General features: G+C 38.1%; 7 protein-coding genes and 1 long non-coding RNA gene across 13 annotated transcripts; 4 read left to right on the top strand and 4 right to left on the bottom strand.

Annotated features, from left to right (window-relative positions):
• The first annotated feature begins 3750 nt into the window (after positions 1-3750).
• On the top strand, positions 3751-35947 carry LOC133531734 (ionotropic receptor 25a). Its single transcript, XM_061870113.1, has 19 exons — positions 3751-4108; positions 4488-4634; positions 6559-6762; positions 7518-7684; positions 9385-9558; positions 10891-11087; positions 12137-12296; positions 13571-13687; positions 17386-17490; positions 18120-18219; positions 18813-18990; positions 19302-19485; positions 20680-20801; positions 26937-27049; positions 28684-28774; positions 29265-29426; positions 29777-29850; positions 30892-31069; positions 32010-35947. Exons 1-19 carry the CDS (start codon positions 4030-4032, stop codon positions 32134-32136), a joined length of 2679 nt encoding a protein of 892 aa, XP_061726097.1. The 5' UTR covers positions 3751-4029; the 3' UTR covers positions 32137-35947.
• Positions 35948-37968: 2021 nt separating this feature from the next.
• On the bottom strand, positions 37969-54268 carry LOC133531735 (complex I assembly factor ACAD9, mitochondrial). Its single transcript, XM_061870114.1, has 10 exons — positions 53044-54268; positions 49715-49938; positions 48539-48700; positions 45592-45735; positions 44521-44671; positions 42387-42538; positions 41471-41586; positions 40352-40509; positions 39509-39580; positions 37969-38213 (listed from the first exon to the last, which is right to left on the bottom strand). The coding sequence occupies exons 1-10, from the start codon at positions 53475-53477 to the stop codon at positions 38000-38002; spliced, it is 1827 nt and encodes a 608-aa protein (XP_061726098.1). The 5' UTR covers positions 53478-54268; the 3' UTR covers positions 37969-37999.
• Positions 54269-58876: 4608 nt separating this feature from the next.
• Positions 58877-151001, top strand: LOC133531362 (glutamate receptor ionotropic, kainate 2). Of its 4 annotated transcripts, XR_009801518.1 has the most exons (21): positions 58877-59546; positions 119851-119955; positions 122221-122382; positions 126595-126729; positions 128684-128815; positions 129444-129604; positions 129759-129812; positions 130856-131017; positions 131723-131866; positions 132090-132302; positions 133031-133234; positions 133671-133775; positions 135422-135558; positions 136932-137055; positions 137884-138081; positions 139239-139439; positions 140609-140792; positions 142368-142495; positions 148831-148941; positions 149727-149841; positions 150362-151001. XR_009801518.1 is itself a non-coding variant. In XM_061869522.1 (20 exons), the coding sequence occupies exons 2-20, from the start codon at positions 119886-119888 to the stop codon at positions 149778-149780; spliced, it is 2679 nt and encodes an 892-aa protein (XP_061725506.1). In that variant the 5' UTR covers positions 58877-59546; positions 119851-119885; the 3' UTR covers positions 149781-149849. The 4 variants fall into 4 exon arrangements, 3 of the variants coding, with proteins under 3 accessions (XP_061725506.1, XP_061725505.1, XP_061725507.1); XM_061869522.1 differs by lacking the exon at positions 150362-151001 and having other exon boundaries at positions 149727-149849; XM_061869521.1 differs by lacking the exons at positions 149727-149841; positions 150362-151001 and having other exon boundaries at positions 148831-149667.
• A 6579-nt stretch (positions 151002-157580) lies between these two features.
• On the bottom strand, positions 157581-184614 carry LOC133531368 (uncharacterized). 3 transcript variants are annotated; one of them, XR_009801519.1, is made up of 4 exons: positions 184560-184614; positions 165517-165550; positions 165086-165224; positions 157581-158351 (listed from the first exon to the last, which is right to left on the bottom strand). XR_009801519.1 is itself a non-coding variant. In XM_061869531.1 (4 exons), the coding sequence occupies exons 1-4, from the start codon at positions 182099-182101 to the stop codon at positions 158274-158276; spliced, it is 324 nt and encodes a 107-aa protein (XP_061725515.1). In that variant the 5' UTR covers positions 182102-182327; the 3' UTR covers positions 157581-158273. The 3 variants fall into 3 exon arrangements, 2 of the variants coding, with proteins under 2 accessions (XP_061725515.1, XP_061725516.1); XM_061869531.1 differs by lacking the exon at positions 184560-184614 and adding an exon at positions 182029-182327; XM_061869532.1 differs by lacking the exon at positions 184560-184614 and adding an exon at positions 181391-181464.
• Positions 172870-175495, bottom strand: LOC133531636 (uncharacterized). The gene is made up of 2 exons (XR_009801569.1): positions 173442-175495; positions 172870-173029 (listed from the first exon to the last, which is right to left on the bottom strand). It is a non-coding gene; the product is annotated as an uncharacterized LOC133531636 (long non-coding RNA).
• LOC133531361 (uncharacterized) lies at positions 184582-258250 on the top strand. Its single transcript, XM_061869519.1, has 30 exons — positions 184582-184675; positions 186606-186655; positions 191607-191803; positions 193113-193205; positions 193892-194002; positions 203442-203597; positions 204592-204713; positions 207568-207724; positions 208339-208433; positions 212843-213011; positions 220762-221011; positions 222541-222737; positions 226331-226551; positions 228475-228589; positions 229636-229725; positions 230471-230605; positions 232353-232446; positions 233261-233362; positions 239548-239656; positions 240243-240386; positions 241938-242064; positions 243869-243963; positions 247526-247735; positions 248001-248139; positions 248658-248882; positions 250018-250113; positions 250757-250883; positions 253609-253723; positions 254615-254788; positions 255700-258250. The coding sequence occupies exons 2-30, from the start codon at positions 186610-186612 to the stop codon at positions 255854-255856; spliced, it is 4068 nt and encodes a 1355-aa protein (XP_061725503.1). The 5' UTR covers positions 184582-184675; positions 186606-186609; the 3' UTR covers positions 255857-258250.
• Positions 194612-199000, top strand: LOC133531363 (uncharacterized). The gene is made up of 2 exons (XM_061869524.1): positions 194612-196243; positions 196486-199000. Exons 1-2 carry the CDS (start codon positions 194756-194758, stop codon positions 196522-196524), a joined length of 1527 nt encoding a protein of 508 aa, XP_061725508.1. The 5' UTR covers positions 194612-194755; the 3' UTR covers positions 196525-199000.
• Positions 214344-216244, bottom strand: LOC133531619 (uncharacterized). Its single transcript, XM_061869931.1, has 2 exons — positions 215958-216244; positions 214344-215326 (listed from the first exon to the last, which is right to left on the bottom strand). The coding sequence occupies exons 1-2, from the start codon at positions 216202-216204 to the stop codon at positions 214626-214628; spliced, it is 948 nt and encodes a 315-aa protein (XP_061725915.1). The 5' UTR covers positions 216205-216244; the 3' UTR covers positions 214344-214625.
• Positions 258251-284351: the final 26101 nt, after the last annotated feature.

The following is a 284351-nucleotide window of genomic DNA, read 5'->3' as shown; positions in this document are numbered from 1 at the left end:
TAATATCATTTTTTTCTAAACTGAATAGTTTGCGCGAGAGACACTTCCAAAGTGAAAAAATGTGTGTCCCCCCCCCTGTAACTTCTAAAATAACAGAATGAAAAATCTAAAAAAAATATATGATCTACATTACCATGCAAACTTCCACCGAAAATTGGTTTGAACGAGATCTAGTAAGTAGTTTTTTTTAATACGTCATAAATGGTACGGAACCCTTCATGGGCGAGTCCGACTCGCACTTGGCCGCTTTTTTAATTTTAAATATGTGGTGTGGGACGTAGTCAGCCAATGAACCAGGGGGCGGGGGCAATTTGATATCTCCGGTAGGCCGGGTGGGGGGGGGGGGGGGGTGCAGGTGCCGCAGACGGGCATACATTGTATGTAAAATTTGAGCAACTGTTTAAAGTAGACCATCAGTACCTATAATGGTTGTAACACTGGAACGAGGTGGTGATACAATTTTTTCATATTAAAAACTTTTGGAGCACAATAGGGTTGTTTCCATCTACAAATCTTAGAGCAGAATTGTATCCCAATAAATTCTAATGGATTATAAGAACATGTTAAACTACATTTAGTGGACCTCTAATGACCATGTTTTTATAAATATTTAATTTAATATAACTTTTCCCACACGTCACGTGACCCAAGTCGAAACGCCATTGAAGATTCTGATGGCGTCACAACTCTAGGATTGACACTGTCAAAACGAAACTAATTTTAAATACTCATATTGTTTTGATATATAACGTAGCTCAACGAGGGGGGTGGGGTTAGGGTCGGCAACGCGCATGTAACTCCTCTGGAGTTGCAGGTGTATATAGGCTACGGAGACTGCTTACCATCAGGCAGGCCGTATGCTTGTTTGCCACCGACGTAGTATAAAAAAAGTATAAAAGATATTAGGCACGTTGTACGGTAGCAATGTAACCCAGTTGGTATGAGTAATAAATAAATGTGTAAATATTTCTCCTAGTTTTAATTTGATCCCAAAATGGTTTGCGAATAAATACAATTTTTCGAAAGATATCGTATTTTAATTGTTGAACAGTAGATCGTTTTCTAAACTCATGAACCCTAATGGTCCTATAATAACAATTGCTCAATATGACCTACTGTAAATAAGATAACAATAAATAAATTGATTTTATTTCAGGCAAGCACCCATATAAAATAAAGTGATACACAGAGAATTTACAATGTACGAGTAAAATGACACAGAAGTGTATAAAGTTTGCCTTATAAATTACAGTAAACGTTAAAAAAACCTGTACCCCTAGTGTAAATTTGATCGACATCATAACGTGACGAACGCGTTTGCGTTAAGTCTCATTTTGTATAGGATTTTGAGTTTCCAAAACGTCCCGCTTGGCGCGCTCTTTCTAAATCACATACAAAATAAGACTAAACGCAAACGCGTACGTCACGTTTCGAAATCGAATTTATTTACACTAGGGGTACTGTATTATACTGTAAATTACAGCTAAACGTTTGAAATAAATCTGTATATGTAAATTATAGCTAAACGTTGAAAAATCATCCTGTACAAAAAAATGTCTGTTTCATACATTTTGGCTGTCTGACGACATTTTCAATGGGAGAGTAATTTTTATTAGCGATTTCGGGGTTGATTCCATAGTACACGTTGCTCAGTATGACCTAAATATTCACCCTGTAAATTATTGCAGGCGACTTAATAATCATTCTGTATATACTCTGAGTTATCCGTCGCGTGCAGCGGTCGGCTGCCCGTTCCCACACTCATGGTTACTTCAACCCTTCGACTGCTTACGGTAAGCTCGTCGGTTAAATATTAAATGAATACAGTCGAGTAAAAAAGTGTTTTGCGAATCCGAAAGGTCGGAGTACGTTGTCGGCCCGTCAGTGTACAACAGAATACCGGATGAAATAAAAAAGGATGCAGCTTCTGCGGTGGCCTTTAAGTTGAAATTGCGCAAGTGGCTTCTTAGCAATACATTCTATTCCATAGACGAGTTCTTCGATATCCCTAACATATAAATATTATTTATTTACTATAATCTAGTCACTTTTATAAAGCATAGAATACTTAAATATGTACCTAATGATATGAAAACCATCATGCATATGGCATGTAACTTGGCGTTATAAATAAATAATTTGTAATTGGTATTTGGGTCAAACATATTTTAGAAAAAAGGTCACATAGTTGGAAAATACAAACAAAGTTAAAGACTGGTAAAGCGATTATGTCAAAAAAACTTACAATTAGCGCGGAAATCAAGCCCAGAGTGCGTAGACAAGATGTCAATCGATAACGCTTCGTAACGTAGCGTAGTTACTCGTATCTCTATCACTCTTTCATATTAGTGCGACAATGACAGTTGCGTTTCGTTCACTACGGAGCGTTAAGAGCCACCCTACGCTAGCGTTTTTTCAGCGTCGGGTTCTAGTCAGCGCTATGGAAAATGGCGTCGCTGCGCAGTTGCACCAACGTTGCGTCGAGCAGCCATAGAGTTGACTAGACGCCGACGCTCGGGAGACGCTAGTGTGGCTGTGGGGTGGCCCTAACGATTGGCATCTTGATTACGCACCCAGAGGTATCTTATCTATAGGTAGATAAAATAAAAGTCACTTATCAAATACATAGTACATTATGCAATGAGGGGGGTAAGTGTTATATTGGAAACCAGTGTGTTAATTCCCTAAGGCCGCATTTCCCACATTTTTCATTGGTAAAAGTGTCGTTATGCTTGCAGATAGAAATAGGTAATAATATTTGTTTGAAATAAAAAAACGGGGTAATATTTTTCCCATATTACCCCGTAGAATGTTTGTAGAATTCCTGCATGTTATTATCTGTAAATATCTTATTAGAATGATCTATTTAAGGGTTCCCAGCAAGCTCGGTTCTCCATACAAACGTAGTTACGCTCTCATTTCAAAACGACTAGTTAGATTGCTCTGAAACTTTGTACTTACAATAGGGTGAGGTATATCTAGGACTGTAATCAGTTTATGTAGCCTCAGATATCATAGTTAAAAAAATACATCGAATTGAAAAATTTAATACAAAGCTTGCTTTTGCTCTATTTGGTTTTTTTTATAAGGTAGAGCAATATAAACTGATTCCAGCCCTAGATATACCTCATATCATTGTATGTGCAAAGTTTCATTACAATCCAACTCGTAGTTTTAAAATGAGAACGAAACTCCATTTGTATGGGGGGGGGGGGGGGGGAGGGGGTTAAATTCGGCCGAGCTTGCCGGGGTCTCTTAAAACTGACTTATAATTTAATTTAATTGTTTTAAGTATAATCGATTGGACGCCGTCCTGTAGATCATCGTAAGTGTCGGTGGGCAGATAGAGTGGACGAGGTAGATCTCCATGAGCTCGGCGTCAGTGGAAACTGGCGTGAATCAGCGCAGGACCGGTTAAAATGGCGTGTTTTTGTGTTGGAGGCCAACACTCATTTTCGGTCATTGCGCCAAATAAGTAAGTAAATAAGTATAATCGATTGTTTACATTTTTTATTAAATATATTTATTAATAAAATATGAATATTAATAAAGTTTTGGGCTATAAGACTTATGAACGCAACTGTACTAAAGTAAACAATAAATCACTACCAATAATAAACGTGACAAGACGTTGTCTAAGCATTATTTCGTCTTCAAACTACTAAAACATTCAATACACGGTAACCGATTATTCCACTTAAATTATACCGCCATTTTATCATTTTACTACAAGAATTCAAGTTCAACTAACATTTCAGATTTTGTTCTTAAATTATTTTCGGCCAGTGTTAAAAAAATATGTAGATAAGTTTTGGATGCGTTCATAAATAAACGTTTCTTTTTTAATTCTATTCAGTCAGGCCAGATACAATCATGGCGTGTTAAACATTATAATGTTTGAAAAACTACGCATAATATTTTATATTTTCTTGACTTTATTCATACCTTACTTATTACAGGAATATATTTCGGTAATATTATTAAATAAAGTAAAAAGCTGCGGCTCTTGCGGTTCTTGTCGATATTAAAATGGATTTCTGCTGTTTGTTTTTGGCTATTTTTATTTTTAATTTGGGATGTGTGGCTTCGGAGTTGAGTTTACGATTCGGTAAGTGGGTAAATTCCAAAACTTGTAGGTACATAGTTAAGGACCTGCAAATAGTTAAAAGTTAATTGATTCCATTGTGTTACGACAAGTATGCCGTTTATATTGTTTTTATTGGTGTTAATCGAAAATAACTTCATGGAAATGTTCTCGTGAAAACCGTTTTATTAACGAAACCGAAATTAAAAGGTTTTGCGCTAACTACATGATAACGGTTGGGAAAAACCGGTTTCTCAGCCTTGGGCGCGCGTTTATATCTATACATATACAATGCTAATGCGCCGTAAGAGTTACGACTTTAAACAATTTCGGCTTTAATTTGAAAAAGATCGTAGGTAACACGAAAGTACAGACTACAACTTTCACCCAAACGTTCTTCCAGTTTTCATAATAGAATCGCATGAACAAGACCTGCCGCAGCTCATCGGCAGAGCCCTTAAGTTTGCTGAGGAGGCCCAACCAGACCTGAGAGTGAGCGAGGCCATCGTCTCGCTAGACAGAGAAAACGAAGATGAAAGCTACAGACAATGTAAGTTAAGGTGTTTCTGTTTCGTTTGCACCTATGATAGGCGTCCCGTTTGCACTTAAACAGAACAAACTTGACGTGCTTGACGTATAACCTATTGATTTTCATAGAGAAAATAAGTTTACTTTTTAGGGTTCTGGGCGGCTACCGGGAAAATCTAAATTCGTCAATTGCGGGCATTTTTCTCTGTCACTCTAATTACGTCTTAGTGAGAGTAAAAGAGAAAGATCTCCGCAATTTGCGAATTCCGGTTTTCGCGGTAGGCCCCCTGTACCTCAACCATCCCCATGTGAACTATTCCCATCAGTGACCGGCGGGTACTGATGGGAATTCATCATTCCATTAGACTTCTAAGTTAAAGTAACAAAAGATACAGCCGTTGATGCCGCAAAAACGTATATTTCTAAAACAAAGTCAAGGTCAAATCTTTATTGCGTATCGCAAATCATATTAGATGGAAACGAAGGTGAAGAAATATATGTGACGCCCTGCAAGGGCACAGCAATGTACGAGTAAGAGGACTAAATCTAATTGAAACAATGAAAATAACTTTAACATTGCAATTAAATACATGAGTTCTAGCATAAGCCATTAGTATTATCAATCATTAGTATTATCTTCAAAATATTCACTTAGGGAATAATAGCATTTATTTATTAGAAATATTTGGATTTCGATACTCTTAAGGGAATAATAATTTATAGGGTACTTTCCGTTGACCTAGAACTATGACATTTGGCAAATAATATCGTCTTACACTACAAGTACAGGGAAAAATCTGAAATCCATAAATTTGTGAAAAGAGAAACAAGTTAGATTTGCACGGAACCCTCGGTGGGCGACTCCGACTCGCACTTGTCCCGTTTTTATAGTATTAGACTAGTCTCGAAACCCACCGGCCAAAATCTTTCACACCCACAAACCATCACATCAGGACAACCAAGCGTGGATGAGAGAATGGGAAGCTCAGCACAGTGTAGACAACACCATTTTTGAGTTGAACCCAGGGAAACGGCCTCAAGCATTCACGGAAAGCCGAGAAATATGGTGCAGACTTAACCGCCTCAGAACTGGCTTCGGTAACTGTGCGTACCTCTGGCACAAGTGGGGGTGGAGCGAGTCTGCGGCGTGCGAATGCGGACACCCAGAGCAGACGGTGCAGCACATGGTATTCGAGTGCCCCGTCACGAAATACAACGGACCAGCTGAGGATTTTAAACACCTGACAAAAGATGATATTATTTATCTGCAGAAATGTAAATTTTGAATTAAGTTTTTTATATGTATGTAACCAGTGTGTAAACGCCATAATAATAATAAAGCCATTTATTCCCACAAAAACATAAAATTCAAGCATACAATTACAATATATAGAATCGATTATCATTTATCATCAAATACCTACTTAACTAATCATATCTTACTCATATCATGCAAGTGATTAAAATATTATTGATTCCTTTTTTTTCTGTTTCGTAATCTAAGTAAAAATTAATAATTATTCAAAATTAATTTAATGGTTAAACATTTTATATTGGTACTTGTGCATAGTTATAGTATTATCAATTAATTCAGCTTTTAATTTATTTACATAGTATCTTCTTTATTTACTTTAATTTATTTGTGTAAATAAACATAGATATGGATTTAATTACAATTTAATCATATTGATATTTAATTTAAATTATCTGCTTATTAGCTAAAATTAATATACCTAAGTGAGTATTATTATATAATTAAAAATGCCAATTATATGTCACCAAATACATTAAAATTACGAATTTCCCGTATAGATACAGGGTGACTGGTAACCCGTCGCACTCCCTCAAGGGGGCCATTCCACAGCTTATTTGGAGTGCCTTAAGTCCAGTAAACGCCATACGACAAATAAATAAAGTATTAGACTACAAAAGGGTACTTTTTCCAGTGTGCTCCGCACTATCAAACAGCGTGTCAATCATAGTTGACCTGTCCTGGTCGCCATGGGACTCGCTAGAGGAGCTGTCCAGCGCCGCAGGCGTGCCCCTGGTGCGAGCGCGACTCGGATCGCAGCACCTGGTCAGGGCTGTGGACGAGTATCTGGAGTCGAGGAACGCTACGGACGCCGCGCTGCTCATGGAGAGCGAGGCTGGTTAGTATACAAAGACCACACACTATTACTGGACGTGGCGAATGATGATCCATATCATTATCAGGGCCGTAGCTAGGGGGGCGGGGGGACGAATTATGGGGCAATGCCCTGCCTTTAAATTTTATTTCCAATTGCCCTACCGTAAGAAATACCATCGACATGACAGTTCTTCAAAGTCGCTTTTGGATAGACTTATAAAATAAAATGATGAAACAGGTTTTTCCGTATTTTTATTATTTAATTTATAAATGAAAAAATGTGTTAAGGTCCAAAAGCGATATAGCGATGTCAGGCACGAACGCCGCATCTAATGTTTTTATACCAAGTCGGTGGCAAACAAGCACATGGCCCGCCTAATGGTACAATGACCTACCTTCTTTCCTATTCTTTACTTTTCTTTCTCTTTCTTTCTTTCTTATTCTCTACAATGACAGTGCGTAAATGTCTAAAAAAACATGACGTATAGCTATTATGACACTTTCACACATTGTCAAGTCAAAGTGTGTCAAAGTTAGCTTGATTCTATAACACAATAGGGACCGTGCGCGTTGGAGGGTCTGCCATCTTGTGGTCTGAATCGGAACCATAAACAGACACATTTACACGTCAAGTGTTTTCTTGTGCATAGTAGGTTCTGCCATCTTGTGGGCTACATCGGAACAAAAAACATCACATTTACGCCTCGCGCCAAAAATCTGACGGCTCCTGTGCTGCCTCCTACAGTTCATGCACGCTCCCTATACAATATTTCCCAGACGTGGATCGGACCCTCTACGAGCTTCTCGGCGAGTCCAACATCCGCGTGTGGGTGCATGCTGGCCTCACCCGGGATTCTGCACGTGCATTGAAAACGATGCGGCCTGAGCCGAGCTTCTTCGTCGTTGTCGGCAGCGGGGCGTTCGTCACCGATACTTATAAAAGGGTATTTAATTATAATAAAACATCGGGAACTACGTGGTAAAAAAATGTCGCAATTTGCAAGATAATACCTACAGAGTCAGATAAAGATAAGTTGGCAGCGATTTTGGCAGCCCAGACAGTGCAAGTCTTCTATGAAAACTTCTATGAAATTATGAGTTTTACTTAACACTTGCACAGACTGGGCTATCAAAATAGCTAATTTGCATAAAACATTTCGCTTATCACAAATCATGCTCATTACATACAAGGTGCCCGTGAGCATTGCGAGAGATTTTAACGGTGCATTCCTGGTAATATTTAGAAACTAAAATGCCATATAAAATTTTCTAGATTAGGCCTAGTTTCAGAGATAATTAAATGTTTTTCGAAATCATTCTTTCGCCATAAGTCGGTACAAAAGTTACAAAACACATTTTTGACTGCGGTATTGCCACTTTGAGGTCTAGTATGGACATACCTATTGATTGACATCGAAAAATTAAAAAAAAAATGTACCTATTGGAGAGGCTACCCCCAAATAAAATAAAAAACGTTTTAGTTAATTTTATGTATTTATCAATAAAAATTACGTTTTATGTACAGGAGTGTTCAAAAAAAAGAAAAAAAAAAACAAAACATTTTTTTTTTGGCGATATTCACAAAAAGTCATATAACATTTTTTTCTTCTGTTGCCATCAGGAATGCACCGTTAAAATCTCTCGCAATGCTTACGGGCACCTTGTATATATATATATATGCTCGGTACATGCCAGCCTCACCCGGGATTCCGAACACCGTGCATTAAAAACGATGCGACTTCAACCAAGCTTTTTATCGTGGTGGGCAGCGGGGCGTTTGCCACTGATACTTATTAAAAGAGTAAAGGATGACTCACGCTAGACCGAGCCGAGGCCGGGCCGGAGCTTCCGGCGCTTCGTTTTCTATGGAAAGCACCTCGTGATCACCGATCATAGAAAATGACGCGTCGGACGCCTCGGCCCGGGCATGAGCCGAGGGCCTACCACGAACCACGTTCGACGTGTTGCCTCCCTGTGACACTTACGTACGAATTCACAAGTGCGACAGAGAGGCAACACCTCGAACGTGCTTCGCGGTAGGCCCTCTGGTCTAGGGTTAGTCATCCTTAACAGTGACATCGCCCGCGTTAACCTTTTGCACCAGTAACTCTGCAGCAGTGACGCTGGCTGCAGTCGTATCGTATCCAAATTTAGGAACGCAATCTCCATAGGCAGAACTTATGCAAAAGTGTCCAGTGGTCAGCTATAAATAATAGTTCCAAATTTCTCCAGAGTAGCGCTAGAGTAGGTAACTAAGAACAGAATCAGAATCAGAATGCTTTATTTGTAAAACATAGGTATAAATAGGTCTTAGGTATATTACATTTGAACATTATGTTTCGCCGGTCGGCATACAAATGTCAGAAGTAACGAAAATCTAATTAAAAATTGGACAATGTTGTAACTTATAAAATAAAACAATTGAAATGAGTATTACATTACAATTAAATTAACCTAGGTGTTATTGACGGAGTGAAGTGCGCTGTCTATGATTTGTTTTTTTTTTCAAGTATTCTAGGTATTGTAGCGCCACCTATTTAAGGTTTTTTGATGACACTTTTTGGTATATGGAGATTCCATTCCTTACCACCTTCCGTAGTATCCAAATGTTACCTTTACGATTTTAAAACTGGTCTGTCACCAGGCTGTCAAAGAGAAGTTAGTCCGCCGCGACTACCGCTGGAACCTGGTGCTGACGGATTACTCGAACCTGGAGCTGCAGCCCGTTAAGCCAGCTATGGTGCTGCAGGTGGATGCTGCGGAGTGCTGCAAGGTCATGGGGCAGAAGGATGGGTGCAGCTGTTCACAGGATTTTGAGGTACCGAATTGTTGTCTGTAGTTTATCTTTACCGAACGAGCGTGCGAAGCGAAATGAACATTCACCTTGGAACACACGGCTGGCTAATAGGGGCACGTCCCAGCATTTAGATGTTTTTAAGATGAACTATTAGATTAGAGGATAGTTTGATGGACAATAACTGAAGATGAACTGAAGTAAGTTTATCCTAACTTGAAGCTATTTGTCTTGTCTTGCTATTCTGGGCATGTTATTTGTACAAAAGTATGGTCGAGTTTGGTATCAAACGAAAGTGCTCGATTTACAAACTTATAATAAACTTTTTTAATTTCAGATTTTAAAATATTTAGCAAGATAAAATCGAAATAAAATAAACATAATGTAGGTATTTGACATTTGACAAGAAAGAATATGGATTACCATCGATACAGTTTTTTTTTGTGGTGACTTGACTTAAATCTATCAGTTAAGGGCTCCACAGACCTTGCAATTAAATCGCACGCGGTTTTCGATCCTTTGTCGACTAGGTACATTTAATTGATCTATATTTTTGGCGAACCGCGATTTCTCAGTGCGGGGCGCACTACTAGTTATATCATTATCACCTTGGTGCTATCCAATTGCACCCCTAAAGGAGCCCGAGATCTGTTGTGAAATTGCAAGTCTTTATTCTTCAATTTAGGGTATCACAATGCACTTATGAACGTCAAATTCTACCACCAGTTATAACCCTACACAACAGCCCCGAGAAGATATCGGTGCAAGAAGTTTGGCGGGACGATAGATTTTGGTAAAGTATGAGTTGATGCAGTGCAGGCACTAGAGTAGTTAGCGGTGAGGCATGAGACTTTTAAAACCGAAGTCGGTTTTCGTCTAGATTGCCGGCTGTCCAATCTGAAGCAATTGAAATAAGAAAACACAGAAATTTCAATCAAAATGAGGGACACGGAATTTCGTCTTCGTAGAATCCAGTGATTAGCAAATGTAAGGGTGACAAAACTTTCCAACACATACCATCGGATGTCGTGAGTGTTGTGTGTAGGCAAAGTGACAACCCTAGCGTAAAAGTGAATAATCAAGATCAAGTGCGGGTAGTTCGCTAAACCCGCGCAGCAAGATGTTGATACAATTCCTCGTCAGTCTGCCTGTGACCACGAGCGTAACGTCACGTTCGAAACGTCAGGCTATATAATAAACGTAAGTTTACGGGATTAAGTCCCGTATTCGTTTTAAAATTATGAACGAAAATCGTGTTGGTTTAAATCAATATAGTGATGATGATGTACAACTTAAATAAAATGACCCACGTATGTATGGAGAAACGGTCTTCCACTTTCCTCTTTCCTTTTACAGCGAAAGCAGCCAATCCTCTCCGCCCTACTCCAACTCCTGGCGGAAACATACTCCAAGCTGGACGACGATGACTTCACAACCAGGGTAGACTGCGACAACCTGGTGCCGGAGAACGGCACCAGGTCGAAGGTCTATCGGCAGCTGGCTGAGGAGTTGGGAGCTTCGAATGAGAGCCTGTTTTATTGGGATGGTGAAAGGTACTGTCACAATCACATATACTCTGGCATGCCAGGTTAGTCAGTAGAAAAAGCCAGTAAATTTAAAAAATGTAGGCGCGAAGGATCTCCCATAAATTTAGAATTTTGCTCTTTTTTCTACTGAAAAAGATGGCTTGCCAGAGTATAGGTATATGCGGTTATGACACTGATGCTGGTGTGTGAACAAGATGTGCATAACGATGTCTTGCTTGCAAACCGGAGGGGCGTGCGGATCTGTGTCCGAAGCGAAGACCGCCATAGTTAAAGATGGACAGGGATATTAAGATCATCGGGCATATACCTAATAGTTGACAGTGTCGGACATAGGTAACACAACTCCTGGTTTCCACTCCTGGATGATAATTACAACTAGGGAGTACTGTAACAACCTGGTGGTAGAGAACGGCACTAGGTTTATGGTCTACCGGCAGCTGCCTGAGGAGTTGAGAGCTTCGAATGGAAGCATGTTCTATTGCGATGCTGATAGATAATAACCCTTAAAATGCTGATCATAAGAATGAAAGAATCATAGAGGAGAGCCTGGTGGAATAGGTAAACCACTTGTTAACCCGGCTTGAAATTACACCGAGCTAAAATTGCCTGTTCCCAACACACAACACATGGCATAATTTCGGGATCCTTTATTGAAGGAATGAAAATTGTACATTTCTAGAAAATGTACAATTTCCTTGATTTTCTGTGAATTTGTCCAGAATCCTCCTAATTTTTGGAAATTTTCCCTAACTTGCTGACAGGCTTACTATCATATTATTAGGGCTTAGTCATAGTCACAACGCTTCACGCCAGCTCAGTTGCTTAAGGACTTAAACTCCCCATTTAGGAACTCAATGAGATGGTAGTAGCAAAGCATGACAGCTTTTAGCATTTATTCACTGACGAAAAATACAAAAATATACGGTCGAGGTCGTTCCTTACCCATAAAATATGTAAAGCATAAAGTCAGACACAAAGTGAAGGCCTGACTTGTCAACTTCAAAAATATGGACAGTTTACTGTCCATATGATATTTTTATATCTGCCCATTTTAGGTCCGGGATCTTCCTCCGCTCCCGTTTCATTCTATCAACACTGAAGCCAGACATAGGTCCGCAGCATGCAGCCATCTGGTCCGCTGATGACGAGTACAAGCTGCTCCCGGGAGTAACCTTGGAACCACTAAGACAGTTCTTCAGGATTGGTACTGCTCCTGTAAGTCCCTCCTGTCCCTGATGCTAGAAAGAGCTGGTCAGCGGATTAAGATTAGGTATAAGCTGCTTCTAGATGTGACCTTGGAACCACTAAGACAATTCTTCAGGATTGGTTTGGCTCCTGTATGTTAACCCTGTCCCTGAAGCTAGAGACTGGTCCGCAGCATACAGACATCTGGTCAGCTGATGTGGAGTATAAGCTGCTCCCAGAAGTGACCTTGGAACCAATAAGACAATTCTTCGGGATTGGTTCTGCTCCTGTAAGTTCATCCTATCCCTGAAGGTGGAGACAGCTCAGCATGCAGCCATCTGGTCCGCTACTGAGGAGTACAAGCTCCTTCCAGGAGTGACCTTGGAAGGACTGAGACAATTCTTCAGGATTGGTACTGCTTCTGTAAGTTCCTCCTATCCTTGATGCTAGAAACAGGTCTACAGCATGCAGACATCTGGTCAGCTGATGAGGAGTATAAGCTGCTCCCAGGAGTGACCTTGGAACCAATAAGACAATTCTTCGGGATTGGTTCTGCTCCTGTAAGTTCATCCTATCCCTGAAGGTGAAGACAGTTCAGCATGCAGCCATCTGGTCCGCTAATGAGGAGTACAAGCTCCTCTCAAGCTGGTTGGCATTAAGATGTTCTTTAGGATTGGTACTATTCCTGTATGTTCATCCATGATCATTATACACGGTGTTTTTTTTTAAAGTCCGTTATTTCAAAGACACCGCAAGGCCCCTACAAACATGTACACTTGCCTTAGGGCCTGTTTTGATTAGTATTTAGTATGAGTTTATACATTTGATACTAAACGTACTACTATCTTGGACGATCGATATTCGAAATGTCATATTTTTCAATTCTTGGTGGATTTAAATATAATGTCTGTGTTACAACAACGTTATTAGAGTCAGCACCATACAAAACTGCAACGATTTTGATAGCACAAGCAGTCTAACTGTAACTAAGTGTTTTATTCGTAAATACATTTTAAGAGGCCTTACTCCTACAGACGAGGGTATTTTGCAAAATACTTCGTTTTTCGTTCAAAATAAAGACGTAACTATTAATTCAAAAACTGATAATGTAATTAAAAATACATGTCTTAAACTGGAAGCTGACATGGTTAAACTTTTCATTATCTCTTTTTAAACATACAATAATTGTTTTTTCTTGAGAGTCTTTTTCAAATTTGGCAGTGACGCATGTCGTTTCGGTTTACAAAAAACTAAATTGTTATAGTGATCCCTTATTCTTCCGTTATCCTGCATTCAATTTTCAGGCCGTACCCTGGACGATGCCAAAGCTAGATTCGAACACTGGAGAGCCCATGTTCAACGAAGATGGAGAACCAATGTATGAGGGCTACTGTATCGACCTCATACAGAAGCTGTCTGAGGTGAGAGTAACTTTTTTTAAATACTACGTCGGTGGCAAACAAGCATACGGCCTGCCTGATGCTAAGCGGTCACCGTAGTGTATGAACGCCTGCAACTCCAGAGGAGTTCCGTGCGCGTTGCCGACCCTAACACCCCGCACCATCGTTGAACTCGTGCAACCTAACTCACCGGCATGAACACAACACTATGAGTAGGGTCTAGTGTTAATTGGCTGCGGTGTTCTGTAAGGTGGAGGTACTTTCCCAGTTGGGTTCTGGAATGAGATCCGCTGTGGGTATAATAAATGGGTAGGTAACTTACTCACAAGTATTGTACATTGTGTCTTGAGTAAATAATTACCGACTTCACGAAAGGAAAGTAAATACAAGCTGACAGGGTTCCATAGATTTCATCAGGGTTCAACAGTAGTCTTTCAAACAAAAAACTATTGGCATAACTACCGAAGAATACACCCTTTTAGCATTAACTCCAACTATGCACAAAATTATATAATATTGTCGTTTACCTACATATAATTATTTTACCACAATATTAGATATCATAGGAACCCTAGCATTTCAGAAGAAAAAGCCACCACTACTCTTGAGGTTAGAACAGTTCAAAAAACGGGGTAGTACTTATTGTGTTTCAAAAGGTTGTGATTTCTAATATCACCTTTTAACCTTTTACCATTACCTTTCTTTATAGGTTAAGTATAATAGTAATTGTCCAGGCGGGCAATATGAACTCCAGCAATACTTTGACAAATTTATTACGAAGTTCACAATTTTAAATTAAATATACGCGCTCCAGAGATGACTCGCCGACTGGTTGGCCGTGGCGTGGCCAGGCCGTGGCCGATCGCCGCGCTCTTGTCGCTGCGTCCCGCACTCCGTTTCCCCCGCGGGGCCCTCGGCGCTTGTACATCCTCCCGGCGTTGACAGCTTTCCCGGCTTTCCCGGGTCTAGAATGGCGATCTAGTCGACCCTTTTTTTTTTTTTTTTTTTTTTTTTTTTTTCTAGGGGGGAAAATGCATTCCGCATACCACCCGGGTGCGGGGGGTGACCCGAGTGGTTATGTGGGACTCCCGTCTAGGCTAATGAGGCCCACGGTATACCCACTAAAAACCCCCCATATGCCACCTCGCCGCCTTATTGGTGGGATTACGGGAACACTTGCGTACTCATCCGCGACCCCACCGGCTGCAGCCGCCCGCGAGCGGCTCCTTCGCGGATGCCCGAAGGCCCTTCACGCGAGGCGCGCCAGATGGTTCGACGCGCCTTCCTCCTCGGCCTCCGTCCTGCAGTGTAGCGGACCCCCCCGAGCCCGCCACAAGGAGGCCACGGGCGCCAGAAAACTCCCCAGCGCCCGGCGGCAGATGAGGTCCATGGTTCTGCCGCAAACCACAACTCGGCTGCAGAGGACAGGGAGAACGGCACACCGTAACACCGACACTCCTCTTCCTCTGCAGCCCCACCAACGCCGCTACAGCGGAACGGCCCCGCCAAGGTCGCAGGGGATAGGGAGAGTGGCGCATCGTGATACCATCACGCCTCTTCCCCTGCGATCCCACCTCGGCCGTCGAGGATAGGGAGAACGGCTAACCGCAATACCGACACTCCTCTTCCTCGACGGTCCACCTCCAACGCGTCACAAGCGGGCTTATCAAGCCCACTTGGAGCGTCCTCCTCGGGCCAGCCAGCACCTCAAACAGGCCGGCCCTGGTTGCCTCTTCGCTTCACCGTGGGAGACCAAGCCACGGCTACTAAGCCCCTCCACCACGACAAGGTGGGCAACCCTCGGGGGGATCTAGTCGACCCTTCGACAACCTGCAACAAGTGTAGCTTGGTCCAAGAAGTTGCAGAAATTCTTTATATTGCCTTTCGCAGCTCTTAGAATGGAGGTCTAGTCAGCCCTTCGACAACCTGCAAGACAATCATCGAAACGCGTGGGCTGGGTTATCTGTCTAGTCCTGGTGGTTCCTCGACCTGCTGCATTATTTTCATGCCCTGTATCATGTGCAATTTCTGTATTTTCATCTTTCGAGATTTGGTTTTCATCTTCCACAATCTTGGGTTTCATATCCAGTATTATCATATAACTCCATTATATTATAAGATGATGGCTCGTTTTCTTCTTCCTCACTCATGCACGCCTGGAAAATACCATCAAGCTTTGTTCCTTCTTCTATTTTCTTGCTGTTTTTCTTTCCTTCAGACTCCTCTGTAACATATTTTATAAATGTAACATCTCTGTATGTATCAACTATAGTTGTATTAGGTTCCCAGCAGTGGCGTAGCGAGCCTTGGCGGGGCCCCGTATAAAATTTTGTTAGGGGGCCCTTAGGAAGGGTAACGATTTATCATAAAAACGCACGTTGGGGGCCCCCGTACCCCGGGGGCCCCGTATAATTGATACGGCAGATACGGCGGAAGCTACGCCCCTGGTTCCCAGATTGTTCCCAGATATACCCTATACTATACTCTCCATATCCCACAAAACTACCACGCTTACTTTTTGCATCCCATTTAAGACGTTTTTGTTTTGGTATATGGATGAGCCAAATTTTTGCGACGTGTTTATATCAAATTGTTTGTTATACATCAGCTCGTATGGTGTCTTATTAGGTACCTTATTTGGTCCGGTCCGGTTGATCACATATGCAGCTGTACTCACTGTCTCCGCCCAAAGTTTTTTTCCTAGCACAGCTTCCTATAACATTGTTTCGGGTAGTGACCCTGCCTACGAAGCTAATGGTGTCGGGTTCAAATCCTGGTAAGGGCATTTATTTGTGTGATGAGCATGGATATTGTTCCTGAGTCATGGGTGTTTTCTATGTATTTAAGTATTTATAAATATTTATATATTATATATATCGTTGCCTAAGTACCCTCAACACAAAAAAATCAAAAAAAATCATTTGTAGTTTTACACTTATGTAAAATGTATAATTGTTGGTGCAATAAAGAATATTTACTTACTTACTTACTTACTTACAAGCCTTACTGAGGGACTTAGTCAATTTGTGTAATAATTTAATGTCCTATAATATTTTACACAGCAAGCCATGCTTATGATGTAACATGAAAGTTTATCTTCGCTTGAAGATGAAAGGTAAAAACAGTAGTTTTTCCGAAGATTGCGATTCCCCCGCGGGCCCTCGGCGCTTGTACAGTAATAAGCTACTAGTACAATATGGAAAGAAATCCGAAATAAATGATTATTTTATTTAATTTTTCCTTTTATTTTTTTATATAGATTATGTATAGGCAGTTAGTAAAAAGTCCAAAATGAGTGGAAATCCAACCTGCCAAATCCCAGCCTAAATACCTACGACCCTACCAAAAAGCCGTATGGCTTTTCAGCATCTAGGAAGGAATGGTGCCAATTAAACAGACTCCGCACCGAACATGGACGCTGTGCGGACTACTTGTTTAAGTGTGGTTGGCGAGACTCACCAGCGTGCGACTGCGGGGCCTCAGTGCAGACTATACACCACATTACACATAATTGCCCGATACGGAAATTTGTTGGAGAGGCCCTAGATCTTCACTCACCTAATGCAAACGCTGCCCAATGGGTGAAGAACTTAGATATTTTATTATAATTTATAATTAAGCGACTCTGTAAATGCCATACGAATAAATAAATAAATAAGTCCAATAAAATACATATTTAGATATTAGGTATTTACAAAGGTTTTTTTTTGTTTTTCCAGTCAATGGATTTCGACTACGAGATAATTACCCCTAAAACGGGCACGTTTGGTCGAAGACTGGCCAATGGGACGTGGGATGGTGTTGTCGGAGATCTCATGAGGGCTGTAAGAAACATTTTTTTTAAATAGCCTACATTCTGTCCCACTGCTGGGCAAAAAGCTCCCCTGTCTTCCGCCGCTCGTCACGGCTTTGTGCATGCTCCCGCCAGTCGCCACAAAAATCTCAAAATGAGTCAATGTCGTCTCGCCATCTCGTTATTCGCCTGTCTCTGTATCGCCCGATCCCACTAGCAATATTATTGACTAATTTTACAATCTTTTATTTAACTTGCAAAGTTTGTATGTATGTTCAAATCATATCTTGCAAGCTTTTAACCCACTTCCTATTATTCGATTGAGCTGAAACTTCACAGACGTATGTAAGTTGGGTGACAATGCAATACGAGTATTATCTTGCAGGATTTAACTCGCCTTTTTATCGCCTGTCACTTTCTAACAAGTATGTATGTGCGAAAGTGACAGGCATAGTGACAATCGATAATGCAACCATGCTGCCACCGCAGTTGTTAAATCCTCCAAGCCTCCCTTACCTTTGGTCCGTTTTCATAACTATGGTTTTCGTAACTGGCTGCCAAAGAAGATTTATTTTTCCTGTTTCATAATTAATTATCAAACAAGAATTCACTTTTTTTACTTTTTAACCAAGATTTAGAATGAGGTTTATGAAATTCTAGGAGACTGACATAGCGGTGTCAGCATTGACCATGACGGCTGAAAGAGAGGAAGTGATCGATTTCGTGGCACCGTATTTTGAGCAGAGCGGCATACTAATTGGTAAGACAAAACTACAAATAAGCAAGGCTCGGAACCGGTTTTTCCTTCATACTAAATATACCGGTATTATTACGTTCATTTTCGTTCTTTGGTTTATTATTTCATTTTTAATAGGACTATTTAATAATGCGAAGTTGTTACCTAAATACATGATCCAGTCCTACGTAAAGAGTATAAAATAATTAAAAATATTGGTCTATTTCGGGATTTAAAAATAAACCGGTTCCAAGCCCTGCAAATAAGTAGATAGGTATCCTTGAGGTAAGAACGGTAAAAATAAAAGTAGAAAAAAAATTTGGGTTACCTCCCATACAATATGTTTTTATTTTATTTCGCTTTAACCGAATGGCGTGGGATATCATGGGATAGATATATCAAAACGAATAATAAGTAATAATAAGTAGAATAGTAAGTAATTCTTATAATGGGTATGATAACAGCCCCGCCCCGGTTTGGTCTGTTCCGACAGAATGGTAACTATAACTACACTGAGCATTGCTCAACGTGCTCTTGGACGAGTTTATATTTATCAGTATTTTTATTTACCAGTAACATTAATTAGGAATGTTTAAATTAACCAAGCTTTCTCCTAGTGATACGAAAGCCTACTCGGAAGACGTCCCTCTTCAAATTCATGACCGTACTTCGAACTGAAGTGTGGCTGAGCATCGTGGCTGCACTAGTTTTGACCGGCTTCATGATCTGGCTGTTGGATAAATACTCACCTTATTCAGCGAGGAATAATCCTGATGCTTATCCTTACCCTTGCCGGTTAGTAAGCCAATTTCATTATCGCATCTCTTTTAGTCCCATTTCGTAACTAATTTTGGTAAATTTGGTAACCAGTTGCGAAATAGGAAATAATATCTCAATTCGTAACTGTTACAAATAGGAATACTCTAACCATTTTGGGCACTAATTATCGTCAGGTGACAACCAAACCACACTAATTACAAAAAAGCGGGCAAGATTCTAACTTAGAATCTTTCGCTTACTCGGGACTCGAAATCAACACTCGCAAGACAAACCAACTTTCCTCTCTTGTTGCACAAATAACTATTACCTGCTGTATTTTTTTACAGAGAATTCACTCTTAAAGAGAGCTTCTGGTTCGCGCTGACCTCCTTCACCCCCCAAGGTGGAGGGGAGGCTCCGAAAGCGCTGTCGGGACGCACATTGGTGGCTGCTTATTGGTTGTTTGTGGTGCTTATGTTGGCTACGTTCACGGCAAATTTGGCGGCTTTTCTGACGGTTGAGAGGATGCAGGTATAGTAGATTATTAATCAAGGGATGAAAGGCACTAATTTCTGCCGAGGTAAGTAAGTAAGTAAATGTTCTTTATTGTGCACCATACATTTAAAAATAGACAGGAAATGAAAAAACGCGTAAAAGTTAGGTAACAACAGGCGGTCTTATCGCTAAGAAGCGATCTCTTCCAGACAACCTAATTTAATAGTTCGAGACTGAAATGGTGCCTTTCACCCGATTTAAACACTCTATTTTTACTTTTTATTTTGAATACGAGGAAAGTAAAATACATGTTTTTTTTAAATATGACGAAGTATAATTTTTTATAGCATTTCTTGAGGGTAATTTCAATAGCAATTTAGGTAAGATATCGTTATTTATTATGGAATGGGGAGTTAATTACATATAAGAATGGAAAATGTAAAGCAAATCCATTTAAAACCAACATTTTAATAATTAAAGTTTTAGCAATTATTGCTTATCGCATTTCTCATGCTTTGAAAGTGGGTCTTTGTTGCAGGGATCGGAACCGGTTTTTTGCAAAAACATCGAAATAACCATATATTTCGGTTTATTTTATACTCTAAATGTAGGACTCAGTTGTGTTTTCAGATAACGACTTCGTATTATTAGATTGCCTAATTAGAAAAGAAGTAATTAACAAAGAACGAAAAAATACCGTTTTCGTTCCCATACAAAAATACCGGTTTCCGATCCCTGCTTTGTTGTTCTATAAAGTGTGCGGAATGTGATATGTTTCTGCTCTAAAGCATATTACTTTCCAAATACGTTTTTTAATTTATTTTACGATAAGCAATGAAATTTAGGTTTTAAATGGATTTGTTTTTGATAATTCCCCATTCCATAAATAACAATACTTTTACCTAAATTGTTATTTGAAAGTACCCTCAAGAAATACTATAAAAGTGTTTACTTCGTCATATTTTTTTTAACACGTGTATTTTACCTCCCCCTTATTCAAAATGAAAAGTAGAGTGTTTAACTCGAGTGAAAGGCATCATTTCTTTCCAAGCTGCCTCGGCTGAAATGAGTGATTTTCACCCCTTGGTTAACAATCTACTATTTGATTTTATTCATAATCGTAAGCATCCCTGAAACAAAAATAAAATATAAATAATATAAAATATAAAAAAATAAAAAGATAAAATATTTGCATGACGTAATTTACTAATATTTCTTTGTTTATTATAGACACCTGTATCTTCTTTGGAACAGTTGGCACGCCAATCTAGGATTAACTACACCGTCGTAGAAGGCTCCACCATACACCAGTACTTCATCAATATGAAGTTTGCTGAAGACACACTGTACAGGTATGAACCCTGAAGAAGGGGGAGGAATGCATCCTTACGCTCCTGACGACCTCTCTGGCCTAGAGGGTTGTGACCCTGCCTATGAAGCCGATAGTCCCGCGTTCAAATCCAAGTAAGGGCAGTTATTCATCTGATGAGCATGGATATTTGTTTCTGAGGCATTGGTGTTTTCTATGTATTTAAGTATTGTAACCGGGACTCGGGAGCGATGGGGCGAGATGTAAAACCACAATGTGCACGGATATCTTTTATTGATACCAACCACGGTCAGAGTAAGGTACACTTATAATTTATGCGCCGAGTACTAAAGTAACGATACGGGAGCCGTTATGCGTCACCTAGTAGTCGGTAGATCGTAACTAGTGAGCCGGGAATCCGTCAACACCAGTAACTAATCTGCTGAAGAAAGATAACATACAAAATCAGCAAGCCTACTTATGAAATCTGAGTCGAACAGTTAGCGTGTTCTAACTCGACGCCTGCGCCATCTATTGGTGGTGGATGAAAGTTTCCGTAAGGTGTAGTTGCGCTACTCCGTGCAGGATGGTGTTACTGGTACGTCGTTCTAGGTGATTGGTGTCACATATTCTCCCCCTCTATCCACGATGACGTCTCGGCGAGTAGGATAGGATGTTGGTTTTATTTGCGTTTGTTGGTAGCCTTGGTAGTTGCCTTCCTTGGCCTTCCTCTCTTCCGTATAGGCTGTAGGGGTTCCGGTAAGACTGGGTCATTCCCTTTGAATGGAGTGAGTGCTGAAGTATGGTAGGTTCCCACTTGCTTATCGGGTTCACTAGGATTAGCCAATTTGTACGATGTCGCGCCTTGCTTAGAATGCACAAGGTAAGGTCCATCTCGGCGTGGCATCAACTTGTTACTCACTCCTTGGGCGGAACGGCTAGCCATGTGGGTGTCGGCAAGCACTAAGTCACCAGCTTTATATCCTGGATCAGGTCGTCTTGCCTTATCAGCTTGTTCCTTACGAGTTTCTTCTTTGTCCTGGCGAATTTGTTTGGCTCGCTTTAGCGTTTCAGCCAGTAATAAAAGTTTCGGTGTAATATCCGGCACGAAACTTTCAGACAGCAAAATTTGCTTCAGATCGTGTTTGACATCGTCGGGTGATCGGAGTTCGCGGCCAAAAGTGAGGTAGGCTGGTGTATAGCTTGTCGCTAGACTTGTTGCAGTATTCATAGCAAATCGTATACAAGCAAGCTTTTCAGACCACTCCCTGTGATTGTCCTGCACTAAGATGCCAAGTTGAGTCTTTATGTCTCTATTTTTCCTCTCTACGGGATTCGCAGCTGGGTGGTATACAGGGGTGAATGTATGGTGAATACCAAGACAAAAGGTGACCTTCTGCATGACAGCACTAACAAATTGCGATCCGTTGTCGCTATGAATCCGCCTAGGGACACCATATCGAAGGAAAACTTCATTTATCATGGTCATAGCGCATGTTGCAGCGTCGGCCGTTTCTAACGCGAACAGTTCTACCCATCCTGTTGCTATATCCTCCACGACTAGGATCCAGTTTTTATTAGTCACCGACGTTGGCAGAGGTCCAAATAAGTCAAATGCTAGACTTTCAAATCTTTGATTTATTGCGGTGGTTTGTAAGAGTCCAGCAGGTTTTAGGTTGGACGGCTTATAGCGTTGGCACATTAGGCAAGTTTTCACATATGACTCTATGAATCGTCTCATACCTTTCCAGTAATATCGACTCGATATCCTTTGGTAAGTTTTATCGGCACCGTAATGTCCTGCTAATGGATCATCGTGATAGACCGCTAAAACGTTCTTCCATTCATGCTCAGGAACTAACAGTTGCGCATCATCGCCATTTCCATCTGGACTGTATTTGTAGAGCACACCACTATTCAATACATATCCTTTGCTGCCCCAATAGATAGCATCTTCGCCTTCCGTCTCTAACGCCTTTATGACTCTTGCTATATGTTTGTCTTTTAACTGTTCGTTGCGTATTTCAGAGGGTTTGCGTGTAGGCATATCTATAACTACGGTGCATAATTCGCAATTGCTGGAGTTATCGGCGTCGCATTGTGGTCGGGATAGAGTATCAGCAACCACATTCGTTTTTCCTGGTACGTACTTAATCGTGACGTTGTATGCTTGTATGATTAAAGCCCAGCGTGCCAATCTCCCTGTGGGCGTTTTGATCGTTAGTAGCCATTTAAGTGCTTGATGGTCCGTGACTAACGTAACCTGTCCGCCTTCAATATATCCGCGGAATTTGTTGAGTGACCAAACTAGGGCGAGCGCTTCTCGCTCTGTGGTGCTGTAGTTCCTTTCTGCCGAATTTAACAGTCTGCTAGCATACTCAATCGGGTGCTCGTCTTCTCCCTCCCCCTGGACTATGACGGCTCCGATTGCGTAGTTGCTCGAGTCAGCCTTAATGATATAGGGCTTAGTTTCATCCGCTGGCCTCAGAACTGGCGCGGAGGTAAGGTGACACTTTAAATCATTGAAAGCCTTCTTCTGAGCTTCTTCCCATACCCATTGAGCATTCTTTTTAGTTAACCTCGTCAATGGTTCGCTGACTTTGGCGAAGTTTGGAATGAAGCGCCTGTACCAGGAGCAGGTTTGTATGAAGGATAGCAAATGCTTGAGGTTCCTAGGCTGCGGTAGATTAGTAATCGCTTCCACCTTGGAGGGATCCACTTGTAAGCCGCTTGAGGTGATCAAGTGCCCTAAATACTTGACAGAATCGCAACAGAAGTGACATTTAGCGAGGTTAATAGTCAGGTTATTCTCTTTCAGAACCTTTAGCACTTTATCCAAATCCTCAAGATGCTGCTCGAATGATTCAGACAGTATGATTAGGTCATCTAGGTAAGCCAGCATTCTCACATCTCCTACCAATACCTTGACTCGGTCGATAAGTCGCTGGAATGTAGCAGGAGCATTCCGTAAGCCGAACGGCATCCGGTTAAATTTAAAGATCCCGAATGGCGTTATGAAGCTAGTTTTGTTTTGGTCTTCTTCACGCACCTTTACTTGCCAATAGCCAGAGCGCAAGTCAAGGGTGGACATAAATAGAGTCGGCTTGGCGTCACGCAGAAGATCATCAATTCGTGGCATCGGGTAAAGGTCCGGTACGGTGATGGCGTTCAACCTTCTGTAATCGACGCAAGGGCGTAGACTTCCGTCCTTCTTGGGTACTAATATAGCAGGAGCGGACCACGGAGACGATGAGGGTTCGATAATACCCTCGTTGAGCATCTTGTCGATCTCGCTTTTCAACTGTTCCCTTCGTACTGGAGATAGCCGGTAGGGTGGTACAGCTATTGGAGCATGGTCACCTGTGTCGATTGCGTGTTCAATCAACGTCGTTGGTTGTTTGCTAGGCAGGCAAACCTCCTTACTCTTCGTTATAACCTCTTCAATACGGCTTTTCTGTTCGTCGGTCACAGTTCCCATCTTAACCATTCCGATCTCTAAGGCGCACAGGTCGATATCGTCAGCAGTGTAGCCCGTAAATAACGCTTCAGAGTTCGGTGACAGGGTAACGGCAGCTTCTTCGATCGACTGTACCGCATCAGAGAACATATAGTCCAAATGGTGTGGTTCCGGGGCGTACCCATCAAATAACTGGCGAGGCCGCTTGACTGGAATAGGGTTGTACGGAGGAGCATCGGTTACAACCTTGGGTTCATATCCGTATGTTGGCTTGGTATACTTGGACTCCACGCCTGGGTATAAGTCTGGCTCGAACTGGGCCATAGATACATTATCCGGTTCTTCCCTGATAAAATCATAATTAGTATCCGGACGATCCACAAAATTCCAAGAACGTTGAGGTATATTGATGACCATGCCTGAATCTTCTATGAAACCCATACCGAGCAATGTTTTATTTTCTTTAGCGTGCGGAAGTACTACAAATGTTGTGAGTACCGTCCGATCACAAATTTTGACTGGAACTGTAATAGACATAACTTCTTCTCGACGTTTCAAACCGTCTGCCATAGATATATTAGCAGTTTGCGTAGCAAAACTACATTGTCTTTGCTTTAAACATTTGTACAGTTGGTAGGAAGCCACACTAGATTTAGCGCCGGGGTCGACGAATGCAGTGCCAATAACATCAAAGATGGCAATTCCAACCTGCATTCTCGGGCGGGCGTCTAAGTTAATGTCTAGCGCGCAAAAGCCAGTTTTCTCCAACTTGACTGGTTGAGCTTCTTTACACTTAGGGCATTTGCTTCTTGTGTAACCAGGCATTCCGCACCCATAGCAGTAGAGAGTCGACATACTTGGTGAAGGCGCTTGGGTAGACTCGGTTTTAAGTTCTTTAGGAGGGTGGTGACCCTGTCCAGTCTGTCCACTCATTTGCTTCAGTCTTTTTCGACATTCCTCGACGGTATGGCCTGTGGCACGACAGTAGTCGCAGCGCTGTTTCTTTTTGCTCAGCCCAGTTTGGTTTTCGCTTTGGCCAGTAGACGACACCGATGAAGACTTCTCACGTAGCACCTGTTCAACATTTCTAGCAGCAGTTAGCAGCTGGTCGAATGTCGTCACTGAGTCACGTGGTATCCTCTCGCGTATATTAATATGCAACTGGCCATGAATAGCATCTATTTGTAGTTCCTCTGTCAAACCCGGTGAACGTAGCTGAGTCAACAGGGCTCTGTTCTTTGCAATAAATGTCTCTGTCAGCATGTCTGCCGGTTGCTTGCGTGAAAACACTTCCTGGAATATTTGGACGCCAGATATTTTTGGTGCAAACGCGTGACGCAGTCTTGCCTCAAAGTCGGTCCAACAGGTAATACTATCTTTAACTCCTTGCCACCATGTCGAAGCTTCACCTTTCAACACCAAAGGAAGACTCATAATAGCAGCTTCGTCCGACATGTCATTAACTTTTTTATAGACTGATGCGGCTGATAAGAACTCTTCCAGGCGAATGGATTCTCTAGTGCCGTCGTAGGAAAATGACACGTTAGCAAATGATGCCGTTGTAGTCTTGACACCACCAGTTGCAGCTTGCAGGGCAGCAGCTGTAAGTGACGTCACCAATTGCTGTAGCTGCTCCGTAGACATGGATATGTGAGCCATCTTCTTTTTACTCGAAGGTACGTGAAGTTTACGTGGTCTCAACCCCACTCTCAGCGTAGGTCTCGATTTGGGTGTGTTCGAGGGTTCGTTTTCAGAATCCGCCAGCTTGGTTGACTTCGGCCGAACGTTGATGCGCCAGATGTAACCGGGACTCGGGAGCGATGGGGCGAGATGTAAAACCACAATGTGCACGGATATCTTTTATTGATACCAACCACGGTCAGAGTAAGGTACACTTATAATTTATGCGCCGAGTACTAAAGTAACGATACGGGAGCCGTTATGCGTCACCTAGTAGTCGGTAGATCGTAACTAGTGAGCCGGGAATCCGTCAACACCAGTAACTAATCTGCTGAAGAAAGATAACATACAAAATCAGCAAGCCTACTTATGAAATCTGAGTCGAACAGTTAGCGTGTTCTAACTCGACGCCTGCGCCATCTATTGGTGGTGGATGAAAGTTTCCGTAAGGTGTAGTTGCGCTACTCCGTGCAGGATGGTGTTACTGGTACGTCGTTCTAGGTGATTGGTGTCACAGTATATATTATATACATCGTCTAACTACCCACATTATAAGTCTTATTGAGCTTACTGTAGGACTTAGTCAAAATAATTATTTCAGAGCGATTATTTCCGAAAAAAATACATTTATAAAAAATGGTTCCTGAAGACCCATATCCAACGACTCCCCACCACACTATAGGGTTGAAGTGAAAAATAATCATTCCCGCTTTTCGTGTAGAAGAAAAAATCCACCCTAAAAATCATTTTACTAGTTTTTATTTTTTTCGACTTGGTCGGCGTAACTGATTTATATATTCGTGCCAAATTTCAGCTTTCTAGCACTAACAACCACGGGGACAAGCCGCGGACGGACAGACAGACGGACATGGCGAAACTATAAGGGTTCTTAATTGACTACGGAACCCTAATAAGAAGAGTCGTTGAATAAGCTAAGATTGTTGCTTAGCAATTCTTACTATTCGCTCTCGTCTATAAACCCGTTCCTTTTGAAAACGATTCCGTTGATTTCATTTGACTTTTCTGCGTTCTTATTCCCAGAGTGTGGAAGGAAATAACACTGAACGCGACATCAGACCAGTCTCAGTATCGGGTCTGGGATTATCCAATCAGGGAGCAGTACGGACACATATTGTTGGCCATCAATGCTTCTAGTAAGTAGACATTAGTCTTAAGAACTGTGTTTTCAAGGATAATTAGGGGATATAGGTAATGCTCTTTAGCGTGTCCATACAAAAACAGAAAACGTTTTTCCACTTCTAAATATTTTCCATTCCTCATTATTTTTTAGTATGTTATTGACACAATGAAAAACTAGGTTTATAGGTTTCATTTTTTTTTAAATTTGCAATTAAAAAAAGCGAATACCTAGAATATATTTATGATGAAGTATTTAAGATGATCTGTACTTAAATATATAAAATTTTGTACTTTAGAGTGTAGCTGCGCTCTCTCGGAAAGGTTTCCACGAAACGTTTAACGTTTAACGTTTCACGAAAGCCACGGAAGACCAGCGTCGAGACCCTTAGGTGGTATCTTGACATTAAGCTGAGTGGAGACCTTTTCAGTGACGCTTAATAATAAATTGATTCTGTCGTCTCATGTATTAGGTACCTAAACTTAGGCGTTTTCTGAATAAATTTCTTCTATTCTATTCTTCTATTCTATTCTATTCTATTCTATTCTATTCTATTCTATTCTATTTTATTCTATTCTATGAAGCGATCAACATCAAAATCAAAGTGACTTGGTAAAATTTAGTTGGAAAACGTTTTCTCTCGAAATGGAATTTCATAGAAAAAGTACCGTTATTTCACTAGGATCGCAAATCTATTCTTCCCTCTTAAATTCCTTTCACATTCCGTTCACTTCACAAAATATCCCTTTTTCTGCAAGTTAATTCAAACGGCCCGATTCCAAGAATGATTAAGACACGTTTAAGATCTTGGAAAGATCTTTAAAAGATCGATAACTAAACGACATGTCAAAATTGACGTTCATTTCGATTCCGCTGTGATCCCAATAAGATCTATCTACGATATTTCTAACATCAAAGTGACATTGGTAGCCCGAATCGAGCTGCTTCTGTCAATTATACCACATACAAACGTATCTAAATGAGAACTTATCTAAACTAGAACTTATCGTTATCGTATTGCATTCTTCGAATCGGGCCGAAAGGGTCAAATGTCATCAAAGAGACGTTTTGCGAGTCAGTCAACATTTCACAGCATTTACAGCTACAAAAAACGTACAAAAAAATATATTATAGATTTTTAACGTTTTTGGCAAAAAAAAAAAAAATTGGGAAGGTACAAGTTTTTATCGCTGACTGTACTTTTCTTTCCACAGGCAACTGATACTCATCGAGACAATTCTAAAAACCCCGAACACAATTAGATTTCGTTGTTTCATCATAGAGTTCCTATGGCCACCTCCTGTCTCCATCATCAGATCAGCTCGATAGTACTATATTAGCATTGCATTGTCACCCGACTTACATAAGTGTGCAAATATTCAGCTCAATTGGAGATAGGGAAGTGGGTCAAATTTAGCTTCCAATATTTGACCCACACATACATACATACTAAAAGGGCAAGTTAAATAAAAGCTAAAAATAAAAAGGCTTGATGCCATCGAGCACACTTTATAAACTGTCTTCTAACCCCATGAATCTCTGCAATGACTGGTCGTTCTCCGTTCTCATCCAACGATTCTTGCTGTAATCCTTAAATCGCTATGAATTAACATTACTTGTTACGTTACAAGACTTATTGATTTCTTTCAGTGCCTGTTCCAGACGCTAAGACCGGGTTCCGACAGGTAGACGAGCATACGGATGCCGATTTTGCTTTCATACACGACTCCGCCGAAATCAAGTAAGAATCAAATCCTGTATCTTTTAAAGCCGATGAACTGGTTTGTCATAAATGTTATAGAAAGGAACCGCATTTTTATACCCTCAGGTACACTACTGGTCAAAAGTTTCCTTCAATCTGTCTGTGCTGATGTCGAATTTTGTTTCCAACTGGTCTGTTACTGTTTCCAGCGGTGTATTTCATTAGTCGGTCGCAATTTCCGAATATTTCAATTCCGAAGAGCTCATTCCGTAATATCTTATAGACATGACGGGTCGGAATCCCATGAAGGTCCGGTGAGGGCACCCTCATGAGCTGGGCAACCCCATACAAACAGCAACACACTTAACTGTTCATCGGTGGACCTTATGCCTTTTGTAATAAAGTCCATGGTGGATGGACAGTTAACAGTATGAGCGATGGTACTTTGCATCTGACGACCGACGCAGAGAGATTGTGTTATTAGACGACTTTGACGTCCAAAGAATTAAAGCGATTGGGCTGTTTTTAGATACGAGGTGACCCTGAACTGCAACCTAACTGAGGTTGGCGAGGTATTTGCAGAGCAGCCTTATGCCATCGCCGTGCAGCAGGGCTCCAGGCTTCAAGAGGAACTGTCCAGGGCTCTGCTGGACCTTCAGAAGGAGCGACTATTGGAACAGCTGGCTGCTAAGTGAGTTTTAACTGTAAGCTAACTGAGGCGAGGTATTTGCGGAGCAGCCTTACGTCTAGCATGCAGGCTTTAAGAGGAGCTGTCCAGACCTTTACTGAATCTGCAGAAGGAGCATTTATAGCAACAGCTGGCTGCTGAGTTCACTGCGAATATTGAAGTGTCTGATCGCCAGCAGGGTTCCAGGCTGCAGCAGGCGCAGAGCATTGCTGGAGTTGTAGAAGGAACGATTTTAAGAGCATTTAGCTGCTAAGTAAGCCAGCATAATTAGGAAACGATTGCATTGTAATATTGTAAACAAAAAAAAAACATGGTACTTTGAAAACAGATTTAATGGTTAAACATTTTTTTAGGTACTGGAATGAAACAGCACGACAACAATGCCCTGATGCTGACGAGTCTGAGGGTATCACTTTGGAAAGTTTAGGTACGTGAGAAATCTGAACTTGTAAATCGAGTTGACAATGTACGTATAAATTGCTTTTGAAATATAAAGTCAAGATCGGGTTCTACGTGGCAAAAATAGGAATTACCGAGGGCTAACATCTACAGTAAGACTAATAGCGAGCTATGGAGTCGACATTAGCTATAAAATTCAACTCATATTCATACTCATACTCATTCACTTATGTAAGTAGTAATTTTAATTTTACAGGAAAAATAATGTTTGTAAACAATCCTTTAATTTTGTCTTTCAGGACATAAATATTACGAATAAAAAATAATGACCATTCTTAATATACTTACATATTATTATTATTTTTTAAATTCTCTTTTAATATCCATATTGTTCTTTTTTAATGAAATTTCGTACTATAATCAATACAAAAAGTAGTAATTATTCTTATTTTTAATATTTATATATTCAAAGACGTTACGAAATTAAAGTATAGTATATAACTCGTCAAAGTTCTAGTTCTTAGTTATAAAATTAAAATCACTTATTAAATAGATGAATGAGTATTAATATTAATTGAATTTTATTGCTAATGTCGACTCCATAGCACGCTATTAGTCTTACCAGGCGATAAAAACTCCGATGCCTAGTAATAAATGATTACGCGCCATATTGCTTAATTTTTATTGGTACTAAATAATTTTTCATACTATATTGAAACTGTCACATAAGAATAACAGCGCCCTCTTGACAATGATCATCATATTCTGGTCGGGCTTTACATTGTACAGACCTAAATGGTAAAACGGTTACATGTTTCACCAATACCGAGCAGAATTTCAATCATTTTGCCAATCATAAATTTGGGCCTATTCGGGTATTTACCGCTGACATACGCGCTTTTTTTTTTAAATATACTAGGTCGGTGGGAAACAAGCATACAGCATACCTGATGGTGAGCAGTCTCCGTAGCCAATGTACGCCTGCAACTCCAGAGGAGGTCGCATATTTAATACTTACTTGTTTTTTTTTGGACTGTTGTATTAAATAAAAACTTTTTCTGTGCTTCAGGCGGCGTGTTCATAGCGACTCTTTTCGGCCTCGGTCTCGCCATGATAACCCTGGCCTGGGAAGTTTTCTACTACAAACGAAAAGAGAAGAACAAAGTACGGCAGGAGGATGAGGAAACTAAGCCCAAGAAGGCCTTCGAGAAGGATCTAGAGAAGAAGATTGCTGGTGGTGTAGCCAGGTATTTTAAGAGTCCACAGCAACTTTTAGTAGTTCGTACATAACCAAGTTTAGTAGGTAACTGGTTACGAACAAGGAAGTTAAGCGTATAAAAGAGTTGCGACTGTTAACTTAATTGAGGTTACGAACTGTGAAATTTATTTGTTGTTACGTAACTGTGTTGCGAACAACATTCATTAGATGATTTTCTTTGAAACCATGGAAGAGTTTCCAAAACAATATGAGTTTTTGACCATTTTATAATCATTAGTTTCGTTTAATAATTATACACCGTGGGAACGAGTAACCCGACAGATTATAAAGGTGTATTCTTGACTGCATTTAGAAAAAAATTTAATACAAAGTTTTCTGAAAACGGTCTTGCTTTAGAGATAATGACAAATCGTGTGAAAATTTGTTTGTGTAAACTGCCACTATGTGACTTGGTTTAGACATAGTTACTAAAAGACATTACAGAAAGGAAACTCGCATAATTTATCTGTAAAGAAAAAAAACTTCTTTTTCGTTGTAAATTTTACTGAAGCCGATGGTCCGGGGTTCGGATCCCGGTAAGGGCATTATTTGTGTGATAAATACAGATATTTGTTCCTGAGTCATGGGTGTTTCCTATGTATAAAAGTAAAAGTATATATTTATCTATACATATACGTATGTAAATCATCGCCTAGTACCCATAGTACAAGCTTTGCTTAGTTTGTGGCTAGTAGGTCGATCTGTACCAAAAGATTTATTTATTTATTTATTTTCACCAAGATGTAAAAATAAATAACGTTTCGTGTGTAGATAATACACACACACGCACACACACACATATACACACATACACACACACACTTGCTCCATATGACCTCAGGAATGCGTGGTTAAAATCTGTCGGGTTTTCTAGTTTCCAAGGTCAGTTGTATAACCTTAAATACTTTAGGTATTTATATTGTTCGCAGGCTGAGGAAGCGAGACAAAAAAGAGAAGAAAGGGCAAGTGACTATCGGCGACACGTTCAAACCGGTGTCAGAAAAGGATGGCGTTTCTTACATTAGTGTTTATCCCAAGACCGAGTACAAACCGTAGATATAGGGAGCGTGCATGAACTATAGGAGGCAGCACAGGAGCCGTCAAATTTTTGGCGCGAGGCGTAAATGTGATGTTTATTGTTCCGATGTAGCCCACAAGATGGCAGAACCTACTATGCACAAGAAAACACGTGACGTGTACATGTGCATGTTTATGGTTCCGATTCAGGCCACAAGATGGCAGACCCTCCAACGCGCACGGTCTCTATAGTCAATATAATTTTAACCATGATATAATTTATTATTTATTTTATTATTATTATTAATTTAGTAGCGGATATAGGTAAAATCGAAGTGAGCTAATTCTTAGGATCTAAATAATTATTACAAAACAATAATATTTTTTTGAATAAATGAAGGAGTAATCTGTTTCTATTTAATAACACTTGACCAAAAGAATTTGAAATAGAGGTGTATTGTCAAAGAAAACTTTGTGGTGACGTAAATTTACTGCCATCTTTCGGCACATAATTAAAACTTTTAGAACGCCATTTGACTTTGATCCTTATTTTTTCACTGATATGTGTTCAATTTGCTAAATATCAAAAAGTGGCGCCATCTAATAGATCAAAGGCCAAAGGTATAGCACATCGTTTCGAGCGATGACGCCATAACCTTAAGGTAGTGTCCGGTAAGATGGCGCCACTTTTTGATATTTAACAAATTGAACACATATCAGTGAAAAAATAAGGATCAAAGTCAAATTGCTGTCTAAAAGATTTAATTATGTGTCGAAAGATGGCAGTAAATTTACGTCACTAGTTTTCTTTAACAATACACCTCTATTTCAAATTCTCTTTGCACTTGCATATGTCGGCGGCCGATTGTGATATCACGCAGATCGTAATGTTTTGACGACAGTCACATTAAACCAACAAATAGGTAGAATAGGTTCGTTAGGTTGCTTCCGATGCCCGAGGGGCAAACTGTCCAGAAATAGGAGCCCCGAGCAGGGCTCCGTCGACTCAGGGAACGAGACAAAGATTTTCACGTTTTACGATATGCCTAGGAATCTCACAATCTGCCTGATCTTACGATCGAACGCAGACAATAAGATAAAAACTGTACACCAAAGCACTTAGCATCATACAGAGTGTCCGACCGAAACATTATTTTTGTCGAAACCAAAGGCTCGGTTTTGGCTCTAGTTTCGGCCGAAACCGAAACTTTTGTAGACATGTTAAAAACGTTATAAAAAATCATAAAACCGCTTTTATACACATATTAAGACTGTCGACCGTCTAGTGGCACCCTCATTAGGGGATTTATGTTTTCCAATAAATCAATTAATTTCAGTTTATTAATATTGTTGTCCTATTTGTTTCCCAACGTTTGGTGTTGGCTAGGGAATGCAATAACCGGGCGTTTTTCATTACCGGTAATTTACCGACGCGAGGTCCCACTAACCGGTTAACCGGTAAATTACCGGTTATACGTTTATGAAATAAAAAACATTGATTTTGCATTATTATTGATTGTGTCCATTTTCGTCAGTAACCTTTAAAAATAATCAACAGCACGTTATAGAAACATCGACAAAACAAAATAATGAAAATAAACTATAAACATTAAACAAGATATATTTACTAATCATATTAAATAAAAAATCAAACATGTATCATTTCAAAGCGAAATGAACTTGTACATTAAATAAGTAACATCAAACTTTTTTAATTCTTTAAAAATCGCAGTAATCAAAGGGTAACAAAAATTATAAATAAAGAGGGACAGTCGTCATTTAAATGTCATACAAGTTTGCATTTACACATCTATCAATATAATATTGTTATTAAAGTAACTAAAACCGTAATCAACATTCATTAAAATCTAGTAAATATAAGAAATAAAAAATTAACAGCAAGATTAGTTTCATATCATTTTAACACTAGTTACTTTAAAATTGCACTTTAAGAGGCCGTTATCGATTTTAGTCGCAAAAATGTCAAATTGATAGATTAAGCGCATGAAATTGTACACCTTTTGTTAACTATTAAAAATAACAAGTACTGGTTTCTTTTAGCACGTCTTGTTATCTTTGATTATATTTTTTTTTTTTTTAAACAGACTCAATTAGTAATGAATTTTTTTTCTGATCGACGTTTAGGTAAACGCGCGAAAAGCAGTGATTTTGTCAATCTTATTTGTAAATTTCGTTAAGTTTGGACTGCTAAAAATGGTAATTTTGTATTACACATATCCTGTACTTCAACTTTAATAAACTACATTTTTGTTACTATAAATTTGAAGTAGTGTAAATGAAAGTTAGACGAAATAAATTTTCTCCAGAAATTACTTCAAAATAAGTGACAATTTCTCTGAAAATTGACTTAATTTCAACGTAATTTTGATACTTAAACAATCTACAACATTTGCTGAAACTGTTCTTATACATCATTTTGTATAATTTACTACCATAATTTATATGAATTTTTAAAAACTATCCCTTCTCGTCACCTATTACCGGGGATGCACGCTTGCGACCTCATTATTAAAAGGCAAGATGAAAAAACGTGCTAATAGAAACCAATACTTGTTATTTAGATATTACGTAACAAAAGGTGTACAATTCCAAGGACTAAATCTATCAATTTAAAATTTTTGCTCTAAAATCGTTACCGGGCTCTTAAGATAGGAGTTGGAATCAGGAACATGTCATCATCAGATCATTCTGTTAATTAGAACCAGCGGTAGAAAATGTTCTTTCGCATTCCACACTTGTCGGACACTACAGACTAAAACAAAGGACACTGAACATAGTAAGGCGGGTCGGGTAGGGGTGGCGAGAAGGGAAAGGGCGAGGGATTAGCGACCACTCATTTGTCACAAAACATTGCTTCCTAGTTTCACTCCGACGAGATCATAAGATGCAGAAAAGTAAGTATTTTAAGTGTCTCTTCGTAATCGTAAACCGTAGTAATTGTTTTTTTTTGTAAGTACGAAGACATAGATGGGCTAATTCAACAGGTTGTTACATTTTTATTTGCCTATACAACGTTCGGTAAATTCCCGGTTACGGCTGGAAATTACCGGTATTTTACCGACTGTAATATTGGTCAAATTACCGGGTAACCGGTTAACCGGTTAACCGGTTAGCATTCCCTAGTGTTGGCACAGTTTAGTTTCAAAGTTTTTTTTTTTTTTTTTTAATTTATTTGAATCAAAAGAAGATTACAAAAAGCCTTAAACTACTAATCTGCCAAACTGCAGTACAGTTTGTTGGCAGAAAAAAAAAACTAAATCTACCCTCCATCAACTAGTATTGTAAATATTAATAACTATAGCCGTTTTTGCATACGTATGTATATTGTAAGAGGTACAGTCAAGGTATTAAATATCGATACGGACATAGTGCCATAAATATGTATACACGACCTTATTGCCTATATATTAAGGTAGTGTGTACATATTTTTGTCACTTTGTCCGTATCGTACCATTTCATGGCCGAAAGGTACGGCCGTTGTTCGGCCGAAATCGGAACTACGGCCGAAACTGGCCGAAACTGAATCTTCGGTCGGATACTAAATAGTCCACAACTGCAAAATATTGCTATCAGAGACAAATACAACGAAATAATGAAGCTGCTACCATAATTTTAACCTTTTGACCGCCAAAGACATCATATGATGCGCGTGGCTACAGCCCAATATCAACCTTCATGCGTACCGACAAGGTTCACGATTACGCGCCGCGTACGATAGGTGAGGCGTTCAAAAGGTTAAAATGCATTTGCCGTAGGACTTAGCTCATCTTACATAATACAGTAAAAATTATATTTGCATAATAACAAGAAATATAAAAAAAAAATTAACCTGTTTTTTTACTTACCTAACTACCTAAGGATCCGGGTACGTCCTTAAACTACGTCCAAAAGAGAGGTATGGGCATCGTGAATGTAATCTCGTTTTGTGTGGTAGGGCACAGCACAACGGATGTCATTCCAGATCTAGAGCAGAGCCCAACTGGGGAAGTACCTCCACCTTACAGAAAATCGCAGCCAAATAACACTAGACCCTACTCATAGTGTTGTGTTCCTGCCGGTGAGTAAGCGCGCATGTAACTCCTCTGGGGTTGCAGGCATACATAGGCTACGGAAACTGCTTACCATCAGACGGGCGGTATGCTTGTTTGCCACCGACGTAGTATAAAAAAAAATACCTTCCAATTTTATTTATCAATTTTAAAACACCGAAAAAAGTGCCATCAGTTCCCGAGAATTACTTTTGACACATTGGGTACCTTTTTAGCATATAACCATTATCAAAGAAAATATGAAATAGAGCTGGATTGTTAAAGTAAACTTTGTAGCCACAGTAAATTTACTGCCATCTTTCGACACATGATTAAAACTTTTAGAACGCCATTTGACTTTGATCCTTATTCTATCACTGATTTGTTTTAAATTTGTTTAATATCAAAAGGTGGCGACATCTATTAGATCAAAGGTCAAAGGTGGGTATCGAAGCGTTGCCGCCATATCTTTGGCCTATGTTATAATCATGTGTCGAAAGATGGCAGTAAATTTACTGTCTGCAAAGTTTTCTTTGACAATCCACCTCTATTTCAAATTATCTTTGCCATCTACTCCGGTCCACTGGCTGCCAGTACTAAGCCAATACTAACCCCGCCTCATCTCCGACGAGCTCAGGCTTTGAAGAGAGAAGTGGAGAAGATTCTGAAAAATCCAACGTTACCAGCCCATAAAGAGTTCTGCTACCCTCCCCCACAACGTTTGGTCTCTCGAAACCCACCCTGTGCTATAGCGCCAAGCCTAAGCGATTTTAACATCTTGGACCGGTGGAAAGATGAATGGTCTACTGCTACGGTCGGAAAAGATGACCTCTATCTCCCAGATCCGCCGAGAAAACCAAAAGGGTTCCATCTACCTCGAAAGATCTGGTGTCGTCTGAACAGGTCATGGCCGCTGTAATTATTTCCAACATAAGTGGGGTTGGAAGGAGTCTCCCCTCTGCGAGTGCGGCGAAGAACAAACCATTGAGCACATATTTCTGCGCTGCCCACTTCACTTCTATATCCTCTTAAGGCCCAGCCATAGAAATGAAAAATCCAAAATTTGCCACTGGAATTTGAACCTATAGTGCACGGAATACAGTAGATTTTATTTTGTTTGAAAATTGCACGAAACAAAACAAATGCAACTCTGTCCTAATTGAATATGATTTAAATTTCATCAAACTGAATAAGTCCTATAGGTAGGACCTTGGGCCTTACGAGGATAATATATTATTATATAATTATTTAATTCGATTAGATAAATTAAAAGTTGATCGTCATCTCATCAATAATCTAAGGCACTTCCTAAAGCAAAGAGAATAAAGAAGACCTCTTCTTCTTAATTACCTTTGTCCTAAAGGCTGATTTTCAGAATACTTACGAACCATGCTACACCCGCAGCAACTAAAACCAAAAAGAATTAAGAAGACCAAGAGTGCTCACTCCATACAACGGTTTTATTACCAAAAATACTATTATTTTCGTAGTCTACATCTAGCGTCAAGTAGCGGAACTCTCAGTACTGCTACTCGACAATAGATGTCGTGGCAAACAAAAAGTTTAATGCTCAACGATTTTCCGCTAATATTGTAAATTTAACTAGATTTACTGGAACTCAATTTTCAACTCCTACGCGACATCTTTTGTCCAGTAGCAGTACTGAGAGTTCCGCTACTTGACGCTAGATGTAGACTACGAAAATAATAGTATTTTTGGTAATAAAACCGTCGTATGGAGTGAGCACTCTTGATCTTCTTCATTCTCTTTGCTAAAATCTAAAAATTGGAACTTTTCAAAGTTTAATAAAAAAACGTTAAATAATAATTAACAACATTTATTCTACTACATTCTACCAAAACACTCTAGTAGTTGCCTTTTCAACCACAACGGATTTAGTATCAAGTACCCTCTTCCCAAACTGGAGCTTGAAATGATCTAAATTGATGAATTCCCCGTCATCCAGTTCTTTGATGAGTTTTCTCACTCGATCTCTGGATTGTTCGACGAAGCATGCGGCTAGCTTCATCTCTAGTTCGGCGTTGCGGACTCCAATACAGTACGATCTGACAAGGCAAAGATATACAACGAATAAATTGCATATACAGATTTATTTATTTATATTTGGATTTGACGACCGGTTTGGCCTAGTGGGTAGTGACCCTGCCTACGAAACTGATGGTCCCGGATTCAAATCCTGGTAAGGGCATTTATTCGTGTGATGAGCATGGATATTTGTTCCTGAGTCATGGGTGTTTTCTATGTATTTAAGTATTTATAAATATTAATATATTATATATATCGTTTTCTAGGTACCCTCAACACAAGCCTTATTGAGCTTACTGTGGGACTTAGTCAATTTGTGTAATAATGTCCCATAATATTTATTTATTTATTATTTATTATTATTTATATATTTAAACCTTTGGGAAACAAACAGGCAAAAACAACACACATAGTTAATCAGATTACACATTTACAAGTCAAACAGTTTCCACTAATGAGTAATAACAATTATGTTGCTCGGAGATTAACATTAATATTAAAACATGCAAAACTCAAATAACTCTAACTGTTGAAAACAATATTAAAAATTCAAAATTCAAAAATTCAAAAAATTCAAATTCAAAATTCAAAAATTTATTCTGCAAGTAGGCCTCAAGGGCTCTTTTACAAGTCAATACAACATTTATACTAACATCATATAGTGACATGAAAAATACATAACAACATTTATAAATACAACAGCCAATACCTGGGTAAACATTACATTATAATAATCTTAAAATAAATAATTACTACAATACAATAGAGATGTATTAGTCTCTATGGTTAAAAAATTGGCAAGTATGCTGAAATATACTAACTAATCAATATTATTATTAGCTGTACTTTTTATTGGAGTACTAGTACGACAAAGTTAATTGTAAATAGGTTTGAGGAGCGCAGACGCCTTGCATACAAAATCGGCAACAATAAACGCAAAAATCATAGGTTTATATCTAAAAATATTACATATGATTAATTTAATTTAATTTTTTATCGTGGCTTAATGCCGGATAGGTCTGTGCCTTCGATGCCTAACCTGTCAAAGAATGACAAAATGGCGGACGAATGTTTAAAATGACACCGTATTTAAGAACTATTTAAAAACATTGTGTGGAGTAAGAATCCTCCAAAACTCCAGGAGTAAGAATATTGCAAACTCGGGTCTTTAATTCACACCAGCCTGCGGCTGTCGTGAATTAACACCCTCGTTTCTAATATTTCACTCACCCTCTAGTTGTACAGTGTACTAAAAGAGGTGAGCCCAGAGGCTAAAATCACGAAAATATACAGATGTTTATAATATTGACAATACCTTGAAGCTCTAGCGAGGACGGCCGTCATAACTAGAATCTCGGTCGCAGCCTCTGCCAATCTGTTCAGTTCACTGCAACAAAAATTTAATCTTGTTCAATTCCATATAAAATTCATCATCAACATCATTATATCAGACTTTTATTGCTCACTGCAGAGCATAGGCCTCTTCTAGGCGAATGGATAAATGAATGAATTAAGAATCAATTAATTAATTAGAATTTTCGGTGAATGAAAACATCGTGAGGAAACCTGCACACACCTGCGAAGAAATTCGACAAAGGTGTATGTGAAGTCCCCAATCCGCATTGGGCTAGCGTGGGGACTATAGCCCGAGCCCTCTCGCACATGAGAGGAGGCCTGTGCCCAGCAGTGGGACGTATATAAGCTGAATTATTATTATTATTATTTAAGAATCAATGGATAATAAATGGAGGAATGATTGAATGATGAATAAACGAATGAGTGTATGAGGAATGAAAATGAGTGAATGAGGAATGAACGGATGAGTGAATGATTGAGAGTTAATGAATGAATGAACTCACGTGAACGCCTCCCCCACTTTGTTTCCATGCCGCCCCATGATAGTTTCGCACGCAAATCTTTTTCTCAGTAGACTGTATTTTAGCTGCTCGGCGGCCGGTCGAAGCGACGAATGAATGAGTGATGGGATATAAACAAATGAATGAGAGTGCTTGGATGATGAACGAATAAATAACGGATGAATGAATGAATGATGAAAAGACGAATGATTGAAATAATGGTGAATGGATAAATGGATGATTTAAGAATCAATGGATGAATGGATGGATTAGAGGAATGAGTGAATGAGGAATGAACTCACGTGAACGCCTCCCCCACTTTGTTTCCATGGCGTCCCATGATAGTTTCGCACGCGAATCTCATTCTGAGCACGCTGTACTCCAGCTGCTCGGCGGCCGGCCGGAGCGACGGGTGCAGGTGCTCCGCCAAGTACAGGTTCAACTTGGGGTCGTCTTTCTCCTGATAAAAATATCATGGCATCTGTCCATTGTCCACAGTAAATTCGATTCAGGTTCGTTATAGTTGAAATTTAAATTTGCAAAAAGGTAAATTAAGCAATCGTATTTTTTTTAACCTTTTGAACGCTTTTCCACACGTGTCAAGAAATGCCATGGACGCCAAAAAGTGTGGTGAAGAGCGAATATGAAGCTTAACTGACAGTAGGAAAGTCGCTTTGACAACGTCCGCCATAGCCTTTCTAATGGTCATTGGCGTCGCGGGCACGACAGACGATGACCGTTTTAGTGGTCTTTGGCGTTGAAAAGGTTAAATAATAATAACTTTATACAAAAAAGAGCACGTAAGTTAATGAACACAGTACACATTAGTTCGTACAAACAGGACAGTATGGATTTTAAATCCGCAGCGTAATCGGCTCTGCATACAAACGTAGTTACGTTCTCATTTCACAACGACTAGCTAGATTGCCCTGAAACTTTGTACTTACAATAGGATAAGGTATATCTATGTCTGTAATTAGTTTATGTAGCTTATATAATACAGCAAATTTAAGTTTTTCATACAAAACTTGTTTTTGCTGTATGGGAAGGTGAAATTCGGACCAGCTTGCTGTGGACTCTTAAATGGTAAGTTTCTATTACAGTTAAAACTGCATTTTTTATCATTTATATGTGGGTGGACATGTAGTAAAATTAAAAGTTTTTTTTGACACAAATTGACCAAGCCCCACAGTAAGCTCTAGAAGGCTTGTGTTGAGGGTACTTAGACAACGATATATATAATATATAAATACTTAAATACATAGAAAACACCTATGAGTCAGGAAAAAATACCCGTGCTCATCACTCGAATAAATGGCCTTACCGGGATTCGAACCCAGGACCATCGGCTTCATAGGCAGGGCCACTACCCACTAGGCCAGGCCGGGCATCTATTATCCTAAGTTTAACGCAAATGCTACCTGATGCCTGTTGGCGAACACCTTCTTGACGATGAAGCTGGGGTGGAACAGAGGGTTCCTAATCTGCTTTATTTCTTCTGCCATCACTTTACCGGCATGGTGGATACCGTTCAGTGCTAAAACGTACATAATTTATGATTTTAATACATTTGATACATACATTGAATAGGATCAACATATTTTCATTATTATCTAAGATATGAAATAAAATAAATATATAATAATGGAATGTATAAGCATCTTTGGACACAATCCCCCCCCCCCCCCCCGCGCGGACACATTAAAAAAACAAAAGTAGTATTTTTTTATTAAATATGGGTCGGAAAGGTGTTTAAATCTAGAAGAAATAGTGAACATTAAAATTCTTTGCGAAGAGGCCTTCCAATACAGACTTACCAATGAATATATTGACGCCATCTCTGTTCTGTACCCTGAACGTAAGCAGCCACATATCTTCGAGTTACCGACTGAACTCTGTTTGGTTCTCCAATGGAGAAATAGACAGCAGCAAAGAGAATTTGAAATAGCGGTGGATAATCAAAAAAACTTTGTAGTAGCAGTAAATGTACTGCCATCTCTCGGCACATGATAAAACTTTTAGAGCGCCATTTGAATTTGATCCTTATTCTTTCACTGACATGTGTTAAATTTGTTTAATATCTAAAAAGTCAAATGGCGTTCTAAAAGTTTTAATCATGTGTCGAGAGATGGCAGTCTATTTACTGTGGCTAACAAATTTTCTTAGACAACCCGCCGCTTTTTTTTTTTTTTTTTTTTTTTTTTTTTTTTTTTTAATATAAAATAAAATAATACATATATTTAAACAAATATAGAATACACACAAGCCATAACAGTTTCCACTTATAGAATAATAACATTCATTTTAAATTTTCTTTAACAGCAGGTACAGACTTACCAATGAATATATTGACGCCATCTCTGTTCTCTCCCCGGAACGTAAGCAGCCGCATATCTTCAAGGTACCGACTGAATTCCTTTTGGTTCTCCAGTGGAGGAATAGACAGGAGGTCCAGACTTCTGGCAAGCCCGGTGGACGCTATGAAGTTTCTGAAAATAACAAGCATAACATATATTAACGGTTTTTAGGGTTCCGTAGCCAAATGGCAAAAAACGGAACCCTTATGGATTTGTCACGTCTGTCTGTCTGTTCGTCCGTATGTCACAGCCACTTTTTTCCGATACTATAAGAACTATACTGTTGAAACTTGGTAAATAGATGTATTCTGTGAACCGCATTAAGATTTTCACACAAAAATAGAAAAAAATAAACAATTTTTTTGAGGGTTCCCCATACTTAAAAATGAAACCCAAAAATTTTTTTTCGTCAAACCCATACGTGTGGGGTATCTATTATATTGAGGTTTCTAATATCATTTTTTTTATAAACTGAATAGTTTGCGCGAGAGACACTTCCAAAGTGGTAAAATGTGTCCCCCCCCCCTGTAACTTCTAAAATAAGAGAATGATAAAAATAAAAAAATATATATGATGTACATTACCATGCAAACTTCCACCGAAAATTGGTTTGAACGAGAACTAGTAGTTTTTTTTAATAAGTCATAAATGGTACGGAACCCTTCTTGAGAGAGTTCGACTCGCACTTGGCCGCTTTTTTCGATCCACCATATTTTTGGAGTCGGTTAAAATTGTACCTGCGCTTTGTCAGCCGGGCCATAGAGAAATAAGGAAGCTTAGACAAAGATAATTAAGAAGACCAAGAATGCTCATTCCATACAACGGTTTTGTTACCAAAAATACTATTATTTTCGTAGTCTACATCTAGCGTCGAGTAGCGGAACGCTCAGTCCTGCTACTCGACAATAGATGTCGCGGCAAACAAAAAGTCTAATGCTCAACGATTTTCCGCTAATATTGTAATTAGAGTAACCGGAACTCAATTTTTAACCCACGCTTACTTTTTGTCTTATTATTTTTGGTAACAAAACCGTTGTATGGAATGAGCATTCTTGGTCTTTTTAATTTTATTTGGCTTAGAGTAGGTTCTCACTCAATACATAGCTTTCCTTACTTAATAAATAATACGCTGTGTGGAAAAACTTATTGACCGAGCGAAAGCGAAGGTCTCCCGTTCAGCTTAGGCAATAATACCTTCGTATGTCGGCTACGACTCATATAAAACATCTCGGGACTCGTAAATAACGTGTTATAATTTTATACGTATCTATATTCAGTTGTCAGTATTTTACTCAAAACATTAGTAAAGAGTCGTTGTATTGACTATCCGTGATTGGCCGGTATTGACAGTTTGTCGACACGGCCAATCACAGACAAGTAAGACTATGACGTTTTTTACGTTGAAAGTTTGAACCCGGCATTCGTTTCTCGACAGTCGCAAGTGACGGTTGTACAATAGGGTTGTTTCCATCTACAAATCTCAGGGCAGAATTGTATCCCAATAAATTCTTTTGGATTATAAGAACATGTTAAACTACTTTTAGGGGACCTGTAATGACCATATTTTTGTAAATATTGATTTTAAAATATCTTTTGGCACACGTCACGTGACCAATCTAGAAACGTCTTTGAAGATTCTGATGACGTCACAACTCTCGGATTGACACTGTTGACAGTTAGGCGATAAACAACAAATGACAAATGTCAGTTGACAGTTCGTATCTTCTACGTGTGTATGTAGTTATGTGTCAAACCGTAAACTGTGACGTCACACAATTTTCAAAGAGCGTTTTGGTCGCGAAAGCATCTGTCAAAATATATTTTGTTAATTTAACATATTTAAAGCCGTATTTAGTATAAAAGTTGAATTTTAGGACAACTTTTAGTTAATATAGAACGTAATACAAGCATTACGAAAAATTGGAAACAACCCTATTGTTTAAGTGAGGTGTCATATTAAATAAATCGTTTTTGCCAAGTCTGTTGTGTGATTTCACGTCCAAAAATCATATACTGATTGTTAAACCAATCCATTTGTTTACAAACGACACATTTTGCACACTTGCATTGAAATGTACTATTTTAGAATGATAACAAAGAAAAAGAAAATATACCTGCACATAGCCATCTCCATCTCGGCGTCAGGATTAAGATATCCGTCTAGCAAGCCTGCTGTAAAGTATTCTGCACTTTCTGAGGCATATATATCAAGTAGCGTGGATCCTATGGTGGAGCGGAGAGTTGGCATCTCGGACAATGGTTTGCCTGTAATAAATAAATAAATAATAATATGATAATAATATGATAATGATATGATGATGGCCTAGCGGTAAGAGCGTGGGACTTGCAATCCGGAGGTCGCGGGTTCAAACCCCGGCTCGTACCAATGAGTTTTTCGGAACTTAAGTACGAAATATCATTTGATATTTACCAGTCGCTTTTCGGTGAAGGAAAAACATCGTGAGGAAACCGGACTAATCCTAACAAGGCCTAGTTTACCTTCTGGGTTGGAAGGTCAGATGGCAGTCGCTTTCGTAAAAATTAGTGCCTAAGCCAAATCTTGGGATTAGTTGTCAAGCGGACCCCAGGCTCCCATGAGCCGTGGCAAAATGCCGGGACAACGCGAGGAAGAAGAGAAGAGAAATAAATAAATAATAATACAATACCAATACTCTTTTCATCAGACTTGCTCGAAAAAGATCTTATTTCATGCAGGACAAAGGGCTATTATGTTCCCGCGGGAGTTATGGATTATGAAAAAAAAGCTATACTTAACTCCCTAGGGAGTTATAGCTTTTAATGATTTTTTTACAAAAATAATACTTTGCAGTAGATACTTACAATCTGGAAAATAAAGTGTTAAACAATTTATTAATCAGAATTTATTAAAAAAAAGTCATGTATATAATAATAAAAAGCTTTTTTGAAAGAAAGAAAGAAAGAAAGAAAATACATTTATTTATGACAAAAACATGTTGACTAACTCCCACAGTAAGCTCAACAAGGCTTGTGTTGAGGGTACTTAGACAACGATATATATAATATATAAATGTTTATAAATACTTAAATACATAGAAAACACCCATGACTCAGGAACAAATAACACTCAGGAACAGGAACAGGAGCATGCCGAAAAACCGATGTATGCTCGCTCTGTGTGGATGTGAACCCGCCTAATAACGTACCGTTAAAAACCCGGTCTCTGATGTAGTCGATCGCCGCCAGCATGGCGCGCTGGAGGCTGCAGCGACACAAGGTCGCGGTGTGCAGCCGCGACGCACCCAGGATTTGTGCTAGAGCCACTTCTGTTACTTCATCGAGCGGCGTAGCTGGAAGAAAATATAAATAGATATAAATAAATAAATATTATAGGACATTATTACACAAATTGACTAAGTCCCACAGTAAGCTCAATAAGGCTTGTGTTGAGGGTACTGAGACAACGATATATATAATATATCAATATTTATAAATACTTAAATACATAGAAAACACCCATGACTCAGGAACAAATATCCATGCTCATCACACGAATAAATGCCCTTACCAGGATTTGAACCCGGGACCATCAGCTTCGTAGGCAGGGTCACTATCCACTTGGCAGGTTAACAGGGTTTTTAGAGAGGAACAATTTGCTGCAACCGGAGCAGTACGGATTCAGAAAAGGTCATTCTACAGAAATGGCATGTTTCGAGTTTGTGAAGCATGTGTCAGAGTGTTTGAATAGTAAATCACCTATAGTCTCCTTATTTTTAGACCTAAGCAAAGCTTTTGATTTTGTTGATCATGGTAAACTTCTCGCGAAACTTGAATGTTATGGGATTAGAGGAGTAGCACTTCAATGGGTAAAAAGTTATTTGTCTAATAGGAAACAGTGTACTGAAATGGTAAAGATTGAAAAAATCAAGAATACTTTTGTGAAGGTTAAATATAGATCAGATTTTCGAGAAATTAAGACTGGAGTACCTCAAGGGAGCAATTTGGGTCCCCTTTTATTCTTGGTATATATAAACGACCTTCCCTATGCTATTCCCCATAAGTGCATATTATTCGCGGATGACACTACAATACTAGTAAAGGGAGAAAATATTCTATCATATGAAAATAATATTAATGATGCCTTGGCTTGCATAAATAAGTGGACATTGCATAATAATTTAAATATAAATAAGGCAAAGACATTTTTTATTCAATTTCATTCATATAATAGTAAGCCATTGCAATTAAATGTTAATTATAATAATTTTTCTATATCAAGTTGTGAAAGTATCAAGTTTTTGGGATTATATATTGACCAGCATCTTAATTGGAAGGAGCATGTTGATTATGTCTGCAGCAGATTAGATCGATTCGTATTTGCGTTGAGGAATCTGAGTGAGACGCACAATTAATGCTGCGGCGTCGATGACAGCCTATTATGGTTATGTGTCCTCGGTGCTTAATTATGGATTGCTACTTTGGGGTAACTCTGTAGATGCCGAAAGAGCCCTCCTGTTACAAAAGAAGTGCATCCGTGCAATAATGGGAGCATGGGTGACAGATAGCTGCCGGCCACTTTTTAAAACATTAAAGATACTGCCATTACCATGCATGTATATTTTAAAAGCGTGTCTATTTGTAAAGGATCGCCCAGATATATTTAAAATGAGATCCGAGTTCTTCTCAGGAACTCAGAGATCTCAATATCAAATTCTAATATATCAGCCAAGATGCTACAAGGCTATATACAAAAATAACGCCTATAATATGTGTATCCTACTATACAACAGTGTGCCTGTTAATTTAAGATGTCTAAAAAAAACTCAATTTAGGAAGAAAATTACAAGCTTTCTATTAGAGCACTGCTTCTATAGTGTCAAGGAGTTTATTGAGCACAATCATGCAAATAATTAACATTATTATTAATAATCCAATATAAATCTTATGTAATGTAATGATAATGAACCAGTGTTATAGAATGATAATCAACTAATGTAATGTTATGTTTTGTATTGATATTAGTCCAATTGATGTAATGATATGTGCTATGCAATTTTTATAGTCTAATCTATTTATTGTAATTGTTATTGCATGCAATTTAATTAAATTTAATAGTATAGTTACATTGTGTTGGACTAAAAATTATTGTACAATAAAATTTGCGCATCGTTTAATTACGATAGAATACTGTACAATATTCTACAAGAACATCCTGTAACTATAATTAAGTATTCTTGCAAATAAATGATATTGATTGATTGATAGGCCAAACCGGTCGTCAAAAGTAATTTTTAATACAAGCTTTTATCGTTGACTGTACTTTTCCTTCAATTGAGACAATCCTGACAAAAACAGAATAATTAGTAATTAGATTCATGCATAATTTTTTTTGAAAGATGTCAATCGAATCTACTTCCCGTGAGATTTAAATGTTTCTAATTAACCTGATATCTATTGTACCCCAGAAACTTACAAATGAAATGAAAAAAGTAAACGTGGCGCGCGCAGCGCAAGTGTAAACGCTCCATACAAAAAGCGAGCGTCATCTCGCCCACGGCTGCGCCAAAATGTGTGCATAAGAATAATGAAGAATAAATATTTCGCTATTTACGCCGTAAAAATGCTTTAATTATATAGATGTCATACATTTGTTTTGTCCTTATAACACAAGGAATCTGTTGGAGGTGTTTTTAAAATACATGTTTTTATAGAAATCCGTTAACTCAGGGATATGGGTAAGTACGTTTAAAGAAACTAGGTGGGATAGTTAATTTGCAAAAAAATATTTATTTTTAACTCCATTTCGGAGATAATCAATAATTTATTTTTATCTTATAAGGCCCCTACGAGCGTGTACCTTAGGTTCTGTTTACATATTGATTAGTGTTTAGTACGAGTGTGTACATTTGCTACTAAACGTAAGTACTATCTCGGACGATCGATGTTCGAAATGACATTGATATGTCACAGTTTTCAATTGTTTGGTTGAATTAAATGTACTGCCCGTGTTACAACAATGCTATATGCAACATTCAATTACTTTTTATAAAAATAAAAAATATATAAAACATTTTTGTTTGAAAATTAACTATGTTGTTTAGTTTCCTTAAACATACTAAATAAAACACGGTGTAGAATGTGATCTTCAGTTACCTGGTGTCTTCTGGAAGGTGACGAAGTCCCCAGTAGCCGTCACGCCCGCGGCGCCAGGATGCACCAGGAACGCCCTGATCCTGCCCGCTTCAGAGCTTCCCAGGACTAAGAAGTAGCCGGTCGTGGCACTGCAGACTTTTTCACCAGAGATCCTCCATATCTCTAAAATGGTTTAATGGTGCCTTAGAAAATTAATTACTACATTATTAAAATTAGTTTTGTGGACTAATGTTTAAGGCAAATCGTGTGGATGTTTTGGATCACAAATGCTCACTTATGAAGAATAACCGGGCAAGCACCTGTTTATTGGGCATATCCTCAGCAAACCTGACACATATCCCCAAAGTGGCCCTGGCCTTGAAGATGTCTGGCATATGGAAACATACTTATAGGTAAAAAACTTAAGTAAGTCACCTGTTGTATCTAGTTGTGACGTGTTCGAATAGACATTTGTTTTGTTTGTGTGTGTCTTAAAACATGTATTGTCTATTCGAACACGTCACAACTACATAGAACAGGTGACTTACTTAAGTTTTTTACCTATACTTACTTACTTCGCTGGCGCGATGACCCAAAATGAGTCTTGGCCTCCAACACAAGAGCACGCTACTTTTCTCGGTCCAATCTGCCTCCACTCTATCCGCCCACCGATATTTAGGATGACCAATAGGACGGCGTCAAGTTGGTCGACCTAAGTAAGCCCTCTTGACTGCCCGATCGTCACCCAACCTTTCGAGATGGCCAAGCCAACGGAGACGATGTGCTTTGGTTTCACCTATTATATTCGGCTCGGCTATTAGTTCTTCTATTTCGGCATTCTTTCGAATCCTCCAACTGCCATCGTCTCTTTTGACAGTTCGCAGAATTTTCCTTAACACCTTACGTTCTGTGACAAGAAGGCTGGTCTCCTCCTTGAGTGTTAGTGTCTAAGCCTCCCACATCAGGATGGGGCGGATCACGGTCTTATAGATCCGTAGTTTAGTGCATCTACTATGTACTATGTAGGTATGGAAACATGGTCGCCCTAAATTCACTTGGTGCCATTCCGTAGTGCAAAAGTTGGGTGTACCTACTAAGGATGGGGTGGGGGGTGGTAAGAGGTTACCCATACTGTCCAGGACCGAAGAGCCTTACACGCCAACATAGGGAAATAGGATGAAAAGAAGCTGGTTCTACCTTGCCCATCCATCTCCGCGATGGTCCTAAAATCAGCCTGCGATATCCTCTCAGCTAGCTTCTCCTTCACACAAAGAGAAACTGTATTCTCTCCGGCGACCAGGTCGTCCAGGATCTGCCGGAACTGCTCAGATCGGAGACCGGCCTTTAAAGCCTCCAGGGCTACCCAGTGGTCGCTCAGCTGCTGGGCCAGTTGAAGGTCTGATGATATTGTTTCTAGGTACCTGAAGATAGCAAAATATCAATTATTTAAATATGGATTGGGTAAATCCACGGTGACTCACGTTACTTTGTAGTCACTATTCCTAACAATCTTGTCGTATATTTGAGATCAAGAGCTTTCTACCTCGAAAACTTGATAATAATATCACAGAGTACATTACTGCGAACGAATTATCGAAGTACTTTTTCTCCAACAAATTATGGAAATTGGAGAAAAGTAGAAAATAACTCTGTGACTCACGTTACAAGAAATGGACACGGAGTTTTTCGCCTTTTGTGTTTATTGATTTCCCTTTGATTATTGAATGAATTTGTTTTAACAAAATAACAACACAATGACATAAATAATCAAGCTTCTTTAATAGTTAACCAAATGAAATCAAAGATACACACTTATTAAAATAAACTATAAAACCTCACGAACTCACGTTACAGCGATTTCGTGAATCACGTTACTTGCGACTACCTAGAATATTTTGATATTTTTTTATCATTTCTAGCAAACAAATAGCATATTTTTTACTTATTATTATTAGAATTAGATAAAATAAATTGTATAAAGGCTATAAATTATATTTTTTTATTCAGCTAGTGGGTTTATGTCATCTTATTTTTCCATTTCGGTATAAATAAATAAATAAATAAATAATGTATAATTTGGGGTTAATAACCTGGTTTTTCTTTTACACCTTTGTCGAATGCTTGAGATATTTGTGCTTTTTCCAACTTACCACACTGCCAATACATTATATGACACTTTGATATGCCAGTGACGGCAAGCCTATGTTTTTTCTTATACTCTTCATACGTTCCTTCGTCTTTCAGCTTCTGTCTTCTTCTTTTTGCCCTTTCTGCCGCTGATAGAGGCATTGTAGCTCCAAAATACATTAAAATATTTAGTTACTCTCTTTACAGTAGCAATAACGCGATTCACTGTGACTCACGTTACAAGTATCTCAAGTCAAGTATTTCTTTAAAATAACACTTTTGCGGAGAAATAAACCGCGAGAATGACATCATCTAAGCCAAATCATATACACATAGTTCAATATAAGTTCATTTGTCCAAAGCTTCAGTACAGTAAATGAAAAATATTGTTTTTTGCGTTACTCACGTTACTCAACGACATGCAATTTTCATTCTCCTCTTACATAATTTTCTTTCAACTTATGATAATTGTAATCAAAGTACCGCGTGAATAATTTAATAGACAACAGATAAATAAAGGTTACTTACCTCTTCTTTGCGTAAAAATCAATTAAAGTCGTAATATTTATAATCACTTATTTTACGTTCGTAGTTGATTCCGCAAGCAGCACTTACAATGTCGGAAATTATGACAACCGTTGACTTATTATTGACTTAAGGTTATAAAATTTGTTCTGCTACCCTCATTTCTTTATTCTACATTCAGACACATTCTAAATTCAATAGTTTATTTTTTCGTTGTCATGTCCGAGTTACGCGGAAAGACCCATTATCCAATAATTTTAAGGAACAATTTATATTAATTGTACTTTACACAAATGCTCATTTAAAGTATACTATTGGACATAGTATAGTACTTGGAGGATTTAACAACTGGAGACACCTTCTCTGTAATTTTCTGTACAAAACAGTCTGCCAATTTTTGCAGGGGAGGGGCACATCAAATGTATGGCTATTTGTATGTAACATAGAAATAGCCAGGTTAGATAAACGTCAGTCCATACAATACAGATGACCATTGGCCAAGGTTTTCGACAGAGGGCTTAAGAGCTCTTAAAGGCGACTCCGGTTGTTAAATCTTCCAATGTTTAGTAAGTTTAGAAAATAACATGAACAGAAAAAAGTAATGTCATTGAAACTATTTACTTTTTTTATACCACAGCGGTGGTAGTGGGTAGCAGTCACATAGCCTATGGACGCCTGCAACTCGTGAGATGTTGAAAACCTGTACACTCCTTTTTTGAAGAACCCCTCGGGAAAAACTTGATACCTCGATTTTAAAATGCAATGTTTCTACATCTAAATAAATAACATTTACAGTTTATTGACCAGACCAGCTTTTCAGCTTGGGTAAAAAAGCTTTTGCTAGCTCCTCTACAGGTCGCGATTCTTAACCGATTCTCGATTTTTTAATCAATAGTTTTTGAAATGGCACAGTCATATATTTATTCAGTTTAGGTTCTGCTCAAGTGGTCTAATGTATGTTACAAATATTTGCATTCATATATACGAATATTCACATCATTTTAAGCATTTGCATCCATATTCACAATCGCATCAAGTGAAGCGAATGTTTTGCGATTGCACATAGGTTGTGTTACACATTGACTCATGTATGGGCAGTGCACACAAACTGTTATCAATTAAATTAAATGCATTTTTTTTTGTTTTTGCGTTATGACAGCATTTTTCAACACTTTATAACATCCCGTTCTAAGGTATAACAACTACATATTCTTTAACATTTGTATTCGCATTCATACATTAGCATCCTGGACATTCGGATGCACATTCGTGAATGTGAAGAATACATTCATGAAATCCCTAGTCTACGACTCACAGAGCCTAGTTTTATTTAGAACAACTAACTAATATTAGTTTCTTTTTTAAATATTAATATTAGTAATTTAAACTACTATTACTCCTGTTGCCACTGATTCTACTTATAATTGACTTACCATCCTCATCATATCACCCAATATGAGCCTCATAAGTTCCAAAAGCTGACATAGGATTGAAAATTAGACAGAATGGCCCACAGACCATATAAATAATAATATTTAATAGAGGTATGGGCATTGTGAATGTCATCTCGCTCTGTGTGGTTGGGCACAGCAGATATCATTCCAGATCTAGAGCTGAGCCCAACTGGGGAAGTACCTCCACCATACAGAAAACCCCAGCCAAATAACACTAGATCCTACTCATAGTGTTGTGTTCCTGCCAGTGAGTAAGGCTGCCAGAGCTCAACAAGGGTGCGCAGTGTTAGGGTCGGCAACGCACATGTAACTCCTCAGGAGTTGCAGGCGTACATAGGCTACAGAGACTGCTTACCATCAGGTGGACCGTATGCTTGTTTGCCAACGACGTAGTATAAATAAAGGTAAACTAAAACGTACCTTATACTCTCTGTAACATTCATAGCCAACCCACCGAGAGTCAAAGCTACAGGCGCCGCGTACATTTGATTCTGTTTCAACACTTCTTTACGCTCTTCTTTTGTTTTCTCCGGGTTCCCAAACACCGCCTGCAATCTAGACACTCTCTTGTCCAAGTCTGCACTGTCATCTTTGTTTAATATTTCAGGATAAGCGAGTAACTCCCGGTCGAATATAGATACGAATACATTCTTCATAAAAGGCGGAATGGCGGCTTTTCTGTTCTCCACGCGCTCTATAACCTTCAAATCCTCGAAGTCGTACTTCTCTTCTTGCACTTTAGGCTGCGATGCGTGCGTTGAATCGTAGTTTGAGGAAGATATGCGAAAATTTCTGAACACTTTTTTGCTGACATTTTTGTTGCGAATTGTGCAAATTGTACGAGCTATATTCATTGTCTCGTGATAAAAGGCACTTTTAAATGATATTTTTGGTTTGTTTTATGGATTTTACTTTACAATTACAAAATAACTCTTTCTATATAAGAGAAAATATTGTTCTTATTCGTGATTCCTCGGTTTTGGGTTTTATAATATTTGGAGGTTATAATGTCAATGTTGACAGTACTGGCATTTGACATATAATGTTATGATGCGTTCAGTATTAAGTAAATTTCGAGTAAAACTTTTCAGAAACCGTTAAATATAGCTATAACAGATGAGCCCGAATATTGTGTAATGTGCCGCAATGCTGTAATGCGCCTCCTTTGACGTGGCCAAAAAACCGTCAAAAAACGGGGGAACAGAGCGCGAAGATTTAAGCTGCGAAATCGACGCCACACGTTGGCGGATTCGCGCCGTGATTCACGGATGAGTGTGGAGGGCCCTTCATGGCAGTTATCGCTAAACACGTAGAGTCTGTTTGGAAAGAGAAGAGTCGTGGAATGTATTGGGCCCCATATGAATTAGGCTCTAGTGTGCATGGTGGAACAGAATAAATAATAGTAGTTACTACCGTACAGAAATGACACTTCCTACAAAACCGAAGTTTGACAGCGATCTTGCTTTTCTAAGTTGTAAGGCAATATCCCTTTCGACTATTTAGGTTTGTCAAAATTCAAGTCATTATCTTATCTGTGGTCGTGTACGCAAAGGGACGTCAAGTTGTGCCAACCCTAATTGCTCGGAACAATGCTGAGCCGAACGGAGCTGAGAATGACCGAGTGTTGGACCTGGGACGTCCTTAAACTACGTCTACAAGAGATGTATGGGCATTGTGAATGTCATCTCGCTTTGTGTGGTAGGGCACAGCACAGCACAGCGGATGTCATTCCAGATCTAGAGCCAGTGCCGGATTAACCATTAAGCAAAATAAGCACTTGCTTAGGGCACCACGTCTAGGGGGGCACCAAAATCGTTGGCAAAAAAAACGGGTAGTTTATACATGAACCTTTGTGCGTCGTGTATAGGGCACCTAAACGCAGGCCTTTGCCCCTACGAGGGGGCCCATTCCATCAGGCTTGCAATATGCTGATTTTTTCCTCATACTTTACCCATTGGTTCGTGGTTGATTTTTGATTTCCAGCATTCTGCAAATCTGGCAGCCTTTAGGCCAAAGGGCCTTACATAGAGCTCAGTTTTAGAAAGCTACTTGTCTTCAACCCTACGTGGAGCTTGTTCTTCAGCCTTCTCGGAGTGTCGAATTTAATAGTAGATCTACTTTTGTCTTCAGTCTCTTGCAACTCGGCCTTCGGCTTCGCACCGAAGTCTTAACAGATTTTCGAGGATCGGAATTCGTCACTCATGCTGTCCGAGCTCTTGCACACCAGATTGGTTTGCGACGTATTGCACATGGCCAAGCCGCAGATCCGCGATCGTGCGAACTAATTGTCAAAGTTTTATTATTAAAAAACTGATGACGGAATCAAAGGCTAATAAAGTCCAGGTTCGGGGCCCCACGAAGGTCGAAAACCAAAAGCATACGGTTTTATTTGAACCAAAGGTTTCCTTTAGCAGAATTAATCTTTGTTTTCCTAAGATGTAATTAAAAAGTGATGCCACCCAGATTTTAGATTCAGGTTTATTTCAGCTTCGGCAAAGTCGGTCAGTCGGAGGTCAATAACTGTTTAAGTTTAGGTTCTAAGTTACGTTTGGTATCATTTTCGACATAATCTAAATGTAGATCATACCAAATTTCATTCAAATAGGTGCAGCGGTTATTAATTCCACCCTCCTTTACACATCCTTAGCGATGATTTTTTAGATGAAAACTATCCTGTCCTTTCTTGGGACTAAACTAATTATCTCTATACCGAATTTCAACTAAATTGGTTCAGCGGTTGAAGCGTGAAGAGGAATATTTAAAAAAATGAAAATTTTACATGTTTCCACTTCGGAATGGTGTCAATGTGATACCATACTCGTAAATGAGTTTGGCATTCCCGATTTATACGAAAACGATACCAAACATAGCCTACTAGCTTAACTGATGTAGATATCAAGATTCAAGATAAAGTTGAGAGCCCACCCCCTCCTCTAAAAATGTACACTACAAAACTTGGTGGCTCCACTTCTTAACTAAATCAACCCTTGGGTCCTAACTCCTAGGTGCCAATCCTGCCAAAGGAAATCTTCGGTTCGAAACGCCTATTTCATCGGCTGCAACTAACTCTAATCAAGTGCCCTTTTGAGCGAGGCCAAATGCCGAGCAGCAGGAGAGCCATGATCACATTGGTTCGATTTCGTTAGGTCTTATTCATACTCGGCTTTTTACTTTATGCAAAAGTTAGCCTTAAGCCTCACATTTTGGCTATGTGTCCAAATCCAGGCTTTCGTCTCTCGCGGCTGGGCATTATGCCTTGTTTACAATTCGCCATTGGTTTTTTTCTAGCGCGCCGCCATCAGACTCTCCGGGCGTCTAACCTTATGAGGACCTCAGCATTCGGCCTCATTCACACAATTTGTCAATTCGAAGTTCTGCTTTCTTGAAGCGCGGCCTTTAGCCTCATACGTAAAAGCGCCGATCGAACCGCGCTTTCAGCCTTATGAAGAGCTCATCTTTCGACTTAGTTTTGTAAGACACTTTGCCATAGATTCTTGCCAGAGCTCGGCCCTGCTGAAGCTCGACCTTTGGCCTCACATGAATGCGCTTCTCAGAAAAGCTCTCTTTTCAACCCTGTGTGAAGCTCGACCTTAGTCCTCGCTTACACTGGGTATTTTTTCAGTCACAAAACCCAGCTCTCTCGCAACTCCGCCTTTAGGTCTTGCTCGGAAGCGCCAAGGGGGCATTCCGGATCTTCAACCTTATGAGCATGGCCGTTGGATTCGTTTTTTGACTATTGCCAGCATTGGTTCAATTCTAAGCACTGTTATCCTGCAGTTCGGCCTTCGCCCTCGCACGATTGCCCGCCACGGTAGAAACAACTGAGGGTTAACCGCGAACCACGTGTTGTCTCCCCGTCGCACATACGAATTTACAATTGCCTCTGGGCCTCAGTCCTTATGTAACTTTCGGGTTACTTTTGGTCATGTTACTTCTAGGGTTTATTTCTGAAGTGATTAAAGCAGGTTTTAATCACATAGTTAGCCGGAAAGGCAAGTACACAATCATAGATATAGGTAATTTCAATCATTTAGTTCACGCATGTTTTGATTAAAGTGACATTAGGATGGCGACTGCACCAGCATTACTGTTGCAACGTTACTGCTGCAGCACTGTCAATTTCCTTGATAAAATAAGTAATGGATTGAAAATACAAATTGCAGCAGTAATGCGACCATGAACGTCACTTAGTTTACCAAAAAAGATCAATGTTGTCAATGTAATCTGGATGAGCCTAGGCAGAGGGGGCACCAAGATCTAGAAATGCTTAGGGCATCAAAATTTCTTAATCCGGCACTGTCTAGAGCAGAGCCCAACTGGGGAAGTACCTCCACCTTACCATAGAGAAATAAGAACTAATAGAGTGCTCACTCCATACATCAGTTTTGGTACCAAAATGGTTATTAAGTTATTATTTTGGCAGTCGACATCTATCTAGTACTGCTACACGACCAGACCAGAGTAACCGGAACTCTATTTTCAAATCCTACGTACTTACGAAAATAATAAGCATTTTGGTACCAAAACTGATGTATGGAGTGAGCACTCTATTACTTCTTATTTCTCTATGGATTTGGAGAAGTAAACAGTCGAGAACGAAACCGTAGTGATTATATGCTCTTTGAACGAAACCTCGATTTTTGAGTTTTTTGCGTGGGAATTTTAGTCCGAGCTGCAGTTGTCCTTATCGCACGCACGCACTACCGCTCACCGCAGCGCGACAGAAACATAGCTTCAAAAACTCTAAGTAAAGTTTGAAAAGCAACTCAGCTAGGAATTGCTCTTAAAACGGTGACCCAAACAAATATCTAGAAAAAGTGGGTTAGAACTACGACCCCGTATAAAAAAATAATGTTTTTGATTTTATAAAGTATTAACATTATATTAAACTACAATATACCTTACAAAAGTGTCAAAAGTCATTATACACAATTTGTATTTATACCAGTTAAAAATGTATACAAAAAAAGGCATTATATATATTACAGTTTGGATTTAATCATAATATAACAATACGTCAATAAACGTACTTATAATAATTACACTAGTCTGATAGGTTTTTTATAATTATAATTAACATTACACACACTTATTCTATATATAGAGACGGATCACTTCTTTTTAAATTATGAGCTGATACTTTTGACAGTTTTGACACGTAGGTAGTCAAATGAAAAGATCATATTAAACCATGACTTTCCGAAGTTAGTTCTGAAAGAAAAATATTACATATTGCAAAAATATATGATGTAAATTAGTTATCATGGAGTCTATTTAGGTTATGCCTCTTTCATTTCGTCAAAAGAAGGATGATTAACTTCATAAGGCCGCCCTTAGAACCTTATAAAGCCTTCAAATTATAGCTAAATCACGATCCTCACTTAAAGTAATGTTTTCTTTGCTTCAGAAACATCGACCCTCGTCAAATTACTATGAATTGTATCTCAACCCTTAAGTATTGGCCCTAATTAGTAAAAAACAGATGTATACATAAACGTGATATTGCAGTTTTTAATTTTTGCCCTGGCAACATTGTGTAGGGACGAGCTTAGATAACTGTTTCGTTAATAACGGTTTAAAATAACGTGTTTTTCTGGCTGATGAAAAAACGGATGATTTAAAGTATAAGTATAATCGTATAATATAATATTGTTAATGTTTTGATGTTCATTTTGACGACCAGTTTGGCCTAGTGGGTAGTGACCCTGCCTACGAAGCCGATGGCCCCGGGTTCAAATCCTGGTAAGAGCATTTATTCGTGTGATGAGCATGGATATTTGTTCCTGAGTCATGGGTGTTTTCTATGTATTTAAGTATTTATATATTATATGTATCGTTGTCTAAGTACCCTCAACACAAGCCTTATTGAGCTTACTGTGGGACTTAGTCAATTTGTGTAATAATGTCCTATAATATTTATTTATTATTTAATATTTATGTTTATTTATTTATTATCATTGCTTCAAAATAATTACGACGCCTAGAAAAGTTGATGCAATATGAATATTCGGGTAAATTTCCTTTATTGCAGACGATTTATGTGTACTCAGAAACTTTGTACTTACGATAGCATAAGTTATATTTATGCCTGTAATTAGTCTATGTAGCTTAGGAAAAACCATAGTAAAAAAATACAGCAAAATTAAGTGTTTCATTCGAAACTTGTTTTTGCTATATATCGATTGTTTTGAAAGCTCGAGCTACCTATATAAATTAATTCCAGGCATAGTCATGAAACTCTGCACATATAACGGCATGAGATAAATCAATGTGCTATTATATGTGCAAAGTTTCATAACAATCCAACACGTAGTTTTAAAATGAGAACGAACCTCCGTTTGTATGGGAAGATGAAATACGGCCAAGTTTGCTGCGTACTTTTAAATATTAAATTTAGTTGCAAAATTCTTATTTATTCGCAAATGGTAGAGATGTTAATAAGTAGCGTTAAAAAATAACGCAACGTTAACAAAACGGTGCGTCTTTCCCAACACTAACAAAGCAATAGGGGATGGGGTGAATAAAAGCAACCCTGAAACACATACAAGCGAATTCCAACTCAATCATCAAGATATAAGATTCAGATTTGTATAGCAAAGTAGCTTTGGAATCCTAGAGCGGAACGATAAAAAAATTCAAATAATATTGTACTTTGTGGTTAGTAAGGTAAGGTTGAGAATGGAACCTATCAGATCTCCCAGTATTATTTTGTATAACTATATATACATAGAATCGCATGAAATAATCAGTAGCAATCCTTCGTCGAAGCCGCATGTGAAAGAACCTAGATTTTGACCTAAAATCGTTTAATTTCTAACTAGAAACTGTTGAAATGTGTTGTGCAATGCACTAGTGGTGTGTTTTATCGATATTTAGTGCGTTTGAGTGAAGTGCTGTGATTTTACCACGATGAGGTTTTGATGGTAAGTACTTGTCAATGTTTAGGTGGCTTAGTGTGGGGAAATCGGATATATTTATATTACCTGTTAATTGGTGACAGAATAACATATTTATTTAACTAGAAAACGTTTAATAAAAACGGCCAGATGGAATTAAGTTCGTGTAGGCTTCAATTGTTATTTATTTCTTATATAAAAATATTATTTGATTGTATATTATATTTATTTACAGATACATACAGAGCCATTACAGTAACTATATATACTAAACTAAATTAATAACTAGATTAAATCTAAAATTGAGGCATTGTACCAAGGATGCTGGTGACATTTCCTCGTTGTATCGCAATGATGATACGTTGTGCGAGGAAGCTGCCAGCATTCGAGCACCAGTTACGTTTCACGATTTCTGCAAAAAAATCTTGATTGTATTAATAAACAAGATACTACAGGGTCGGCAACGCGCATGTAACACCTCTGGAGTTGCAGGCGTCCATAGGCTACGGTGACTGCTTACCATCAGGCGGGCTGTATGCTTGCTTGCCACCGTCGTGGTATAAAAAAAAGTTAGGTCAAACACAATAGAGGGTTCCGTGTTTCTATCATTGAGAAAAAGAAACACAGGAGTATAATATCATAAATCATAAATTTAATGTATTTTTAAGGCACATACGTCCTTCTATTAAGGGCAGTATTTGAAACACAAACTCGATACAAATAAATAATTTACGTCGGAATAATTCATCAAGCTTCATTTTTTTTTTTTTTTTTTTAACTATTTTTGACAGGTTTGAGCTTGGCCAAAAATGTTTTCGTATTGTCCGGATGTTCTCCTCTACAGGTAGAAATTCTCAACCGATTCTCGTGAAATTATGTGAGATTGATATGTTATTTATATTATCATCGAGCACGTTGTCAATAATATCATCTAAGCTTGGGCGAATGTAGGACGCAGTCCCTAGAGTACCATCACGGAGCAAAGCCGCGGACGGAAATGGCGAAACTATAAGGATTCTCTGGACTACAGAACCCTAAAAATGTAAATAAGTAAGTAAGCACCCGTGTATAAATGTCATGTAGAGCATTAATCATTCAATTTGACAGGCGGGTGCTTATGCAGACACGAGAACGTGATATGGTTTAAGGATAGATTTATCATAAATATGCGTTCGTTTTGTACGAGAAAACGTTAGTAGTCATAAGTAGTTTGGTAGTAGGACTAAAGAAACAAATAAGTTTTTTGGCAATAAAATCATTTTTGGTACAAGCTTTTATCGCTGACTGTACTTTTCTTCCCAAAGGTAACTAATGTCCATCGAGAAACTTCTAAAAACCCCAAACACAATTAGGTTACGTTGTTTTATCACAGAGTTCCTATGGCTACCTCCTATCTCCATCATCAGGTCAGCTCCATGGTACCGTATATTTCATTGTCACGCGACTTAATGAATTTTCCAGCTTCATCGGAAATCGGGAAGTAGGTCAAATTTATCTTGAAAGATTTGACCCGTGCATACACACATAGTTCTATAGGTACATAAATAGTTACATAAAATAAAATAAATAAATATTATAGGACATTATTACACAAATTGACTAAGTCCCACAGTAAGCTCAATAAGGCTTGTGTTGAGGGTACTTAGACAACGATATATATTAATATATATAGATAAAAGACGATACAAATATATATAGATAAAAGCTTGTAAAATATATCGACGGCGAAGTTACTCCATTTCAATAATTACATTAGCGATTTGCTTCTTGTCAATACTCGTGGCCTTGTGAGCTGTAGACCTCGCGAATGCTGCCATGCGCTGCGCCATTAAAAAAAACGAACACTTAAAAAAAACTGCGCCATTAAAAAAACGAACACTAAAACGACAAAAAAAAATTTCTTTCTTGAACCTGCTAACAAAATATCACGGGCAGGGATCGGAACCGGTTTTTTGGAAAAACTTTGAAATAAACATATATTTCGGTTTTTTTTTTTTTTTTTTTTTAATATTATAGGATATTATTACACAAATTGACTAAGTCCCACAGTAAGCTCAATAAGGCTTGTGTTGAGGGTACTTAGACAACGATATATATAATATATAAATAATTATAAATACTTAAATACATAGAAAACACCCATGACTCAGGAACAAATATCCATGCTCATCACACGAATAAATGCCCTTACCAGGATTTGAACCCGGGACCATCAGCTTCATAGGCAGGGTCACTACCCACTAGGCCAGACCGGTCGTCGAATTTTATAGTCTAAATATAGGACTCGGTTGTGTTTTTAGATAACGACTTCGTATTATTAGATTGCCCAATTAGTAAGGGAATAATTAACAAAGAACGAAAAAATACCGTTTTCGTTCCCATACAAAAAATACCGGTTTCCGATTCCTGATCACGGGAATCGATTGAGAAATGCGACCTGTATAGGAGAACTGCATACATACGAAAGCATTTCTGTCCAAGCTGAAAGGGAGATGGTAAAGTTGCAAACCTCATGAGAATGGGAGACGGGTCCATATTGGGTTGCATACAAGTTACGTTTAAGTTTAATTTGATAGTACGGTCGCCAAGCCGCTCCGAGGCCAGATTTAATTGACTCAGCTCGGCCTTACCCACAACCGGTATCAATGTGTTCGGACAGTTCTCCTGATCACCGTACATGCGGTAGTAAAGCGGAAAAATGGTGGAGGGGATAGTAATGACGTCACAAAGATGGCGGCCGGACCTATTCTTTTTGGCGGTGTATCTCGAAAACCACTTAACCGATTTTAATCATCGAGGTGTCAAATAATAGCTTATATTATGGAGATTATTTCCTATTCTACAAACATTTACGTGAAACCTATAGGAAAAAAAATAATCACAAAAAACAGTTTTTTTATAAAATATTTTTTTTTTATTTTGTAAAAATCTCCGTAAATATTAGCATTTCGCAAATTTTGTTTAATATAAAACATATTGCTTTATTATCAAGGAATATAATGAGCCTTAAAACATACAGATCGAGTAATAAACAATGAAGCTACACTCATTTATTTGCGCATGGGTAACGATAACTGGCTTTTACCGGTCGAAACTGTGGTGACTGTTACGATACGTATTGAATGGAATTTATAGAGTATCGGTTTTAATTACTGAAATTATAATTAAAATTATAAAAACCAGACACAATAATGTTACCTTACTTCGACGTTTAGTCTCTTTTTTCGTCTTAATCATAGGTAGGTACATATTTCTTTTTACTTAAAAATTTTATACAGGGTGAACTTTTAACCACCAGTCATACTCTGCGCAGCGACTTTATAGGTCATACTTAACAACTTTTACTATGGGACCAATTCCGAAATCGCGAAAAAAAATTTGACTGTCCCATATAAAGGTGCGACCAACTTTACCAGACCAACACTTTTCCAAACTGAGCTACAGCTGTCCGATGAAGTTAAGTACTTAGGACTAACTCTCGACAATAAACTCAATTGGAACAACCACATCAATAAACGGATAGACAAGGCGGGAGTTGTCTTCTGGCAGTGCAGAAGGATGATTGGTAAGAGGTGGGGACTCAACCCGAAAATTACCCTCTGGCTCTATAAGACGATAATCCGCCCCTTACTCTGTTACGGTGCTCTGGTTTGGTGGCCAAGAACAAACCTAGGCAACGTACGAGACAAACTACAAAGACTTCAAAGGCTCGCATGCGCGGCCACCACTGGCTGCACGAGGTCTACCCCAACTGCAGCCATGGAGGTCATGCTAAACCTTCCACCGCTGCACCTACACATACAGCAAGAGGCCAGTCTCTCAGCGGTAAGGTTGCGAACCCTCAAGATATGGTCTAACATCACAGGAGCTCTTCACACAAAATGCCTGGAAAAGGTGTATGACGAATTTCCAGTGCTTAGGTCAGGCACGGACCGGATTCACAAACAAGCTATCTTCGATAAAAGGTACAAAATACAGTTATATGAGGACGACAATCATGAAGGACTCAATCCCCGGGAGCTGAGAATCTTCACTGATGGGTCCAAAACAGACAGCGGATCGGGCTCTGGAACCTTCTCAGAAGACCTGAACATGTCGATCACCACTCCGCTAGGAGCCCATAACTCGGTATTCCAAGCTGAGTGCATGGGCATCATAAACGCGGCGGCTGCCATCACTGCAAGGAAGGTAGTAGGATCCTCCATCCGCATACTCTCCGACAGTAGAGCAGTCTTAATGGCTCTAAATAGCCATATAGTTACATCCAAACTTATACACGAATGCCACGAACGACTAATGGAGGCATGTCATAATAACAAGATCACCCTACAATGGATCAAGGGACACAGTGGATCCCGAGGTAACGATGCTGCGGACGAGCTTGCTAGGCAAGGATCGAATGCGGGGGCGATTGGTCCGGAACCGATTCTTCCGATACCATTTAGCAAGGTACGCTCAATGCTGCTAGCACGTACAGGGAAACTACACACAGAACACTGGCTGAACCAGACTGGATGCAGACAGGCAAAAGAAGCCATGCCTGGCATCAACGGAAAACTCACAAGGGCGCTCCTGCAACTAGGGAAGGTCCGACTGAGTATGGTAACCAGTGTCATAACAGGTCATGGACTATTTAACAAACATCTTTTCACAACAGGTGTCACAGACAGTCCCCTGTGCCGAGGTTGCATGGAGACAGAAGAAACAGCCTCTCACGTGGTGCTGGAATGCAGCGGAGTGACTCCATACAGGGCTAAACATCTCGGGTCTCCGAGAGACCTCCCCGAGGTCCTACTCAACATCAAAGGTTTGATAGGATTCCTCGAGGAGCTGGGCTGGCAGGACTAGCCCACCCCCAACATATCACGCAAAATAGGCGCAAGTCGTCGAGTTGCGGAAAAATCGCCCGAATACAATACAATACAAGGTGCGACCAGACCGCAGCTTAAAAAACGGTCACGATACGGAATCGCAGTGACGCGTCGTATGCGTACCGTTTTTGACGCATGCTCCCCACACCGCTGTTTAAAAAACGGTGACGGTACGGAATCGCAGTGACGTGCTTCACGCGAATCTTTTTTGTTCGCAAAACAGTTGCATCTTTTACGTCACCGGTACGGTGTCTGCCATAAGATCTCCGTGTAATATTTTTTGCGATTTTTACGCAGTTCAATTTACGGTGCGTCAGCTTATTTTAAGCAGCGGTGTGGCGAGCATGCGTCATGGACCCGGGTAGGTCCTTAAACTACGTCCAAAAGAGAGGTATGGGCATTGTGAATGTCATCTCGCTTTGTGTGGTAGGGCACAGCCAGTGGGTGTCATTCCAGATCCAAATTTTCTTGCGTGATTCGGCATTGGTCCCCATAATAAAAGTTGTTCAGTATGACCTGTAAAGTCACTGCGCAGAGTATGGATGGTGGTTAAAATTTCATCTTATACCTATATTCGACACAAGTAGTAAGTACTTACAGACCAACTATGATACACATTTTGCCTGTATAGTGATACATAGTGAATAAATTAATACCTGATTTAAAAAATAAAACAAAAATAACAAATAGCATGTTATTTAATTCAGTAATCACTAATCAGTCTTAAACAATGAACATCATACTTTAGATTAGACAACAAAATGTATATTTATACTGTGTTTCGACTTGAAAACATCATAACAGTCATAAGAATAAAAATTACAAATCGCTCAAATAAAATAAAATGGCTCACGAAAGGCTTAAGAAAATCTAGCAGAACTAAACGTGAGTTATATCTTAAATATAGAGCAAGTACTTTGAACAGACAGTGTAAAAAACTTAAATTTAAAAAATATAACACTTTATTCAAGTCTTGTATGTTTAAGGCTCAAAGAATTAATAATGACAAATATATTAAATGTAGTAAAAATAAATGTAGAGCAACTTGGAATACTATCGCAACGACATTGTACAAGAATTATAGCAAAAATGAAATTGACATTTTGAATTTTAATAATAACCAAATTTCTGACCCGAACGACATTTGTAACTGTTTAAATAAATATTTGATAGCATTGACAAACAACAAACAATATAATTCACCTGATATGACACGAAATAAATATTTATATGAAAAAACTTTATACAATACACATACAATATTCTTGAGACCGACAGACGAGAGTGAAGTATACAAAATTATTATGTCACTGAATAATAGTAAAGCTTACGGACACGATGAAATTATAACGATGGTTTTGAAGTCATGTGCTTCTTATATATGCCGCCCTCTCTGTCACATCATAAACCTATCTTTTACTGAAGGGATCTTTCCTGAGGAGTTAAAACTGTCAATTGTTAAACCTCTATTTAAAAAGGGCGACAAATCAGACCCGAATAATTACAGACCGATAACTTTAATACCGGTATTGTCCAAAGTATTAGAAAAAGCTCTTCTTGTGAGACTTAATGAATTCCTAAATAAGTACGATATTTTAACACACAAACAATTTGGATTCCGCAAGGGAAAATCCACCACATTGGCCTGCTTCAATCTAGTAAAAAGTGTTTCAGAGAGCTTAAACCAGAAGCTTCCTATAATGGCTATTTTTATTGACTTAAGCAAAGCTTTCGATTTCATCGACCATTCAATTCTCTTGAAAAAACTAGAGTTGAACGGCATAAGAGGGAATGCAAACAAATGGATCAAAAGCTATCTAGAAAATAGAATACAATGTACAGAAATTGATAAGAAAATTTCTAGAAATAATAAAAGTCTACAGAAGGAAACATTTAGGTCTGCATTTTTAGTCAAGGATACTGGAGTCCCTCAAGGTAGTATCCTGCCCATTACTGTTTTTGATTGCAATTAACGATTTCCCCAATTACATTAGTCAAGACTGTATTATATTTGCTGATGACACTACGCTAGTAATAAAAGGAGACAATATAAATACGTTTGAGACCATTGTTAATAAAACCTTAGCAGATGCTATTACTTGGTTTAAAAGAAACAAGTTGCAAATTAATATACACAAGACGAAAGCGATGAAATTTTGTAATTATACTGAAAACGCCCTACCTTTAAACATAAATTATGATAACGCCAAAGTAGAATTAGTTGACATGTGCACATTTTTAGGATTTTATATTGATAAAAATTTAAATTGGAAACTCCACATAGATCATATTTGTAAAAAGTTAAATCAATTCGTTTTTGCTCTTAAGCGTCTGAGACAAACGGTCTCAATAGAAGCCGCGCTTATGGCGTACCATGGATACGTATCTTCAGTGTTAAGTTATGGACTAGTGTTATGGGCAAACTCTGTAGACGTAGAGCGAGTTTTTATAGTTCAAAAGAAATGTATCCGTGCTCTTGATAACACGTGGTGTTTCGAAAGTTGCAAACCGTTGTTTAAAAAACTTAGCATATTACCGCTCCCATGCCAATATATAAAAGATGCGTGCCTACTTGTCAAACATAACCCAAACTTATTCACATCTCGTAGTGCGACAAGTACAAGACACACAAGGGCGCAATATAAGAATTTGCTGCACCAGCCTCCTTGCCGCTCTTATATTTATAAAAAGAACTGTTTTAATATGTGTATAACCATTTATAATAAATTACCTGACGAAATTAAATTGGAAGCTAACAATTCATTTAAGATTAAGTTGACAAAATGGCTTCAAGAAAAATGTTTTTACAGCATTAAGGAATATTTAGCATAATGTAATTAGGTATAATAATATGATTGTAAATATATAATACTAGCTTTTAAGTAACGAAGTGATGCTCTTAGCAGCACGTTGCATGTACCTAAAACTTGCACACCTGCATGCAGGTTGAGCACGTGAAACTTTTGTTTATTTTTAAGCCCTTTAAACCGTGTTCTTGCAAATAAAGATTTTTATGATTTATGATTTATGAAGATTTTACTGCTTTAAAACGTAAGACAAACCTACCAACCAAATGTATAAAAAAAAATGTTTTTTGTGATTATTATTTTCCTATAGGTTTCACGTAAATGTTTGTAAAAAGGAAATAATCTCCATAATATAAGCTATTAGTTGACACCTCGATGAATACAATCGGTTAAGTGGTTTTCGAGATACACCGCCAAAAAGAATAGGTCCGGACGCCATCTTTGTGACGTCATTACTAGCCCCTCCCACCATTTTTCCGCTTTACTACCGCATGTACGGTGATCAGGAGAAACGCCCGAACACATTGATACCGGTTGTGGGTAAGGCACAGCCAGTGGGTGTCATTCCAGATCCAAATTTTCTTGCGTGATTCGGCATTGGTCCCATAATAAAAGTTGTTCAGTATGACCTGGAAAGTCGCTGCGCAGAGTATGACTGGTGGTTAAAAGTTGACCCTGTATAAAATTTTTAAGTAAAAAGAAATATGTACCTACCTATGATTAAGACGAAAAAAGAGACTAAACGTCGAAGTAAGGTAACATTATTGTGTCTGGTTTTTATAATTGTCATTATAATTTCAGTAATTAAAACCGATACTCTATAAATTCCATTCAATACGTATCGTAACAGTCACCACAGTTTCGACCGGTAAAAGCCAGTTATCGTTACCCATGCGCAAATAAATGAGTGTAGCTTCATTGTTTATTACTCGATCTGTATGTTTTAAGGCTCATTATATTCCTTGATAATGAAGCAATATGTTTTATATAAAACAAAATTTGCGAAATGCTAATATTTACGGAGATTTTTACAAAATAAAAAAAATTAATTTTATAAAAAAAACTGTTTTATGTGATTATTTTTTTTCCTTTAGGTTTCACGTAAATGTTTGTAGAAAAGGAAATAATCTCCAGAATATAAGCTATTATTTGACACCTCGATGATTAAAATCGGTTAAGTGGTTTTCGAGATACACCGCCAAAAAGAATAGGTCCGGCCGCCATCTTTGTGACGTCATTACTATCCCCTCCACCATTTTTCCGCTTTACTACCGCATGTACGGTGATCAGGAGAACTGTCCGAACACATTGATACCGGTTGTGGGTAAGGCCGAGCCGAGTCAATTAAATCGTGTTTCTAGAGGGCTTTTGCGATTTGGCGACCGTACTATGATACGCATAACAACTTGTGTCATAACAATCATTGCGTATAAAAATGAAAAGTCATAATTTATTGTGTCATACATTTTTAGCCATAATATTTGATGACATACATAGCAGTTATCAAACCTAACCAAAAATTTTATACGAATTAAATTAATGACTATAAAAATTATGACATTAACTCCTTTATGACAAAAACCCGGTTATGCTCAGGAATAATTCTGACTAAAGATTTTTATTAATTAAAATTTTATGCTTTGCATTAAGTGTTACTTATGACAAAAGTTCTTATGCGACCAGAGGGAGTCCCATGGGAGGCGATGTTTGCGACTTTAGCCGACGATATTGAAAGTGAAAGTCTTTATTCTTCAATTTAGGCGTATTCAGTGCCGGATTAACCATTAAGCAAAATAAGCACTTGCTTAGGGCACCACGTCTAGGGGGGCACCAAAATCGTTGGCAAAAAAAACGGGTAGTTTATACATGAACCTTTGTGCGTCGTGTATAGGGCACCTAAACGCAGGCCTTTGCCCCTACGAGGGGGCCCATTCCATCAGGCTTGCAATATGCTGATTTTTTCCTCATACTTTACCCATTGGTTCGTGGTTGATTTTTGATTTCCAGCATTCTGCAAATCTGGCAGCCTTTAGGCCAAAGGGCCTTACATAGAGCTCAGTTTTAGAAAGCTACTTGTCTTCAACCCTACGTGGAGCTTGTTCTTCAGCCTTCTCGGAGTGTCGAATTTAATAGTAGATCTACTTTTGTCTTCAGTCTCTTGCAACTCGGCCTTCGGCTTCGCACCGAAGTCTTAACAGATTTTCGAGGATCGGAATTCGTCACTCATGCTGTCCGAGCTCTTGCACACCAGATTGGTTTGCGACGTATTGCACATGGCCAAGCCGCAGATCCGCGATCGTGCGAACTAATTGTCAAAGTTTTATTATTAAAAAACTGATGACGGAATCAAAGGCTAATAAAGTCCAGGTTCGGGGCCCCACGAAGGTCGAAAACCAAAAGCATACGGTTTTATTTGAACCAAAGGTTTCCTTTAGCAGAATTAATCTTTGTTTTCCTAAGATGTAATTAAAAAGTGATGCCACCCAGATTTTAGATTCAGGTTTATTTCAGCTTCGGCAAAGTCGGTCAGTCGGAGGTCAATAACTGTTTAAGTTTAGGTTCTAAGTTACGTTTGGTATCATTTTCGACATAATCTAAATGTAGATCATACCAAATTTCATTCAAATAGGTGCAGCGGTTATTAATTCCACCCTCCTTTACACATCCTTAGCGATGATTTTTTAGATGAAAACTATCCTGTCCTTTCTTGGGACTAAACTAATTATCTCTATACCGAATTTCAACTAAATTGGTTCAGCGGTTGAAGCGTGAAGAGGAATATTTAAAAAAATGAAAATTTTACATGTTTCCACTTCGGAATGGTGTCAATGTGATACCATACTCGTAAATGAGTTTGGCATTCCCGATTTATACGAAAACGATACCAAACATAGCCTACTAGCTTAACTGATGTAGATATCAAGATTCAAGATAAAGTTGAGAGCCCACCCCCTCCTCTAAAAATGTACACTACAAAACTTGGTGGCTCCACTTCTTAACTAAATCAACCCTTGGGTCCTAACTCCTAGGTGCCAATCCTGCCAAAGGAAATCTTCGGTTCGAAACGCCTATTTCATCGGCTGCAACTAACTCTAATCAAGTGCCCTTTTGAGCGAGGCCAAATGCCGAGCAGCAGGAGAGCCATGATCACATTGGTTCGATTTCGTTAGGTCTTATTCATACTCGGCTTTTTACTTTATGCAAAAGTTAGCCTTAAGCCTCACATTTTGGCTATGTGTCCAAATCCAGGCTTTCGTCTCTCGCGGCTGGGCATTATGCCTTGTTTACAATTCGCCATTGGTTTTTTTCTAGCGCGCCGCCATCAGACTCTCCGGGCGTCTAACCTTATGAGGACCTCAGCATTCGGCCTCATTCACACAATTTGTCAATTCGAAGTTCTGCTTTCTTGAAGCGCGGCCTTTAGCCTCATACGTAAAAGCGCCGATCGAACCGCGCTTTCAGCCTTATGAAGAGCTCATCTTTCGACTTAGTTTTGTAAGACACTTTGCCATAGATTCTTGCCAGAGCTCGGCCCTGCTGAAGCTCGACCTTTGGCCTCACATGAATGCGCTTCTCAGAAAAGCTCTCTTTTCAACCCTGTGTGAAGCTCGACCTTAGTCCTCGCTTACACTGGGTATTTTTTCAGTCACAAAACCCAGCTCTCTCGCAACTCCGCCTTTAGGTCTTGCTCGGAAGCGCCAAGGGGGCATTCCGGATCTTCAACCTTATGAGCATGGCCGTTGGATTCGTTTTTTGACTATTGCCAGCATTGGTTCAATTCTAAGCACTGTTATCCTGCAGTTCGGCCTTCGCCCTCGCACGATTGCCCGCCACGGTAGAAACAACTGAGGGTTAACCGCGAACCACGTGTTGTCTCCCCGTCGCACATACGAATTTACAATTGCCTCTGGGCCTCAGTCCTTATGTAACTTTCGGGTTACTTTTGGTCATGTTACTTCTAGGGTTTATTTCTGAAGTGATTAAAGCAGGTTTTAATCACATAGTTAGCCGGAAAGGCAAGTACACAATCATAGATATAGGTAATTTCAATCATTTAGTTCACGCATGTTTTGATTAAAGTGACATTAGGATGGCGACTGCACCAGCATTACTGTTGCAACGTTACTGCTGCAGCACTGTCAATTTCCTTGATAAAATAAGTAATGGATTGAAAATACAAATTGCAGCAGTAATGCGACCATGAACGTCACTTAGTTTACCAAAAAAGATCAATGTTGTCAATGTAATCTGGATGAGCCTAGGCAGAGGGGGCACCAAGATCTAGAAATGCTTAGGGCATCAAAATTTCTTAATCCGGCACTGGGCGTATTATAATGCACTTCTTCTTCTTAGTCCTTTTCAATCTTAGAGATGTAGGCCTCGTAAAATGTATGCCATTCCGGTCTATTTTGCGGTCTATGTACCTATTTATATTCAGTTGTTCTTTTGATATCATCTTATCAACGCATTTTGGCTTCCCTGCAACACCCAAAACACAATACAATGTAATAATATACAATGCACTTATGAATGTCATAAACTACCACCCGGTTCTAACCCTACACCACAGCCCCGAGAAGATGCCGGTGCAGTAAACTCGGCGGGACGCATTTTCAAATGAATATGCATATACATATTATACATAATATTACTCTAATACATGTACCATAACTTCACATCTGTATTTTGTCACATCACACTCGAGTATTTTGAGTCTAAATTTAAAAATAACTCGGCTTGTTTTAACGAGAATATGCGCTAAGGAAAATTTCGAGTCTAAGTCCCGAGTCGAGGCCTTTAGAGTGTTTAAAGTGCAACTTAAAAGGCGGGTCCTCGGAATAAATACTCCGTCAACATTTTTGTACTTAAAGGTTTTATATAAGTCCTAATAGCAGTAATGAAAGTAAGTTTATTGTATGGTGTACCCAACCTATGAATTATACATCAATTTTGATTTTTTTTCTCCCAAAAGAATTCAAGTCTCTACAAAAGACTCGTGTTTCTAACTACTTGAAAATAACTTGAGTTTCGACTTGATTACATGAGTTTGAAAAACACAGTCGAGTCTTAAAGCCTTATTCAACACTACTGTAGTACAGACAATATTCCATACACTTTGGTACGATGATAAGAAGGTAGTTTCCAGAAGTGAAACATAAAGGGGTTGGTTATGATGATGGAACAGAAAAATTAGTTTTGCTAGGTTTTTTTTTTTTTTTTTTTTTTTTTTTTATTAAAAACTGAGACACAAAACACACAGGGCCTAAGATGGAGCTCACCGATTCAGTAGTAGCCTATTCACTTTTGCTTTTAAGAGTTGGGTAACTAAATCAAATAAATGTGAGCGTGCCATGTCAGTAGTAGTTACAGCTATTACCGTTCTGCCCTACCACTTACGTGTATAATATAAATCAATATTATAGGACAATCTTACACAAATCTACCTAGTCCCACAGCTCAATAATGTTTGTACTAGACGACGATATAATATAATAGATGTATAGAAAACACCCAACTCTGAAACAAATATTCGTGCCCTAACCCATCTCCAACTTCGTAGGCAGGGTCACTAGAGTTAGACCAAGCTAATTGCGCAGCATGTTTCTTAGCTGTTACAAAGGCATGTTATGAGACATCTTAATACTTGCACCATATTTAGAAAATATAATATTAGTATAGACTAAGGTTCTAATTTTACAAAACATGTACTACAGCTAATAGGTATAAATAAGCATACTAATATTAGGTATGAACTTTATCTGTATGTCCCGCATTTTCATGATTTATATGTATATGCCTGATTCAATGTCCTTGCCTGTACTTCAAACTATCTCCATAAGTTCCATACCAAATTGAATTTAAATCGATTCAGCGGTTTAAGCGTGAAGAAGTAACAGATAGACAGAGTTCCTTTTGCATTTATAATAAATAAAACTATAGGGATTAGCTAACTCTCTGAGCATCATCGTAGATGGATATAACTTAAATATTTGGAGAAGCCAAATATTAATTAATGCCTATGCACTTCTTCACTTATTAATTAACCCAAGTTACTTAGGCAAAACTACATTATTTAATAAAACATGGCGCATCGTGCCTTGTAATTTAATACAGAAAGATAATTTACTACATATTTCTCCACAGAATCTATAACTAGACCTCAAGACTCCTAAAAACCATTCGTATTTGAAGTTCCAACTTACGTTGGTTAGTTAAGCTGATGCGTGAGCTGTCTTGTAATTCTAGACATCGTGTTATTCGAAAAACATTTCCCTATTGCATTTAGTGCCTTTAACAACCTGATCCCTAGATGCGTCGAAAACCACTCGTACATGTAGCTCAGTGTTTTCTGGTCCGCTTTGGCCGTGATGCGTGAAGAACTAGAAAAGCACTAGTGAGGCTTCTAAATGTTAGTGGCGGCCAAAATGTTGGAGATTAACTTAAATTGAGGGCAGACTTCTTAACTTTTAGTAGAAATGTTTATGAGAAATGTGTGACTTAGACGAAGCCACCTGTCCGCTTCTCCATACAAAAGTGATGGGGACACTTTCTTGTCTGAAAGTATTTTTAAGCAACTTGATGTATATTGATTTAAAATATCACGATTTTTACACATTATTAACTCATAAAAACGATGATTGATGTATATTAACCACAGCTAATCTGGTCACAAATTTTCACGAGAATCTGTTAAGAATTGTGACTTGTACCTAGAGGAGAACAACCGGACATACGAAAGCAAAAAGCCCAAAGTTCAAACGGAAACCTTCGTTAACGCTTCGGTCAATAAATCGGAATTAACGGGATAAACGATACATGACACCGAACACCAAATGTACATAACAATGTTAATTTTGTACACCATATCTTGTATAAATATGTCTCTACCTTCTCACGTGTAAAATAATATTCCTTTTACCAATAAACGTTCTGATTCCTTATGTAATGAAATAACACTGTAAGGCAATCCATTATATTAATTAAGTTTGAGGAGTTAGAGGAATCATTAACGACATTATGTTGGATAATGTTTACGGAAGCTTAAGACGTTTAACTAATTAGGGTTTTAATTTGTTTAGGAGGATGTTTTTCAGGTGAAGTCCATGACAGTTTGTAGGGAGTTATAGTCAGACCAAGCTAAGTTGGCAGCGATTTTGATAACTCAGACAGTGCAAGTGTTAAGTAAACATAATAATCCTCAACCTTGAAAAGTATTTACTCGTAACCCAACAAGTTTTATAACTAAGCAGACATAGTTAAAAATAAGTATATGTGAACTCTCTCTCTCTCTTTTTCTTACACATGTTCTGTATTGTTCTGTTACTATTCTGTTCTGTTCCTGTTTTAATTTTACTTTTTAAATTTTTGGTGCTCCGAAAACCAGTGTCGCGTCAGCGCCATCTAGTATTATATAATTGTGATAAACACACAAATAAACCCCCTGACCAGGATTGGATCCCCGGCTCCAGACCTCCTATTTTGTGGGGTCACTACCAACTAGGCTAGGATACCGACAATTTGTCAATTGTTTAATTGTTTGTAGATTCACGATTTAATATTGTTTTTTTGTTTGTAAGAATGGTGTATAAGTAATTTCGTTGTCGGAGGAAAAGTTACAAAGCGTTACTATAAATACATTGCGTAACACGAGGAACCCGAAAATAACCACGCATTTTCGAGGCCTAAAGAAGGAAAAAAATTATATACATGTAAATTTCGCCAAACAAATTCAGGTAATTTAAATATTTTTATTTAAATTACTTGAATGTATTTGTATATAAAAAGTAAATGTTATTGGTAAAACTGGCACTAAACGTATTTTTACTTGTTTTTGCAAAGTGTTGCTTGTCACTTTTTGACATCTATCAATAAGGTTATTATTTAAGTATACGCCCCATAATGTCACCATCGCTCTCAAAGAGGTGTTTTGTACGAAGTAACAATACGAAGATGTTTTTAGGGTTCCGTAGCCAAATGGCAAAAAACGGAACCCTTATAGATTCGTCATGTCCGTCTGTCTGACCGATTATGTCACAGCCACTTTTTTCCGAAACTATAAGAGCTATACTGTTCAAACTTAGTAAGTGGATGTATTCTATGAACAGCATTAAGATGTTCACACAAAAATAGAAAAAAAAAACAATAAATTTTGGGGGTTCCCCATACTTAGAACTGAAACTCAAAAAATCTTTTTTCATCAAACCCATACGTGTGGGGTATCTATGGATAGGTCTTCAAAAATGATATTGAGGTTTCTAATATCATTTTTTTCTAAAATGAATAGTTTGCGCGAGAGACACTTCCAAAGTAGTAAAATGTGTGTCCCCCCCCCCCCGTAACTTCTAAAATAACAGAATGAAAAAACTAAAAAAAATATATGATATACATTGTCATGCAAACTTCCACCGAAAATTGGTTTGAACGAGATCTAGTAAGTAGTTTTTTTTAATACGTCATAAAATTAAAAAAAAATTATTCATCAAACCCATACGTGTGGGATATCTATGGATAGGTCTTCAAAAATGATATTTAGGTTCCTAGTATTATTTTTTTCTAAACTGAATAGTTTGCGCGAGAGACACTTCTAAAGTGAAAAAATGTGTGTGTCCCCCCCCCCCCCCCTGTAACTTCTAAAATAACAGAATGAAAAATCTAAAAAAAATATATGATATACATTACCATGCAAACTTCCACCGAAAATTGGTTTGATCGAGATCTAGTGAGTAGTTTTTTTTTAATATGTCATAAAAAATTTTCATCAAACCCATACGTGTGGGGTATCTACGGATAGGTCTTCAAAAATGATATTGAGGTTTCTAATATCATTTTTTTCTAAAATGAATAGTTTGCGCGAGAGACACTTTCAAAGTGGTAAAATGTGTGTCCAAAGTGGTAAAATGTTGAACAAGATCTAGTAAGTAGTTTTTTTTTAATACGTCATAAATGGTACGAAACCCTTCATGCGCGAGTCCGACTCGCACTTGGCCGCTTTTTTTTTAAATTGGTATTAACTCTGAAACTGGGCGAATGCCAGAAAAAATATACCAGAAATCAGAAATCATCACATTTATTCATGAAAAACTATAATATACAAAAGAATAACATAATAAAGAAATTTTAATATAAAATTAATAAATAGTTTACCTCGAAATATATATATATATATATATATATATATATATATATATATAATGGTTTATATGACATTTTAGTCTTTAAATATGATACACTGTTAAAATCTTCCGGGTTCGTCGTAAGTATCGGGTGTAACACGTTACACCGAACATAATAATTAGTTCTCAAAATAAAACCTTATTACCTATATAACTGTTGCATACAAAAAACATTATTCAAAAACGAATACTTGCCTACATAAATTACGTATATAATGTATAAAAACTGTTTCTACCAAATCGTGCGTTTCAAAACTCATAAAAAGTGCAAAAAACATCCAGAGAAGTTGTTCTGGATATATATCTTGCGAATTTTTACACGTTTCGACAAAACCTGTGCATACAAAAAGACTCAACTCACGCGATTTCCCTATTTCAATAAGCATTTTGTTCTAGGTTGGAAAAATGTTGTTTTCCTTCTTGTAACATTTTCTTGTTTACAAGTAATCAGCAGTAACGATGTTTTCGCGCACACCAAATTTTCGCCAGTTTTGCGTTTGGCTGCGTTCAGAAGCGTTTGCTTATTTCATGATTATAAATATTATTGGAAACGGGGTATTTACTAGGACATTTAATATCGGTTCTCGGATATTGGCCAGAGATGGGACGGATAGTGGTTTGGCCGGATACCGGATATCCGTCCGTTGGGTCCGGATACGCGGTATTATAAATTAAATTAGATCTCGCGATTGCTCAAAGTGCGATGCAGGTTGCAACTTGTTTCTAGGGGGGCACTACATTTTTTATAATTACTTTTCATATATTATAGTTTGTTATAACGTCATTCTCAATAACGTAATAAATTCAATTCAATTCTTTATTTCATTAACAATACAGTATTGTGTTTGAATATTTTTACATGCTAACTTATTAATTAGGTAGTCATACAGTACAGTACAATATATTAGGAACATACACAAAAATAAAAATAAACAATACAAACATCACTAAAATGTCAAAAGGCTAGATTATAATTCAGGATCAGGATATTCAAAAATATATATAAATTAGGAAAACAAATCAACAAATCATGGCATGTACGATGTCAGCTACCTACAATCCAAAAATAATCGCAAAATAAATAGATACTAATATTATTATTATTATAAATTTATGAACTATGTCCTTGAAATATTTCATTAATACTATAAAAACAGCCTTCTAACAGCAAAGTCCTTAACTTAATTTTAAATTCCGCGTGTGATGTGATCATTTTAAGTGAACTGGAAGTTGGTTATATGCCTTAATAGCCTGATATTTCGTAGAGTGCTGGACTACTTTAAGATTAGGGCTAATTGTTGTTTTGAGGTTTTTTTTCCTTGAACACAAACGAATTTCCCTTTCTTCCTTAGTTTCATACTTTGACAGATTTTTTACAAGATCCGAAAGCAAAACCAAACGGCATATTACTGAATTAAATAATCAACGACATCCATAATAAACTGAACTAAATGTCATATACTAAGAAAAAGTGATCAAGGCCTCCAGTGCCCCAGGCTGGAATCGAACCAGCGTCCTCTGCTATCGCGGCAGGTGCCTGAGCCACTCGGCCACCGGGGTCACGGCAGCATTGGTCGAATATTTCCAAGTATATGCATTTCTTACTGAAGGCTTACAGCGCCCCCTAGCCATCTCTAAGGTAGAACAGTATGGTTCATACCGTCTAACTGGATCAACTCAGGTGATACCGAGCTAGCGAGAGAGATGGCGCTGCCAATCAATACTATTAGAAGTATTAGAATAAATTAAATATATTTTAGAAAACATTTTAATTTGTTTTTATTTCAAGTACAAACATTATTATATAAATTATAAACTAAAATAAATGTCATATACCATCCATCCATAATCCTGTCTCTCTACCATCAGTTTTAAATTGCTGGCAACATTTTACCATAAACAAGAGCCATAGAGCTGCTTAATTATAATTTTTCATTGATATTTGTTAGTTTGAAAATTAATGGCGCCTTACATCCCATGTCCCATGACTGGAGCAAAAAAACATAGTTTTAATTGGTTAATAATATTCAAACCAATTTCAGTAGCTTTCACTAAATACATAGAAAACATAAAGGATGAATTGGACATTCAACTTTTAAAGCATAAAGCGGTAGAAATTTTACAGATGTCGGTGAAATATACTCATATCAATACTCCAAATTTTATCTTAAATGTCCCATGATTGGTGGCGTTAACATATATTAATATCACAATTTTTCACAGATTTTATTTCTGGCTACACCTTAAAGATTTTTATTGAACATAGAAAGATACATCTTATAACTCTTTGTTCGTAAGCAGCGTGTTTATTATACTATAATACATTGCCATTTCACATTAGCAGCTCGAACAAGCCTACTTTCGTCACTCCGCGGAGTGACCAAAGTGCGACTTTCCTCACTTCAGGGAGTGAGGCAAGATTTCGTTATGCTTTCGCAAAGTAAATAAATGTGGTTAACTTTACTTGATGTTGAATTTTTTTAACCTTTAATATGTTCTCACTACTGAGGTGAAAAGTTGTATGTGTCACACGAGAGCAAAGTTATTTTACATCTCGTGTTTTTGAGTCCCTCGCTACGCTCAAGATTCTAATTTAGAACAACACTCGCAAGAAAAACCAACTTTCCTCTCTTGTTGCACAAATAATTATTTCATTTATCTATTCGGAAAAGGGTTTTTTCTTCTCTGCTAAGAGGGATCAAAGTAGCAATATTCTGACCCAGGTTCCAGGCCCGTACTTTTTTATATTTTTGCAAACTATTTTTTGATCTTAAATAATATTTTGAAATTTGAAACAATAAAATCCTCATATGTGTATCAGTATGTGTCACTTGGTAGCAAAGTTATTTCCAACTTGGGCGTTAACACTTGATACCCTCACTACATTTTAATATAGAATCCTTCGCTTCATTCAGGATTCTTACGCCCACGCCGTAAATATGCCATTTTGCTTCCCTGTGTCACAATCTACTATTGTAAAGATATAGCCCTAGAGGCGAAAAGGCCTACTTTTCCCTCTGAAAAGCGTCGCGGGAGACAAAAACTGGCTACACAAAGCTTTACTATTGTTATTTTCCTGCCTCAGTCTGAAAGGATAATAGGTAAAGAACCCAGGGATGACACGAATTTCGCATTCTTCACATTCGCGAACGTGAATGCGAATCCGAATGTGCAGGATGCGAATGTCCGAATGCGAATACAAATGTTAAGGAAAGATCTGTAAAAGATCGATAACTAAACGATATGTCAAAATTGACGTTTATTTCGATTCCGCTGTGATCCCAGTAAGATCTATCTACGATATTTGTAACGTCAAAGTAACAATGGTTGCCCGAATCGAGCTGCTTCTGTCAATTATACGACATACAAACGATATCTAAATGAGAACTTATCTAAACCAGAACTTATCGTTATCCTATCTCATTTTTCAAATCGAGCCGGTAATTAGAAAAACTCTGTTAGTCCATAACAGTTACCTTAGAACGGGATGTTAAAAAGTGTTGAAAAATGCTGTCTACTGGACAAAATGCGTTACTCGAAAACAGTTTACGCGCACTGCCCACACGCGAGTCGACTAGACAGGACACGACCTGCGCACATTCGTATTCGCTAAAAATCCGTGTCATTTGATGCGAATGTCGATGCGAATGTTTAAAATGATGCGAATATTCATGACATCCATAAAAGAACCTGCAAAAAAAACAGAGAGGGATGTATGAAACTAAATATTTTCTTTGTCCGTTTTGGTGTAGAGCCCTCATCATCTTCCTCGCGTTGTCCCTGCATTTTTGTGATTTTTGCCACGGCTCATGGGAGCTTGGGGTCCGCTTGATAACTAATCCCAATAATTGCCGTAGGCACTTGTTTTTACGAAAGCGACTGCTGTCTGAGCTTCCAACTCAGAGGGTAAACTAGGCTTTATTGGGATTAGTCCGGTTTCTCAGTCTTTTCCTTCAACTAAAAGCGATTGGTAAATATCAAATGATATTTCGTACATAAGTTCAGAAAAACTCATTGGTACGAGCCGGGGTTTGAATAACCTAATTAGCAATTTGTATGACATTTTAATCTTATGCGGTATGCATGCGGTCAAGATGTGGGTTTAATTCGGCCCACGGTGTATATGAACTTTTATGATTTTATTGAACACTGCTTTATCAGTTTTCTGTGCATAGCCAAAGAGAATTAGAAATAGAGATGTATTGTCAAAAAAAACTTTGTAGCCACATAAATTTACTGCCATTTTCGACACACGATTAATACTTTTAGAATGCCATTTGACTTTGATCCTTATTCTTTCGCTGATATGTGTTTAATTTGTTAAATATCTAAAAGTGGCGCCATCTTACCGGGCATAACCTAAAGGTTATGGCGCCATCGCTCGAAACGATATCGCCATATCTTTGACTTTTGATCTATTAGATGGCGCCACTTTTTGATATTTAACAAATTAAACACATATCAGTGAAATAATAAGGATCAAAGTCAAATGGCGTTCTAACAGATTTAATCATGTCTCAAAAGATGGCAGTAAATTTACTGTGGCTACAAAGCTTTCTTTGACAATCTACCTCTATTTCAATTCTTTAGCATAGCTTACGGTACAAGTTATATTGAAGCTTGTGGCCGAGGAAGAATATTACACGATATATCGTTGAATTTTTCTATTATTGCGTCTGTAATGCTCTATTCGTCACATGTGGTGTAGGGTTTTAGTAAACGTAAATAGTAATGCGTTTTTCACCGACTTCAAAAAAAAGAGCAGGTTTTAAATTCAACCGGACCCGGGGTTGTCTGGAAGAGATCGCTTTTTAGCGATAAGACCGCCTGTTGTTTACCTCTTCTTTATGTGTTGTATTATTTGTACTGTTTCTGTATTGAGGTGTGCAATAAAGAGTATTTGTATTGTATTGTATTGTATTGTATTGTATTGTATATCCTTAAACTGCGTCCAAAAGAGAGGCATGGGCACTGTGAATGTCATCTCGCTTTGTGTGGTAGGGAACAGCACAGCGGATGTCATTCCAGATCTAGAACAGAGCCCAACTGGGGAAGTACCTCCACCTTACAGAAAACCGCAGCCAAATAACACTAGACCCTACTCATAGTGTTGTGTTCCTGCCGGTGAGTAAGGTTGCCAGAGCTCGAAGAGGGTGCGGAGTGTTAGTGTCGGTGACGCGCATGTTTCCTGTGGAGTTGCAGGCGTACATAGGCTACGGAGACTGCTTACCATCAGGCGATTCGTTTGCCTGTTCGCCTCCGGCAAAAAAAACGGACAGTAATAAGGGTTCCGTTTTTTACAAGCTTTTATTTATCTTGCAATGTACCTATGTATGTACGAGTCAAATCTTGCAAGACAAATTTGACCCACTTTCCGGTTTCTGATGAAGCTGAAAATTTGCATGTGTGGGTACCGTAACGTACGGTCACTACACGTAGCTTTCGTATGCGAAGCAAGGCGATAGCAGAGAAGCGAAGAAATGAGAAAAGCAACTTCAACTTGAAATTATAATGAACGAAATAGCAAATTAAAAACGTTACAATTTGAATTTACGTAAGCGGCAGTTATACAAGACAAGTGCGCGGGCGCATATGAACGCGGTCAGAGAGCGAGTGTCGGGTGCCGAATTGCCGATGCAGTGAGGGAACCGGCCCTCGAGGCGACGGCGGGTATTGCGCGCGGCGTGCGGGACGTGTGACGTATGCGCTGCCCCTTTGTGTCCGCGCGTCTGGCCGATGGTTCAAGCGCCATAAGCGGAGCGGGTCGGGTAGCGAGTTACCGCTACAAGTACTCCCCCGCTGAGACCGTGACTACGGGCGATAGTAATCTGGGAATCTGACTGTCCGCCCACTCTTTGTTCTTCTCTCGGTCTCTTGCTCGATCGTTCTGCTGATATCAGGAGTACCAGTACGTGCCAGTTGCTCGTCCTTTGCCATATAAGCCGGTTTGAGGCGATCTATGGTGACGGTAACTTCTTTACCCTGCACGAGTATGTCGTATGTTTTCGATCCCCTTCTAACGACCTTGTACGGCCCAAGATATGCTGCCTGAAGAGGTCTTCGTGCTGGACCCTGCCGTAGTGGTGAGTAAAGTTATGGCGTCGATCAGGCGTTGGTTTCGGACATCGACGAGAAGGTTGTAGAATCCTAAAAAGTCGACGCCGATGATGGGTTTAGAGACGTCAGCAACTGTGAAGCGCCACTCGAATGCTCGCCGGAGACCTAGATCAATATGGAGGTTCAGGAGTCCATAAGTGGAGCGGGTCGGGTAGCGAGTTACCGCTACACATGCATATGTAAGTCGGGTGACAATGAAATATTATGGTACCATCGAGCTGACCTGATGATGGAGACAGGAGGTGGCCATAGGAACTCTGTGATGAAACAACGTAACTTAATAGTTTTTGGGGTTTTTATAATAGGCTCGACGAGTATTAGATGCCTGTGGAAAGAAAAGTACAGTCAGCGATAAATGCTTGTAACAAAAATGAAATTTTTGCCAAAAACTTTTCCTTTTGAGATACGGAGCCCTAAAACGACATGGATCCTAATTCCTTGAGATACGTCCCGCGCAATATATTAAAAATTCAAAGGAAACTAATCTTATTCGGGATTCAGACCGAACTCCGGGACTAATTCAATAAAGAAGTTGATAACCATAGACAACCACCAATAAACTCGGCTTTTATGCTCGCCAGTTCAGTTTAGTTAAAAAAATGGCTTCAATTTTCTTTTTTTACTTATTGTACAAAATATATATACAATTCAATACAAATACTCTTTATTGCACATATCAATAATGAGGTAAACAACAGGCGGTCTTATCGCTAAAAGTGATCTCTTCCAGACAACCTTTAGGTATTAGAATGAAATAAAAGAAGTTTAGCACAGTATAATCACAAATTAAAACAATATATCATACAAAAAAAAACATAAATAAATATATATATATATATATATATATATATATATATATATATATATATATATATACCAGTCAATACTCTGAAATGTCATTCTCTACCTAATTGACTGGTACAGTCAACCATAGGGACAAACAGAGACCCTTACAACTTTTACTTGCCCGGTTTTTTTGAATTACCTACACCACTACGGCTTTACGTCAAATGTCTACATTTCTAATATTTCAATTCAATTCAATTCAAAATGTTTTATTTGCAAATATAGGTAGTACATACAGTGATGGTTATCTTACAATGAATAGTTTCGCTATATTTGACCAACAGGCATGCAAAAAACATATGTACATATGTAGGAACGATTTTAATTTTAAACCTATTATATGTTTAAGATTAAAATCATTCCAAGATATAGGTGGGTTTCTGCGCCACTGTCGCGCACAAAGCCGATATGCGCCATCTACTAGGTAAGTAATCTGTGTTGCTAGCTTATGCGGACTGTAGGCTTTTTCCAATGCCTTCAATTTGGAATTTGGAATTACATTGTTTTGAGGTCTACGACTTTTGGACCTTTATGAGAGTTTTCGGACAGCTAATAGTTATTTATTTTACGAGGTGGTAAAGTTGTTGTTTAACCGCTCGTGCTAATATTGAAGAATAAGAATTCGAGAATGGAATCTTGAGCGTTGCTAGGGTTTCAAGGCATATTATTTATGTTATGTGTGTATGTATGTTTATTATTTGTTCTATATTTAATTATATTATTTATTGATATATTGTATTATATGCTTTCGTATTAAATTTATTGTTGTCTGTGTGTATAGGCCGCCTTTAAGTAATTTTGAAATATTTGAAAGCATAATGGAATCCGTCCTACTTAAAATATCACCTTCTAGTAAGAAATTACTTATATGTGGCGACTATAATGTAAATGTTTTGGAAAATTAAACAGTCAGTTGTAGATTGTTGAATCTTTTCAAATCATGTAATCTCAACCACATGTTTATGGAGCCTACTAGAGTGACTGCCACTAGTGCCACCTGTATAGATAATATTTTCACTGATATTTTTCCTACCGCTAAAAATGTAATCAGCAAGTTAGAATCAGACCACTTAGGCCAATTAATGGTTTTTGAGGCTGTAAGGAAAAATACCTTGCGAAAACAAATAACTTTTGTACCAGTAACCTCTGACCGCGTGGAACGAATGAAACAAAGTTTAATTCAGGCGCTACCCTTTCTGTCTTCCAACATGAGTCCTAATGATATGTATAATTCATTCTTTCACACTTTTATGGAAAATTATAATGCGATATTTACTACAAAATCGGTCATGGTTAGTGATGCATCAGTTTTTAGTGAGTGGGCTACTGCAGAGTTACATCAACGAAGACGTGCACTGTATGCCTTGTATGAGGAACGGCGGTTCAATACGAGTGATGAATTTAAGGAATATGTTAAACAATATTCGAAGAAGTTTAAAATAGATTGCCATATCGCTAAGCGTAATTATTTAAGTCAAACAATAAAAACTAGCTCTGATATAATTAAAACAACGTGGAAAGTAATTAATGTGGAGACTGGTAGATCAAAGCAGAGGATGAAAGATCTTAAACTAAATATTGATGACAAAATCGTAGATTCCAGTTTAGATGTAGCAACAGAATTTGAAAAATTCTTCACCGAGGTACCAGCTTCCACAACTAAGAACTTAAATTCATCACCCTCGTCTGCCGTTACACTGTTAGAAGAGAATGTCCCAGAATGTAATAGAAACCTTAATTTTGAACATGTGAGTGCCTCAGATATATTAAAGGCGTTTAAATCAATTAGGGTAAAGGCACCTATTACCGTGGTAGTTAAGGAACTTTTCAAAAGAGATCCAAAAATTAAGGGTATCAATGCTGTCTAACAGCCAGGAATTTTTTTTTTTCATCAGAGCATTTAATGAACTTTCCGTTTCACACGTTTTTGGATTCATTTTGGGTTATTATATGTATTAAAATATTTTTTTAAGCCAAAATGACCAAATCTTCTATTACCGTGGCAAGGGACAGGCTGTGATTCTATTATCGCGAATTGAGCTTTCATTACCGAGGGTACAATTGGCATGATTTTTCTGCACTCGTTAACAGAAACCAAACTCAAAATTCGAAACCTAATACCGAGGGTTAAAACAATAATAACGACGTGGGTTCTGTATATTATTTTTGTGTCATTAAGTTTAATAATGACACAAAAATAAAAAATAAAACTATAGGAGTATGTTTAAAAATAAGAGATATATTCGAAGAGATTATAATTACACTTTGGCACAATCAAATACTATTAAATAGTTAACTTACCAAGTACCCACGAGTACCTGTATAACAAGTTATAAGTTGAATGTTTTACATGTAAAACAACAAAAATTATTGTTAGTAAAGTTTTACTAAGGACGTATATCCTCCTAAGGCCCAGCCATAGAAATGAAAAATCCTAAATTTGCCACTAGAATTTGAACCTATAGTGCAGGGAATACAGTTGAATTTATTTTGTTTGAAAATTGAATGAAACTAACCAAATGCAACTCTGTTCCAATTGAATATGATTTAAATTTCATCGAACTGAATAAGTCCTATAGGTAGGACCTTGGGCCTTACGATAGGCCTGCCTGTTATTAAATAAAATAATTTTTAAATGCTATAAAGATTGATAAGAGTTTGTCTTACTGACATAATTAGCTGCACAAAAAAAACAAGTAAGTAACATTTTCTCATAAGGCACAGCGTAAATTTTAGTCGAAATTTTATAAGCTGGACGTTTACCATGTGCATGTGTATAGCAAGGCACAAATTAATGTTTCGTTGCATAAATTGAATTTAAAAGTTGACAAAGGCTACAATGCCTACAAAGTGCTGGTTCCTAAAAGCCAGCTGAACACTTTTCTTAGTGAAGATTTTTGGCCAGAAGGAATATTGTTTAGACGTTTTGTTAATTTTTCAAAAATGCCTAAGCATAGTGAAAGCGGGCTAGATGACCAACACATTGAACAAAATGGATAGTGCTCGGCTAAATAATAATAATAACTGCACATTTGTATCATTTAACTGTAAAGGTATATCTCGATCAGTGGACTGTGTTCGGGCACTCTGTGAATCAGCGGACGTCATTGCACTTCAAGAAACGTGGCTCTTGCAGCACGACATACCCATGCTCGGCACAATTAATCACAATTTTGCGTACTACGGAAACACAGCGGTGGATTTATCAGCGGGAGTGCTGCGCGGTCGTCCGCATGGAGGTGTGGCGCTTCTTTGGCGTAAGAACCGGTTTCCGTGCGTTTCAATTATACAGTGCAAGAGTGTTAGACTCGTGGCGATAAAAATAGTTATGGGTAATAGATCCATTATAGTGTTTTCGGTATACATGCCTAATGACGAGAATGACAACTTAATTGAATTCACGGATTGCTTGAGTGAAATGTATGCAATCATAGATAACGAACAAGTGAACTTGATTTATTTGTTAGGCGATTTTAACGCTCATCCGAATACGACTTTCTATAACGAATTATATAGTTTTTGTTTAGAGCAACAAATGTGTATAATAGACTCAGTGCTCTTGCCTTCGGACTCGTACACATATGTGAGCGATAGTCACGGGTGTACACGGTGGCTTGACCACTGCGTGGTATCAGCAGCTGCTAGACAAACAGTTATGTCAGCTAAAATACACTATGATGTGTACTGGTCCGATCACTTTCCCCTAGAGATTGTATGTAATTTAAATAAAAGTGTGCCAAAAATGAGTGAAAGGCAGGTTAGTGAGGCCAGCCAAGTAAATAATTTATTAAAGGGGGTAATTTGGGGGGACAGGGAAATATCACAAATAAAGGAATATGTAAACATATGTAATAACAAGTTGAAACACATTGATTTTCCTAGAGAATTGGAGGCATGCTGTGATAAATTATGTAATAACAATTGTCATAGGAAAATCATTGATAAGCTGTATAATTCTATTACGGGGGCACTTGTTGAGGCGTCTATTGGTAGCTGTGGCAGAGAGCGGCCTAGGGGACGAGGTTATGTGACCGGCTGGAACAAACATGTCCGGGGGGCTCACTTGAAGGCGAGGCTTTGTTTTCAGGAATGGTGTACACATGGGAAGCCTAAGTCAGGTAGTTTATATGAGAAAATGTGCAGTACCAGGAAAGAATTTAAAGCCAAACTGAAGTTTTGTCAAAACAACAAAGACCAAATTAGAATGGATATAATTGCATCACACCACAAGTCAAAAAACTTCGTACAGTTCTGGAAATCCACTAATAAGGTAACTCCTCGAGTGAGTCCGCCAGCCAGTGTTGAGGGTATTAGTGAGCCTAGGGATGTAGCCAACCTTTTCATGAATCACTTCAAAGTACAACCGCTGCCAGTTGCCGGGAGTGGGCAGATGCTTGATGATGGGAGTCGCGCGCCTGGTGACACCCCGATCAGAATTACGCCAGCAGAAGTGTCTAAGGTGATCCGACAGATGACGAGAGGTAAGTCGCCAGGGCACGACGGCCTCAGCATTGAGCATCTGCAATATGCAGGCGTACATCTGCCGAGAGTCCTTGCCATGTTTTATACATTTTGCTTACGCCACAACTACTTACCGAATGACCTCATGAAGACGATAGTCGTGCCCATCATAAAAAATAAGACAGGTGATGCCTCCGACAGGTCCAATTACCGGCCAATCTCGCTGGCTACTATCTTGGCTAAGGTACTGGACAGTGTGCTTAACATGTATATGAACAAACATATTAACCTGCATGACGCCCAGTTTGGCTTCCGACCGGGACTATCCACGGAGTCAGCGGTTCTATGTCTTAAGCACACTGTTCGGTATTATACTGAGAGGAACACGCCAGTCTACGCATGCTTTTTGGACTTGTCGAAGGCATTTGATCGGGTATCATACCAAGTGTTGTGGAATAAGTTATGCGTGAGCTCAAGTTTACCAGATGAAGTCATAAATATTCTAAGATACTGGTATGACAGCCAATCAAACGTAGTTCGATGGACGGGGGCATATTCTGATGTCTATAAAATGGAGTGTGGGGTTAGACAGGGGGGGTTAACTTCGCCCACTTTGTTCAACATGTATATTAACGGCTTGATTGAGGAGCTCAGCAGTGCGGGTGTCGGATGTTCGGTTGATGGTTGTTTCGTCAACAACATAAGCTACGCAGACGACATGGTACTGCTGAGCCCCTCAATCAGTGGACTTAGGATTCTGCTTGATATATGTGACAGATATGCGGTGGCCCATGGACTAAAATATAATGTGCAAAAGAGTGAGGTATTACTGTTCAAGTCTGGCGCTAAAACATATCCCATTCCGCCAATAATGCTCAGTGGTTCTCCTCTTCAAACAGTAACTAGATTTAAATACTTGGGTCACTGGGTTACTGACACTCTTAAAGATGATGCTGACATAGAAAGGGAGCGCAGAGCACTGTCGGTAAGGTGTAACATGCTCTCTCGCAGGTTTGCACGCTGTTCTAAGGAGGTGAAAATTACCTTGTTTAAAACGTATTGTCAAACCCTATACACGTGCAACCTGTGGAGTGACTACACTAAAAAAGCCTACAGTGCTCTGCGCGTCCAGTACAATAACGCCTTCAGGGGGTTGTTGGGGCTGCCCTGGCGCTGCAGCGCGTCAGGGATGTTCGCCGCATGGAGAACCGACGGTTTCCAAGCCGTGATGCGGAAGCGGACAGCGTCCCTGGGCGAACGTGTTCGGGGCAGTACCAACACTCTCCTGAAAGTGATTGCTGAGAGGATGGACAGCCCTATCCTTATTCACTGGATGTCGCTGCATGCCATTCCAAACTGTAATTATACTTTTTACTAACACACTTAGCCGTAAGTCATTACTAACATAATATGGATGTTTTTGTCCGAAATAAATGTTTTCATTTCATTTCATTTCATTTCATTACCACCTGAGTGAAAGTTTACCACAGTGAAATGGTAAACGTCCACATTATAAAATTTCGACTATATATAAAAACATGAAAATTTTTAATTCTAATATTTTTGATAAGGTAATTAAGTTAAATAAAGTCTCTCACATATGATGTGTTATAATTTACCCGTTTATAACTAACAAATCACAGTACTTTCACATAAGGAATGAGCAAACAAGTGTCATTGTCAAGGATGAGGAATTGGAACTAGTAGATAGCACAGTTTTTCTTGGTATAACTTTAGATTCTAAACTACAATGGGGTCCCCATATTGCTAATCTCTCGAATAGACTGAGTTCTGCAGCTTTTGCAGTGAGCAAGATCCGTCAGTTAACAGACGTGAAAACAGCTCGATTAGTTTACTTTAGTTACTTTCATAGCATTATGTCATATGGTATTTTACTATGGGGCAGTGCTTCAGAGATAAATACCATTTTTGTTCTGCAGAAGAGGGCTATTCGTGCAATATATAAAATGTACCATAGAGACACACTTAGAGATAAGTTTAAGGACATTAACATAATGACAGTGCACTGTCAATATATTTATGAGAATATTCTGTATGTACATAAAAACATTGACATTTTTAAGAAAAACTGTGAAATACATAATATTAATACTAGAAATAAGCATAACCTCGCAGTGCCCTTCACTAGGCTCCATAAAATTAAGAAATCATTCATGGGTAATTGTGTAAGATTTTACAATAAACTTCCTAATATTATAACTGAATTGTCTGTTAGTAAATTTAAAAATTATGTAAAACGTAAGCTTATCTCTAAAGCCTATTATAGCACACAAGACTACATGAATGATGAAACACCGTGGGATTAAGTGTGATTGTAAAGAATGAATTATTTGTTGTTATGTTATTAATGATGAAATTGATAATTCAATGTATATATATACCGTATTATTTGACATTTAGATTTTATTCTAGAAAGGTTCTAGACTAGTATTTTTATAAAATTTTGATGTTTGACGATCCTTTTGTGAAATTCTTATTATTAAGTTTACCATATCTATAATAGTACAATGTTTTTTTTAGAACAATAATAACTGCAACAATAAATTGCTCTGATATTTAGATTAAGATGATATTTGTAAAATTTGACGATTTAAAAGTGCTTGTTGTTAGGCCTATTTGAATAAAGAATATTTTGACTTTGACTTTGACTTTGAATTCTATTTATTTTTATTCTGTTTGACCCTGCATCAACTCTTTCGGTTTAGCCCATATTGTAGAGAACGCCAGTTGATTGGTAGAGAACGCCTTCTGGCGTTAAGTCCGACATTTGTACTTTAATTGCATTGCGCAATAATGTTCAAATAAATAAATAATTTCGTTTCGTATTTTTTTAATACTATGTCGGTGGCAAACAAGCGTACGGTCCGCCTGATGGTAAGCAGTCTCCGTAGCCTATGGACGCTTGCAACTCTAGAGATGTTACATGAGCGTTGCCGACCCTACGACTCCGGCAGGAACACAATTATTATAACTAATATAACCTTCTGAGGTGTTTCCCTTGCGCTATGACATTCTTTCTTCTTCTTCAAGAAGCAGGTTTTTAGGGTTCTCAAAGGTTGGCAACGCATAAGTGGCTCCTCCGATGTTGCTTATGTCCATGGGCGGCGATAACTGCTTCCCATCAGGCGGCTCGTCTGCTCGTTTGCAGCCTATTACATAAAAAAAAAAATATGTAGGTATATAAAGAATTTTTATTTTACATTTAGAAATAAAGTATTATTGATATAAAGTATAAACATGTCAACTGTTCCATCATGTACGGGCAACCAATTTGATTCCTAGGCCACTATAGAACCATGTCATAATGACTTCTACGACAGTGCTTATTGAGTGATGCGTGTCATGTATAGAGTAGTTAAAGCGACAAGGTTCTATAGTGGCCTAGGATTCAAATTGGTTGACTGTAAAGTGATTTCAGTAAAACGTATAAAGGCACGTTTACACTAATCCTTCCAGTCCATGCGATCAGGCAAACACAGCTCTGACAACGTTTGCCGAGATCCATTCGGATTTTAAATAGCTGATTCAGATTTGATATTAATTAGACATCCATTACAGTGAATCTCGTGCGCACCAATTCTACAACATACATTAAACGGGTCTCTATTGTTTTCCATAAAGTTTTAAGTGATAATGTATTGTTTGTCCGCATATTGTTTTTCTCAGAAACGCTTAACTTTTAAGGTTTTTTTTTAATTTATTGTTTGTATAAATGGACATGTAAAAGTGCCCCTGTGGCCTATTTGCTGAATAAATGTTTGATATTTGATATTTGATTGCCATAAAACAAACCTAACCTAACCTATCTATAGGATAACCTAAGGAAATTCCTGAAAAGTTAACGGTTTCAGAGTTATCAATCAATTTTAATCAATTTATTTATTTATAGACAACAATGGTCCACACAATACAAATTATATTAACATAGGATTAAAATAGACATTACAATAAATTATGACTGATGATAATGACTATCATTACATTATGACTTTCAATAATAGGGTTGTTTCCAATTTTTTTGAAACGCTTGTATTACGTTCTATATTAACTAAAAGTTGCCCTAAAATTCAACTTTTATACTAAAAACTGCTTTAAATATGTTAAATTAACAAAATATATTTTGACAGATGCTTTCGCGCCCAAAACGCTCTTGAAAATTGTGTGACGTCACAGTTTACGGTTTGACACATAACTACATACACACGTAGAAGGTACGAACTGTCAACTGACATTTGTCATTTGCTGTTTATCGCCTAACTGTCAACAGTGTCAATCCGAGAGTTGTGACGTCATCAGAATCTTCAAAGACGTTTCGAGTTTGGGCACGTGAGGTGTGCCAAAAGATATTTTAAATTCAATATTTACAAAAATATGATCATTACAGGTCCCCTAAAAGTAATTAAACATGTTCTTATAATCCAAAAGAATTTATTGGGATACAATTCTGCCCTAAGATTTGTAGATGGAAACAACCCTATTATGCCAAACAAAGGGATCCTGCATTAAATAATTACATACTACATTTTGCCTGTGGATTCGGTGATAAAAACTGACTGTATTTAAAATAAATTATTTCTGTATTTCATCATTATTGCTCGCTTTGTCCCGGCATATTGCCAGAGCTCGTAGGAGCCTGCGTCTACACGACCCGGTCAGCATCATTTCAAGCTATATGACAGAGTGAGATAGTAAGATAAACGACCTTACATGTCTCGTTCATACCGTCGTGTATGATGGTGCGAATACTGCTTAAAAGGTATTCCTAGTTGCGATTTTTCCATACAAACGACTGTTTCCTCCTGGATTTTTAACCTAGAGCAATGATTTTTTCAAAAAAGATCAATATCATCAATATCTGTGCCGCTATGTTTTGATTTTTCGGATTATTTTATTTTGAAGAAACTTACAACGCCTCGAAAATCGCATAAATGGCTCAATTGAATTGGCTGCAAAAAAGGCGCAGTATACAAATATGACAACAAATATCCAAAAAAATCATAACATAGCGGCATAGATTATTTCTTTCTCTTATAGTTTCCAAAATTTCATAATGATTGGTTGCGTTTTGGAGGAGGAAACAGTCGAGAGTGAAACCTCGATTTTTGAGTTTTTTGCGTGGGAATTTTAGTCCGAGCAGCAGTTGATCTTTCGTGATTTTTCTCACTTGATGGTCTCATCGGACGATCAGCGTTGGAAGCCACCAGCAACATGATGAGATGAGGCCATTTCGTGGCACTTTATACTTCTTTTGTTTTTGTTATATCATGTAATTTAATGTGTCTTGTTTGTGTCTACGAATAAAAATTATTCTATTCTATTATTCTATAGTTGTCCTTATCACATGCACGCACTCCCACCCACCGCAGCGCGACAGAAACATAAAAAGTAGCTCAGCTAGGATTTGCTCTTAATAAAATCAAAGACTAGGTATATAACTTTTATATTTATTTAAGGATCGCTTGCGTGCACATACAGCTTATATTGCACAATTATATTGAATGACGAATATTTAATGGTACGGAATGGCAGAATAACTTTTTTTAATAATTAAAGAGGGAAATAGTTTTTGACGTTTTTGATGTGAAGGTTCGATTTGAGTGCTGCAATGACAAAACCATCATAGCCCTGCAGCGTAGATGTTTGGAGAAAAGCACTATATATGCCTCGGTAGGAACAGCAATTCATGGATTCGTCTTCTTTGTCGGACTCTTCGCGTCGTCGGACAAATTCGGAACTCATCCACGAATTGGCTTTTCCCGGCCTCTTCAATAATGTACTATTCTTTCTTCTTCTTCTTCCCAGACCTTATCCCATTTACTTGGGGTCGGCCCTTCCTGTCCTCTTCTTCCATTCTGCACGGTTTAGTGCCAGGTGTGCGTCATTAATCCCTTGCTCTCTCAGGCTTTTCTCCACCGTCGTCAACCAAGTGGCAGCTTTTGCAGTGAGCAAGATCCGTCAGTTAACAGACGTGAAAACAGCTCGATTAGTTTACTTTAGTTACTTTCATAGCATTATGTCATATGGTATTTTACTATGGGGCAGTGCTTCAGAGATAAATACCATTTTTGTTCTGCAGAAGAGGGCTATTCGTGCAATATATAAAATGTACCATAGAGACACACTTAGAGATAAGTTTAAGGACATTAACATAATGACAGTGCACTGTCAATATATTTATGAGAATATTCTGTATGTACATAAAAACATTGACATTTTTAAGAAAAACTGTGAAATACATAATATTAATACTAGAAATAAGCATAACCTCGCAGTGCCCTTCACTAGGCTCCATAAAATTAAGAAATCATTCATGGGTAATTGTGTAAGATTTTACAATAAACTTCCTAATATTATAACTGAATTGTCTGTTAGTAAATTTAAAAATTATGTAAAACGTAAGCTTATCTCTAAAGCCTATTATAGCACACAAGACTACATGAATGATGAAACACCGTGGGATTAAGTGTGATTGTAAAGAATGAATTATTTGTTGTTATGTTATTAATGATGAAATTGATAATTCAATGTATATATATACCGTATTATTTGACATTTAGATTTTATTCTAGAAAGGTTCTAGACTAGTATTTTTATAAAATTTTGATGTTTGACGATCCTTTTGTGAAATTCTTATTATTAAGTTTACCATATCTATAATAGTACAATGTTTTTTTTAGAACAATAATAACTGCAACAATAAATTGCTCTGATATTTAGATTAAGATGATATTTGTAAAATTTGACGATTTAAAAGTGCTTGTTGTTAGGCCTATTTGAATAAAGAATATTTTGACTTTGACTTTGACTTTGAATTCTATTTATTTTTATTCTGTTTGACCCTGCATCAACTCTTTCGGTTTAGCCCATATTGTAGAGAACGCCAGTTGATTGGTAGAGAACGCCTTCTGGCGTTAAGTCCGACATTTGTACTTTAATTGCATTGCGCAATAATGTTCAAATAAATAAATAATTTCGTTTCGTATTTTTTTAATACTATGTCGGTGGCAAACAAGCGTACGGTCCGCCTGATGGTAAGCAGTCTCCGTAGCCTATGGACGCTTGCAACTCTAGAGATGTTACATGAGCGTTGCCGACCCTACGACTCCGGCAGGAACACAATTATTATAACTAATATAACCTTCTGAGGTGTTTCCCTTGCGCTATGACATTCTTTCTTCTTCTTCAAGAAGCAGGTTTTTAGGGTTCTCAAAGGTTGGCAACGCATAAGTGGCTCCTCCGATGTTGCTTATGTCCATGGGCGGCGATAACTGCTTCCCATCAGGCGGCTCGTCTGCTCGTTTGCAGCCTATTACATAAAAAAAAAAATATGTAGGTATATAAAGAATTTTTATTTTACATTTAGAAATAAAGTATTATTGATATAAAGTATAAACATGTCAACTGTTCCATCATGTACGGGCAACCAATTTGATTCCTAGGCCACTATAGAACCATGTCATAATGACTTCTACGACAGTGCTTATTGAGTGATGCGTGTCATGTATAGAGTAGTTAAAGCGACAAGGTTCTATAGTGGCCTAGGATTCAAATTGGTTGACTGTAAAGTGATTTCAGTAAAACGTATAAAGGCACGTTTACACTAATCCTTCCAGTCCATGCGATCAGGCAAACACAGCTCTGACAACGTTTGCCGAGATCCATTCGGATTTTAAATAGCTGATTCAGATTTGATATTAATTAGACATCCATTACAGTGAATCTCGTGCGCACCAATTCTACAACATACATTAAACGGGTCTCTATTGTTTTCCATAAAGTTTTAAGTGATAATGTATTGTTTGTCCGCATATTGTTTTTCTCAGAAACGCTTAACTTTTAAGGTTTTTTTTTTAATTTATTGTTTGTATAAATGGACATGTAAAAGTGCCCCTGTGGCCTATTTGCTGAATAAATGTTTGATATTTGATATTTGATTGCCATAAAACAAACCTAACCTAACCTATCTATAGGATAACCTAAGGAAATTCCTGAAAAGTTAACGGTTTCAGAGTTATCAATCAATTTCAATCAATTTATTTATTTATAGACAACAATGGTCCACACAATACAAATTATATTAACATAGGATTAAAATAGACATTACAATAAATTATGACTGATGATAATGACTATCATTACATTATGACTTTCAATAATAGGGTTGTTTCCAATTTTTTGAAACGCTTGTATTACGTTCTATATTAACTAAAAGTTGCCCTAAAATTCAACTTTTATACTAAAAACTGCTTTAAATATGTTAAATTAACAAAATATATTTTGACAGATGCTTTCGCGCCCAAAACGCTCTTTGAAAATTGTGTGACGTCACAGTTTACGGTTTGACACATAACTACATACACACGTAGAAGGTACGAACTGTCAACTGACATTTGTCATTTGCTGTTTATCGCCTAACTGTCAACAGTGTCAATCCGAGAGTTGTGACGTCATCAGAATCTTCAAAGACGTTTCGAGTTTGGGCACGTGAGGTGTGCCAAAAGATATTTTAAATTCAATATTTACAAAAATATGATCATTACAGGTCCCCTAAAAGTAATTAAACATGTTCTTATAATCCAAAAGAATTTATTGGGATACAATTCTGCCCTAAGATTTGTAGATGGAAACAACCCTATTATGCCAAACAAAGGGATCCTGCATTAAATAATTACATACTACATTTTGCCTGTGGATTCGGTGATAAAAACTGACTGTATTTAAAATAAATTATTTCTGTATTTCATCATTATTGCTCGCTTTGTCCCGGCATATTGCCAGAGCTCGTAGGAGCCTGCGTCTACACGACCCGGTCAGCATCATTTCAAGCTATATGACAGAGTGAGATAGTAAGATAAACGACCTTACATGTCTCGTTCATACCGTCGTGTATGATGGTGCGAATACTGCTTAAAAGGTATTCCTAGTTGCGATTTTTCCATACAAACGACTGTTTCCTCCTGGATTTTTAACCTAGAGCAATGATTTTTTCAAAAAAGATCAATATCATCAATATCTGTGCCGCTATGTTTTGATTTTTCGGATTATTTTATTTTGAAGAAACTTACAACGCCTCGAAAATCGCATAAATGGCTCAATTGAATTGGCTGCAAAAAAGGCGCAGTATACAAATATGACAACAAATATCCAAAAAAATCATAACATAGCGGCATAGATTATTTCTTTCTCTTATAGTTTCCAAAATTTCATAATGATTGGTTGCGTTTTGGAGGAGGAAACAGTCGAGAGTGAAACCTCGATTTTTGAGTTTTTTGCGTGGGAATTTTAGTCCGAGCAGCAGTTGATCTTTCGTGATTTTTCTCACTTGATGGTCTCATCGGACGATCAGCGTTGGAAGCCACCAGCAACATGATGAGATGAGGCCATTTCGTGGCACTTTATACTTCTTTTGTTTTTGTTATATCATGTAATTTAATGTGTCTTGTTTGTGTCTACGAATAAAAATTATTCTATTCTATTATTCTATAGTTGTCCTTATCACATGCACGCACTCCCACCCACCGCAGCGCGACAGAAACATAAAAAGTAGCTCAGCTAGGATTTGCTCTTAATAAAATCAAAGACTAGGTATATAACTTTTATATTTATTTAAGGATCGCTTGCGTGCACATACAGCTTATATTGCACAATTATATTGAATGACGAATATTTAATGGTACGGAATGGCAGAATAACTTTTTTTAATAATTAAAGAGGGAAATAGTTTTTGACGTTTTTGATGTGAAGGTTCGATTTGAGTGCTGCAATGACAAAACCATCATAGCCCTGCAGCGTAGATGTTTGGAGAAAAGCACTATATATGCCTCGGTAGGAACAGCAATTCATGGATTCGTCTTCTTTGTCGGACTCTTCGCGTCGTCGGACAAATTCGGAACTCATCCACGAATTGGCTTTTCCCGGCCTCTTCAATAATGTACTATTCTTTCTTCTTCTTCTTCCCAGACCTTATCCCATTTACTTGGGTCGGCCCTTCCTGTCCTCTTCTTCCATTCTGCACGGTTTAGTGCCAGGTGTGCGTCATTAATCCCTTGCTCTCTCAGGCTTTTCTCCACCGTCGTCAACCAAGTGGCAGGTGGTCTCCCGCTTCCTCGCGTCGTCGTAGGCATCGCTAAGGCTACATTGACCATATGTTCAGGAGGTCGTCTTTGAATGTGCCCGTACCACCGTAGACGTTTCTCAACAAGTTTATCTGTTATAGGCCTTTAGACGCATAAAACCACAAACGCGAATCACCAACTCTACGCAAAAAACCACTTAAGCGAAACACCAACTACGCAAAACACCAACTACGCATGACGCCAACATGAAATTACGCAAAACACAAATCACGCTAAATACCATGTATGCGGAAAACCACCTATCACAGTACGCGAAATGCCAACTAACACGATACGCGAAATACCAACTAGATGCATGTCCGCCTTGCCGTCTGTAGACTACAGTTTCAAAATAAGTCGGCCGTTTTGGAAACCATAGGTTCGAAATCTTATGTATTAAAACTATTTATAGTTATAGCTTTGACATTCAAAGTCACATGAAATAAGAACTTCACTTCGACGTCAGATAGCTTGTGGGTTGGTAGTGATTATATGCTCTTTGGTGGGTTGTGCGTTGGTATTTCGCGTTTGTGGTATTGTAAGTGTTTGGTATATTGCGTAATAAATAAAATCGCCAAACACCACAACACGTCAGGTTGGTATTTCGCGTTTGTGGTATTATGCGTAGTTGGCGTTTTGCGTAATATTTTTTAGAAGTCCGCAAAATACCAAAAAACTTGGGATTGGTATTTCGCGTTTGTGGTTTTATGCGTCTAAAGGGTTATCGGTACTATTCTTTACTCCATGGCAATATGAATGACTTTTAAAAGTAAAAACCCTATACTAATTCTCTCTCAAACAATAACAGAAGTGGGGTCCTCGTTTAGAATAAGGGTATAATTAAGAAATTGCGAATAATTGCGAACAAAGATGGCTGAAGGATTCGCCTGATTTGTTTGGAACAATGGAGTCGCCATCGCTCGACTTGTAAAAGAAACAGTAGGCGAGGGTTTTCAGAAAAAAGTGTACCATTTTTTTTTAATAGGGTAATTTGTACTCCTTATCACGAAGACTATTAATTAAAACAGAAAGAAGCGTCCTCAGTTTTGTATATAAATGTTAGGTGTCAGTTTTGTGACGATCTATATAAAATGTGTGTAAAAATGCATCGCAAAGCAAATAATTATTATTATAGTCGAATTTATTTTGAATGTTATATGTTCATTTATTAATTATTTTTATATTAATTATTTCAATTAATCTTATTTTAATATGAATCGTGATTTCATTGTTAAGATAAAAATATATATATTTGATATAAATATATATTTTTTATTTTTTGTGTAAATAGTTGGACTGTAGGTAATTTTAAGTGCGTACATTTTACTTAACATGCAAACTTTCCTTATTAACTAGGTACTATAACTATGTATATAAAAAGTTTAGAACTATAAACCATGCATTATAATTATATACCTACTACTACTACTTAATGGCGCAGCGACCCAAAATGAGTCTTGGCCTCCGACACGAGTACACGCCAGTTGTCTCGATCCTGTGCCATCTCCCGCCAGTTATCGGCCTGGAGATCGCGCAAGTCCGCTTCAACAGCATCGCCCCAGCGATATCTGGGACGTCCGATAGGCCTCCGCCCTACCGGGCGTCCCAGGTATGCCCTTTTAGCGCCTACCTACCTAATATTGTATACCTAATATTAATTTATTTATGACTATGATTTTCAAAATATTATAATCATATTTCGACGACCGGTCTGGCCTAGTGGGTAGTGACCCTGCCTACGAAGCCGATGGTCCCGGGTTCAAATCCTGGTAAGGGCATTTATTCGTGTGATGAGCATGGATATTTGTTCCCGAGTCATGGGTGTTTTCTATGTATTTAAGTATTTATAAATATTTATATATTATATATATCGTTGTCTAAGTACCCTCAACACAAGCCTTATTGAGCTAACTGTGGGACTTAGTCAATTTGTGTAATAATGTCCTATAATATTTATTATTTACTTATTTAGTATTCATTATTATTTATTAGTTTACACAAGTCAAATGTTGAAAGTGTTATGTCAATATTATCAGTTATTTATTATTTTTGGATTTGATTTTATTTACTTACCCCCTAGCTATAACGATGGTACTAACAATGTTCTATGGAAATTTGAAGGTTCTGAAATTATTATTTTCTTTTTTTTATTTAAAACTGTAATTTTTTGGACATTTTTGTTCCTTTTAAATCGATAGACCTCGTAATTTTGAGTAGAAGTAAGCCAAAAGTTGTTTACCGAAAAAAAGCAAATGGTAACCTTATCTCAAAACCAGGTACTAGATTAAATATTCCATAGATAAGGTGCAGCCTCTTAAAAACTGCCTTAATTATCATAAATATTTATTCCTGAGTTATGTATGCTTTGCCCACAAGAGCAATAGAGAGGGGTCAACGTACACGAAATTTACGCAATTTCTGGAAACTTTCATAAGTACATTTTCATGCAAGTTTCCATTTAGTAAGTTCCCGTTGAAATGAGGGATTATTACTGTTGATGACTGTCGGCCCGATTCGAAGAATGATTAAGACACGTTTAAGATCTTGGAAAAATCTTTGAACGATAACTAAACCACATGTCAAAATTGACGTTTATTTCGATTCCGCTGTGATCCCAAAAAGGCTACGATATTTCTAACGTCAAAGTGACATTGATTGTCCGAATCGAGTTGCTTCTGTCAATTATACCTACGACATACAAACGATATCTAAATGAGAACTTATCTAAACCAGAACTTATCGTTATCGTATCTCATTCTTCGAATCGGGCCGTGTTTCATTTAACTTTTATGGCACTCATTGGCGTCTATTTCAACTGTCATAGAAATTGAAACTTACTGAAAGAAATTTTGGCAAAAATCGTGCAGAAAACATACCGGGAACATGTCATGGAATTTTTTTAATTTTTTGAAAAATCAGTTTCCGAATCCACGATCGTATCTAAGAGTCGAACAGTATGTTTGAATCTGGCCTGCTGTACAATCTGTCCCTTTTACGTATCTTTGTCTTAAGAAGTGCCTTTCATTACTTTCCATTGTAATTTGTAATACACGGGGAGTTGATGAGTCAGCTTAATTTCTTCGTGGTTTCAGTTTAAACAATTACTTTAGGCCTATTTCTTACCGCGAAAATAGAAGTTATCTATAATAAACATCCCTATAATGGAACAGGCACCAGTAATGGGATGGTGTAGACAAATCCTGTAAAACAAAAATTTACGAACGAGTGTGAATTGAAGCCCGAAGCCGAAGGCGAGGGCTTAATCAACACAAGTTAATAATTCCTGTACCGCCCGTGGGACCCACAATGTTTTTCATCACACTTGTGAGGAAATAAGGGAAATAAAAAAACTAACCCGTCGTTCTAACCTTATTACTAGTTCCGTGGAAATTACCAATATTAAAAGGGGGCAACATTTCAGTCTAGATTTTTTTTATGGAGGATAGGCAGGCGTTTGACCACGATGTTACCTGATGGTAAGTGATGATGCGGTCTACGGTGGAGCATGTAAGTAAGTAAGTAAGTAAGTAAGTAAATATTCTTTATTGTGCACCATACATTTAAAAATAGACAGGAAATGAAAAAACACGTAAAAGTTAGGTAACAACAGGCGGTCTTATCGCTAAGAAGCGATCTCTTCCAGACAACCTTTGGGTAGTAGGAAACTATGAACTTACAACATTGAACGGGTAGTGCCGATATACATATAATTCAACAAAAAGAAGACGCAAACAATATAATACATACCTACATACTAATAAAATAAATACATATATACATACATACATTATATATTATACAATCATAAATAAAGGCAAGTTAAGGCAGCGAAAGGTAGTGAGTCTTCAAAAGATTTTTGAAAACGGGAAGGGATTTAGCACGTCTAATGTCTAATGGCAAAGCATTCCACAACCGAACAGCACGAAAAGAAAAAGAGTTGCTATAAAATTTTGATGATGAAGGTGGAGGAGCAAGGAGATGCATCTCCGCACAGCGGACCGAGGAAAGATAGTTGAAACGCTTTTTAAGATATAGAGGGGTGGAGGGGTTGAAAAGAATGTTATAAAGAAGTACAAGCATGCTTACCTATGAGACGCCTATTTACTCTAACCTTGAAGAGATCCAGATTGTACTCATGCGGAAACACAGACTCAGGCAGGGCATTCTACTACTATTACTACAAATCACTAGATCAAGTGCGGTATCATTTGAAACAGCTTAAATTGAACATTCCAAATCATTTTCTTTTATTTTTTTCATAGTGGAAGGAAAATGTAAAAAAACCTCCCCCTTATTTCCTAAGTTTACCACTGCAAAATTATGTTTTTTAAGTTTACCAATGCAAAATTATGTTTTTTATATAACATTATCATAAACATTACAGGAAAAATAATCAGACCTCTATCTTGTTTTTTTTTCCTTTTTTTATACCACGTCGGTGGCCACTGTTTTGATTACAGTATAAATTGGAACAGTTGATACAATGTAAATATGATGTAAATGTTACGAAATATTACGGGAATACCATAGCCATTAATATTCGTCATTTTACAGGCCGCTATTACATCCAAATTGAAATAATTAATTAGCTGCTTTCCAGAGAAATGGATAACGTAATAATATAATAATGATAGTAATTATATTGAAATACGACGAAATAAAATATTTTAATGTATTTACCAGCACAAATAGGTAGGTATTAAATGTAAATGTACAAAATGTTTTTGATGTTTAAATTAAAATCTATAATATATCTATATCTAAATATAAATAATATAAAAGCGGGCGCAGCGGCGGAAAGCGCCGAAATTTTGAAACGTAATAAATATAAGAGCCTCGGTAGAGAGTACCATTTTGTACCATTTGGCGTTGAAACTCTAGGTCCATGGGGTCCCAGCGCGCACAAGTTTTTTGGAGAAATCGCGAAACGTCTGGTTGACGTAGCTGGTGACCGAAGAGCTGGCGGTTTCCTCGCACGACGTATCAGTATTGCGATACAACGAGGAAATGCCGCCAGCATCCTTGGTACAATGCCTCAAGGGCCTATTTTAGATATAAGCTAGTTATAGTAATCATCTGTATATATCCATTATGTATTTTGTTATTGTCAATAAATTCAAATTATGTACTAAAAAAAAAATATATAAATTACAAGATAGAATTAGGAACAGTGTGATAAGGGAAAAGTGTGGACGAAGATGTAGTGACAAAAATTGAGAAAGGTATGTTGAGATGGTTTGGACACGTGGAAAGAATGAGTGAAAGAAGGTTAACAAAGAGAGTGTATAAGGGAAAGGTAGACGAGGGAGCTGGAAGGGGTAGACCTCGGCGGACTTTCTCTGATCAAATCGGGGAAATCCTGAAGAAAGGCCAGGTCAAGAGCACCCTAAACCGACGAGCGTGTATGAGGAATGTCATGAAAGTGAAGGAAGCGAAAGAGGTATGTCAGGATCGTAGCAAGTGGAAATCCGTGGTCTCTGCCTACCCCTTCGGGAAATGGGCGTGATTATATGTATGTATGTATGTATGTACTCAATGACCCTTCAAACCTTAAGTTATTCAACCCAATTTTATCAGTTAATAGAATCGGACCGATACCGAACGGAACCCATTGAAGGTATTTGAATACGTGACGCGTTTCCTATGGGTTACTCGAGGATCGAGGAAACCAAAGTTTAGTGCTGACCAGTGTAACGAGACACAGGAGCCAAACAACTTGTAATTTTTACAAGATATTATTTAACTTGCAACATAGTTTACAAAATACAAAAAATATAAACCGGCCAAGTGCGAGTAAGGCAAAAAAAAAAACGGAAAAAAAACATTTGTCCCTTAAATATTTATTTTATTCTATTTTTTTGTATTTGTTCTTATAGCGGCAACAGAAATATATCATCTGTGAAAATTTCAACTGTCTAACTATCACAGTTCATGAGATACAGCCTGGTGACAGACGGACGGACGGACAGCGGAGTCTTAGTAATAGGGTCCCGTTTTACCCTTTGGGTACGAAACCCTAAAAAGCTATCACGGTTCTTGCGATACAGTTTGATGACGGACAGACAGACAGATGGACGGACAGCGGAGTCTTAATAATAGGGTTCCGTACCCAAAGGATAAAACGGGACGGGGAGTCTTACTAATAGGGTCCCGTTTTACCCTTTGGGTACGGAACCCTAAACATGGGTACCTATTGCCCTTCTACTGGTTGCAGACTCCTCTGAGACTTTTCCTCGCTTGTGGTTAAGCTTTCAGAACAACATTGCTGAAATGAAATGAGACCTTCATTCGCCATTCAATGAGGTTTGTGGGTTGCAATCATTCTTCTGCCGATATTTTGTGTGGTATGTGTATTATTTATTTATAGTTGGTCAAACCAATTTGACAGTAAATAAGAACAAAAAAACTATACTCATCCTTTTCTTTAGGGTGTTAGTAGTAGTGTAAGAAAAAGAAAGTATGATTCTATCTGTCTATGTTTGAAATGAGGTCCTTTGATAAACTACATTTTAAGGCGACGAATTAAAACGACGACGTTTTGTAAATTTAGAACGGCACAGATATTGATGATATTGATTTTATTTGAAAAAATCATTGCTCTAGGTTAAAATTCCAGGGAGGAAACAGTTGAGAGCGTTTGTATGGAAAAATCGCAACTAGGAATTCCTCTTAAGCGGTGGTTACATTAGATTAATTCAGCTGTATATTTACCAAGTCACTGCCAAATGTCCCAAAATAATTGTGCTATTAACTGTTGTTCTGCCACTAATTAGGCAATTATCCCTCTTATCAGTTCAAAAACTCGAAACATGTTTAGCGAATTTCGACCTAAATTACGCGAATTAATAGAGTTATAAATAAGTTGAATAACTGAGTTGAATAAATAAGCTGAATCCCGTCATCTATTGCATTTAAGAGACTAATGATTACATCAAATGATTCGTTCATCATGCCATCTGTTGAGAAAAGAGCTAACTAGGGTTCCTATTCATAAGTAACACCTGAGTGTTTGTAAATAGTGCCGCCAAGGCGTCATAGAGTGCGCTGTTAAGACAGATGAAATATGACACCGAGAACTATAGGGATGTAAACTGTATTTAATATAAGTTATTTTACACCATGCATGAAAAAAAACAGAACTATAAAGAGTAGGTAAGTTGACCGTGACATCATTTGGTAGTATTTCATATAAATTCCATAGTGGTAGATCGTTTTAACAGTTCGAAAAAAGAAACTGATTTGACTTGTGGTCAAATACCCTCTTTCTTTTTCCTTGCGCTGTTGGCATTTTTGCCACGGCTCATGGAGGAGCCTGGGGTCCGCTTGACAACTAATCCCCAGAATTGGCGTAGACTTTAGATTTTACGAAAGCGACTACTATCTGACCTTCCACCCCGGAGGGTAAACTAACCCTGATTGGGATTAGTCCGGTTTCCTCACGATGTTTTCACCGAAAAGCCACTGGTAAATATCAAATGATATTTCGTACATAAGTTCCGAAAAACGCATTGGTACGAGCCGGGCTATGACCCGCGACCTCTGGATTGAAAGTCACACGCTCTTACCGCTAAGCCACCAGCGCTTTTTGTCTCGATTCGACAGTCCTACTGTAACAACACATTCAAATCTACATTTGAAAAACTCGCTAACCCACAACACTCAAAGCCCACCTGTTTCCATATCCAATATATCTTGACCTCCAGCTTCATAGTAATGACGTCTAATAAAAGACCAATATATACTGGATTAATCGAACATTGTAAATATCGCTTACCATTTCCTTTGTCATCACTCATTGTCACGCATAACTGAATAAATTCGTGATACAAAACCTAACTAGCGAATTTTAGTGAAGTTACTATGCTTGGCAATATTGTAATATTGTCAATAGTTTTTTTTTTTAGTTTATTTCACAAATCACAATATACAATGTACCTACCTATAATTAAAGTTTCGCCAAACTGTAAAACAGTTTGTTGGCGATGCGCTCCAACTAAACTAAAACAACAATACTGCTTAGGAACCATATATCGACAATACAGCTGTCCCCCGGCCAATAATAAACCGTATTTCGACGCAATAAGCTGTCATTCCGGTAAGTAATACCTACGCCGCACGGCTCACGCTAAATTATTGTTATTTCCGCGAGTAAAGGTGCAAATTATATATTAAAGTCTACCTTAGATCAAAATAGGGTTTACTACGGTAGACAGGTAAGTAAGTCTTTCTTTACATAACATTTTAGGAGTATAGTAATACGTATATTGTTATAAAATATATATTGTTATAAATACGGGCTTAGCTATGTGTAAGTTGCAGAATATTCTAAAATTTTCCAAAATTTCTGGAAAGTTTCACCAGGAAATTCTCATGCAAATTTTGATTCCACTAAAGCTCCCGTTCAGAGCCCCTAGTGTATAGGTAAAAAACTTAAGTAAGTCACCTGTTGTATGTAGTTGTGACGTGTTCGAATAGACATTTGTTTTGTTTGTGTGTGTCTATTCGAACGTCACGTCACAACTACATACAACAGGTGACTTACTTAAGTTTTTTACCTATACCTACAGTTATTCGATTTCGTGACGTGACGTACGCGTTTGCGTCAAGTCTCATTTAGTATGGGATTTAGAAACAGCGCGCCAAGCGGAACGTTTTGGAAACTTAAAATCAGTAGGGGTACAGATAGATTATCTTATTACTCAATGTTGTTAACTGTTGACGACTGATTCATTGAACATTTACGTCGCTCATCGACGTCGATTCCAATTGGTCAAAACGGTAAGATGGTTTTACAATCAACACGCAGAAAAAAAATACCGAGAAAATTTCATAGGTCTCTGCAATTCTCTTTTTTTATACTACGTCGGAGGCAAACAAGCATACGGCCCGTCTGGTGGTAAGCAGTCTCCGTAGCCTACGGACGCCTGCAACTCCAGAGTTATATGCGCTTTGCCGACCCTAGCACTCCGCACCCTCATTGAGCTCTGGCAACCTGACTCACCGGCAGGAACACAACACTATCATATAAGTAAGGTCTTGTGTTATCTGGCTACGGTTTTCTGTAAGGTGGAGGTACTACCCAAGTTGGGCTCTGCTCTAGATCTGGAATTGTCATTCCAGATCTAGCTGTGCTGTACCCTACCAAGTGAGATGACATTCACAATGCCCATGCCTCCCTTTTGGACGTATTTTAAGGATATACCCGGGTCATCGGTCTTTAGTACAGTCGCCAAATATATCGGAGCGGCCACGGTTCTTACAAATATCTGAACACGCCTCTACTGTCAAGGCGTTAGAGTTCATTTTCAGATATTTGTGAACACCTAGGCTGCTCCGATATATGATCAACACAATGTAAAAGAAGAGAGGAAGCAGGACCACTGCAGCGGAGAAGCGAACCAGCCTCAAAGCCGCAGAAAGGCCCACACTTCTTCAAACTTCATAGAAGCCGCGCCTAAAAGGCACCAATTGACCCGCCCGTGGTTATGGGCGGCGAACACCACACCGCCCAAAAATCCCCCAAAGGGATGGAAAGGCTAGTCACTCCCCCCACAAATGGGGTGTGAAAGAAATACGAGATCAGTACCCCTAGTGTAATTTTAGTCGATAGCGAAACGTGACGTACCTACGCGTTTGCGTTAAGTCTCATTTTGTATGGGTTTTTGAACAGCGCGCCAAGCGGGACGTTTTGGAAAGTCAAAAATCTCATACAAAATGACACTTAACGCAAACGCGTACGTCACGTTTCGCTGTCGAAAATATTTACACTAGGGGTACCGATATATCTGATGGCAACTGTACATTCCTATTTATCACACAGATAAATACCTATGATTTCCTGCTTAGTAGATTAAAGAGAAGTCCTATTTACATATGAAGAAAACGCAATTTAATTAGGAAAATTTTGCAAATATAATAAAATGAATTTCAATTTTCCAAGCGCCATTTCACCCTCCCACAGGGACTCGCTTTAGGAGGATAGTGGACGACCGTTTTTCCATACCAACCTAGTCCCCAATTTCCTCCCAATTCCAATACAATACAATACAACACAAATCCTCTTTACTGCACAACCTCAGAACAAATGCACATGGAAAAGCATATAATGAAGATAGAGAACAGGTGGCCTTATCGCTACAGAGCGATCTCTTCCAGACAACCTTTTGGTAGTGGAGAAATGAAACTTTTAATTTAATTAATTAGGAGGTGCAAAAAACTAAATTAAAACTAAATAACAGTAGAGACAATACCTTAAAAATTTAAGTCTACAAAAGTAAGACAATACATATACGTACATACTACTTACATAATTATATACATACATATCTTATACCTTTAAACGAGCAATATATATTGTATATAAATATATATATATTTTTCTGTGATCTCGGAATCGGCTCTAACGATTTCGCTGAAATTTGGTATATGGGGGTTTTTGTGGGTATACAATCGATCTAGATTAGTCTTATGTTTGGGAAAACGCGTGTTTTCGAGTTTTCAAGCGTTTTTCTTTCGACGCAGAATATGGTCGCTAATTTCGTGTTGCTGGCCACTGTCCGTCTGGTCCAGCGGGTTAAGACGCGGATGGCTAGAAACGAGTGTTACGGGTTCGAATCTCGCCCGGTGTTTTTTTTTTTTTTTTTTTTTTCTAACCTTTGCTGCATTTCTAAAAATAGCGGTGGTTCCCTGATCCCTATAAGACAGGTTTACCTAGTTTAGGGCTCAGGACACTATTCCTAGGCTTTCCAACAATAGAATGCTTCTAAAAATGTAATACTTTTCTACTGTGTAATAAGCTGCAATTTTGATACCTAAATAAATCATTTTTCATCATTTTCATCATCAATACTATACAAGGTGCCCGTGAGCATTACTCGTGAGTATTTATGAAATACTTACATAGAAAACACCTATCACTCAGGAACAAATATCGGTGTATATCACACAAATAAATGCCCTTACCGGGATTCGAACCCAGGACCATCGGCTTCATAGGCAGGCTCACTACCCACTAGGCCAGACCGGTCGTCGTTTTATATAAACGTATTTTCTATAATGTTACCTAATATTCAGAGAGGAAAATGAGGAATTCGTTTGTATGTAAAAGCGGTAGTCCCCTTTCCTCAAGTGCTAAGTACGCACGACATAACAAGGTTCGCGCTTGATCGTAATATAATTAAGGAGATTATGCGGCAATATCGCGGTAAATAACGCTTTTTGTGGCTGTAATAACGCTGAAAATAACTGGGTGTGACACACAGTCTCCTAATATAGGCCGCGCAGAGGCCCGAACGGCGGCGCCTCATTCATGATCGAGTCATCGATTGACATAATTTAAAAGTACAGGCCTTACCGGCAAGTAGAATGGGGAATACGAATGAATCCGTTCACGAGTATGACGCGTGTCTCAGCCATCGCCTCCCTCAACTTTTATTCGGGAAAGTGGCGACAACGCCACTCCAAGCAAAGACTCAAAAGAGGTGTGAAGTGCTTTGCCGCACGCCCCATCCATATAGTGGGAATAACTAGTTATGATCATTGTCATATATTATAAGAATAGGGCCAGTACAGTGGTGTCACTCACACGAATTCGAGCCAATCGTGCTGTCTAACGCCACAACGCGATTGGTTGATGAGTTTGCATCACGCGTGCGATTGGTCGCAACGAGTTGCGTCAGACTGCACGATTGGCTCGAATTCGTGAGTGACACCACTGAACTAGCACCATTCTTAGTGTCTATAAGGCCAATCCTTAGATATATGGAAATGGAGTCAGCGATTTTGAGACTGAACGCCGCAGTGAGCTCGACAGAAAACGAGATGAGCTTAAGGCTCGGTCGCCAACCTCAGTTCCCTATAACTATATAGGTGGTATGCTGACGTGCCCAAAATGCGCTCGAGTGTTTAGCAGGACACCCTACGTGAGCCATCTAAGGGCTCATCAGAAAGTGGATCAGTAGAACTATAAATGTAAGGTCTGAGTGGACGCTTGAAGCGGAGCGTTCGGCGGGGCGTGTAGCGTGCTAGCGTGGTGTCGGACTCACCTGTGATTTGAGCGTGCACTAAGGCCGCGGGCACGCGATATACATTTACTGCTCAAATCACTTCTGAGCCCGACGCCATTTTGCGCGCCCCGCCGGACGCTCCGCTTCGAGCGTCCACTTAGATCTTATTCTAACGCGAATAAAAAGGCTAAGGTCATTTGTCACCATGCCTGTCACGTTCTAACAAGTACGTAAGCGCGAAAGTGACGGGCATAGTGACAAGTGATAAAAATGGAACCATGTTGCCACTGCAGAGCACAGTCGCTATGGCCGAAATCGATCAGGAGAGCATCATCATCATAGAGATGAGCGATAATAATTATATTTCTGAATACAACACAATTATTAAATTAACGACCTCCTTAGCCTAGTCCCGAGGTCTGACCCCGGCCCGCGGGCCAAATCCGGCCCGCAGGGCGCTTCAATCCGGCCCGCGGACACCTCACGCGGCTGCCTGCACAACTTAGACCTCCCCTCTCCCCTCGGCCGAACCGATAGTGGTGTGCGAAAGTTTCTGAGGTGCTTCATGGCCCCCGGGTAAAAAAGTTAGGAGACCCCTAGCCTAGTTGGTAGTGACCTTGTCTACGGAAGCAAGGGTCCCGGGTTAAAATCCAGGTGATCGCTTTTTGCTTGTTTCATAAACCCACACTCGTATTTTAATGCCTTTCATTGTGTAGCAATCACATAAGGATGTATTGTAGTAGTTCATAAATAAATATTATAGGACATTATCACACAAATCTCTACGCCCTCTATGGTCTATGGCTCTCAAGGAGCGATGTCTTTTTAGCTTTTATTTAACTTGCAATGTATGTAACTATGTTTGTACGGGTCGAAATTTGTATAAGTACATAATTATGTAAATTGGATGACAATGCAATATTATGGTACGTTTATGGTACCATCGAGCTGATCTGATGATGAAGACGGCCATGGTGGCCATGGGAACTCTGATGTAACCTAGTTTGGATTTGTTAGAATTGTCTCGACGAGTATTAGTTGCCGGTAAAAAGAAAAGTACAGTCAGCGATAAAAGCTTGTACTAAAAATTTATTTTACAAAAAACTTACGGCCCGGTTTGAGATACGATAACGATAAGTTCTGGTTTAGATAAGATCTCATTTAGATATCGTTTGTATGACGTATAATTGACAGAAGCAGCTCGATTCGTGCAACCAATGTCACTATGACGTTAGAAATATCGTAGATAGATCTTATTGGGATCACAGCGGAATCGAAATAAACGTCAATTTTGATATGTTGTTTAGTTAACGATCTTGTAAAGATCTTTCCAATATGTTAAACGTGTCTTAATCATTATACGAATCGGGCCGTTATTTAAATATGTTTGGTTAGCTATCCTTACCATCCGTACGTCACATCACAGCACATATTTCAGCATATTACCGGGCGCCGCCGCCTCATATTTAGTACGAGTTAATGGAGTTACGCGTTTATACAACTATATATACTCGTATGTTGGAACACTTGTATAAGCTACAGGCACAAAGGAAAGTGAGATTATAATAGACGGTTGAAGTATGATGAATATGCCATAGGGAATTTAAATAAATTGCTAAGTTCACATGAAATGATCTCGGTTTATTTTACACGTTTTAGACCGCGGGCCAGGAGCATAATATCGTTAATCACCGGTTGTACCGCGGTGGAAAGACCGTCAGTTGCTCACATCACATGTGTGTGCATAAGTATGTATGTATGTATAAACTCTTTATTGTACAAAAGACAAAATATAAATATGGCACAGGATAAGCAGTACAAAGGCGAACTTATCCCTTTAAGTGATTTCTTCCAGTTAACCTTTGAGTAGATGAGAATTAATAAGATAAGTTTTGTATATATTGTTTTATTGTTATTTATTACCTATGTAGGTATTGTAATTAGGATAGTTTAGTATTTAAGTATAATAATAAGTTTAATTTTCAGCTATACCCTAACAGAGTATCATGTAACGTGTATATTTTTTGTATAGCTATGTGACAGCATGAATAAATGAAATGAAATGTAATTTTTTATTTCATTCCTGTCATCGCCTCCTTATGGATATTGTGTCAGATGATAGTTTGGATGCTGTTTAAAATAAAAACAACCGTCAGCCGGTTGAATCGCGGTGGAAACACCGTCAGCTGCTCACATGAACATGTAAAAAATACGCGCCTTACCACTTATGTCCGCAAAGTATGCGTAATGCGTAATCCATTTATTGAAACGCCTGATGGAATGCTACATGCAAAGTTTCATAATGTTGTTATCACTACCAAAAAAAGATCAAGCGCTTGTTTTTACATGTTCATCATACATGAATTAAATTTAATTTTGTAAGGAGTAAATTAAAATACTGTAGCGTTATCTGGAATCCTAGTTACACAATACATTATTGAACGGCAAAAACGGCTTGCTAGACATCTTTCTTATCGCTGTGGAACAGGCTGCCAAGTATAGAACACTAGACTTAAACAATTTAAACTAATTTCTCGTAATAATAGGCGTATTATGCTAGATAAATTAATGTTCTTGCGCAAACTTCTAAACGACAAGATTGACCATAGGCGCCGGCAGCGGGGTGCAAGGGGGTGCACTTGCACCCCCCTGGCAGGAAAGAAATATATAAAAAAATACATGTTTTTTATGCGTCTGCGTCTGCACCAGCATTAGAGTTTGTAAGAGATACAGAGTCTGCAATGATTTTGATAGCATAACTCGGAACTATTTAACACAAGAAAAATAAATGAGTGCATCGATTCTTCTATTCCATTTATAATGCACCTCCCTGAAAGTAATCCTGACGGCGCCCATGAGATTGACTGCATGCATATGGTTAGTCAGATAGGGCTGAAAGTGCCGTCTCGTTTGCCACGTTACCCTTGAGCCTTACTCTATGTGGGTCGTAGTCGAACTTACCTATTGGCTCACTCCCCTTTGCCTCGCCTGGCTCGCCTATACAACAAGCATGTTAATAAGTCAGTCAGTCATGGGATGTACGGCGCCATTAGTTTTCAAACTAACAAATATCAATGAAAAATTAAACTTAAGCAGCTCTATTCCTCTTGTTTATGGGAAAACGTTGATAGCGTTTAGAAATTGATGGTAAATACTTATTTTACAGGATTTGTCTATGCCATCCTATTACTGGTGCCAGTCCCATCATAGGGGTGTTTGGTCATACTTCCTATATTAAAATAGGTTAACTGGTGACCGAAGAGCTGGCGGCTTCCTCGCACAACGTATCAGTATTGCGATACAACGAGGAAATGCCGCCAGCATCCTTGGTACAATGCCTCAAGGGCCTATTTTAGATATAAGCTAGTTATAGTAATCATCTGTATATATCCATTATGTATATTGTTATTGTCAATAAATAGAATTAAAAATAGGTTGTATGTACTATTTTTTACTAGCAAAGTCAATTGCACCTAACAGGAAACTATTTTTAAAATGAATTTACAGCTTTCAAAACAAAATTCGTGAAACCGGAACTGTGCTTGTAACAATGTAAGCCTGTAAAAGTACCTTTTTTAAAAGCGAAATACTAATTTCATCCCTATTTTTATTGTAGTAAAGTTACTTTTCGTTATTTGAAGCTGAAGCATTTTCAGTTTGTTTCACATGAGGATATTCAGTGTTTTAAAAAAGGGAGGTAGCACCTAACTTATCTATTAAATAAAACTAAATTAAAACTAAAAACGAATAGGTACTAAATTAAATTAAAATATATCTTAAATAGTTTGGCCCCTTTGGCATGGTACCGAGGATGCTGGCAGCATTTCCTCGCTGTATTGCGATGCTAATACGTTGTGCGAGAAAGCTGCCAGCTCTTCGGTCACCTGTGTTTCGACCAGCATTTTCGATAACTCTAAAAAGTTGTAAAGCATTAGGTCCCCATTACATTATAATTTTCAAATTACGTTGTCATATTTATATTAATATTACGTAACGGACGGTTGCAGTATACGGTCCAATTTGTAATGGTTAATTTTCAATTCTAATAGAGAATATAAAAAAAAAATTAGAGAATATTAGGTACGTGAAACTCTGCGTAGGGGCGCCACTACCACAATCCATCACAACCTGATGGTCTACCGCGAAACAACAAAATGGAAATTTCGTTATCTAACCTCTCTATCACTCTTGCAAATTCGAGCGATAGAGAGGCAGATAACAACATTTCGATTTTCTCGTTTCCCGGTAGGCCCTTTTGTAACCAAACCGCCTTGATGCATCAGTGTCATATTTTATCATCTGTGAAAACTTGACAAAAAGCAGTTTACCTAAGGCACAGTATGTATAAGTTACTCTATTGTTTACGATAGTTGGTAGTGCTGCACTCTAACGGCAGATAATTGCAATAATACTCCCTATTAACGTCCGTCCAACACTGATATACACACACATTACACATTCCACATTTTATCCGCATAACTTTCATATCTTGCATTTGTACCAAGAGCAGTAAATGCTATAGATGCTCGAACTTCGGCTATCAAAATGTAAATCTTCTTCACAATGAAAACTTCTCAAGTTCGGTCAGATTGTTTATGACAGTCTTACGTTGTACGAATAGTCCAAGTTCCCACTATTACTTAGGTACGTATAAAATCAGAAATAGATATCGGATTTTAGGGCGATAATTTTAGTAAACTCGTCTTAAGCATAAAAGATTAATCAAACAACAAACTTTTGATAGATAGATCTTTTGACCGGTTTGGACTTTGGCCTAGTGGGTAGTGACCCTGCCTACGAAGCTGATGGTCCCGGGTTCAAATCCTGGTAAGGGCATTTATTCGTGTGATGAGCATGGATATTTGTTCCTGAGTCATGGGTGGTTTTCTATGTATTTAAGTATTTATAAATATTTATATATTATATATATTATCATTGTCTAAGTACTCTCAACATAAGCCTTATTGAGCTTACTGTGGGACTTAGTCAATTTGTGTAATAATGTCATATATATATAATAATTCAGCCTATATACGTCCCACTGCTGGGCACAGGCCTCCTCTCATGAGCGAGAGGGCTCGGGCTATAGTCCCCACGCTAGCCCAATGCGGATTGGGAATAATGTCCTATAATATTTATTATTATTCTCTTTATTTATCTTGTGTCTTAGATTATGCATTTTATAATATGAATATATAAGTAAAATACAACAAATCATACAAAAATAATACATAATACATATAAACACATTATAAAAAACCTAACCTACCTTATTATTATTTATTATTATAGATAGATAGATAAACCATTTATTCGCTTGCCACAATACACACATAATCAAAAAATAATAGAAACAATAGCAACACCAAAATATAAATAAAATAAAAAACAAAAAGCATCAATATAAGGTACTAGGTTTGCTGTGTGCGTTGCAGCAAAACAAAAGGGTTCTGGCGCAGTAATACGCTCCACTCTTTCCCAGATTACGAACAGATTATCGATGTGCCAGAAATAACACACAAAGCGTTAGGAATTTTATGGGTATGAATAATAGTATTTTATGCAACAGTTGTATAAGAAGGGTCAAAAAAGGCGAGTGGCGTGAGTTACAATGTGAGCCGGAGCCGAAGGCGTAGGCGAACATTGTAAAGGAATACGCCACGAGAATTTTTTGACCTACTTATACAACGTTGCATACAATATTTTTCCTACGAGTCAACAAAAATAAATCTTAATTTAGGTAAACAAATTACAGCAAAAGTATATAGCCAAGACGCGCGAGCATACCTTGTTACGCGCCCGGCCCGCCCCGGGCCGCGGCCGGCCGGTCGGCGACACCTCCTCGTAACTCATGAGGCCCTGGTACTTGCTACTTGCTAAATTAAGTTTTTGGACAGTTTTTTCTCAATTTTGGCCACCGTAGCCTACGGAGACTAACAAGCAACGTTAAGCGGTCTTCGTAGTCTATGGGTGTTGCTATTACGGGTGTCACATGCGTGTTTCTGACTTATGAAGTAATTATTTTTACTATGCAACCAAATGAATATTTTGTAAGTTGGCAGCAATGCACTTAGTTTAAAACTGTATTCGTTTTGGTTTTGTTAGGTTGGTAGCCATTAATCGCAGTAACATTATAGCTTATAAAAGCACAAGAGCTTTTATGAGGAATAGACAATATAGACTTTTCTTGAAACCTTTTATGTATGTTCTTATATTCGTGTTAATGAATGCATAAATGACAGATAACAGTAGAGGAGTAGGAAAAAATATAAAAAAATACTTCAAATTTTCTCTTTAATTATGAAATATTGGTGGCGATGCTACTTGAATTTAATAATATGCCGTTACGATATTTCTTGTACTTTGTACTTGAATTTAATCTCATAGTTTACCATATTTTTACTTACCTACAGCTTGTTCAAAGTAAAATTAGATTTCAGAGAACCAGGTTTTATTTAAAAAAAATTGGTACTAATGGAGCTTTTCGACGTAAAAGCTTCAAATCCTCGGGCAATAATACTGTTAAAAAGTTTCGTATTTTAGTTTTTGGCAATTCAGAGATTAAAAATTGGATCGGAACAAGAGATAATGGCTGGCTAAAATAAAACCGGATGAGTGCGAGTCAGACTCGCCCACCGAGGGTTCCGTACTTTTTAGGTGAAAATTTCAACTGTCTAGCTATCACGGTTCATGAGATACAGCCTAGTAACAGACGGACAGGCGGACGGACAGCGAAGTCTTAGTAATAGGGTCCCGTTTTACCCTTTGGGTGCGGAACTCTAAAAACATAAACAAAATAAGGTGTTCGAAAATATACTTTTCATCACACTTGCTCGAAAAAGATATCATTGAGCAGGTGTACTACCAAGTAGCGAGTTTTACTTTTAGAATACTGACGTATATAATTTAATATTTTTGTTTATGTTTAAAAATATTTCATTTGATTAATTTACTAGCCGTTTAAAATATTTTTACATAAGTTTCAATCGTGGATGAATGCCGAATAGCAGACAAATGTTTGATAATGTCACCGTATCCAAAGAGAATTAAGAAGACCAAGAGTGCTCACTCCATACAACGGTTTTGTTACCAAAAATACTATTATTTTCGTAGTCTACATCTAGCGTCAAGTAGCGGAACTCTCAGTACCAGGGATCGGAAACCGGTATTTTTTGTATGGGAACGAAAACGGTATTTATTCGTTCTTTGTTAATTACTTCATTTCTAATTAGGCAATCTAATAATACGAAGTCGTTATCTGAAAACACAACTGAGTCCTACATTTAGAGTATAAAATAAACCGAAATATATGGTTATTTCGATGTTTTTGCAAAAAACCGGTTCCGATCCCTGCTCAGTAACTGCTACTCGACAATAGATATCGCGGCAAACAAAAAGTCTACTGCTCAACGATTTTCAGCTAATATTATAACCAGAGCACACCAGAATAAGCGTAGGAGTTGAAAATAGAGTTCCGGTTACTCTGGTTATAATATTAGCGGTAAATCGTTGAGCATTAGACTTTTTGTTTGCCGCGATATATATTGTCGAGTAGCAGTACTGAGAGTTCCGCTACTCGATGCTAGATGTCGACTACGAAAATAATAAGCGTTTTGGTACCAAAGCTGATGTATGGAGTTACGGAGTTACGAAAATAATAGTATTTTTGGTAACAAAACCGTTGTATGGAGTGAGTACTCTTGGTCTTCTTAATTCTCTTTGCCGAAATGTACAAATTGTTTGTTTACTTTTATTTAAATACCTAAACAAATTGAAACTACCCGTGACATTAAACATAAACGGGTAGTTTCAATTTATATGTCTACCTTCAAATGTTGGATTAAAGGTAATGACACTAAGTATGTGTACAAAATGCGAGAGTTTAAAGTGTTATATGTATTTCAGTACAACATTATTGATAACATATTGTTATGAAACGTGTGTGGTGTAGGGATTGCAATCCGGTCCGGCGGATCCGGTAATCCGGCCGGATCCGGCACTTTTCAGGAGCTACCAGATCCGGTAAAATTAAAATAATGTCTAAATACAGCTCGCGCTGTGCGTTTTAGAAGAAGAAAAGGCGACGGATGAGAGATATGAAGTTGAACAGAACAGAAAACGAATGAAAAAGTTTAAATTGAGTGAGTTAAAAATATATTTATTATGACGATGACTGGGAACAGAAGAGGATTTCTTCTTCTTTCATATTGGTGGCACGATATGACGATTACATAAATACTGTAATAGAAGGAAAAATTAAAGGACGGAGATGCCATGGACAGCATTTTTAATTTATGCTAAAGAGATCCAACCGGATTGAAAATCAATCCGGTTTGCAATCCCTAGTGTGGTGATAGATCGTGCTCAGAATGCTGTCCGTTTGCAATTCCATTGCAGGCGGATGCATTTGATTTAAGGATTACAGGACACGTATTGTTTGGTTTATCTTCATACATGTTTGAATAAATCTTTGAGATAAAGTCCGTGCGGAAAGAGAAGAGTCGTGGAATGTATGGGGCCTAATATATTCCACGAATCTTCTCTTTCCGAACAGATTGTAGAGCCTTTTTCAACCCATTCACCGCTTATAACGACACGTTGTCGTTTTGCTTCTATGAAGTTTTTCCGCTACATACCGGGAAACCCATGTTATCGGTTATAATGTAGCGCTACGACCTTAACTCAGCGGTGAATGTGTTAAATGTGCGTAGCAATGTGATAAAAATTCTTTCAAGAAATGTAGGAGCATTGTTGGAAGTTTCTGGAAACATTTACAAGAATTTAAAGCAAGTTTCCTTTCATAACGATTCTTGTGAGCATTTTTCTTAAAACTAGAATAATTTTAATATATTACATATTAATTAGACAGCCAGAAGAAGTATCGAATAAAGCCTGTATGTATTACTTAAAGCATTGTCATGTTTTCATTGTTCCCTAAGTTTAAATATCTGAGAACTTTTTCTAAAGAAATTTGGTAAATTCGGAAACTTCTCCTTGGTACAGTGTGGTACAGTCAAGTGTAAAAATATGGCTGCACACAAGTTGCTCAAAAATAAGTCCCATAGCGCTTATGTCGGCGGATTAAGAGATATGGGAATATTTTTGAGTAAATTGCGTAGACTCACACTTGACTGTACAATGCTAAGCTCCCCAAACGAAAACCAAAAACTGCCAAATAGGGGAAATTGATAATTTGTGTACACTGAGATACACGTCATACTCGTGAACGGGTGCTGTTTGTGGAGACCGGTCTGTTTAAGCTTACACGGGGTACAGGTTATGTTAAAGTATGTAACTTTACTTTTGAGTGACATTAACGTGAGACACTTCATTCGGTTCTTGTCTGTTTGAATTTTTTTGTCTTTTAATTATTTATATAAGAATTCAAGCCTTGGCGACCCTCTACATCTCTAAGGATAATTTAATATATATTTTTATATTTTATCTCTGACACCTAGAGACTTATACATCTCTAAAGAATTTTAGTATTTTATGGTTTTATTTTTTTATCATAGTTTTTTTTTGTGTAATTTGACATTTAGAGACAGTATACATCTCTAATAAAGTATTTATTATTTCATAGATTCGATATTTGGAATTGTTTTTTTTTTTTTTATTGTTTGTAAAAATGGACATGTAAAAGTGCCCCTGTGGCCTATTTGCTGAATAAATGTTTGATATTTGATTTGATATAAGCGAATTTTGGCATAACTAGGTATATATAGTTGTAGAGAATTGTGTTTTAAAGTAAAGAAAAAGTGTACAGAATCTTTTTAGTGCAACATTTTATGTACTTAGAAGACTTATGTAAAGAACATTTTTTTCTATGGCACACACACAAAAACTAAAAGAAGGGATTACACAACCGACATATTGGGAAACTTATACCTAAACTTGTTGTTTATTTTGTTGCAGACAAGTCGTTTGGCAGTCACTGGTGATGTGTCGCTATGTGGGCGTGGTGTGGCTGGCTAGTTGCTGTGCACGCCGTCGCCGCCGTGTCGCCCGTCATTAAGATAGGTACGTGTCATGATGTGCATGTCGCAAGTCGCTCAGCAGTCCCTGGTGTGCCGCTATGTAGCCGTGGTGTCGCAGGCAAGTGGCAGTGCTGTCGCCAACGTGTCGCCCGTCATTAAGAGGCTGTCAATACCTAAAGCGCGCACACTGTCTATTTGTATCGGAGTAAATGAGATAGAACTGACGCATGTTACTGGGCCTGGGCAAGGGAATAATAAGAAAAATATTTAAATAAAAAACGTGCATTATTAGTGTAATATTTTACTCAACCACGGTTTAGATATAAATGTTTTGAAATTGTGATTTTAATTGCAGACCCATAAGTCAAAACAATAAAGACATAAAACCGTTTAATTGTGATTTTAAGACCAATCTTTGCAATTATTTTCTATCGAGCCGATTTCGTTCAATCATGTATCGAGTACAACCAAGGTCTTTGATATAATTAATATAAACATATATTTTTCTTACTTGACTAAAACAAATAAATAAATAAAATAAATAAATAAAATAAGCCTTTATTGCTGTTCTACAGTGATAACAATATTAGGTTTTTCTTTTCCGACGACTGAGTTTTGTAACAACAGCTTGTCTTTCGACAAAGGCCTCCTCTAAAGAGTTCCATTTCTCCCTATCTCTTGCGAGTCTCGTCCATCTTCCGACTAAAACAAATAGTCTTTCTTAAAAAACTGTTTAAGTAACATCAATTTCAAGGACATTGGGTGTTGACAACCTCTTAAGATAGGTACGTGATATGTATACCTACGTCAAAAGTCGCTCGGTCCATGATGTGTCGCTACGTGGGCGTGGTGTCACTGGCTAGTGGCAGGGCTGTCGCCCGTCATTACAATATTTTTAAGATGTATACGTCACAAGTCGCTCAGTCCATGATATGTCGCTATGTGGGCGTGGTGTCGCTGGCTAGTGGCAGCGCTGTCGCCACCGTGTCGCCCGTCATTACAATAGTTACGTGTTATCATGGTACATGTATAGTGGTACATGGAATTGAAGAAATTAAACACTAGTTGACTTGTCACAACAATCGCAGTTCTTGGCAAATTTTTGTTAAGATGATTTTCAATCCTATTTGTTGTAAATCATAGTGGCATGGCAACACTAGTTCACTTGTTACAACAATGGCATTTTTGACAGATTTTTATTAACACGATTTTTAATACTTTTGTTGCTGACTGTACTAGTAAATAGATAAATAGAAAAACGCTATTGAAATCTCAGTCGTCAAAATAGGCTCAGTAATTCGATGGTAAGAACACAGGTATAATTAGAGGGCATTATTTATAATTATAACCTACCCTTTTGACTAAACGGAAGTAATCAACCGTCATTAAATATGTATTAAGTAATTTATCTTCAAAATATAGCTTATTACAGAAATTAATTTTGCTCTATACCCTTAGGATACCTTGAAGTTACTTAATCCAAGGAAATCATTTCGAATACAAGGTGCGACAACAGTGTCTTCAAAACTTTTAATTAATATAATATTTTCTACCATTTGACTAAATTTACAGTTTACACTCGCGGGCTTTTAGTCACTCGCGTGACTTTCTCAATCACTAACAATGCGAGCAGTGTTAACGACGGCCGTGCTTCGCGTACTGCTGCGCGCTGGGCTGCACGCTGAGACAACCAGTTGGGGGAGGTCTTGCACTGTCGTTGTAGGCGGGCACAGTGGTGTGTTTGGGTTTGGGTCACGTAACATTTGTAGCGACAAACAGCACGAACTTATTATGTCCACATGTCGCGCGAGTGACTATTTTTAGTCACTCGTGAGTGTAAACCTTAGTTTTCGACGTTATCGTTATTTTCTACTTGACATTGTTTGAATATCATATTTAACTTATTCATTGATAGGTACTCTGTAGTATCATGGTACAATTTCAGTTTTTTTCTTTATTCCTATTAATTATTTTTGACATTTTGATATGGCAAATATTATATGATAGATTTATATACCATTGTATATAACATAACACCTCCTACCTCTACCTACCTCTATAACATTAATTTATATTGTATTGTAATAATATTAAATTTCACATTGTATCCGACGATCACTATACGATAAATAATTGCTTATGTATCCTTTTACATTAACTTTGAACATTGTATTGAGAGATAAATAAACTAAACTAAACTAAACTAAAGTATAAAATATACGAGATGAATATTCTACCGTAGTAACTATTTCCTGGCCTTAATATAATGTAATGTAATGGCCTTATAATAATGTACTATTTTTCTCAGGTGCAATTTTAACGGACGAGGCACGAGGTGGCAGCACCGAGCTGGCGTTTAAATACGCGGTATACAGAATAAACAAGGAGAGGAGTGTGCTTCCAGATTCTACGCTGGTCTACGCTATACAATACATACCGGCTGGAGACTCCTTTAGAAGCTATAAAAAAGGTTTGTTATAATTTAAACAATAGTTTTTTTGTTTGTTGTTGAGTTGAGTGTTTGTTGACAGCCAAGAGAATCGTCGATGATGACGATCTGACGAAAGCTCGACTCCAAAGTCTGGAGCATCGTCGCAAGGTTGCCAGCCTAACGATCTTTTACAGAACACATTTCGGAGAGTGTGCCGAGGAACTGCAGTACCTTATTCCTCCGTCCCCATTTCACCATCGGACTACCAGACAATCGGTACTCCGACATCGCTTCATGGTAGGTATTCCACAAATACGCACGAAGCGTTTTGCTTCAACATTCCTTACGCGAATTGCCAAGGAGTGGAATGCCCTGCCCGAGTCTGTGTTTCCGCATGAGTACAATCTGGGTCTCTTCAAGGTTAGAGTAAATAGTTATCTCGTAGGTAAGCGTGCTCCTCCATAGATCTCATCATCACTTAACATCAGGTGAGATCGTGGTCAAACGTCTGCCTATCCTCCATAAAAAAAAGAGTTGTAGATGTAGGAGTCAAAACAGCTAAGCTTAAGTGGGACTGGGCTGGACATGTCTGCCGCATGCACCCTAAAAGGTGGGCCAAAATGGTTACCGAGTGGGACCCACGGAACACCATAGATAGTGCTGGCCGGGGTGCAGGCAGACCGAACAGAAGATGGCGGGATGACTTGGACCATTTTATCCGGATTGGCGGGAACTACAAAAGACAGGGTTGAGTGGAGACAGCGAGGGGAGGCCATTGCCCAGGAGTGGGACACTAAATTAGACTAAAAAAAAGTTTTTTTTTTTATACTGCGTCGGTGGCAAACAAGTAAGTCTGATGGTAAGCAGTCTCCGTAGCCTGTACGCGTTCTTCTCCAGATGAGTTACATGCGCGTTGCCGACCCTAATACTCCGCAACCTCGTTAAATTAATTACTTACACTGAGTATATTATTGAACTTACATACACTACGAAATATCATTTGATTTACCAGTCGCTTTTCGGTGAAGGAAAACATCGTGAGGAAACCGGACTAATCCCAATAAGATCTAGTTTCCCCTCTGGGTTAGAAGGTCAGATGGCAGTCGCTTGCGTAAAAGCTAGTACCTACGCCAATTCTTGGAATTAGTTGCCAAGCGGACCCTAGGCTCCCATGAGCCGTGGCAATAACCCGGGACAAACGCTAGGAAGAAGGCTACGTTTTTGCTCCGAAAAACCGGGATATGATAATAATCAGTAAAGAGAATTTGAAATAGAGGCGTATTGTCAAAAAAAACTACGTAGCCACGTAAATTTACTGCCATCTTTCGACAAATGATTAATACTTTTAGAATGCTATTTGACTTTGATCCTTATTCTTTCACCCAACCGGGCCTAACGTTTATGGCGCCATCGCTCGAAACGATGCATACCTTTGGCCTTTTATCTATTAGGTGGCGCCACTTTTTGATATTTAACAAAAAAAGAATAAGTCATCAAATCAAAGTCAAATGGTGTTCTAAAAGTTTTAATCATGTGTCGAAAGATGACAGTAAATTTACTGTGGTGTTCTATTCACTTGTATTTCAAATTCTCTTTATAATCAGTGATTTTACCCTCACAGTGTTTAACGACAAGGCACACATAGTTTTATATATACTTCGCACGTTTCACAATTTATTTCTGTTTATTTACTTCCACATCTACCCAAAAACCCTTTTACTAGCAAAAACTAAGCTCATATTTCACCAGCGCAAAAACTAAAAATGTAGCGTAAAACAGACCGGCAGTGGAGTGGCAGGAAAGCAATATGGCCGCCGGAAACTGTAAATTTGAGGGTGCTTGACACGTTGCGTTTAAACTAAGGGCTTTGTTGTATTCTGTCGAGTCAGGGAGAAAAGTTAAGTGACGAAAGAGAGCTATTATGTAACTGGGACCACTTTAAATGTGGTGAAATGAAGACAATTTTATTTTTCTACTCTACTGTAGGTTAAGATTTCGTATACCAAACTATAACAACGTACTTTTCATGTATGGGCCTCCCATTCAATTATAAGATTCATTTCGATACGCTGTAGTCAACTGAAAAAAGTTACCAATCACGTGCCACTGCACCCGGCGCGGGACGAGAGGCGGGAGTCGCGCGTTTATGTCTACAATATTTTCTTAGAGATACTTACTAATTTTCTTTAATTATTTAGGTTATATAGTTAAAAAATATATATATTTTAGATGACTCGTAGAAAAAGTATTGTATACAATAGTGATATAAGTACAACAAGCTTTTCAATCTCGTAACTCACTTAGGAAACTACTAATTTTCATTAATTATTTAGGGGAGGTCGCGGGTTCAAACCAAGGCTCGTACCAATGAGTTTTTCGGAACTTATGTACGAAATATCATTTGATATTTACCAGCCGCTTTTCGGTGAAGGAAAACATCGTGAGGAAACCGGACTAATCCAAATAAGGCCTCGTTTACCCTCTGGGTTGAAAGGTCAGATGGCAGTAGCTTTCGTAAAAACTAGTGCCTACGCCAAATCTTCGGATTAGTTGTCAAGCGGACCCCAGGTTCCCATGAGCCGTGGCAAAATGCCGGGACAACGCGAGGAAGAAGGATTTAGGGTTTATAGTAAAAAAATATTATTTTAGATGACTCGTAGAAAAAGTATTGTATAGGTATACAATAGTGATATAATCAAGCTTTTCAATCTGGTACCTTACTCAGGCAGCTCAACAAGCTTCGTTACATAAACACGGCACTTCAAATTTCCTAAATGATTTTCTCAATTTTGTTCTACTCGGCGATTTCTCTTGACAGCCCATCCAATGATATATGTAATAATAAAATCAATAAAGTGGGAGCTGTTGGGGAGTAGCGACCTCACGTACCCGAGTGCTCCTGGGAAGTACTGTTACCCGCAAGGAGGGTGGGTGGGACAGGATTCTCTACCTCTGGCTTGCCTTAGCCGGCCGGCCAGAGTGGAGTCGTTAGAGCTATAAGCTCCAGGGGTGGAAGTGAAAAATTGCATAAGACGCGAGTTGGCACAGTGGCTGCTCGCAGCCACTGGGTAGAAAGCGGCGTACACCTCTCGACACCCCTGAGCCGCTCACACCGGTGTTGCCCTTGAGCTATCCTAGATGTCGCTTTTTGTGGGGGCCCATCTTGTGGGGGCGAGTCACCGTCTGCCGGAAATAAAATTGAATACCGTTTTATTAGGCAGGCGTCCGGTTTTTTATCCCATAGCCCAGTATTTAGTCCATCGCTTTCACCCAATATCCCAGTTCATTTTAGATTCCATCAACTCTCAAATAGTCCTTACACCCTGGCGGGTGCTGCCTCTGCGTGCGTCCCATGACGCGGGCAAGGGCAACATCCGCTCTCTACGTGTTGGCTTCGGCTCCGCGCTCGCCTCCCAAAGGTCCGGAACACCATTGTTCCGTGATGGGAAAGACATACAAATCAATAATAAAATCTATGATATAATGCGTAAAAAAATCACGTCGCTAATGGGTCGCGTAAGGGAAAGTCGAAACAGCATTCTGAAAGTGATTGCGGACAGATTTTGCTGCTCCATAATGTGGCATTGGATGGAGCAGGTCAGATCTACTTTGACCTGTGTCAAGTAGGTCTGATTGGCATAACCTTTGTAAATATGAGTAATATATTATTAGCTTAATAACGACCCTAATGGTGACATTATTTCTTATGCTGACATTATTTCTGTAACTGTAACTATTTATTTTCTACCTTAATGACGACCCGTTCTTGGTGAATTTATTTATACAATTGAAATTTAAAAACTTTAGTAATTTTAAATGAATTATTAATTGTCACATGTTTTTCCTATGTATATAAAGTAAGACAAACCGACAATCACAATATAAATTCCTAAGAATTTACCACGCGTAGTTTTTAAGTGAAATTGTATATTGTGAGAAAAATATATTGTGAGATAGTTTGTAAGTATTAAATCACTTTGTTTTGTTGAAGAAATATCATAATATTGATGTAGATAAAGCAGTGTAAAATAAAATGTTCGTGTGATCCTTTCATGAAACTCATAATATTTCATTCGTTTCATAAACCCACACTCGTATTTTAATACTTTTCATTATGAAGCAGTCACATAAATTAGTTTTTAAATACATCTGCCAGACACTGGCATCAAACATCAACTATACATCAATTCAAAGGATATTGTGTCCTTCAGATGGATTCCAATAATTATTAATTTGTTTATTTTGTTGCAGCGTGTCACGAGATAAAGTCCGGCGCAGTGGCGCTCTTCAGCAGCGGCGGTCCGACGTTGAGTAGATCGCTGAACGCCCTCTGTCGGTCACTCAACATCATACATCTGTCATCTTCAGCAGATACGGCTAGTCAAGGTAAAAGATGTATCTTCAGTAGCGGCTCGACGTCAAGTCGATCGCTGAGTGCCCTCTGTCAGTCACTCAACATCATACATATTCTGTCATCTTAAGCGGACACAGCTAGTTAAGGTAATAGATATATCCTTAGTAGCGGCCCTACGTTGACTCGATCGCTCAGCGCCCTCTGTCGGTCACTCAACATCATACATCTGTCATCGTCAGCAGACACGGCTAGTCACGGCCAGTCACACAAATATGTACAGAGAGCGTGCATTACCTGTAGGGGGCCGCACAGGAGACGTCAGATTTTGAGCGCGAGGTGTAAGTGTGAAGTTTATGCTTCCAATGTAGGCCACTAGATGGCAGAACCTACTATGCACAATAAAACGTACGAGAACGGGCGGTGGCAGCACTTGCTTTAGCGTGAAGTGTCAATGTACATGTATATGTTACCGATTCAGGCCACAAGATGGTTGACCCTCCATCGAGCACAGTCCCTATAGCAGTTTTATAATAGGTACACCATACAATAACGTTTATGTGCTTTACTGCTACTAGTATTTAAATAAAACCTTCAAAATTGTTGAAAGTCTTTATTCTGAGGATAGAGTTATTTTAAGTTGCGCTTTAAAAATACTCAATAAAGAACTCGATTCGGGATCAAAAAGACACCGAGTCTCGTAAAAACGATTCGTGTTCTTCAAATTTAGACTCAATGGACCCGAATTCCAACCAATATTAGTTTTACAAGTATTAAAGTCAAATTATATGTAGTGGTCCAACGTTGAGTAGATCGTTGAGCGCCCTGAGTCTTGTCCTCCAACACAAGAGCACGCTATTTTACTCGGTCCTGCGCAGTTTCACGCCAGCTTCATGAGTCACGGAGATTTACCTCCACTCCATCCGCCCACCAATACTCAGGATGACCTACAGGACGGCGTCCAGTGGGTCGACCCAAATATGCACTGTTGCTGTACCATGAACTCCCATTATTTCGAGGTAACCAAGCCAATAGAGACGATGTGCTTTGGTCTCACCAATTATATTCGGTTAGGCTATGAGTTCTTCAATTCCAGCATTTTTCCGAATCCTCCAACTGCCATCGCCTCTTTCAGTTAATCATTTTAATTTCAAAGATTGATTTATACGGCCTGTGGCTTCGCCTGTGTTAGCCGCCTGCCAGTCGAAGTGTTATATTCTCTAAAGAAAAAAGGTTTTATTGACAACTATTACATTCTTGGCTTTTGCCCAATAGCTCGCACGTTAAATCTTATTACAAGGCTGTAGAAGCAACTTTTCTTCTAATGAAGTGCCGGAGAATGGCATTTGGGTGCCAAAAGTGTCGGTCCTTATTTACACTCCACTTAGGTAGTTACTGAAGATGTGTGTACCGCTTGTACAATGGGCTGTGCTCTGAAGAATTGTTTGACATGATAACAACGGCCGCTTTCTATCACCGTACAGCTCGCCGTCAGCAGGGTGTTCATCCAACCCTAGAACCTAAATGGTCGCGTACTGTGCGGTTTAAGAGGAATTTTCTTCGACGGACGCTTCAGCTGTCGAATCAGCTCCATGCCGAGGTTTCCCCGAGAGGGTGCAGTATGGGATTACTTCAGAAAGGACTGTATAGATTTTTAAAGAAAGAAAGAAAGTACATTTATTTAAGGCTACAACATAGTACATAAAAAAGAAGGCATGCAGACATAAAACATATTTGGACGCTAAAAAAGGATCTCCACTCAGCATAATGCCGCGACAATCCGTGGCGCTGGAACGTAAAGGGTCGGCAACGCGCGTGTAATATCTCTGGTGTTGCAGGCTTCCATAGGTAACGGTGACTGTAAGCAGGCGAGCTATATGCTTGTTTTCTCCGACGTGGTATAAAAAATAATAAAAAACAACACTTTAAAGTAAAGTTCAAGAATCTCTCAGGAAATCTAATTCTTAATTGGCATGTTTTGCGTTACAGAAGACAACGATCCAGACTCTTTCACCGTAAACCTGTATCCAGCGAGACAGGTCATGGACAGAGCATTTGCAGATCTCACTGCCTACCTCAACTGGACGAGGATGGGGGTCATTTATGAAGACTATGGCTATGGTAAGACCTGCTTTAAAAAGGAACTCCAACTCATTATCTCCATTATTGTGGGGCTTAGTCAATCTGTGTAAGAATGTCCTATAATATTTATTTATTTATTATTATTTATTTGTTTATCAATTTTATCATCATCTTCCTTGCATGTGTCCTGTTTCGCAACGGCTCATGGCACTAGGGACTAGGTTTTACGAAAATAATTTGTAAATCGTAATTTAACCTACTTTTTAACACGCTTTTATTAGGTCGACCTGAATCTAAGGTAACTAATTTAACCATCTTCCAAGGATCGTAGCGGCATGAAAATTGATGGCCAGGTCGGGATGATGATGGAGCCGGGAGATATGAACTGGAACTTCATGATGGAATATCGTAACATAGCTGTGTTTGTATTTGTTAGTAAAGTCTTGTAATGAACTTTGACCACGATTAGGTTTCAAGGTCTGACGATGAAGCCGGAAGATAGGCACTGGCATTCCATGATGGAATATCGTATCATAGTCGTGTTTGCACTTGTGAGAAAGGTCACGTAATGGACTTTTACGTGCATTTATAAAAGCGTGTTTTTCTAGTGTTTTTTAAACTATTAATTTATTTCCTTTGAAAATATACGTGAATTATTTATCTGCAGGGGAACTGAATATAGCGAACATAGCAAAAGACGGGCGAGACATGTATTGCGTTCGCGCATCCCACGAGTACCGACGCGCACTAACACTACTCAAAGCTCAGGGCGTGACGCATATCATCGTTGACACTGATCCGAAGAAGCTACGGCAATTAGCAAGAGCTGTAAGTATATTTGTAATAGTCATACATATGTGTACCGTTTTTATTTTTGAGTCTCAAGTACTTAAAAAATTATCTCGCTTATGTAAGGGTGTAGTGTAAAAATAGCTTTAGATTTCCTTCATTTTGCTAAAACAACCGTTTTTTTGTTCCACAGATTCTTCAACTACAAATGAACAACGAAAACTACCATTATATTTTTACATCCTTTGTAAGTAATTTTGTATATAGACTTGATATAGACCTAATATTTTTAGTAAACTAAAGCCCCATTTAGACGATTCAAGAACTTGCATGCGATGAGGCTGTCAATACCTAAAGCGCACACACTGTCTATTTGTATCGGAGTAAATGAGATAGCACTGTCGCATGTTACTGGGCCTGGGCAAGGGAATAATAAGAAAATTATTTAAATAAAAAAAAGTGGATTATTAGTGTAATATTTTACTCGTTAGCGGTTTAGATATAAATGTTTTGAAATTGTGATTTTAATTGCAGACCCACAAAACAATAAATACATAGAACCGTTTAATTGTGATTTTAAGACCAATCTTTGCAATTATTTTCTATCGAGCCGATTTCGTTCAATCATGTATCGAGTACGACTACGGTCTTAAAAATATAATTAATATTAAAATATATTTTTCTTACTTTACTAAGACATATAGCCTTTCTTAAAAAACTGTTTAAGTAACATCAATTTCAAGGACATTGGGTGTTGACAGCCCCTTAATGGTACTCAGTAGTTTTCAATGTATCAAATATTGCATGCGAGTTCTTGAACAGTGTAAATTGGGCTTAACTTACCCAATGTCATGACTGTAATTCCTTTCATCTTCATCTTCCTCGCGTTGTCCCGGCACACGGCTCGTGCGGTCTGCTTGAGAAATAATCCCCAGAATTGGCGTAGACACTAGTTTTACTAAAGCGACTGCCATCTGACCTTTCAACCCAGAGGGTAAACTAGGCCTTATTGGGATTAGTCCGGTTTCCTCACGATGTTTTCCTTCACCGAAAAGCGACTGGTAAAAATGAAACGATATTTCGTACATAAGTTCCGAAAAAGTCATTGGCACGAGCCGAGATTGAAAACGCGAGCTCCGGTTTGAAAGTCACACGCTCTTACCGCCAGGCCATCAGCGCTTCTCTGGCTTGAGCGCTTGACTGTAATTCCTTTGTTTCTTATAAAATTGTCGTCCGAGTACACAATTCTATTAATTTAGAATACCAACTGAAAAAAAACAATATTCTCAGGACATGGAACTCTTCGACCTTGAAGATTTCTACTACAATCGGGTCAACATGAGCGGTTGGCGGCTAGTCGACCGAGACTCTGACAAGGTCAAGGACACACTGCTAGTCATGGAGAAGTTCCACCCTATTGGCGCCAGTATACTTACTGGAGGGCATATAAAGGTCAGTAAAGGTCAACTAGAATTTTTTTTTGTCTATAAGAAAGGCCAAGGTCAAAGACATTCTGCTAGACAAACAGAAGTTCCAGCCCATTGGCGCTAGTATACTTATTGATATATAGATATAGGTCACATAGGTATGTAAAGATCAGTAAAGGTTATGTCGAATAAGTAGTTGCCCGTGAGACAGGCAATGTCAAGGACTCTTGTTGTCAGTCAGTTGTGTTAGTCATGGATATGTTTCTTCCAATTGGCTCTATCATACTTACTTACTAGAGGTCAGTTAAGATCAACATCAAATGTAATTCAAGGTCAAAATGTTAAAGTTAAAGAGAAGATCAAGAACGAATTATGGAGAAATTTCAAATCGTTTTACAGTTAATGTCATAAATTTGGTTGATTATCTCAAATGGTTACTGCGTGTGACTGTGTGACCCATGTGGGACCCCTAGAACACCGCAAATGGAGCAGGCCAGGCTGCAGGCAGATCGAAATTAGTAATAGGACGACGACTTGGACGAATTATAAACGGAATGTAGGCAAAATACTAAAGACATGATCGAGTGGAGAAAGTCGGGGAGGCCTTTTCCCGGCAGCACGTGGCAAACTAAATAAAAGAATGTTAAAATTGTAATGGAAACTTATGAATGCATTAAGTGACAAAGCTTTAAAATGGTCTTAAAATAAGCTATATAATTGTATTTTTCAGACGGAACCCGCTCTTCTGTACGACGCTATACAAGTCCTGGCGATGGCTTTGGCAGCAAGTAAGGAGGTGGGCGCCACCAACGCTTCGTGTGATGACGAGACCACATGGAGTAATGGGAAAGATGTCATGGAAAATATCAATAAGGTATTGGCCCTACTAAATTTCAATTTCAAGACCGGATTTTCAGGTTTTAAAGGAAAAAATTGGAAATTTTAGGGGCTAATCCAGGTTCCTCACGAGCAGGGGCAGGGGCTTGAAGCTACTAAACCAGAGGGTTCGGCAGTCGCACACCTTAGGCTATCAACCCTTCTTTCTCATACATACCTACATAAAACATTTGAATACAATGTCCCAAACTATGTTTCAGATCCACGCGCACGGCCTAACAGGCCCCATCCAGTTTCAAAATGGCGTCCGCACGAACGTCAGCCTCCAACTGATGCGGCTAGTGGGGGGAGAAAAGGGGGGAATTGTGGTATCCGGTCATTGGAATCCGGGTGACGGTCTGACCATCACTGATCCAGCGGCGTATAAGAGAGATCCGCCTCCTAATGTGACCTTGACTATTGTTACTGTGGAGGTTAGTAATATTAACTTTCTACTTCTTCATTTCCTGGTGACTGAGACATGACCACACGAGACCACAGGATCTATGCAGCAAGGGTCTCTGATCAGCACTTTATTCTGTGTGTACGAGTAGAACCTACATCCTTGGCCGGCATTTTTGATAATGGTGGTGCAACATTATGTATCTGCGTTTTCCATTTTTCTTTTTTTCCATCCAAGTGGCCTACAACGATGAGTTTTACTTTTGAGTTATTAAAAAGAAGCTTTCTTAGCTATAATCTGATTAAATGTACTAATAGAATGGAATCTTCTTCATCGAGGTCTTGGGAAGACCGACTGGTGGCCGTCCGGTGAGTTAACCCAGATAACGCTGGGGAGACAGCATTGAAGCGAACCTGCGGCAGCTCCAAGCCGATAATTGGCAGGAAGTGGCGCAGGATCGGGCAAAGTGGCGTGCTCTTGTTTTGGAGGCCTCTTTGGGTTGCTGAGCCACATTAGTTAGTTAGTATCAACCGGAATACTTTGGTGCATAAAATTCACTATGATGTGGCGGTACTATGCGGTTTTACTTAGGTATTTTAAATTACTACGCGCCACATATTTCGGTGCTCTGACCTATTCCGTTTTCAAAGTGCCGTGGGATTATATTATACTATTTTTACACTATATTATATTAAAGTATGCTATATCCTCATAAACAGACCTATACTTTAACGAGCCAAAAACATTTTCATTTTGCAGGAAAAGCCCTATGTAATGGTAAAAGAAGGTTGGAACCTCCAAGGTAACGCCCGTTTTGAGGGCTTCTGTATCGACCTGCTAGCCAGAGTGGCCGCCCAGGCGGGCTTCGCGTACCGGCTGCGACTTGTTCCAGACAACATGTACGGAGCCAGGGACCCGGACACGGGACAGTGGAACGGGATCGTGCGGGAGCTCGTCGATCGGGTAAGCCCGTAGGATACACCGCCCGCTTAATATGAGGCGACACATACGCTTTGTTGAATGTGTGGTGAATAAAAGGTCAGTGAATGAATGATTAATGAATGAACGGTATATACATAAATAAATTAATCAAAAATGAACGAATGATAAATTGACTGAATAAATAAAAATTTAATAAATCATAAATGCATGAATGAGTGATGAATGAAGAATAAATGATCAATTAACAAATGAAATTGCTATGACTGTTCCAAATTAAATTTTAGCTGTCTCCGTGAAACGGTCTCTGAGAAAACGACATTTAACCAATTTGCAAGACCGAAGTGATTCCATATGTGTTTTGTGAATAAAGTTTTGTATGGAACACTAAAAATGGTTCAGAGTAACTTAGTTTTATGGTATTTTGTGGGAGGAGGAACCTTAATGATTTTGGTTTCAGAAAGCTGACATCGCGGTCGCATCCATGACGATAAACTACGCACGGGAGGCGGTTATTGACTTCACTAAACCGTTCATGAACCTTGGAATCGGCATACTCTTCAAGGTGAGCTGATCTTAACCTAATGTAAACCCTGAGAGAGATGGACGCCCGCTCGGCGGGGCATGCAGCGTGTGGCGTCGGGCGGGCAAGTGATGTGAGGAGAGTGCACTGCGGCCGCTCCTGTACGTTTGCATTTGTTTAACATGCATGCACGAGCACGAGCGTACACTCAGGCCATACATTTAAATAAATAAATAAATATAATGTTATAGGACATTATTACACAAATTGACTAAGTCCCACTGTAAGCTCAATAAGGCTTGTATTGTGGGTACTTAGACAACGATATATATAATATATAAATACTTAAATACATATAAAACACCCATGACTCAGGAACAAATATCCGTGCTCATCACACAAATAAATGCCCTTACCAGGATTTGAAACCGGGACCATCGGCTTCATAGGCAGGGTCACTACCCACTAGGCCAGACCAGTCATCAAAAGGAGAGGAGGAGGAGGAGATAAAAATCGTTTTCAAAGCGGTTAGAGCAATGGCTAAAATAGGCAGAAGCTTCAGATATTTATGAACACCTTTGTCGGTCAGATTTCAGGGTCAGGATCAGGGTCAACGATGTCTGTATGTTGGCGGCCGATCGTAAAATCAGACCGATCATAAAGTTCCTATATTTTGACGGTACAGTCACATTAAACCAATAAATAGATAGGTAGCCATAGGTTCGTAAGATTGCTTCAGGTGCCCGGAGGGTAAACTGTCCAGAAAAAGGACTTTTTGAATTGGTGCCACCGTCGTTTTTATCACCGCACCTCCCGCCAAAGAATCACCACTCATCCTTACTTCCTCGACACGTGGCAAACCAGGAACAAGCGGGAATCTCGCTCGTTTTTGCCCAGAACGTTGTTGTAGAATGAGCTACCTTCCGAGATGTTTCCCTCGTGGACGTGGGGTTCTTCAAGAAGCAGGTATTTAGGGTTCTCAAAGGTTGGCAACATATAAGTGGCTCCTCCGATGTTGCTTATGTCCACGTTTGCTGCCTATTATACATAAAAAAAGAGCACGGCTATAGCGAGGCTCCGTCGACTCAGGAAATAAGACAATGATTTTCACCATTCACGATCATCACAGACCTTTGCGTCTATTGCAAACAATTTAAGCATTGCTGTTTAGACAACGGGTTTGGTGACTGTGGAGGCCGATGCGTGAGCGGCACGACCTCCCACATTTTTGGCAGAGAAGGCTCATGCCACCTGAGGTTCCAGTCCCGATTTGCTTTCTGCGACACCTTCTGCTATCTAATGTATTAAACCAGGCTTGGTCGCATAGCCTTCTTCCCTCCACAACACGCTTGCGCCATCCATCACGGTCTTCAGCTAAGTTTTCCCAGGCATGGTGGTCGATTACAAATGCTGACATGTCTCGCTTAACACAAGTCATTAAAGCACAGCATCGGTCTTCCAACGTTCCATTTAGCATACGCAACTGCACCAAGCAAGACACGTCGAGGTATTCTAGAGGGTTCCATCCGGTGCACATACCCCAGCCACCAGAAAGCGTCTCTGTTTGAGAAGAGCGGCAAGGCTGGGCAGCCATTCACGATATGCCTAGGAATTTCATGATCTGCCGGATTTTAGCGGCCGCCGACATGTATACTTCAGGTATTGTAACCAGTGATGTATATTCGCAGGTCCCGACGTCTCAACCGACGCGCCTCTTCAGCTTCCTCAACCCGTTGGCCATCGAGATCTGGTTGTACGTTCTGGCTGCCTACATCTTGGTGTCTTTCACATTGTTCGTCATGGCAAGATTTTCACCGTACGAATGGTACGTATTTGTGTATTGTAATTTCCACTACCTAAAAGTTTATTTTTTTATAACACGTCGGCGGCACAAGCATATGGCACGCCTGATGGTTAGCTAATGGTTGTCTGGAAGAGATCGCTTTCTAGCCATAAGGTCACCTGTAATTTACCTGTGTTTGTGTTGCTGTTCTTTTTTATTATGTTCTTCGCTTGAGGTGTACAATAAAGAGTATTTATATTGTATTTTATCAATACACTGAAAGGACTGTTGTCCATTTTTGCCTTGGAGTGGTAAGAGTGTATGAGGAAAATATGGAAGTTTTTTTTATGACAAACGTTCACGGCTCACCTTATGGGAAGCAATTATCGTCGCTCATGGACACCTGTAACACCAGAGGGGTCGTAAATGCGTTGCCGACCTTCAGATGGGAATACCCTCTTTCCTGGAATGTTTGAAGGTCCGGAAATACCGCTAGCGACAGTTCATTCCACAGTTTAGCAATGCGAGGATGTGGAAGTTGGAAGGCAAAGCTCTGTTAGCTCTGGACGAAATTTTCCTGATAAAATCGGGTTAATTCTAAAGAAAGGTCAGGCCAAGAGTATCCTAAACGGTCGATCAAATGATTTATGATTGTAGGAACCGAATAATGCCAGAGTTTTACTTCACAGGTGGAAATCCGATTTCTGTCTGCTGCTGCTGTGAGAAACAGAAGGTAATCACGCCTATTTCCCAGAGGAGCAGACAAAAATCGGATCCCTTTCCTGTTTATGTATGTGGGAGAATATTATGCTAACATAGACTTAATGGGTGCAAACACTTAAAACCCTCACCAGTAATATATGATCACGCGCCATATTGCGGAATTTCATTGGAACTTAAAATTTCATACTAAACTGAACTGTCACTCTATACATGAAAATAATAGCACCCTCTTGACAATGATCATATATTTCTGGTCTGGCTTTAAGTATAATTAACATAATAAGTATGGATAGTCAAGGCCACACACTGCGTTCCAAACCACGAATAACTGACGTAGTTGAAACTTCCTCTAAGCTTAAACGGGATTGGGCAGGATACATCTGCCGCATACTGGATGCCCTGTTGGCCAAAACAACCACCCGTTGGGTCCCAATTTGCAAAGCAAATTGTAAGGCGTCACAAGTGACCTCGTCGGAGATGGCGGGCCGAGCTTGACGCCTTTGACCAAAACTGGTGGGTGACTTCGGGGATAGGGATACGTGGAAGAATAGGAGGGAAGCCTTTGGCCCACCAGGGTTCATAATAAAAAATAGAATGATAGTTGTTGCTGTTTCTAGCGATTAGAGTTTTACTTACAGATGGTACAAGTAAACCACTTATTAAAATTTAAAATATTGGTTGTATGATTACAGGTCATCAAGCACGCACGTCTGCGGGCACGAGACGAAACTACTCACAAATCAGTTCAGCGTCTGCAATTCGCTTTGGTTCATCACGGGAACGTTCCTGAGACAAGGCTCTGGCTTGAACCCGAAGGTACAGTCCTCTTAAATCTGCTGCATTTTGATTGAATTGATTTTTGACAGTTATGGCTAAGACTAAAACGTTAAACGCTAGGTCTTAGCTTCACTTATAAGGGCCAATTCATAACCTTTAAAAATCAATTATCTCGATACTTCGACTATATTTTCTCGAAGGGGGTTTAACAAAATGACAATAAAATTTGCTTACAGGGAAACAATGTAATAATACATATTAATCTTTTTAAGGATCAAGGAGTATGGTCAAGGAGGAAGGGCTTTACGTATCATACTCGTATATATATATATATATATATATATATATATATATATATATATATATATATATATATATATTTTAAGATATTGGATCGGGTGTAGCAGTGACGCTGAAGACGCCAGTTCGAAACCGGTCATGTTCATTGCTGGCCTTAGTCACTTTTTCTTAAGGGAACTGATTACCAGTTCACTGGACGGCCTGTCAGCTATTTATAAAAGCTGACAATCCCGAACAACTGACAGGCCGATATCTTCCGGAAAACTGGTAATCAGTGGGCCCCTTTAAGCTGACATCTATTTGTACTAATAATTAAAACTAGTCCCCCTGGAAACTATAGATCGCGTCATCTCCCAAGGCTCCGCTATTTTGATACATTTCAAAAACTACAATACTGTATAGGTAGTAATTATCAATTCTGCACACAAAATTGTATGAGAATGTATTGAAAAATGTAAGTTTTAGAAGAAAATAACCGGACATATAGAAGCATTTTAGCCCAATCGGAAAGGGAGACCTCTTGCTCTAGGTACTTTAAAAAAATATTATAATTCTGTGGATTTTCAGGCCACCTCCACCCGAATAGTCGGCGGCATCTGGTGGTTCTTCACTCTGATCATCCTGTCTTCGTATACTGCAAACTTGGCAGCTTTCCTGACAGTGGAAAGGACAGTTCTGCCGATACAGAGTGCAGCTGATTTAGCGGCTCAGAATAGTGTGCAGTATGGCACGCTCAATGGAGGATCTACTATGACATTTTTCAGGGTAAGATTTCACTCGCCGGGCCTAGCTGAGTTTCTTGCTGGGATCTTCTCGGCTAATTTAGGTGTACCAAACCAGCGATAAAAAGGATGAGTCACGCTACAACGGTCTGGGGCTGGAGCGCTCGGCACTTCAGTTTTCTATAGAAAGCGTCAAGTGATAACCGATCACCTGTCAAGACTGTCATAGAAAATGAAGTGTCGGGCGCCCTGGCTCGGACCGTTCTAGCGTGAGCCATCGTAAACTCCCATTAGTTAAACTCCCTCACCACACTCAGCTCAGGTTCAGCCACTCAACAGATCTCGCTGGAGCGCAAACTCTGTAGGAGTATTCCAGAACAAGTTCGTGATGCAGAAGCGTCCTGGATTTTCCTCCACACAGTCCTATCGCTCTACTGCCCCAGAGATATCAGAGCTTAAGTCGGGTTAAAAAGAAGGGTAAGATAATTCTAGAACTTGATTTAAAAGTCTGTTGGGCTTTAGCACTAGCATATATCATTCTACAAGACGGCCTGGGTTATCGTAGCTACATTAACTCGTTGGAGTCTTCAGATATTCACATACAGTGCTTAATGCAGATAACTACCTAAACTAGATTTTTTTTAATCATCCTGGGACTACACTTCCTAGTTTCCTTCCGCGGCGTCAACGTGGCTCCATCAGGACGCTTATTGACATCTTACACCATGCCAATTTCGAGTCAAGGTGGTAATGAATAAACATTAAATATGTCACTCCAAATAATTTTTATTCTAACTGGCTCGAAACGTTAAAAAAAATGCATTTATTTCAGACAAATAGGTGTCCATAGTTTGTTAGTACCAAGAAAATACTTAAATAATTATATTAGTACCTAAACTTAAGTGAAGCGAGGACCAGTGCCTGATTAGGCAACTGTCCCACCTCCCCGCTACTAAATACGCTCAAGAGGCTGTGGCGGCTGTTGCGCAGTGTTTTGTAAACGCTCAGAAATGTTATTGCTAAAAACCTTTTTAAAATATAAATTCAGAAGAGTTCATTTGAGATGTATTCGAAAAATCGCGTGACTCTTCTGGATGCGTCTAGACCAGGACCGGGATAAGTGGCATACACGAATAGAGACCTATGCTGGACTGGGCACCTGGAGGCTAAAATGATGATGATGATGAATATTTTTTTCAGGATTCCAACATCGACATCTACCAAAAGATGTGGCAACACATGTCAACCACATCCCCTCCTGCACTCGTCTCCTCATACGAGGAGGGTGTGAGGAGAGTCCTGCAGGGGAACTACGCGTTTCTCATGGAGTCCACGATGCTGGATCATAGAGTGCAGAGGGACTGTAACCTTACGCAGATTGGAGGGCTTCTGGATTCTAAGGTAAGTAAAAAAGTGTGGAATTTGATCAGGTATCCAGAATCGTATTAACAAATTTTACCATATCCTAGAGGAGCTAGAGCCGTCTAGAAGCCTATAAAATGGTCTTCCGTTCCTATTTTGAATCTTTATATTGATAAATTAAAATTGCATTGGTCTTGGCAGGTTTTGATGTGTGGCGGCTAGAAAATCTATAGAAAATGATATATGAAATAGATTTCTTTATAAAAGTGTTTCGTTATAAGTTTCGCTAAGTAAAAGTGACCAATGGTCTTCACTGTCTGAGACTGGATTTGAACCGACATCTTCGGCGTTTGCTGACGCCTAGCTCAATCACGACGGCTCTCGTCTCAACTTCCTGAGAACACTCTATCCTATTTGAAAGGCCCATCGTCTAGGATTTCCTCGTCTACGTCAGATCTATAGATCTACATCAATTTCAAAATGACGCTGTGTTGTAACATTTGATCACTGTCAACTGGTGCAGAAGGATCAGCCACATCGCTGCTCGAATAGGCTCATCATCATAAACTTAAGAGCGGCATCATCATAAACTGTAGGCGTACTTCTTTCCACAGCCTTGTCCCTGACAGCCGATAGGTACGACACCAGGTTCACTTTCTTCTTCACTTGATCCGTGTGTGCCCCCTTGAGTTCCCTCTTTTCCTGTTTCCTTCTACTTTACCTTCTATAATTGTCTTGATGAATTCATCATGTCTTAACAGGTATCCAAACAGATATATTCGATGTATGTGGATGAGGATGTATCTGGTGTATCCTATTTTCGATGGTTGGATCTCCTCGTTATTTGCTTTTTCCTCAAATAGGCTAACACACCGTTAACTGTGCTGCGTCAAAATCGCAAGAATTGATTACATGGTGTTCGTATGGTAGCGACCTCGTCGGTGGGGTCGAAGGTTTCAAAATTCAATTGCAAGTAGGTCTCAAATTATAAGTCAACAACATTTACTGTGACATCATTACATTATATAGTTACATGAAAAATGCATAGCAACGTTTATAAATACAACAGCATATTCAATTTGGAGATATTAAAAACGTGATGCATGAATCATGTCACTGTGTTTACGGTGCGTGAGCGCATTTTGAGCACACGTGTGGTCGATCCTTTAGATGGACTCTTGTTCTTACACTCAATGTCCCGATTTCAGGGCTACGGAATCGCGACGTGGAAAGGCAGTCCATGGCGGGATCGCATCTCGCTGGCGATATTGGAACTTCAAGAGAAGGGCGTCATACAGATACTGTACGATAAGTGGTGGAAGAATACTGGTGACGTGTGTAACAGGGACGGGAAGGACAGTAAGGCTAATCCACTCGGCGTGCAGAATATTGGTGAGTTATGGAGTCATGGAACTTCTATCTTCTCAGTCGTATGTTTTTCTATGTAGTACTCTTGCATCAGTAGACCAACCAAGATTCGTGTCTACAAGACTGTAATTAGGTCAATTTTGATGTATGGGTGTGAATCTTGGACAAGCTCTTAGTGGCGGAGAGGAAAATCTGGCGGAAGATTCTGGGACCTATCAGAGATGAAGATAGAACTTGGAGGCGTAGAAAGAATAGGGAGCTAGAGGAGCTCGTTGCGATGCCCAATATAATTGGCGAAATCAAAGCCACACGACTCCGCTGGCTCGGTCACCTAGAGAGGATGGGAGAGGATCTGCCGTGAGAAGAGCGTATGTGGGGCACCCGGGTGGAAAACCGTCCGTCTGGGCGTCCCAGATACCGCTGGAGCGACGAAGTCCTAAAAGATCTGTTCGCCCTCGGAATATCCAACTGGCGTGAAGTGGCGCAGGATAGGGCAGTGTGGCGCTCTCTTGTGTCAGTGGCCAAGATCCTGTTTGGGTCACTGAGCCAGTGAAGAGAGAGAGAGAGAGAGAGAGTACTCGTGCATAGTTTGGTAAGAACTGAAGTCTTATCCGTGATGAAACGCAAAGAAAGTGTTCATGCAACTGCTTTAAATTTCAGTAGTTGGTGCTGTTGTTGAAACTGATGTCTACAGTTTTAAATAAGGCACAATCATATTTTATATATAATCGCGATATGATAGAGAGCTTTTCAGTCAACTACCGTGTTTACCGTGTAGTAAGAGTGCGGTAAACAGAGGGCCTACCGCGAACCACGTTCGATGTGTTGCCTCTCTGTCCCACTTGTAAATTCATACGTAAGTGTGACAGGGAGGCAACACGTCGAACGTGGTTCGCGGTAGGCCTTCTGGTTTATTCGAAGAACAACGAGTCGGCGGTCCGGTAATGTACCGCATAAACAAAGACATCCACATAGGAAGAAACTGGTTTTTATTGTTCTAAACAGGTTAATCTGACAAGAACTTGATGGAAATGTTCTCCTAACAACCGGTTTAAAAATAATGACTACAAACAAAACCGAAATTAAAGGTTTTGCCCCAAGTACATGATAACGGTTTGGAAATTGAACCACTTTCCAAGCATTGCTTGGTAGCCTTCCAGTAGCGTGATAAGTGATCCTATTTAAAGTACTTTTGGTTTTATAGATATTCGCCATTTTCAAAATTACCCCGTTTACGAAGTTATCCGAATACACTTTCTTCGCTTCTGTTTTTCTGATTGCATAGTGTCACAGCTGACTTACTTCTCATCTCGTGATTTTTATTCTTGTTTTGGCACTACACAAAAAACCATTTAGTTTTTTTTCTACTAGCACTTTTATTTGTCGATTAAATGACTGCCAGTGGTATTGAAATCAACTTCATAAGAAGCCCGGACGCGCGAGAAAAACAGTTGCATAGTATTCGTACAATGTTATGCAACTGTTTTTTTTAATTCTGACTTCTAGGCAGATCAACAAACCAATATTTAATTTGATTTTATTTATAATTTTAGGTGTTTGCTGCTGTCTTAGAAAAAATATTGTGTGCATTTTGTTCAGGTGGTGTGTTTGTGACGCTGCTGTGCGGATTGGCTCTAGCCATAGTGGTAGCCATCTTGGAATTCTGCTGGCATACAAAGAAGAACGCTTCACATGGGAGACAATCGCTATGCAGCGAGATGGGACAGGTACATACACATGTCAAGCGACAAAAATAGAAACAGTTTTATTGTTCAAAATACTATAATACATACAAGTATTTATATATGCAAACCTGCCTCCCCTCCCTACACCTTGCCCGCGCAGCCAACGAATTATACTCTGTATTTTTAGATATGTAAATAAAAATAAACAAAATCTACCCTCAAATGGCTCCTTAAGCCAGTTGAGGGTAGATGAAATCATTACATGATCAAATAATGTAGGTTAGGGTCAGGTCGTTCAGTGACAGATCCAGGTGGTTTTGTATTTGGTTGGTTAACCAATAAATGTTATAACTATCCGAAAATGTACAAATTGTTTAAATACCTAAAGATACAGAGTAGAGTTGATACCTATGACAGACGAAATAAGACATGCAACCGAGGCGCGACTGTGTGTGATGAATTGATGATTAGGTACGTTTAGGTATGTAAGTCGGGCGACAATGCAATATTATGGTACCATCGAGCTGATCATATAAACTCTGTGATAAAAAACGCAACTTAATGAGTAGTAGCGGCCTGTGGAAAGAAAAGTATAGTCAGAGATAAAAGGTTATTTATACCAAAAAATATTTTTTACCAAAAACTTATTTAGTATGTGGTTATTTATTTATTATTGGGGTTTTGTGGGCATTTGTTTTGTGCCACGTCGACCAAGCAGTGATCTATTGTGACAGCCCTTTAAAGTTCATTACTAATGCCCGTTGAATCCAGGAAGTTCCAGATTCTTTGGGCCGTAATGTTCTGTACCTCATAGGATTGCAATACATAAGAAGGCCGGCCTAAGTAGGTACTTCTTTTTTAACATTAGTGGTCCACACGAACGTTACTATTTACTGGTATGAGGTTACTAATTGCTCAGTAGAAATCCCAGCAAACATTTTTGGTGAAAATAACGATAAAATCACCTATTATAGGTCGCAAATCCTACAGTGACCAAAATGAGTTACCTCGAATCGACGTGGAATCCACCTGGATTTCACCAAAGTGGGGAAAAAAAGCACGTGCCGGCTACGTCGATTCCACGTAATTTTAGTAATTGTGACCTAATGGTTACTACATAGGTAATGTTTGCGACGTGGATTGGACGTCGCCACGACGTGTAATGTGGTTGCAATGTACAAAATTAGTAAGACTTACTATTTTTCAACATGATTTCAACGTGTTTTTTACCATTTAATTACCAAGAAAGGTTATTTTTGATATGAGATAGCATGAAGAGAAAGAGACAAATATATTACGAGAGTATTTTCTTTCCGCTCACAATCAAAATGTCTAACGAAAAATCAATCTTAAGTTTTGTAACGAGAATGGCGGCCATTACTTGGCGTAAAATAATTATCTAGGTCGATTACGCAGGAATTATACGATGAAATCTTGTGCGCTGAAAATTTTCTCGTGCAGTATGTTAGGTTTTTATTCAAAACTACTGATGGGCTTTCGAAATACTTAAGTATTAATTTTTTTTAAGCTCATAAGTAGTATGTATTGCTTGTAATTGGGGATCGTAAATTTGTGTTCGGAGTTTGTAAATATATTAAATTGACTCTATTTTTTTTTCGTATAAATGAAATTAAAAGTGCTGTTAGATTTTATTGTTCTAGGTATTACAACATACCAAAATTTTGCAATTTGCAATAACAAGACCTAATTATAACAAAACAAAATGTCGGCTCGACTAAAAAGTTAAGTTTACCTAAAAATACGACGTACTGGTATTTAAGGAAATTTTACGTAATATATACTCAATTCTTCGACCTAATGGTGCAGAGTTACCGTTTAAGGGTCGAAGCGACCGCCATCACAACGTCGCTTTGACCGCGTACTGCGAGGCGAGCGCAATCGTATTCAGTATTTGTTTGACATCGCGGGCGTAGGCGGTGTGCTTACGACATAGACATATATATTACTTCGTAAAGACTGGCCTTACGAGCACTACGAATGGGGCTAATACATAGGTGTCAAAATCGCATTTAGTTACACCCCTGCACTCAGTCGTCTGGCGAATTGCGCAGTGGAAACGCATCACGTATAGCCATTCCCAATTTAAAAAAAGCGGCCAAGTGCGAGTCGGACTCGCCCATGAAGGGTTCCGTACCATTTATGACGTATTAAAAAAAAACTACTTACTAGATCTCGTTCAAAACAATTTTCGGTGGAAGTTTGCATGGTATTGTATATCATATATTTTTTTAGATTTTTCATTCTGTTATTTTAGAAGTTACAGGGGGGGGGGGACACAATTTTTTCACTTTGGAAGTGTCTCTCGCGCAAGCTATTCAGCTTAGAAAAAAATGATATTAGAAACCTCAATATCATATTTAAAGACCTATCCATAGATACCCCACACGTATGGGTTAGATGAAAAAAGATTTTTTGAGTTTCAGTTCTAAGTATGGGGAACCCCCAAAATATATTGTTTTTTTTCTATTTTTGTATAAACATCCTAATGCGGTTCATAGAATACATCTACTTACCAAGTTTGAACAGTATAGCTCTTATAGTTTCGGAAAAAAGTGGCGGTGACATAATCGGACAGACGGACGGACATGACGAATCTATAAGGGTTCCGTTGTTTGCCATTTGGCTACGGAACCCTAAAAATGCCTAATTGTCTTGTGAAATTCTGTAAAAACTATAACAGGTAAATCATATCAAATATTGTTTCATATTGACCTTGCGCGGCGCGAGACGCGATGCGGCGGTACACAGACACATATTAAAGTAGACTGCACTCTCGCCTCCAAAAATCGAGCCTGGCGAGATAGTTCGAGGGAGACTTCTACTATTACCATATTTATTAAAATAAATGTCATTTTTATTGGTTAGGTAGGTTAGGCTAGTTTATTGACTCACGAATAGTCCTTCTAAATGTTGACATTTAGTGAAAATCAAGCTTCTTTGGTTATGAAGTATTTTGTATGTAATTGAAACATAATGTATTTATCAATCACATTTTAATATGTTTTAATTTCCACTTATCCCTACTCAATATTCTTAAGTGAAGTTAATAAATAAATAATTAATTTCAGACCAAGTTGATCCATAGCTTGTTAGTTACAGAGTATCGTAATACTTAACTATCTATGTTAGTTGAACAATACAAAAAACAAAAATAAAATAATAGAAAAAACTTAAACTAAATATATTACACGATATAATAATGTGATATCAATTGACAGGGGCAAGCAAGGCAAACTATCTCTGAAGTAGAGACTTGTCCCTGCTAATTACCTCTTCAACCCAGAAGCGAATGAGAGGAGAGTCGAGGCGCTCCGCCAACGCCCTTAGAAGGTCGTAATAAACTAGCACGGTACCGCCGTGTGGTGCCGGCGTTTAGAATAGCACCACCCCATCTCGTCCCGTGGGTGTCGTAAAAGGCGACTAAGGGAAAACCGGCGGACGGGCAGCAGCGTCCGTTGAGAGCCTCTATTTATTTATATCTACTGCGGTCCCTCCAACCTAAACCAATTGTGCCAATCTAAAAATCAACAACAAAATTAATTTACAATTCAAACCAATATTTAACGTTTCTCAAACAACATGAAAATCATAACTTAATCACACATCACAACACAAATATCAACCCGGATACATGGCCGCCCGTACCCTATGCGGGGACCATGGATCCATATTAGCTCAACCAAAACAACAACGCCGGGTCTTCAACTCGTGCATCAGCATTGCTCTGACTGATGGTGATGCCGGACCCGGCATCGCATAAACCAAACCAAACTTGTCACAAATGTCACCACGGGCACAGGGTCGCCCGTATCAATAGCGAGGGCCCTGTGTCTACAACTGACACTAAAAACCTTTAAAAAAAAAACTAGCACGGTAAAATCTATAATAATAACATTTATATTAATAAAAATAGCAGCATGGCTTGTTTAGCTGTGGGTGGCAACGAACATTTATTCAGTTGTCACTTCATCGTCGCCCTAAAGAAAAAGGGACTAAAGCACCAATTACATCCACACTTCCCGATAACGGGCCCGAAATCAGTCCCGATTTCGGGCCTGATAATCGTTTTCTGTTTCACGGAATATTAGCACATCGTTAACGATATTTGAAATGTAAACAATACTTTGTCTCTAACTGTCTAAAATGTTCAATGTTTGATATTCTTGCACAGGAACCATTTTTTTACATTTCAAATATTGTAAACGATGTGCTGATATTTGGTGAAATGGAAAAATATTCTTTCTCCTCCCGGAAATTGATAAAGTGTGGATATAATTGGCACTTAAGGTCTCCCTAGACTCCCTCGAGCCATTTTTCTAGGCACGTTTTTTGGAGGCGAGAGTGCAGTCTACTTTCGCGTATGTCTATGGCCTATTGTATCTTTGCTGTGATATATATATATATATATATATATATATATGTATGTATATGTAAGTATATGTATTTGTATCAATATTATTAATATATATGTGTTTATGTATGTGTATTTTTTATGAATGTAATGTGTTCGTACATGTATCAATTGTATCACCTATACCTATGTTTTTGCACCGCCTACAACTTATCTGCTTTGCCTAAAGGTTGACTGGTAGAGAATGCCTTACGGCATTAAGTTCGCCTATTGTACAGTGTGTTTTCTTATGTGCAATAAAGATTAAATAAATAAAAATAAGTGCCAAGGGTAAATATTACGCACACAGGTTCCCCAATTGGAAAGTTATATGTGAAAATTAAGATTTTGAAACTTTTACGAGTCATTAGTGATAATTATTTTAACTGATTGTATGCTTAGTTTAAAACATATCTGCGTACTTAACGCATCTACGCAATATAGTTACAACAGTTTAAACATTTATTTCTAATTGACTCTAATTTGGTTTTAGGTATTTATTGTTGCAAAAATGATATATAAGATAGTGGCCACCCATTACTGAAAGGGAATGGAAATAACGCTTTGCCCTTAGGCGTGGGAGGCGTTAAAAAAAAAGAGACATACCGTCTACGTTGAAAATCAACTCAATACTTGATATAGTACTTAAATCCATATCTAACAAAGTTTTTTGTAAACAATAGCTTATCTTACCTTGATACCAAAACTTGCCTTGGCCCATAGGCTCTATAAAAAGACATCGTCAGTTTTCAGAAGTGCTCGTCCATCTTTTGGCAATTTAAATCCGTGTTCAGTCAGTAAAACTAACAAGTCGTTTAGAGATGACTTGGTGTCTGCAGGTGAGAGCAGTCTTCATTTCTAATGAACTCATCTCCAGAGTCTTAATTTTCCGATTCTTTGTTTGCACCGATTTCACTTCCATCTGTCATCTCATCTATATTATCAGATATTTTATTTCCTAATTCATTATAATACGAATGCATATAATCAAGATCTTTGCCTGTGTGTGTTATTGAAACGGTATCAGTATCAGTAGATTGACACAAAGTTGGATATCCATCAAAACTGGATTTAGAAGGTAATTCACACTTTTGTTCTTCTTTTAATATTTCACTTTGAATTTTCATATTAGCCTTACACTTACTATAGTAACTGCTGGAATGTCTATATTTTTTTTGTCTTTGGCCATTGTAAATCCAACACTACTTTTGATTTAAAAACGAAATAACTATTGGGTAAACGCGTCCTATTTTACCGAGAAATGACTTATTTGTGACTAAAACAAACTTGACCTGAAGTCGCCTCGCAAACTTCAACTTATTAGTTATTTTTTAGGGTTAATTTGACTATTAGGTTATCTTAATGAAACCTTATGGTATTTTTAGTACCTTACAAGTGTTTATAACTTTATAGTCTCAATTTGGTATCTATGGAAGGTAATATTTACTACGAAATTGGTAGCAAAAGCTACTTAAATCATCGACCTAAAGGTCCCCAGTATAAGAAAAAATTACATCGCATATACACCTAATATGCACCTAGAAGTAATAATTAACTATTTGTCGAGTTTCGAAGTTAATTTTACCTTATATTTTGCTCATTCTCAACCTTTAAGTTTCTGACCTTATGGTGTTTTGATTAAGGGAAATTTACGTTTTAATGGCTCTATATTTTTACCCGGAAGTATAAATGTACGATATGTGAATTTATGTGGTGCGTATGATGTAATTTTTACCTATATTAGTAATATATTCTAGAACCTGGGAAAAAGCACTTAGAATGTTTGCTGGGATTATAATCCGTGCTCCTAATTCGTATGACAAAGAAGAATATATTTAATTATAGTTGAAATTTTCATCACAGACGGGCCAATCCCGGAGTCGCGAGTTCAAGATTTTTTTATTTCTAAAATTGTTCAAATTAACAGATTGAGAAAATGCAGTGTAAGTTTGTTTTATAATTTCAGGAGCTGCGGACGGCGATGCGCGGCGGCTCTTCAAGTAGGACAGTCCTACGGCCGGGCTGCTCGCGATGTTCCCCCGCGACCCACGTGCCTCCAGCACCCTCTAGATACGAGGTAACTACAGACGGAGCTCTACACCCTAAGGCAGTCTGTATACGGACTGTGCGATGTTGCCCCTGAGATCCGGACCCGGGTATGTTCTTAAATTACGTCCAAAAGAGAGCTATGGGCAATGTGAACTCATCACGCTTTGTGTGGTACGGCACAGCATAGCAGATGTCATCCCAAATATAGAGCAGAGCCCAACTGGGGAAGTACCTTACAGAAAACCGCAGCCAAATAACACTAGACCCTACTCATAGTGTTGTGTTCCTGCCGGTGAGTAAGGTTGCCAGAGGTCAACGAGGGTGCGGTGTTAGGGTCGTCAACGCGCATGTAATGTAACTCCTCCGGAGTTGCGGGTGTCTATAGGCTGCAGAAACTGCTAACCATCAGGTGGACCGTATGCTTGTTTGCCACCGACGTAGTATAAAAAATAGACCCACGTGCTTTTAGCACCCTCTAGATACGCGGTATATATAACTGCAGACGGAGCTCTAAGCTCTAGGCAGACTGTATACGGAACTGTGCGATCTTCTCCCGACCCACGTGCCTCTAGCATACTCTAGATTAAAATTCAAGATCAGAGGCAGCGCTACGCGTGGGCGACGTTTGCCATCGCCTATCCGTGGGGCCTCCCGCCTCAAATACATATAACTGGGAATCCACGTAAAAACTATCCGTTATTTCTTGAGACACCAGAGGGCCTTGCTAAATGTACCTTGCCCACACCAAATATTGGTCTTGCCTCGCCACTGTTCACAGTTCACAGATGTCCTTAGACCATATTTCTGTTTCAGGCCCAAGACTTATCCAACAGCGTTGTGGAACTAAAGGAGCTCCGGTGGTCGTAGCGACATGCCCGCGGGCCCGCCTCCGCGCCCGCGTCCCCCGCGCGCCGTCCGCGCACACATAGTGAGCCACCCCCCTCTCTCTCTCTAATACTAGCAGTCTAACGTAATTTTATGGCTCCTCTACACGATGGCCCAGCGCTGGACCAGCGAAATGGCCATGCAATGGTGATGGCTCCTCTGCACGATGGCCCAGCGCTGGACCAGCGAGATGGCCATGCAATGGTGATGGCTCCTCTGCACGATGGCCCAGCGCTGGACATGCGATGGTTGAGCGCGCGCACTATGGAATGGGCCACGTGTAGATGCGTACGCACAACCGCTGGCCCACTATCTTTGATGTGCGAACGAAAAACTGACACTGTGGCTATCCCATCGCCATCCCGCCGCGCCATGAGCCATCCGACACCACTACCCTCTCTACACGCTGGCCCATCTTAGTGGGCCAGTATGATGGCCCATCTTGTAGAGGAGCCATTAAACGGACTCCCAAGTTTAAAACTACGCTAGACTGCTTAAAATTAATATATTTAATATGTCTATGTCTCAAAGAAGTTTTGTTATTAAATAATCTATATTTTTAGATGCAGTGGGATCCCTCAGAAGAACGACATCGTACGTTTTGAAGGAACCTAGAGAGGGACAGAAGAAACACGTCCAAATTATCGCGTAGTTACTTACTATAGTGTAACCATAATATATATTTAATTATCTCTGGTCTTAAGAAATTTGTGGGTCAACTTTTTCGTAAAAGATCTTATTTCTGACAGTTGTACTGAAGGACAAAGGCCTATATTGTTCCCGCGGGATTAATGGATTGTTATAACGCTCCATACAGTTACGGTTAGTTCTACTCATCGACTCTAATGGTCGAATTAAGACTTCGTGTAAGTACCATACTTACTTTTCACTAAAATAATAATATCCACTGATTACGAAGATCGCTTAGCGTTGCTTGTTAGTCTCCATAGGCTACATAGGCAAAAAAATTGTCCAAAAACAGAACTTAGCAAGGAGTTAGTACCAGGGACTCATGAGTTACGAGAAGGTGTCGTTGACCGGCCGGCTGCAGAGTATGAAGGGGGAGGTTGCTCGCGTAACTTTACTACATACTTTTTGCCTTATGTAGTTTCTATGTCCTCACATTTATGACGAAAAACATTGTGTGTATCACGGGTAAAAGGCACAATGTACTATTTTAGTATGGGTTAAGGGTGCGTCTGTGGACATCCTATTTAATAAGACTAATTGTTTTACTTTAATGTACACAATTTTTACATAAAAGTTAGAAGTGGTTTTCCATCAGAGAAAGGTCCTTATACATATGAAGCATAAGGACCCTGCAAAGCCACATATGATAAAAGTCTTAGAAAAAAGTATTCAAATAATGTCCACAGAAAAGATTTCGTTTTTCCCAAACGTATTTGGCCCAAGTACGTGCTTTTCATTATAAGTACTATTTTTATTTTATTTCATGATTTTTTAGGTTCGACTCATAGCGTTAGACCAAGCTAAGTTTGCAGCGATTTTGATAGCCCAGACTGTGCACGTGTTATTTAAACGTTAAAATTGAAAAACACTTGCACAGTCTGGGCTATCAAAATCGCTGCCAACTTAGCTTGGTACTCTAGGAACAGTGGTTAAATCTAGTATGGATAAACATTAGACATGCGCGAAACAGTGCTTCAAAAAGTAATGCTATATCACATCACTTTTTCGAAAACGTAATGTTACACTGAGATATCACATCACTTATCACTCGAAACGAAACATTTACCCGAACGAATACAGCGCGCGGGCGCGCGCGTGATGGCAACATCACACTCATCACAGTCATCACAGTACTAACTACATTACGCAGCGAGTGTTAGGACTCTAGGGCGTATCATATCGGCGCGCCGATCTATTACGCATTGCGTTTTGTCACCGCCATGTGATAGATCGTTTTTTTTTAATGTTTTTATTTTTATAGTCGTAAAATATGCATCATAGATAAAAAATAAAAGAAAATATCTGTTAATTAATGAGATAACGCCATCGAGAGTCACTAGGTAGTATTTTTATTTGGGTATATCAATAAAATTATGATATGATACTGATACGAGAATGTACTGTAAACACTAGTGTTTACAGTATTAAATTAAAGATAAATAAGTAACTTCACTCGTGCTTAATTTAGTTTGCCGCGAAAGTCAACCAAACCAAACATTTCACAACAATAATAAACAGTAAATACGTTTTTGTTCGTCAAATTCAAACTCGCAAGCGAATTATCATTTAGCCGCATTTATATAGGTAAAATACTAAAAACATTGTAAGCTCTATGGTAACGCATTACAGTTTTAAATCGATTGCAGGTGCAAAAATCCGTTATCGTATCAATTTAATGAAATTTGCAATAACTCAAATGCGACTGCTACCGACCGGCCGAGCGGACCGATCCGAAGTGTTCCGAAAGCATTGCGGAATGAGAGCGAGCGAGCAGTGAGTGCGGGTGCGAGCGGGATAGCAAAGTAATGATAGCATGGCAAACAAACATCACACATCACACCATCACGTCTCATTGCTCATTATACATTACGCGGATTGTACTTGAACGGACCTTTCGTACCGACTACCGGCGCGTCAATCTATATTGATGCTTTACGAGTTTACGCGCGCTTCGGCCAGTCATGTGCTCGAGTGATGTTTGAAGTAATGCTTGGTTTCTCGGAGTGATGCGTAATGCAACATTACGCGTTTGAGTGATATCTCATTTGTGATGTTACGCGCATTACTTACACATGTCTAATAAACATGGAAAATGTATCCTGTATTCCAACGAAATAATTTTGTTACACTATGTTCACACGGCGTTAATTTTCCCCGTATACTGTATACGGGATTTTTTCGAAAACAGTAAAATTTGTATTGCAAATTTCAAAATCGTTTACACGGCTAGACGCATAGATAGGTATAATATTCCTTTTGTCTCTACAGTATTCGATAAAATCCCGTATACGGCATACGGGAAATTAACGCCGTATGAACCTAGCCTAAAAGCGGTAACGGGCGTACTGCACTGCAACCTTGGTCCGGTCCCAGGCCTACCGCGAACCACGTTCGACGTGTTGCCTCTCTGTCGCTCTTGTAAATTCGTACGTAAGTGTGATAGGGAGGCAACACGTCGAACGTGATTCGCGGTAGGCCCTCTGTTCTATTGTGTGGCAGGTCCGCCGTACGTTTGTTAAGGATGCAGCTACAAGTGAGAGTGAGAAAGAGATATATTTACCGGATCAAGGTCACGGTCCGCCTTTCTATTACAGCTTTAAGTCATGTCGAATTGTGATTATTCTAGTACGAATAGGCCTATATGGTAATCTATTATGTATCGTAAAACGAGAGACTTAAGGTATACTTTGCAATACACGCGGAGCTATTAAAACTTTTACTGCCTATATTTTTAATAATTGTAATGTATAGTTAATCCGTGTGATTTAAATTAATAATTAAGTTATGTATGACACACTTTCATCTATAAAATTGGGTATAGGAACACACAATTATGTTTAAAAAAAAAATATAGATTTTTTGATAAATGATTATATGTGTTGAAATTGTTATACGTTACGTGAAAATATGTGACGATCCACGGTAAAAGGTACCTTATGGCGGTTGGCGCTTACGTTGCATAGCATGGCATTAGTATTGGAGCGTCGTAAATAACAGCGTAAGCGCCAACCGCCATAAGGTACCTTTTACCGTGGATCGTCACATATAGATTTATTATAACCTTTTCCTACTCCTCTACTGTTATCTGTCATTTATGCATTCATTAACACGAATATAAGAACATACATAAAAGGTTTCAAGAAAAGTCTATATTGTCTATTCCTCATAACAGCACTTGTGCTTTTAATCGCTATAACGTTCCTGCGATTAATGGCTACCAACCTAAAAAATCAAAACGAATACAGTTTACGTAGGAAAATTGTTGTATGCTCGTGGCGTATTCCTTTACAATGTTCGCCTACGCCTTCGGCTCCGGCTCACATTGTAACTCACGGCACTCGCCTTTTTGACCCTTCTTATACAACTGTTGCATAAAATACTATTATGCGTGTGTGCAGGCGGGTCAATGTACGAAATTCCTTGTACTAAGCGTCCTTTCTTAAGTATCCTTACTAGGCCAATAATAATTTGCAAAATACTCTTTGCAAATTATTTTGTATTATTTTGTGTTTTGAAAATGGGTTGGTAATAAAAAATATTACATACTCAATATTTGTTGCAATTGAACATTTCTAACAAATTTTGCCATTATGTTTTTTCAGAAAAAATGAGTGAAAAATCTAGATTCTGTGTAACATAACTGCACCGAATTCGCGGCGACGAAGTGTGGCAGAACCACTTTAAGTTATATTTTCATCAATTTGAGAATTTATCCCTAAAATATTCATACGACTTTCGACTCGATTCGAAGAATGAGTTACAATAACGATAAGTTCACATTTAGATATCGTTTGTATGTCGTATAATTGACAGAAGCAGCTCGATGCGTGCGCCCGTGAGGGACGGAACATACGAAATGCGACACTAGTACATTACGATACAAGTGCGAAAAATAGGAAATTCGAAACGAGTGGCGACAAATTAAAACAGAAGGGAGTGTTTTAAATCGACACGAGTTGCGAATTACCTATTCGCACATGTATCGTACAACGTTTTACAGTACATATGGTCCTTTAAATGTTCATCACAGTAAAGTAATATGCTAATTTTCGCACTAGTGCGGTAAAATAGCACCATATGTACTGTAAAATTAAAAACACGTTTTAACCTGACAACATACCAAAAACAACCTTCGTAATTTGGTCGGGTTATTTGTTGCCCACCATAAACCATACTAACATGGTGGGGAATAAAAAAAAATGACAAGGACATACAATAAAAACGCTTTCTCTGCTTCTCCTACTCAAAGTTATATAACACTATCCCGTTCTGTCAGTTCCGCCCTAAATAATAGATTCAAGTGGGCCTAGCTCGGTTCGTATAAGATTGACCTGCAGGGCTAAGATGGATGGCTGTCTATCATTTGTCACCATACCTGTCATGTTCTAATCTAACAAATATGTAAGTGCGAAAGTGACGCATGATATGACAAGTGACAAAAACACGACTATGATACCGCTGCTGTAATATTTATTTATTTTAATTATATCGCTTGCCGAATCGACGAAGAGTCAGCTTGGACGTACTTTATACTTCGTTTTTTTTTGCCTTAGAAAGAACTCCACAGAAGTAAACATGTAGTTTTTATCATGCTCTTTGTTAATAATAATAGAATTATCTAACTTAGCATAGTCGGTACTTAATAATTGTACTTCTAAACTTTAACGCATAAAGTGCCCTATTTGGAACTTCAAGCTTACTTCTGCTTCTGCGAAGTTCTTTCTAATGTTAAAAGAATGAGGTATAGTCAAATATTCTGAAATTATCTTTATAATAATGATATTATTATTGAGAATAGAAAAATTCAGGTACAAATGATATCTAGAGCTCTTTTTGTGGGTAGTCGAGTTTAGATTTATTAAGTTAAAATATACAAACAAAATGTGTTCTTATGTAAATATCTATTGACGTTTTGTATGTACGTGTTCGATGTATACTGTAAGTATATGGTATTTAAAGTTAAAAGAGTCCGCAGTAAGATCGGCTGAATTTCACCTTCCTATACAAAAGGAATTTCGTTCTCATTTTAAAACTATTAGCTGGATCGTAATGAAACTTTGCACATACAATGGCATGAAGTATATCTATGCTTGTAATTAGTTTATATAGCTCCAGCTTATAAAACAAACGAAATAGAGCAAAAACAAGTTTTGTATAAAAAACTTAGATTTTTTAATTATGGTATCTGAAGTTTTAAAACTAATTACAGGCATAGATATACCTTATCCTATTGTAAGTACAAAGTTTCAGAGCAATCTAGCTAGTCATTTAAAAATGAGAACGTAACTACGTTTGTATGGAGAACCGAGCTTACTGCGGATTCCTAAGTGGTATGCTTATAATGGATGACAGGTCTCCGACGAACAGAAAGACGACAACCAAAAGTTGTGACGTATTATTTATACGTAAATGTCCATTATAAGCAAAATTGTTCGTCGGTGTTTTGTGTGTTAAAAACGCTAGATTTTAATAGTATTTATCATATTTTATATAACGAATTAACTATGCTCATCGAAATTCTTCGCTTATATATATTTTACTTTGAAAACTAAGAGTTAAAAAGAAAACAATTACTTTTTGCGATGAGAACAAGAATTAAATATGACTCAGGTGCCAAAAATATAACGGGACTAAGGTAACGAAATGACTGTAATATTGTATGAATTGATTTCGTAATAAAAGAGTGATTGTATTATATTTTTAAGGAGATTTGAAATTGGTTAAATATGCCGCAATTTAAATTAATCACTTAGAACTACAAGCTTCAGTTATAAAGAGGTAAAGTCTAAGAGCCTGTTTCACAATAAGCTACTTGCCACTTATCTGACGAATAAAATCATCGTTGTCGTTTCACAATCTTCAAATAAGCTTAAATGGTAGATAAAGAGCTAGGTTTTGCATGAAGTTTTATCTGGCAGTTAATTTAAGTATTTATTAATTAGCTATCCGGTACTTTACTTGGACATTATGAAGCAGGCCCTAAGTATAAGGCCTGAGTGGACGCTGGAGTTGGGCGTGCAGCGGGGCGTGCGGCGTGCATGTTAAACAAATGCAAACGTATAGGAGCGGCCTTACTGAACGCTGCTCACATCACTCGTGAGCTCGACGCCACGCTGCACGCTCCGCCGAACGCTCTGCTTCGAGCGTCCACTCAGGCCTTACACTATGAAAAATACGTGCCCCTTAATTTGATATCCAAAACAGATAGCGCTGTACTGTGCCATATGTTTTATGGCAACTGAATTGTTAAACGTTAACTTTTGACAATCAGTGTTACCGCAAAATGCCTCCATCTCTATGGATTGTGGAATTAAAAGGAGTAAAATCTCTTATGGTAGAACTGTTGCAAAAGTTTCCAACTGTCAGCTATAAATAATAGTTCTAAATCTCTCCAGAGTAGCGCTGGAGTAGCTAAGAACCTAGGCGTTATTGACGGAGTGAAGTGCGCTGTCTATGATTTGATTTTTTTGTTCAAGTATTCTAGGTATTAAGATTTTTTGATGACACTTTTTGGTACACGGAGATACAATTCCTTAACGCAACCTTCCATAGCCATCTCGTTTAGTTGTCAAATGTGAAGCAATCGTCTTAGATTTTACACATCTTACTCATACAATGTATCCTTAGTTATACTTACTCTTTAAGAGAGAAGTCGAATAATTAATGTACGTATAAGATTTTTTGAAAGAAGAATTTGAAATTGAGGTGCATTGTCAAAGAAAACGTTGTAGCCACAATAAATTTACTGCCATCTTTCGACACATGATTAAAACTTTTAGAAAGCTATTTGGCTAAATACTGTGGCTACAAAATTTTGTTTGACAATCCACCTATATTTCAAATTCTCTTTGGTATTAGGCACTTAACCAAATTGCTCATTTACGTTTGTGTCAAATGTTGCCAAAAACTATGACAAACTTAATTTTAAACAATGTCAAATGGACTGATTCTACGTTTTTATTGATAATCTTTAATAAAAAAAATTGTTTTTCTTTATAATTGAGTGTAATTTTTTATCAATTAATTTATTATTCGTTGTTTGTTTAGAGTAAGTGTATAATTGTGAGATTTTATAGTAAAACGACAAGTTAATATGCTCATGTATTTTATTTATCTTATCCACTCACCTGCTTTTGGTAGCTGTATTTATGGAAGTTAGAGGCAAGTAACAGAATCCCCTTAGGCAGAACTGTTGCAAAAGTGTCCAGCTGTCAGCTATAAATAATAGTTCCAAATCTCTCCAGAGTAGCGCTAGAATAGCTAAGAACCTAGACGTTATTGACTGAGTGAAGTGCGCTGTCTATGATTAGATTTTTTTCTCAAGTATTCTAGGTATTGTAGCGCCACCTATTTATGTTTTTTTGTCGGACACATTTTGGTATACGGAGTTTCTGTTCCTTGCCTCTACCTTCCATAGGTAGCTGTAGCTACCAGCTGTCACCCGGTTTTATATTATATTATTTACCCACAGACAGCACCAGAAGTATTCGAATCAAGATTCAAGACTACGTGACAGAGTGTTTACTATTCTTTAATAACGAGGAAATACCAGCTGAGCCCCTACTCAAATTTGAGAATTTTAGGGAAATAGCTCCGTCGCGCTGAAGGGAGCGGCTCGAAAAATTAGTGCGATAAGGACAATTGCAGCAGTGGTAAAAAATCCTGCGTAAAAATCTCAAAAATCGAGGTTTTCTTCTCGAAATTTTCTTCCTCCAAAACTTAACTAATCATAACGAAATTGTGTGCGCGTGTCACTTTTTTAATTTTATTTTTCTTTACATTATTTTAAAAAAACTTGTTTGGTTTCTTCAATTTAAGTCTGTCGAAACGTTTCCTTAACCTCTGGAACTCCGGTAATATTTCCTGAAAATAAAAATAAAAACAGTATTAATCATATTTGACGGTCATAAATCATAATAATATATTATAAACTTGACTTGTTTTATTTTCTTATTTAATATCATGAAAGAAAAAATAGCATCATGGCCGAATATCCCATATAGGGATGAAAATTCCGGAAAAAATCAAATATTTTTCTACCTTTCGGGAATTTTACCAAATATAGTTTTTTTTCCGTTTTTTTTTCTGTTTTGTTCAGAAAAATGAAATACGTCATACACAGTGCCACTGATGAGTGATGACAGTGTCAAATATATTGAATGCCAGAAACTAACACATTAGACGTGCAACCTTAACCTTCCTGTTTAAATTCCCAATTAAATTCATATGGAAAAATATAGAAGTATAAAAAAAAAACTTGATTTTTTCGGCTTAATTCGTTTTTTTCTAAAGTATTGTAACTGAAATTTGCATTGTTTTTTTCGAAAGAAACTTGAAAAAACGAGTTGTTTGGAAATTTTGTCGTATTTTTCCGGGTATTTTCAACGCTAGTCCCATACTAGGCACTTGTTCACAGATAAAAAAGATATCTTAATTCAAAACGCAAAAATCTCTTGCGCACGGTTGCTTAAATAAAATAATAAATTGCTTAGTCCAATAAATATGTCTTGAGTTAAAAACAACATAATTTTTTAAAGGAGAATAAAAATTATTTAGTTTTATCTTTACACATTTTTAAAGCGAATGGTAGTGATTTGAGTTAAGATATTAATTACTCGCCGCAAGAAAAAAAAGTCTTAGCAAGAGATATAGCACGCTCTTAAAAAACGGTTTTATCTTGTGTAACTCTACCTCAAACCAAAAATATGACCAAATTCCAAAGAAGAAGCACCAAAATTTTTCTTTGAGACTTTTAAGTTTTTAAGCAAGAGCGATTAATTCTTGGTTTGATGTTTTCAATATACAGTCAAGATCTTAAGCTATTTTAAAAAAAGAAGCACCAAAACTTTGGTTTGAGACTTTTAAGTTTTTATACAAGAGCCATTAATTCTTGGTTTGATGTTGTCAATATACAGTCAAGAGCCAAAGCTATTTGAAAGAAAAAGCACCAAAACTTTGGTTTGAGACTTTTACATAAAATAGTATCAATAAATTGGATGAAGAGGACAAGAGCGCTGGTGGCCTAGCGGTAAGTGCGTATGACGTGCTATGAAGGTCGCGGGTTCAAACCCCGGCTCGTACCAATGAGTTTTTCGGAACTTCTGTACGAACATTTTGTCTACACTCACCCTTACCTAGCTGCTGGACGAGAGAGGGGACGGACGCGCGGGAGGAGTACATATGACTTTTTGCATATCATTACGAATCCATCTACGGCACGATCAAGCGCTGCCTTGTACTTAACATTTAAACATATCAAATTCTGTTATATATACAATTTTGTGGAAGCTTATTATACTTATATCTACTGAGAACCGTCTAATTCATTGACGAGCCCCGAATTGTCGAACAATGTGTTTGTGTTTATTAAGAACCAGTATAATTACTTCACACTGAATTGAGTATAGAATTCTTGGCTGAAGGCAGTGATCACCGGCTGCGCTCTAGCGCGAATTTGTCACTTGCCATACCCCCCCCATAAGAATCGTGGATACGACAAATCTTTCGCAGTCCGTGCAGTCAAACTGTGGAATGAGCTGCCTATTCCGCTCAGACAAGCACAATCGGTTGCGTCGCTCAAGGTTAGGTTGAAGAAGCTGTGGTCATCTGACTGCTAAATAATTTTCATCTCCTAGTGTATAATTACTAATTATTTTCCACTTCTCCCAGATATCGCTGGGGCGATGCTGTTGAAGCGGACTTGCGCGATCTCCAGGCCGATAACTGGCGGGAGATGGCGCAGGATCGAGACAACTGGCGTGTACTCGTGTCGGAGGCCAAGACTCATTCTGGGTCGCTGCGCCATTAAGTAGTAGTAGTAGTAGTTTTTAATTTTTTTTTTAGTTTAATTTCCGTATTACTTTTTTGTGTAATATATGTATGTTTATTCTATAAATTTTGTATGTATTTGTATCCTCTACTTTCTGGTACCTTGTTGTACATGTTGCTGTATTTGTCATCCCCTTCTCACTCTCTCCTCTCATCTACTCAAAAGTTAACTGGAAGAGATCCCTTGAAGGAATAAGTTCGCCTTTGTACTTAGCTTTTCCTAATTGTAAGTGCCTTTTATTATGTGTTTTTGTACAATAAACAGTTTACTACTACTACTAGAATTAGGGTAGACCGGGACCAATTGGGTACTCGACACATATTGAATATTATAACAAAATTTTGTTAAATGGATAGAAAATGAGCCATCTATTATAAAAAAGTGGAATTTAAAAAATTATACTGAGATTATAAAAAAATACAGGGCTCCAAAGTCTCAAAAAAAATTTTTTTGTCCTTCAAAATAGAGAAAAAAATTATACCATTCGATTTCATACATTTTATTGAAAAATAAATTGTACTACAACTATACACATAAACGCAATATTTCAGGGTCAAAATGGCAATTTCCTTGATCTTCCATACATTTAGGACAGACTTATATGATGTGACGTCACATCATGTTATATTTTGTTAGAGGCGTTTCAATCGTCGAGTGCGAGCGTCAGACTTTAACTCTCATTTCTGATCTTTGTGTTGCTTAAATGCCATGAGTCCTATATAGACATTTGATCCTCAGGAAAATCAAGATCGTTTGACATTATTTACAAAGAAACAAATGCTTATGAATAAGAATCTAATGTTACTACGTTGAAAAGTAGGCTAAAACATGCTGAGGCCTTTCTTTCTTCCTAGCGTTGTCCCGGCATATTGCCACGGCTCAAGGGAGCCTGGGGTCCGCTTTGACAATTAATCCCAAGATTTGGCGTAGGCCCTAGTTTTACGAAAGCGACTGCCATCTGACCTTCCAACCCAGAGGGTAAAACTAGGCCTTGTTGGGATTAGTCCGGTTTCCTCACGATGTTTTCCTTCACCGAAATGCGACTGGTTTTTCGTACATAAGTTCCGAAAAACTCATTGGTACGAGCCGGGGTTTGAACCCGCGACCTCCGGATATCAAGTCGCACGCTCTTACCGCTAGGCCACCAGCGCTTAAAATATGCTGAGGCCAATACACTAAAACCCACTTGCATCAATCCACTAACCCGGGGTTAACCCGTTAAACCTAGAGTTACCATGATTACCAGTTCAATTAGACACTGAGTTAATGGTTTAACCAGTTAACCCCGGGTTAGTGGGACGGTGCAAGTGCTAAGTATATTTGATAAGATTGTATCAAAAGTTTTTTTAAACGCGTTTCCTTGTGTTATTAAATAAATATAAAATATATAAATAAATATTATAGGACATTATTACACAAATTGACTAAGTCCCACAGTAAGCTGAATAAGGCTTGTGTTGAGGGTACTTAGACAACGATATATATAATATATAAATATATATAAATACTTAAATACTTACATAGAAAACACCCATGACTCAGGAACAAATAACCATACTCATCACACGAATAAATGCCCTTACCAGGATTTAGACCCGGGACCATCAGCTTCGTACGCAGGGTCACTACCCACTAGGCCAAACCGGTCGTCAAAATATTAAAATGTGTCGTTTCACGATAAAGGTACCTTATGGCGGTAGGCGCATGCGCTATTATTAACGCTCCATATTAATGCGATGCTAAGTGACTTAAGCGCCGACCTTCATAAGGTACCTTTAACCGTGGAACGTCACATATATTTGACACCAGTACAGGGAAATTGTACCAGTAATTTAAAAGTTAATAATATCCAAAATTATGACTATGACAAATTAATTAATAAATACTTAAAACGGTCACTGCACACTTCATATGCGGTGCAGTCATTGCTCCGAGAAGAAAATCCTCGAAAATTGACTCGAAACATGTCGAGCGTATTATTATATAAGTATTGTAATATGTTATAACCAGTGATCGGTTTTTTGGATTCTCCCTCGCGGGATATCAAGCAGAAAAGTTAATATAGATACGACAGTTTCCCGCGATACCGAAACAAACCGTACAAAAATAAAACAATTTAAATTATCTCTAAGGAATTTTTTACTCTTACATGGCAACCAGTTGAGACAAAAACTTCTATTCTTTTCCTAATCTCAACATTTTATTTAAAGCAAAATATATTAAAACCTCCACAAAGTATTAAAGCATATATATTATAATTTTTCCATCATGACAGATATATGCTTATATAAAAAATACTTCAAAATCTTGACATTGACATTTCATTATTTTCTCTGGATTTCAGTTCTAATTATTTTTGGTGAGCAATAAAACCATTTGACATTGTGGACATTGTTTTTCTCAAACTACCTCTCAGTTGAAAGAAGTGTTATTCACTTTTTGATAACGAACTCATTTATTCAAACAATTAACCCGTAGTAACCATATATTAGCTGATAGACACGCGTACTTACTCGCCGAACTTTTATCCAAACGGTACAAAATGTGCCGCTTTGGAGGCAGCAAATGAGCTGTCAGTGTAAACACTTGTGCTCATTTGTTCGATTTAGACAATAGAATGGTAAGTAAAAGTACTCGTCTATCAGCTACTTAGATATTTTAAAGTGTAATAAAATAAACACATTGTATTTTTTTGCCTTTTCTAATAACATAAAGCCCGGATTCCCGGGGCATATCCATACTAACATAATGATTGAGGTCATTCACCCCATGTCGAATCCAAAAAACCGATCACTGGTTATAACTTAACAGTAGACCCTACTCATAGTGTTGTGTTCCTGCCGGTGAGTAAGGTTACCAGAACTCAACGAGGGGGGTGGCGGTTTAGGGTCGGCAACGCGCATGTAACACCTCTAGAGTTGCAGGCGTACATAGGCTACGGAGACTGATTACCATCAGGCGGACCGTATGCTTGTTTGCCACCGACGTAGTATAAAAAAAAACTTGTTTAAAATAATTTTAATAACTTGCAAAATTTTTTTGGTATAACCACCCCTAATTGGGCACATGCTCTACAAAACACCCTATATTCTGTGTAAGTATCCTCTTATTTTTAATTGTTTCTACACGTGGCAGTAACACCAGAACGCAACAAGGGTCCAAAAAACTTGTTTCCACCCTCCTGCCCCTTATATAGGTCAACTCATTAAATACCCTGAAACCATATATGACAGTTATAATATTCAACTGTATTGACAGCTATTAAAGATCAAATTTAAACAAAATATTTTTATATACGTTAAGGGGTTAAGACAATACATATGCACGAACGTCTCTCCGTACAAACGTAGTCCCCATATTTCTCCCTGGACTGGAAAACAGTTTTACACAAATTAATTATGTAGTTCGAATTTAGATTCAATGTTGTCCTTTTAAAAGGACATCAGGACTTAGGAGGGTAAAGTTTCCTTCATCTTACGTACAGCACGTCATCGTTTCTGTCTCCCTCTGCGCTGTTTCCGTGCATTTCTGACTTAATTTCTGATTACTGCCGACTGATTAACCATTCATTTACACTTCGAAGCGTAAATTTATCCGTCTTCATCGCTCTCTTCACTGTTTTCGTGCGTGATTCAATTTTTTTTTTTTCAAATATTTACACGGCATAACAGCATATGCCAATTAATACACCGAATAAATTAGACTATACAAATACAAAACATATATAAAATAAAAAACACATATTCATTAAAAATCAAATGCAAGTGCTGCAAAGCCTATCATCCATGATCTCTCAGTACCTCAGACACTCCTGGCACACATTCGCCCATCTCCACGCAAACAAGTCACACTCTCATAACGCGCGGAGGAGTGGCGAGGTTCCTCCTGAACTCCTGGTGTTTTGGGTTCTTTCAACTCAGAATCACTAGCGTATTTAATTCTCGTGCTAAAAAAAAAAAAATTGTTTGTAATTGTAGTTTCCTCTTCGTCACGCACATACAAGTGAAAACACATTTTTTTCACACTAAATCGTGACGTAATGGAACGTACATTTTGCGATATCTTTTTAAATGGTAAGATGGAAAATGCTGACGATTCTGAGTAGAATGAGCCCAAGATTGTCCAGATTTGTAAGGATCAAGTTTTCAATATTTATTTTAGAAAACTCCCATGGCGTTATTCATAAACGTTTATCGATGTAACAAACCGATGATAATCATTTTCCCCTATCCATCAGTTTGACATTTGTTTGTTAGAAACAGACACAATTTAACAGAGATTTATAAGAGGTTTCTAAGTTTTTTGAAGCTGCGGATGTCTATGGTCATCGTCTTCGTCTCCCTCTGCGTTGTTTCCGTGCGTTCCTGATACTCAATATATAATGTACTTCCATGATCATTATATATATTTTCCTGCTTTGTTTATTGATTAATATATGTACATAATATACTTACTATTATAAAAATCTTTTTCTTTAGTATTGTAGACAGTTTCAGCTTGTCAGAGAAATATTCTCGATGACATCAGCAGGTTACTATCAGGTGGGTGGTGTACTTGTCTGCCACACGGTATGATAAATATTTCTGGATTAAGTACGCAAAGTATGTAGGTACATATCTATCACTCGCTTCAGCATCGTAAGTGTCCTGTGGTCTCCTTAATCTATCAGACATGGGTGCCTTGAGCTGCGGACGGCGGTAGTGGTCATGGCCGTCTCCCTCTGCGCTGTCTCCTTGCGTTCCTGGTTTTGAATACATAATGTACTTACTTCAGCATCATATATTTTGTCCTGTTTCCTAAATCGGTCAGTCATGGGTGCTTTCGGCTGCGGACGGCGGTAGTCATCGTCTCCATCTCCCTCTGCACTGTCTCCATGGGTTCCTGATTGTTTCTGGATCACTATACATCTGGAATAAGCAATAAGAAAATAAACAAAAATAGGCTCGTTTATAAATCCACGTAAATGTGATGGACGCTTTTTCATAGATATGAAATTTGTATCATAACTAAAAAACAAGAAACAAATGACTATCTCCATGAATGATTGGTCACATCTTGTCGTTCTAAAGTTGACTATAAATTAAGTGATAAGTGATAAAGCGTATCGACTATCACAGGCAGGCGCCTCCAGTTTAACGTAAAAGTTAAATATTTTAGTCAAAAAATATCTATTGTCATGATGATAAACAGGCTGTTTACCTTTTTTGTCTCGAGAATCCTGCGTCGGGCACGACTGGGAACAGATAATTAATGGTTTTAGATTACAGACTTTTACATACAAATTAAAATATACATTTATGAACCTCCAGTAGGCCTAAGATGGTTGGCTCTTCATTATTTGCCTGCCATGCCTGTCACGTTCTAACAAGTATGTAAGTGCGAAAGTGACGGGCATAGTGACAAGTGACGCGATTTCGGGGTTGTTCCCATACTAAAAGTTGCCCAGTATGATTGTGACTAAATAAACAATAAATTGAAAATAAGCTTAAAGGATGCTTAAAGGATGTATGGAAGCGGTGGTGGCCGAGTGGATATGACGTCCGACTTTCAATCCGGAGGTCACGGGTTCAAATTCTATGAGTTTTTCGGAACTTATGTACGAAATATCATTTGATATTTACCACTAGCTTATCGGTGAAGGAAAACATCGTGAGGAAACCTGCATGTACATATGCGATGAAATTCAAAGGTGTATGTGAAGTCCCCAATCCGCATTGGGCTAGCGTGGGGACTATAGCCCGAGCCCTCTCGCACATGAGAGGAGGCCTGTGCCCAGCAGTGGGACGTATATAGGCTGAATTATTATTATTATTATTAAGCTTAAAGGAAAGTACGACCAATTATACAAAATATGTAAAAAAACTTCCTATAAATCAAAAGTATATAATATATGGTAGCTGTATAATATAATTTTGATGATAAATTTTAGGTGCTGAAACAAAATAAATATAAAACAAACAGCATAAAAATGAATTTAAGAAAAGGTTAAAAAAACGTTACTGGAAAATTTACCCTACTAATATTGCTTTGAAATTAACCTTTTTGTTTGTTTTTATATTCATAAACATTCGCCATGTATGTTCGCTTTACACATAGTACCTACCTAAGTAATAAATATAAGAGCCTCGGTAGAGAGTACCATTTGTCGTTGAAACTCTAGGTCCATGGGGTCCCAGCGCGCACAAGTTTTTTGGAGAAATCGCGAAACGTCTGGTTGACGTAACTGGTGACCGAAGAGCTGGCGGCTTCCTCGCACAACGTATCAGTATTGCGGTACAAAGAGAAAATGCCGCCAGCATCCTTGGTACAATCCCTCGAGGGCCTATTTTAGATATAAGCTAGTTATAGTAATCATCTGTATATATCCATTATGTATATTGTTATTGTAAATAAATATGTTTTATTATTTTTTTGGTTTTGATAAATTATTTTCATTTTATTATTTTTATATTTATTTAATGTATTCTTCTTTTTTTCTTTTATCTGTATGTAAAGACAAAACATAATACACACATTACAAAGTACATTCTTACCTACACTATTTCTACATACCAGCCCCACATACTCATACACGTACATTAATAAACTATAGTACAGGAACACACAAAGATGTCAATATAGAGCTGAGAGCTGTACCTAAGAAAGGTACATTACATTATGCTAGTAGTGACCGACCCCAATCTCTCCCGGGACCAGTCTGAAAATCAGCGCAGAGCCCTCTGGCCCTTTGCCACATTATAGATTTAAGTTGTAATTATTGTGTTAATTTAAGTTAATTAGTTTAAGTTATTTTGTATTTTTTAGCTATTTTCACAGAAATTGTAAATTTTGTTGTGTGGCAATAAAGATTTTTTTATTTATTTATTTTATTTATTTATATTCTAATAAAAAATAATAACCTAAGCTTAGTATTAAGTGCATATCATATATATTAAAATGTATAAATGACCGCTATCTCACCAACTGCTGCGATCGCATTTTGGCGAGGAATAAATTGGTGTCACAATGTTATGTACCTTTATGATAAATAAATAAAAAAAAACCTGTATTCAAATTTTAATCCATATGATTTTGACATTAATGCGAACAAAATAATAGTAGTTTATGTTACTGCCACATAATAAAAGACATTAAAATACACGAGTGCGGGTTTAATCACACGAGTGTTTGAATGCCTAATTATGTACAGTTATCGTAATGTTGGCCATTATTTACGGATTTTGGAGGCATCATAGAGGGTTTATGATGTGTGTGTAGATAAAGTTATTATCACAAACTAGCCACAATATGAAACCAAAAAAAAAAAATTTTTAATCTTTAATTATAATAATTAAAGAAATTAATCATTGAAGTTAAATGTGTCTCCTTTCAATCATTGCGTCCCAAAACTTAAGTAGCTATTCGAGAAAGTAACCCCGGAAATTGGGAGCTTCAATCAAAGCAAGTAGGGGTGGCAATGGCAGGGTGGGGTAACTTTGACCCTTTAAGGGTGTTGTCTTTATACTTGACCTTACAGCCTTTTTGGGTCAACCGGGTATTAAACTCGTACATCTTTGAGGATATAGCCAACCGGAGACGACTTGTCTATAATTTTCTGTACAAAACAGTCTGCCGATTTTTGCGGGGGAGGGGCACGTCAAATGTATGGCTATTTGTACGGTCACGTCTGAAAATAGCGATACGGACAAAATGCCAAAAATATGTATACACTACCCTAATATATCGGTCATAAGGTCGTGTATACATATTTTTGGCACTTCGTTCGTGTCGATATTTTCAGACGTACTGTACGTAACGAATGTCCAGCTAGGCCATCCAAAGGCAAGAATTTGACTGAACTAACTGAATATATATATATATATATATATATAATTGTATTGTACTGTTTGGCTTATGAATGTGTAATCTGATTAACTATGTGTTGTTTTTGCCTGTTTGTTTCCCAAAGGTTTAAATAAAAAAAAATAAAAAAAAATAACAATATGTAGGTATATAGAAAGTAAAACTAAAAATTCATCATCTCAGCCATAAGACGTCCAGTGCTGAACATAGGTCTCCCACTTGGACCTCCACATGTACCGGTTGGAAGCGACCCACATACATCTTGTGGGTGGTCAAACTAAAAATTTACATAAACAAACCGCTCCCCACCGTCCCCGGTGCAAAGGTGCCCATGATGCTCGCAGCATTTCCACGCTGAATTACCATGGACAGCCTTTGCACTAGGAACGACTCGGAGCGGGGACCCTCCCCCTTTTGCCTGAGACGACGGCCTAGTTCGCGTGTAAAACGTTTACTTATACTTTGACGGTGGCAAACAAGCATTCGGCTTGCCTGATGGTAAGCAGTCTCCGTAGCCTATGTACACCGCAACTCCAGATGAGTTACATGCGCGTTGCCGACCCTAACACTCCGCACTTTCGTTGAGCTCTGGCAATCTTACTCATCGGGCAGGAACACAACACTATGAGTAGGGTCTAGTGTTATTTGGCTGCGGTTTTCTGTAAGGTGGAGGTTCTTCCACAGTTGGGCTCTGCTCTAGATCTGGAATGACATCCGCTGCGCTGTGCCCTACCACACAAAGCGAGATGACATTCACAATGCCCATACCTCTCTTTTGGACGTAGTTTAACCCTTTACCAGGCTAAGGGATATATATGCTGTAGTCCCTAGGCTTAACGTTATGAAGCACGCCGCAAGTTACCAGGCCGTCTTCCTTTTCAATAAGTTACCCACTGAATTTAAAACAATTACTAACAGTAAAATTTTCAATGCAAGACTCAAGAGTTATCTTTTAAAAAAGTCGTACTATTGTATAACCGACTTTATAGACGATAGCTGTATTTAATTTTATTATAGTTTATTTGAATTTTTGCTGAGTTTACGTTTTTACTATGTACATATTAGTGTATTATTCTAGTAGGATACCAAAGTGACGATATTATTATTTATTGTTGACATATCTTAGTCATTAAATTTTAAATTTCTAACATTTTTTATTTTTATTTTTATTTTTATTGATATTTTATTTGCTTGGTTGATATTTAAATCTTATTGACATGATACAAATTTCAGTTAATATTATGCATATATTCTTCAATATTTTTAATTAATATCATCAGCTTGGGATCACTAATTAAGCTTTAATTTCTTTAATATAATGACATGTAATGTTTTATTTTTAATTTTAAGCTATGTTCAACACAATATTTTATTGTTATGAATGAATAAAGAACCCACTATTTCCCACATGCGGCTATTCAAACATGTGTTCTATTTTCGATGAGTAAGACTGACATTCTATTGTAATTTTTGAACTGTCAGCCTGGTAAAGGGTTAAGGACGTACCCGGGTCCGGGTCCAACTTTGTAGCCACAGTACTACCATCATCATTTACTGCCATCTTTCCGGATAACGGTGAACGGTTGTGGCGCCATCGCTCGAAACGATGCCGCTATACCTTTGGCCTTTGCCCGGTAAGATGGCGCCACTTTTTTAATATTTAATAAATTTAACAAATATCAGTGAAATATGGAACACAGTCAAATAGCGTTCTAAAAGTTTTAATCGTGTGTCGAAAGATGGTAGGTAATTTACTGTGGCTACAAAGTTTTCTTTGACAATCCACCTGTTTTTTTTTTTTGCTAAGGTCAACTTTTTGAGCGGCCCCAGTCAGCGCGATGGAGAAAACGAACAAACAAACAAACATTTATTCAGCAAATAGGCCACAGGGGCACTTTTACATATCAAATTTTTACAATAAAAAATAAAATACAATTACAAATATGGAATCAATTAAATATTAGATACGTTATTAGAGATGTAAACAGTCTCTAATTGCGAATTACACAAAAAAATACAAACAACAAATACTAAAATTCTTTAGAGATGTCAAGTTAGAGATAAAATATAATAAAAAAAAACCATTTAAATATCCTTAGAGATGTGAAGGGTCTCTAAGGATTGAATTCTTATATAAATAATTAAAAGACATGAAATTAACAAACAGACAAGAACCGAATGAAGTGTTTTACGTTATATTTAAGAAGTACCTAAAATTATCAAATATGAAAATGGGCACAGCTGGTATTTCCTCTTAAGGGACGACCGCCATAAGGTACCGTGAATGAAACGTCACATAAGATTAGATGAAAAGCTTAAAATACAAAAGTACAGGGGTCTCGGCCCCGAATACATTTTTATGCCATTTGGGGTCGAGACGCTTGGCCCGTGGGGTCCTAATGCTCTACAACTTTTTAAAGAGCTATCAAAAAGGCTGGTCGACTTCTCAGGTGACCGAAGAGCTGGCAGCTTTCTCGCACAACGTATCAGCATCGCTATACAGCGGGGAAATGCTGCCAGCATCCTCGGCACCATGCCAAAGGGGCCAAATTTTTTAGACATATTTTAATTTTATTTAGTATTAGTTTTTAGTTTTAATTTAGTTTTATTTAATAGATAAGTTAGTTTATTTTTATTGTGCCCGACATTTAATTCCTTTTTAATAAATCTTTGTTCATTCAGATTAGATTAGATTAGATTAGATTAGATTAGTTATACTCACAAGTATAAAAATATTGTTTGCTTATTATGGGTCCAAGAATACGTTCTTAAGAGGGAAGTATAGCACATGATCGTCTATAATAAAAGAGAAACATTTTTCCACTTCTAAATATTTTTTTATTTTTAATACCACGACGGTGGCAAACAAGCATACGGCCCACCTGATAAGCAGTCACCGTAGCCTATGGACGCCTGCAACACCAGAGGTATTACATGCGCGTTGCCGACCCTTTAAAAACCTGTACACTCCTTTTTTGAAGAACCCCATACTGTAGCCCCTCGGGAAAACCTCGGCAGGAAGCTCATTCCACAGCCGAAGCGTTCGCGGGAGGAAATTCCTCAAATCAAAAATAATCCATTCTCCATGATATTTTGTTATTGACACAATGAAAAACTAGGTTTATAGGTTTTATAGGTTTGATTGTTTGCCACCGACGTGGTATAAAAAAAAATAGGTTTTTTTTAATGCGAAACCAATAATCATAGAATATATTATGCTAAAGCGATCACTCTTAAGAATTAGTGATTTGTTAAGATTTAGTTAGTGGAAAACGTTTACTCCCGAAATGGAATTTTATAGAAAAAGTACCTCTATTTCGCTAGAATCACAAAGCTATTATTCCCTCTGAAGACTGCCATAAGGTACCGTGAAACGACACATTTATGTCACTCACGAACATAAAAATATTGTTTGTTTATGTCTCCAATACGTTCTTCAAATTCCCCAAGTTTTCCTGAGTACTCAGTATATTTAGAGAAATAAGAAATACATAGAGTGCTCACTCCATACATCAGGGGCCTTATTCGACATGCACAACTGTCAAATTTCGCGTCCACATCAAATCAACACTTGATTCTATCGCATGTTGATTGTATCAAGTGTTGATTCTATCAACTGTGGATATTATCATTTGGAACAATCAAAACTCATTCATAGAAAAAATAATCAAACTAAAATCAACTTTGTTTATTACTACTATACAGTTTGTAATGGCTCTGAACTCGAAGTGGATCGGTTTGATTTGATTGTCACCTGACTGTGGATTGCTAATGTCAAATTTTGACAAGTGTTGATTTTATTGCTAGACTTTTTTGTCCATGGGCTTGGGCACCATCTTGGATTTTTTGACGTACGACAGGGAATACCCTTCCTTTCATACAATATATGGCATAGAGTAAGGCGTCTTTTTTTTAAAACATAACTTTACAAGAATCAGCGACATCTTGTATCCGATAGGATAAGTAATGCGCTATGAATAATGCGGCGGCGAGTAGTGAAACTATACGATATCGAATAATGCTCGCTCCACATATTCTCCTAGAAACGCTCAAAATTCTGAAAAAATTCAAGCAATTTACTCCGCACCCAGTTGCTTCTAAACCACGTTCACGATCCAAGTTGTAAGTATACCTTAACACATCTTTCAGGCATATGATTTAAAGTCCGTTTTTTAAAAATTACGAGATGGTTCATGAATCCTTTATTATTTTTCCAAAAATTACGCTATTACATTATTTATAAAAAAGATATAATATAACTGTTAGTAACTCGGTCACTTGGTCTATCACCAACTATTTGAATGCTCTTTGTATGTATACGCAACCCCATTGTACAGTCGCCATCACCATTAAGACCTACTGTATGGTCTATATTACACGTTTCGCGGGTAGTGAAATTTGTTTAGGTATCCTCCTTGTGACTAGTTAGAACAGTTTGACGGGATGACGAATAGGAACAGATTTGCAGTTTGACCAATAGCTACAAAATTACGATGTGTCCTAATAGAACTAAATCTACTTGTGACGGGTTGAAACAAATAATACTGCTTTTGGCGGTGTGACCGGTTAGAACAAAATTTTGGTGTGATGAGTTGATGCCTAAATCGACCTAAGTACTTATTGTTTATATAAACCTACAAAAAGACGATTCCTATGTACAGGAGATTAAATACATATTATGTTATTCAACTACGAATTTAAAAATATATATTTCTGTTTACACATTTTTTTAACGTTTTTCTTTAATAAAATAAAACATTAAAGTTTTCTGTGACTATATTTCATTTTCTTGAGTGTAGATTATTAGTTTCAGTTTCCAGTTGGTACCAGGAACTACACCTCTTCAAAAACTTTGCTGGTGGTTCGACATCTGTAAGTTTATATATAAAATATCATAAAAACACTTAAGATAAAAACTTATAAATAAATTCTGGTCGGTCGGTGGTGTGTCCAGAAGGCTGCTGCCCCTCTGGATAACAATGCTGATCCGCCGATTGAAATATAGGCCAGGCCTCTGGTCACCAGAAACCTTTAAAAGGCGTTTTGACATTTCCTCATAGACCCACGCTAGGACCCCAGGGTTTCAACTTCAACCCCAAGCGCCACAAATATGTAGCTAAGGTTTTAAATTCTAGACTATGAACATGAAATATTGTTCGCTAGTTAGGGAATTAGAAAAAAATAGTAATAGGAGACGGCCGTGGTCGTGGTAGGTAGGTACATCATGCGTGGGCCAGGCAAGCCCTGAAATTATGCACCAATTTTACTATAACTTTGTTCACCTATTGACTGTTTCCAAGATAATCGTTTTTAATATGTAGTCCATATAATCGGGCAGTATAATTTGCCTCATATTTTTAACACAAAATTATTATCGGTACATATATATGTACCTATTTTGCAATATTTTCTTGTTTGCATCATTTAGTTACTTGTTTACTCCGATTGACGTGTTTATCATTTTCGTTACTATGACAGCGCAATACTTTAAATATTGTAACGTGAAGGTTGAGTCCGGTGCCAAAATAACTCACACTAATTTAAGACCCACCTTACAGTTTACATAGCGGCATTGTCCTACGATGCTTTAAATGAATACGGTAAACATTTAAATACTACTACTAGGCGTTTATTGCGCGTACTCAGTCGAAAAAGTATGAAACCGATTTTGACGAAGAGTGCATGCGTATTGCATATTCGAGCGATAGAGAGGCAAATAAAGACAGGATATAGTTGCCTTTTCTCAATACAAATTTGAATACTCAAGCCGTAGCCATTTTGGTGGTTATACTGCTTTGTATATGTGCGTAAAAATGTGTATGTGTGGATTTTTAGGGATGTGGACGGGTCGATTTTGATCATATTATATATCGATAAGTGCTACACAGCGAAACTTCGATATCTTCACAAGAAATAAACATCACAGATGGATAATAAATATTTTATAATATAATAAGATAACTAATTTCTTGCAGAAAACATGTTTTAGTAGTTATTTATGTATCGTAATTAAAATATCCTGGTCCTTATTTTACTTTTTAGCTTCTCTATGTGCAATCGGTATGTCAGGCTTCTGTCCAGTGTAACACCGAGATACTTTGGGGAATAGTTATGTTGTAAGGCTGTACCCCGGAATCTAACTCTGAGGGTCTTATGTGCCAGCTTATTGGACAGGTGGAAACAGCAAACTTCGGTCTTAGAAGGATTTAGGCACAGGCGCCAACGGGTGAAAAAGTCGGCAGCAGAGGTCATATAGATATAGCTACATGATAAAAGAAATAGAATCCTCCATTATGCGTGGTCGGACGCCTGTTTTTCTGCCAATGCCTATTCATAAATCTGTTAAGACCTTTTTTCTTGATAACACCTAAAATAATAAGTTTATAATTAATCTCAATGTCTCCAGTTTGCTGTTTATTCAAACAGAAAAATCCAAATTTCTCAGTCATTATACGACCGCTGTCTTATATTATACGCCATTAAAAATTCAACATTAATAACAATTAATTAGGCATATCGTCCAATTTATAGTATGGCACAGGTATTAGTTCTTACAAAGTTGACCTTAATTTACAAATTTTTAAGGAGTTGATGTAAAAGTGAATTGGAAGAAGTTGATAAGCAGACGCAACCAGCTAGTCGCCGAAGCTCCGCTTCCCTCGGATGAGCCAATTAAGCCTGCACCTAACAGGCTCTGGCTCATAGGGGGCTTTGAGCTTGCTGTTGCGTCAATTTTCATATTAACAAAAAAAGCTAGTCTAACAACACAATTAATGATTATTTTGCCGCATTCTTCACTATCTCTCCCTGTCTCACTGCCATCTGACCTTCTAACCCAGAGGGGAAAATATACCTTATTGGGGCTACTTCTTCCTCGTGATATTTTATTTAACCGAAAAGTAATTGGTAAAAGTTAAATGATATTTTGCACACAAGTTACAAGATGTTCATTGTTAAGAGCCGGGGTTAGGACCCACGATCATTGGTTTTAAAATCAAACTTTATATATAATTTGTATTTTTATAATAAATCAGTTTTCTTTTTGACATTTATTAATTGTCAAGATTTTTTTAAATCCTGGACAATTGTCACATGTACGTTTTTATGATAGATCTACATCGACGCAACTGCATGTCATTGTCATGGTTCTTGCGGTATATTTTTATAACGCCAAGATCGGAATTTGGCAGCTAACTCCATCTTGCGTCGAGTAGAAGAATCAAAATCGTACAGAAAAAACTACTCTCTGCCTTAGGATCCCCTTTCAAATGTCATAAATCCAAACATGGCAGCCATACCCATCGACAAAAAAGTCTACCGTTGATCTAATTTCATTTGACAGTTAACTAATACGTATTCGACACGCTTATATTTGACAACTAGAATCCTGACTAGAGCTGGGACTGCGTACCAAAAGTACGTCTCTGTTACTCGTACCAAAAGTACGTCTAAAATACCACTTTTACGAGTATGACCCCCAATAGGCAGTTTACGTATTTGCCGGTCTTAGGCGTCTTACAAATAAGGATTATTTATGCAAATATCGACTTATTATTTCGGTAGGGGTCGGAAATATTATGACGTTTTGAGTGAAGGCTATGAATCCATTGACATATTTTTATTATATATTATTACACTATTTTTAGATACAACAGACGCCCAGACGACCGTCTGTTAACAAAATTTTGTTTTGCTTAAAGTAACGGTAAGAATGGAGGTACGAGGTGATGAAAGTTTCATATTTGTTTTATTTCAGAAATCAAAGTTCGTACTTTTAAATACTCGACAAGCTAAAAGTAGTCTATTACAAAAAACCTGTTCCAAAAACTATTCCGGTACAACGCCCCGCCTCTAGTGTGGATATTGTTCACTGACAGGTGTTGATGATAGCAATTCGACAAGTCACAATATTTCCCACATCAAATGGAAATCAACACGAAACGTCACTTTTAGCATGTCGAATAAGGGCCCAGTTTTGGTACCAAATATTATTTTCCTAGTCGACATCTAGCATCGAGTAGTGGTACTCTCGGCACTGCTACTCGACAATAGATATCGCGGCACACAAAAAGTCTAATGCTCAATGATTTATTTATAACCGGAACTCTATTTTCAACTCCTACACTCTGGTTATAATATTAGCTGAAAATCGTTAAGCATTAGACTTTTTGTTTGCCGCGATATCTATTGTCGAGTAGCAGTACTGAGAGTTCCGCTACTTGACGCTAGATGTAGACTACGAAAATAATAGATTATTGGTAACAAAACCTTTGTATGGAGTGAGCACTCTTGGTCTTCTTAATTCTCTTTGGTATATTATAATAATATTATTTGTATGTCTGTCCTGTTGTATGTCCATATCTCGGGACCATGAGGTCCCGGACCTTTGGGAGGCATGCGTGGGGCCGAAGCCAACAGCGCAGAGGCCCTTTTAGACAAATTTGATGTTATGTAATACACCAGCTAGAACCCATTCACGGGTACAAATAGATACCCGTAAATCGGTCCTAGTTGGTGTAGGGGCTATTGTAAATAAAGTGGAGAAGAGGGCCGGTTATGGTGTTGAACTTTGGCTGGTCAAAAGATTGGGCTATTGTAAAGAGGTCCGGACACCTGCCATAACAATGCTTAAACACGTTATCGAGGCAGGCGGTGACTTGCCGCTGACTAGATGGGCCCCTGAAACTGCCGTCGTAAAGACGACCAGGAGGAACACCGGTGTGAGCGGCTCAAGGGTGTCGAGAGGTGTACGCCGCTTTCTACCCAGTGGCTGATAACAGCCACTGTGCCAACTCGCGTCTTATGCATCTTTCACTTCCACCCCCGGAGCATATAGCTCGAACGATTCTCCTCTGGACGGCCAATGAAGGCAAGCCAGAGCTGAGAGTCCTGCGGGTCCCCTTGGGGTCCATTCCGACCGACAAAGACACGCCGGAGACGGAGACCCTGACCGACTCTCGGGAACACTCGGGTCCGTGGGGTCGTTACTCCCCAACAGCTCGCCACAAGCTGCCCTGCCTTATTATAACCTTCTGTTAGAAATTGTTACTGTCAACCCCATCTGGCTTTGCAGCATCTTTGATCAATGATATAAGTTTAATCTAGATTTTCCTTCGCCGGGGCCATTCTTTATATAAATATGCCCTGATATTAAATAAAGTTACAAAAACATAAAATTAAATGTAGTCATTAATGAAAATACATACTAAAATATATCTAAACACGAAACTAATTATCTATCAGTACCCCTAGTGTAAATTTGATCGACATCATAACGTGACGAACGCGTTTGCGTTAAGTCTCATTTTGTATGGGATTTTGAGTTTCCAAAACGTCCCGCTTGGCGCGCTCTTTCTAAATCCAATACAAAATAAGACTAAACGCAAACGCGTACGTCACGTTTCGAAATCGAATTTATTTACACTAGGGGTACAGAACTTAAATATATTTATAAACTAAATACACACACAGTACAGTATGGGGTTCTTCAAAAAAGGAGTGTACAGGTTTTTAAAGGGTCGGCAACGCGCATGTAATGCCTCTGGTGTTGCAGGCGTCCATAGGCTACGGTGACTGCTTACCATCAGGCGGGCCGTATGCTTGTTTGACACCGACGTGGTATTAAAAAAAATGTATAAAATAAATATCTACCTACTGGCTACCGGGCCGTCCCCGATGCAAAGGTGCCCATCACGCTCGCTGCGTTGCAGCGTTGGATTGCGATGGACAGCCTTTGCATCAGGAAAAACCCGGAGTGGGGGTCAGTCTTTCTAGCAGGCGACGACCCAGATCCCGGAGGACTTACCCTCAGCGCACCAGCACCCCGAAGTCTCCAAAAGTTACAAATGAGTTATGGTTTTAATATTATTCGAAAAAAAAACTCTGTTTAAATTTAATTGTATAAAAAAATGCGCAAGAGTAATCTGAATCCCCAAACTTAAAAAAAAAAACTTTTAACGTCAATATTTTATTAATTTTGTTACTGTTTTTGTTTTATCTAGACAAGAAAACATGGTTGACTGGTAGAGAATGCTATTTAGCTTTAACTCCGCCATTTGTACAGTGTTGTATATGTTTTGTGCAATAAAGTTTTAAAAAATATATAGAATTTAGAAACATCTAAATTATTATACCTACCTACTGCTTAACATTAAATAATAAATATCAAGCGGGGGAAAAATCCATACTTTGAAATAATTTCACCTAAATATTATATTTAACTCACCATTTTGTACGAAAACAAAAATATAAAATATACCAAGCAACTCTCGTGGCCACATTTCGACAAAACTAACAAAAAATTGTACATTTCCTTCCTTTTATAACACATAAAATTTAAATTTATGTTTTAATATTTAATATTAAGGGTCCCCAGCAAGCTCGGTTCTCCATACAAACGTAGTTACGCTCTCATTTTTAAACGACTAGCTAGATTGCTCTGAAACTTTGTACTTACAATACGATAAGGTATATCTAATTAGGCTGTAACGGCCCGATTTAAAGAATAATTAAGACACGTTTAAGATCTTGGAAAGATCTTTAAAAGATCGATAACTAAACGACATGTCAAAATTGACGTTTATTTCGATTCCGCTGTGATCCCAATAAGATCTAACAACGCTATTTTTAACGTAAAAGTGACATTGGTTGCCCGAATCGAGCTGATTCTGTCAATTATACGACATACGAACGATATCTAAATGAGAACTTATCTAAACCAAAACTTTTCGTGATCATATTTCATTCTTCGAATCGGGCCGTTAGTTCATGTATCCTCAGATACTATAGTTAAAAAACAACAGCGAATTTAAGTTTTTCATACAAACATTGTTTTTGCTCTATTTCATTTGTTTTAAAATAAAATAAAATAAAATAAAAATTGTTTATTTCGGACCATTAAAAAAATCCATAGCGATATTAGTAAAAATCTTAATAGCTATCTTATTCTCTATGTTAATTAACTACAAACTAATCCCTTACCACCTCACCAAGAGGCTTTACCCACTTATCCCTCCCAATCACCACACCGACCCAGTATTTAGTGAGCAGGCAGTCGAGTCTCTCGGCCAACGTCCTCAGCATGCTGTTGCAGCATGTTGTTTTATAAGCTGGAGCTATATAAACTAATTACAAATATAGTTAGACCTCATGTCATTGTATGTGCAAAGTTTCATTACAATGCAACACGTAGTTTTGAAATGAGAACGAAACTCCGTTTGTATAGGAAGGTGAAATTCGGCCCAAATTACTGCGGACTCTTAAATTTTGCAATCAGTCACTTTGTATGCGGGTATAATGTCATGTTTTCTATAAAATTACTTGCTCACTAATGATGCTGTTATCAGTGTAACTTACATTAGTTAAGTAGCGTATCGTAGCGTAGTAGCGTTTAATTTCCCCCCCTCAGCTACCCCGCACCTCCACCATGTAAAAGAGATAGCACTAGTTGAGGTGGGGAATGTAAACGCTCCAGGTAGATTCTAATATTATTATATATTTTTTCTTCATAAACGAAATACAATAATGTTGACTTTTTTTTTTTTTTTTTAATACTACGTCGGTAGCAAACAAGCATACGGCCTGCCTGATGGTAAGCAGTCTCCGTAGCCTATGTACACCTGCAACTCCAGAGGAGTTACATGCGCGTTGCCGACCCTAACCCCACCCCCCTCGTTGAGCTCTGGCAACCTTACTCACCGGCAGGAACACAACACTATGAGTAGGGTCAAGTGTTATTTGGCTGCGGTTTTCTGTAAGGTGGAGGTACTTCCCCGGTTGGGCTCTGCTTTAGATCTGGAATGACATCTGCTGTGCTGTGCCCTACCACACAAGGCGAGATGACATTCACATTGCCCATACCTCTCTTTTGGACGTAGTTTAAGGACATACCCGGGTCCCCTTATAAATCTGTCATCTTGTGGCCTGAATCGGAACCATAACCATGTACATTTACACGTCAAGTGTTTTCTTGTGCATAGTAGGTTCTGCCATCTTGTGGGCTACATGGGAACAATAAACATCACATTTACGCCTCGCGCCAAAAATCTGACGGCTCCTGTGCTGCCTCCTACAGTTCATGCACGCTCTCTATTCCGTCAGTAGGGCGATAGTTCTGAATTCAAATAATCATTGTCAGTTATCTATCACGAGACTGTAAAGTTCCTGTCCCACGATGACGTGCAGATTTGTCAAATCTAACCTTTATTGTCATGATAATACGGGTTAAGGCACACGACGTCATGAATGACACGATCTATACTTAGACAACTATATGAAGTAGCGGCCTTATCATTAAAAATATACAAATAAATGTCATCTCTTTTGTTTGACGACCGGTTTGGCCTAGTGGGTAGTGACCCTGCCTACGAAGCCGATGGTCCCGGGTTCAAATCCTGGTCAGGGCATTTATTCGTGTGATGAGCATGGATATTTGTTCCTGAGTCATGGGTGTTTTCTATGTATTTAAGTATTTATAAATATTTATATATTATATATATCGTTGTCTAAGTACCCTCAACACAAGCCTTATTGAGCTTACTGTGGGACTTAGTCAATTTGTGTAATAATGTCCTATAATATTTATTATTTTATTTATTTTTTATTATCTCTATGGCTGTTGCTCGACGCATCATTGGCGCAACTACGCAGCGACGCTTTTCCATCTCAAAATAAACTAGTGGGGGGCTGCCCTAAAACACCCTGTCCAGGCGGCGTACAGTTAGCTATATAACTAGTTGTTAGTTTATAACCAAACGTAGTAATTAGCGTTAAGGTAGTTTTTTTTACGCACCGCTGTGCTCCTGTCCCGCGCCCGCGCCACCAGTGTTGAGTCACCAATCCTACGTTATACCTACTTCATAATTGTAATACCTACATAAAAATTGGCCATGCCGGGACGGTAGGACAGTGCAAAATTATGTACCTTTTTATAAGTATAACGAGCGAGCTCATCGCCAACAAACTGTCTCGCAGTTTGGCGAATATTTTGTTTTGTGGTACACATATTTTATATTTTAATGTTATAATAAATAAATAAATAAAAAAAGTCGCCCCACACATTACCGGTAAGCCACCTCTAGAATTTCTGCGCGAATGATTCTTTTTAATACCACGTCGGTGGCAAACAAGCATATGGTCCGCCTGATGGTAAGCAGTCACCGTAGCCTATGGACGCCTTTAACACCAGATATATTACATGCGCGTTGCCGACCCTTTAAAAACCTGTACACACCTTTCTTGAAGAACCCCATACTATATTAGACCCTCGGGAAAACCTCGGAAGGGAGCTCATTCCACAGCCGAAGCGTCTGCAGGAGAAAATGTGGATTTTAGAGAAACCCCACACTAAGCGCCGGTGTCTAGTCAACTCTATAATAAATAATAAATATTATACGACATTATTACACAAATTGACTAAGTCCCACAGTAAGCTTAATAAGACTTGTGTTGAGGGTACTTAGACAACGATATATATAATATATAAATATTTATAAATACATAGAAAACACCCATGACTCGGGAACAAATATTCATGCTCATCACACGAATAAATGCCCTTACCAGGATTTGAACCCGGGAACTCTATGGCTGCTGCTCGACGCAACGTTGGCGCAACTGCGCAGCGACGCTTTTCCATAGCGTTGACTAGACGCTGACACAAGCATGGGCGCTGCCAGGATTACTTTCAGGGAGGTGCATAATAAATGGAATAGGAGAATCGATGCAGTCATTTATTTTTCTTGTGATATATAGTTCCGAGTTATGCTATCAAAATCATTGCAGACTTATATTCGTCCAACTCTATAAAAATGCACCCCCTTGCACCCCGCTGCCAGCGCCAAGCTCGAAAGACTAGAGTCGGTAGCTTACCCCCTTGCACCCCGCTGCCGGCGCTTATGCTCGAAAGACTAGTCTGGTTGTTGGTAGCTCTAAATGATGTCATTCAGTTATCGTGCATTTCGTTCTTACTTGTCCGCACATGTACCGGCGTGAGCGAGACGTACGATAACTCATTTAGATATTATTCTGATGTCGGTGTACGTTCGAATTGGCTTGTGACGCTCACGAACGAAGATACCTTAGGGTCCGCGTTGACTTAATCAGTCTAATTGTTCGGTTCGTAGGTCAAATGTTATCGACGCACTCCGATAACGGAACGGGCGAACTGTTGTAACTCGCATATTTACGTTTTTGTGATTTTTAAAAATACAGAACTAAGTAGTTGACGTCTTTCGTTGACGACCGGTCTGGCGTAGTGGGTAGTGACGCTGCCTATGAAGCCGATGGTCCCCGGGTTCAAATCCTGGTAAGGGCATTTATTCGTGATGGGAGTTTTCTATGTATTTAAGTATTTATAAATATGTATATATTATATATATCGTTGTCTAAGGACCCTCAACACAAGCCTTATTGAGCTTACTGTGGGACTTAGTCAATTTGTGTAATAATATTTATTTATTTATTTACTTTCGGAAAGATTGGCCTAATATCGCCAAGAACCGAGACGCGTGAAAGAAAGAGAGGGAGGCCTTTCCCCAGCAGTGGGACACAATAGGCTAACAAAAAAAAATGTAGTAGTAGCAAAACACTTAATTGTACAAAAATATACATAAAACAAGAAAAAACACACCTCGTCATTTGTGAAAATGTATATAGCTAACTTTACTGTTTCACGCATGATTCTTTAATCTAGTCGTATAGTTTGTATAATTTACGACAGTTTAAATTAGAAGTTATTTTGCGATATACACAGATTTTAAATACAGGTTTTATTTCAATAAAGAGTCATTAAAGACCTAGTTTCTCTTCTGGGTTGGAAGATCAGTACCTCTAGTGTAAATAAATTCGATTTCGAAACGTGACGTACGCGTTTGCGTTTAGTCTCATTTTGTATTGGATTTAGAAAGAGCGCGCCAAGCGGGACGTTTTGGAAACTCAAAATCCTATACAAAATGAGACTTAACGCAAACGCGTTCGTCACGTTATGATGTCGATCAAATTTACACTAGGGGTACTGATGACAGTCGCTTTCGTAAAAACTAATACCTATGTTTTGATATTACTGTGTATGATTCGTTTATATTACACAACAATACTCGAAGAATATTGAACTAGTTTTAGTCTTATCTTAGCTTCTAGGTCCTTATCTTTGGACTTATACAGATACTCATTCTTGTTCATTAAAATACTCTTTTATGGATATTTCTCTAAATGAGAGCTGTCCAAATAACAGCCAGCGGCCCAGTGCCTTATACACATTCCATACAGTCCGGCCCGCGAAAACGATTCGGAGGACTTGTCACGACCCTTGGGTCAAAAAGTTTGGAGACTGCATTAAAGGAAACCCACAATCCTGCACTAACTACAAGTTTCTGTTTGACCCAAAGGTCGACTGGTAGAGAATGCCTTAAGGCATTAAGTCCGCCATTTGTGCAATTTTATATCGTGCAATAAAGTTTAAATAAATAAATAAAGGAAACCATACACAGAATATAAAACGTGCAAGCGCCATTTTGTACCACAATCAATCAATATTTTATTTGACATAATACGGTAACATTTTGAAGAAGGTAATAAATTGACACGAGTCAGTATGATCTTTATACCTACAAAATTGCAGCTTAAACACAATTAGAGGGCCTACCGCGAACCACGTTCGACGTGTTGCCTCTCTGTCGCACTTGTAAATTCGCACGTAAGTGTAACAGGGAGCCAACACGTCGAACGTGGTTCGCGGTAGGCCCTCAGGTACCGAGAAGTTGTACAAAAATCCATTTGAGTACTACACATAAAAACAGAGCGAAGGTAAGTATCTAACCACTTACCTACCTACTTCAGTGAGTGTAAAATGAACAGAAGCAATTAAGAGGCTGTCAATACCTAAAGCGCGCACACTGTCTATTTGTATCAGAGTAAATGAGATAGCACTGTCGCATGTTACTGGGTCTGGGCAAGGGAATAATAAGAAAATTATTTAAATACAAAAAGTTGATTAGATATAAATGTTTTGAAATTGTGATTTTAATTGCAGACCCATAAGTCAAAACAATAAAGACATAGAACCGTTTAATTGTTATTAAACTTTGCAATTATTTTCTATCGAGCCGATATCCTACAATCATGTATCGAGTACAACCACGGCCTTTGAAATATAATTAATATGAACATATATTTTTCTCACTTAAAACAAATAGTCTTTCTTAACTGTTTAAGTAACATCAATTTCAAGGACATTGGGTGTTGACAGCCTCTTAACTAACAGTTACACAGTGATTTCTCTATAGCATCAAAAAAGAATACTATTTTAAAGCTCCCAGTAATATACTTTGATAGATTGTAATACCTACTGCTGTAGAAAAATATAAATTATGATTACACAGAAATCGAAAAGTTGGAGTTACCTCACTTGTCCGCTGTCCAGTTCAAGCTTCGTCGTCTCATTCGTTCGTGCGTCGTGTTCGCTCAAAGTATTAATAATTAATATTATTATTGTTTAACAACTCATAGGAAAGTGAAAGTGAGTATATCACTAATATATGTATGAAAAAGTGATTTGGATTGATTTCAACTGGTGTAGGTATGCGAAAAACTATGAATTTTGTTCGGGATTTTTTGATTGTGATGTGTTTCTTCTAAAAGGATTAACCGGGTTTGGGAATTATCTTCCAAAAGTTTGTTTATTTGTCCGAAAATGATTAGTTATCTCTTTTCGTCAATTTTGTTTTGATTTTACCAAGTTATGTAAACAAATTAGATTACAATAAGTGTTTTTAATCACCGACGCAAAAGAGTGTATAAGTTAGACGGGTGGCCCGAATTCAATGTGTTTTTTTTACGTGAAAGTGGGTTTCTTTGCGGTTTATCTTAGCTATGTTTGATAAAAATCGATACTGCAGTTTGAAGAGTACCGTAAAGTGGGGTGAGTAGGGACGAAATCGAATTCAAACCTGGATTAAAGTTTCTTTTTATATTTGGCACTTTGATTTATATACAAAGTTACAATATAACAATATTTTAGTTTGTCAATAATAAACAATAAACACATAATAGTAGGCAATCCCAGCTCAACCCGTAGTTGGGGTTAGAAGGGATAGCAATGGGGTGTGATGGGAAAATTGCTCAAGTTGATACTTTCGGATTATGACAATAGCTTGACTTGTCAAGAGAATATTTTATGTAGCAAAATTATGTTTCATTTATGCTCCTACAGATTTAATGTTTTCTGTAATAATTATTTTTATGTTTTTAAGACATATTTTTTTAATTACTTTAAAAACAGCCAAGTTCAAATGTTAACAATAAGCAACTTTATCGACTTCGCCGACAAAAGTATTTGATACTCGTATCTACATACATATGTGTAAAAAGTCCTCAAATTTTAGTTATAGGATCATGTCATTTATTATTATTAGTATTTTTTAACATATATAATTATAATGACCTTAGTTATAAGAAATATAATGTCTTAGGCTAGCCCTGTATTGTTACATTTTGTGGTTACTTGAATAAATTGAAATTGAAATGTCTCACAAAACCATGGCATACAAACGCCAACTCCCCCCTCTCTCATCCCGGTACACCCCGTTCGTAACACCAACGCTCCCCATTCATGACCGAACTGTATCCGTTGTCGTCCTAACTCACCCCTCAATACATGCCTACTTACCCCATAAAAATCCTCAAATTGAATTGTTGAATTGTTTCTATTTTAAAGCCATTATAAATAAGGAAAATATAACTTATGTTTTTCTATTTTCAATAAACCTCGTAAGTATATAAACGATATCCGAAAGGTTGATGAACACTTTGGAAAAATCACATAAAAACGAAGTTAAATTCAAACGAAAATCCGCCGGCTTAGAGCATCAACTTTGACAGTGAATTTGTGTTTTAAAACTGTAAAATTTGGCAACTTAGTATTGCCAAAAGAAGAAAAAATATGCCAAGAAATATAATCGAATTACTATAAGAGCAACCTGAGCCTAAAAATTAAAGTAGCTACTGAAAAACGAAATTCTGGATTCGCATCCCTACTCCCCCCGCAATCCCTACTCACCCCATTTTACGATATCAGCCCTTTTTCAAAATGATGTCAGTCTTTTTTGGCATAAAATGGTCCATTTATAATTTAAAATGCTTATTATAAGTAACAAATTCTAAATATTCATTCTAAATATTAAATCTCAACAATAAAATGTATTTATAGTAAGGTAAGGTAGGGGAAGTGCGCCATGCCGTCTAAGTGCGCCTACCTTGAATATATCGAAAACTGCTTATATACTACTAATATTACTATAGTATTCTACAACACTCTTAGAGTCTAAGTGTTGGAGAATACTAGTAATATTAGTACCTAACATAAGCAAGGTAGGCGCACTTAGACGGCATGGCGCACTTCCCCTACCTGACCTTAGTATTTTTTTTAATATAAATTTATTTCTTTTCAGGCCGATGAACATGATGAATATAACTTTAAGAAGTTTAGTACTATTTATAGGTAAGTTAAACAAACTACTTGGATATTATTCCAAGTTGGCATGTGACAATGCTCTCATGATGGTCAAATAAAGCTACGCCGTCTCTAACCCTACAGCTGTACCCGAAAAGATTTAAATACCTCCTCAATTGGAGGAGGGTAACTCAATATGGGACCGGCAAGAAACTTGACTTAGTAAACACCCCTATAATGGAACAGGCACTAGTAATGGGATGGTATAGACAAATCCTGTAAAATAAGTATCTATCATCAGTTTTTAGCACAGGCAACATTTTACCATAAACAAGAGCCATAGAGCTGTTTAAGATTGATGTTACATTCATTTTTCTTTATTTCAAAATAAATGGCGTCATACATCCCTTGGCTGGAGCCAAAAAACATCGTTTTTATTTGGTAATAATATTGAAACCATTTGCAGTATCGTTTATTAAATACATAGAAAATATAAAGAACAAATAGGACATTCAACTTCTAACGCATAACGTGGTAGAAAGTTTACAGGTGCCGAGAAAATATTAAAATACTCCAAATTTTCTCTTAAATGTCTCATGACTGGTGCCGTTAACATACACACATCTTTTCAAAACATTATATCTTACAATTTAACCATACATTAAATAAATCAACATTAGTTCATTTAAAATTATTATAGAATTAATGAAATAACATACTGTAAGTACTTTTTAATATTAGAAATTTGATAAAAAATACATTTCAGATAGTTTACTATTAAAGTTAGTATCTATTGTTAATCGTTGACCTAATTCCAACTTTCTTTCATCCCTATATAGTTCACTAAGCCATTGATTTATCGGTAAATACATGATAGACTCATCTCACACCCTGATTGGCAAAGTTCTATCGAGTTTCCTTAGTGATGCGCACTCTTGCCCGATTTGGCAATATTTCCCTTTGGAGGTTTAAAATAAATACAAGAAATGATACTCATCTCACACCCTGGATAGCCAGCTTGTACCGAGCCTCTTTAGTGATGCGCACTCTTACCCAATTTGGCACTATTTATCCTTTGGAGGTTTAAGATAAGTACAATGTACTAACTTTGTACTTAGTATATGATATTCATCTCACACGCTGATAGGAAAAGATCTACTGAACTTGTTTAGTGATGCGCATTCTTACCCGTTATGGCAATATTTCCCACTTGGCGGATGAAGATTTTTGATATATATCGTAATATTTATATGTATAAACACATTTTTCTCTTGATAAAATGAATATTTCCAGTGGCATGCAACATTGCTTCAGTGGCAATATTCCAAGGAATGAGAATGGCAATATCACTTGTGTCAGATTAGCCGCGTCGATTATTCAGACATTTTTCCAATGATTTTGCAATATTCACCAAACCTAATGTCAGAATGCAATCGCAAAATAGTACTTACATAATGAGACCTAATAAAATAGAAAATGCATTAAACCTTTAAAAACTTATTAAAATTAAAAACTTATTAATATAACACTTTTACAAATTTAGAAAAAAATCCTTAGGTAGTCCTTTAAATTTTTATTATGACAGTATTTAATTTATTTAGCGGCCCTTTATCCTAGTAGGTGCATGAACCTACGAAGCAGGAGGTCTGGGTTCGAATACTAGCAAGGGCATTTATTTGTGTTCTTATTGCAGATATTTAATAGGGACTTATGGATTTTTTCTACATATTTACACCCAAGGCTAAAAGTATGGAAACAAGGTTGTTTTCTTTAATATCTCATGTTTCTGTCATTGTTTTATAATTGTGACCTAAAATTTACAGGTTAAAAATACTCGCTTAATATCAAAACATCCTAAAATATTGTCTGAAACATAAAATAAAAATTAGGAAAAAATTATACCCTTTTAATTGCTTTGAAAAATGTTGAACTGGCAAATATCATAGCTACAACTTGACTAATATGAGTAATTTACTTTTAAAATATTCTAGTATTACACAGTACACTTACTATTTTGTTTCTAATGAGTAGTATATATTACATCGCTTAAAAATCACACTTTTCTATTAAAATATAGCTTGTTTTTATACTTTTGGCCGGGAGTGTATCTATGTAAATATATCGGCGTCCAGTAACTACTCACAACACAATAACTCTTTGGTTAATAATAGATTACATTTGATATGACATATATATATTTTTTTATCAATTTTCTATAAAGAAAGCCCAGTTCCCCCTCCCCCGGGTAGAGTTCGGTAGCACTGAAGTTGCTCCAATGTTTTGAAAAGATGTTTCCTCACGACGTTTTCCTTCACCGAAAAGCGACTGGTAAATATCAAATGATATTTCGTACATAAATTCCTGAAAACTCATTGGTACGAATTGGGGTTTAAACCCGCGACCTCCGGATTGCAAGTCGCACGCTCTTACCGCTAGGCCACCAGCGCTTCTTGTTACTCTGTCACTGTTAATCTAACAGTCTTATAGTTTGATTCTACAGAATACATAGCTATTATGTATTCAATGATTGGCAGTATTCCCGGAAATGTATGTACATCACTAGCTTTAGAGGAGTGCTATCGATTACTCAGCTATTTCTCCAATGAGTCTCTGAGTAGGTAATCAGTTCGACGCAAACAAGTAGGGCTACCTAAAATATAAATATGTTTAATACACCCCAAGTAAGCAAAAAAAATTTATCATGAATAATAATCTCCTATTCAGATTAGGGATTATCGGCCCGATTCGAAGAATGATTAAGACACGTTTAACATCTTGGAAAGATCTTTAAATGATCGATAACTAAACGACATGTCAAAATAGATGTTTATTTCTATTCCGCTGTGATCCCAATAAGAAATATCTACGATATTTCTAACATCAAAGTGACATTGGTTGCCCGAATCGAGCTGTTTCTGTCAATTATACGACATACAAACGATATCTAAATGAGAACTTATCTAAACCTGAACTTATCGTTATCGTATTTCATTCTTCGAATCGGGCCCCCCGGTTCTGTAAGATGGTTTGGTAATAAACGTGCAGAACAAAATCCCGACTACATTTCATGGAAACTGCTATTTTTGATAATAGGGTATTTATTCGAATGCTAGTCAAATTTGTTTTTTTTTTATCGAACTGTCAAAACGATTTGCCGCTATGGAATTTATATGAAATACCTACTATCAGGTAACGAGTCTTAATAGTTCTAGTACCTAGGCGACCGAGCTTAGCTCGGTTATAACTATTTATTGTAATATGGTGGTGTATAGGTGATAATCTTAACTACATTTTTTTACTAAATTAAACTTGTCTAAAACAATAAAAGTTTAAAAATTATATATAAACTTAAACATATAAAAAAAAAGATAGTCACCGGGCGAGATTCGAACCCGTAACACTCGTTTAGCAGTCCGCGTCTTAACCCGCTGGACCGTCCGGACAGTGGCCGGCAACACGAAATTAGCGACCATTCTGCGTCGGAAGAAAAACGCATGAAAACGCATGAAAACTCGAAAACACGCGTTTTCCCAAAACATAAGACTAATCTAGATCGATTGTTTACCCCCAAAAACCCCCATATACCAAATTTCAGCAAAATCGTTAGAGCCGTTTCCGAGATCCCGGAAATATATATATATATATATATACAAGAATTGCTCGTTTAAAGGTATAAGATACGAATTGTAAAATAGAAATATTGTATAAAAATAACTGCTGTCTCTAAGTTTCAGGGACTGATTTCGGTTACAGTATAACGGTATGGTAGCGGTGTACCTACAATTACGGTACCGATACATTATACCGGTTAGGCCGCGCGGCTCCGATATAAAGGTATCGCTACCGTTTTAAAATAACGGTACCGGTATTTTTTCCGGTATATACCTTAACCGTTATTATAGCCAAATTTATAGTATTAAATAAAATCAAAAGGGCTTACGGGCTTACACTTACATAGACAGCTTCCAATAGGAACCAAGTTGGGGCAAGGCGCGGGTGGTTTGGCAACGACACCTAAGCTGATAGGGTACCTATACATATATTATTATGTATGATGAAAACTTTAATTATGTAATTAATAGTAGTAATTTATGGAAATAGCAAACATGGATAATTATGTAATATTATTCTCTATTATTTTAATGTTAATATGTAAATTGTTAGTTGTAAGTTATTGATAGTAAAAATTCAGACACAATGTATATTGTTATATGGAATAAATTGAAATTTATGATAGCGTTAAGGTACCCGAAAAAATAACGGTACCGTTATTTACCGGTAGCGAAATAAATTTATGCGGCTCCCTAAATGGTTCAGATTAAACCGGTTTGACGTCATACCGTTATATAAAGGTATCGTTATTTTTCGGTTATGCAGTCCCTGCTACGTTTCTCTATTAATGTTGTGGTGTTTTATATCGTGCATAGTGTGAAATAATTTATTTAAAATACAGTCAAATACCCTATTCTCTTAGGCACACACTCTAATATATTATAAGTTATAAACTGAAATAAATGTCATATATGAAAGAAAAGGTGACCAGTGCCCCAGGCTGGATTCAAACCAGCGTCCTCTGCAATTGTGGCAGATGCCTAAAACCGCTCGTTACCTGGCCATAAGCCCTTAAGAAATTGCATATGTAATATGGCAATTAGCCACTTTTAGTGTTTAGCAGTAACACACTGGTTTACAGCGACATAAATGCATATAGGCAGGTTTTTAGAGAATATACGTTCTTATACTAGTATGTATGTATGTATATACTTTATTGTGTTTCACTACCTACCTACTCCCTGCCCCTGCTCGAGACAATATATAACAAGATCACTTGTTATTTGACATATACGTGGGCAAAATTCGACCCATACCCATGACCCAGGTGTTAGGTTAACGGGGGTTCTATTCCAGCCATGAGCACTGGAGGCTTTGGTAACGTTTTCTTTTATATATATAACTTTCATTTAAGTTTTAAAATTAAAGATTTGACAAAAACTTTCAGCTATACCTTCGGCCACGGCTTCTCTCCACCAACTTTTCCCAGTAGAAGACCATGAATACCAGTACGAGCTGAAAACCAACGTGTCTTCCGGACCTCTCACTCCTCAGGAGTGCTCGTTCTGGACCCTGGAAGCGCGGCTGCTGGTCACGGTGTATGATAACTTCACCAGGGTCAGATATAAGCTGGAAGAGCTGAAGGTACTTATTTCAAATTCATTCATTCCAGTTTTATACACTTTAGCACTTTCCATGATATCGAAAGAAGTCCAATACAGATTTCAGCAAGCTAATCTCAGGAATTGGTTTAGGCCGTGGAATTCATACAAGCAAATATCTGACTTTCCAACCTAGATAAAAAACTAGGCTTTGAGGATTAATCCGTTTCTTCACGATATTTTTCTCGATTGAAGAGTTACTGGTAAATATCAATTTGACCTTCCGACTAGACTACGTCTAGCTTACTAGACCATCTATAGATCTGTTATTTCTACCAAGATACCAATACCAGTACGAGAAGACCAACGTGTCTTCTTGATCCCTCACTCCTCAGGAGTGCTTCTTCTGGACCATGAAGGCGCGGCTGCTGGTCACCGTATATGATAACTACCCCAGGGTCAGATATAAGCTGGAAGGGTTGAAAGCACATATTTGAAATTTATCCATTCCAGCGTCCTCATTTTAATGTTTTCAAGGATGCAGTCTAAAGGAACCCAAGGTCAGGCTATCGCAAGTTAATCTTAAGAATTGATACTTACACTGTTTTTTATGAAGGCAATAGGGAATTAAGGCTTTCTCGAGATAAGTCCGGTTTCGTCACTATATTTATTTTTAACACGCTTTTATTAGGTCGACTTATATGTAACTATGTAATGGAATCTAAGGTAACTAATTTAACCATCTTCCAAGGATCGTAGCTTCGTAGCGTCATGAAAATTGGCAGCTGTGTGTAGTTCTGATGACAATATAATAATATGGTACTGTCGAACTGATCTGATCATGGAGCCGGAAGATATGAACTGGAATTTCATGATGGAACATCGTATCATAGCTGTGTTTGGATTTGTTAGAAAAGTCTTGTAATGAACTTTGACCACGATTAGGTTTCAAGGTCTGATGATGAAGCCGGAAGAGAGGCACTGGCATTCCATGATGGAATATCGTATCATAGTCGTGTTTGCACTTGTGAGAAAGGTCACGTAATGGACTTTTGTCTAGTGTTTTTTAAACTATTAATTTATTCAGAAAGGAACTACTGCCCGACTAGCTAACATGCCAATCGTTAACGCTCCGTAACGAACGAAACGCAACTGTACTGTCGCACTAATATAGAAGAGTGATAGAGATGACGACGCAACACTACGGAGCATTAACGATTGGCATGTTGGCTATGCGGGCGGGTGAATATCAATTTATTTATTTCATAAAATAAATGAAACTCATTGGTGTGAGCTGGGATTGAAACCCAGTTTGAAAGTAAGTGTGCATTTAATATTATTTATCTTTTCAGACATCCGTGTACAGTAAGAACCAGGGTTACTCCTCGTACCAGTCGGCAGAGGCCGCGAGGCAACTTGGACAGCCCTGGGAAGTCGATTACCTGGTAAGTGTAATAAACACATCCACATTTTCTAACTCAGACTTTTGGCATCTAAGTATAAGTTGGTACCCTGTCAGAAAATACCTTTCTTTCCATCCCTCGTCAATAATAATAAATAATAATAATAAATAAATATTATAGGACATTATTACACAAATTAACTAAGTCCCACAGTAAGCTCAATAAGGCTTGTGTTGAGGGTACTTAGACAACGATATATATAATATATAAATATTTATAAATACTTAAATACATAGAAAACACCCATGACTCAGGAACAAATATCCATGCTTATCACACGAATAAATGCCCTTACCAGGATTTGAACCCGGGACCATCAGCTTCGTAGGCAGGGTTACTACCCACTAGGCCAAACCTGTCGTCATTAATCATAATGTAATTAAAATATTACCTATTCAATCTAATTGACGACTGGTATGGCCTTAACCCTGCCTATGAAGTTGATGGTCCCGGGTATGAATCCCAGTAAGGGCATTTATTTGTTTGATGAATACAGATATTTGTTCCTGAGTCATGGGTATTTTCTATGTACTTATACGTATGTATATCGCCGCCTAGTACCCATAGTACAAGCTTTGCTTAGTTTGAGGCTAGGTCAATTTGTATAAGATTATTCCCAAATATTTATTTATTTAATTGTTTACCAAAACCTGATTGTATCGTTTCAGAACAATGGGATTATCAGCAGCGTCTACGTCAGTCCGGAACCTATTTGGTCTCATAATATGAAAAGGGCTCTGGCACTCAATTTTCAACTCAGCAACGACTCATATAAAGAAGTGAGTAGTCAAGCCGCAAAATATCTATGTATGTATGACAAAAGTGTCCATCCAAAAACATTAAATAGGTGGCGCCACTATACACCGAAATGAAATGTCATAGACCTAGTATTTTATATAGATGTGCGCCCGTGAGGGACAGAACATACGAAATGCGACAAAATTAAACACGTTTTAACATTCCTGACAACATACCAAAAACAAACTACGTAATTTGGTCGGGTTATTTGTTGCCCCTTCCCCATTCTCTATATTATTATACATATAGTCTAATGGCGTTATTCATAAACGCCTACTAAATTTAACAAGCCGATGATAATCTTTTATCCCTTTCTGTCATATCAATAAGTCAGAAAGAGACATATGATTATTAGCGGCTTGTTAACTTTATTGGATGTTTATGATTAAGGTGGTTAGTTCATGGTCATGTCCTTGCGCCACCCTAGCGCCTCCGGAGAGATTTCGAACTATTATTTACAGCTACAGCTGGGATACTTACAACTGTTCTACCATAAAAGATTTTCCTCCTTCTCATATACTCATTAGTACTGTCAACTACACCACAGACATCAAAGTCAGTGTTTCCGAACGTGATTATTTAGTTATAAGTGTTTTCGAACGAGTCCGTTCGTCTTGTTTTTAATCGATGGTTCCCGTCGTCTGTTGTCAGCCATTAGCCGAATAAAACTGATCGCATATAAATTGACTTATTATTTATATAATAACTTGGTGTCAGAGAAGTGGTAAAGAAAAATGGAAGTAGAAGAATATAAGAAACTTCTGGAGCAACAGTCCCAATTGGTAGCCGTGATGCAGCAACAAATGCTCATGCTGCAAGACCAAGTGAAAAATGTCACATCTGCAGAGGTCAAAAGCCGCGTCTCCGTGCCCTGGCCGCAGCCTTTAGAAGTGGATGATGGCGATCCTTATGAAAATCTTACCTTTTTTAAGAGCCGCTGGGAAGATTATTGCCTTGCTACCGGAATGAATAATTGGAGTACCGAAAAAGAAGAAACAAAATCAGGCCTTCTCCTGAGCGCAATCGGTAGCAAAGCTATGAAAAAATATATGGATTTTGGATTGTCCGAGATAGAAAAGAAGAGTCATAATAAAATATTTGCAAAAATGGAAGAGGCCATATTTCAAAAAACAAATGTAATATTCTCGAGGTACTTGTTCAATATCAAAAACCAGAATGAAGAAAGCTTTGACGAGTATTTACTGGCTCTAAAGAAACTGGCTAAAAGGTGCAATTATAAAGAGTTTGAAGAAGAGATTTTAAGAGACAGAATTGTGGTAGGAATAAAGGATGGTGAAGTTATCAAAGAGTTATTGAAAAAGCAAGACCTAACTTTAGAAACAGCCATAAACATTTGTCGTGCTTCGGAAGGTGCAGCTGCTCAAGTTGCAGATTTACAGAAATCAGAAGCAGTTAACAAGATTTCCAAGAATAAAAAGCTTAAAAATGACACACCTAAGAAGTGTAAATTTTGTGGAGGTGTTCATGTGTACCAAAAGAAAGTATGCCCAGCCTGGGGACAGCGTTGTGATGAATGTGGGGGTCGAAACCATTTTAAAAATGTTTGTAAGAAGCGTGAAACAGTAAAAGAATTACAAGAAGACTCGGATGATAGTGTCATCATAGCAGAGGTGAGGCACAATGAAGAGTCAGGTCATGCAGAGGCACCACTTTTGTTCCATATCGGTGAGAAAAAACAGAAAATATACTGTACTCTGGACACAGGAGCAGCAGTTTGTGTGATGGGAGCAGAATATTATAAAAAGTTAACGGGACAAAAGGACTTATTGTCTTTAACTCCACCAGTAAAAAAGTTGAAAGCTTTTAATGGCTCTCCCATCATTAACTATGGAAATGCATCCTTCATAGTAACCAGAAAGAATAAGGATTATAAATTAAACTTTCACATCGTCAATGTAAACCATGAACCGCTTCTATCAGAGAAAGCTTGTTTAGCTCTAGGCTTTATTCAATACTGTGATGAACTATCAACAGACCTGGATCGTTCTAAAGCTAAGCAAATAATGAAACAGTATGAAGATGTCTTTGAGGGTTATGGCAGCCTCCCGGGTGAAGTGTCATTGGAGCTGGATGAATCTATTCCTGCCCGCATTCAGCCTGCACGTCGAGTCCCAGTTGCTCTAAAAGAAAAATTAAGAACAGAACTGGAACAACTGGAAGCCGATGGTATCATAGCGAAGGAGACACAGCACACAGATTGGGTAAATAACATATTAATTGTTAGTCGTGATTCAAAATTCAGATTATGCTTAGACCCTATTCCTTTAAACAAAGCATTAAAGAGGCCAAATTTCCAATTCACTACTCTAGATGAGATGTTGCCTGAACTCAGTAAAGCAAAGGTTTTTAGCACACTGGATGCTAAGAAAGGATTCTGGCAGTGCCGTCTTACTGAAGAAAGTAGTAAACTGACTACATTTTGGACTCCGTTTGGTCGTTACAGGTGGCTCCGACTCCCGTTCGGGCTCTGTTCATCGCCTGAGATCTTCCAGCAACAACTCTCCAGCCTACTAAAAGACATAAAGGGCATCGAGATTATAGCAGATGACATTTTAATTTACGGTGTTGGAGAGACCATCGAAGAAGCAGTGTTGGATCATAACAGTAAATTGGAAAAATTACTAATAAGGTTAAGAGAAATAAATTGTAAGTTGAATAAAGATAAAGTAAATCTGCTAAAAACATCAGTGAAATTTTATGGACATATATTAACCAACGAAGGTTTAAAGGTGGATAAAACTAAGGTAGAGGCTATTAACAACATGCCCACTCCTACATCTAGTAAGGATGTTTTACGTTTTCTGGGAATGGTTGGATACCTTAGCAGATTCATAAAAAATCTTAGTGTTCAAGCTACACATCTTAGGAGGCTTACTAGAAAAGATGTGGATTTTGTTTGGTCTGAAGCAGAGGATAAAGAATTTAATATGATAAAAAAGAAAGTTACTGCTTTGCCTACACTGCAATATTTTGATGTAAATCAAGAAGTTATTCTAGAATGTGACGCTAGTGAATATGGCTTGGGTGCTGCAATGTATCAAAACAAGCAGGTAATAGCTTTTGCATCTAGATGTTTGACAAAAACTGAAAAAAAATATGCTCAAATAGAGAAAGAAATGTTGGCAGTGGTGTTTGCTTGCATACGATTTAATCAATATGTAGCTGGTAATAGTAAAATTATTGTCAAGACAGATCACAGACCATTAATTAATATTGTAAATAAACCACTGATTGAAGCCCCAAAGAGACTGCAAATGATGCTACTTACGCTACAAAAATATAATGTACAGTTACAGTTTATTCAAGGAAAAGAAAATGTTGTAGCAGATGCCCTATCCAGAGCTCCGGTACAGGAAGTAGGTGACACTTATGATCTGGAAAGTAAAATTAAAGAAAAAAAAGTTTTTAAACTGATAAGCAAAATTTCAAGTCCAAAATATTTAAAGATCACAGATAAACTCTTAGAAAAGATTAAAGAAGAGTCAATAAAAGACAAACTTTGTCTACAGTTAAGTGAATATATTATTAATGGATTCCCCAGATACATATCAGACATGCCGGCAGAGGTCAAGATCTTTTACAAATTTAAACATGAACTGTCAACATCTGATGGGCTCATTTTTAGAAATAACCAGGTATTGATTCCAGAAGCATTAAGAGCAGAGATGATGCAAAGAGTTCATGTCAGTCACAATGGAGTCTCTAGTACACTTCGTTTAGCTAAGGGAAACATTTTCTGGCCTGGAATGTCTGGTGAACTAAAAAAATATGTTGAGAAATGTACATTTTGTATGGCTCATGCTCCGTCACAACAGAAACTTCCTCTAATGTGTCATGACGTACCGGCTTACCCTTTCCAATATGTATCCATGGATGTGTTTTCAGTGGGAGATCTAAAGTTTTTGGTCACTATAGATCATTACTCAGATTTTTTCGAATTAGACAAAATTTCTAATTTAACAGCTAACGAAATCATATCCATCTGTAAGAAAAACTTTGCTCGACATGGTGTTCCTCAGAGAGTATGCACAGACAATGCAACCAATTTTGCCAACGAGGCCTTTAAGAAGTTTGCAGATAAGTGGAATTTCGAGCATGTAACATCATCACCACATCACTCAGAGTCTAATGGAAAAGCCGAAGCTACCGTGAAAATTGCAAAAAAGTTAGTAATTAACAGCCTGGAAACCAAACAAGATTTATGGTACAGTTTACTTCATCAGCGTAATGTTCCTATAGAAATGGACTTTACCAGTCCTTCTCAGAAATTATTTTCAAGAAGAACACGTTCTGGACTTCCTTGCCTATTAAGACACTTAAAGCCAAAAATTATTTCTGATATTCCAGTTAAAATAAAAAAAAGAAAAGAGAAGATAAAACGGAAATGGGATAAAAGATGTGCTGAGCTGCCAGAATTGCAGGTAGGACAGAATGTTGTTACTCAACTTCAGCCCGAGATTGATAAGAGGTGGAGTTTTGGTACTATCACTAAGAAGCTAAATAAAAGATCGTACATAGTACAGGTAAAAGACAAAGCATACAGAAGAAGTAGAATTCACATAAAGCCCTACAGTGGGGACATTGTAGACGGTGGTTACCTTAGTCAGACACAGGTCCCAGATCACCAACCACTTGACTGGCAGAGAGTACCAGAGTTTTCTGGATTTGAATTAGTTGAACAGAATCAGAATGATAACCCTTTTGTGGTTCAGCCACCTATCAGAGAACAGCCACCACCGATGGAACCTGAAGAGGCCGTGCGCCGCAGTGGGCGGGCTAGGACACAACCACATCATCTAAGAGACTATATTGTATCTTGTTTTGAGAAAGGGAGATGTTTCCGAACGTGATTATTTAGTTATAAGTGTTTTCGAACGAGTCCGTTCGTCTTGTTTTTAATCGATGGTTCCCGTCGTCTGTTGTCAGCCATTAGCCGAATAAAACTGATCGCATATAAATTGACTTATTATTTATATAATAACAGTCAGTGTATTTTTTTTTATTCCAAAAATACTTAAAGGACCTACTTATGGAAGGTGGAGGTAAGGAATTAAATCTCCATGTACCAAAAAATGACATCAAAAAACATTAAATAGGTGGCGCTACAATACCTAGAATACTTGAACAAAAAAATCAAATCATAGACAGCGCACTTCACTCCGTCAATAGCGCCTAGGTTCTTAGCTACTCTAGCGCACCTCTGGAGAGATTTGGAACTATTATTTATAGCTGATAGTTGGACACTTTTGCAACAGTTCTACCATAAGAGATTTAACTCCTTTTAATTTCACACTCCATAGGCCTACTGATTATCAGTTCGGCGGATGATATCGGCCTGTCAATTATTCGCCATTGTCAGTTTTTGCTTGTCGCAGATCATGAAGGTTTTATATTGTCGATTATTTTGTGTCACGATATTTTAGTTTTTTATTAGTTTTCTCATAATTTTTTTGTCATTTTTTTTAAAGAGTATTGATAGAAGTCTCGCCATACAAAAAAATGGAATATATAAAAAAACCTGTCGCCTATTCTTATTGGTTCATGGGCCACTGTCCATACAAATCTACTCATCCTCTTTTTCAAAATTCAAGCGATTTAACCCTGTATACGACTTTCATACCGACGAAACATTTTCACATTTACGAGTAGCTAAGTATACTTTGACCTGTCCGTCCTATCTATTGTGTAGATTTCAAATATATTTCTCAACTGAGCCTGTTTTACTACATAATATATAAAATACATTGTTATTTCTTCTAAAACTGCGCAAAATGACTAAATTCTTATAGTTCAATGGAGCATACACAGACTTGGAAGATTCATTAATCTAGATCTGAGAGAGATCTGCTTTGCTCGGCTTAATCCTAGAAATAAATAAAATAGTTAAGTAACAAAGAAAATACTGATTTATGTTCATCTAATCCTAGTGTTTTTGGCTAAAACCAGTAGACTTAGCACGAGTTTACCACGGCAGTAGCTCGGGCGCATTCTATACTACCCGTCCGTTTCTAATTAATACCGTTAAATAACAAATTAATAGTTTAAAAAACACTAGAAAAACGCGCTTTTATAAATGCACGTAAAAAGTCCATTACGTGCAAACACGACTATGATACGATATTCCATCATGGAATGCCAGTGCCTATCTTCCGGCTTTATCATCAGACCTTGAAACCTAATCGTGGTCAAAGTTCATTACAAAACTTTTCTAACAAATTCAAACACAGCTATTATACGATGCTCCATCATGAAGTTCCAGTTCATATCTTCCGGTTCCATCATCAGATCAGTTAGACAGTACCATATTATTGTATTGTCGTCAGAACTACATACAGCTGCCAATTTTCATGACGCTACGATCCTTGGGAGATGGTTAAATTGTTGGTTTGGGTGATGATGGTTGGGTGGTGGTTGGTTGATGGTGGTTTTTTGTGTGGCGACAATAATTTTTTTTTTTTTAATTAATTACCTTAGATTCCATTACATAGTTACAAACAGGTCGACCTAATAAAATCGTGTTAAAAATACGGATCGTCTATTTCTGCCTACTTCTAAAAAACCCTAAGTGCCACGACTATGGAAGGTAGAAGCAAGGAATACAATCTCCAAAGGCAGAACTGTTGCAAAAGTGTCCAGCTGTCAGCTATAATAGTTCCAAATCTCTCCAGAGTAGCGCTAGAGTAGCTAAGAACCTAGGCGTTATAGACGGAGTGAAGTGCGCTCTCTATGATTAGATTTTTTTCTCAAGTGTTCTAGGTATTGTAGCGCCACCTATTTATGGTTTTTTGTCGGATACTTTTTGGTATATGGAGATTCTGTTCCTTAACCCTACCTTTCATAGACACGAGAAACCGGTAGATGTATTGTTGTTCTGTTCCCCACCTAAACTTAAATAACCGGCCAAGAGCATGTCGGGCCACGCTCAGTGTAGGGTTCCGTAGTTACTCTTCCGTCACAATAAGCTAAACTGGAGCTTAAAGTGTAGTAAATGGTACCTTTCACCCGAGTTAAACAAATAGGCAAATTTGCATAATCAGTACCTAATTAAAGAAGTCTTTTTACTATGAAGGGAAAACTTTTTGCGATAACTCAAAAACAGCTAAACTGATCATGTCCGCTATAGTTTTCATTTAATGTCTTTCTTAAGCTCTACTTCCACGATTTTTTTCATATTTTTTGGACCTATGGTTCAAAAGTTAGAGGGGGGGGGACACATTTTTTTTTCTTTCGGAGCGATTATCTCCGAATATATTCACTTTATCAAAAAATGTTTCTTGAAAACCCCTATTAGTTTTGAAAGACCTTTCCAACGATACCCCACACTTTAGGGTTGAAGCGAAAAAAAAAAATTCACCCCCACTTTACGTGTAGGGGAGGTACCCTAAAAAAAATTAAAATTTTAGATTTTATTGTACGACTTTGTCGGCTTTATTGATTTATATATCCATGCCAAATTTCAGCTTTCTAACACTAACGACCACGGAGCAAAGCCTCGGACAGACAGACAGACAGACAGACAGACAGACAGACAGACAGACAGACAGACAGACGGACATGGCGAAACTATAAGGGTTCCGTTTTATGCCATTTGGCTACGGAACCCTAAAAATGATGAATGATGTTTAAATGTAAATTGAAAACGTACCTATTAAACAAAATTAAATTACCACCACAATAAGCTATAAGATGTACCGTACTTACTTATTAATTAACTAGGCAATAAGCTAACCCATCTGTATTTAAGGGAGTTCCCTCTGCCAACAAACTGTCTTAGAGTTTGGCAGAAGAAAATAAAATTGTAAAATCAGGGTTTTTTTTTACCAGAATAAATGATTTTTTTTTATTTTTTTTTTATTTACTTGGTGTGCAACAATTACGTAGGTTGTTGTTGGTATGTTGTCACGAATGTTACAATGTGTTTTTAACTTCGTCGCATTGCGTATGTTCTGTTCCTTACGGGCGCACATATGTGGCATGAACTTTATAGTAGCACTGCTCCTTTCGATCATTTTCGGCTCCGTTCGGCTTAGAATTGCTCGGAGCAGTTATTAAGGGCCCTCCACACTCGTGCGCGAATCGAGGCGCGAAGCCGCGAACGCGAGTGTGGATGGCCCTCGCGTCGATTTCGCCCGCTTTTGTCGGTATTTGGCCCGCGTCAAAGGAGACGCGAAGCGCGAACTTGCAAGACTCCACACTCGCAATCGCTTCGCGTCGCGATTCGCTCACGAGTCGGTTAATCTGCCTTCTATGGCGGCTACTTGGTTATATTCGGTGCGAATGAACTTGATCAACGAAAAATCAATTTGACAGTTCCCAGTTTGAATCAGTGCCTTGCCGCAAACTAAATCCGATCAGCTGACGCTTCGGCGCCATCTTGCCGCGAACCAAACTGCAAAATCGCCGTGAAGTTGTGCGAGTGTGGAGTCTACGTCAACGTCGCGGTATGTTCGCTCCGCGATTCACGCGAGGAGGGGGCTTTAGGGTTTGCGTGCACGACCACAGATAAGATAATGACTAGAATTTTGACAACCCTAAATAGCCGAAAGGGAAAGTGCCATACATTAAAAAGGGATAGCATGATTCGACTCTGAATCGCTGTTAAACTTCTGTTTTGCAGGAACTGTCATTTCTGTAGGGTAGTACTATTATTTAATTTGTGCGTAGGGTGCTATTATGTTTAATAGACATTGCCCTTGAAAAATCATTACGTCATTTGACAACTAACGTAAATGAAAGCTTTTATGTCCTTTGAAAAATGAGTAGGGTTCCTCTTCTATTAATTAAAACGTGACAAAGGGTTCCGTAAGAATAGGGTCAACGGACAAAAGTTTGGAATATTACCCGTGTTGAAGGGCAGGTTTCTATTAGACACGCACATAAGTGATAGAGGACTTTATAAAAAAACCGAAAGCAATATATTTTTAAATTTTATATTAGAAAATATTAGGCACTAAATTAAAACTTGTAGTAGTAGTGAGTGGTTTGAAAAGTGGAGTCTTGGGGGTTGTGAGGGTTTCAAAGCGCGACTGTTAAATAACAAACTTTACTACCGAACGAAACACAAAATATTGATCACATAAACACGAGAGAGATAAAGAGAGAGAGAGAGAGAGAGAGGAGAGAGAGAGAGAGAGAGAGAGAGAGAGAGAGAGAGAGAGAAAATACTAATTATAAACCGCTACGAATCAAATACAAAAGGACGCTATTAAATATTTCTCATTTAAAATCGCCATTTAAAAGTCACCTCTAGCGAAGATTAGGAAACAACTCAAAATTTGTAATAAATTACTTCGCCACTCTTGTGGATAAAATGCAACTTTAACATCAGTTATTGAAGAATAAAGAGAGACTTAACGAGCTGGTGATGTGAAAAATGATTTGCACATGTTTTTTTTCCAGCCCTGTCTCTACGAAACCTGTGTAGCGGTATACATTAATCAAGGACGCACCATCCGGAAATACACGAACTCGCAGCTGCTCGGCGCCTCAGCTGAGCGGTCATGGAGCTCCGTCAACGTAGTAGGAAACCCTGAATACGATGACCTTGTTGGAGTTGTAAGTATTATACTCGTAGACCAAGCGGAGTGAGACATCTCAATTAAGGGTTTCGTGTTTGTTACACGAAATCTTGACTATCCTACAACCAAATTTAATGAAAATTGACAGAGATATGAATAATATAAATACAAATCTTAAGTTCGAATATGAGAAGTATCGGCTTAGAGGATAAGAAGTTAGGGCTCAAAATGTATACGCTTATATGTCGCGTGGTCTTTGTCCTCTAACTCCTTGACGAGTGTTTAATGAAATGAAAATATTTATTTTCTGGCAACTATGGGCCCATAGAGAAATACCTTAAAACTAGCATACATATTCAAAAATATATCTTAAAAACTAAAACACACACTATGGCTGCGATGCATTTCGCAACCCCGCTGTGTCAGGGAGCAGACCGCGGAACCGCCGAAACTTAACACCCTTCAGCCAAAACTCCTTTGTGAAGCTCGCTAGACGTTCAGTCGGAAGGCTCACCACAAAAGAATTGAAATTCGCATTGTGTCGAGATTCCAACCTTCGCGACTCTCAGGGCGAATCCGGACTTGACTCGTACACATTTTACGATGTCCTCGACCTTCATAATGTAATGTAAATACACCAATTAGCAGCTGTTCAGCGCTCTTGGAGCTCTGTTAATGTTATCGGCAACCCTGAATATATGATGACCTTGTCGGTGTGGTACATATAGGTATTATTCTCGTAGGCCGACCGGAGTGAGACATCTCAGCAAGGGTTGGTTTCAAGTTGGTAACATCAATGGGGATTAGGAGGGCCGAATTTAAGAAGGCTATTACTTTGTGTCCGCGCTCAGGTGCCAATAAGAATTATACGATCCTTTTCTTGCAGGTGGCACACGTGGTCTTAGTTAACAGTAGACAAAAGATTAGCCGCTCGAGGCCAGCTTCAAATCGAACGACTATAACTACGAAACACTACACTGAGCATGACCCGACATGCTCTTGGACTTTTTTATAACTTTTTGTGATTTCAGCCAGACGCTATCGCCACAGCAGAAAGAGTGTACCAGTTCAACGAAGCTGGTCTCGAGAGCTTGGAGATGAAAGGCACTTCCGAGTACAAAGTGCAGGAGCACATTCTGTCAGTAGCTTCTGAGTAAGTACGAAAAACTTTTCAAATTTGTGACGATCTCAAAAGGTACAACATTGACGCTCTAACGGGTTATTCGTAGATATGAGCGAATTTTGTCCTTACGGTAAGCGACAATGTGGCACCTTTTGCTTGAGTGTCACGTTTTTTTAAAACTTATACAGGGTGAAATTTCAACCACCGTTCATACTCTTTATTCTGGCAACCAATGTCACTTTGACGTTAAAAATATCGTAGATAGACCTTATTGGGATCACAGCGGGATCGAAATAAAAGTCAATTTTAGACCGCGAGCCAGGAACAATTTCTATGACCAATCGCCTCCTGGCTGAAAACTCGTGTAGTGGTTAACGGCTACGTATGATGAACCTTCGTGGACGTCAGCTGCCGCTCCGTTGGTGGGCTGAGGAATGGCAGCCACCGAAACACGTAAAACAAAAAAAAATTGTCATCGCCTCCCGTTTGATACTTTGTTAAATGATAGTTCAGATGCTGTTGTTACTTAAAAAAATCGTCCGCCGGTTATATCGCGGTGGTAAGAACATCAGCTGGTCGCATGAACATGTAAAAAATAAGCGCTATACCTTTTATGATAGCAAAAACAAATCATGAAACGTTGCATGTAGCATTTCATCAGGCGTAATCACCTAAAAAGCCATCAACGGATTACGCAATTTACACATTACGCATACTTTCCCGCACATAAAGTGGTAGGCGCATATTTTTTACATGTTCATTTTACAGCTGACGGTCATTCCACCGCGATACAACCGGCTGACGGTTTTTAAGTTTAAAACAGCATCTAAACTATCATCTGACAAGGTATCAGCTGGGATACGATCACTGACGAAATATGCTCCTGGCCCGCGGTCTAATTGGACATGTCCTTCAGTAATCCATCTTTTAAAGATCTTTCCGAGATCTTAATAATTCTTCAAATCGGGCCGTGTCCCCGCTGATGGAATCCCGCATCACATCAGCCGGAATGTATAAAACAGACAATTTAATTTTTTCACGTTTTTGGCATTGTTCTCATAGTAAAAGTTTTTTTTAAAGATAAGATAATATAATAATTTATTTGATAAAACACTAGTTGATAAGCTGTTAAGTCAATATTGAAAGAGCTACGCATAACACGCCGATTGTCAACAATAGGATGCCAGGATCTAACTCTCATATACTTCGGACATCTCTCACGCCGCTCCCCGGATATCCTAGAGAGAGTTATTATGACGGGCAAAGTTGAAGGCACCAGACCTCAGGGCCCTCCCCCTACTAGATGGTGTGCTCAAATCACTGCACCTATGCAATTAAAACTGCACGAGGCCTTGCGCTTGGCGAGGAATAGAAGCCTATGTAGGAATCTGGTCTTCAACAGAAGGTCATGATGTCACGGTCCTCAGCATTGAGGGACCGACTGGAGTAGAAGCTGTTAGGTAATATACAAATTCCGTTCTTTACATATCCGGCTGGTATTACAGCATTCAAATATTTATCACAAAAATAAATTACAATTATAAAAGATGCAGTACCTACAGAAAAATATTGATGAAAAAAAAAATGAGAATTTGCGTCAATGTCAAATTACGAAACAAAATTATCTAATAATATATTATTTTTTCAGTTCTTCAGTATGACCTAGAACAGTGGTGGGCAAACTTTCTTCATGGGGGGCCAGAAAAATAAAAAATAAATCTGAGGAGGGCCACAACTGCAGAATAAATGCATTTTGTTTTGAAACCGTTATGTCGCGAGCCCTATACTAATTATTTCGAAGAATCGGCGGCGGGCCAGATGAAACCCTTGCGCGGGCCGGAACTGGCCCGCGGGCCGGAACTGGCCCGCGGGCCGTAGTTTGCCTACCACTGATCTAGAAAATCATTACGTGGAGTTTGACCGATGGTTAAAATTTCACCATGTATTAGGGGTAAGCGTGAAAATAGAATACTCATACGGTAGATGTCGCTATGTGCCTCTCTAGGGAGTAAGCAAAAGCAAAGAGAATTAAAAAGACCAAGAGTGCTCACTCCATCAACGGTTTTGTTACCAAAAATAATATCATTTTGTAGTCGACATCTAGCGTCAAGTAGCGGAACTCTCAGTACTGCTACTCGACAATAGATATAGCGGCAAACAAAAAGTCTAATGCTCAACGATTTTCAGCGATATCTATTGTCAAGTTGCAGTATGAGAATTCCGCTACTCGATGCTAGATGTCGACTACGAAAATAATAAGCGTTTTGGTACCAAAACTGATGTATGGAGTGAGCACTCTATGTACTTCTAATCTCTATGGCAAAAGTAAGGCAAGAAAAATTTGCACGCTTCTGGGTAAGCTGGGCTCCTATGATGTTGTCCATGGGCGACGATGACCGCTTCCCATCAGGAGGCTCGTCTGCTCGTTTGCTGACTATACTATAACATAACAAAAAAGCTTTTGTATCTCAGTTGGTTAAGAGCGAATGCATCGGCGTTCGAAAAGATCGCAAGTTCGAGTCTTACTCCAAGTTTTTCTATTTCTTCTAAATAAAACTTAAAACTGCAGACGAATATTAAAAATTTATGACGTTTCGCACGGTTTTTTGTAAAACATTATTTTCATGGCCGTAGGCATGGGCAGCTGCTGCCCCCACCCCGAGCTCAAATTTTACATACAATGTTGGCCCTCTCTAGGCCTACGGAGATATTAATTTGCCCCCTCCCCTTGTTTACTGGCTGGCTACTCCTTTGATTTATTTATATAGCACGATGGTGGCAAACAAGCATTCGGACCGCCTGCTGGTAAACAGTCACCGTAGCCTATGGACGCCTGCGACTCAAAAGGTGTCACTTATTATTAATAAGATTATTTTTCTTACAGGTTGTCTCTAAACTTCGTGTCAAAACAGAAGAGGCAACAGATAGACAAGCTGAACGTAACGCGAACGTCCGTCCAGTACGTGTCGCAAGGGTTCAGTGACCCTTCTGGTGGCATTAATAATCTGACCCAGCATGACCTAAGGCATAAAGCTTATCAGGTATTATATAAGTTTATTTTAATTAGGAATAAATACTAAAAAAAAACATTTGTTACTAAGTTTATATATACCAACGGAGCAGCAGCTGACGTTTACGAGGCTACAATACCGGCCAATAATATATATATCCTTATTGATTGATGTCAGGAAATGACAAGTAACCTTTGCAGAAATTAGGTTTTACAAAAAAAAAATGTAAAAATTCATTTTCATTGCCATTTTTACCATAACATCAACTTTTTTGAATAAATACGTTCAATAAATTGAAAATAAAAACAACAAAAAAAAAATCTTTCCGCGAAATTATTTAAACTCATAACTTTTAATAACATGTTTTCCTTCTTTTGGCCTCAGGATTACGTGGTTAAAATCTTTCGTGTTCCTCGTGTTACACCGTGTATACTACTTCTAATATATTAACATAAGTACTTATTTACATGGAACATAGAACAACAAATATTTGTTATAAACGCACCAATAAATGCCCCTACCAGGATTTGAACCCGGTCCTCCTGCTTACAAGATAACTACCGACCAGGTTAGGAAGCTGTCAAAATTACACATAATGTCATGGAGCACATATATAAATCATGTTTTTTAATTATTATTTGCAGATACTGTTGAAGATAGCGAGGAAAGGCATAGACGCAAACAACATAGTGAGGAATGCTACTCTGATACACAGCCTTGACTTTATTGATTTGCTAAAGTAAGTACCAAAGTCATTGACTTATATATTACTTCGTAAAGACGGGCACTAATGCCGCGAACTAAATGCACGCGCACGGCGTGGCGAACGTGGCGGCGGGCGGAGCGGCGAGCGGGGCGGCGGGCGGCGCGGCGAGCGGGTGTCGGCGGGCCGCCCGGCGAGACACCGCCACTGTCGTCCAAAATACTACACAGTCTGCGGCCTAAGGGCGAGCCCACATTAGCGTCTCCCCAGCGTCGGCGACTAGTCAACTCTATGGCTGCTGCTTGACGCAACAGCCCAGCGACGCCATTTTCCATAGCGCTGACTAGACGCCGATGCTCAGTGAGTGTGGAGTGGCCCTAAGAATGGAGCCAGCACAGCGGTGTCAGCTGTGCACGAATGCGAGCCAAGCGTGCAATCCAACGCAACTAGTTGCGACCAATCGCGTGCGTGATGCGAACTCATCAACCAATAGCATTCCACCGAGGCACACCAAACGAGAATTCGGTCCGAATTATATGGACCTATCTTTACTTTTGATATCTTTAAACTTTGACCAAAGTAATAATATTGAAGTATATAGGTATATCGGTTGAAAAAAATATCCTGTATTCTTTTTTCAGCTATTAGTCATCTCGACATTTTCTCAATTCTTTTTTGAAGATTTGGAATCTTCTAATCGCTCGGGTATCAATATTAGCACGGGAGGTTAGAGTCAGACCAAGATAAGTTGGCAGCGATTGTGATAGCTCAGCTGTTTGATGTTTAAAAGAACAGTTGCGCTGTCTGGGCTGTCAAAATTGCTGCCAACATATCTTGGTCTGACTCTAACAAGTTTGCCCCTTGTAAAACAAATAACTATATTTTTTGTGTTATAAAATTATTTTTAAGAACTTCTTAAGAATCTTGAGCTATCTCAGGTGTCGGCTTACGTTAGCGAATTTCTCGCGAACGCGAAGCGCCACGGCGCGGCGCGGGTGAATTCAATTTCAATTCAATCATTTGATAACTCGAATGAACGCGAATGCCGCTGGGCCGCCGCGCCGCGTCGCATCGCGAGTTAGCGAGTTATTCGCTCACGTAAGCCACTGCGTCAGCGATTACAAAACTCATGAAAGTATTATTTGGTGAACTGACATGGCATCGACCTCATTTCTATTATTGCCGATTCACCATTGGTAAATATTTATAGCAGAAACTTTTAAAGAAATATTTTCATTGTACAGGCCACCCACAGATAAAAAAGATATCTTAATTCAAAACGCAAAACTCTCTTGGGCACGGTTGCTTAAATAAAATAATAAATTGCTTAGTCTAATAAATAAGTCTTGAGTTAAAAACTTTAGTTTTATCTTTACACATTTTTAAAGCGAATGGTAGTGATTTGAGTTAAGATATTAATTATTAGCCGCAAGAAAAAAAGTCTTAGAAAGAGATATAGCACGCTCTTAAAAAACGGTTTTATCTTGAGTAACTCTACCTCAAACCAAAAATATTACCAAATTCCAAAGAAGAAGCACCAAAATTTTCCTTTGAGACTTTTAAGTTTTTAGGCAAGAGCGATTAATTCTTGGTTTGATGTATAGATTAGTCTAAACACACACTTCAATACTGTAGTTGTGATTTTTCGATGAATACTAGTTTTTTTACTTTAAACGGTATACTCCGTTTTGCCGTATACGACCTTATAGAATAAGTATCGGTGTGAGCGCGGGTTTCGGGAAGCAAGCAAACGTCGCATTTTTAGGGTTCCGTAGCCAAATGGCAAAAAACGGAACCCTTAGAGATTCGTTATGTCCGTCTGTCTGTCCGATTATGTCACAGCCACTTTTTTCCGAAACTTTAAGACCTATATTGTTCAAACTTGGTAAGTAGATGTATTCTATGAATCGCATTAAGATTTTCACACAAAAATAGAAAAAAAAACAATAAATTTTGGGGGTTCCCCATACTTAGAACTGAAACTCAAAAAATCTTTTTTCATCAAACCCATACGTGTGGGATATCTATGGATAGGTCTTCAAAAATGACATTTAGGTTTCTAATATCTTTTTTTTCTAAACTTAATAGTTTGCGCGAGAGACACTTCCAAAGTGGTAAAATGTGTGTCCCCCCCCCCCTGTAACTTCTAAAATAACAGAATGAAAAATCTAAAAAAATATATGATATACATTACCATGCAAACTTCCACCTAAAATTGGTTGGAACCAGATCTAGTAAGTAGTTTTTTTAATACGTCATAAATGGTACGGAACCCTTCATGGGCGAGTCCGACTCGCACTTGGCCGCTTTTTAAATTTTATTGTTTAACGATGTGTCACCTTAACTTACCGACTTCTTTTAAACTAAAACTATTTTCAATTTAATAGATTACTTACAGTTGTTATTTGAGGAAAACACTGAAATTCGTGAAAGAATTCTCGGAACGTCTCGACCTAAATTGGAAATACCTTTTAGTTTATCGATTACCCCGAAGAATAGGGTTCGTGTAAAGGAATAGAACTTTATAGCTTCTGTAACACGTGCGGAAGTTGACCCAAAAAAATTAGTTACGTTTTTTATAAATTCTTCGTTGTATTAAAATAGAGTACCGTAAAATGGGGTGAGTAGGAACAAAACTGACATACAAACCTCGATTAATTAATTTACATATACAATGTGGCAAACTGTTTTTTTTTTTCGTAATAAATGTTCCAGTCGTTTGAATTTTTTTTTTATGATTTTGTGTAGTTCTATTTCATAACTTTAAAGATAAATACGAAATAGAAGGAAATCCCAGCTCACCCCGTAGTAGGGGTGAGCTGGGATATCCTACTAAGGTTAGTTTTGAAAATTGTTGAATCGAAACTTTGGGATTATTAACATTATGATAGCTTGATTTGTTATTAGAATATATAATTACGTAGCAGTAGCCTCACCAACTCACCCCTCTGTCATCCCTCCTCACCCCATTCATAACCCAACTGCCCTCGTAATCCCTACTCACCCCATTTTACGGTACTTACATCTTTTTACGCGTCAGGGTAAAGGCAGGACAGGCTAATTTATTTTAATTGTTCATATTTTTAAACAAATTTAAATTTTGGCGTTCTAAAAGTTTTAATCATGTGTCTAAAGATGGCTGTAAATTTACTGTAGCTACAAAATTTTCTTTGACAATCCAGCTTTATTTCAAATTCTCTTTGGTATAACTATATACTGAGAATGGCCCGACATGCTCTTGGTCGGTTTTCCTGAAATTGTACTATGAAAAAAAGTTCTTTACTCAGATAATGACATCCTCAATATATAAGTGAGCTGCCTCGAAAGTAACGTACTCAGATCCTACTTACTACACACAAAGGGGATTTTCAATGTTCAAAAGCTTAAAATTATTATAAAAGATTCCTGAAAAAATATACTATAGAATAAAATACACAACTCATTAAGAGGAATTCCTATTTGCGATTTTTCCATACAATCGCTCTCGAGTGTTTCCTCTCTGGATTTTTAACCTAGAGCAATGGTTTTTTTTAAAAATAGGATCATTATCATCGATATCTCTATCGCTATGCTATGTTTTGCTTTTTTGGATTATTTTATTTTGAAGAACAAAAAATCTAAACATAGCGGCATAGACTATTTCTTCCTCTTGCGTTTTGGAGGAGGATACAGTCGAGAGCGAAACCTCGAGTTTTGAGTATTTTGCGTGGGAATCACAGTAATAAATGTATATAAATTACAAGCTTTTATTTAATTTGCAATATTTATATGTATGGTTGGGTCAAATCTTGCAAGCTGAAGAAGACCCCCTCCCAATCATTCGATTGAGCTGAATTTTGACATACGTAAGTTGGGTGACAATGCAATATTATGGTACCACCGAGCTGACCTGATGATGGACACAGGTGACCTTTTATGGCTCATCTACACGATGGCCATCATACTGGCCCACTAAGATGGGCCCACGTGTAGAGAGGGTAGTGGTGTCAGATGGCGCGTCGGGATGGCGATGGGATGGCCACAGAGTTTTTCGTCTGCACATCAAAGGTAGTGGGCCAGCAATGGTGCGTACACATCTACACGTGACCCATTCCATAATGTGTGCTCTCAACCATCGCATGGCCAACTCGCTGGTCCAGCGCTGGGCCATCGTGTAGACGAGCCATCACCATCGCATGGCCATCTCGCTGGTCCAGCACTGGGTCATCGTGTAGAGGAGCCATCATCACCATTGCATGGCTATGTCGCTGGGCCATTTGTGTAGAGGAGCCACCACCATCGCATGGTCATCTCGCTGATCCAGCGCTGGCCTGTCGTGCAGAGGAGCCATTATGTGATAAAACAATGTGTTTTTGTTTGTTAGATTGCCTGTTGAAAGAAAAGTACAGTCAGCGATAAAAGCATGTATCAAACATGTCATTTTTGACTAAAAAACTTATTTCCAGTACCATGACTCAACTGGAATACGCATCGCTCAGCAAGCTCTTCGACGACATGGTGCTAGGCACCAGCTACGACGTCGAAACGTCGAGGAACATCTTCCTGGAGGTGCTGCCGCAAGTGCGGACGCATGCGTGTGCGCTGCTAGTCAAATATCTCGTCACGGAGCAGAAGGTATGCTGCATGGGTATGGGTTAGCTTTCTTTCTATGCATCTCGCTCGTACTTGCTAAATAGTGTGAGCGAGATGTATAGAAAGTAAGACGTTAGCCGATGTGTCAGTTTGACACTCCTAAGGCAGTCATGGTAAGGCTACAGAGGTCAACAGGAAGAACATTGAGTAATAATAAATAAAATAAATAAAAATCATTTATTTCGGACGACACAATCCATATTTTGTTAGTTTAAATATACTTAAATTACTATGTTAGTACCTAAACTAAGATGTTGGGAGGTCCAGTGCCTAATTAATGCACTGTCCCATCTCCCTGCCACGACGGCCAGGAGACTGTGGCGGCTGTCGCGCACCCTTCGGAGCGTCGCGGCGCAGCGCTTGCGCATCGTCGCGTGGAAACCGTCCACATGCGCGTCGGCGAACTTGCCCGACGCACTGCAGTATCGCGGCAGCCGCAACAGTACCCTGAACGCGTCATTGTACTGTACACGCAGTAATAATCTGAACAAGAACTTTCAAATTTTTAAACTTCTTTCTCATGAAAGTTTCTAGAATTTTTTTATACTACGTCGGTGGCAAACAAGCATACGGCCCGCCTGATGGTAAGCAGTATCCGTAGCCTATGTACGCCTGCAACTCCAGAGGAGTTACATGCGCGTTGCCGACCCTAACCCCCTCCCACCCCTCGTTGAGCTCTGGCAACCTTACTCACCGGCAGGAACACTACACTATGAGTAGGGTCTAGTGTTATTTGGCTGCGATTTTCTGTAAGGTGGAGGTACTTCCCCAGTTGGGCTCTGCTCTAGATCTGGAATGACATCCGCTGTGCTGTGCCCTACCACACAGAGCGAGATGACATTCACAATGCCCATACCTCTCTTGTGAATTTATTGGCAGTAACCAGTACACCTAGTGTAAATTTATTCGATAGCGAGATGTGACGTACGCGTTTGCGTTAGGTCTCATTTTGTATGGGATTTTGAGTTTCCAAAACGTCCCGCTTGGCGCGCTGTTTCTAAATCCCATACAAAATAAGACTTAACGCAAACGTATACGTCACGTCACGCTATCGAATAAATTTACACTAGGGGTTCTGAGCACGCAATCCTCATCTTGTTAAATTATTTTCAGAAAATATTTTAATTTGTTTTTATAAAAATATAAGAAACACCAGTATATAAATTATAAACTGAAATAAATGTCATATACTAAAAACGCTGACACGACACGCTGCGAGGAAGCTGGTTCGATTCCAGCCTGGGGCACTGGAGGCCTTGGTCACTTTTTCTTAGTTCCGAAAAAAAATTTTTTTTTATTTTAAGCGTGATTAAGTAAATTTTTGTATAGTATTTCTTGAGGGTACTTTCAATTAACCATTCAGGTCAAAATATCGTTATTTATGGAATGCGGAGTTAAATATTAGAATGGAAATTATTAAGAAAAACAAATCCATTTAAACTCCAATTGCTTATCCGAAAAAAATCGTACTTGAAAAGTAAAATGCTGCTGGCGCAGAAACGTATCACTTTCTTCACAATTTTTAGAATGACATTAGAATGACCATCTTTCAGAGCATAAGAAATGAAATATAATTTATTGTAACTCTTGATACATTTATTTCATAGTAGATTGCAAGGTAGTGTAAGCAGAATATATCTTTTTGAATAACGACATGAGAGACGCAAAACCAAGCACTACCACACCTCCAGCCGACAAAGTAAGATTCTTCTGAGCCATCTGAAGTATCAGTAACACCATCATTCTATTATTACTATCAAAATTCTCCCACTTTGAATCATAGATGGCGTTTTCAAATTCAATACCTGCATTCATTAGTCTTTGTCCTGTAAAACAGTCCATACCAACCTGCATTAAAGGGAAAGGCATAATTATATAAGTATGACGTAGATCTGCGAGTAGATCAGCTATTAAAGATAGAGAAAGTAGCAGAAATTCTACAGCTATTGCTTCTCTGAATATATCGTCTAGATTGATAACTAGATTTATATTTATAGAGTGACTTTGAGCTATACGTCGTAAGCGTTTTCTAATATACTTATTGATTTCTTTATCTGCTTTTGGATCAGTTCCTTCTTTGTATTGGTCATCAAAGTTTTCTTTGTAATATTGTTCGGCGTCGTCCCAAAGATGCCTGAGTTCTCCTCCAAGGGTCAGTGCTCTGGCTTCGCTGTAGCCAGCTGTGATGATGAGCAGGCTGGTGATGTTAGAGACGATGTAGGTGATGTAAGTGCCGGCGGTGACGATGCAGAGGAGTGCTATCTCGTAGTTTGGAGTTTCTGTCTTGGGCTCTAAGCCTGCAAAAGGTAATAGTAAATTAAGAGCCAGTGTGGTACAGTGGAGGTAGATGTTGCTTCTGGCCTGAGAGTTGCCATTGCCACGCCAAATACGTACTGCATGTTTCCGCCACGGCTGACGATGTGGTGGAATATGTTCGCAAGAAGATCCGTTACGAGTTAAAAGTGTTCCAGCTGCGATCTAGCTATTACGTGCAAAAAATACCTACACTAAACCAGCTTTTGAAACTTTTTCTACTACTACACTTGAAGCAATTAATAATTTAACTAGACGGAACATGTAGCAGAATGCCTCGTGAATATCGCACGTGTGAGAGATTTGGTAAAGGTTGTCTTTAGTAAGTTTCCTTTTTGCCAACTTTAGTCTATTTGGTGGGACCCTGCTTTCTTGTGGTTCTGGGTTCAAATATCAGCCCGAGTCCTACATTATTTACTCTATTATTAAGAACAAGTTCTGCACTTCAGTCAACTTTTTTGATTCGATATCTAATATTGTGCACTTCAGTCAACATCTTTGATTCGATATCTAATATTCTTTGATGAGTTAACTAAGGGATTTCGTAAAATACCTGATGGGTACTAATAACCCTAATATTTTTCTTGATATCTTTGTTAATATTTCGATTCTTACCAAACAAAATTTGTTCGTCGAAAGAAAAATGTCTCCCATTCATGAACAGTGGCTTCAGGTGGTAAACGAAACCGTTTCCGTTGATGACCCACCAGAAGACGAACGCTCTGGTCTTCACTGTCTTCAATGTATGCTGCAACAGCTCGACTGTATCTGGTGCGGGTGGAATCGTGTCGTATTGTTTGTAACAAGCTACCATTTTTTGGACTTTGATTCTGAAAAGATGTTTAAACGAGTTAAACAACATATCAGAAAAAGCTCACTTTTGTGGAAAAACCCACATCGCATTGTTTGTGAGATTATTAACGCAAAAGATAATCTATGTTCAATTATTACTTGCTAAACGCGAGTTTAGGAAATTGTCTGCGAAACAGCTTTAATATAAAATCGAATACTAACCGATACAAATACATGTAAATCATCTTAGTGATCCCGATCAGACTTGTAGTGCTAAGTGACGCTACTTTGACAGCGGTGATCGGATCGCCCGAAGTGTGCTCTGATATGAACCACACCATAGAGACGTGATAGACGTAAATGTAACATATAAAGCAGGCGATATTAAAGATGTAGACGATGGGTGAGAACGCTGTAACAAACAACATTATGGAATATATTTTATTACAAAAGAACAGAGTCACATAAAAGTATGACATGAATTTATTTTCACGGCCTGCATCAGTAGTTTTACTTCACCTAATACTGCGTTCAGAAGAAAATACATAGGAGTTACTATAAAAAATACGCATAGTACTTATTGCTATACTTTTCAACTAACCATTCTGCAAACTTACATTGTGCTTTTTTTTCCATTTTGACAGCCACCAATCGCAACATCACATAGTGATGGGTAGGACATCAATTTAAAATGAGTTTGTATGAGTACCTCATTCTCTAAAATGAGGTGTTACAATGTCTTACTTCAAATGAGGAGAGGTACTAGCACTTTTGCAGCATCGACTATTCCATCAACTCCAACGGCAGCAAACCATATTTAATGTAAATACATATTTAGGCATTGCTAAACTTCCTTTTAAATATTTACTTGGAGTGCAATTCTGGAGGTTTAAAACAGAACTTTTAACAACAGAAGACATACATTTAAGAATCAAACTAAGGAGTTAAAGTACATACATCCTATTGCAACTTAATATGATGCTTTTATGAAACTTGTTCTAATTTAGCAGTTTATTATTTTTATTGTTAGATTGTTCAGTATCAATCCTTGCTACTTGATATCATTTTAAGTTTAACATTCATATATTGAAATAAATACTAACCATAAACTGCCAGACAAACAATTAACAAACTAAGGAGAACAAATCCAATATTTTTTGTACCATTATTATATAGAAATTACTAACTTACCACCTCATAATTTATCAGTAATAATAGCATTGTAATATGATAACAAACGAAAGCCTCAATAACGTTCGCGCGGTAATGCCACCGGCGTGTAATATACACTTGATTTTTGTATGCAAAAGACACAAAGAAAGACCCACAGGTATATTTTATCGCGAAAACAATGTTAATATATTGTTATTTTGGTATAATTATAAGAATGGTCACTGATCACTATTTATAAAACACAACTAAAGATTACGAACAACTTTTTCGAGTTTCTCGTACTATAAATATGTCAAAATCATAAATGATCGAAATACTATACGAAGCACGTTAACAAAAAGTATTACAAATTCAAATCGTTAAAATGTACATGTTTATTTCACCTATACAAATTATATTTACTTTTTTATTAATAAACTAATGTAAAATATCATATTTTGTGTACGCCACTATATTATATTTCAATAATTTAAATAATATTTTGGTCTCTTAAACGATAACTGTTTCTAACTAAGCTAGCTTCGTAAATGCCCAGTGAGACTTGGTTGGCATTTCAATCGCTTATCAAGTAACCATTTCACTGTCCAGTCTAATTGATTCAGATTATACATGACACCAGCAATATGAGTCTTGAGGTCAGGTTATACTGGTATGCGCGTTAGTACAATAATAGCTAACAAATATGGAGGCCTACCGCGAACCACGAAGTTTTGCTTTGCTGTCGCACTTACGTATGAAATTACAAGTGCGACAGAGAGAAAAAACTTTCTTCGGTAGGTTCTTTGATGACTTAGATTTTTCGCTTTTGACAAGTAACTTAGCAATGCTAGGATCAAAATGACGTAATATGTATGTAAGCTTGCGGACGCTTACGCTTGTTTTCTTTCGTGTTTCATTTTTAACGTATTTTCGATGAGGTGTTATTGAAGCACGGCGCGTGTCTGTCTCACTCCCTCTTTCGGTAAATCTAATTCATTGTTTCATTTTGAAAGGATTTTTGAGGGATGTCACAGTGAGGCGAGTGAATAAACACAACGCATTTCTCGGTGGACCTTTTGTCCTTGCAATAAGGTTTGTAGTTGGGCAGTTGATAGTGTGAGCGATGAATGCGATGACGTCAATGACTCATTTCTTCATTTGAATGTCGGCGAGCACCGAGCGCCTCGCGACTCTCTTGCGAGTTGTGAGGAACGCCAGTGAGTTTGAAAGGCTGAGAGTTTTTTTTCAAATTTGAAGTGTTTGAATGGTTTGAGTGGTAAGAGCTGTGTGTGATGCGCGCGAGTAAATGAGTAAAATTAATTGAGGAGTGATGTATGACATTTATGCGGTGTGAAGTTCTGCGACAATTTAACTAAATGAGTGGTACAAATGAGGTGCCTCACGAGTGAGCAACTCAACACTAACATCACAGCCACGTTCCAAATCATGGTTGACAAATCATGGTGCCCCAATCCGAACTGACGTATCGTCTTCCACATCTTAGCTTTCAGTTTAAACAATGTGGGCACTATAACGGCATGACGAACCTTGCGGTATCCAGATAACTTTATGGTTACATTACTTCTTTAAGAGGCCGATTTTAATTAAGTCACCATGTAGAATAATCTATTAATGGTTTAAATTAATTTAAAATAATTGGTATAGCTATTAAAATGACAAAAGTGCGAATTATTTTCATAAACTGAAGGATTTTGGACTTTTGAATGCGTCTATTTCAACAAGTTACATTAAACTAAATTAAAATGCCGTCTGAGAATTTAATGTAACTGTCACCTCCATTTACAGCAAGGTCGGTGGGGTAGTTGTTTTTAATTAATGTGCTTTCATAAATAATGATTAATATAATGTTAGTACTTAACTGTGTGTTGTAGGGTTCTTTATTTTTTGTAGTTTTTCTTTACTTTTCCAGTTTTTGTTAGGCTCTTTCAATACAGGTTAAAATAATACAAGTAAATACAAAATATTATTTAATTTCTGTGACAAGCAGCCATGAAATTACCGGGTAAATTTATTACAATCAATTAGAATAGGATAGAATAATATTTTTAATTTCTCATGCTCTGAAAGAGGATCATTATTGTTCATAAAAGTGTGCAGAAAGTGACACATTTCTGCACTAGAGCACTGCATTCCATAAATAATGATACTTTTACCAATTTTTTTTATACAACGTCGATGGCAAACAAGCATACGGCCCGCCTGATGCTCAGCAGTTGCCGTAGCCTATGGACGCCTGGTAAAAATCATTCAAATGAAAATCGACACATTGAAAATAGTAATGGCTTTTCCATTGTCAACTCTTATACTAAAGTAAGATATTGTACAGTACATATGGTGCTACTTTTCCGCACTAGTGCATAAATTAGCACATTATGTAACTATGTCGAAAATTCAAAGGGTCATATGTACTGTAAAACGTTGTATACTTGTGCGAATAGGTAATTCGCAACTCGTGTCGATTTAAGACACTCCCTTCGGTCGTGTTTTAATTTATCGCCACTCGTTACGTATTTCTATTTTTCGCACGTTGTATCGTAAATAACTATAAACTAACTTATTTGTATAAAATGACTAGTAAAATATGCAATCTACAAACTATTAACCTACTTATATGTGTTATGTGTTTTATGTGTTTCCATGTACATTATTTTCAGAGGTTGTGCAATAAAGAGGATTTGTATTGTATTGTATTGTATTGTATATTGTTTACTCTATACACGTTCATACAAAAACACGCAAAGGTGATATATTATTGGCCGCGACTGTATTTTACGATAATTAATACTAAATAATACTTAGCAGTAATCAAATTAATTTTTAATTTTAAAATAGTACATTACGATACAAGTGCGAAAAATAGGAAATTCGAAACGAGTGGCGATAAATTAAAACACGACCGAAGGGAGTGTTTTAAATCGACACGAGTTGCGAATTACCTATTCGCACATGTATCGTACAACGTTTTACAGTACATATGGCCCTTTAAATGTTCGACACAGTAACGTAATATGCTACTTCTCGCACTAGTGCTATAAAGTAGCCCCATATGTACTGTAATTATATTTTTACATTACAAGCTTTTATTTAGTTTCACCTGTCCCGTTGTCTGTCTGTTTGTAATCAAATCTTGCAAGTTAAATTTGACCCACTTCCCGGTTTCCAAAGAAGCTGAAAATTTGCATACATATGTAAGTCGGGTGACAATGCAATATTATAGTACTATCGAGCTGATCTGATGATGGAGACAGGAGGTAGCCACAGGAACTACTTTTTTTTAATACCACGACGGTGGCAAACAAGCATACCCGCCTGATGGTAAGCAGTCACCGCAGCCTATGGACGCCTGTAACTCCAGAGGTGTACACTCCTTTTTTAAAGAACGCCATACTGTAGCCCCTCGGACCAAGAGAAGTCCGCAGCGATTTTGATAATATCTATTTTGTTTTATTTTCAGGAGAAAATCGAAGACGCCACTATCCTCTCCCTGATCCGAAAACTACCCTTCAACGTGGCTAACTACTCCACCAGCCTCCTCGAAGACTTGGAAGTGTTTACCAAACTTGGCCTGGACTTCTCCAGGGAGATCCGTCACGCCGCCATATTGAGCTTCGCGATCCTTGCACATAAAACTAGAAGAGCATTGGAACAGGAGAAGCAAGATTTGTTTGACAATATTGTTGTGAAGTACTTCAGGATGTATAGCGGTGAGTTGGTTTCGTCTCTTTCTGTCTGTCTGTCTTTAGCCGGGGTTACATTAGAGCCACGCCGCGTGTCGCAACGCTGCCTGACTCAACGGCTGGTGATTATACTACAGTGTCGTGTCGCCGCGCGTGCAGATTATTTTTTGTGTCAGTATGTATGTATGTATATACTTTATTGTACATAGAAATAAAAACACGAAAAACACAGTTACAGAGTAAATTAAATACAACAAAGGCGAACTTATCCCTGTATGGGATCTCTTCCAGTTAACCTTTGAGGAAATGAGTAAAACAGAAGTAACGGTGAATGAATGACAAACACAAACAAAAGTGTACAATCACTGAAATTAATGAAATGCACGTTTTGAATACACATTGATACAAATATACATAGATAGAAAAATAACCATAAAATAATGCATACATATATATATAAATAAAAATAAATAAATATTCAATATATAATATAAATAAATATGAATTCGAACCAGAAAAGTAAAGGAAATTAAAAAAGTAGAAGTACTCAATGGAACTAGGAAGTCGTAACCATAGTATCGTCAGTTCAGTGGTGACCGCGTGAACGTCCGCACCTGAAACTTGACGGGACTCGTCGGCTATGGCTCCAATGCGTGAATGCGCGTAGCTATTAGCTACGTGGCAATCTGTGAATGCGCGTAGCTACGTGGTGATTATACTAGCGCGGAGCGAGCCAAGAGCCAACGCGTCACTTCCCCCACCACCGCGCCCACGCCGATCGAGATCGAGCGGTCTGCGTGGCGTCAGCTCGCTCGGCGACACGCGGGACTGAGCTAATGTAACCACGTTCATACAAAATGTATGTAACCGCTTGCAATTCCACGCGTTGCGATACGCGGCGTGGCTCTAATGTAACCCCAGCTTTAATCTAATGCACTACGCTTTTATTCAAGAGCATGGATAGTTGCAGTGTCATTAGTAGTAGTATAGATATATATTCCCTCTCCCTCTGTCTCTATTCGTGTCTATCCTCCTAAGTCCCGATGTCCTTTTAAAAGGAAATCATCAAACCGTTTCTATAACAATTATGGAATAACAGAAGGTTCCAAATATAAAATCTACTTCTCTCTCTTTCTTTGATTCTCTTTCTCTTTGTCTCTTCTGTCTTAATATGCACCGCGGTGCGCTGCACCGTTACGCGTAAAGCGTTGTATACATATCTTTGTTTGTCTCTCTCTACCAGCTATGTCCCACTGGTAGGTTGGTGAATTTGACTTTTATCAAGAAATCGAACATGCCGTATTTCTGGTTATCTGTCCGAGTCTACAGCACTAGTTGTTTGTCTCATTCTACCTCTGTAACTGTTGGCTATCTTGCTCTCTCAAGAGAGACGCCGCTATCTTGAGCTTCGCGACCCTTGCACATAAAACTAGAAGAGCATTGGAACAGGAGGCCATGCTGCACGCCCCACTGAACGCTCCGCTTCGAGCGTCCACTCCGGTCACTAATGGTCCGACTGAAATACCAAATATCTTACACAGCTTATTTATCCACAGACTGTCCACAATACATCGACCGCATGGTATGGCTTCAAGGCCTCTGCAACCTGGGTTACTCGGCAGACTCATACACTAGAACCGTGTACATGGCCAAGAAGAGCAACAGGCACGAACGTCTCTGGGCTGCTTTGGCTGATGGGAGTTCGCGTCCGCCACCGGCGTATGGATATGGTCGCAATGTTAATGATTATTCGGTGAGTGTATTTATAAAACTGAGCAATAAGAACGGGTTATTTGTCTACGGGTCTTTTGTACCTGTATATTTGTGGTCAGAATTTGTAATAAGCAACTACACGTTTTCTATCTTTTTCTTACTAATGCTTTGTTAAAAACACTACAAAATTAGTAGTAGTAGAAAGGAATATGAGGACTACATGTGTATGGAGAAGCAGATATCTTCTTTACTCTTCAGGTGTCTAATCCGAAGGTAGTAAGTTCAAGCCCCAACTCGCACCAGAGATTTTCATAATATTATTTATCTGTTCTTTTTCGGTAAAATAAAACATAAATTAGTCCCTAAACTTTGTTGTTATGAAAGGAAATCTTAGAAACGAACGAGACTTTGCTACAGGTGACATTATACTACACGAAACGGTAGATTGCATAGGACCTAAGAAGTATATTGAAATAAATTTTGCTTAGAAATTCAATGCAAATATTAACATTAAGTATATAATAATTCAGCCCGCAAAGTAAAGCAACACCCAAATTACGAGATGCGAGCTTTTTGAAGTAACTCTCAGCGCTTGTTGGCAGTTACGGTGTTAATGTGTGTCGGTAATGTTTGCAGTACATTGCAGCTCGGTCAATTTTCAAAAATTATTTACGGGCTCACAATAAAGTACTACTTTAAAAAAACTTCTTAAATAATGATAACAAGGATACGGTTTAATTTATCACCCGTATTAGATTTGCACATTGTATATCCACTCACATGATTCCAGCAACTAAGGTTTCAACATTTCGCACCTCTAAAATGATCGTCGCAACTCGAGTTGCGAACGGAGTGTATGCGGTTTTTTATTTCTTATCTGTGAAGGGCTGCACAGATATGGTGTAAACAATTATTAAAACACAGAATACCAACGTGACAATATTTAAAAAATGTTTCAACCACTTAAACATAACCACAGTATTTTTTATCTATGTCACTTTGCAAGTTGTTCGGAAAAGTGCGTGTGTTAAAAGTTGCTGCGTGTTTTAAAATGCCGTAAGTATTCAAATTTACATATTTCTGTTAGTATTATATATTAAATTACTCCGCGTTTATTGGTCTATTAGATTAAAACTATATTTTAGACCTACTTAATATAGATGACCATAAAATCTCACTTCAAACCAATAACTCTGTAGATTTTTGGCGTGTTTCCTATTTTAATGCCCTAGATTTCTATGATTACCAAATATATCTTGAGCAACCTATAGTTATTAAATAGTTCGATTATTAAATTACATTAATAAACAATAAAATGCATTAAATCACTGTGTATTATCCAGGATTAGCGAACAAACCATGTGACGGAAAATTGTAAGTACAAACACAGCAACTCTGGTTGCTTAAAGCATTTCTGTACATCGTAAGGCATGTGGTACACTAGACGTTGCATACGCGTTTTGGGGTGTTTGTTACTACTTACTTATAATTTCTATTTACTAATATTTCTTTGCTATATTGCCCGGATCCTGGGGTAGCTTGCCGTTTTTCGTCTGGCAGTGAATGTGTTAAAAGTTCCTATTTCTGTTGAACATCTGCACCGCGCGACTGTTGTGTCTCCGACCTAAATAGGTAGCCATCTTTGTTTTTGACATGGCGCAGGTCAGTTTGTTTGTTTATTTACGTTTGTAATCAGTATAATTTCATGTGTTAATAGTTACTATTTGCTTATTGTGCTTAATTTGTTGTAAAGTGTATGTTATGGTGTATATATTATACGTGTTAGTGTAGTTATAAGTTAGTTCGGTTGTTGGTGATCGGCCGTTTTAAAAACACCAAAGTTTAGTACGTATGTAAATACTCTTTTGTTATTTTAAGTTATAAAGCCACTATCATTGTGATAATTACATAAATTATGTATTTTATTTCAAGGTAATTAGTGTCTTAAACGGTTTTTTACTATATTTTTGTACTTCAGTGTCTAAATTAGCCACAAAAAAATCACGAACATAGCACATAGTTACACGCCAGGTGGAGCAATTCGAAAGTTCCTTATCAGAATTTGAATCAGTTTTACTCTGCAATTTTATAGGTGAGCTATCAAGGTTTTTAGTATCAATTAAAAGCTTATTAAGCCTTCTTTAAATTGAATACAAAAAAAGATACGTTATCGATTTAGATTTTTTATTAAAAATATTTTTCTACTATAACTCGGAAATTATTCCTTTGGGTAAACTTCGTGAATTTTTAATAATTATTTTTATTATAACAGCAAATAGCTAAAGTAAGAAAATAAATTGTTTCTTTACCATTAGAAAACCGAAAGAATTATTCCAAATGCTTAAGCAGAAGCAAAGTTATCGATTTTTGAAGATATCACGACACTGTGCCGTCGTATCTGCGAAATGGCAGAGCAATTCAGGGCACCTTTCGTTAAAATCGGAATCATGTGAGTGGTTATAAATAATGGTCGACATGCAGCATCAATGTGACGTTCGGATTCCGACCGCAGCTGCACTACTGCGTATCTCAGAGCAACATTACTGCCGGAAATGAATGAATTCGTGGCAGTTTTATAGTACGTAAGAACCAGTGAAGAGAAACTCGCTGAAACCCAAGGTGGTATGGAAACGTAATGAGGAGACCCGAGGAGCATACGTCCAGAAAGGTCCTCAGTATAAACACCGGTCCGAGGAAGCATGGAAGACCCCTTCAAACTTGGATGTCTGTCGTCAACAATGATCTAAAAAAGCCCAAATCAATGAAGCGACGACCCACCGAAGAGTATGGCGAAGATTGACAAGGAGAGCCGACCCTAAATAAAATTGGATGTGGCTAGGCAAGGAGAGAGAGGCATTACTGCCGCAAATGTCAAAAATCCGGGTAACGACATCGTTTTTGACATTTGAAGTAATACTGCCGCAGTAGTGCAACTGCGGTCGGGATAGGAACTTCATTTTTAAAATCATAATTATAATATAACGTGCGGCGCCTGCAAAACAAGGCTCGGAAACTGGTTAAATTTCCAAACCGTTATCATGTACTAGGCCCAAAACCTTTTTATTTCCGTTTCGCTCGAAAAACCGTTATTTTTAAATCGGTTGTCGTGAGAACAGTTCTTGTCAAATTAACCGGTTTAGAACAATAAAAACCCCTAAGTCGGTGTTTATGTTTACGTAGCACACCACCAGACCGACCGGCCGTTTTGTCGCTCGTAGAATAAACCGGTTTTCTTAGGTTACAATAAGGTTCTTAATACGTTCGCGTTCTTATAAAAGTTCAAACACGGTGTCAAAACATTCGAAGATAACCGCCTCACTAGCCTAGACATAAAACGCCAGTTACGGAAAGAGAGACCTAAGCCCTCCTACGTGTACACGTTCAACGCAGCTGGCCAACTTTATTGTCACGCGTGCAATAGAGTATTTAAGAGCAAGTGCGGCCTGGCCAGCCACATTAGGGCTCATGCTAGACAACGTCCATAATGTGTTTATTTGGGGTCGCCGTCATCGAAAACGATGAGGAGGACTATATATAAAAGTTCGGAGGAAAACCGAAATAAACCGGTACTTATTTTAAAAACCGGTCCCGAGCCTTGCTGCAAAATGGCTTCTTACCAAATTAATGTTCCAGGTACTACAATCATCTCTACCAATAATAATGGACGACACAGAACACATACAACTGAGAATCGCGGCATTACACGCACTGCTCCGCTCCGACATACGCGCCAGCGATTTTATATATATACACAACTACATCAAGAATTCTAATAACAATCAGTTGAAACGTTTTTGGTATACTACAGTGAAAAGTCTGGAGAAATGTAAGCTGTACAACGAATATAAAGCTGCGTAAGTATTAAAATAGTACATTACGATACAAGTGCGAAAAATAGGAAATTCGAATCGAGTGGCGATCAATTAAAACACGACCGAAGGGAGTGTTTTAAATCGACACGAGTTGCGAATTACCTATTCGCACATGTATCGTACAACGTTTTACAGTACATATGGCCCTTTAAATGTTCGACACAGTAACGTAATATGCTAATTTTCGCACTAGTGCGCTAAAGTATCACCATATGTACTGTAAAAGGAATTTATTTCAGGCTAAATTAGTGATACCAAACATAATTATAGGTTTTTCAATATAGCATTACATTTCTCCTTGAATTAGTTGTGTATACGTATATGTGTATAGCTTGGATATGTGTAATGTAATAGGTAAAAAATTTGTAACGTGATAGATAAAAAAATGTGACAGTCCAAATCAAAAGGGCAACGTAAATTGTAATATTAAATTATTCCGTCAATGGTATTATTTATTTATTAATTAATTTTAATTAAAATCTAATTCATGACATTCTAATGTTTATCGTAGTATGTAAGGTTAGGTTTATATCTTGTACAGTCAGCGTCAAATACTTTGTAGCAGTCAAAGTGGCCAAATAGTTTGGTACACCGTACTAAATATATGGTGTACCGAACTATTTGGCTACTTTGGTTGCTACAAAGTATTTGACGCTGACTGTACATAGTCAATTTAGTTAGTATAAAAAAAATATTTGTACGCCAGTTATGGCAGAACAAGGATCGGACATAACCAAAAATGTAAAACCCATGTATATACGCTTGTTTGACTCAAATAAACCATTCATTCATTCATTCATTCATGTCCGTATGTCACAGCTATTTTATTCGGAAACCATGGTATATTTAGATATACCATGGTTTCCGAATAAATAAGAGAGATAGAATAAAATAATAGGAGCCTGTCTGTTTGTATGTAACAGCTATTTTATTCGGAAACCATAACCACAAAATCTAACCAAAATATTTGTGACAATCTACATCAAAAGGGACCTTATGGCGAACGCCGCTTACGTATTGGCGCGCCGCTAATAATGGCGTAAGCGCCAACCGCCATAAGGTCCCTTTTGATATGGACTGTCACATTTTTTTACCTATTACGTTACACATATCCAAGCTATGCACAGATTTTATATGCATACACAACTAATTCAAGGAGATATGTAAGCTGTTTAAGGTTGCGAAAGTATTATATAGTATTATATATTTTTCTAAAACAGCAGCAAACAATGTTAAATAATATCTAAGTAAATACCTATAGATCTTTGCCTAGAGATTAATAAATACAACAGTTGTACAATATTGTATGAGTATTCATAATAACACTGCTGTTATGATTCTATAGACAAACACCGGCTCGCCTCATTCGCCTCTAATGAAATTTGGCTTATACAAAAAAATAGGCAGTTACATAATAAATATCACAGAATAAAAATTACATTACAATTAAAATTTAAATTAAATGTCAATATTCAGAGCGTTCAGCCACGCAATTGAGGTCTAATGAAATTGATTTACTTAAAGCCTTAATACATATATACCAGTAATATACCAGAAATATATGATCACGCGCCATATTGCGGAATTTCATTGGAACTAAATTTTTCATACTAACTGAACTGTCACCCTATACATGAGAATAACAGCGCCCTCTTGACAACGATCATATTTTTCAGTTCGGGATTTAGATATAACTAGCATTCATTTAATTCAAAAATATACTGAAACACACCCAACTTGTCAGTAGCAAAAGTATTCGCGCCTAAATTTTTTAAATTTTCCGCCTTTTCTAATGACAAGATCATGCCAGAATATAGAAGAAAAAGAAATATGCAACAGAACTGACCATTTTATGATCTATCTAGCCATAGGGAAAGTGAAAATATGAAATCATTTTTTTCCAAGGTCGTACTACGTGCCTTTCGTCGCGAGTCAGGTTTCGAACCCGGACTCTACGTACTGGGCCACCAATAACTACATCGTCAGCACGAAGGATGACGAGGTGGCTGCTGCTTTACAGGTACCTGTCAAACACTCAGGTCACAATTTCACCAACTTGACAATTGTCACCTGACAGTGACAATTCACCGTATATTTCTGGCTCATATTTCACCACGCCGACATTTGTCAGTGACATATGTTAGCGATAATAAATCGCTCGAATATGCAAGAGTTATAGAGAGGTTAGATAACGAAATTTCGATTTTTTTTGTTTCACGGTAGGCCCTCAGATTTTGATGGATTGTGGTAGTGGCGTCACCTACGCAGCGTTTCGCGTAATATTCCCTACCGACAAATATGTCGACTGTACAAATGATTAAATTATTCTTGATTCACAAAATTATTGTCACTAAATTTAAGATGGACAATTGTCAAAATGCCTGTCATGTTCATAAGCACTTCTATACAAAAACAAATTACGAAATTGTCACTTTTCACCTGCCACTTGACAATAATTGTCAAGTGGAAAGTTAATGTTACTCGAAATATGTCACTGACAAATGTCGGCGTGATTGTCACTTGACAATTGTCACTGACGAATGTAATTTTTTTGACAATTGTCGCACCTGTCAGTTTGGTGAAATAGGGGCTTGTCTGACAAGTAAACATTTGACTCTAATGTAAGGACGCTAAGTACGAAGAATGTCGTACATTGATCCGTTTTTACAATACTTAGAAATGTTCAAACAATTATTTTACTGTTTTTCAAACATTTGTTGATATTTTAAAGCGGATAATCTTAATAACAAACACTAATTGTGCTTGATAGATCATATGCAAACATTCCAGGCCACGTAGCTAACGTTACAATCGTTAACGGTCCGTAGCGTAGCGTAGTCATCTCTCTCTATCACTCTTCCATATTTGTGCAACTGTGACAGTTGCGTTTCGTTCGCCACGGAGCGTGAATGATAAGCACGTTGGCTACGCAGGCAGATGTACTATGTCGCCGCAGTCGCATCAGCATTCTGAAAACGTCATTCTACGCTCGTAGCGAATTTGAAATTAAATACGTCTTATTGAAAGACTAGCTATTGAAGAAAGCTATTGTAATCTTTTGTACAGTTCATGAGCGTCGGAGATCCAACGAACGCGCTGCCAGCATTCGCGGCTGTCAAACTGTCAACGGGCGGGCGGCGACCACATCACATAGCGGTAAGTTATATTATATCAAAGATAATTCGAAATAGAGGTGGATTGTCAAAGAAAACTTTGTAGACACTTTGTTGACAGACATAGGAAGAAACCGGTTAATTTGACCAGAACTGTTGTTTTGTATCAATGTGTATTCAAAACGTGCTTTTCATTAATTTCGGTGATTGTACACTTTTGTTTGCGATTGTCATTCATTCACCGTTACTTCTGTTTTACTCATTTCCTCAAAGGTTAACTGGAAGAGATCCCATACAGGGATAAGTTCGCCTTTGTTGTATTTAATTTACTCTGCTACTACTACTGCTACAACTGTGTTTATGTGTTTTTATTTTTATGTACAATAGATTATATACATACATACATATACATACTGTTCTCATAAATACCGGTTTATAAATAACGGTTTTTCGAGCGAAACCGAAATCAAAAGGTTTTACGCCAATTACAAGACAAGCCTTGAGCACAAATATTCGTTATCATCATCAAACTGATGGGCTAATAGAGTTCAGAAGTGGGATGAGCTATAATATCCCACCGGGTTGATGTTTTTTTAATACAAATTCAAAATGGCGGGAATGACAAGTAAGAGCCAATTGACAATGTATGATCAATACAAATAAATAATATGAATGGGGATGTGAATATGATACTCTTTTATAAGTTTTTCATAAAAATAAGAATAGTCAAAACAAGCTATTTATAAATAATGATCCTAACACTATAAATATTTTTTTTTTCTGGACAGGTATACGTCATAGCAGAAGGGGTAACGACGAACATGTTTAAGAAAATCCATACAATAAACGAGAAGGAGTTGAAAATTGAGAAACTAGTGGAGGTTCTGAGGTCGTTTAAAGTGCCTTCAACGCCGCCAGAGGAGGTAATTTCATTAAATTTTTAATAGTTACTGAAAACTCAACGAGGGGGGGTGGGGTTACGGTCGGCAACGCGCATGTAACTCCTCTGGAGTTGCAGGTGTACATAGGCTACGGAGACTGCTTACCATCAGGCAGGCCGTATGCTTGTTTGCCACCGACGTAGTACGTAGTATATAAAAAAAAACTTGTTCAATATAGCCATAGACAAATGTAAGTAAAGAAAGAGTGTAACTCCATACATCCGTTTTCTTATCGAAATGCAAGTTATTTCGTAGTCGACATCTAGCGTCAAGTAATAGATTTAACAGTTCCGATACTTGACACCAGATGTCACAAGTGTTGCGACTGACGAAAAATGTATTGCCAATGAAACTCTAGGTTCATGGGGTCCCAGCGCGCACAAGTTTTTTGGAGAAATCGTGAATCGTCTGATTGACGTAACTGGTGCCCGAAGAGCTTGCGGCTTCCTCGCACAACGTATTAGTATTGCGATACAACGAGGAAATGCCGTCAGCATCCTTGGTACAATGCTTCAAGGGCCTATTTTAGATATAAGCTAGTTATAGTAATCATCTGTATATATCCATAATGCATTGATGTACCTTACATCAATGCCATAATGTATATTGTTAATGTAAATAATTAATTGGGTCTTGCCAAAACAATTTACAACTAATATTACAAGCAGAAGTAATTGAAAAGAGTGTTCCGGTTAAAATATTAGCTGAAAATTGTTGAGCATTAGACATCTATTGGCAAGTAGCGGTACTGATAAATCCGCTACTTGACGCTAGATGTCGACTGCGAAAATAAATAGCGTTTTGGTAAGAAAACTGATGTATCGAGTGAGCACTATATGCTTACTTATTTCTCTATGCTGCAGGGGCGGCGCGTCACAAACATTCGTAGGGAACCCGGCGCTAATTTTGCTTTCCTTTTCTCCATGAACCGATCGTGAAAGTACTCAACGGGCTGAAGTTTAGACAAGCCGGTGGGAATCGAGTTCTTTGAACGATCCGCCATTACTATGCTGTCGCAGTAACTGATGACAATATTATTCTGACAGGAGATTGAAAACATTTTTTTTCATTGTAGTATACAAGTATACTCAGACACACCCACTTAGTCGGTGAAAAATGCGCGAACTTAAGAGAATGTCAACACCCAATGTCCTTGAAATTGATGTTACTTAAACAGTTTTTTAAGAAAGACTATTTGTTTTAGTCAAGTAAGAAAAATATATGTTCATATTAATTATATTTCAAAGACTGTGGTTGTACTCGATACATGATTGAACGAAATCGGCTCGATAGAAAATAATTGCAAAGATTGGTCTTAAAATAACAATTAAACGGTTCTATGTCTTTATTGTTTTGACTTATGGGTCTGCAATTAAAATCACAATTTCAAAACATTTATATCTAAACCGTGGTTTAGTAAAATATTACACTAATAATCCACTTTTTTTTATTTAAATATTTTTCTTATTATTCCCTTGCCCAGGCCCAGTAACATGCGACAGTGCTATCTCATTTACTCCGATATAAATAGACAGTGTGCGCGCTTTAGGTATTGACAGCCTCTTAAAAAATTCTATAAGAGGTCAATACTTTCCACCTACATTTTTTCAAAGGACTATGGGCAACTTTGGAGCCTGGTCTAAATACCAACAGAGAACACTATCAATACATAACTATTTATTTTCTACTTCGTATTTGTCTTTTATTTATAAAATCATATTTAAACCAGGTCCATATTGACATAGTAATCAAGATCCACGACAAAACGGTCTACGCGTCGCATGTCAACCAATCACGATTCGACTCTTGGAACGGAGAGGAAAGTAAGTCTGTCTCACTCTAACTGATAAGGTTTGTCCGAACTGTACCTTAACGTTTTGCGAAAACCAAAATAATAGTATATGAAATGAATGAAATGAAAGCATTTATTTCGGACAAAAACATCCATATTATGTTAGTAATGACTTACGGCTAGGTGTGTTAGTAGAAAGTATAATTGCAATTTGGAATGGAATATAATGACAAAGATTAAGGGTCTGTTTAATAATGTCAAAATAAAGTCCCGAATAAGCGACTTGCCACTTATCTGACGAATAAAGTCATCGTTGGCGTTTCACAATCTTCTAATAAGCTTAACTGGTAGATAAAGTGCTGAGTTTTGCTGGAAGTTTTATCTGGCAGTTAATTTAATTTCACCACACCAGCTGGTAAAGGCTCTCATGATTGTTCAACAACCGATGAGAAAGTTGCATTTTATCCACATGTGTGACAAAGTAATCTGATGCAAATTTTGAGTTGTTTCCTTAATATTTCTACAATTTAATAACGTTCATTTAGATTTGATTTAGTTTGATGTTTTACGGTTAGAATTTTCCTCGCGTTGGTGTGGTGAATTTATTTTTGTTTCACTCGGTGGCAAAATTTGTGTAACCCTCGTGCCTTGAAACCCTTGCAATGTTCAAGATTCCACTTTTTGAAACAATTCAATTTTGGAATCTTTCCCTTGCTCAAGTATCAATATTGGTACGAGCCGTTAAACAAAAACTTTGCCCCTTGTAAAACAAATAACTATTGTTAATTAGCTATCGAATACTTTACTTGAACATTGTGAAATAGGCTCGAAATGTTTTATTTCAGTAACAAAATCAATAGAGGACTTCCTCCGCTTCGGAAGCCACATCAACCAGCAGATAGTCTACTATCCCTTCCAAATGGACGTCAGCATACCTACTGAACTAGGTTGGTTGTTATCATCATCATGACTACTACCATCATTAACATTATAATGATCAACTACATCGTCATGATCGCCACCATCATTATCATTACTTTCATCATCATTAGCACCTTCAATATTGTTTGACGACCGGTCTGGCCTAGTGGATAGTGACCCTGCCTATGAAGCCGATGGTCCCGAGTTCAAATCCTGGCAAGGGCATTTATTTGTGTTATGAGCACGGATATTTGTTTCCGGTGTGTGGTGTTTTCTATGTATTTAAGTATTTATAAATATTTATATATTATATATATCGTTGTCTAAGTACCCTCAACACAAGCCTAATGAACTTACTGTGGGACTTAGTCAATTTGTGTAAGAATGTCTTTATTATATTTATTTATTCATTTATTGTTATACACCGTGGGCCAAGTAAACCCGACAGATTTTAAAGCTTTATTCTTGACCGCATTTAAAGACTAAAATGTCATAGAAAGTTTCCTTAAATCGATCTCGTTTTAGAGATAATGACAATTTTTGTGATAATTTGTTTCTACTGCCTTCCAACCCAGAGGGTAAACTAGGCCTTGTTGGGATTAGTCCGGTTCGGAACTCTTTCGCATTCCGTCTCTATCGCACCAATGCACCCAGACACGACTGTTCTGGGGTTAGTCATTTTGCCTAAATATAGTTAGATCTATAGTTCGTTTTTTTTTACCCTTAAAAAGTAGCGATCTCAACGTGCTTTTTTATCAAAATCCATTTAAAAAAAATTGATTATATAAATTAAAAATTAAAAGACAGTTTTTTTAGGTCACATACAGACATAATAGAAATGTTACATATTTGTACACAATGTACAAAAACTGAAAAATGGTACAAATAGAGCTAGGAGGGTCATTATGCACAAAATTAACAAAATAAAGTTAGGTAAAAACAACGTAGTAATAAATAAATATAAAATTACGAACAATGCAAACCGGCAACTCTGTGTAGTAATTACCACCCAAAGACACCCATCCTCAATGTCCCTGAGTATACAAATAATTGTTACAAATTTGTAACAATTATAGTTCATATACGATTATTTACATTATTTTCTTTTGCTTTCATAAGTAATATAAACTAATTTTAATAAAGTAATATAAACAAACGGTTTAAGTTTTTTAATAAATTTAGATAAAAAAATACGTCAAGATGTACCTTTTCTCTAATGCTAAATGAAGTATAAATAAAATCTGGAGCAAACTCGTAAGCAATCTTATAAATAGAATACGCAGTAGGTATTTCACAACGTAATTGAAGTGAAACAAAATATTTTACCGTAACGAAGCCTCTTAAATTTTGTTTACAAAACCATTACATTTCATTGTGTATGTTTACATTCTACGAATTTATTTAATTAGGGTGTCCTATTACATGCGTCCGTCCTGAGCAAGCTCGGTTCTCCATACAAACGCAGTTACGTTCTCAATTTAAGGTGGTTCGATTTTCATACAAAAAACAATCGCTATTTATTAAATAATTACACAATATTATTACATAAATAGTTGCGCATCTATCTACTTTCGAATATTCATTTGCGCTAAATTAATAGAAAAACTTTGTTTCATACAGAAATCATGCAATAATGAACGTTATATTTTTATAAATTTTACTCATGTGTGTGTGACAAATGTCGTGTACAAATACATTGCGGCGTTGCCACTCCATGCTTCGGACGGCCATCGGCGCGACGTTGCGATGTTTGACGCGTTTTTAGCTGACTCTGTCGACACTGACACTCAGTGTGACCAGGCGTACGATAATTGTCGTACATGTACGATAATTTGGGCCCCGGTATGACATAATGTTCCAAAGAGCATTATCGTACACTAAAGTACTATAATTTCAGCCCTTGGATGATGCCACCTTAAAAGTCTAGTAATTTGAAGCAAAATATGACACTTTCTCTCAGAAATAGGCTAAAATTAGTATATTTTGGGTGTTCGGCTCCTTGGTGTAAGTTTAAAGTTTAAAATGTCTCAATTTCCTGTATACCGTTTGAGTCTATCCCAAAAATACACAAACATAAACAGATTTTTTGCGCAATTTAGACGAAAATTGTCTTTTTTTTATTATTAATTGGAAATTTAAGCTTATTTTGCTAGACATTTTTAGGGGCTGCCTTTTTGATTGGCGTACGATATTTTTTTCAACGGTACAATAATATTGACACTCAAGTACGATAATTCTCTTCCGCTCGCCTGGCAACACTGCTGAAACTTGACAGGACCTGGGGGCCTACCGGGAAAACCTAAATTCGCAAATTGCGGGGATCTTTCTCTTTTACTCTCACTAAGACGTAATTAGAGTGACAGAGAAAAATGCCCGAAATTGACGAATTTAGATTTTCCCGGTAGCCGCCCTGGTGCTTGACGTACTTGATAGAAAACAACGCTGCCGCATGTTCTGAATTGGGATTTTATGTGTTTTTGGATTGAAAATGATAGCTACGTCTAAATCAAGTTACAAAAATCATCGATATTCTGGTCCGCGAAAAACCAGGAAAAGTGTAACTGTAATTGGAGTCTACAAAAATGACCAATTCATAGAAAATATGACCTAGAAACTACTTAGTTCATTTTTATAAAACTCAATTTTGCCCGAGATTGTACTTAGGCGAATACCTAAGGGAGCTAAGTGTATTGATCTTGAATAAATAGTTGGCTAATATATGACTCCAACATGATATGGACATTTACATCATAACTATTATACCTAGTTGGTTACTAAGTTCTGTTACTCGATTTCTTTCTTTCTTCCTAGCGTTGTCCCAGCATATTGCCACGGCTCAATGGAGCCTGGGGTCCGCTTTGACAACTAATCCCAAGATTTGGCGTAGGCACTAGTTTTTACGAAAGCCACTGCCATCTGACCTTCCAACCCAGAGGGTAAAACTAAGCCTTGTTGGGATTAGTCCAGTTTCCTCACGATGTTTTCCTTCACCGAAAAGCGACTGGTAAATATCAAATGATATCTGTTCTGAAGTTCTGTTACTCGATTTGCAACCTCTTTATTCCCGTTAAAACAAATGCTACCGAAAAAATAAAAAATGACATAATGTGGTGGATTTGTGAGCTATACCACACATAACGCTTATCTCGTCGTATCTATAATGAATTGGGGCCTAAAAGAGAATCGTATTCCAATTTTTTGAAACGCTTGTATTACTTTCTATATTAACTAAAAGTTGCCTTAAAATTCAGCTTTTATACTAAAAACGGCTTTAAATATGTTAAATTAACAAAATATATTTTGACAGATGCTTTCGCGCTCAAAACGCTCTTTGAAAATTGTGTGACGTCACAGTTTATGGTTTGACACATAACTACATACACACGTAGAAGATACTGTCAACTGATATTTGTCATTTGTTGTTAATCGCCTAACTGTCAACAGTGTCAATCCGAGAGTTGTGACGTCATCAGAATCTTCAATGACGTTTCGAGTTTGGTCACGTGACGTGTGCCAAAAGATATTTTAAATTCAATATTTACAAAAAATATGGTCATTACAGGTCCCCTAAAAGTAGTTTAAGGTGTTCTTATAATCCAAAAGAATTTATTGGGATACAATTATGCCCTAAGATTTGTAAATGGAAACAACCCTATTGCGTTGCACAAATGTGGGCACCCGCCAAACATGATTTTGGGTGTGTCATACTCAGGGCTAACACAGATTCATTTCTGTGAAAAAGGTGTGAAAACCGGAAACTGGAAACCGTTCTCGAACCAATAGTGAAGCCCTTAAGCCACACCCTATTTCAAAACCAGCCATGGATCTTTGAACAAGACTCAGCTCCTGCACATAAGGCAAAAACAACTCAAGCCTGGTTTCGAAGGAACAAAATTGACTTTATTGCCCACGAAGACTGGCCGTCCTCCAGCCCAGACCTTAACCCCCGGGATTATGCCATATAGCAGGTTATTGAGGAGAAAGCCTGTGCTAAACCCCACACAAATCTTAACTCCCTCAAGCGGGCCATAGTTAAGACAGTGACGGAATTAGACATGACAATCGTGCGTGCCGCTATTGATGACTGGCCTCGTCGTTTCAGGGCCTGTGTCAAAAGCCAGAGGAGGCGATTTTGAATGATATTGTCATATGTGATTCCTGATTTTGTGTACTTCATTTTACTTATTATTTTATAATATATACTTTATTAAACTTTCGTTGGTATATTTTATGTAGATAAAGATTATTGCAGTAACAGAATTTAATAACCAACTAGGTAGAAAACAATGCAATACATAAACACATAAATTGGATATGATGTGATCTGTTGAATGAAATTGACAATAAATAAAATAAATAAATAATTTTCTATCCCTAGGCATTGTGTGAAACTTCTAGTTGTGTCAAAATATCGGGAAATCAATAATATAAACAAACATGGTAAATATCTCATTTCTTTTTATAATGGTTATAAATAGAAGGCCATGCAATTTTGTAACTCACTGTAATTTAATTAAATGTATCGTAAAAAAAGGTTTTAATTCTACTGTAAAATAGTACCTACTTTTTTAAAGGCTGGGCAATAAGGGAAAACAGCGTTTTTTTTTTGAAAAAAATACCGGAAAATCTGACTTACAAATTTGGACTTTCTTAGGTTCATTCTACTTAGAATCTTCTCCACCCTAGCATTAAAAAAAGATATCCTAAAATATCCATACCATTACGTCACATTTTAGTGTGAAAGAAATTTCAGTGTAAAACTAAAATTTCAATACAAATTTTCGGGTTTTTATAGCACGAGGATTGATTATGCTAGTGATTCTGAGTTGGAAGAACCCAAAAATATCATGATGTGTGAGAATCAGATTTTTAATATTTTTATGGAAAAACGCTCATATTTCTCATAAAATAATTTATTAATAATAGGTACTTGATAATACTGATAACAAAAAAAAAATTAATGAGTCTCGAACCCACATCCTCTTGCATGTATTTCCACGTACATACCGCAACGCTATTGAAGCCTACTCACGCTGTGCCAAATTGTCTACTACAAGGATCCCAGTACGACTGTTTGAATGTGTGAGTGATAGTTAGAAATAGAGTCAAGAAACATTCTGTCGACATTAAGGGGTAGTTTTTGTACAATGAAGTGTTCAATGTTTGTTTTAATAGTTCAATATTTATTTAAAGAGTGCGCTAAACATAATTTACAGTATAGAAATACCAAAGACTACTCCACAAAAAAATTAAAACTCAAAATTTGCAATTGTGGCGCCATCTAGTGAGGTTTAAGCTTTGGGTAACCTAGTCGAACCACCTTAAAACGACTAGCTAGATTCCTCTGAATCTTTGTACTGATAATAGGATAAGGTATATCTATGCCTGTAATTGTAAGGTAATGAAAATAAATAGAGACGCCTCCTGTCCACACTGTGGTAGGGAGGAAACTAGCTTCCATCTAGCAGAATGTATCATGTACGCGGCACTGCGATATGATACATTCGGTAGAGACCCACTATTAGAAAACGAACTAATGGACGTCGAACTTAAAGATGTCCTTCTGTTCTGCAGGAAAACAAGAATATTTGAGGAGTTTGTTATGGGAATGCCGCCGGGACAGTAATAAATAAATAAATTGCGAGAAAAGCAGCAATGTACATCGAACCAAAACATGTTATTATCATAACCTCAAATTGTACAAATATTTACGATCAACGAGCGTGATTGTATATTGTAGGCACCTTGACTTTGCTTAAGTTCATGCACAAGCTTGTTTAATATATTGGTATTTAATGGTGACAGCAGAAATTTCCATTGAAATAGCAACGATTCAGAATGTAAACAAACATGATGGCTGTCATTCACTATCCACATTCTACAGATAAAACACAGATGACACGCGATTTTGGAATTATTCGAACACAGTGTTGCTAACCTGCGATTTTTCATATTTGCCGCCTTTTGCTACTGACAAGATTTGCTTGACCAAGTATATTTTTCTCACGTTGGTGTGGTGAAAAACTTTGTTTCGTTCGGAGGGAAAGTTTGTTTAAACCTCGTGCCTTGAAACCTTCGCAACGCTGAAGATTCTACTTCTCGAACCCATCGATACGCTCAATTTTGGAATATTTCGCGTGCTCGGGTATCAATATTAGCACGAGCGGTTAAACAATAACTTTGCCCCCTTATAAACAAAAAACTATTTCAGGTACTCCTATTCGTCTTCAGTCAACAATAATATCGTTTACCTCAATTAGAGGTAACTTGACTGCGCCTTCTTCTCAAGACCTGACGTGGAGGAATGATTTACACATAAGGTACATACAGTAGTTTTTATGACTCTGGGGACCTTTTACATCTTTTTATTTTATTTTATGGAGGATAGGCAGGCGTTTGACCACGATCTTACCTAATGGTAAGTGATGATTCGGTCTACGGTGGAGCACGCTTACCTATGATATACCTATTTACTCGTGCCTTGAAGAGACCCAGATTGTACTCATGCGGAAACACAGACTCGGACAGGGCATTCCACTCCTTGGCAGTTCGCATAAGGAATGTTGAAGCAAAACGCTTCGTGCGTATTTGTGGAATACCGACCATGAAGCGATGCCGGAGTGCCGATTGTCTGGTAGTCCGATGGTGAAATGGGGACGGAGGAATAAGGTTATGCAGTTGCTCGGCACACTCTCCGAAATGTATCCAGTAAAAGATCGTTAGGCTGGCAACCTGGCGACGATGCTCCAGACTTTGGAGTCGAACATTCGTCAGATCGTCATCATTAATGATTCTCCAAATTTAATGTATTATTTACTAGTTATTATGAAGTTAGCACTCTATACTCACTTATTTATCTACGATTTAGGTAAGGAGTATGATTTTAAGCAATAGTTATTTTTCTAGATATCAAGCAACAGCAGTAAGCGCCATCAGAACAAACGGGCCGCTCCTGTCTTCGGAGCATGAAGCGTTACTGCAGAGATCCTTAGTGGCCCATCTGCCTATCCGCTGTGATGTCACTATCTCACCCATCAATAAGTCATTCCAGTAAGTCTGTCTCCCTCTCTCTCTTTATCCCTCGCTCTGTCTTCAGAGCATGAAGCGTTACTGCAGAGATCCTTAGTGGCCCATCTTCCTATCCGCTGTGACGTCATCATCACACCCATCAACAAGTCATTCCAGTAACTCTCTCTCTCTCTGTATGCCTCTCTCGCTCTGTCTTTAGAGCATGAAGCGTTACTGCAGAGATCCTTAGTGGCCCATCTTCCTATCCGCTGTGATGTCACCATCTCACCCATCAATAAGTCATTCGAGTAAGTCTGTTTCTCTCTGTATGCCTCTCTCACTCTGTCTTCAGAGAATGAAGCGTTACAGCAGAGAACCTTAGAGGCCCATCTTCGTATCCGCTACGACGTCTCCATCTCACCCATCAACAAGTCATTCCAGTAAGTCTGTTTCTCTGTATCCCTCTCTCGCTCTGTCTTCAGAGCACGAAGCGTTAGTGCAAAGATCCTTAGTGGCCCATCTTCCTAACCGATGTGACGTCATCATCTCACCCATCTACAAGTCATTCCAGTAAGTCTCATCAGTAAAAAATCTGAAGAAATACAGGAAGCACTTCAAAAATTATATGCACATACGTTTTTGGTACTCGTAGATGCATTTCAGGCTTTGGAATCTAAAACAAATAATAATGTTATAAAGATATGGTGATTAAAGTGCAGTAAGGAGCCAGCTATTAAAAAAGATAGAAAAGCTCGATTATCTCGAAAACCATGAAACTTTTACTAGACCTATAAGTGCATTATCTGGATCAGCATAAGTGCCCTTTTGGTGGTTAGAAGGTTATCCAATCATTACTAGGCACCCTGTAAACGTAAACGTCGCTCAGACAGTAAAAAATGAAGAGTTAGTGGAGTATGTGTAAAATGTTGAGTTTTACGAATAAATTTCTGATTCTGATTTTGAGTAGGCGTACAAACGCAAGAGTCTGTAGTATGTAAATGGTCTTACTTGATATGGCTCCTCTACACGATGGGCTTTCATAGTGGCCCACTAATATGGGCCGGCGTGTAGAGAGGGTAGAGATGTCGGATGGCTCATGGCGCGGCAGGATGGCGATGGGAAAGCTACGGTGACGGTTTTTTAAATAATAAAATAAATAATAAATATTATAGGACATTATTACACAAATTGACTAAGTCCCACAGTAAGCTCAATAAGGCTTGTGTTGAGTGTACTTAGACAACGATATATATAATATATAAATACTTAAATACATAGAAAACACCCATGACTCAGGAACAAATATCCATGCTCATCACACGAATAAATGCCCTTACCAGGATTTGAACCCGGGACCATCAGGTTCGTAGGCAGGGTCACTACCCACTCACACTAGGCCAAACCGGTCGTCACATCCGGTCGTCGGTCGGTTTTTATCCGCACAGTTAGTGGGCCAGCGATGGTGCGTAAGTATCTAGACTTGGCCCATGGCCCATTCCATAGTGCGTGCTCTCAACTATCACATAGCCATCTATTCTCGCTGGCCAGTAGACTGTCGTTTCCACGTTGACCTTAGTTTTTTTTTTAATTTAGATTAAAATGGCCGAACCCCGGCGGGCAGTATGGCGGCGTGGCGATGCACTCGAGACTTCAAGTCATCATGACCTCCAAGAATGGAAGAGACGCGTATACTGTCACGGACCGGAGTAATGACCAAAAGGTACTAATGCTTTCTCGTACGGGCTGTCCCGTACTGACAAATTTTATTTCCTGTGTTGTGACTTTTTTCGGCGTTTAAAGCAGGCGATAATTCATCTTTTTGACCATTAGTCACAGAAAAGAAAACTCTTGTAACTGCAAATTTTCTGAAAATTCGCGTTTGTAGGCGTTATGTACAAGATATTTAACATGTCTGTATATTTTCTATGCTGTGTACGGTTAGGTATTTAAATAAAAGTAAACAAAATCTACCCTCAAAAGACTCCTTAAGTCAATTGAAGGTAGATGAAAACATTACATGATCAAATGATGTAGGTAAAAGTCAGGTCGTCCAGGCGGTTTTGTATTTGGTTGGTTAACCAATAAATGTTATAACTACCCGAAAATGTACAAATTGTTGTTTACTTTTATTTAAATACCTAAAGATACAGAGTATAGGGAATGCAAACCGGTTTTTACTTGTATGAAATTTTGGTGAATAACCGATTATTAATCGGTTTTCCCATACAACTAAAACCGGTTTACATTTCCTAATATTTTCCTTGCAATTGAAGTGAAAATCAGATTATGAAACTGGGGCATAAACGCCCATTTTATCCGAGGCAGTTTATTGGTCTGAGCGTAAGCGAGGGCCGATATTTTCGTCACTTTATGCCCTTGTTGTACAATCTTGTTTGTTGTTTGTACGGAACCCTGGGCGCGTGAGTCCGACTCGCACTTGGCCGGTTTTTCGCACTTGTATCGAAAGCAGACAGTAAGTAAGTAAGTAAATATTCTTTACAGTACATATGGTGGTACTTTATAGCACTAGTGCGAAAATTAGCATATTACGTTACTGTGTCGAAGGGCCATATGTACTGTAAAACGTTGTACGATACATGTGCGAATAGGTAATTCGCAACTCGTGTCGATTTAAAACATTCCCTTCAGTCGTGTTTTAATTTATCGCCACTCGTTTCGAATTTCCTATTTTTCGCACTTGTATCGTAATGTACTATTATTGCACCAACAATTATACATTTTACATACATGTAAAACTACAAATGAATTTTAAAGGAAAATAGAACCAGGTAACAACAGGCGGTCTTATCGCTAAAAAGCGATCTCTTCCAGACAACCTTTAGGTAGCAGGAAATTTAGAACTCATACAAAAGTCAACAGGTAGTGCAAGGAGCTAAATATGGCGGCTATTAAACACAAACACACATACTACTTATATTAGTCAACAAAAATAAATCTTAATTTAGGCAAACAAAGCAAAAGTATATAGCCAAGACGCGCGAGCATACCTTATCACGCACTCGGCCGGTCAGCGACACCTTCTCGTAACTCATGAGGCCCTGGTACTTGCTACTTGCTAAATTAAATTTTTGGACAGTTTTTTCTCGATTTTGGCCGCCGTAGCCTACGAAGACTAACAAGCAACGCTAAGCGGTCTTCGTAGTCTATGGGTGTTGCTATATTACGGGTGTCACATGCGTGTTTCTGACTTATGAAGTGATTGTTTTTACTATGCAACCAAATGAATAGTTTGTAAGTTGGCAGCAATACACTTAGAAATGTATTCGTTTTGATTTTGTTAGGTTGGTAGCCATTAATTGCAGTAACGTTATAGCGATTAAAAGCACAAGAGCTTTTATGAGGAATAGACAATATAGACTGTTCTTGAAACCTTTTATGTATGTTCTTATATTCGTGTTAATGAATGCATAAATGACAGATAACAGTAGAGGAGTAGGAAAAAGTATTAAAACAATACCTAACATACAGACAGTTGCTATTTTTAACAATTGTATTTTGCGAAGGTGGACGATACGGGCGTTTTTTTCGATTGCGAGCGACCGACGACGGGGACAGAGGTTATGGAGAAGTTATTCGCAACAAAAACCAACAGCTTTGAGTAAGTTTTGTTTATTTTACGAAACTAATATAACTTTGGACAGAATGAGCAAGTGTTATAAAGTGACTTGCAATAGCTCAACGAGGGGCGGGAGGGGGTTAGGGTCGGCAACGCGTATGTAACTCCTCTGGAGTTGCAGGCGTACATAGGCTACGGATACTGCTTACCATCAGGCGGGCCGTATGCTTGTTTGCTACCGACGTAGTATAAAAAAAAAGGTGTGTTAACTGTAGAACTATTCAATTTACTTTAATAGCTTGTGTTAGAATTGGGTACTTGGCACATGTTGAATATTATAACAAAATTTAGATAAATGGATCGAAAATGTGCCATCCATTATATTTCGTCACTTCATTTGTCAGATATAATTTTATATTAACCATGTAGTTTCCCTATTGTACAGATAGCATCGCACACATTTAAGAGTAAAAAATACTAGGCTCCAACGTCTCAAAAAATAGTTTTTTTTTTACTTTCAAAAAGAAAAAAGGAAATGATACCATTCGATTCCTTACATTTTATTCAAAAATACATTGCATGACAACTATATTCATAAAAGCAATTTTTCTGGGTCAAAATAGTAATTTTCTTGATCTTCCATACATTTAGGACAGACTACTACTACTTATACTTTGATAAATGTTGATAAATGTACTTTACATTAGATTTAAGTAGATCTAAGATAAGTACCTAACCAAATATTGTACGCCTTTGTAAGGCAGGAGATGGAGAACATGACTCATTTACTTAAGACCTTTAATTAAATAATAAATAAAATAAAAAATATTTATTTCAGACTCATTGAATCCATATCTTGTTAGTCTCACTTAAACTCGGAATCCTATAAACTAAATGTTAGTAAATTTATAACAAAATTATAGTATTTTATGCAACAGTTGTATAAGAAGGGTCAAAAAAGGCGAGTGGCGTGAGAACATTGTAAAGGAATACGCCACGAGAATTTTTTGACCTACTTATACAACGTTGCATACAATATTTTTCCTACGAGTCAACAAAAATAAATCTTAATTTAGGTAAACAAATTACAGCAAAAGTATATAGCCAAGACGCGCGAGCATACCTTGTTACGCGCCCGGCCCGCCCCGGGCCGCGGCCGGCCGGTCGGCGACACCACCTCGTAACTCATGAGGCCCTGGTACTTGCTACTTGCTAAATTAATGTTTTGGACAGTTTTTTCTCAATTTTGGCCACCGTAGCCTACGGAGACTAACAAGCAACGCTAAGCGGCCTTCGTAGTCTATGGATGTTGCTATATTACGGGTGTCACATGCGTGTTTCTGACTTATGAGGTAATTATTTTTACTATGCAACCAAATGAATATTTTGTAAGTTGGCAGCAATGCACTTAGGTTAAAACTGCATTCGTTTTGGTTTTGTTAGGTTGGTAGCCATTAATCGCAGTAACGTTATAGCTTATAAAAGCACAAGAGCTTTTATGAGGAATAGACAATAATATAGACTTTTCTTGAAATCTTTTATGTATGTTCTTATATTCGTGTTAATGAATGCATAAATGACAAATAACAGTAGAGGAGTAGGAAAAAACTATAAGTTAAATAACACTATCTATTTCCCACTTATTTTGCACTCCATGTTACGATGTTGACCCAATGCCTTAATATAGGGCAGTCGAGGCGTCCGGCTAACATTCTTTGTAGAACCCATAACCATACAATAGAATATTTTTGATTTTGACTAATGTAATGTGACGTCACATTACAATATCATATTGTTAGAGGCGTTTCAATCATCGGGTTCGAGCATCGTCGATTGATAGATTGATTATTTATTTGTACAGGTCAAGATTACATTACATATTGATATTTACATTACACATTAAAATACTGATTATATTTTCAAAGCTAATGATAGAGTAGTATGGAATAAGATGGAGGAGGCCTTCACTCGAAGAGAGGTCCTTAAGTCATAAATAATTTAATTGAACTGCATGACATATATTGAAAATAAAATAACAAAATGTATAATTACTTATTTCAAATCGTAATCGTATTTAATAGTAAAATTTAATGATTGATTTAATTAATTAAGATGAAATAAGAAAAAAAAATTATATAATTTACTGTTAATATGAATTGTGAAATTGCCAATCTAAATTATTTTGCATGTGAAATGATTTACGAATTGTTATGCACTGAAATGTATTCTAATTTATTAAGGAATAAATGAGGCTATAATAATAATAATAATATTTTCAAATTACATTTACATTTGCTCTGACAAATTGCAAACCTCTTACTTGTGAAAATAAAAACAATTAGGATCAAACTGAGGCAAAAAATAGATTCGCTAATTTTCGCTTCACTGAAGGCATGGCACTATTAAATACATAAATAAATACAACAGCCAATACCAGGGTCAACATTACATTATAATACTCATAACCACCTAATAAAAATTATAATAAACGTAAGCTTTATTTTTACTGTTAGTATTGTTAGCAGTTCTATAACTTAGATAAGCTTTGAGTTGTATTTTTTTTGTATTTTTTTGTATTGTATAAGTCGTAATAACATTGTGTGAACTTGCTCGCAAAGTTTGTTATATTGTTATTCCATTTCTATCTGTGAGTACCTATAATTGGCTTTGTATTGCTACCTAAATCTGCATAATGTTTTTATAGCCTGTTGGTACTCCTTATAATAAATAAATAAATAAAATAAATAATTATTACATTGCAACAGAGATGTATAGTATCTGTGGTTAATAATACATTACATTTAACGATGTTAAAGGTCCCCAACAAAGCTCAGAAACCGGTTAAATTTTCATACCGTCATCATGTACTTGGCGCAAAACCGTTTAATTTCGGTTTCGTTGGTAAAACAGTTATTTTTAAACCGGTTTTTAGGAGAACATTTTCATAAAGTTCTTATCAGATTATTTATCCGGTTTCGAACATTAAAAACTGGTTTCTTCCTATGTTGGTATCTTTGTTTACGTGGCACATCACCAGGCCAACCGGCCGTCTTGTCGCTCGTCGAATTAACAGGTTTATAAAGATTACAATAAAATAAATAAATAAATATTATAGGACATTATTACACAAATTGACTAAGTCCCACAGTAAGCTCAATAAGGTATAATGTAATGTGACGTCACATTACATTAGTTTGCCTCGTAAGAGGCGTTTCAATCGTCGACTGCGAGCGTCAGACTTTAACTCTCAATTCTGACCTTTGTGTTGCTTAAATGCCATGAGTCCTATATAGACTTTTGATCCTCAGGAAAATCAAGATCGATTGACATTATTTACAAAAACTGTCAAGTAGCCAATTATGTTTTAAAATTTCTCTCCAACGCGTCGAGGACGGCTTTGTCCCTGTGGTTTTGGAGAAGACTGGCTAAAGTTGACATCAATATCTTCTAGCAGCGCGAGTTTCTCGGACTACCCGCACTGTGTCGTGATCATCTGTCCAAGCGTCAAAATAAATTTATATGTACTAAATGTTTTGCGTCAGGACTGTTAAGTTAGTCTGGTCAGTAATCTTACTTTAATTCGTGATGTGTGTTTTTTTTTCAGTTTCCTAGCAACACTCCAGCCCTCCCTAATTCTTCTAAATGTTCTAGTCCTTATAACCACCCCCCCTTCCGGCTCCTGCGGCGCGCTCCTCCCCCCTCGACCTTTAAGACCTGGAGCCTCGGTGCTGGAGCTGGGGCTAAAGTTGGAGCAGCTGGAGATTGACGTCGATGACCGCGTTAAGGTCAAGGTGCAGCACGCTTTGGATTTCAAGTGAGTCTTCAAGAACTGGCGAAGACTTTTTTACGACAGTGAAAGTTATCTGCCCTAAGTAGCTCATCTCCTGATGTCTCTTTGGCAACCTAATGGCTAGATGCGTAAAACGTTTAACTGAGTTGCAAAGATTGATTCATATCCTTTTGCTCGTGAAGATATATATCACTCATTTCGCTCAGTGGATCTGTACGAGTAGTTCACAAGTGAGTAGCGGTGCAAAGTGTAAATCTTCTTCTTCTAAGTCGGTTCCTCTTTTTTGTAGAGAAGATAAGCCTAACGGTGAGGTGTACCTAGAGGTCGCTGGTTATACTCAACTAGAAAGCGTGGGCAGCAACGTGACCGTGGATATCTTGGTGGCTGGTCGTCGGCCATACACAGCCGACAGTCAGAAAAACTGGAAGGTATGTATATAAATACATACAGATGATGTAACATAGAAATAAACATAATATAGTTACAACTCAGGAAGGAGGGATGAAAGTCATGTGACGAGAAAGGTATTACGAATGAATGTGGAGGGATGGAACGGCAGAGTAAAACCTAGGAAACGGTGGATGGATTGTGTGAGAGATGACGTGAAACGAACTCGAGTGAATGATGAGATGACGGGTGACAGAAAGATATGGAAGAAAAAGACATGCTGCGCCGACCCCAAATGAATGGGATAAGGGCAAGCGAATGATGATGAGGTACAACTCAGGGAACAAATCAAATTATTTTATTAAATATTTTAATTTTTGTTTTTAAGTACTACACTACTATACAGGACTGTACTATACAGGTATACCTGCAATTTACGGGCTGAATATATCGGTCATATTGAGTAACTTTTACTATGGGACCAATCCTGTAACCGCGAAAAAAATATAATAAATACTGTAAGTAGCAAAAATACGGTTAGGAGTAACTTTCCTTCCAGGTTTGCATCCACCTCCACGATATGTCCCATGTCACTCCAGACCAGGACCTGTCATCAACCCCAGCAGCCTACGAAGGTCACATGCTGATGACTTTCAACAACGACTTGGCCTTGACCTGCCCAGCCACTTCTGGAGGGCATCTGAGGATGGACTATGTTGGGAGGCCGGTGTTTGTGGGTGGGAGGCTGGAGAGATATTTGAAGGTCATGGTGACTGGTGATAAGGTAGGTTACATACCCTGGAAAAAAAGCCTTCACATTCCTTTGCTTTAATAAAATAGTAAAGACTGATTTTTAAAACGCGTATTCAATAAAAAGACATGTCAATATTGTTTACCTTTTTACAAGCTTGTATTTACTTTCACCTGACCGTTGTCTGTTTGTAATCAAATCTTGCAAGTTAAATTTGATCCACTTCCCGGTTTCCGATTGAGCTGAAAATTTGCATACATAATTACATATGTAAGTCGGGTGACAATGCAATATTATGGTACCATCGAGCTGATCTGATGATGGAGACAAGAGGTGGACATAGGAACTCTGTGATAAAACAACGCAACCTATGTTATGTTTGGGGTTTTTAGAATTTACTCGATGAGTATTAGTTGCCTGTGGAAAGAAAAGTACAGTCAGCGATAAAAGCTTGTACCAAAAATGAAATTTTTGCCAAAAACTTATTTCTAATGCTAAAAAACGAATTCGACGTAAATAGCATACTTTGTATCATAATGTACTATTATTCATTAACATATACAAGGTGCCCGAGAGCGTTGCGAGACATTTTAACTAAGCATTCCTGGTAATATTTAGAAACTTAAAAGTCAGATAAAATTTTCTGGATTAGGCCTAGTTTCAGAGATAATGAAATGTTTTTCGAAATCATTCTTTCGCCATAAGTCGGTACAAAACACATTTTTGACTGCGGTATTGCCACTTTGAGGTCTAGTCTGGAAAAATAAAAAAAAATGTATTCGAGAGGCTATAAATTACGTTTTATGTACAGGACTGTTAAAAAAAAAGGAAAAAAAAAAAACATTTTTTTTTTGTCGAATTTCACAAAAAGTCATATAACATTTTATGCTTCTGTTGCCATCAGGAATGCACCGTTAAAATCTCTCGCAATGCTCACGGGCACCTTGTATATCTAAGGACGAGCCTTACGGTTAATAAGAATGGGGCCAGTACAGCGGTGTCACGAGCACGAATTCAAGCCAATCGTGCAATGTTACGCCACAACGCGATTGCGTTGCGTCAGACTGCACGATTGGCTCGAATTCGTGAGTGACACCGCTGAACTAGCACCATTCTTAGTGCTCGTAAGCCCCGTCCTTAGATATAAATGTCAATGCTATTATTACAGTTGCCTAAGCTCAGTACGCTAGATTTGAGCACAGAAACGGAACAGCTACTGGGCAGTCTTCATCGGCAGCTTTTGAACCTAACTGCTATTGTCACGGTATGTTTTATTATTATTTTCCTTTATTCATTTATGGTTTTAGATTCGGTGATGAAATTGACCAGTCACAGCTCGCCGCGGTCAAGAGGACCAAAACAAAACGATAGCTCATATTAATTATGTATTAGGTTGCATAGGAGAAACAATTGCTTCATATTTCATAAACGCACATGTGACACCTTTATTATAGCAACATCTATAGACTACGAAAACCGCTTAGCATTGCTTGCTCCATAGGCTACGGTGGCTCAAATCGAGAAAAAACTATCTAAAAATTGAATTTAGCAAGGAGCAAGTACCAGGGCCTCATGAGTTACGAGAAGGTGTCGTTGACCACCCCGCCGGGACCCGGCGACCGGGGCGCGTATGAGTATGAAGGTATCGCGGCTGGTCGCGTATCTGAAATAGTACTTTTGGTTTGTTTACCTACATTATTGTATTAGTTTAAAGTATTATTTTTGTTTACTCGTAGAATAAGTATTGTATACAATAGTGATATAATCAAGCTTTTCAATCTCGTACCCAATAAGGCCACTCAGCAGTACTCGACTGAAAAACTTTCCATTATATCGCGATTGTATAAAATACTATCTTTTTGATTTAAGAATACCAGACCTCTACCATTTTTGTGTGATTATTACAGGAAAAAAACGGCTTGGCATTTGTAACATTAAACAACGAAGCTGTGATGCAGTTCCCCTCAAATAACTTCGCCTGGCTGCTAGACAGCTGGACCCACATGCAGATTATGAAGAAGCTGGGGATCTACCGTAAGTATGACGCGAGATTAATAAGAAGTTGGGGATCTATCGTAAGTATGAAACTTTTGTAGCATTGAACAATGGAGAGAAACTTCGCCTGGCTCCTGGCAGTCGCAACATTCAGGTTATGAAGGAGCTGGGGATCTACTGTATGCTCTGTGTCTTTAGGTATATAAAACCTACCCTCAAATGGCTCCTTAAGGCAGTTGAGGGTAGATGAGAACATTACACGATGAAATAATGTGGGTTAAAGCCAGGTCGTTCAGTGACAGATCGGCGGTTTTGTATTTGGTTTGTTAACCAATAAATGTTATAACTACCCATAACAAATTTTTTGTTTAATTTTATTTCAATACCTAAAGATACAGAGTATAGGTGCTTATAAAACATTTACGCTAATACATAACATAGTAAGGTGTCTGTTCCCCAGTAAATTCAAAAACGCCCCTCAGACAAGAGGCATAAAACTTGGTATACGTGTGTCTTAAGCTAGAGTCTGTGCGGAAAGAGATGAGTCGTGGAATATATTGGTTCCCAGTCTTTCTACGTCTCTTCTCTTTCCGCACAGACTGGATAATAATTATAAAAAAAAAAGCATTTAAGTAGAAACAGGACTTAGAGTTAGTTCTAAGGTTGAAGTTTAATGCCGCTTGCACACGGCGCATTTTGAAGCGCGGAAGTACATGCGCGGACAGCATGCTTAACCTATATGCACTAGTGCTTTGCGTCTACATCGTGCGTGTAACTGGTACGCCACTTGCGTAAGCAAAATGCTGGGCACGTTGTTTTTTATTGACCGGAACTTGCACTGGTGGGTTGCGCTAGCACATGTTTAATGCTTCTTTGTACCATTGTTCACACCACGCATATACTTAACCCTACATATGCATGTGGCTCGCACCGTGTGCAAGCGGAATATCTAACTTTGTGTGACGCGAATGTTTGTGAAGTACGCAATAATAATTTTAGTATATTTCTTAGTATAGAAAGCGATGGGTAGCCAGTCTTGCGATTTTGTGTGATTTGATTCTCGCAGTCAAACCCACAGGCGTATAACATGCACGTCATGCAACGCCTACTTTAACGTATAATGTATCATGACAGCATGTAACCCTTAACCACAACTTAACCTTTAAAAAAATTACAAGGCGGTATAAATAAATAAATATTATAGGACATTATTACACAAATTGACTAAGTCCCACAGTAAGCTCAATAAAGCTTGTGTTGAGCAGAGATGTGAAAAATAGTTTATAAAAAGTATTTAAATACAAAATACAAATACTTCCTTGATATACTATTTCAAATGCAAAATACAAAATAGTTTTCACATTTGTATTTAAAATACTAAATACAAAATAGGTATTTTCAAAATGCTTTTTTAAAATACAAATACTTTGCGATAAAAGGTACTCTTAAATAGTGAATACCTTGTCTGAATTAAAAAATTAGTATTGCTCGGAATTTACAAGTTGGAAAGCCTTTTTTATTCTTTAAAAATAGTGTATATATCAGTCCTCTAGAGTGCAAATTTTACCGGTTGAATGGACTTTGTGAAGTGATGGTTTTTAACGGTCAATTATTAAAATCATTAATTTAGATTTGTAATTTTTTACAGCTAGTATATAGGTACCTCTTGTTGGTTGTTGAAAACGTCTTGTTTGTGTTTCACCAGGGCAGAAAAGTTTGTTTACCTCTCGTGCCTTGAAACCCTTGCAACGCTTAAGATTCCACATTTTTAATCTCTCGCTACGCTTGTGGTAATTTGCGGAGTTACTAAACATATTCACCAGTTCCATGTTAAAATAATAAATACATATTATAGGACACTATTACACAAATTGACTAAGTCCCACAGTAATAAGCTCATTAAGGCTTGTGTTGTGGGTACTAGACAATGATATATAGAAATATTTATAAATACTTAAATACATGTACATAAGGTCGATATTTAAACGATAGGTGCAATAACAGCTTCGACAGGAAAACATAACAAAGTATTAAGCAAACTCGGATCGGTCCGCGCGATCTTGCCAACTATTACATAAACTCTAGACGTTTTCAATAGTGGCTTATTGTGTTAAACCCTGTTTCAATAAATTCATAGTGAATAAATAAACTAAAAAAAAAAAAACAGAAAACACCATGACTCAGGAACAAATATCTGTGTTCCTCACACAAATAAATGCCCTTACCAGGATTTGAACCCGGGACCATCGGCTTCATAGGCAGGGTCACTACCCACTAGGCTAGACCGGTCGACATAAAAGAATGAGAGAGTTGCAAGGATTGTAACGTCAGAAGAAATTGTAACTCCTACTTACTTTACCTAATAAAAAGTATTTTGTATTTTGAAAATAGAAAATAGGTCCCAAAAACTATTTGAAATAAAATACAAAATAGTTTTCTTTAAAAGGTATTTAAATACAAAATAGGTATTTTGCATTTTGTATTTGCATTTTAAATACAAGTATTTCAAATAAGTCACATCTCTGGTGTTGAGTGTACTTAGACAACGATATATATAATATATAAATATTTATAAATACTTAAATCCATAGAAAACACCCATGACTCAGGAATAAATATCCATGCTCATCACACGAATAAATGCCCTTATCAGGATCTGAACCCCGGACCATCGGCTTCGTAGGCAGGGTCACTACCCACTAGGCCAGACCGGTCGCCAATATAGGTATATAGGTATCTATTAAAAGATATATTTAATTTTCAGGTGAATGCCGGCTGGAAGAGTCAATCGTAGACACGCTGTCAGGTGGTAAAGACCCGCTACCATCAGCGGCTTGCTACGAGATCCTGGTGCTCGCTGACTGCACCAGCGCTCCCAGGTATACTGGAAATAGACTTTTATTTGTTAGGTCAATACATAGAGTCAATCGTAGGTACGTTGTCGGGTGGTAAAGACCCGCTACCGTCAGCAGCCTGCCAGGAGATTCTGGTACTCGCTGACTGCACCAGCGCTCCCAGGTAAGAAATATACTTATTTTACTGAAAGTGAATGCAAGATAACCACGGAGTAGAGACGAGTCAAACCAGTATTCCGGCAGTCGTCGGTGATGGTTATAATTATGTATGTATGTATATACTTTATTGTACATAGAAATCAAAACACGAAAAACACAGTTACAGAGTAAATTAAATACAACAAAGGCAAACTTATCCCTGTATGGGATCTCTTCCAGTTAACCTTTGAGGAAATGAGTAAAACAGAAGTAACGGTGAATAAATGACAAACACAAACAAAAGTGTACAATCACTGAAATTAATGAAATGCACGTTTTGAATACACATTGATACAAATATACATAGATAGAAAAATAACCATAAAATAATGCATACATATATATATATATAAATAAAATAAATAAATATTCAATATATAATATAAATAGATATGAATTCGAACCAGAAAAGTAAAGGAAATTAAAAAAGTAGAAGTAATTAATGGAACTAGGAAGACATAACTAGGATAACCTTATTATAACACTTATAACTTAGACTCCTTTTTGAAAGGCTGGCCCGATTTAGCACGAAACCGGAATAAATGGAAGAAGACGGGGACGTAAGTAACTACTCCTCTTTTAAATTTATTCTAAGCATCGTTCACAGACGTTTCAGCTTGTTAAAAACTAATTTAAAACGGTAGGAGATTGAGAAAACTGAAGAGAAATGAAAATTACGCCATTTATTATGTCAACTTAGATTATAATTGTTTTCAGATACGCCATCTTCCACCAACGCCACAACACCATCGACAGCTATCGTCTGTACACCGGCGGCAACTTTGTCACCGTCGCCAGTAGCGGCGGCGACATTAAAGTCACCATCAATGATGACACGGCGTGCGCTGCCGACTGCCGGTACCCTCCGCAAGAGCCTTTCTACGACTTCAAGTAAGTTTCTTTTTATATTTCTTTCTCTTTCCCTCCCTATCTTTTTTTATCGTTCTCTCTCCATAACTTTCTATCAAACGTTTTCAGCGGTATTTCTGTACCTCTCTTCCACTCTCCTTATATTTCTGTATGTTTCTTTAGCTATTTCTGTTTATCGCTCTTTTTTCTATCTTTATCTCGTTTTCTATCTCTCTCTATCCCTCTCTCTCTCTCCCACTTGAAATATGTCCTCTCTCTAACTCACGATAGCCACAGCTAGCTTAGCCATCAATGATGACACAGCATGCGCGGCCGACTGTCGGTACCCTCCGCAAGAGCCTTTCTATGACTTCAAGTAAGCCTTTTTCATTTTTTCTCTCCCCCTCCCTCTTTTACTATCCTTCCCTCTCTCTTTCCGTTTATGTTTGTCGCTTTCTTTCTATCTTTCTCTCTTAATCTTTCGATATCATTCATCACTCTCTTTGTATATCGCTCTTTCTATCCCTAGACCTATTTCTATTTCTGTCTTTTTCCCTCCTTTAATATCTCTGCCCAACGCTTTATTGCTGTCTCCATCCGTCGTTTTCTGTCTACCTATATTTTTTGTCTAAATATCTATCTCTTCCTGTCTCTCTCCTTGTCTTTCTCTATGTCTTTCTCTCTCTCCCACTTGAAGTGCTTGTCCGTTTCCTTTATGACTTCAAGTTAGTAATTAAGTTGGTATTAGTAGTTAAAGTAAGTCATTTGTCAAAAATTTCATTTTTCATACAAGCTTTTATCGCTGATTGTACGTTTTTTTCAACAGGAACTAATAGTCATCGAGACTATATTCTATAATATTTATTTTTTATCCTATTATATAAATTCCTATTAAATTTATTTTTTAATTGTTTGTTAATACATCATCCATTTCGTTGTTTTTTTAATTCCAGAGTAACTCGTCTCGGCGACACAGTGAAGATACTCTCCCGTCTCAGCGGAGTCCAGCTTCACTACAAGTACAACGAGACCGTAGTTCTCGTACCGAGTCTCGCGCTCTCCGCCAGTTGTGGTGTGTGCGGGGGGCAGCGGTACTATACGGAGTGTTAACACAGCCCTATATATGTTACATTACAAGTTAAACGAGACCGTGGTTCTCGTGCCGAGTCTCGTGCTCTCTGCCAGTTGTGGTGTGTGCGGGGGGCAGTGGTACTATATGGAGTATAACACAGCCCTATATATGTAACATAACAAGTAAAGCGAGACCGTGGTTCTCGTGCCGAGTCTCGCGCTCTCCGTCAGTTGTGGTCTGTGCGTCGGGCAACGGTACTATACGGAGTGTTAATATAGCCCTATATATGTTACAAACAAACATTTATTCAGCATTTAGGCCGCAGGGGCACTATTACATGTCAATTTTTTGCAATAAATAACAAAATACAATTAATATTATGGAATCAATTAAATATTAGATACTTTATTACAGATGTATACAGTCTCTAATTGTCAAATTACACAAAAAATATGATAAAAAATACAAACAACAAATACAAAAATTCTTTAGAAGTGTAAAAGTCTCTAAGTGACCGAGATAAAATATAATTAAAAAAAAAATACCATTAAAATATCCTTAGAGATGTGAAGGGTCTCCAAAGATAGAATTCTTATATAAATAATTAAAAGACATGAAATTAACAAACAGACAAGAACCGAATGAAGTGTCTCACGTTAATGCCACTCAAAAGTAAAGTTACGTACTTATAATATAACAAGTAGCCCTTGTAAGCTTAAACAGACCTGTCTCCACAAACAGCACCCGTTCACTAGTATGACGTATCTCAGCCATCAACCGCTCGGTGTACTTGTATACATTAGAAGTAAACCGAGACCGTAGTTCTCTTTACGAATCTCGCGCGTTTTATTAACTGTCGGGCGTGGGGGACAACGGTACTACACTGAATGTAAATACAGCTTACACGTAAACTACACCACAAGTAAATCGAGACTGTAGTTCTCGTGTCAGTCTCGCGTCGCGTTGTCAACTAGCTAAGTTCTATCGAGCGAGTACAGCGAAGTGTGTGGAGGGCTACGCCGAATTTATTTATTATACCCAATGTTGTTGTTGTATGTTGTTCAATGTTTCCTTTGTTCCCAATGTTGCCTTTTGTACTATAAGGTTTTCTTTTGTGCAATAAAGATTAAATAAATAAATAAATAAATGATAACAAAACACAAACCAAACAAGTACAGCGAGCCCATGGACCTAGAAGCGAGACCGTAGTTCTCGTGCTAAAACTAGCTACCTCTTTAATCCGGACGGGCAAAAAACCGGCCAAAAATGGAACGGGGTTTCCGGATTATAGATGCTATTTTTTTATATACGGATCAGAGCGGCGAGACGTGCGGGGGGCGGACGCCTCTAGTCGGCCGGCGGCCGTGCTGCGGTGCGCTCGCCGCGATGTCGCCTTGCTGCCTTGTATTGTGTGCGCGCTATGAGTGCGTCATCACAAAGCATATACATCGTAATAAATACACTCACATAAATTACACCACAACTTCCGCGAGATTTTAGTGCTATAAAACAGAGACACTTTCTAGATAGTATTTTGTACATTGACCAGCCTGTTGCTCACAGAATAAGTACTATCGTATAGAAAATAAACTTCCTACAAATACGTTTGACAGCGATTCAGGGACGAATCATGTCCCTTTCTAATGCATGGCACTATCCCTTTCGGCTATTTAGGGTTGTCAGAATTCGTATTGTGTGCGCGCTATGAGCGCGTCATCACAAAGCATATACATCGTAATAAATACACTCACATAAATTACACCACAACTTCCGCGAGATTTTAGTGCTATAAAGCAGAGACGCTCTCCAGATAGTATTTTGTACATTGACCAGCCTGTTGCTCACAGATTAAGTATTAGTACTATTGTATAGAAAATAAACTTCCTACAAATACGTTTGACAGCGATTCAGGGACGAATCATGCCCCTTTCTAAAGCATGGCACTATCCGTTTCTGCTATTTAGGGTTGTCAGAATTAAAGTCATTACCTTATCTGTGGTTGTGCACGCAAAGGGACGTCAAGTTGTGCCAGCCCTAATGATTGCTCAGAGCAACGCAAGCGAACGGAGCCGAGGATGCCCGAAAGGATCAGTTTCGCTTCCCTGTCTCTATTTCACACGCATTATGTCCCACCCATGATGCCGGTTGTCAATAACACTGTGCGAGTTTGACAGCAATATAGTTATGTGCGTGCAAAAGAGATAGCAACAGATGGGTCAATGTCCGAAAAAATCTTTATCATATCGTCTTTAGTCTTGAGTTCTCAATACAATACAATCTACGCTTAACAATCGTAGTGATATTTTAATTTATTTTCAATTAATCTGATTTCCAATATCACTCACGGTAAATCGTAATATCTCACTTGCACTAATTAAGTATGTATTAAGTAGGTATATTGTATATAATATTAATAAAGTATTTAAACACGATCTGTCTTTTTATTATTATTAAAGCCCGACCAGAAATATATGATCATTTGTCAAGAGGGCGCTGTTATTTTCATGTATAGGGTGACAGTTCAGTATAGAATGAAAAGTCACAATGAAAAGTTTAGTTCCAATGAAATTCCGCAATATGGCGCGTGATCATATATTACTGGTCAGGCTTTACACGCTTTTATTTATCTTGCCCCGTTGGTTAACCCCCCTGCCATGCCCTGCCCCCCTGCTCTGCCCTGGCCTGCCCTGGTAGTGTATTATTCTGGGTAAAGTCTTGAAAGCTAGATTTGACCCACTTCCTATTATTTTCGATTGAGCTGAAACATCACTTACATTATGTAAGTTGGGTTGCAATATTATGACCAGAAGAATTCTGTGATAAAAAAACGTAAACTAATTGTACTTCGGGTTGTTAGCATTGTCGTGATGAGTAGGGTCACCTGTTCAACAGTTAACCACCTAATATTCAAAGCATCACACCGCGTAATAGGTCAATCAGAGCCAACTTTTATCTACTTTTACCGAAAGGTAAGTTATCTGGCTACAATTTGGCATTTAAGAATATTTCGTATACTTAACAGTTCTTGAGAAAGACATGTTTTAAAAAAAAATGGGAAATGGCTAACTGTGTCCACCCCCTAGTACACTATTAACCGGGGGGGTATGCTACAATTAACCATGGCGTACACAGTTAATCACTCAATATGAATAATTATTTATTTTGAAATAATAACCCCATTCGTTATAATATTTGGCTTTTATTTTGAAATAAAGGGTACATTCGACAAAATCAACAAAAAACATAATCTTTTTACGTTAGTTAGGAACAAAATAAAGTGTTTATGAATTCAACAATTTAACTTAAAGTTTTGAAACATTAATGATATCAAAAGCGTTTTTTATTATAATTATATCAATATGAGTGAGTTTTGACTTCTTAAATATAAAATTAGAACTAACTTATACGCTTAATAGGACATACGACTATGGAGATCCATTTAGTTTCATTATAATCTTCTTATTAATTATTGGCACGTAATCAGTCTCAAATCAGTGTTTTAAAATACTAATAAGCCTCATATTTATAATAATTGGCCTTTATAAACTTATTAATCAACAAACATATAGCACTGACAGCTAAAGAGATCCAAATAGTTTCATTATAATCTAACTACTAATTATTTATTGGCACAAAGTCAGTCTCAAATCAGTGTCATAGAAAAAAGTCTTACTTACGGACGGACTAGACCTTAAGAATCAACAAAACATAGTATTGCAGGCTACTTCAACCTAAATCTTTAACGCAAATTCAATTTCGACATATCAAAGTGAACATTAAATGAAAAGGACATTTGCCTGCGGCTGCTGCCCATAATTTTTGGATCAGGCAATATATATTTAATATCCCGTACTCGAATACCCGCATTGTCAGGTACCAAAGGCTCGCAAAATGTTTGGTGCGTCTTATTTTTAAGCCTCAAAAAGCTTACAAAGAAATCGGAATCATCATCGTTGTCATCGATTTTTTCTAAAATTTTTGCCACGTAATAGACAAAGGTTTTCTTCAATGGAAATAAGACTAGCACGAATTCATTTTCCTTTGGATCTCGAGGTATTGGTTCAAAGTTCCCATCCAGTACTACTTCCCCCAGCTCATTCTCATTTTCACTTAGAAAATCTTCTCCACCTGACGATGATCCACTGGCTATAAATTCTTCTTCATCTGATGTCTCATTATTTTTGATGATTTGCGCCTTTTTTTTGTTCTTTGTCGAGTCCTTTTGTGTTTTTTTGCCTTTAAATAAGTCTTTTTTTGCTACATCGATCGGCGTTTTTTTACCTTTTTTCTTCTTTTCGGCAATAGCATCTTTTTCAGGGGTATCCGTGGCAATCATACTTTTACCTGGAACTCTGCGTCTTTTCATTGTGCGTTCTTTTGCTTTTATTGGTGGTAAAAAATCAAATGGCGACTGAATTTTTTTGCTCGCGGAAGCAGTAGGTTCGCCGGCCAGGTCGAGCTGAAAAGATGAAACCGGTACGTTGGTTGGCTGCTCATGAGGATCATCTTGGCTTGTTGTAGCATTTGACGACAAATCAACACACTGTATCGGTGGTGGCGTGCGTTGATTATTGACGGCTCTGGAAACGAGCTGCGAGTCAACACTTGAGGAATCATTTTCGTTTCGGACTTGTTGTGGGCTTCTGTTTTCCGCTTCATCTAAGTTTTCATTCTCTTGGTTTGATGATATTGCAGGTGGCCTATCAGTTACTGTACTGGGCATAAAATCCTCCTCAGTAAAAATGGTATCGTCGAATGGGAATATTCCACATTTTTTAAAAGCGTTGATTATATTCACGGGCGTCATTGCTTTTAAATATGCAGGGCCAACGCACTCGGCAATATGGTAGATAGTGAGATTCTTCCCAGGATTTCTCATCATCCACGAATCTACTGCTGCATTATAATATGTCTTAAATGGGCCATTTAATCCAACGTCCAGTGGCTGCATCTTTGCCGTTGTATGTGGATGAAGAGTCAAAATAGTGACTCCCGAAGATTTTGCAAGATCAAGAGCTGCAATCGAAAGGTGACTTTCGTGGTTGTCCATCAGTAATAGTGCCGGATTGTCTTTAGAAGCTGAAACATGCTTTATGAAATGTTTCATGACATCCACGAAAATATCTGCGTTCATCCACCCAGTAGGTGCAGCTAAACCTAACGTACCCGTTGGTGCCCCATGTAGCATATGCGGTTGAAAGTTCTTCCGAGGAAATACCATTGCTGGTGGTATGGCTTGTCCGATCGCGCTGACAATGCAGCATGTGGTGACTAAGATACCTCTTTCGCCGCTTGTTACCTTTGCTACGTTAGTCCCCTTTTTTGCTAATACTTTTTCAGGTCGCTGGACAGTAGTGGTGGCAGTCTCGTCTAAATTATAGAGTCTAGTACCATCTCCAAAGCAAGGATGTCTTTCCATGACAGATTTTAAATTGTGGAAAAAAGACTCAACGTTGTGTTTGTTGAAGGCAGTCGCCCTTCCTAAACTACAAGCCTCTGGCTTTCTTAGGGAGATTTCTGGATGTCTTTTTCTAAATGCACGCAGCCATTCTATTCCAGCCATTTTTTCACGTATCCATGTTGGTGGTATATTATCGTGGTCGTTAATTTTGGCCATTTGATATGCGATACGACGGCAATCTCTAGTAGTGAGGCCGTAAAACAGTAAAGCACAATGTTCAATATATTTGACTAACTCTTGTTCCTCCTCTGAAGTAAATATTTTATTCACTTCGTAGTTTGGTGTCCAACGCACTGGCTGACCAACATTTTCATTGGCTCTTTTCACGTACAGGCGGACGGTCGGATAACTAAGTTTGCATTCTTTACTAGCCTTCCTTATGCTCATTCCAGCTTGAACTAATTCTATAGCCTTCTTCATGTCATCTGCGGAATGGCCTCCTTTCTTTCGTTCTGGTTGCTTATTACGCCCCATCTAAAAAATAAATTAAATCAAAATTGAAAAAAGCAGCAAACAAATAAAGCTATACAAATAATTGGGGTATGGTACACAATTAATCTCATGCGGTACACAATTAACCATAGTTAGTACACAGTTAACCATGGTTAACTGTAGAACGTACCGTTTTGGTTAATTGTAGACCACCCCACTCCCGAAGCCGTTACGCAAACCTCATTTTTAAATGAGCGTCACTACGCACACAAGTACTTTACCAGATGGAACATGTTTAGTTAGTCTACACAACGAACATATAAGCATCTATGTGATGCTAAGCTAAAACGAGTAAAGAGAAAAAGTACTCACGTTGTTTTTTCACGTGTCTTCATTAAAAAAACACAAAATCGTTGTTCACACAACCGGCGCGCACGCTAGATCGCGGCAAACTGGGGACGGGGGAGAGGGGCTATTCCGTCATTCATCGCGCGGCGCTGCACGAAGTGGCAACATCGCGTTTGCAAATTATAGCGATGGTTAACTGTGTCCACATGGTTAACTGTTGAACAGGAGACCCTATTAGTTGCCTGTGGAAAGAAAAAATCAGCGATTAACCAAAAATTATTGTACCAAAAGTGAAATTTTTGCCAAAAACTTATTTTAATTTGGACACACTGGCACCCACCTCCAACGGACTAATGTAAAAGCGGGCGGAGCAACGGAAAGCGCCGAAATTTTGAAACGTAATAAATATAAGAGCCTCAGTAACATTTTGTACCATTTGGCGTTGAAACTCTAGGTCCATGGGGTCCCAGCGCGCACAAGATTTTTGCAGAAATCGCAAAGCGTCTGGTTGTCGTAACTGGTGACCGAAGAGCTGGCGGCATCCTCGCACAACGTATCAGTATTGCGATACAACGAGGAAATGGCGCCAGTATCTTTGATACAACACCTCAAGGGCCTATTTTAGATTGAAGCTAGTTCTTAATTTATACTACCTCTGTATATCTGTATGTGTCTGTTGAAGTGGACTTAGCCGATAACTGGTGGGAGATGGCACAGGATCGAGACAACTGGCGTGTACAGTCAAGTGCAAAAATATGTATCGAAAGAATCGTCTCATAAATATGGTACTACGCTCTAATTACACTGGAATGGGACATATTTTTGAGTAAGATGTGTACACCCATATTTTTACACTTGACTGTATTCGTGTCGGAGGCCAAGACTCATTTTGGGTCGTTGCGCCATTAAGTAGGTAGTAGTAGTAGTAGTATATATTTATAATGTAAATAAAGATAAAGTTGAAAGCATGTAATACTAGTTTAGCCAAATGATTGGGCTTTTTAAAACGATATGCTGTAATAATATGAAACTAAAAATTATGTCTGGTATTCGTTTTCGTTGCTAGAAATTATTATACAAAGAAAATAGAATTGTAGATGTTTTACAGGCATAACTTCTATTGATATGATTCGATTAACATTTTTTTAAGGTTGCAAAGGTAACTTTCCTACAAAAATACATTACAGAAAACCGCCGCTAAATAGCACTAGACCTTACTCATCTTCGAGCAACACCGGCTTCCGACACGTCGGAAGGGAGGCGCCCAAGCGATGTCTTACCGTACAAATCATGCTGCCATTTTTTGCCGGGGGAAACGTGCACACAGTTGCACTTCTCACTCACTACATACAAATTCCAATCTGTAATGACACCTGCATTACGAAAAAGTGATTAGTGATTGGTTTCGTGAGGAAACCTGCATACATCTGCGAAGAAATTCAAAGGTGTATGTGAAGTCCCCAATCCGCATTGGGCTAGCGTGGGGACTATAGCCCGAGCCCTCTCGCGCATGAGAGGAGGCCTGTGCCCAGCAGTGGGACGTATATAGGCTGAATTATTATTATTATTATTATAATGACGACACAAATACATGGAAAATCCCACACGCCAAAGACAAATCTTGCACACCTCAATCTCTTTTTGTGTATGGATGAGTCACAACATGCACCGCCGTAGGTACAGTTGTACCTATGCTTCTGCAGAGGGAAAATAGTACGAATGCCGTCTCCCTTCCCGATGTTGCTCAAAATTACTCATAGTCTTGTGTTCCTGCCGGTGAGTAAGGTTGCCAGAGCTCAACGAGGGTGCGAAGCGTAATGATCAGCAACGCGCATGTAACCTCTGGAGTTGCAAGCGTCCATAGACTACGGAGACTGCTTACCAACAGGCGGTAAACCCATTACTATAAATACGGTCGATTTACGTTTTAAGCGTTTCGTCTCGAATAATCCTTTTTCATCCTTTATAGATTAGATTAGATTTTTTTTTTATATTATAGGACATTTTTACACAAATTGACTAAGTCCCTCAGTAAGCTCAATAAGGCTTGTGTTGAGGGTACTTAGACAACGATATATATAATATATAAATATTTATAAATACTTAAATACATAGAAAACACCCATGACTCAGGAACAAATATCCATGCTCATCACACGAATAAATGCCCTTACCAGGATTTGAACCCGGGACCATCGGCTTCGTAGGCAGGGTCACTACCCACTAGGCCAGACCGGTCGTCATAATTTAGATTAGATTAGATGATTTATTTCATGAAAGACAATTACATAATAAATTTGCATTGATGTCAAAAATATAAGAATTTCTATCATGATCGTCAAAATAAAATAAAAATGAAAATAATAACAGTACTAATGAAATAAAATTATAGCTCCAATAAGGATTGTCAATACAATTAGAATAACAGTAAGTAGGTAAATACTTACAAAATCCAAAATATAAATTTACAATGTCAAAACTTACGAAAATACGAGAACAATAAAAATAATAACGATAAATTAATAAAAGAACACAAATAATATCTCCCAATAAGAATCGTCAACACACAACAATATAAAAAAACCGGCCAAGAGCATGTCGGGCCACGCTCAGTGTAGGGTTCCGTAGTTACTCTTCCGTCACAATAAGCTAAACTGGAGCTTAAAGTATAGTAAATTGTTAACCAAGGGATGAAACGGTACCTTTCACCTGAGTTAAACAAATAGGCAAATTTGTATAATCAGTACCTAATTAAAATAAGTCTTTTTACTATGAAGGGAAAACTTTTTGCGATAACTCAAAATTTTATTTTATTTATTTAATGTCTTTCTTAAGCTCTACTTCCACGATTTTTTTCATATTTTATGGACCTTTGGTTCAAAAGTTAGAGGGGGGGGGGACACATTTTTTTTTTCGGATCAATTATCTCCGAATATATTCACTTTATCAAAAAATGTTTCTTGAAAACCCCTATTAGTTTTGAAAGACCTTTCCAACGATACCCCACACTCTAGGGTTGAAGCGAAAAAAAAATTTCACCCCCACTTTACGTGTAGGGGAGGTACCCTAAAAAAAATTAAATTTTTAGATTTTATTGTACGACTTTGTCGGCTTTATTGATTTATATATCCATGCCAAATTTCAGCTTTCTAGCACTAACGACCACGGAGCAAAGCCTCGGACAGACAGACAGACGGACATGGCAAAATTATAAGGGTTCCGTTTTATGCCATTTGGCTACGGAACCCTAAAAAACAATGAAATAGTATCTCCCAATAAGGATCATCTGATATACATTGCTCTAAAGAAAATATAACTTCAAAACTATCTCTACCCTCCATATTCAATAATATCTTTGGAAGTTAGTTGCCAAAGGAAAAGAAGATAGAAAATAATACCGACGCTGTAAGTTTCGTTTAGAGGCTAAGAGCTAGCTCCGCAAAAGTAAGGTATATTCAGATAATTCCGAATTCCAAAAGTAACCCATATTTACATCACATGGCATCTACCATTTTTGGAATTATCCAAAAATGTGAAGTATTCGCAATTACCAAAATATACCTTATTAAATATCTGGTGCACTGATACTTCTAGCTTCTAGTTAGTTTAATATAATAACATTACAGTCCAAATAATCTGGAATTTCCTGGATTCAACTATAAAGGGCCGTTACAATTTATCACTGATTGGTCGACGTGGCAATCAAATGGCCTGCAACACCACAATAATAATAAATAGTTTAATATAAGTAAGTACTGTCCTTATTACTGAAACTGGGAGTTTGACAGCTGTTTATCGGTGGACGCTAGAGCAGACCCTTCAAACATTATGGTAAAATACCCCTACCGTAACGGGATATTTCGTTTTTGTTTGAAATTTTGTTTTAAGCCTATTGCTTTGTAGGAATAACGTTATATGAAATGAAAAGCATAACGTTACAAGAATATCAATAAATACCATTTATATACAATAACAATATACATAATGGATATATAGAGGATTACTATAGCATTGTACCAAGGATACTGGCCGCATTTGCTCGTTATATCGCAATGCTGATACGTTGTGCGAAGGAGCCGCCAGCCCAATTTAACCAGATGCTTCGCGATTTCTGCAAGAAACTGGTACGCGCTGGGTCCCCATGGATCCATGTCAATATAAAGCCCGACCAGAAATATATGATCATTGTCAAGAGGGCGCTGTTATTTTTATGTATAGAGTGACAGTTCAGTTTATTATGAAATTCCGCAATATGGCGCGTGATCATATATTACTGGTCAAGCTTTAAATAACACTTAGACTAATTTACGGTACACTCTCGGCCCGATTTGAAATTTAAGATATACGTCAATAATTTCCTGAAGATATGATCTGCATTGGAGAAAATATAGATATATCCAATCCATATCGTATCTTTAGGAAATTTTTGACGTATCTTCAAGTTAGAATCCGGCCGTCTGTAACCGCTCCGTAATCCGACGTTATCAAATATGACTGATAGCTAACGGTGTACTGTGGACTGTATATGGTAAGAAAGAATAAGAGGTATGGTAAGTATTAGAAGTTAATTATTTTAATAAATATTGACACATCAAATATTAGGCAAAATTCCTATCAGTGACAACGGCAGACAGACACATATGACATACTTACTTACTGCTATGGCGCAGCGACCCGAAGTGGATCTTGGCCTCCGACACTAAAGACCACCATGCTTCTCTGTCCAAAGCCTTTTCTGTCCAGTCGACAGCGCCGAGTTCGCTAAGGTCTTTAAGCATGATATGACATGGATTCACAAAACTAGAAGTATAATAAATAAATAAATATTATAGGACATTTTTACACAAATTGACTAAGTCCCACGGTAAGCTCAATAAGGCTTGTGTTGCGGGTACTTAGACAACGATATATATATATTATATAAATATTTATAAATACTTAAATATATAGAAAACCTCCATGACTCAGGAACAAATATCCATGCTCATAATACGAATAAATGCCCTTACCAGGATTTGAGCCCGTCATCGGCTTCATAGGCAGGGTCACTACCCACTAGGCCAGACAGGTCGTCGAAGATAAAAGTAAAAATATTTGGAATAGGAGTACAAAAGAGGTCGCATGCCAGTCGCCAACAATGACTATTGACATTATAATGAACTGGAGCATTCAGATTTAACACCTTGTTTCGGCTTTGATACGATCTTGGAGACCCCACTCTGATTGGTGCAGGCCAATGGTGGTGGAATGCCAGCAAAGGCATGTGAAATCAATTGGAGGTGTGCGTTTTGTTCTTCTTCCCTAGACCGGTAGTCCCATCTACTTGGGGTCGGGCCTCCTCGTACGCATCCTCCACTGCCTTTCGTGCGGCGTTTTTGTCAATTTAGCCTCTTTAAGGTCTCTTTCGACCATTGACAGCCAAGTGGCCTTCGATGGCCGCGTGGCTGGGTTACAGGCAGGTTCATGGCCAGTTATACCGGGTGGTCTTCTTCGCGTCTTCGCACGTGGCCGTACCATCTAAGGCGTTTTCTTTGGCTTTGTCGATTATTGGCGCGACTCTAAAAAGGCGTGCGATTTATTGAGCTCTATTTCTAGTAATTTTTTTATTTTCAGGCAACTATTGGCCCATAGCATAACCTTAAACTAGCATATATATTATTATAAAATATATCTTAAAACTAAAACACAATGGCTGCGATGCAGTTCGGAACCCCGCAGTGTCAGAGACCCGGCCGCGGAAACGCCGGAACTTGACACCCTTCTGCCAAATCTCCTCCTTGGTGAAGGTCGCTAGATGTTCAGTCGGAATGCTCACCAGAAAAGAATTCTCATTGTTTCGAGATTCCAACTTCACGACTCTCCAGACGAACCTGGACATAGTATTAGCAACCTATTTATGTTTGTGTGTGGGTAAGTGCAGTGTCTTCCACCGTAGGTATTTCTAGTCGAAACTGTTTAGTTGGATGTGAAAAATAAGTCAAATTCGTCTATATATAAAATAATATAATAATAATTCAGCCTATATACGTCCCACTGCTGGGCACAGGCCTCCTCTTATCCGCGAGAGGGCTCGGGCTATATTCCCCACGCTAGCCCAATGCGGATTGGGGACTTCACATACACCTTTGAATTTCTTCGCAGATGTATGCAGGTTTCCTCACGATGTTTTCCTTCACCGAAAAGCTAGTGGTAAATATCAAATGATATTTCGTACATAAGTTCCGAAAAACTCATTGGTACGAGCCAGGATTTGAACCCACGACCTCCGGATTGAAAGTCGGACGTCATATCCACTCGGCCACCACCGCATATTCGTCTATATATAGTGGATGAAATATACTGCAGCAAGTTAGATTGATTTTAAAATACGAAGAGCTGCCAGATGCCCAGATCAAGTATTAAGTAGAGGGAAATCGTATACCTACTTCCGGGGCTAGCTCTCCTAAGGTAATTTTACCTTTTTATATTATCCTACATTTTATGAGGAGCGTGACCTAATAGAAATATTACAATGCACGTATTATGCGGGCTAAGCATACATTGGATTGGATAATAAAATACGGCCTGAGTGCGTGCATTTTAAATAAAATATTGTCTTAATAAGTTATTCTACTCGTCGACTGTAATGGTTGAATTAAGATTTCATATACCAAACTGTAATTGGGTACTTTTCATGTATGGGCTCCCAACTCAATTATAATATTCATTTCGAAACGGTTTAGTCAACTATAATGAAATTGACCAATTACAGCTCGCCGCGGTCAGGAGGGCGAAACAAAACGATAGCTCAAGTGATTTATTTATTTTAGATTGTATAGTAGAAACAATTGCTTCATAAGTCATAAACGCACATGTGACACCCTTAATATAGCAACATCCATAGACTACGAAAACCGCTTACCAATGCTTGTTAGTCTCCATATAGCTACGGTGGCCAAAATCGAGAAAAACTGTCTTAAAATTGAATTTAGCTAGGACCAAGTACCAGGGCCTCATGAGTTGCAGCAGCATGAGGGCCGTGATTAAGATACGTTTAAGATCTTTAAAAGATGGATAACTAAACGACATGACAAAATTGACATTTATTTCGATTCCGCTGTGATCACAATAAATCGATACGATATTTCTAGCGTCAAAGTGACATTGGTTGCCCGAATCGAGCCGCTTCTGTCAATTATACGACATACAAACGATATCTAAATGAGAACTTATCTAAACCAGAACTTATCGTTATCGTATCTCTTTCTTCGAATAGGGCTCTGAGTTCTTGACTTTCGCTCTGGGTGAAAGCTCACTCTTTCGCTGAGTGGAAGCCCAGTATTTAATCTATCGCTTTCACCCAATAGCCTAGTTCATTATTAGATTCCATCAACTCCCAATAGTCCTTACACTCGGGCGGGTGCTGCCTCTGCGTGCGTCTCATGACACGGGCAAGGGTATCAACCACTCGGTCTACCCCTTATATTTCATTAAACTGTCAAAATGCTCTGCGCACGCCTCCCAAATGTCAGGAACACCATTGTGAAGATTAATGTTACTTTCTCGATAAATTCGGAATGGAAACTTGCCTTAAATTCTCGTGTCAGTTTCCAGAAACTTCCGAGAATGTTGCGATGATGCTATGCTTGGTTACTAGGGTGGGTCGCTCGTGTTTGGAGAATAAAAAGTCGTCCTGTGGTAATAGTTATAAAAAGTTACGTAATAAATTCATCTTCTGGATGTTTTTAAAAGTTTTCATTGACCGAAGCAGTAGCCGTAGTCCGTTTTGACTGGGGAAAAATGCTTTCGTATGTCCAGATATTCTCCTCTGCAGGTCACAATTCTCAACCAATTCTCGTGAAGTTTAGTGAGCTGGTTCAGTGGATATTTTTTTTTTCTGACATTAGGTTTTTTTTTTAATTGGGCAAAATGGTATTAAGTGCCATTAGCGTCTATGGCACTTAAGACTATTGCGAGTACGCTGTTGACAATGACTCAAAGAAGTAGTTTTTGTTTTTACTATTTTTAAGCTTATAAATCTTAACGCGAGGTCTACAGGCCACAAAGCCACTAGCAGGGTTGTCCTTCTGCGAAAAAGTCATGTCGCAGAAGGAGAAGGCGGAGAGGGAGCGAGAAGCATCTGCGAATGCGCCTCCTCTCCGTCGCAGGCGGCAGGGTCGAGGGCGAAGAGCCCATGCTCGCCTCGAGCCTTAGTAGGGCCAGCGGGTACCAAACCCGCACTGCACGGCCCCATAGACGTTGTCGGGGGAGGGGGATCAAGCGTTTCTGATCCCCCCCTCCATTATGAGGGTGCCTTGGCGATAAGCCGGGGCTGCCGGAGGGCGCCGTGGTGGAATGTCATCGATCCCAGTGCGCCCTCATAAACGGCAAAGTGGGTGAAACGCCGGAGTGGGTTTAGTGGGTAGGGCCAATTCTCCCCCCCTCTTGCCAGGAGAGGGGAAAGGAGCGGCGAGTCCCACACACTGTGCGTAAATGCATTCCCACTCCGTCAAAAAAAAAAAAAAAAAAAGGGTTGGCCGATATGTTAATGCAATTGAAATTATCCTTTACAAATTGAACCGTAAATTGTAACCATCCGTTTCGGTTTACAGTTCAATTTGTAATGGTTATTGGTCAATTACAATTAATGTTCGGCCAACACTGGCCACTAGTATAAATATTGTTACATTTTGTATTGTCTGCGGAGTATATCTATGTATTGTCTCTTTATTAAAACTTTAACTAATAAGATAAAACATGTTTTTGTTTATACTACGCCGGTGGCAAACAAGCATACGGCCCACCTGATGGTAAGCAGTCTCCGTAGCCTATGTACGCCTGCAACTCATGCGCGTTCCCGACATACCCTCCGTACCCTCGTTGAGCTATTGATTCGATATTGGTTCTGAGCCAATAAATTAAAATAAGATAGGTACTCAAAAATAAACATTTTTTTCACGATGATGGAACTTCAACTGTAGCCGGGGGCAGTAAAATTAAAAGTATAAATAAAATAAAAATACGTGCAAAAATATTAATTTTGACGACCAGTCTGGCCTAGTGGGTAGTGACCCTGCCTATGAAGCCGATTGTCCTGGGTTCGAATCCCGGTAAGGCCATATATTTGTTTGTGTGATGAGCACAGATATTATTAAGCTTACTGTGGGACTTAGTCAATCTGTGTAAGAATGTCCTAATAATCTTTATTTATATATAATTATTAAATGACACCTTTTTTAAACTAGGTATTATCTCTAATAAAATAAAATAAATGACCCACTCTATTCGTTACACTAAAGAGAATTAAGAAGACTATGAGTGCTCACTCCGTACAACGGTTTTGTTACCAAAAATATTATTATTTTCGTCTAGCGTGAAGTACTCGTAGCGGAACTCTCAGTAAACTGCTACTCGACAATAGATATCACGGCAAACAAAAAGTCTAATGCTCAACGATTTTCAGCTAATATTATAACCAGAGTAAGCGTAGGAGTTAAAAATAGAGTTCCAGTTACTCTGCTTATAATATTGCTACGAAAATAATAAGCGTTTTGGTACCAAAGCTGATGTATGGAGTGAGCACTCTATGTACTTCTTATTTATCTATGGTTACACCTATGCGCATTTCTGCAGCACAGCAGAAACTCGTCCCTAACACGGCTAACTAGACCATATATGCAGATACACCCTAACCGTTCCGCCTCAAAGCCTCAACAATGCACAGTTAACCTATAAGTTAAAAATAACCCTTTGAGTCAAAAAGGCACCCATCTGAACCAGCGATCAAAGGAGCCGGCCGTGCGGTCAAACACTGGACGATCTCAGGCGAAGATGACCACTTTGATCGTTAACGATTATGCGGTCTAAAAAATCTTAATATCGATTGTTCTGGATGTGAAAGGTGTGGAAAAATTAGGTGTTGTAACCTCTAGACATCTATAAATATACGACTTAGTTTAAGGGTCCCCAGCAAACTCGGTTCTCCATACAAACGTTGTTACGCTCTCATTTTTAAACGACTTTTTTTTTAAACTACGTCGGTGGCAAACATGCATACGGCCCTCCTGATGGTAAGCAGTTTCCGTAGCCTATGTACGCCTGCAACTCCAGAGAAGTTACATGCGCGTTGCCGAGCCTAAACCCCCCTCCCCTCGTTGAGCTCTAGCAACCTTACTCACCGGCAGGAACACAACACTATGAGTAGGGTCTAGTGTTATTTAGCTGCGGTTTTCTGTAAGGTGGAGGTACTTCCCCAGTTGGGCTCTGCTCTAGATCTGGAATGACTTTCGCTGTGCTGTGCCCTATCACACAAAGCGAGATGACCTTCACAATGCCCATGCCGTCATATCCTATATCCATGCTCATCACACGAATAAATGCTCTTATAGTTAAAAAACTTAAGTAAGTCACCTGTTGTATGTAGTTGTGACGTGTTCGAATAGACATTTGTTTTGTTTGTGTGTGTCTTTTAAACATGTATTGTCTATTCGAACACGCCACAACTACATACAACAGGTGACTTACTTAAGTTTTTTACCTTTACCAGGATTTGAACCCGGGACCATTAGTTATTAATTCAAGTACTTACTTATATTTGAAATGTTTCGCCTTATATTTCAGAAGAGTTACTTTGTCAGATAATCATACGCTCCACGCCTCCCCAGTCTCTCGGCGTGAAAATATAATTTATTAAGTTACGCACTTTTGCCACGCGGCACATTTAGCGTCTAGCGGTTGCAATGTGCGGAATCTCTTTTGCGAGTAAATTGTCTGGTATGGATATAGGTACAGTCAGCTGCAAAAATATATATCGAGAGAATAGTCACATAAGGAGTGATTCAGTAAAAAAGTTAGTGAATTATCTAGTATATTTTTTATTTTTTACTAATTATGAAGTAGTTTATAAATACTATATAATAACAATAAAATAATATTGAGAAATATCATATTGTTTGAGTTTTCTCATTTTTATTGCAATGTGCAACACAATTTGACAATCTTCACCTGCCGTTTTCCACAATGCCACACTTGAATTTTAATTTTCACAACTAGTTGTATGCTTTTAGGAATATCATCTTACGAGTAAATTATACCAATAAACTGGAGTTCATCTTCGGTAGTCAGGAAGTCTCTCCAATTTAACCTCTGACAGAGGTTTTTCTATGAGAGACAAACTGTAAAAATAGCAAATACACAAAAATTAAAATTCCATGTAACCACTTCAATGTGCAATATCGAACATAAGACAATTTAATAGTGTATTAGAGCTTATCAAATTTAAAGAAACAACTATGTTTATGAGAAACACCTCATAAATTCTCTCAGAAGACGCTGTTCAAAAAATCTTAGGAGGCATGTAATATAAAAGGTGAATACTTCAATTCGCTTTTTTATTTTAAATACGATTGTATTTAATTGTATAGAATAGTATATACGGATAACTACAAAAATGCGCTACTTAATAATTATCACTAAATAAAATGAAAAATCCACATAATGTGCTGCTACTTTTTTCTGAACCACTCCTTAAATATGGTACTACGCCCTTATTACACTGGAATAAGATGCTATGGGACATATTTTTGAGTAGGATGTGTACACCCATATTTTTACACTTGACTGTACCTTATTTTTCTCAATGTTCAATGCGCTGCTGGCATCGACGCCTGAATGCGATCTATTTGCTTGGCGATGGGCGGCAGTGTGTAGTGAATGCTTGAGATTCTGTGAGGCGATGGATGCTAGGTGCTCAACTGTTCCAATTTAATTTGTCAATATGCCATTAATGTTTTATAATTGTTAATTCTTATAATTATTATTGCTGTTAGTCTAAGTTTCGTGACGCATTGGTTCAACTGTAATCTCATGTAAACATTTTTATGAATAAAATAAAAATAAAATATTTCTGCTTTCTAGCATGAAGTAACCAACTGGATTACATATTTTGAAAAAAAAAATAGATATATTGTAGACCTTTAGTAACTCAACGAAGAACTGTTGGTGTAGCTCTTCTAGATAGCAAAAGAAACAAAAAAACTGAAGTTTTAATTCCTACATTTATCCAAGATCTTCTAAAGAAAAATAAAATATTATTTAAAGAATATATAAATATATATATATATATATATATATATATATATATATATATAGAGATTACCGTACCAAAATTTAACGTAAATCGCATTAGCCAGTGTGGGATTTTTTTATTATTTATCAAATAGGTTAAAAAAACCTCTCAGGAAATAAAAGAGATAGGAAGCTGAAACTAACGAGAATTAAATAGACCAAGAGTGCTCACTCCATACAACGATTTTGTTAACAAAAATACTATTATTTTCGTAGTCTACATCTAGCGTCAAGTAGCGGAACTCTCAGTACTGCTACTCGACAATAGATATCGCGGCAAACAAAAAGTCTAATGCTCAACGATTTTCAGCTAATATTATAACCAGAGTTAGCAGTTGAAAATTGAGTTCCAGTTACTCTGATTATAATATTAGCGGTAAATCGTTGAGCACACTTTTGGTTTGCCGCGATATCTATTGTCGAGTAGCAGTACTGAGAGTTCCGCTACTCGATGCTAGATGTCGACTACGAAAATAACAAGCGTTTTGGTACCAAAACTGATGTATGGAGTGAGCACTCTATGTACTTCTTATTTCTCTATGCTGAAACCAAAGATAATTAATTTCTCTATGCTGAAACTTACAGGAAATAATACTTGTCATGAGGGCTCTTAATAAAAAAGATATTTATTGTAAGGATTTTGTGGACGCCCTTTTCCATGAAAACACGGTTACGCTCTTTACGTCCGACGTTTCGAGGACGGCTTTGGCCGACGTTTCGAGGACGGCTTTGTCCGACGTTTCGAGGACGGCTTTGTCCTCGTGGTCTCGGAGGTGCGTTTGAGATTCCGTCTTGTCCGAGACAACGGGGACAACGCCGTTCTCGAAACGTCGGAGGTAAATTAAAAGACTTAAATTACACGTGTTGAGTTTGAAGTAAATAAAAATCGGCCAAGAGCATGTCGGGCCATGCTCAGTGTAGGGTTCCGTAGTTACGATTGTCTCAGAATAGGGAAAAAGGGGGCTATTAGTAAGTATGTACATTACAAGCATAAGGGAGTAAAATCTCAGCGCTTAGTATGTCTTTTTAGTAAGACTTTTTGCAATAACTCAAAACCGGTTGGACCGATTATGTTCGCTATATTTTTCATTGAAAGTATTTTTTAAGCTTTTGTTTTACGAATTTTTCATATTTTTTGGGTCCATGGTTCAAAAGTTAGATAGCCCATATTTTTTGCTTTCAGAGCGATTATTTCCGAAAATATTCATGGGTTTAATAGAATTGTACTTTTTATTTCACCGTTCTGTAGCCATGCGTGATTTTATGTACACTGAAAAAAATAGGTAGCCGAACTGGTTTTGTAACTTTACTAAATAACTAAACTACGGTTATAAGAAAATAAACTTTGCATAAATTTACAAACTTATTTTGTAGTGTATACCCAGTACCTGAACACTGATAGCCAAACACGGTTTTGTAACATATAAAACATAGTTCGCAAGTCCCAATTTTTGTGTAAACAGTAACCAAAATTTTGTTACAGTTATGCAAACATTTCTTTCAGTGTATTCATGACAAATTGCAGCTTTCTAGCACTAACGATCACGGAGCTAACCTGCAGACGGGCGAAAAGATGGACATAGCGTAATTACTGAATTACGGAACCTTAAAATCAGCAAAACCGGACAAGTGCGAGTCGGACTCGGCCACCGAGGGTTCCGTACTTTTTAGTATTTGTTAATAAAATAATAAATAAATAAATATTATAGGACATTATTACACAAATTGACTAAGTACCACAGTAAGCTCAATAAGGCTTGTGTTGAGGGTACTTAGACAACTATATATATAATATATAAATATTTATAAATACTTAAATACATAGAAAACACCCATGACTCAGGAACAAATATCGATGCTCATCACACGAATAAATGCAATTACCAAGATTTGAACCCGGGACCATCAGCTTCGTAGGCAGGGTCACTACCCACTAGGCCAAACCGGTCGTCAAATAATAATATAAAATACACAAATAATTCTTACTATTTTCAGTAAGGCTAATAACCAAATGTGTTTAACATTAGAAACGAATAGATTTCATGCATTAAAATGCATTATGAAAAAATATTTTTAAAGAACAATCTTTATTTTGCTTCGCTCATTATTCTTGAGCCCACCAAGTTGCCAACGCCATCGTGCACCCGGCCAATACGTGGTTTTTTTCTGTCCAGCTTAAGTCAAAAAATTAGGACTTGGATCACTGAACTTCCTAAAGTATATCATCAAGGCATGAAACGGTACCTTTCACGCGAGTTAAACAAATAGGCAAATTTGCATAATCAGTACCTAATTTAGTAAGTCTTTTTACTATGAAGGGATAACTTTTTGCGATAACTCAAAAACAGCTAAACTGATCATGTCCGCTATAGTTTTCATTTAATGTCTTTCTTAAGCTCTACTTCCACGATTTTTTTCATATTTTTTGGACCTATGGTTCAAAAGTTAGAGGGGGGGGGACACATTTTTTTTTCTTTCGGAGCGATTATCTCCGAATATATTCACTTTATCAAAAAATATTTCTTGAAAACCCCTATTAGTTTTGAAAGACCTTTCCAACGATACCCCACACCCTAGGGTTGAAGCGAAAAAAAAATTCACCCCCACTTTACGTGTAGGGGAGGTACCCTAAAAAAAAAAAAAATTTAGATTTTATTATACGACTTTGTCGGCTTTATTGATTTATATATCCATGCTAAATTTCAGCTTTCTAGCACTAACGACCACGGAGCAAAGCCTCGGACAGACAGACAGACAGACAGACAGACGGACATGGCGAAACTATAAGGGTTCCGTTTTATGCCATTTGGCTACGGAACCCTAAACAGCGGTACGATTTTTCAAAAACTCCGCTGTCTGAACCTACGGCACTTTAATGAGCAAATTATTATAAAATAACCCTTTATAACGGATTACATCTCAAAGCAAATTATCTAAACTAATTGTATAGGCTCATATACACGAGTACACATAGGGTAACCGACGTAACGTAGGGTAAACGCGCCGATAGACGGCGTAGGGTAAACGCCTGGAACCAGTGGGCACATCCGTTTGATCCTGTTTGATAGGATTATGACGCACCGGTTAGCGCGAAACAGGACGATGTATTCTGGTATAAAATGTGTTTTTTTTTTATATGAGTTCTTATTTAACATAATTTAGTACAATGTAATTACTTAATCTAGTGTACATTTCCATTCTAGACAGTAATAACAATAAATTAATACAGTTTAGTGAGCTATAGGCGCTCATAACTTTTTAACAAGTTAGTGTTTATAACATTGCCATGGGTAAAATCATACTTACACTAAAGCTTAGAACAGCAGCATACCTAACTATTATTACGTTCGCTCAGATATAGCTTACGTTTGTTGCATACATAATAACCACCTATAATTAAAACATTTAACGATTAAGCTAAACTAACAAATTTGATATAGTTTATAATTATAACGTATACAAATAGACATGATTGTTAGTTGTGGGTAATCATAACAAAAGATAAAATGTGTTAATATTATGGTTTTGATGTTGATCCAGTGACGGTATATAAATAAATAAATATTAGGGGACATCTTAAATCGACCTAGCCCCAAACGTGGCTACGTGCGAAGCATAGAGAAATATGAGTGGTACTTTACTCCGGGGCAAGGACTGCTGCTAAATCGCAAGTCCGACCCCATATGGAATGTTGCTGTCACCTTTGGGCAGGAGCACCTGTATGCCAGCTTGGACCATTCGACTCAATCCAAAGGCGCGCTGTACGAATCGTCGACGATCCCAAACTCACAAGCGGTATTGAACCTTTAAGACTTAAGGAGAGACTTTGCCTCCTTGTGTGTTCTACCGCTTGTACAATGGGCTGTGCTCTGAAGAATTGTTTGACGCCAACGGCCGCTTTCTATCACCGCACCGCTCGCCGACGGGAGGGTGTTCATCCTCACACCCAGAACCTAAATGTGCGCGTACTGTGCGGTTTAAAAGTAATTTCCTCCCGCGGACGCTTCGGCTGTGGAATGAGCTCCCTTCCGAGGTTTTCCCGAGGGGCTACAGTATGGGGTTCTCCAAAAAAGGAGTGTCCAAGTTTTTAAAGGGTCGGCAATGCGCATGTAATATCTCTGGTGCTGCAGGCGTCCATAGGCTACGGTGACTGCTTACAATCAGGCGGGCTGTATGCTTGTTTGCCACCGACGTATGGCAGTAGCGGAATTTATCAGTACTTACTGCTAGTTGACAATAGAAGTCGCGAAGAACGAAAACTCTAATGCTCAACCATTTTCAGCTAATATTCTAACCGGGTTAACCGGAACTCTATTTTCAACTCCTTCTGCTTGTAATATTAGTTGTAAACTGTTTTGGCAATACATTGTTCTTAAGTCGCGATACTTGTGACATCTGGTGTCAAGTAGCTGTACTGATAAATCCACTACTTGACGCTAGATGTCGACTCGAATAACTCGCGTTTTGGCAAGAAAACCGATGAATGGAGTGACCACTTTTTCTTTACTTACATTTCTTTGTGGTGCGAAGTGCTTTGCGGGGGGGGGGGGGGTAAGTAAAGCTATCCCGACTATTGTAAACATTACTTTTTCTTCAAGTCATCTAAAATAACACTTTTTAGGGTTCCGTAGCCAAATGGCTTATAGATTCGTCATGTCCGTCTGTCTGTCCGTTTATGTCACAGCCACTTTTTTCCGAAACTATAAGAACTATACTGTTCAAACTTGGTAAGTAGATGTATTCTATGAACCGCATTAAGATTTTCACAAAAAAATAGAATAAAAACAATAAATTTTGGGGGTTCCCCATACTTAGAACTAAAACTCAAAAAAATTTTTTTCATCAAACCCATACGTGTGGGCTTATGGATAGGTCTTCAAAAATGATATTGAGGTTTCTAATATAATTTTTTTCTAAACTGAATAGTTTGCGCGAGAGACACTTTCAAAGTAGTAAAATGTGTCCCCCCCCCCCCGTAACTTCTAAAATAACAGAATGATAAAACTAAAAAAAATATATGATATACATTGTCATGCAAACTTCCACCGAAAATTGGTACTTAATAAGGTACTTCACTCCCTTAGTCCCATATGCTGGTAATGTACATGATACTTAATAATAGCCCGTTTGGCCTGTTCTATTTTTTTTTATATACTACGTCGGTGGCAAACAAGCATACGGCCTGCCAGATGGTAAGCAGTCTCCGTAGCCAATGGACGCCTGCAACTCCAGAGGAATTACATGCGTGTTGCCGACCCCGATACTCCACACCCTCGTTGAGCTCTGGCAACCTCACCGGCAGGAACACAACACTATGAATAGGGTCTAGTGTTATTTAACTGCGGTTTTCTGTAAGGTGTACTTCCCCAGTTGGGCTCTGCTCTAGATCTGGAATGATATCCGCTGTGCTGTGCCCTCCCACACAAAGCGAGATGACATTCACAGTGCCCATACCTCTCTTTTGTACGTAGTTTAAGGACATACCCGGGTCCATTTCTAATAGAATGGTAACTACGAAACCCTACACTGAGCATGGCCTGACATGTTCTTGGTCGATTTTTTGAAATAGGAAGAATATTATATCCTTTACACTTGTTTATACTCATGCGATGTGAATATCTTCCACAATGACAGACGTCGTTAATTTCGAATTTAACTTCTCTTCGGAACAAGTTATTAAAGTTACATAATTCAGCGTACTTCGAACGCCTTGGGCGGAAAAGGCTGGGACATTTAGATATTGTATGTAATATTGTATACTACGTAATATTTAGAATTTAACATTTGCAAAGATAATTTGTAGCGACGTAAATTTACTGTCATCTTTCGACACATAATTAAAACTTTTAGAACGCCATTTGACTTGGATCCATATTGTTTCACTGATGTGTTCAATTTATTAAATATCAAAAAGTGGCGCCATCTAGATCAAAGGCCAAATGTAGCAGCATTGTTTCAAGCAATGGCGCCATAACCTTTTGGTAGTGCCCGGTTAGATGGCGCCACCTTTTGATATTTATCAAATTGAACACATATCTGTGAAAGAATAAGGTTCAAAGTCAAATATCGTTCTGAAAGTTTCAATTAAGTATGTGTCGAAAAATGGCAGCCATTTTACGTCGATACAAAGTTTTCTTTGACAATACATACGGAAGGTGGAGTTAAGGAACGAAATCTCCATGTACCAAAAAGTGTAATCAAAAAGTGTGGAATTAAGAGGAGTAGCATCTCTTATGGTAGAACTGTTGCAAAAGTGTCCAGCTGTCAGCTATAAATAATAGTTCCAAATCTCTCCAGAGTAGCGCTAGAGTAGCTAAGAACCTAGGCGTTATTGACGGAGTGAATTGCGCTGTCTATGATTTGATCTTTTTGTTCAAGTACTCTAGGTATTGTAGCGCCACCTATTTAAAGTTTTTTGATGACACTTTTTGGTACATGGAGATTTCGTTCCTTATCTCCACCTTCCGTACTTATTACGTTTACGTACGTGTTTGTTTGAAGAAACGTCACTTTTGACACACAAACAACAAACAAGGGGACAATTTTTTTATTTACAATAACAATTAATAATAATCTAATTAATTTTTTTTTTCTCCTCTGAAGACTAGTAAATAGAATTTAAGTATGGCTCATGATTTCATTTTCTTTATGCTGTTAGTATGTATGTTAACATTATGTACTTAATAATGAACCTCCAGGTCTATGATTCTTAAGTATGTTAAGTACTCTACATTGTACTTCAAATCCATTTGTATATGTGACTGTTTGTGTTCTAAATAAATTAAAAAAAAAAACAATATATATCATGGATGATAATATAGGTACAGAAGATTGCTATGATTAGCTTAAATCTAAAATAGGCCCTTGGTGCGTTGTACCCTGGTGGCATTTCCTCTTTGTATCGCAATTTCTGCAAAAAACTTGTGCGCGCTGGGATCCCATGGACCTAGAGTTTCAACGCCAAATAAAAGAAATTATATTATCATTAAAGTTCAAATCGGACTGGAAGATACGGCAGAGTCCAGTCATACATAAATGACATTGAACGACAGTTCAAAACCAATATAAAAGCAATCCGAGAAACTTCCACGATTTTCCGTAATTATTTCTATTTCTAGAAATCGATGTTTTAAAAGTCCGCAGCTAGCTCGGTTCTCCAAACGTAGTTACGCTCTCATTAATAAACGACTAGCTAGATTGCTCTGAAACTTCGTACTTACAATAGGATCAGGTATATCTATGCCTGTAATTAGTTTATGTACAGTTATTTATTATTATTTATTTATTTATTTGAATCCTAGGCCACTGTAGAACTTTGTCGCTTTAACTACTCTATACATGACATTGCATCACTCAATAAGCACTGTCGTAGAAGTCATTATGACATGGTTCTATAGTGGCCTAGGAATCAAATTGGTTGACCGTAGCTTCAGATAACATAGTTAAAAATGCATTGAATTTAAATTTTTCATATTTAACAATTTTTTTTATATGAAGCCGATAGTCCTGGGTTCGAATCCCGGTAAGGGCATTTATTTTTGTGATGAACACAGATATTTGTTCCTGTGTCATGGATGTTTTCTATGTATTTGTCTTCTCTTCTTCCTCGGCGTTGTCCCGGTATTTTGCCACGGCTCATGGGAGCCTGGGATCCGCTTGACAACTAATCCCAAGATTTGGCGTAGGCACTAGTTTTTACGAAAGCGACTGCCATTTGACCTTCCAACGCAGAGGGTAAACTAGGCCTTGTTGGATCAGAAAAGCGACTGGTAAATATTAAATGATATTTCGTACATAAGTTAACCGATTAAGTCATTGGTACTTGGTACGAGCCGGGGTTTGAACCCGCGACCTCCGGATTGCAAGTCGCACGCTCTTACCGCTAGGCTATCAGCGCTTCTATGTATTTAAGTATTTATATATTATATATATAGTTGTCTGAGTACCTACAACACAAGCCTTCTTGGCTTACCGTGGGACTTAGTCACCTTGTGTATGAATGACCCTATAATATTTATTTACAACTATACATACAACTCATCTGGACAGCTCTACTGTGCTCCGTGCAGCCGAACTTTCAAGACTAAATTTGGATTTGCAAGTCACGCTCGCGCCCATGTGCGTAATAGTTAATAAATAATATTTAAAAACAATATTAACAAAAAAATAAAAATAACTTGTCAGGATGTCGCCGTCGACGGATACGTCTGGGAGGACATCATCATCATCATCATCAATATTTATTTATTTCGCTCTATTTAGTTTATTTTATAAGGTGGAACTATAGAAACTAATTACAGGCACAGATAGACCTCATGTCATTGTATGTACAAAGTTTCATTACAATCCAACGCGTAGTTTTATAATTTTTAAGAAAAAAGAACCGACTTCAATGAGGGAGACCGGTGAAAGAACGATTATTGTTGATTTTGGATTTCATACAATGAAATTAAAAAGACAGCGTCCGACGCCTAATTATGTAGAAAAGGAGGTAACAAGTTTTGTTTTGTCACTGCACCCACCTTGACCCATTTCAGATTTGCCCTATGGTTGACTGGTAAGATACCCGCAATAGGGTATTCGACTGTATTTAAAATAAATTATTTCACACCATGCATGAAATAAAGCAACAGATAGTTATTAAAAAAAAACTAAATAGGATAGAAATATAAAAATGTGCCTTGAAAACCTAACTGCTTGACAAACATGCAAAGAGAACAAATTGCCAAACGTGAACTATGCATCGTTGAAGAGTTCCGTTCTGTTCATCATCAGCAGTTCCACTTCATCAAATGTAAATACTTGATTTGTTGATGAAAATACTTAATTCACTATACATATATATATATGCCTTTAACATTTGAGGAGTTCTCTCGATTCATCATGGACCCCATCGTCAGAACTCGAACTTGACACAAAAATTGTCTTTAAAATCTAATTTGCTTAACAAACACATCGAAGAGGACAAATCGCCAAACGTGTACTATGCGTCGTTGAAGAGTTCCATTCTGATCATCATCAGCAGTTCCACTTCATCAAATATCACTTTTTTTAAATGTAAATGCTTGATTTGTTAAAGAAAATACAAAAATCACTATATGTATGCCTTTCACATTTGAAGAGTTCCCTCGATTCCTCATGGATCCCATCATCAGAACTGAGTTTTGACAAAACGGGACCAATCTGTATATATATAAATACAAACGATTTTTTTTTTAAATCGGTTCAGAAATGACGGAGTCATGGAGTAACAAACATAAAAAAAACCATACAACCGAATTGATAACCTCCTCCTTTTGAAATCTTGAAGTCGGTTAAAATGAGAACGAAATTCCGTTTGTATGGGAAGGTGAAATTCAGCCGAGCGTGCTGCGGACTCTTAACTTCAGAACAGTCGAAGTTTGGGAGTTAGGAAGAATTGTTAGAAATATGCCACGCTTTCAAGTTTAGCTTAGACAACCGGTCTGGCCTAGTGGGTAGTGACCCTGCCTATGAAGACGATGGTCCTGGGCTCGAAGGTAGGTGCCATAGTAAAAGTTGGTCAGTGTGACCTATATATTCACCCCGTATATTATTACAGGTGAGTAAATAAACATTATGTGTAATAGAATATATGATTAAAAGTTCTAAATATAACTTACCTAAGCACTTATGTCTTTTGGCTTCAACGTTTCACGCCTTAACCACTAGATGCACTAATAATGCACTTATCTAAAGTTAATTATCATTCCCTTTGCGCCCTTGTGAGTAAAAACATCTTAATAGGAAGTTAATACCGACCCCCGTCGTCACCGACCGGAAAAAGGTGTAAAAACGATATTAATTGGTGTGGAGACATTAAGAGGAAAGAGGACGGCCGATTGTCCATACAAACGTTGTCCCCATTTTCCTCTCTGGATGTTGATATTTTAGAAAATATTTTTAGATATTTTGATATATATTAACCATAGCTATGGGCATACGTATGACTTTTTTCGATTTATGTATTATTATAAAAATTAGGAGCGAAAAACAGATTTCATACATTTTAAATGCTTCTAACCAGTGTTGGCCGAAAATTCATTGCAATTGGCTACTTGACTGTTTTTTGTAAATAATGTCAAACGATCTTGATTTTCCTGAGGATCAAATGTCTATATAGGACTCATGGCATTTAAGCAACACAAAGGTCAGAAATGAGAGTTAAA

This window comes from Cydia pomonella, chromosome 25, assembly GCF_033807575.1.
Source record: "Cydia pomonella isolate Wapato2018A chromosome 25, ilCydPomo1, whole genome shotgun sequence".
NCBI lineage: Eukaryota > Metazoa > Arthropoda > Insecta > Lepidoptera > Tortricidae > Cydia > Cydia pomonella.
The sequence above is the reverse complement of the archived record's forward strand: the minus strand, read 5'-3'. Positions and strand labels throughout refer to the sequence as shown.

Bases quoted from the DNA above. Each gene is read 5' to 3' on its own strand.
- LOC133531734 (XM_061870113.1), top strand. From the start codon at position 4,030: ATGGATTTCTGCTGTTTGTTTTTGGCTATTTTTATTTTTAATTTGGGA. The intron at 9,559-10,890 runs GTACCGAATTGT...TTCCTTTTACAG, and splicing joins GCTGTTCACAGGATTTTGAG to CGAAAGCAGCCAATCCTCTC. The intron at 20,802-26,936 runs GTATGAACCCTG...TCTTATTCCCAG, and splicing joins GCTGAAGACACACTGTACAG to AGTGTGGAAGGAAATAACAC.
- LOC133531735 (XM_061870114.1), bottom strand. From the start codon at position 53,477: ATGAATATAGCTCGTACAATTTGCACAATTCGCAACAAAAATGTCAGC. The intron at 42,539-44,520 runs GTATATTTTCTT...TGTTATTTTCAG, and splicing joins ATGGAGATGGCTATGTGCAG to AAACTTCATAGCGTCCACCG. The intron at 40,510-41,470 runs GTAGCATTTGCG...TATTTTTATCAG, and splicing joins TGTTCGCCAACAGGCATCAG to GAGAAAGACGACCCCAAGTT.
- LOC133531362 (XM_061869521.1), top strand. From the start codon at position 119,886: ATGTGGGCGTGGTGTGGCTGGCTAGTTGCTGTGCACGCCGTCGCCGCC. The intron at 137,056-137,883 runs GTACAGTCCTCT...GTGGATTTTCAG, and splicing joins GCTCTGGCTTGAACCCGAAG to GCCACCTCCACCCGAATAGT. The intron at 140,793-142,367 runs GTGAGTTATGGA...CATTTTGTTCAG, and splicing joins ACTCGGCGTGCAGAATATTG to GTGGTGTGTTTGTGACGCTG.
- LOC133531368 (XM_061869531.1), bottom strand. From the start codon at position 182,101: ATGACATCATTTAGAGCTACCAACAACCAGACTAGTCTTTCGAGCATA. The intron at 165,225-165,516 runs GTAAACAGCCTG...TGCTTATTCCAG, and splicing joins GGATTCTCGAGACAAAAAAG to ATGTATAGTGATCCAGAAAC. The intron at 158,352-165,085 runs GTAAGTACATTA...TTTTATTTTCAG, and splicing joins ACAAAATATATGATGCTGAA to GAAATATTACCGGAGTTCCA.
- LOC133531361 (XM_061869519.1), top strand. From the start codon at position 186,610: ATGAACATGATGAATATAACTTTAAGAAGTTTAGTACTATTTATAG. The intron at 221,012-222,540 runs GTGAGTTGGTTT...ATTTATCCACAG, and splicing joins GTACTTCAGGATGTATAGCG to ACTGTCCACAATACATCGAC. The intron at 247,736-248,000 runs GTGAGTCTTCAA...TCTTTTTTGTAG, and splicing joins CAGCACGCTTTGGATTTCAA to AGAAGATAAGCCTAACGGTG.
- LOC133531363 (XM_061869524.1), top strand. From the start codon at position 194,756: ATGGAAGTAGAAGAATATAAGAAACTTCTGGAGCAACAGTCCCAATTG. The intron at 196,244-196,485 runs GTAAATAACATA...TGGTCGTTACAG, and splicing joins AGACACAGCACACAGATTGG to GTGGCTCCGACTCCCGTTCG.
- LOC133531619 (XM_061869931.1), bottom strand. From the start codon at position 216,204: ATGTTGTTTAACTCGTTTAAACATCTTTTCAGAATCAAAGTCCAAAAA. The intron at 215,327-215,957 runs GTAAGAATCGAA...TACCTTTTGCAG, and splicing joins CGACGAACAAATTTTGTTTG to GCTTAGAGCCCAAGACAGAA.